The sequence below is a fragment of the Lampetra fluviatilis genome, chromosome 41, assembly GCF_964198595.1.
Source record: "Lampetra fluviatilis chromosome 41, kcLamFluv1.1, whole genome shotgun sequence".
Taxonomy (NCBI): Eukaryota; Metazoa; Chordata; class Hyperoartia; order Petromyzontiformes; family Petromyzontidae; genus Lampetra; species Lampetra fluviatilis.
In genome coordinates this window covers 2535514-2819663 of record NC_136315.1, presented here as the reverse complement: position 1 = coordinate 2819663, position 284150 = coordinate 2535514, and the positions used below count along the sequence as shown (strand labels likewise).

The 284150-nt window shown below is 52.4% G+C and overlaps 14 protein-coding genes across 25 annotated transcripts in view; 7 read left to right on the top strand and 7 right to left on the bottom strand.

Moving 5' to 3' along the window:
- PITX1 (paired like homeodomain 1) overlaps positions 1-28548 on the top strand; it is a 110465-nt gene extending 81917 nt beyond the window's left edge. For both annotated transcript variants that reach the window (XM_078875323.1, XM_078875324.1), the window contains 2 exons: positions 24760-25067; positions 27968-28548. In XM_078875323.1, the coding sequence (XP_078731449.1) occupies positions 24760-25067; positions 27968-28534 (875 nt within the window). In that variant the 3' untranslated portion in view covers positions 28535-28548. The remainder of the gene's footprint in view (positions 1-24759; positions 25068-27967) is intronic.
- Positions 28549-49578: 21030 nt separating this feature from the next.
- PCBD2 (pterin-4 alpha-carbinolamine dehydratase 2) lies at positions 49579-53522 on the bottom strand. Its single transcript, XM_078875606.1, has 4 exons — positions 53383-53522; positions 51840-51992; positions 50350-50430; positions 49579-50219 (listed from the first exon to the last, which is right to left on the bottom strand). Exons 1-4 carry the CDS (start codon positions 53449-53451, stop codon positions 50046-50048), a joined length of 477 nt encoding a protein of 158 aa, XP_078731732.1. The 5' UTR covers positions 53452-53522; the 3' UTR covers positions 49579-50045.
- Positions 53523-56395: 2873 nt separating this feature from the next.
- TXNDC15 (thioredoxin domain containing 15) lies at positions 56396-61795 on the bottom strand. Its single transcript, XM_078875321.1, has 5 exons — positions 61615-61795; positions 59584-60038; positions 58840-59003; positions 58339-58469; positions 56396-58059 (listed from the first exon to the last, which is right to left on the bottom strand). The coding sequence occupies exons 1-5, from the start codon at positions 61706-61708 to the stop codon at positions 57845-57847; spliced, it is 1059 nt and encodes a 352-aa protein (XP_078731447.1). The 5' UTR covers positions 61709-61795; the 3' UTR covers positions 56396-57844.
- Positions 61796-71720: 9925 nt separating this feature from the next.
- Positions 71721-84623, bottom strand: MACROH2A1 (macroH2A.1 histone). Of its 2 annotated transcripts, none has more exons than XM_078875320.1 (9): positions 84152-84272; positions 82663-82896; positions 78250-78356; positions 77039-77278; positions 75862-75969; positions 74486-74585; positions 73621-73710; positions 72505-72679; positions 71721-71925 (listed from the first exon to the last, which is right to left on the bottom strand). In XM_078875320.1, the coding sequence occupies exons 2-9, from the start codon at positions 82832-82834 to the stop codon at positions 71760-71762; spliced, it is 1158 nt and encodes a 385-aa protein (XP_078731446.1). In that variant the 5' UTR covers positions 82835-82896; positions 84152-84272; the 3' UTR covers positions 71721-71759. The 2 variants fall into 2 exon arrangements, with proteins under 2 accessions (XP_078731446.1, XP_078731445.1); XM_078875319.1 differs by lacking the exon at positions 84152-84272 and adding an exon at positions 84497-84623 and having other exon boundaries at positions 71722-71925.
- A 2451-nt stretch (positions 84624-87074) lies between these two features.
- LOC144946442 (DPY30 domain-containing protein 1-like) lies at positions 87075-96321 on the bottom strand. Its single transcript, XM_078875318.1, has 6 exons — positions 96259-96321; positions 93863-94016; positions 92244-92447; positions 91505-91612; positions 89660-89878; positions 87075-87853 (listed from the first exon to the last, which is right to left on the bottom strand). Exons 2-6 carry the CDS (start codon positions 94007-94009, stop codon positions 87809-87811), a joined length of 723 nt encoding a protein of 240 aa, XP_078731444.1. The 5' UTR covers positions 94010-94016; positions 96259-96321; the 3' UTR covers positions 87075-87808.
- Positions 96322-101208: 4887 nt separating this feature from the next.
- Positions 101209-107403, top strand: LOC144946441 (group XIIA secretory phospholipase A2-like). Of its 2 annotated transcripts, none has more exons than XM_078875316.1 (4): positions 101209-102070; positions 103055-103131; positions 104757-104922; positions 105519-107403. In XM_078875316.1, exons 1-4 carry the CDS (start codon positions 101848-101850, stop codon positions 105770-105772), a joined length of 720 nt encoding a protein of 239 aa, XP_078731442.1. In that variant the 5' UTR covers positions 101209-101847; the 3' UTR covers positions 105773-107403. The 2 variants fall into 2 exon arrangements, with proteins under 2 accessions (XP_078731442.1, XP_078731443.1); XM_078875317.1 differs by having other exon boundaries at positions 101213-102070; positions 105484-105757.
- Positions 107404-109436: 2033 nt separating this feature from the next.
- LOC144946569 (group XIIA secretory phospholipase A2-like) lies at positions 109437-115143 on the top strand. The gene is made up of 4 exons (XM_078875583.1): positions 109437-109776; positions 110286-110359; positions 113005-113173; positions 114971-115143. The coding sequence occupies exons 1-4, from the start codon at positions 109437-109439 to the stop codon at positions 115090-115092; spliced, it is 705 nt and encodes a 234-aa protein (XP_078731709.1). The 3' UTR covers positions 115093-115143.
- A 4213-nt stretch (positions 115144-119356) lies between these two features.
- On the top strand, positions 119357-140774 carry CASP6 (caspase 6). 3 transcript variants are annotated; one of them, XM_078875312.1, is made up of 8 exons: positions 119357-119778; positions 126696-126755; positions 128933-128966; positions 135199-135342; positions 135488-135564; positions 136211-136386; positions 136535-136694; positions 137184-140774. In XM_078875312.1, exons 1-8 carry the CDS (start codon positions 119736-119738, stop codon positions 137435-137437), a joined length of 948 nt encoding a protein of 315 aa, XP_078731438.1. In that variant the 5' UTR covers positions 119357-119735; the 3' UTR covers positions 137438-140774. The 3 variants fall into 3 exon arrangements, with proteins under 3 accessions (XP_078731438.1, XP_078731439.1, XP_078731441.1); XM_078875313.1 differs by having other exon boundaries at positions 119761-119778; positions 126677-126755; XM_078875315.1 differs by lacking the exons at positions 119357-119778; positions 126696-126755 and adding an exon at positions 127792-127910.
- A 1130-nt stretch (positions 140775-141904) lies between these two features.
- Positions 141905-159622, bottom strand: LOC144946590 (broad substrate specificity ATP-binding cassette transporter ABCG2-like). Its single transcript, XM_078875605.1, has 15 exons — positions 159474-159622; positions 153580-153639; positions 152100-152214; positions 151498-151650; positions 150913-151070; positions 149641-149792; positions 149257-149361; positions 148686-148966; positions 146686-146768; positions 146300-146389; positions 145840-145964; positions 144899-145053; positions 144426-144515; positions 142854-142963; positions 141905-142052 (listed from the first exon to the last, which is right to left on the bottom strand). Exons 1-15 carry the CDS (start codon positions 159620-159622, stop codon positions 141905-141907), a joined length of 1974 nt encoding a protein of 657 aa, XP_078731731.1.
- A 5520-nt stretch (positions 159623-165142) lies between these two features.
- Positions 165143-169567, bottom strand: CAMLG (calcium modulating ligand). Its single transcript, XM_078875311.1, has 6 exons — positions 169444-169567; positions 168344-168480; positions 167764-167993; positions 167312-167536; positions 167034-167099; positions 165143-166428 (listed from the first exon to the last, which is right to left on the bottom strand). The coding sequence occupies exons 2-6, from the start codon at positions 168477-168479 to the stop codon at positions 166060-166062; spliced, it is 1026 nt and encodes a 341-aa protein (XP_078731437.1). The 5' UTR covers position 168480; positions 169444-169567; the 3' UTR covers positions 165143-166059.
- A 371-nt stretch (positions 169568-169938) lies between these two features.
- Positions 169939-183792, top strand: LOC144946437 (uncharacterized). 3 transcript variants are annotated; one of them, XR_013639895.1, is made up of 15 exons: positions 169939-170426; positions 171166-171239; positions 171642-171697; positions 172017-172095; positions 172611-172733; positions 173385-173437; positions 173859-174428; positions 175497-175644; positions 175916-176021; positions 176940-177018; positions 177637-177684; positions 178772-178833; positions 179202-179358; positions 181551-182126; positions 182179-183792. XR_013639895.1 is itself a non-coding variant. In XM_078875308.1 (14 exons), the coding sequence occupies exons 1-14, from the start codon at positions 170380-170382 to the stop codon at positions 181656-181658; spliced, it is 1710 nt and encodes a 569-aa protein (XP_078731434.1). In that variant the 5' UTR covers positions 169939-170379; the 3' UTR covers positions 181659-183792. The 3 variants fall into 3 exon arrangements, 2 of the variants coding, with proteins under 2 accessions (XP_078731434.1, XP_078731435.1); XM_078875308.1 differs by having other exon boundaries at positions 181551-183792; XM_078875309.1 differs by lacking the exon at positions 172611-172733 and having other exon boundaries at positions 169942-170426; positions 181551-183792.
- A 380-nt stretch (positions 183793-184172) lies between these two features.
- Positions 184173-199319, bottom strand: LOC144946438 (dual adapter for phosphotyrosine and 3-phosphotyrosine and 3-phosphoinositide-like). Its single transcript, XM_078875310.1, has 9 exons — positions 199234-199319; positions 191419-191538; positions 190402-190538; positions 189531-189667; positions 188819-188866; positions 187734-187796; positions 186445-186530; positions 185549-185636; positions 184173-184727 (listed from the first exon to the last, which is right to left on the bottom strand). The coding sequence occupies exons 1-9, from the start codon at positions 199299-199301 to the stop codon at positions 184698-184700; spliced, it is 777 nt and encodes a 258-aa protein (XP_078731436.1). The 5' UTR covers positions 199302-199319; the 3' UTR covers positions 184173-184697.
- Positions 199320-202887: 3568 nt separating this feature from the next.
- LOC144946436 (paladin-like) lies at positions 202888-238042 on the top strand. 4 transcript variants are annotated; one of them, XM_078875304.1, is made up of 20 exons: positions 202888-202943; positions 210953-211268; positions 211533-211635; positions 215448-215627; positions 216159-216434; positions 217641-217834; positions 219342-219417; positions 219845-220008; positions 221275-221377; positions 221617-221721; positions 224524-224619; positions 225649-225783; positions 226448-226564; positions 227188-227367; positions 228526-228726; positions 230522-230662; positions 231679-231750; positions 232068-232208; positions 237231-237386; positions 237687-238042. In XM_078875304.1, the coding sequence occupies exons 2-20, from the start codon at positions 211003-211005 to the stop codon at positions 237834-237836; spliced, it is 2856 nt and encodes a 951-aa protein (XP_078731430.1). In that variant the 5' UTR covers positions 202888-202943; positions 210953-211002; the 3' UTR covers positions 237837-238042. The 4 variants fall into 4 exon arrangements, with proteins under 4 accessions (XP_078731430.1, XP_078731432.1, XP_078731429.1 ...); XM_078875306.1 differs by lacking the exon at positions 202888-202943 and adding an exon at positions 203196-203229; XM_078875307.1 differs by lacking the exon at positions 202888-202943 and adding an exon at positions 213279-213363 and having other exon boundaries at positions 211141-211268.
- An 18022-nt stretch (positions 238043-256064) lies between these two features.
- The window catches only part of LOC144946435 (A disintegrin and metalloproteinase with thrombospondin motifs 3-like), a 79052-nt gene continuing 50966 nt past the window's right edge, over positions 256065-284150 (top strand). Inside the window, exons 1-3 of one of the 2 annotated variants that reach the window (XM_078875302.1) lie at positions 256065-256633; positions 262104-262483; positions 270774-270951. In XM_078875302.1, the coding sequence (XP_078731428.1) occupies positions 256516-256633; positions 262104-262483; positions 270774-270951 (676 nt within the window). In that variant the 5' untranslated portion in view covers positions 256065-256515. The remainder of the gene's footprint in view (positions 256634-262103; positions 262484-270773; positions 270952-284150) is intronic. The other variant, XM_078875301.1, reaches the window with a different exon arrangement.

The window sequence follows — 284150 nt, the reverse complement described above, 5'->3', positions numbered from 1 at the left end:
TCGTAGTTAAGATTTACCATCGTTATTATTGTTGTTGTAGTCTGTAAATTACCAATCACGCGGCGATGAACGGTGACGATGCTGAGTTGGCGATGGTGGGGAGCGGTGGTGGTGCGGTTAGCGCGCTGCTGGCCTCCGAACCCGGCGAACCGAGTTGCGAATCTGAACCGATTCCTGGGCCTCCTCCCCTAGGTCGACTCAGCCTCAAGTCAGTGTCTGGTGCGATGGGTAGTAAAACATCGCCGCTGGGGGAGACAAAGGCGGCGGGGCGTGGTGCTGGCCACCCACCCCCTCGTGTGCCGTGCCACGTCCTTAGACGCTCGCTAACAGCACTTGCCCCAACAGTCTGTTGAGGCTACACGGGGGATCTTTGTCTTTGCACGGGCACAGCAGCAACAACACTGGGTGTGACCTTAACGAAGCATTTGTCAGTGGCGACGTGCTGTGTGATGAAGGGTTGTTGTCCGAAACGTCGTCGGTTAGTTTTTACTCTGAAGGCCACGCAGTGTTGTTTTTGTGTTGAGTTGTTGTTGTAATTGTACAACCCTCCATTGACCAGCGTGGTGAAGTATGGCCTCTGTCAATCAACTACTGGTGGATTGACAAAGGCCTTCATGTTCGTTACGATTATAATAATAACAACGTATTCTCCAGATTATAAAACACACTGCCAACTTTGTATTTGCAATACAGTGGGTTACAATATATATATCTTACTATATATATGTGTGCGTGTGTGCATCTATCACTTTGTATCTTTGTTAATATTCGTTCAAACGCAATGTTGCTTATGTCGACGAAACATTTTAATTCGGGAGTTCAAGCAGAGCCCGACTGTGCCGCTGATGAGACATCGAAGATCGAAACCCGTCCAGGGTTTTGTTTGTCTTGAGCCGATGCCGCTGATGGGATGTGTACAAAAAAATTAACCCGTAAAAACAAAGTTTTTCACTCTAAATCCTTTATATGCGTGGCGGCTAGAGTCCTCTCGTCCTCTGGCTTGAGATGGCTGCCACCTATGGGTCAGATGATTGTCTGCCAGCATTAAGCAATTGGTAATTAAATATTTTAAAAACATTCCCTAAACAGTGTAAAATTTAGGAATTTTTTTCACGAAAATTAATTGTCACGCACAACGAGTCTGTGTGGGAAATGTCAGCTCGATTGGATCACGGGAAGTGTGTTAAAAAACGACCGAAAGATTTGCACGGTCGTAAGCAAGCAAGCACGCAAGCATGCAAGCAAGCAAGCGAACTTAATATAAAGGATTTAAAAATACGCGTCGTATTATGTTGTAAAGCGGAGAGACTGATACGTTTTAAGGAGATGTAATATGCTTATTTATATACCAATATATTAATAATATATATGATACATTAATAAATAAGACAACTCAATGCGCTGAATCGGCGAGTAATGTTTATAGTTAATTACCTGTTTTTATTTGTGAAGATCTAACGTTTCAGGAAATGATCCTTCTTCAGAGCACGAGAGACATTTCCAGCAATATATAAATTTTTGAATGTGCATACATAACTATACTCTACTCTTTATATCACTCCAGTTTTTGTATGAATCTTAATTATGTAGAAGATGAATATATACCATTTTTTTGACTCATTTTTTTGTGTTACCGATGTCTCTGTTCTGTATCGTTGGCGGTGTGTGTTTGTATGTGTGTGTATTATGTGTGTGTGTGTTTATATTATGTGTGTGTGTGTTTATATTATGTGTGTGTATTATGTGTGCGTGTGTATTATGTGTATGTGTTTATTATGTGTGTGTGTGTGTATTATGTGTATATTATTTATGTGTGTATATTATTTATGTGTGTGTATTATGTGTGTATTATGTGTTTGTGTGTATTATGTGTGTGTGTATTGTGTGTGTGTGTATTATGTGCGTATTATGTGTGTGTGTGTTATGTGTGTGTATTATGTGCGTATTATGTGTGTGTGTGTTATGTGTGTGTATTATGTGTGTGTTATGTGTGTATTGTGTATATCATCGGTCGTGTAGCGGTCAGCGCGCTGCGCTACGAACCCGGCAGCCCGAGTTCGATTCCCGCTCACGGCCACCAACACCCCAGTGACGATTATCTGAACCGGTCCTGGGCCTCCCCTAGGTCGACTCAGCCTCACATGGGTACCTGGTGCGTTGTGTAAACATCGCCACTGGGGAGACAAAGGCGGCCCGGCGTGGTGCTGGCCACCCACCCCCTCGTGTACCGTGCCGGCCTTCGTAGGTTGCTACTCGCTAACAGCACTTGCCCCTACCGTCTGTTAAGGCTATACGGGTGATCTTTGCGTATGACCAGAATTTATATAATCGACGACACAAGTTCTTATTAATTTGGGGGGAGGGGGGGATTGCGTCTTACTTTGCGCAACGTGCAATAATCCGCAGAATTGTAGCCATCATCATCATCATCATCACAATCATCATCATCACAATCATCATCATCACAATCATCATCATCACAATCATCATCATCACAATCATCATCATCACAATCATCACAATCATCATCATTATCACAATCATCATTATCACCATCATTTGTCCCCGTCATCATCAACAAAGGAAATCGTTTCCGCCGATGGAAACAAAAGGCCGCGTCTCGGCGCGACCGTGCGACGGGCAACGGCATTCGAGTCGCGTCGAGTCGTCGTGAGCGAAGTGACAATGAGTCGGACTTTTATTTGTGTTGCAAGGGGCTCAGAAAACGTCGAACTGCCCGCAACAAACGGCACCGCGAACGTCGCAATAGACGCGCGCGCGCGTGCGCGTCTATCGCGACAACCACGCGCTCACCGATTCACTCACTCACGCGCTCGCCAACGAAGCAACACGCTCACCCACTCACTCACCCACTCACCCACCCACTCACTCACTCACCCATCCACTTACCCACCCACTCACCCACTCACTCACCCACCCATGCACCCACCCACTCACCCACCCACTCACCCACGCACTCACCCACGCACTCACCCACTCACCCACCCATTCATCCACTCACTCACCCACTCACTCACCCACCCACTCACCCATCCACTCACTCACCCACTCATTCACACACTCACTCACCCACTCACTCACCCACTCACTCACCCACCCACCCACTCACCTACTCACTCACCCACGCACCCACTCACCCACTCACCCACGCACTCACCAACCCACTTTAAAAACCAAGACCCCGTGTAGCCTTAACAGGCTGTTGGGCAAAGTGCTGTTCGCGAGCACCTTAGTCACCCACCAACACACTCACCCACCTACTCACCAAATTCACTCACCCACTCATTCGCCCACACACTCACCACGCTGCAGGTCTCTCTCATCTCTCGCAAATGTAGCGATGGGAGGTGTAGCGATGTGAGATGTTGAAGTGCAGACAAAGACAAAGATCCCCCGTATCGCCTGAACAGACTGTAGGGGCAAGTGCTGTTAGCGAGCACCTATGAAGGCCGGCACTGCACACGCGGAGATGGGTGGCCAGCACCACGCCCGACCGCCTTTGTCTCCCAACGGGCGATGTTTACTACACATCGCACCAGGTACTCATTTGAGGCTGAGTCGACCTTGGGGAGGCCCAGGACCAGTTCAGATAATCGCCACTGGTGTTGGTGGCCGTGAGCGGGATCGAACTCGGTTCATCGGGTTCGTAGCGCTGCGTGCTAACCGCTGCGCCACCGCTCCCCATGTATATACATACACCCACGTGTACACACGCATATATATTACACGTGCACACACGTGTACACACATGTGCACGTACAGTCACGTGCACGATAAAACTAGTGCTGTCGTTAATGCTCGTTAATATATCGTACATTTGTACATCTACATATATATATAAATATATTCGCTACAATACGTGAATGATAATTGGTGTATGTGTGTGTGTGTATAAATAGATTGAATCAACCTAAAATTAGTATCTGGTGCGGAGTGTAAACATCGCCTCTGGGGAGACAAAGGCGGCCGGGCGTGGTGCTGGCCACCCACCCCACCCCCTCGCATGCCGTGCCGGCCTTCGTAGGATGCTAATCGCTAACAGCGCTTGCCCCAACAGTCTCCTAAACGCTATACGGGGGATCTTTGTCTTTGTACGTACAAATTGAACGCGTGTGAATTATGTGTTGTATTATAATAAACACGCCTGAGTTCAATGTACACGTGTGTTTACCCTGTAGACTGTATTATGTGTGTGCATATATGTGTTCACATGCCTGTGTGCATGTTGATATGCCCATATTCGTATGTGTGTGCATATGTGCAATGCGTGTGTGTGTAAATACATGTTCTTGCGTATTGAATGTGTGTATATTGTGCATAATAGAAACGTACATGTGTATATTTCGACAGCGGTACTGTAGTGGTTAACCCGGGTTGCAATTCCCGCTTGCTCTGAGACTCTCTTAGGTCAACTCAGCCTTAAATAAGAACCTGGTGGGGTGATTAAACGTCAGTACTCGGGGAGACAAAGGCGGCCGGGCGTGGTGCTGGCCACCCCACCCCCCTCGCGTGCCGTGTCGGCCTTCATCGGTGCTGCTGCTGCTCATGGCACTTGCCCCAACAGCCTGCGGAGGCTACACGGGGGATCTTTGTATTTGCGTGCGCGGTTGAGACTTTTGATGTATGTAGGCGTAAGTTAATCACACTTCGACTTAATGTGTTGTTTAATTACTGTGCGTTCAAACGCACGTGCATCATCATCTGCATCATCACCATAATCAGTTTTATTTAAAACCAGCTTAGATTGCGTTGATGTTAAACGCTCCTTTTGTATGGGATAAGTATTTTTTTTTACGAATTACAGCAGATACCCACTAAATACATACAACGCGTGAAACCGCACACACGCACCACAAAGATAGAGATCCCCCGCGTAGCCTCAACAGACTGTTGGGGCAAGTGCCGTTAGCGAGCGAGCAGCACCTATGAAGGCCGGCACGGCACACGAAGGGGGTGGGTGGCCAACACCACGCCCGGCCGCCTTTGTCTCTCCGGTGCTGATGTTGATTACTCATTCAAGGCTGAATCGACCGTGCGGAGTGGCCAGGACCCATTTCAATCTTCCAACTCGGGTCGTTGGGTTCCGTCGCGAAGTGCTGCGCTAACCACTGCGCCACCGCTCCTCAAACACGCACGAGATCTAGGCCACAGTCATCGTCAACATAACCACAAAGCCGCATTCTATCCACTGCTGGATGAAGGCCTTCCCAAGCCGTCGCCGCCGATTCTCACAATCGTGGCGATGTCGCGATCCAGCCAGCAGCAGCCGCACGCAAGGAGCTGATTTCAACGCTCCGTCTCCCTCCTCATCCTCGAACGCGTTCCATTCCTTCGGCTGCCACTCCATTATAATTCTTGACCATCGCCTCGATGCAGTATAATAGTTCACGGCCTCTTTGCCACTCCACTGCTGGATGAGTTTTCATCGTGTGTGATAAAGGCGCCTGTTGGTATAATTGTCCATCTGTCGCGTGAGTTTGTATCTGTTGTTATACGTATATTTTATGATACACTACCGTGCATACAATCGGTAGTTTGTGTGTAAATTCATCTGTATAATCACCGATTTAAAGCTTTCGTGACTGCAGGGATTCGTCTTCTTGGTTCTTTCGGTAAAGTCACGTAGAAGGGAAATTATAAAATAATAAAAATAAAAAATAAAATAAAAGTGTATTTTATTATGTTTTATTTTTTAAATATTTTTTTTTATGTTTTATTTGTATTATTGTATTACTTCCCTTCTACGTGACTTTACCGAAAGAACCAAGAAGATATATAATCACCATTATTAGTTTGTTATTTAGAATAATAGACGATACAAATTCATTCCCTGCCAATCCACTGCGGGACGAGTGGTCCTCCCCACGTCGTTGTGGATCGTGGAGAATGTTTGACCATACTTCACCACGCCGGTCAGGGCGAGTTGGTTATTTTATTGGGTGGCGTCCAGGATGGTTCAGACGTCACTTCGCTCTCGTCGGGTCCACAGCCCCCGCGTTTGTTGACCGACATGCCGTAAAACCGGTAACCGGTTTCATTGTCCGTAACCGGTTACGGCCTTGGGGCCTCCCTCGAATTGGTGAAGGAGCGGCTGGGGGGGAGATATGGTGAGCGACTGGGGGGGGGATAACGGACACGCACCCAGGACCGGTTTTAGAGATTTCTCGCCACTGATGTTGGCCGTGACCAGCAAATGGAACTCAGGTCTCTGATGTTGGCCGTGTTGGTTGTGGACGATAGATGGAACTCAGGTCTCTGATGTTGGCCGTGTTGGTTGTGGACGGTAGATGGAACTCAGGTCTCTGATGTTGGCCGTGTTGGTTGTGGACGGTAGATGGAACTCAGGTCTCTGATGTTGGCCGTCTTGGTTGTGGACGGTAGATGGAACTCAGGTCTCTGATGTTGGCCGTGTTGGTTGTGGACGATAGATGGAACTCAGGTCTCTGATGTTGGCCGTGTTGGTTGTGGACGGTAGATGGAACTCAGGTCTCTGATGTTGGCCGTGTTGGTTGTGGACGGTAGATGGAACTCAGGTCTCTGATGTTGGCCGTGTTGGTTGTGGACGGTAGATGGAACTCAGGTCTCTGATGTTGGCCGTGTTGGTTGTGGACGGTAGATGGAACTCAGGTCTCTGATGTTGGCCGTGTTGGTTGTGGATGGTAGATGGAACTCAGGTCTCTGATGTTGGCCGTGTTGGTTGTGGACTGTAGATGGAACTCAGGTCTTTGATGTTGGCCGTGTTGGTTGTGGATGGTAGATGGAACTCGGGTCTCTGATGTTGGCCGTGTTGGTTGTGGACGGTAGATGGAACTCAGGTCTCTGATGTTGGCCGTGTTGGTTGTGGATGGTAGATGGAACTCAGGTCTCTGATGTTAGCCGTGTTGGTTGTGGATGGTAGATGGAACTCAGGTCTCTGATGTTGGCCGTGTTGGTTGGAGCCCATAAATCGAACTGAGGTCTCCAGGGTCGTGGGCGCAGTGCACCAACCACCACCACTCCCGTCACCTGCAGCTTGTGTCATGCGAACAGGCACATCCTAGTCGGCTGTATGTAAATTGACATTTTGTTCAAGTTGATGCGTTAACATATCGTCTTCCAAGCCGATGTATATTTATTACAAAGTGCGGACGGATCGGAATTGGAAGGGCCGTCTTGTAAGTTTTCACGTTTGTGTTTGTAGGGCCAGTGTTGAGTGTACGTGCGTGCGTGTGTATATAGTGCGTGTGTCCCCTAGATAGTATGTGTATCGCGTATAAATTGTGTATATATTCAGTATATTATGTGTATATTGTGTGTGTTTTTATATACTCTATATATGTGTGTATGTGTGTGTATATATATATAGTGCGTGCGTGGAATATATTTACGTGTAATGGGTGTGTATTTGTCTTTTGTACGTGCATATATAGTGTGTATTATGTGTGTATATGTAATACATAGTTTATATTGTGTGTATATATACAATACATGGTGCGTATTTAAGGGGTGGCGCGGTGGTTCCATCGACCCGAGTTCGATTCCCGCTCACGGTCACCAACACCGCCAGTGGCGATTATCTGAGCCGGTTCTGGGCCTCCTCCCCTAGGTCGACTCAGCCTCAAATGAGTACCTGGTGCGGTGTGTAGTGAACATCGCCACTGGGGAGACAAAGGCGGTCTGGCGTGGGGCTGTTCGCTAACAGCACTTGCCCCAACAGTCTGTGTAGGCTATACGGGGGATCTTTGTCTTTTGTTCTCTCGAGTTAGCGTCTGATTAAACTAAATAAACTTGAATATTTCATCTATATCACATTTTTTGTTTGTGTGTATATATATTTGGTATGTGTAGTGTATTTGTGTGTGTGTTGTTGTGTGTGTTGTGTGTGTGATGCACATCGTGTGGATACGGTATGTTTGTGTACGTGAATGTATGTATTTTTTATGTGTGTACATATATCGTGTATATAAACCATATATAATAGTCTGTGTGGCGTGCATTGTATGTATAACTATATAGTGTGTGTATGTGTATATGGCGCGCGTATATGTTATGTTTGCATAGTGTGTGTAATGATCGTGTGAATATTTACAATGTGTGTGTATGTATATATATATGTGGGGAGCGGTGGTGCAATTGTTAGCGCACTGCGCTACGAACCCGCCGGCCCGAATAAATGTTTGCCGCTCGCGACCAACAACAACAGCGGCGATCATTTGAATAGGTGACCGGGTCTCGCTTAGGTCGATTCAGCCCGAAATGAGTACCCGGTGCGATGTGCAGACATCGCCACTGTGTCAGACAAAGGCGGTCGGGCGTATGTGCTGACCAGCCACCTCCCCTTGAGTGACTGCTGCTGCTGCTGCTACTCGCTACCGACACTTGTACCCACAGCGAGCTCGTCAGAGGCTACACTGGGGGGCGGGGGGGGGGCCTCTTTGTCGTCGTGAATTCGCGTTGATGCGCGGCACTTTGCGCGTGAGTGCCGCGTGTGTGAGTCGCCGTCGGGGGTAGCGGGGAACACACCGGGGGGTGCAGGGTAGAGAGAAGGAGTCCACGACTCTCTCTCTCTCTGTGTCTCTCTCTCGTCTCCGCGAGCGCCGCGAGAGAACGGAGATGAGCGGCTGCGCGAGAGACAAAGGCAGCCGTGGAGTCGTCCCCCCCTCCCCCCCAATAAAAAAACACCGCACGGCGCAATCGATGAGCCGGGTCGATGAGACGGCGGGCGGGTGCTCTTCACGGAGCACGTGGGGAGTTTTGATCGCCACGGATTCACGGCGGCATCCTAACGCGTACAGCGGGCACGGGCTGGGTGCTGGGGGTGCTGGGGGGGTGCTGGGGAGGGGGGGGCTGGGGGGGGTGCTGGGGGGGGGCTGGGGGGGGGGCTGGGGGGGCTGGATGTGCGAGGCCTGATCGGGGCACCGCGCGTGGTGTGTGTCTCTGTGGCCGTGCTTGCGTGTGACGCATGGGCAGTGAGGAGCGCTACGAACCCGGCTTCGATTCGCGCTCACGGCCAACAACAGTGACGATTAACCGAGCCAGTCCTGGGCCTCCTTCCCTAGGTCGACTCAGCCTCAAATGAATACCTGGTGCGGTGTGTAAACATCGCCACTGGGGGCGGTCGGGCGTGGTGCTGGCCACCCACCCCCTCGTGTGCCGTGCCGGCCTTTATAGGTGCTCGCTAACATCACTTGCCCCTACATTTTGTTAAGGCTACATGGGGGATCTTTTTCTTTTGTGTGCGAGTGTGAGTGTGTGCGTGTGAGTGTACGTGAGTGAGTGTGTGTGTCTGTGTGAGTGTGTGTGTCTGTGTGCGAGTGTGTGCGCGTGTGTGTGCGTGTGAGTGTACGTGAGTGAGTGTGTGTGTCTGTGTGCGTATGAATGTGTGTGTGTGCGTGTGAGTGAGTGTGCGTGTGAGTGAGTCTGTGTGTCTGTGTGCGTGTGCTCTCTAATCCGTGCGTTCATCTTGTCCGTCTCGGTGTCATTCCGAGCACACAATTCTCTCTGTCTCTTCCCTCTCTCCCTCCGCACTGCTGCTTTGCACATCTTTCAAGAATGCGTTCCGCAGAATATTCGAATGACCGTTCGAATGCCTTCCGCGTAGAATCTGATGTTAGGCCGCGTCCCGGATTGCCGATAAGTGATTGACTTTTTTACGTAAAAACAACCCCCATCCCTCCCCCCCCCACAAAGAACGAACCCACGCGCGCACGCAACAATCTCGAACAGAATCGCATCGCTTCAATGACCCAAAGCGATCGTGGGCGTCTTCTTCTCGTTCTAGATTTGAAGCTTGCGTGACTGCAAGGATTCACATTCTTAGGTTTTTTCGGTAAAGTCACGTAGGTAAAAAATTTTAATTAATAAAAGTAAAATAAAAATTAATAAAAATCACGACGTTTCGGAGGCAACACAAGCTTCCGTCTTCAGGTGGAACCGTCACAGCACGATAGCTGTATCAAGTAAGAGAAACTGTTTTCTAGGAATGTCTCTTTACTTGATACAGCTATCGTGCTGTGACGGTTCCACCTGAAGACGGAAGCTTGTGTGGCCTCCGAAACGTCGTGATTTTTATTTTAATTTTACTTTTATTAATTTTAATTTTTACCTACGTGACTTTACCGAAAAAAACCTAAGAATGTGTCTTCTCGGTCACGCAGGGCTGGCTGTGTGCAACGCCGCGTCGTGGCCACCAGGTGGCGCCACCACTCGTTGCGAACGCGCCCCACGTCGCTTGCCTCTTGCCTACCTCTTGGTGCTCACCAGAATTACCTTCAAACAAGCCTCCCCCCCTCTCTCTCTCTGCTGCTGCTGACGATGATGAGAGACTGAATGTCGAAACCGCACCTTGCCTATAAACATCCGTCGTGTAAAAAAAAACTACGCTTACTTTTTATGTGGAGAGGCGGATCTGTGAAGACATTATCTGCTTGTATTCTTGGTTCTTTCGGTAAAGTCACGTAGAAGGGAAATAATACAATAATACAAATATTAAACAATACAAATTTTCACGACGTTTCGACTTTCATTGTTTTATATTTGTATTATTTTATTTTTTCCCTTATACGTGACTTTACCGAAAGAACCAAGAATATGAATCCCTGCAGTCACGAAAGCTTTAAATCAATACATTATCTGCTTATTTATTTTGGTTATTCTAAACGTAGGTTCACGTTTAGAATGCAGTGCACAGTTCAGCATAAGCAATACCATCGGTAGTACAGGTTTGTTCGGGTATTGCTTATGAACTTTAAATCAAGATTAATACCATCGGTGCCGGGTAATAGCGTGCTCTAGATTTAGTGAATAATCCAAGATTTGTTTCTTGACTTCATCTAAAAGTTTGACGTCACCTGGTATGACGTCACTTGCGTCGTGTAATTGTGGGCGCTTTCCCCTGCCAAACTCGCAGTCGCGTGACGTTGGGTGACGTCACTTCCGTGAAGAACCCTCGCCGGTTTATAGAAATCCATAAGAGGTGGTGTTTTTTGGGGTTAAATCGCGTAAATATATAAATGTGTCGTTAAACCCGCCACCACCCGACACAGCCAAGTAGTAAGGGTTGTCACGTAAACAGAACGTGGCCAATTCGTCACTAGTACAGCACTAGCGTGTAGTGTAGTGTGTAGTTTATAGTGTAGTGTATAGTGTCGTGTATAGTGTAGTGTGTATAGTAGTGTGTATAGTAGTGTGTAGTGTATAGTGTAGTATATAGTGTAGTATACTAGTACAGCACTAACCGATGTGTTGGAGAGCCAAGCCACAACATTTACAATCTGAGTACGACGTTTTCGCCGGTAATAATTACAAACGGCGTCATCAGGCGGCAGCCAGATTTGTGGAGAAATCCTGTTTCGTTCCTTAAATAGAGGGATAGATGTGATGGCGTCACTTGTGAGCCCTTAATGACACAGTTATATTGACGCGATCTTACCCAAACAAACCTGTACTATGGACGATATTGGTCACGAAAGCCTCCGGCGTGTTAAAACATTTTAGAAAAAATGCAAACTATCATTGTCCTTTAAATCCGGAAATCCGATTTTACTTCGATCAGAAACTCATCCTTAGTACCTGGATTGTTCTGGCCAGATCCGTAAGTCTCGGAATGGGTTTGGATGTGAAAATGTCAGATTTTGTATTTTCGGGGAACCTAACTGGTGCGTAATTTTCGTAACTTTTTCTGAACTTATCATTGTTAACATCACGCAGCAAGATAACGCGGTGCCTCGGTGCCTCGGTGCGAACACAACTGACGTTACCTGATGTCACGTGGCACATCCTTTGACGGCGAAGGTGGTGCCACGTGACATCGCACATTCGCATTAATAAAAAAAAATCTAATTGTCGGATTATCCCAAAGTTCATGTCTGGAACCAGATTTTCATATTTTCTCCTCCCCACTTTCTCACACCCCACCCGTAACGGTCTCCATGATGTTAATAATCCAGCCACACGTAACTCCTCAATTCATCGCTCCATCTCTCTCAATGGACGTACTCTCAGACGCGTTCCAATTTTGATCTTTTTTGTGGGATTCCATTCCGGTTGTTTTTTTACTTTTCACTTTAAAAAAAACCCCGTCACACCACCTCCTCTCGCGCACCTGCCCCTAGGCCCACACGCGGTCTTGCTACCAAACATCTGCCGCCATGTCCATCACCCCCCGCGTTTTGTCTCTCACCGTGGCGGGAGGGAGCGATTGTGAAGGTCGCGGGGACTTTCTGGTGAAAGTTCCGACCCGGCAGACGTTCATTTTCTTCCTCGCTCCCACCGATGAGCTCATGCCGTCCGTCCCCACCCCCGCGTCCAGACGTAAACGCGACTGGGATTTGATATCCGTGACATCTGTGGGGAAAAGTAGAGCTTTGTAGCTCATCGGATTCTTCCAGCATGAATACAGATTATGACTGCAAAGTCTGAGTGGCTTCCGGAGAAAGCGAGAGGTCGGTCTGCCCGTCTCCAGTTTCCACAACGCCTCGCACGGCCACCGGTGTAAATTCCACATTCTCATGGCGAGTGCCAGCCGGGGGAAAGTGTTGGCGCACGTGTAATCCAGCACTGCTGTGGAGGCCGTAGCGAGGGGGTTGGTCGATCAACCCCCCCCCCCTACCCTCGTCCACCACACCAAAATAAAATGTTGAGAAACTCACTTCCCGCGGGCGTTGAGGTGGTGCAGCAAGTGGACTCGAGTGTTTCTCCCTCGCACGCGTGGGTATCCTCCGCGATGCTTCGGTATTATACAAAGACAATTTGTGTATTATACACCCCCATACACAACTTGAGTCTCATACACACCCATACACACCCATACACACCTTGAGTATCATACACACCCATACACAACTTGAGTATCATACATTCCCATACACTCCATGAGTTTCATACACACCCATACACTCCATGAGTATTATACACACCCACACACAACTTTAGTATTTCATCATTAGACCTCCTTTGCCAGTACCAAAATGCAATAATAGGGTTTTTCCCCTTTTTCTGGCAACAAAACTGAAACCTTTTTACAAGGATTATTTCTCCCTCGCACGCGTGGATATCCCCCGCGATGCTTCGGTATTATACAAAGACAATTGGTGTATTGTTAAAAGGTTTCAGTTTTGTTGCCAGAAAAAAGGGGAAAAGCCCTATTATTAACTTTAGTATTATATACACAACTGGTATATTACACATGCATGCAGTTGTGCACATACACAACTTGAGTATTAGACACGCACATACACTTGAGTATTCCATACACATCTACACAACTGGTATATTATACATACACTCACTTAGGTATTATACACAAGCACAACGTGTGTATTACACGTTACGTGTCACACACGCATACTCGTGTGTATTACACATGCAAACATCTTGGATTTTTTAAAAGGCACGTGGGGATCCCTTCTATATCTAAAACAAAAATAGTAATTCGATTGAGTCTGGCTTTGCAGGATAAATGGGTCAATCCGTATCGTCGTTATTGTTGTAAGGCGTGCACTGTTGACACAACACGGTGGCTCGTTTTATCGACCCCCGGGGGGATGATAGGCTGACAAAAGTGGCATCAGTTTAACACGTAGTAGGCTTTCACGACCAATATCATCCATAATAGAGAGGTTTTTTTTGGGTTAGATCGCGCAATTATATAAATGTGTCGTTAAAACCCGCCACCAGCCGACACAGCCAACTAGTAAGGGTTTGTCACGTAAACAGAACGTGGCCAATTCGTCACTAGGACAGCACACCGCTGTGTTGGAGAGCCAAGCCACAACATTTAATTACCGGCGAAACGTCGTACTCAGATTGTAAATGTTGTGGCTTGGCTCTCCAACACACCGGTGTGCTGTACTAGTACACTACACAATACACTACACTATACACTACACTACTATACACTACTATACTACACACTAGTGCTGTACTAGTGACGAATTGGCACGTTCTGTTTACGTGACAAACCTTACTAGTTGGCTGTGTCGGGTGGTGGCGGGTTTAACGACACATTTATATAATTGCACGATCTAACCCAAAACAAAACTCTATTATAAAAGTGACATCGGCCAAATGGCAATATGAATCGGGGTTTTTTGTCGTGCCACAAGTAATGTGTGCTTCATGCAGACTTGATGCCTTACAAAATGCGTATTTAGTGTTTGAGCATCTGTTTAATGCCAGAAAGGGCAAAATAAAAACTCTATTCTTATTTGTTTGATACTGGCTAAAATAGGTCCCATACCATTTAAATAAGATACGGGTGCTTCTCTCGCTCTCTAAATAGCACCGTCGGAAATGTATTAAAATCGCTCAATTAAATAAATTAAATGCATTTGAACACGTGTGCCTAATTGTCTCGGTATTGGTTGAAGTCAACGTGCAGCTGATGGAGTGACGGCTCCCAAGCGCCTACGCAGGGAGTGCCACGGCTTGGCCATGGCTGCTGCCGCTCCTGCTGTTGATGATGCTGTTGCTGCTGATGATGCTGATGATGATGATGATGAGCGGAATGTTATCCAGAGGTGGGACAAAGTCATTGTTATGCAAGTCCAAGTCGAGTCGCAAGTCATCAAATTCATGACTCGAGTCTGACTCGAGTCCAAGTCACATGACTCGAGTCCACATCTCATAGGTGGGACAAAGTCATTGTTATGCAAGTCCAAGTCGAGTCGCAAGTCATCAAATTCATGACTCGAGTCTGACTCGAGTCCAAGTCACATGACTCGAGTCCACACCTCTGATGTTATCTATAAAGGGTGTATGCTCTCATTGTGTTTGGTCTGCACGTGTAATCGGTTTCACAAACGCTGGTAAACTCGAACATGCAATCCCTCTCTTCCATCTGCCGCCACGTTCCCCGAGTCTCGAACAACGAGAGTCGCGCTGCGTTTACGATGTTTATTTATTGCGCCTCCGTCTTCTTGGTTCGCGTAGAATGGAAATAATGAAATAATAAAAAGAAAACATCACATTTTATTACTATTTTCTTTTATTATTTTAATTTTTTTATTATTTTCATTCTACGTGACTTTAACGAAAGAACCAAGAAGATGAATCCCTGCAGTCACGAAAGCTTTAAATCGAAATTTATTGCGCCTCCGATTAGTGCTGTTTGTTGCTGGCCGCTTTGACCTATTTGTTGTTGTTGTTGTTTGGGGAATCTGTGCTCAGCAACTGTGAAAAACAATCGAATGAACACACGCACGCACATTGCGATGTATCAGAATGTAACCTTGGCAGGCAGCCCAGTCATCTCGATGGCGTCGGCTCGTGAGCCACGCAGCATAAGTGGTTGCGTAAGTATCGTGGTGGTGGTGGTCGTTGTTGTTGTTGTTGTAGTCGTGCGCGTGCGTCTCTCTCTGTGTGTGCGCGCGCGCGCGTGTGGTGTGCGCGCTACGCTACGCGACCACCTGACCACCCCGACTTGCGATGCCCGGCTGCTCGCGGGCACGACTATTTGGACCGGTTCCCGGGCGTGCCCTCAATTGAGTAACGCGGTACGGTGTGTGAAAGGCATCGCCACTAGGGGAGACAAAGGCGGCCGAGTGCATGGTGCTGGCCACCCCACCCGCTCGTGTGCCGTACCGACCTTCACGTAGGTGCTCCGCGAGCAGCACTTGCCCCAACAGTCGGCTAAGGCTATACGGGGGGTCTTTGTCTTTGTGTTATATGAATGGTGGGGGAGCGTACGGACGCCAGCGACCCGGATGATTCGATTCCCATTCAGGGCGGGCGGTCGGGCGGGTGCTCTTCACGGCAAACACCAGTGACGATTATCTGAACCGGTCCTGGGCCTCCCCTAGGTCGACTCAGCCTCAAATGAGTATCTGATGTGTAAACATCGCCACTAGGGAGACAAAGGCGGTTGGGCGTGGTGTTGGCCACCCACCCCCTCGTGTGCTGTGCCGGCCTTCATAGGTGCTCGCTAACAGCACTTGCCCCAACAGTCTTAAGGCTATACGGGGGATCTTTGTCTTTGTGTAATACGCAGGTTGTGTGTAATACACGTGTATAGGTGTACATTACATGAGTTGTATATATATATGTGTGTGTAATACACAAGCTGTGTGTGCGTGTATCTCATCTATAAAAGTATGTGTTGTCTGTCTGTGTGTGTCTGCCTTCCTTAGGAGAATACAAATTTAGAAATTAATGTTTTCCCACGGGCAAAGCCGCGGGTGTGTATGTGTAATACACAAGTTGTATATATTTATATATCATACTCAAGTTGTGCATGTGTATACTACACAAGTTGTACATGTTTGTAAAATATAACAGTTGCGTATGTATACAAGTTGTACATATGTGTGTACATAATACACAAGTTGTGTGTAAGACGCAATTTGTACTTGTGCGTATAATGCTCAAGTTGTGTGTGTATTATACTCAAGTTGTGTATGTGTGTTTAACTCGTAAAATGTGTCTGTCTCTATGTGTTTTACAAGCTGCCGTTAGCGAGCGCCTATTCAGGCCGAGGTGGCTGCTTGTGTTACGATCGAAACGTGGTGATTAAATTTATTTTATATTTCCTACGTGACTTTACCGAAATAACCAAAGCGTATGGATCCCTGCAGTCACGAAAACTTCAAATCTGGAGTGGTCACGGTGTTTAATTGCTGCTTAATTGGTGTGTATAAAGCCTGGCCATAATTAGTCTCTGAGGTTGGCGCGTGTGTGTGTGTGTGTCTGTGTGTGAATTGCTGTGGCCTCTAATTGGATTTATTTAGTCTAAGCGTCAGTGACAGGCACGTACGTCTCCCTATACGTTGAGTCATTAATATAAGGGGACATTTATAGAAACACCCACCTAATTAACGACATTGGTGGTGAGTGAGACACGTGGAATACAGTATCGGTATTATGTCCATATATATAAAAGGCAAAGTTGTGAATGTGTGTCTGTTCAAAATGTTTAGCGTACTTCCCGACATGCAACAAACTGGAAATTTGCCATGTGGGTACTTTCCAGACGGTACACCATGCAAACATTACTAAACGAGTAACTGGTGTGGTGTGTGAACATCGCCACTGGGGAGACAAAGGCGGCCGGGTGTGGTGAATCCAAGTCCCGGGCGAAGCCGGGTAGTACAGCTAGTTATATATAATGTATAGCCCAGTATGAGTTGGGTCTTACTTTCTGAAGCATCTTATAGTCTGCTGAATATATCTGTCTGTGTGTGTGTGAATGTTTAGAATAGTGTATCGCAACAATGTATCATTCAATGTGCAGCATGGATTTGTTTTTGTTCGATATATAAATGACGACACATTGGCCCAGACACGAACATATCATCAGCAGCATAATCATCAGCAGCAGAATCATCAACAGCAGCATCCATCATCATCAACAGCAGCAGCAGAATCAGCAGCAGCAGCAGTATCCATCATCATCAACAGCATCAGCAGAATCAGCAGCAGCAGAATCAGCAGCAGCAGCAGAATCATAATCATCATCAGCAGCAGCAGAATCATCATCAGCAGCAGCAGAATTATCATCAGCAGTAGAATCATCATCATCATCACCTCCGATGAGCACGGTTGGCTATGTACGGTGGGAAAGAAGTTCAACAAACGTACATCGCCTTGCGGACAATTGTATCATTGCGACAACGCGCTTTGGATAATTATCAATCTGTAGAAGATAGATCGGTGATGTATCTCCACTTCATGCTGCTGCTGCTGCTGCTTTGGCAGTGGTGCACAAACAACGTGCCCGAAACGTCGCCTATTATTTATTATTTTATTATTATTTCAAGGCCGCGCTCTTATTGACGAACGTGTCGATGTATTTATTGTTCTGCTGATCTACCCACTGCTGGGTGACCGCCCTCCCCAAGGCGTCTCGGCTTCTCTCGCGACGCGAGCAATCCGCCTCGCTCCTGGCGCGACCAGCTGATTAACATCGCTCCATCTCCGCGATGGCTGTGCTTGATAAAACACAAATATAACAACAAGAACACCCCCCCCCCCTTCACGTAGCCTTAACAGACTGTCGGGGCAAGTGCTGTTAGCGAGCACCTATGAAGGCCGGCACGGCACACGAGGGGGTGGGTTGGCCAACACCACGCCCGGCCGCCTTTGTCTCCTCAGTGGCGATGTTTAAACACCGCACCAGGTACTCGTTAGAGGCTGAGTCGACCTAGGGGAGGCTCAGGACCGGTTCAGATAATCGTCACTGGTGTTGGCCGTGAGCGGGAATCGATATCGGGTCGCTAGTTCGTAGCGCAGCGCGCTAACCGCTACACCACCGCTTTCCACAACTACTAACAAAGACAAAGATCCCCCGTATATCCTTAACAGACTGTTGGGGCAAGTGCTGTTCACGAGCACCTATGAAGGCCGGAACGGCACACGAGGGGGTGGGTGGCCAGAACCACGCCCGGCCGCCTTTGTCTCCCCAGTGGCGATGTGTACACACCGCACCAGGTACTCGTTTGAGAATGAGTCTAACACACAAACACGCGCTCTATTTCACGCTACACGGAGCCCTGTAGGTGCACGCATGTGAATTATTTGTTTTTACACGTAAAAAAGAAAAAATAGCAATTGTGTGCGTATTAATTGCACACGTACATAGAGATGATCGTAAACGAGTGACTCGGCGTCTTTATTTCTCACGATGTTCTTCTGGAAGGCCGAGTTGAGCTGTCCGTGTTTGCATCAATATTCGTGGGACTGAACCACGCGCAAAGACGACGTTTGCGTTAATGGGGGCCTCGAAAAAATGTAGGGAACGGGCCGGTCTGGTGGGTTTCACCACGCCCCCCCCACCATCACCACCCCCCCACCACCCCCCCACCACCATCCCCCCCCCCACCATCCCCCCCCACCACCCCCACCACCATCCCCCCCCACCATCCCCCCCCACCATCTCCCCCCCCACCATCCCCCCCCACCACCATCCCCCCCCCACCACCCCCCCCACCATCCCCCCCCACCATCTCCCCCCCCCCACCATCCCCCCCCCACCACCATCCCCCCCCACCATCTCCCCCCCCACCATCCCCCCCCCACCACCATCCCCCCCCACCACCATCCCCCCCCCACCCCCCCCCCACCACCATCCCCCCCCCCACCACCCCCCCCACCTCCCCCCACCACCACCATCCCCCCCCCCACCACCCCCCCCACCTCCCCCCCCCACCACCATCCCCCCCACCACCATCCCCACCACCCTCCCCCACCACCATCCCCACCACCACCCCCCCCCCCACCACCACCAGCGCTGAGCCGAGTAAATCACCACGACGTAGAGTCGTGGAGTGGCAGACGCGAAAGCCGCGAGGACGCGGAGGGGGAGGGAGCGTGAAAGCCTGCTCCTGGTGACGAGTGCGCATGTTGCTGTGTGGAGCTGTGTGTGTGTGTGGTGCTGTGTGTGTGGTGCTGTGTGTGTGGTGCTGTGTGAGTGTGGTGCTGTGTGTGCGGTGCTGTGTGTGTGGTGCTGTGTGTGTGGTGCTGTGTGTGTGGTGCTGTGTGTGTGGTGCTGTGAGTGTGGCGCTGTGTGTGTGTGGTGCTGTGTGTGTGTGGTGCTGTGTGTGTGGTACTGTGTGAGTGTGGTGCTGTGTGTGTGGTGCTGTGTGTGTGGTGCTGTGTGAGTGTGGTGCTGTGTGTGTGGTGCTGTGTGAGTGTGCTCTGTGTGTGGTGCTGTGTGAGTGTGCTGTGTGTGTGTGTGTGGCGCTGTGTGTGTGTGGTGCTGTGTGCGTGTGGTGTCTGTGTGCGTGGTGCTGTGTGTGTGTGGTGCTGTGTGTGTGGTGTCTGTGTGTGTGGTGCTGTGTGAGTGTGGTGTCTGTGTGAGTGTGGTGTCTGTGTGTGTGTGGTGCTGTGTGAGTGTGGTGCTGTGTGAGTGTGGTGCTGTGTGAGTGTGGTGTGTGTGTGGTGTCTGTGTGTGTGCTGTGTGTGGTGCTGTGTGTGGTGCTGTGTGTGTGTGTGTGGTGCTATGTCTGGTGTCTCTGTGTGTGTGTGGTTCTATGTGTGTGGTTCTGTGTGGTGTGTGTGTGTGTGTGTCATGCTGTGTGTGTGGTGCTGTGTGTGTGGTGCTGTGTGTGTGGTGCTGCGTGTGGTGCTGTGTGAGTGTGGTGCTGGTCACCCACCCGTGTGTCGCAGTGCTGCTCGCTAACAGCACTTGCCCCAACAGTCTGTTCATAGCTATACAGACCGAGGAGCGGTGGCGTAGTGGTTAGCGCAGTGCGCTACAACGAGTTGAGTTCACGGTGTTGTCGATGCTAGTACATCGATGTTAACGCAGCAGTAGCAGACTATATAATTGAAGTAACATAACACAGATAAGTGGACAATTGGCTTCCTTCACATTTGTGTCTTTAACAATTACACACCATCACTATTATAATCACGTGGAACACCCAAATATAAAATCCCTGGGTTTGATATTTCCACCTAGCTCACGGCCCCCACCCTCAACCGCATCCACCGCACAAACCACGGCAGTGGATGCGGACAGCTGATGATGCACAAATGGAAAAATTAACCCGTAAAAACTAAGTTTTTCACTATAAATCCTTTATATGCGTGGCATCGGGGCGGCTAGAGTCCTCTCGTCCTCTGGCTTGAGATGGCTGCCACCTATGGGTCATATGATTGTGTGCCAGCATTAACCAATTGGTAAATAAATATTTTTTAAAAATTCCCTAAACAGTGTAAAATTTTTGAAAAAAAAAATTCACGAAAATTCATTGTCACGCACAACGAGTCTGTGTGCGAAATGTCAGCTCGATTGGATCACGGGAAGTGGGTTAAAAAACGACCGAAATATTTGCACGGTCGTAAGCGCGCAAGCGCGCAAGCAAGTAAGTGAACTTAATATAAAAGATTTTAAAATGTAGAACTCTCTGGTGGTGTACGACTGTGGTCATCCAGAACAGAGACGGGAGCACGAGGCATCACGACGCAATGCAAACGATCCACAAAAACGAAGGAGGGGGCACATCGCAGCGATGACGATGCAACTAATTCCGCTACTCCTGACGGGCTTGGCTGAACTTCAACAACTGAAAGTGAGATTGTAAGTCGTTTGCGCTGCGTCTACATCAGCAGCCGTGCGAATGAAGAAGATTATTTTCGAGGGGGAGGGAGGCTCGGGACAGACCAGGTTCAGAAATATTAAACAAATAAGATAGGTTTCACCCTCTCTGGAAATAAAACAGGTGTTCAGATGTTTAAGCATCTACATCCGCAGAACATGAAGGACCAGTGGTATCTACATCCGCAGAACGTGAAGGACCAGTGGTATCTACATCTGCAGAACGTGAAGAACCAGTGGTATCTACATCCGCAGAACATGAAGGACCAGTGGCATCTACATCTGCAGAACGTGAAGAACCAGTGGCATCTACATCTGCAGAACGTGAAGAACCAGTGGCATCTACAACTGCACATGCCGTACAACGTGTTTGGAATCGACAGGAGTCCTGTAAAGTTGGACTTACGAAACAAAGCGACTTACGAACAGACCTCTGAAACCTAAACTCGTTCGTAAGAAGAGGAGTCCCCGTGTCAAATATTACATTTTAAAAAAGTGACGTTACCCCCCCAAAAAAAAAACCAAACAGCGTTGTGGCGAAACTCAGCTGCTCCATCCCTCGTAGAACGACGCGAGAATTGACATCACTCAGTGGTGGCCACGGCCTTGTTTGTGTTCTCGTGCGTGTCGAGCCGCTGCGCACGTATGCAAGGTATGCTGCGGTATTGTACCAATGCGTCGCGTCTGTGTGCGTGTGCGCAGGGAACGCGTTTGATGTGTGAGCGAGCGCGTCTGTGCGTGTCTGTGTGTGTCTGTGTGTGTCTGTGTGGTGGAGGTGGGGGAGGGGGAGCGGTGGCGCAGTGGTTAGCGCGCTGCTCGCTTGAAACCGGCCACCCGAATAATTCCCCGCTCATGGCCACCAACACCAGTGACGATTACCTGAATCGGTGTTGGGCCTCCCCCTAGGTCGACTCAGCCTCAAATGAGTACTTGGTACGGTGTGTAGTAAACATCGCCACTTGGGAGACAAAGGCGGTCGGGCGTGGTGCCGGCCACCCACCCACTCGTGTGCCGTGCCGGCCTTTATAGGTGCTCGCTAACAGCAACTTGCCCGTGCAGTCTGTTAAGGCTTAACACGTAGTATGCTTTCGTGACCAATATCATCCATAGTACAGGGTTTTTAAGGTTAGATCGCGTAAATAATATTCGATTTTTTTGGGGTTAGATCGCGTAAATCATTCAGGAGTTTTTTGGTTATATAGCGTAAATAATACAGGGTTTTTTTAGATTAGATCGCGTAATAATACAGTTTTTTGGGTTACATCGCGTAAATAATTCAGGTTTTTTTAGGTTAGATCGCGTAATAATACAGTTTTTTTAGGTTAGATCGCGTAAATAATACAGTTTTTTTTAGGTTAGATCGCGTAAATAATTCAGGTTTTTTTTTAGGTCAGATCGCGTAAATAATACAGGGCTTGTTGGGTAAGATCGCGTAAATTACGCGATCTCTCCCCTCCCACCCCCCGCTTTCTATCGGCGTTAGCGTCTCACTCCACGGGAGGCGAATTACTCGCTTAACCGATGGCGGTGGAGGAGTGGGGGGGTGGTGGTTGTGAGCGTGAATCTCATCAGACCTCCGCGCTCCCAGAATCGAACATTTACAATTTGTTATTATCTGAATGGACCTTTATTTGTCGATGTTTAACGGGATTCTCGCACCCGGCACGCGCACCACGTCCAGTATTTACACAAATTCAATTTCCTCGCGATGCCCGTGTGCTCTTGGGCAGTCGGCCACTAGCAATCTGCCCCAAGTCCATTCCCGGCCGCCAACGAAATGTCCAGCGAGCAACGAGGCCCTGGATATGAACACGAAACTCAACTACATCTGTGCCACACACACACACACACAAGTTTGTGTCAGCTGCCCGGACAAACACAACACGCAGAGGTCCCCCGTACAGCCTTGACGGGCTGTTTGGGGCAAGTGCTGTGGCCACCACCACGCCCGGTCGCCCTTTCTCTCTCCCTAGCGGCGATGGTCGCACACCGCACGAGGCACTCACTTGAGGCTGAGTCGACCTAGGGGAAGGAAGCCTCGGACTGGTTCGTCACTGGGGTTGGCCGTGAGCGAGAATCGAAGTATGGACGCCAACTCGGCACACTCGCGAACCCCAACGTCGCTGGAAATAAAAACAAAATCAGAACCGGTCCACCTTTAGATCGACTCGGCCCTTAAACGAGTATACGGCCGCTGGCGCGATGCGTAACCGTCAGCACTGTGGAGAGACAAAGGCGGCCGGGCGAAGGTCTGCCCGTGTGCCGACCTTCATTGGCGCTCGTTCCCAGAGCCCACTTGCCCCGAGAGACGAAGGAGGTTACCCGGGGGATCTTTGCCTCTGTGAGTGTGCACAGGCGTACGCTTGTTTATGATTGCCGGTGAGTGTTTGTGTCGAGTCGCGTGTCGCCTTCGCGTCTGAGTGTCCCTGAGAGTGTGGGGGGGGCGCTAAGCGGTTAGCGCGCCGGACAACACCGGAGACGATTATCTGAACGGGTCATGGGCCTCCCATAGGTCGACTCAGCCTCAAATGAGTACCGTGTGTGTAAAAACATCGCCGCTAGGGAGACAAAGGCGGCCGGGCGTGGTGCTGGCCACCAATCCCCTCGCGTGCCGTGCCGGCCTTAATAGGTGCTCGCTAACAGCACTTGCCCCAACAGTCTGTTTAGGCTATCCGGGAGGGTTTTGTCTTTGCGTGTGTGGATGTGATAGTTTATGTGTGTGTGTGATAGATTATGTGTGTGTGTGTGATAGTGTATGTGTGTGTGTGGATGTGATAGTTTATGTGTGTGATAGAGTATGTGTGTGTGTGGATGTGATAGTTTATGTGTGTGTGTCATAGTTGATGTGTGTGTGATAGTTGATGTGTGTGTGTGTATGTGATAGTGTATGTGTGTGTGTGATAGTTGATGTGTGTGTGTGTGGATGTGATAGTTTATGTGTGTGATAGTGTATGTGTGTGTGTGTGGATGTGATCATTTATGTGTGTGTGTCATAGTGTGTGTGTGTGTGGATGTGATAGTTTGTGTGTGTGTGTGTGATTGGCTAAGTGTTCTCATTGAGTCGAGTGTGTGTTTAAAGCGCGCGTGTGCATTAGCCAGTTCGTGTAAGTGGATGTAATGGTTTATGGCTGCATGTGTGTGTGTGTGTGATCAAGTGTGAGTGTCTATGAGTGTAAACTCATAGAGCACTCGCGTTACGAGTTTAGATTCCCGCTCACGGCCAACACCAGTGGCGAATATCTGAACCGGTCCTGTTTTTTCCCGACCCTTAGGTCGACTCAGCCTCAAATGAGTACCTGGTGAGGGGTTGGTGCTTGCGAAACAGCACTTGCCCCAAACATTATTTAAATTAAAAAGTCAATCCGGGGGGAATCTTTGTCTTTTGTGTGTCTGTGTGTGACCACCACCCCCTCCTCCACCCCCAACATCTCCCTCTTATTCTTCGTAGACGGGAAATAATAAAATAATGAAAATAAAACATAACAATTCTCACGACGTTTCGATTGCAACACAAGCAATCATCATCAGGTGTGAAAACCACAGCTTGTGTTGCAATCGAAACGCCGTGATAATTTTTTTGTTTGATTTTTCTTATTTTATTGTTTAATATTTTTATTATTTTATTATTTCCCTTCTACGTGACTTCACCGAAAGAACCATGCATATGAATCCATCCTGCAGTCACGAAAGAAGCTTTAAATCTCAATCTCTCTCTCTCTCTCCAGACGTTGAGAAGCTGCAGGCGGGCAAGGGTGGCGGTGGTGTTGGTGTTGTTGGTGTTGGCGACGACTTGGGGGGGGTGGTCGGAGCGGGTCCCGGTGGCCACGGGGGTGGGGCCCCCACCTCGGCAGGCGCTGGAGGCGGCGGCGGCGATGACCCGTCCAAGAAGAAGCGGCAGCGACGGCAGCGGACGCACTTCACGTCGCAGCAGCTGCAGGAGCTGGAGGCGACCTTCCAGCGCAACCGCTACCCGGACATGTCCACGCGGGAGGAGATCGCGGTGTGGACCAACCTCACCGAGGCGCGCGTGCGGGTACGGGCGGTGGTGGTGGAGGTGGTGGGGGGGGGGGGGGAGGTGGTGGTGGGGGGGGGGGTGGTGGGGGGGAGGTGATGGGGGGGAGATGATGGGGGGTGGGGGGGGGAGCGGTGGGGGGGGGGAGGTGGTGGGGAGGAGCGGTGGGGGGGGAGGTGGTGGGGAGGTGGTGGGGGGGGAGGTGATGGGGGGGGGTGGTGGAGGGGGAGATGATGGGGGGTTGGTGGGGGAGGTTGTGGTGGGGGGGGGGAGGTGGTGGGGGAGGTGGTGGGGGGGGGGAAGTGGTGGGAGAGGAGTGGTGGGGGGGAAGGGGGGGGGAGGTGAGGGGGTTTCGCACGAATCTGAAGATGTTTTATGCTTCCTGCTGGAGGAATCCGATGACCTTCGAAGGCTCTTTGTGACTTGACGACTCGTAAGGGACGTCACAAGACGCGCGTGCTGTAATGCTGAACTTCTTTCGCGCCGTACGTAGCCAACCGCAGGCAGGTGCGGGGTGAAGCGGGTGGGTTAAGTAGAGGTGGGAGGGGGGGTTAGTGGGGGGTAGTGGGGGAGGTAAAAGTAACCGCGCATTGACACAAATCAGTGCGTTCGTAGTGGTGGTGGGGGGGGGGGTGTGGGAGGCGGTATTAGCGGGGGGAGGGAAGAGGGAACGCGGGGGGGGGGGGGGCTGGTGGGGTGACGCCAACCCGCACGGCTCACGGCTGGGTAGCCGCTTTGTCAAACGCCGTACGACAGAAGAAGACGAGGAGTGGTGTGGGGGGTAGGGGGGGTTGGTGTGGGGGGTAGGGGGGGTTGGTGTGGGGGGTAGGGGGGGTTGGTGTGGGGGGTAGGGGTGCAGTGGTGGGGGAGGAGGGGGCCACTTGGGGCAGGGGGAGGTACGGGCGATAATGGGGGAGGCACTCCGCGGTTAATCGGTTACCGGTAATCGGGGCCGAATCTTTTCATCCCTGCTGCTGATGATGATGTCTGTGCTGATGATGATGATGACGTGTTTGCGTGCTGTTTGATACTGCTGATGACACTGATTGTGCCGCTGCTGATGCTGTTGGTGCTGATGATGATTACGATGCCAGTGCTGCTGCTGTTGATGCCGCTGCTACACCTGATGATGGTGCTGCCGTTGCTGTTGCCACAGCTGATATTGCTGCTGCTGCTTAATGCTGTTGACGATTCGCTGCTGCTGGTGATGCTGATGATGTTGCTGATGGTGATGTTGCCGCAGCTGATGCTCCTGCTGCTGCTTAATGTTGTTGACGATATCGCTGCTGCTGCTGCTGCTGTTGATGATGCAGCTGATGATGATGCTGTTGCTGATGATGATGTTGCTGATGATGATATTGCTGATGATGATGTTGCTGATGATGATGATGCTGCTGATGATGATGTTGCTTCTTCTTGGTTCTTTCGTGACTTTACCGAAAGAACCAAGAAGATGAATCCCTGCAGTCAGGAAAGCTTTAAATCGAAAGATGATGTTGCTGTTGCTGACGATGATGCTGATGATGATGTTGCTGATGATGATGTTGCTGACGCTGCTGCTGCTGCTGCTGTGTACAAGACGTGAGCGCGCCGCTGCCAGGAGCGACGCGTCGCGAGTGAGTGAGTGGGAGCCCGCGGCGACGTCTCCGCTTTCCCGGCAATCCGCGTCGCGCGCGCCGCGCCGAGAGATAAAAATAGAGGTGGGGGAGGAGGGGTACACGGGGGAGACGTGGGGAGACGTGGGAGAGACACGCGGAGATGTGGGGGAGACGTGGGGGAGACGTGGGAGAGACACGCGGAGACGTGGGGAGACGTGGGGGAGACGTGGGGAGACGTGGGGGAGACGTGGGAGAGACACGCGGAGATGTGGGGGAGACGTGGGGGAGACGTGGGAGAGACACGCGGAGACGTGGGGAGACGTGGGGGAGACGTGGGGAGACGTGGGGGAGACGTGGGAGAGACACGCGGAGACGTGGGGAGACGTGGGGGAGACGTGGGGAGACGTGGGGGAGACGTGGGGAGACGTGGGGGAGAGATGGAGACGTGGGGAGACGTGGGGGAGACGTGGGGGAGACGTGGGGAGACGTGGGGGAGACGTGGGAGAGACACGCGGAGGCGTGGGGAGACGTGGGGAGACGTGGGGGAGACGTGGGGGAGACGTGGGAGAGACACGCGGAGACGTGGGGAGACGTGGGGGAGACGTGGGGAGACGTGGGGGAGACGTGGGGAGACGTGGGGGAGAGATGGAGACGTGGGGAGACGTGGGGGAGACGTGGGGGAGACGTGGGGAGACGTGGGGGAGACGTGGGGAGACGTGGGGGAGAGATGGAGATGTGGGGGAGACGTGGGGAGACGTGGGGAGAAGTGGCGGAGACATGGGGAGAGATGGGGGAGACGTGGGGGTGACACGCAGAGACATGTGGGAGACGTGGGAGAGACGTGGGAGAGACGTGGGGAGACACTGGGAGACATGGTGGTGGGGGGGGTCTAAAGGCTAAGACAGGGAGACTGCTCTACAAGGAGAGCGAGTGGCGTGGGGGGGGGTTGGCTCTGTGCCGCATTCACGGCGTGCGGAGCGAAGCGGCGTCGTCCCCCCCCAGTGTGCTTTGCCCCCCACCCCCCAGTGCTCACCGCCCTCCCCGCGTCTCTTCCCTCCCGACGTCTCCCCAACACACACACACATACACGTACACACACACACACGTGCACACACACACACGTACTCACACGCACACACACGCACTCACGTACACACACACACGTACTCACGTACACACACACACGTACACACACACACGTACACACACACACACACGCACACAAACACGTACACACACACGTATACACACACACGTACACACGCACACACGCGTACACACACACACGTGCACGCACACACACACACGTATACACACACACAGATCTGGTTCAAGAACCGCCGCGCCAAGTGGCGCAAGCGTGAGCGCAACCAGCAGGCGGAGTTGTGCAAGAACGGCTTCGGGGCGCAGTTCAGCGGCTTCATGCAGCCCTACGACGACGTCTACTCGGCCGCCAGCTACGGCTACAACAACTGGGCGAAAGCGCTTCAGCCCTCCGCGGCTCCCCTCTCAAAGAACTTTCCCTTCTTCAACTCGGTCTCGCCACCCGTCTTCTCGCCCCCGTGCACCACGGGCATGGCCGCGGCCGCCGCCGTCGCCTCTTCCTCGATGATGCCCCAGCACCACCCGGGCATCGGCAACCTCAGCGGTTCGCCCGTGGCCACGAGTCCCGCGTCTGGAGCCGGCGGGTGCCCGTACGCGGTGGCGGCCCACGCGGCAGGAGCGCCCGCGCCGCCCTACGTCTACCGGGGCGACCCCTGCAACTCGAGCCTGGCCAGCCTGAGGCTCAAGGCGAAGCAGCACCACTCGAGTTTCGCCGGATACGCGGGCCTGCAGGCGCCGCCGTCCAATTTCAGCGCGTGCCAGTACGCAGTGGACCGGCCCGTCTAGCGTGCTCGTCGTCGGTGGGCTGGGGGGCTGGGGGGGGGCTGGGGGGGGGGGCTAGGGAGGGGGCTGCATCCTCCCCCCCCCCCTCTGGTCGGTTGGAGGCGATGAGCGAACGTGGCTGATTTGCGCGAGGCACGGCACGCTGGTGGCGATGCAGTGCTGCCCCCTCCTCCATCACCCCCCCACCCCTCTCCTCCACCGAATCCCCGTGACGATCATCGTCGCCTCGACCACCAAACACCACCACCAACAACCACCACCCACCGCCGCATTGGGCCCTCCTCCTTCTTGACTCGGCGCAAGGAGTGGGAAGACAAAGGCAGCTCGCCCACGTCCTCACGCACCCGATGCCTCGCTCAGCCAAACTCAATCGCTCGCTCCCTCGCACATTCGACTCGCTCCGCTGAGGCTCCCTCGCTCACACTGCAGCTCACACGAGGGCCGCTGAGGCTCGCTCGCTCGGGCTCATCGACTCACTCAACAACACTCACTCGCTCAACAACACTCACTCACTCAACAACGCTCACTCAACAACACTCACTCGCTCAACAACACTCACTCGCTCAACAACGCTAACTCAATTCTCACTCAACTCTCACTCACTGAACAACGCTCACTCGCTCAACAACGCTAACTCACTCAACCCTCACTCAACTCTCACTCAACTCTGACTCACTGACTCAACAACGCTCGCTCAACAACGCTCACTCACTCAACAACGCTCACTCAACAACGCTCACTGGCTCACTCACTGGCTCGCCCACGCTCACCCACTGATCGCTCGCTCTTCAGCTCACTCAAGAAGACTCACTCGCTCGCTCTTCTACTCACTCACTCGCTCGCTCACTCTTCTGCTCACTCGCTCACTCATTCAATATTCATTCCCTCGCCTCCGGCGTGCACGCGATGGACTTTGGTTCTGTGGCTTAGGGCACAGAAAAGCGGTGCCTCCATAAACTTCCATCCTCCTCCCCTGCTGGTGGTGGTGATGATGGTGCTGCTGGTGATGGGTGCTGCTGTATCGATGGTGATGGGGCTGGTGTGGTAATGGGGCGCGTGGTGGAGAAGCTGATGTCCCCCGCCCCCCCATCGCCATCACCGCCCTCAGGGTGGTGGTGGCGGTGAGCAATGGAGCAAACGGCCGGATACCAATGAACATCACCACCACCATCACCACCATCACCCCGCTCTCCGTGATGGCCGTGCGTTGATGGGAGAGCGATGGAGATTGACGGGCAGGTCGAGAGCGGCGCTTGTGAACATCACCGCCGCCGCCGCTGACACCGATAGCGATGGTGTGATGGTGGAGGGGGCTTGTGGGCCGCGGTGACTCCGGACAGGACGAGACGCCCATGAAACATCACCGCCATCACCGCCGCCCGGCACGTGATGGAGCGATGGGCCAGTCAAGAGACAGACGCCCACGAACATCGTCACCTCCCTCAGCTGTATCGTCTGTTCTTCCTGACGTCCCTCGAGTGAACAGGACAGGGGGGGGGGGTGTAATGATATGGGGGGGGCCCCCCTACCCCCCCCCCGCCCGAGCCTCTATGACCCCCGCAGTGAGAGTAGAGTGATGGGGGGACGGGATTCATGCACGCGGCACAGCCGCTTGTGTAACAGCCATTACCTGTGTAGATGTGTCACTGTGCGTGTGTGTATGCCTCTGTGTGTGTGTGTAAGCGTGTATTTGTATGAGTGCGCGTGTCTTTATGTAGGTGTCTCTGTGTGTGTGTGTATATATGTGTGTGTGTGTTTGCCAGTCATCTCAGTCGGTCGACCCACAACACCTGGGACTATCCCGTGACCTGCCAGCAACGAGCCTTCCACACGTCACGTGACAACCTCAAAGTGCACCTAGCTTGGCACAAGCCGTGGCGAACTGCGGCTTCGTGATGTTGTGGGTGTCCGTATGTGCGTGTGCGTCTTTGTAGGTGTTTCATGGAGTGGTGGGGTAGCAGTTAGCGCACTGCGCTACGAACCCGGCTGCCCGAGTTCGATTCGAGCTCTCGCAGCCAACCAACACCTGCGACGAATGTCCGAACCGGTCTTGGGCCTCCCCTAGGTCGGCTCGGCCGTAAATGACCACGTGATGCAGTGTTTAAACATCAGCATTGGGGAAACAAAGGCAGCCGGTCGTGTGTCGTGCCGACCTTCATAGGTGCTCGCTAACAGCACTTGCCCCGGCAGTCTGTTACAGGCTATACGGGGGATCTTTGTATTTGTTGTGCATCTGTGTGTGTGTACAGCCTCGGCACAGTCGGGGGCACAGATGGTGCATCTGCCAGTCACCTCGGTCAGTCGACCCGTGGCACCTGTGCCTGTCCAGGTGGCCTCAATGTGCACCTAGCCTGGCACAGGCGCGCCGCGGTGACGTCACCGGCACTGAGTGGCGAATGGCGGCCGCTGTTGTTGTGCGTTCCCGTGTGTGTCTTCGTCTTTGTTTGCGCGTGATCACGTGCGCGCGTGTGCGCGTGCACACGTGCGCGCGTGAACGCGTGCTCACGTGCGCGTGTTTTGAGTTTGGCCTTCACAGGTGCTCGCTAACATCCCCCTGCCCCCAACATCGTGTGTCGGCTACACGCCGGAATGGGGCACCTTTGTCTTTGTGTACGACGATCGCGTCACCTCCTGCCGACGAAGTACTCCGCGCGCTGACACGCGGCACTCGGCGTGCACCTAGCCTGGCACCGCGATGACGTCACGAGTCGTGTCACCCCTCCTGCCCCCCGCGGTGTCGCCGTTGTTCGGTCTCGACTGATCGTAAGCGAACTTTCCACAGTAATATGGACACGTCAGTTGTTAGTTTTTTTTTGGGGGGGGGAGGGGGGGGTGGTGTGAGGCGGGAGGAGGAATCGGTTCTATTTTTTGAGTTTTGCAAAATAGCGATAATGACATTAGCGCGGGAGTTTTAAGTGATATTTAAACAGTAGGGCGGGGGGGGGGGTGCACGGCGGGGGGATGTGTACAGATCACGCCTTCCACTCTGCGAATAATCGCGTCGATTCGGTGAAGGATCGATTATATCACTTCGTTGCCATTGTGGTCTATGAGCCAATCACACGTGAGGTATTTGAATCGATAAGTCTGTGTCCGCGCGCATGGGTCGATGCATGTGTTTAGTGTAAGCCGCTGTTTGAATCGATGAATCGATTAATCGTTATTTGCCCGGGCCCCTCCCAAATGTTACAAAAAAAATCGCTCCCTACAATCCCTGCGTTACCCCATTGTGTGCACGTGTGAGGAGGGCGGGGGGGGGTATAGGGAGATGTTGGTAGTTGTGGGAGGGGGGGGGCAGATACACGCGCCCCCCAATCCCCCCCCCACACCTGATGTCACCACCACTACACATCGCCATCGCTTCCTTCCCTCCGCCAGATCCCGTCGCAGTCGCACGGGCGATATCCCGTGACCCCTCCATTTGTCCACTGAAGCCGACTTGACACCCGAGCGATCAGTCGCATGCAACTCGATTGAATGCAACTCGGTTGTGTGCAAGAGGCTCGCTTGTAATGTGAACGTCTCTGCAACCGGTTGCGAGCTATTGGGCAACCCCCCCCCTCTCCCCCCCCCCCCCCCATGATTCCTGCTACTCACGGTCCAGACTCCACTCTCAAACGGCGATCGGCTCGACGATTCGAAGCCACGTGCTGCACACTTTGTGGAACTCTGATTGATCGTTACGATGCTGATGCGGGGAGGGGGTGGAGCTAATCAAAGGGGGCGTGTCTACGCTGGCAGGGGGGGCGGGGTCAGACTCGAGCCACGCCCACACCCGTGCTGATTGCGAAACTACTCGCCCAGATGTGAACTCGGCTACAATCCCATTCCATTCTAGATTTGAAGCTTTCGTGACTGCAAGTATTCATATTCTTAGGTTTTTTCGGTAAAGTCACGTAGGTAAAAAATTTAAATTAATAAAAGTAAAAATAAAAAATAAAAATAACGACGTTTCGGAGGTAACACCTACGTGACTTTACCGAAAAAAACCTAAGAATAATCCCATTTTCATTCATGATAGTTTTATATTGGAGGGGGTGGGGGAGGTTGGTTTGGATGCCCCCCCCCCTCACTCTGCACCAGTACACACACGCACAACACGTATTAGATGGTGCCCCCCCCCTAACCCCTTTTTACTGTTACAGAAAATCGCCACTGGTAGTTGGTAGTAGTATCCCACTCCCCCACCCCCCTTGTGTCTCCCCCCCCCCCTCCCTCGCTCTAACACAGAGATACGGGAGCAATGAACTACCCGCCCCCTTCGTTATCCTATAGCCTCGTTATCCTACGTCATCTTACCCGCGTTACCCACTTCGTTACGCGAGCCCCGTTACGCGACCTCGTCTTAATCTCTGCTTCCCCACGCGTGCTCGCCGCGTACAAAGTGAATCGATGATGATGACGACGATGACGATGATGATGATGACGACGTTTGGCAAGAAGTCCTCTCGTCACCCGTGTGCTTGAGCGCGCGTGTGTGCACCCAACTCCACCGTGTGTTGAACACATCGTGACAACAACAACACACGCACACGCACGGAAAATATTAAACAAACAAAACCACGGACTTTTAAGTGTTTTGCCAGTCATGGGGGGGGAGGGGAGTTACACTTTATCCTCTATTTCATGATGATGCTGATGATGTTAATGATGATGTTAGTAATTGCTGATGATGATGATGATTTCCTGGGGAGGCTATGTACATTACAGGCATGACGGTTTATAAACTCGCTAGCAGACGCTTTAAGATTATCCGCGATCCAGTCCTCACTTTGTTTTGTCGTCTTTGTTTTCTCCTTACAAACTCATTCCACGTCTTGTGTTGTCCCCAGCATCGCCATCATTTACTAAAACAAAACAAACGAGCAGAAATAACAATAATAATGATGATAACGACGACGACGACAGTTACCTGTATTTATTTTTTGAAAGTCTTCTCCGTAATCCAATCGCTATCGATACATTTTACACGATGTCATAATTAATATTGTGATTATTATTATTACGAGCCTACGCGCCCTTGTAAAGAAGAAGAAATCGATGACCGAGTTGCTGCGTGAACGCGGGAGATGTCTAAATGAAGATGAACTTCTAGATTTGAAGCTTTCGTGACTGCAAGGATTCATATTCTTAGGTTTTTTCGGTAAAGTCACGTAGGTAAAAAATTAAAATTAATAAAAGTAAAATAAAATAAAAAAATCACGACGTTTCGGAGGCAATACAAGCTTCCGTCTTCAGGTGGAACCGTCACAGCCACGACAGCTGTATCAAGTGGCTGTGACGGTTTCACCTGAAGACGGAAGCTTGTATTGCCTCCGAAACGTCGTGATTTTTTATTTTTATTTTATTTTACTTTTATTAATTTATTTTTTTTACCTACGTGACTTTACCGAAAAAACCTAAGAATATGAAGATGAACTTGCAGAGATGCAGGGAGGGTGGCGGGGGGGAGTGAGACCTGACCTGGCAACTTAGCCCCAGCTGCAGTGACAAGCACTGCTGCTGCTCGCTACGTGGTTATGCCAAGGGTTGCCACCTCCACCGTACAACTACAAAAACGGGGCGTTACGTGGGTAATTCTAGATTTAAAGTTTTCGTGACTGCAAGGATCCATACTCTTGGGTTCTTTTGGTAAAGTCACGTAGGTAAAAATAAAAATAAAATAAGAATATTTTTATTTTTTATTCTTATCTTTTATTGTTACGTGGGTAGAATAGTATCTCCCCAATGACAGTAGGTGGTAGAATTACGTGTATTTAAGACATTTGCCTTAGGGTGGTGTGTTTAACATCACGAGCCACGAGCCATCCACTGCTGGATGAAAACTGACCAAAAAACAGAAACTCGTGTTCTCTACAGATTTCCCAGGACGATCCTGGGAAAACCGGGACGGGTGGCAACCCGAGTTATACCCACGCCCATTACCCCCCCTCCCCCCACTGTGAGTCGAAGTCGTGATTGGTGGCTGCAGCAGTGTTTTTCACTCCAGAGATTCTGTGGGGGAGGGGAGGATGGGAGGGGAGCGTGGGGGAGAGGTGGTTTTGGGGGGGGGGGGGCTGGCTGCTTAGACTCGCCCATGTATTTGTCGAGTCGGGTGAGTCGGGGAAGGGAGGCGACGAGTCGGCGGTGTCGATGCCTCCGTCGTGGCTCAGAGAGGCAAAGTCTCCCGAGGCTTCAAGCTCTCACGGAGGAGTGGACACGGCCATCGATCTTTCGTAAAACTCTAAACATCAATTCTCTCTGACAAGCGCGCGCACGCTGTTTGCAGCAGCAGCAGTCTCGACTGGCACAGAGAGAGATAGGTGGGGGGGGAACGCGCGTTCAGGCGTGTGGTGGTCACCAATCGATTTCAACGAAGCCTCCTCTTCCTCCTGGAGCAGAGCGGACATCCGCACAACTCCCGCTTCGGGCTGCGCGACTATTTTTTTTTATCCGCGACTCGTTGACACGGAGAGCGAGATCCGCTTCGCGACGTTCGCTCTTCGTTGGCAGCGGCGGTCGCACACAAACAAACAAACTCCACCGCTGTTGGGCCACGTAGGGGGCCACGGGAGCCACTCGAGCGATGCCGAATCTCTCGGAGTCTCTCGGGTGCGGAACCGACAAGTTCGATATCGGCTCTCGGCTCATGGACCCAACTCGCGTAAGTTGGCACGGGCGCTGCTGCAAAGAATTCAAATTCTCCCAGCCCCCTATCCAATACCGCCCCCCGCCAACTCCCCCCTCCCCTCTTCATAGCCGCGGCGGCTGGGCCCGCAATTGCACCGCCTGCGCACTCGACGGGAGTGGAATCACAATCCCCGCGAGCCACGCGCGGGGCTGAGGTCACCACGCGGGGCCCAGGCGAAGCCTCAGGTGATCGGTGGTCATCCCCCCCCCCACCCCTAGTTACTGTTCACCCCCCCCCCCACCCCCCACTGCTGTGAGTGACGGCTCAGCCAGTCGTCCGTCCTGGGGAGACGCTCCACTTTACCCCCCCGGCAGTCAGAACGGGACAATAAAGAAACATTGACGAGACGAAGAGAGGAGCGGCGTGAGCGTGGTTCCTTCTGCTCCCCACCAACCCCGCGTACCCCCCCCCTCCCCACCAACCCCGCGTACCCCCCCCCTCCCCACCAACCCAGCCTACACCCCCCCCCTCCCCACCAACCCCGCGTACCCCCCCCTCCCCACCAACCCCGCGTACCCCCCCCTCCCCACCAACCCAGCCTACACCGCCCCCCCCTCCCCACCAACCCCGCGTACCCCCCCTCCCCACCAACCCCGCGTACCCCCCCCCCCTCCCCACCAACCGAGCCTACACCGCCCCCCCCCCCTCCCCACCAACCCCGCGTACGCCCCCCCGCCTCCCCACCAACCCCGCGTACCCTCCCCCCTCCCCACCAACCCAGCCTACACCCCCCCTCCCCACCAACCCCGCACTCGAGGGTTGCCACCTGTCCCGTTTTTTTCTTCCTCCCAGGATCGTCGCTTCTTGTCGAGGTTGTCTGCTGCCCTTGGGAAATCTGTAAGCCAGCCTTGATTTCAGCGGGGTCTGAGCTCCCCCCACTATGAGACCCCAAATATTTGTATTGATATTCGCCAGGCAACACAATTTTTTATGTTTGTATTTTTTATCAACGTAGGCCCCTATTTTAGTGGGACGTTAAAAGTCCTGGGTCGTTTTCATTTGCGTAACAGGATGGGCAACGCCGCGTCGCGCGGGAGACGATGCTGAGCCACGCGCCTGCCCCGTCGTCCCGATTTGTTTTTCTGTTTGCACCCCAGAGGTGGCAACCGAGCAAAGCTCCTTTCGACGTCGGCGATTTACGGTGAAGGCCGCGGTTTGTGGAAACATTCGAGTGACCTTCACGGCCGAGCTGCGGAGAAAAACAAAAATCGATAATTCAATTTCAAATAGGAAGACGTAAATATAAAAGCTAGAAGTTAAAAACAGAATAAATCACGTGACTGCCGATCACAGCAACACGCGTGCAAAGTGACACGCACGGGCACGAAGACGTCACCACAGCGCGTTGTGCCAGGCTAGGTGCAGGAGGTCATGGGACATGCCCAGATGTTGTGGGCATATTGCTGAGCGACCACCCAACGACACGCGCGCTCACACGGACACATTCACAGCACATTCATAAAGAAAAGATCCCCCGTATAGCCTTAACAGACTGTTCGGACAAGTGCTGCTATCGAGCACATACGTGAAGGTCGGTACGGCACACGCGCGGGTGGGGTGGGAAAGCAGGGCGGGCAAGTACCCGGCCGCCTTTGTCTCCCCAGTGGCGATCTTTACTACACACCGCACCAGGTACTCATTTGAGGCCGGGTCGACCGAGGCGTGGCCCAGGACCGGTTCAGAGAATCGTCGCTGGGTGCTGGTGGCCTCATTTTGAGTGGAGGTCGCTCTACTTCCGACGAGGTGGTCAAGGAATCGCAGACGCAGAGTCGGCACTGACTGAGAGCCTCGGTTCGAATCCGGGTCTCGCGATGCGCAACCACGGTGATGACGACCTTCGGGTTGTGAAATGCAGCGAGCTGACGACGGTGGTCTCAGCTCGATGCTCCCAATCGCTGCACCAAACTCACATCGCTTTACATTCGCTGTTCCAATTCACTTTGCCACATCATACGGGTGCTGATGATGATGATGACGATACTAGCGCTGCTGCTGCCGCTGATGCTAAATCAGCTGGTGCTGATCATGATGCGAAAAATCAAGGTGATGATGCAGTTGATATTGCCCGTGCCGCTGGTGCTAACTCTGCCGATGCTGATCATTATTGTAGCTGTTACTATTAAAACAAATGATAATGCTTTTCATCATGCTGCTACTGGTGCTGCTGCTACTGCTGATTGCTGATTGCTGCTACTGGTGCTGCTGATTGCTGCTACTGGTGCTGCTGCTACTGCTGATTGCTGATTGCTGCTACTGGTGCTGCTGCAACTGCTGATTGCTGATGCTGCTGCTACTGCTGATTGCTGATTGCTGCTACTGGTGCTGCTGCAACTGCTGATGTTGCTGCTAGTGCTGATTGCTGATTGCTGCTACTGGTGCTGCTGCTACTGCTGATTGCTGATTGCTGCTACTGATGCTGCTGCTACTGCTGATTGCTGATATTGATGCTGCTGCTGCTGCTGATTGCTGCTACTGCTGATTGCTGCTGCTGGTGCTGCTGCTACTGCTGATTGCTGATGCTGCTACTGGTGCTGCTGATTGCTGCTACTGGTGCTGCTGCAACTGCTGATTGCTGATGCTGCTACTACTGCTGATTGCTGATTGCTGCTACTGGTGCTGCTGCTACTGCTGATTGCTGATTGCTGCTACTGATGCTGCTGCTACTGCTGATTGCTGCTACTGATGCTGCTGCTACTGCTGATTGCTGATATTGATGCTGCTGCTGCTGATTGCTGCTACTGCTGATTGCTGCTACTGGTGCTGCTACTGCTGATTGCTGCTGCTGGTGCTGCTACTGCTGATTGCTGATGCTGGTGCTGCTGCTAGTGCTGATTGTTGATGCTGCTACTGGTGCTGCTGCTACTGCTGATGCTGCTGCTACTAATGCTGCTGCTACTGCTGATTGCTGATGCTGCTACTGGTGCTGCTGCTACTGCTGATTGCTGATGCTGCTGGTGCTGATGCTGCTGCTGATTGCTGCTGACGATGACTGCGAGTCTGGGCTGCTGGCGCCTCTGGCCCCGCGTACAACACCCCCCGGATGCGCGGCCTGCCGCGCTTGGCCGCCGTCGCCACGACAGCGCGATCCTTTGATGGCCATCACGGAAACGAGCGACACATTTGGGGGTTGAGGGGTCACGCTCGGAAACTTCCTCAACTCCTCTCTCCCCACCCCCCACCCGAACTCTCTCGAGCCCCCCCCCCCGCGCCCGCTGACCAAGGCCACCGCATAACAATCACAGATCACCTCGCCGCGCGCGTAACAAACCCCCCAATTCCCACCGCTCACAACCAACAAATCCGACCTCCCGCCACTGCCATCCTCACCCCACCACCCCCCACTCCGGGCAGGGGCGGCGGGGGGGGGCGCGGGCGGGGGGGCAACCGGGGGCACAAAGTTGGGGATAGGGGGGGGTAAGAGGGCAAGGTCAAGTTATTTTTAATTTTTTATTCTAAAAAAAATAGTAAAAAATAAACTCCTGGCGCCGTTTCGCCACCGCCGTGGTCGAGAGTACAGGAAAGAGAGAGCGCGTGGGAGGCAGGGTGCGTGGGCGGCAGGGTGCGTGGGAGGCAGGGTGCGTGGGAGGCAGGGTGCGTGGAGGCAGGGTGCGTGGGCGGCAGGGTGCGTGGGCGGCAGGGTGCGTGGGAGGCAGGGTGCGTGGGCGGCAGGGTGCGTGGGCGGCAGGGTGCGTGGGCGGCAGGGTGCGTGGGAGGCAGGGTGCGTGGGAGGCAGGGTGCGTGGGCGGCAGGGTGCGTGGGCGGCAGGGTGCGTGGGAGGCAGGGTGCGTGGGCGGCAGGGTGCGTGGGAGGCAGGGTGCGTGGGCGAGGTGGAGGTGGGGGGTGGGCAGTAACCACGCCCAGCCACCTTTGTCTCCCCAATGTTGATGTTTCAATCCCCACTGCCCCAGGTAATCGTCTAGCCTCAACACACTGTTGGGAGCAAGTGCTGTTAGCGAGTAGCACCTATGAAGGCCGGAACGCCACACCAGGGGGTGGGTGGTCAAAACCACGCCCGGCCACCTTTGTCTCCCTCGTAGCGATGCTAGGTACTCATTTTTGGGGCCGAGTAGACCACGAGGGGGAGGCCCAGGACCGGGTACGATATTCGCCGCTCGTGTTATTATTGGTCGTGATCCGGAATCAAAACTCGGGACGCCGGGTTCATAGCGCAGTGCGCTAACCACTGCGCCACCGCTCCCCCACTACAGCACGCGTGCTTATAGGTACAGCGGGAGGAGCGGTCGTGTATCGGAGGACAATATCTTAATCGAGTAGGTGACTCTGCAGGTTTCTCTTGCAAACGAGGCTATCCCGGTTTCACGGCTTCTCGCCTGGCTCAACAAAATTAACTTTAACCGTGGTTATGGGACTCCCCTAGTTCTACTCAGCCTTAAATTAGTACCTGGTGCAGTGTAAAAAAATCACTGCCGGGGAGATGCGTGGGGGGTCACGCCCCCCCCCCCCCACCTCACCACCACTCCCGCGACACCCCCTCGTGCGCCGTCCCGACCTTCACAGATGCTTGCGAACAGCACTTTGCCTCACCAGCCTCCGTAGGCTACACGGGGGATCTTTGTTTTTGGTATGTGAGTGTAGGGATACACGCGCGCGCACACACACACCTGCGTGCGAGCACAATCCTGGCGCGTTTCCCTGCCCCCACCCTCCATCCCCCCCCAGCCCCCCCCAGCCCCCCTCCCCCCCGGGGTAACGCCCGTTCACACGCCGCTGGCATGGAGGGGAGGGGGCGCGCGGGGGGTGGGGGGCACAAATAGCCCCCCACCCCCGCATCCCTACCCCCCTCCCTCCCACCCACCCCACCCACCCCGCCCACCCAGTTTCCTTCAACTTTCGGGTTGAGTCGCCGAGCCACCAAGGGCGCGGTAACGCCTCTCCTCCCCCCGCCCCTCACCCCCCCACAGTCCCCCCCCCCCCACAAACCCCCCCCAACTCCACCCCTCATCCTCCCCCGTGCTCACCCACCCCTCCCCCCTCCCATCGCCTCCCGTCTGCTTCATTCAATGGGCCAGAAGCGCAGCGTCAGAGGCTATGTGAGGGCAGACAGCGGACAAAGACAAAGCTCCCCCGTGTAGCCTTGACAGGAGTTTGGGGCAAGTGCTTTCAGCGAGCACCTACGGATACACGAATGTACACACGCCCACACACAAAGGCGAATATCCCCCTTTGGCTTTCGCATATTGTTGAGCCAGGTACTACTCGTGAGCACATATGAAGGACACCACGAGGGGGTGGATGGTCAACACCACGCCCGGCCGCCTTTGTCTCCCTAGCGTTGATGTCTAACCACTGCACCAGGTGTAAAGACCAGACGTCTCACACACACGTAGACCAATGTTTTCCGGTGACGGTTGTATCATCAACACATTCTGGAAAGGTGTCAACTTATCTGTGAGTCGTCAGCAGGGTTGGCCATTCTTAAGCTGACGTCCACGCACGGTAACTATTGCGTTCGTCAACTGTTGGGCAACTTCCCACGTGAAATAAACAAAAACATGCCATCTGGGCCCTTGGCCTAAGGGTCTACGTATCTGTGTGAGCCACTGGAATCAATCACCGCTCGTGTCTCTCTGTGTGATAAAGTATGGGTTGGGAAGTCCGACCCTCTGCCATCTCCCCACGCCTAGGCGGCTTGGGCCCAGGAAACACGGCAAGGAACCTAGGCAAGGAAAGGCGCCTCCTCGGCCTACGAATCAAATCAAAATTAACCGGGCCTTGTAGATAAATACGGCGCAAATAATATAATATGAGGATAATAAATTCGCCTGGGTTGTGTTATTGGCACTGATGAAAACAAATTAACGGAGGGTTTTCTCAAACGCCGTAATGCTGCCACGTGCATAACATAAATATTCAGCCATGTTGGATTTAGAATTGGCCGCGCCAGCCACGTGATCCCGCCCAGCCAATCAGAGTACGTGCTGCTCCTGCAGCAGCAGCAATAACAAATGTCAAACGTGGTTTTAGCAACTCCATTGTACTCGTTGCAACCCGACAAGCAACATTGTTGCGAGCAACTTTAGCAAATAAAGTTGCAATATTTTATCTGGATTGTTCGAGGAATTATAAAATACCCCCCCACACCCCTCTTCTATAATTAAAGCCAGTGATGGAGGTGCGTATTCTAATCTGGCAAACCTAAACGAGCGTCGCTGTGAATGTATAACAAAATTAATTATCAGACACCGAGCGACACTCGTAATTATATCAGTTACGTAGGACTAACAAATTGTGCCCGAACTGGGACCCACCGCACCCCATGTCGTATAAAGTGAAGGGACGTTGGCAGTCACATCTGGCAGTCCCCACAGCATTGATTGAAGCGAGGTCTGCTGATGAGACACCCAATGTCGAAACCGGTCCAGTTTTTTTCTCGCTTTATGAATCAACGCTGCTGAAAATATACATTCGCGGAAGGCCGTGCCGCTGATGGGATGTGTAAAAGAATACTTTTATTCTGTGGTAGTGTATGAAGAAAACACATTGTCTGCGTATGCATTTCGGTGTAATCCGGTAGCTGTGTGTGAGAGAGGCCAGATTTATGTAATTTTATGGACACCGAGCGCAAGTTTGAGGCGCTTCTTACTTTCGGGAGCGTCTTATAATCCGGAAAATGTGGCATCTGTCACTTAATCCCCCCCCCCCCCCACAATTAGCGCGCAATGTTAATGGCATCAGCTGCTGTCAATGGATGCAGAGGAGCTTCACTGACGATTTCGTTATAACGCTAATCACACGCCAGGCTCTCTAATTACAGAGTTGGAACACCTCGTCCCTCAAGGGTTATTGGTAAACAACAACACGAATGAACAACAACCACGAACACGACTCTGGCAAACCGCAACAAGAAAAATCGACAAGGTATACGATCATAATACCAACAACCGAACAAACCACCATAAAACCATCAACAACCACAATAACCACCACACAACCACAATAACCACCACAATAAAAACCACCACACAACAACCACAATAACCACCCCACAACCACAATAACCACCACAACAATAACCACCACACAACCACAATAACCACCACACAACAACCACAATAACCACCACACAACAACCACAATAACCACCACACAACAATAACCACCACACAACAACCACAATAACCACCACACAACAATAACCACCACACAACAACCACAACAACCAGCACACAACCACAATAACCACCACACAACACCAACCGCCACAATAACCGCCCCGCAACAACCACAACAGCAACAATCACAACCACAAATACAATCACATGCCTTACACGAGTACCTGGTGCGGTGTGTAAACATCGACACTGGGGAGACAAAGGCGGTCGGGCGTGGTGCTGGCCACCCATCCCTTCGTGTGCCGTTCCAGCACCTTCATAGGTGCACGCTAGCAGCACTTGCCTCTACAGTCTGTTAAGGCTATACGGGGGATCTTTGTCTTTGTACATTTGTTGACATTTGTTGATGTGTGTCTCTATGTGCACGTGTGTGTGTGTGTACTGTGTGTATGTGTATTTGAATGTTATTTATAGCCGAGTGGTTAGCGCTACGAGACCGAGAACCCGAGTTCGATTCCCGCTCACGGCCAACACAACTGGGATTATTTGAAGGGGGTCCCGTGCCTTCCCTCGGTAAACTTAAATAAGTAAAAACTTTATTTGGAGCTTTCGTGACTGCAGGAATTACTCTTTGGTTCTTTCGGCAAAGTCACGTATGAAGATAAAATAATTAATTAAATACTAGCATACGACGTTTCGATTGCAACACAAGCAATCGTCATCAGGTATAAATGAAATAGAAACACAAATCTAGTATACTTAGAAATGTAATGTAATTCAACAGAGAGTCGGATAACATAACAGTCAACACCCTACCTGGTTGATTACGTTCTTCCTGAGAATGCTAAATTTGAGAGAGAGATCAAACACAGAACCAGAGACATATAGACAGACATATAAGCAGACAGATATCACAGAGATACATAGAGAGAGACAACACAGAGACACACAGAGACACACAGAGAGAGACACACAACATCGACACACAGACAGACATATAAGCAGACAGAGATACACAGAGAGAGACAACACAGAGACACACAGAGACACACACAGAGAGAGACACACAACATAGACACACAGACAGACATATAAGCAGACAGATATCACAGAGATACATAGAGAGAGAGAACAAACACAGACACACAGAGAGCGATACATGAATAAGTAGCTGGTGCTCTGTGTAAGCATCAGCACTGGGAGAGACAAAGGCGGCCAAGTGGAGTTGTTGTCCACACCACACCACCATCATCACGTCGCATGCCGTGAATGTTCGCGAACAGCACTTGCCCCAACAGTCTGTTAAAGGCTACACGGGGGATCTTTATCTCTGTCTTGTGTGTTTGCGCGTCTGGGCTGACTCTAATTAACTCTCCCTCCCTCCCCCCGCGCGCGCTCTCTGTTCCCAATTAGCTCCCAATTCTGTTTATTATTTCTCTCGCACGGTGGGGAGAGGGGGGGGGGGCTGTGATGCCCCCCCACGGCTCACTAAATTCCCCCGACCCACCCACCCCCAGACCGCCTTTAATTCCCACCCTAATCGATGCGCGATGGGGGTCGCCTGCTTAGCGATAATTGTTTAACCGCGTTATTGCCATCGCTGGGAAGGGTTGTAACGCGATATGGCTTGCCCCCCCCTCCCCTCCCCGCAATGTTATTTCAGGCTCTTTTAGGGGAGGGGGCGGGAGATGAAATTCGTAGGGGTGGAGTGGGTTGGGGGGGGGTATGGGATTAAGAGTCGCATCGTCTGTGCGATGGTAAAGATTGGGACGAGCTGGGGGAGAGTGGCCGACACGAGATCCACTCCAATCCCCTCGAGTCCACGGGAGGTGTCGTCAGGGCTCGTGTGGCTGCGTGTGCGCATGCGCTAAACGTAGGCGCTGGAGAGACAAAGACGGCCGAGTCGGGTTCTGGTCACGCCAACGACGACAAACACCCCCCCCCCCGTGTCGCCTGTGACATACTGTAGGGGCAAGTGCTGTGAGCAAGCACCTATGAAGGCCGGCACGGCACACGAGGGGGTGGGTGGCCAGCACCACGCCCGTCCGCCTTTGTCTCCCCAGTGGCGATTATTATTTTTTTCACACACAGCGACCAGGTACTCATTTGAGGCTGAGTCGACCTAGGGGAGGAGGCCCAGGACCGGTTCACATAATCGTCACTGGTGTTGGCCGTGAGCGGGTCGCCGGGTTCGTAGCGCAGCGCGCTAACCGCTTCACCGCCGCTCCCCACACACCGCCCCAACGCTCACACCACCACCACCAATTCGTGTGATGTTCCGGCCTTCATAGGTGCTCGCTAACAGCACTTGCGGTAGTGGTGATCGCGGCTCCACGCTATCAAGTACGTATCGGTGCCACGTTGAATCTGCCTTGCAATCGTACAACGCCATTAGAATTTACATGAGTTCAGGACCGCCGGCTATACTAGTTGTTATGATAACAACACAAAATCAACGCGCTCGTCAACAACACCGTTCATGGCCTCGGAAGGAGTAAAACATAACAATAGGCGACGTTTCGAGCAATGGCCCTTCTTCACGGCACATGAACAGAGAGGCGAGCGAGGGCTCGAGTGGGCAATGAGAGTTGGACACACCGCGGCGGGGTGGTGGTGGTGGCCCTGATGAACATCGCATTTTCATCTTCTTGTTTCTCCGATGACCCCGTTTCTAAATAGGCGACGCGAATAGTTACCGAGTCGTGGCTGTTGAGTAACAGACAACCCCCTGACCACAATCACAAAAAGCGTTATCACAAAATAAACGTATCCATGTTTGTCTGTTATCTTTATTAGACGTACACGCGTGCTTACGTGTGCGCGCACACACACGAGTACTGCACATGCACAGTATTTCACTTTTTGGTTATTTCGGTAAAGTCACGTAGAAGGGAGATAATAAAATGATAAAAATAAAACATAATTTTCGATTTAAAGCTTTCGTGACTGCAGGAATTGATCTTCTTGGTTCTTTCGGTAAAGTCACGTAGAAGGGAAGTAATAAAATAATAAAAATAAAACATAATAAAATAATTCTGTCTCCCCGACAGACCTGGTCTTCACCTGAGGACGGCTGCTTGCGTTGTGGCCGAAACGTCGTGAGAATTATTTTATTATGTTTTATTTGCATTATTTTATTATTTCCCTTCTACGTGACTTTACCGAAAGAACCAAGAAGATAAAACATAATTTTCACGTAGAAGGGAGATAATAAAACAATAAAAATAAAACATTATTGTATTATGTTTTATTTTTATTATTTTATTATCTCCCTTATGTTTTATTTTTATTATTTTATTACATCCCTTCTACGTGACTTTACCGAAAGAACCAAGAAGATGAATCCCTGCAGTCACGAAAGCTTTTAATCGAAATTTATATCCCTTTTGTCAATCCGCTGCCGAATCGGCGTTCTCTGTGGGTCGTGGCGGAGGTCGTGGTGGATTCCTCGACCATACTTCACCACGGCGCTCACTGCGGATTCGTAATTGCGAGCACAGGCGCGGGAGCACAGAAGTACAATACAACAACGTGCTCCGTCGTACGGAAGATGAAAGTTAACCAGACAGAGATGAAGTTCCTACCAGAGCCCCAACAGACCGGTCCGCCAGTGGGGGGGGGCGGGGTGGTGGCACGTGCCCCCCCCCCCCCCACCCAATGATCCGATCTAAATCCCTCATTTCGATCGGATCATTGGGGTTTATTAGTAATAAATCGGCATTTTGCGACCACCACTGCCACTGTGTAGCATATTATTACGTGCCAGGGACTTTTTGAGATGATAGGACAATAGTCTGAGTCCATAATTGGCAATAAGTAACGGCAAAGCGGTTATAAGTGACTCAGAATTGTGCGCAGTTGCGTTTACAGTCCACGACTTCCCTGAAGGCATCAACAGCTTCAGCGAGCGCGATGCCGATCACACAACGCGGTTCGAATTCGACCCTCGATCGATGGCTGCGCCATCGCCGCACACGCGTCGAATAAAAAACAAGGCACAACTCCTTACTTACTCTTTAGTTCTTTCGGTAAAGTCACGTAGGTGAAAAATAAAAGTAAAAAAGAAACTCACTATTTATTTTTCTTTTTTCACCTACGTGACTTTACCGAAAGAACCAAAGAGTATGGATTCTTGCAGTCACAAAAACTTCAAATCTAGAATAACGACTTACTTACTAACAACTCCTTACTTACTAACAACTCCTTACTTACTAACAACTCATCTATCATGTTTCATTGCTGGAGGGGTTGACCCCCCTTCCTGAAAATCCTGGCTCCGCCATTGCCGGTGACGATTATCTTGAACCTGTCCTGGGCCTCCCCTACATCGACTCGGCCTCAAGCGAGTACCTGGTGCGGTGTGTAGTAAACATCGCCACTGGGGAGACAAAGGCGGCCGGGCGCGTTGCTGGCCACCCACCTCCTCGTGTGCCACAGTGGCGGCCTTCATAGGTGCTGCTACTCGCTTACAGCACTTGCCCCAATCGTCTGCTGAAAGCTATACGGGGACACGTTGCTTCTGTGTCGTGGTGTGTATTGTATGCGGAGTGTGTGAATGTAGTTGCGTGTATATTTGCTTGGCTCTCTTTGTGTTTATTCACGTGAATATGCAATTGTGTTTTTGAGAGTATGTGTGTGTGTGGATAATGCCACGCGAATGATCCGGGGGGAGAAGCGGGGAGACACGGAGAGACACGGAGAGACACGCAGGGAGACGTGGGGGAGGTTGCATAGAGACACGGAGAGACACGGAGAGAGACGTGGGGGAGGTTGCATAGAGACACGGGGAGACACGGAGAGACACGCAGTGGAGGGGGTAGAGGGGGGGGGTGGAGGGGGTGGAGGGGGGTGGAGGGGGTAGAGGGGTAGAGGGGTGGAGGTGGTGGAGGGGGTGGAGGGGGTAGAGGGGGGGGAGGGGGTAGAGGGGGGGAGGGGGTAGAGGGGGGTCTCACCTGTTCTCTCTGCGCGGAACCGCAGCTCCAGGTGTTTGGGCCAAAATTCCTTCTTTTCCCTTTCCTCAACCACAACCTCCACCACCAACTGCCACCAACTACCACCAACTGCCACCAACTACCACCAACTGCCACCATTCGCCACAAAATAGCGGTGACATCACTACAGCATGTGCCAGACTAGGTACACATTGAGACCACGTGATTGGTCGAAATCCCCCGGGCAGCAGCTCACGGGACAGACCCAGGTGCTGTGGGTTGACTGAGTTGACTGGCAGATGCACCACCTGTACAACCCCACTGCCCCACCTGGCTGAGTTTTATCCACCCAACGCCTCTGCTCGTGGTTGTGAGCGTCGTTCCTCCTCTGTTGTTGGGAGGGCGACTGCCTCCAACTGCCCAGCGGCGTCCTTCACGAGCCTCCTCCACAGAGGCTGATCTTGACACCGCCGGTACCAGTCACCGGCAAATCCACTCAGCTCCACGTCCTACCTGTAACCACATCACTCCCATCACCACTCGCGCCACGATGCCCAACCATCACCACTAGCTACCATCACCAACTACCATCACCATCATCATCATGACCAGCACCATCATCATCATCGCCACCACCTCCGCGTGCCGAGCTTCTGCGCGATGGAGTTGGAGGATGCGTTCGAGCGGCGTCGACGGATGGACGTGAAAGACAAAGATTGGGATGCCACTTCGGATGTCGTGGCCACCGCGGGGCTGTGGCGCCACCAAGCGAGCACGAGACGACACCGACATGGGAGGTGAGGGCTGGAGGAAGGGGGGCGATTTACAAGGTGCACCCAAAAAAAAACGATTACTCAACGTGCACCTCAAACTAAAAAAATCAAACGAGTGTCCAAATATTGATTCAGAATTATTCCTGCACAAGGCCGATCTACTGAAACGTCGAGATCTTACCTTTACTCAAGACAGTAACATCCTTTCGATTGCGTAATTCGCCTCTTTTTATTATTACACGCTTTTTATTAACTCACTGTTGTCGTTGTTGTTGTATCCACAAATCTTGTAACTCAATTTTAACCCACTTCCCAATGTGGTATCGACTGCAAACTTGGTATACGTATGTCATACTGATGACAATATTTCATTCTATCATAAAAAATATCTATTTTTAAACATTCTTCTGTATATGTTACGTTTCGGCTTGGGTCTAATTGTCCCTTACGTTATGGCAAGCTTCGGGGCCACTTTCTGGAGTCGTGGAGTTCTGCCATTACTAGTACGGTACATTTCATTAAAGCGTGTTTTTAAAATGATTACTTATTTGTTGAACGTTGAGCCGGCTCGTAACTCCGCACGGCAATTTTCAGCCGAGACGGGAGGGTCCGGGACGTCTTGAAACGGGCCACCCGATTTCATGAACCGGCAGAGGTCGCAACCGGGTACCCGATACCCGGCCAGGTACGGGTACGGGTAGCCTTTTGCGACCCTGGTGCGGCCGGGTACGGGTACGGGTAGGCCGTGAGTCACTGGTGAGTAACCGTTTGTCACTCATTTCGGGTAGGGTACGGGTAGGGAACGGGTACCCGTACCCGGCCCATTTGCGACCCTGGTGCGGCCGGGTACGGGTAAGGAATCAAAACCAGTTTGCGACCTCTGTGAACCGGTCCAGGAAGCGGTGATCCCACTGGGGTGTCACGAGGAGGGTGCCGATTGGCTCGCGTCGAGTGTAGGAGAGACGGCACGGGGCGGCCGAAGTCAAGGCGCCGTTCATTCGCCCTCGTTCCACGCTTCAAAAAATGCGGGGACAGTTCGCGATTGCGTCTGGCGCGAGACGTTCTCTTTATAAGTGCGGCAAAACTGGGTTTGAACCGGTTTTTCCCACCCATGCGGTTACCGGTTTTTCAACAACAAAAACACATTCCTGCGGAGGGAGCTGGTAGGAGCGTTGGGTTGCTCGGTCAATGGCCAGGGTCAACGGCGGCGTGGTGTATTCCGCAAATATGCCTGACTGTGAGGGCGGGCACAAGCCGGCGTGAGTAGGTTAAACGTTGAGTTTCATAAGGGCACCACGGGGTGACCAGCCCCTCCCCACCCAGCCCCACCCTCCCCACCCAGCCCCACCCTCCCACCCCCCACCCAGCCCCTCCCCACCCAGCCCCTCCCTGCACGACGGACGGACAGAATAATCCCCTGTGTGCAACAAGGGCGAGCGGCATCTGGACCGGTCACCGGGCCTTCCGCTTCACCAACAAACCATCAGCGCCCAGCGCGGCGAAGAATGTTCAAAGAGCCGCCGTGATCGAAGAGGTGGGAGCGAGGAGGCGTCCATCCAGCAGTGGAGTGACAAGGGAGTTCCCGACGAAAGCAAGCATCTCAATTTATTGTGAAGAAGGAAAATATCGTGAAAACGTCTGTAGCGTCCGGTCAAATCACCATCATCACGGCTGTCACCATCAACCAACCACTGACATGATGTCATCATCTTGGTTACCATCGTCACCTTCGACATCATCATTGGCATCACTATTATCGCCACCATCTCACGCCCGCTGTCACTGGTGTTCACCTGAGCACGGCATCACCCACGGGGTTCCATCGCTTGCATCACCATCATCAGTCGTCATCATCGCCATCGTCAAACATACGATTCATCGTTGTCATATCGTGGTGGTCGTCGTCGTCATCATCTTCGTCATCATCGTCACTGTCATCACCATCACTGCAGTGTTAACATCATCACAGGCATCATGCTTATCGTCGTCGTCACTGTCACCACCATCATCATCTTCATCGCGATCGTTGTCTTCGTGGGCACACAGAGCTCGTGTGCCGCCCCCTCTTCACGTCGTCGTCGCCGTGGTGGCGGTGGTGGCAGTGGTGGCGGTGGTGGCGGTGGTGGTGGTGGCGGTGGTGGCGGTGGTGGTGGCGGCTGCTGCTCTGTCCATGAAGCGAGCTAGCCGCACGTCGCGCTCCGTGACCCCACCGCAGTCGTGCGACGTGAGGATCACGCTCACCTAGGGGTCAGGGGTCATGGGGGTTGAGGGCAAGTGGTGATAGGGGGCGAGGGGTGATGGTGGTGAGAGGGAGTTGATGGATCGTGGTGAGGGATGGTGGTGAGCGGGGTGGGTGTCTGTGGTGCCTCACCTGCTTGTAGATGTTGCTCCACTCTGGGTGGTGATTCATCTTCTCGGCCTGCATCGCGACGCGCGTCATGAACCCAAACGCCTGCTCGCACAAAAACAAAGATCCCCCAGGTAGCCTCAAGAGGGCAAGTGCCGTTGGGCAACAACAAAGAAACGCCACGGCTCACGAGGGGGGTGTTTGTCGCTCGCCCCGCTTTGTCGACCCAGCGCTGATGTTTGCACTCATCAGCGCCGGGTACTGATTTAAGGCTGCGTTGACCTAGGCGAGTCACATGATGAGTCTCGATATGCGTCACTGGTGTTGACCGTGAGCAGAACTCGGGTCGCCGGGTGGTCAGCGCTGATCACCGCACTACCGCTCCTCACACATGCACTCACAACCCACAGGCGCACATCACAACAGCGCTTGTGCCAGGCTAGGTGCACTTTCAGGCTGGCAAGTGAAGTGTGGAAGGCTCCCTGCTGACAGGTCACGGACAGACCCAGGTGTTTTGGGTTGACTCCTGTGCCAGGCTAGGTGCAGGAGGTCACGTGACAGACCCAGGTGTCTTGGGTTGACTGCTGTGCCAGGCTAGGTGCAGGAGGTCACGGGACAGACCCAGGTGCCATGGGTTGACTGCTGTGCTAGGCTAGGTGCAGGAGGTCACGGGACAGACCCAGGTGTCTTGGGTCGACTGCTGTACAAGGCTAGGTGCAGGAGGTCACGGGACAGACCCAGGTGTCTTGGGTTGACTGCTGTGCCAGGCTAGGTGCAGGAGGTCACGGGACAAACCCAGGTGTCTTGGGTTGACTGCTGTGCCAGGCTAGGTGCAGGAGGTCACGGGACAGACCCAGGTGTCGTGGATTGACTGAGCGAGATGACGAACAAATGCACCACCTTGCTGCATTTTAACTGCCCAGTGTTCCACTCGTTGTTGTGAGCATCCCGGACACACACACACGGTGGGTGCATAAAGTGAAGTGTGGGGAGGAGGTGGGCAGTGCTGCGCTCTGTAGCCGTGCATGGCTTCCTCTCTGCATGCACTGGGCGCTACGATGGCTAGGCGATGTTAACTACCTCGCCTGGTCCGCAGGAGGTCGTGGGTTCGATCCCGACCCTGACGCCTGCTGCTGTATATTTGGAGTTTGCGTGTCTCTCTCTCTCATCATCACGGTGGCTAGGAGATGTTAACAATCTCGCCTGGTACGCAGGAGGTCGTGGGTTCGATCCCGACCCTGACGCCTGCTGCTGTATATTTGGAGTTTGCGTGTCTCTCTCTCCCCGTGGTCGCGTGAGTTTTTCTCCGCGTCCTCCGGTTTCCCCCCCCCCCTCCACATTTAGAACCAACATCACTCGTTCAGAGTGTTTGGCTGCTTTACATCCCCACGTGACGACGAGCCACTTGCTTGAGCCGTCATTTGCGACAGCCAGGTCGCTTCTACAAAATGAGCTCTAACAGCTCATTGCGGCCTTAACCCGCTAAACAAAATAAACAGCCGATGAGCCCCTGCCTGGTTGAAGCTGGCGAAGGTGAACCTCTTGGTGAGCGCGTCACGTCCCTCGGCCACCGTCCAGCCGGCCTCGCCGAGCTCCGCCAGCCTCTCCTCTCGCTCCTCGGGCCCAAGGAGGCCGGGCCGGCCCGCCGGGGGCCGCGGTGCCGAGGCCTGGACAGGGGGGGGGGCACCGAGGGAGGTCAGGGCCGGGCCCACCACGCCTCGTCTGGGAGGCTCAGAGCATCACGGGTCGTGGATTGTGGCCGCTGCTCCGGAGAGCGAGAGAGGTCGACGATTGGTCGATGTTCGGTCGCCTCGTCCGTGGCATTCGTCGTGATTTGTCACCCAACGAGGGAGTGGGCCACGTGTCAAGGCTGCTGCCCTCGTTCCACTCCCTCTGGGGGGTGTGGGGCCCAGCTGGCAACCACTCAACGCTGCACACTCGACCACGGTAGCCCATGCCCGCCTCCACCACACCCCCGACTTTCACTGACCGGGCTTGGTGAAGTATGGTCACATACTGTAACCCCCCCGCCCCCATGACTGAGTGCATCACACCGTGAATTTCAGCTCGACACAACACATAACCAAACTAGCCCTAACCCCAACCACACTCACCCCAACCACACTCACCCCTACCACGCTCACCCCCACCCACACTCACCCCAACCACACTCACCCCTACCACACTCACCCCTACCACACTCACCCCTACCACACTCACCCCTACCACACTCACCCCTACCACACTCACCCCAACCACACTCACCCCAACCACACTCACCCCAACCACACTCACCCCAACCACACTCACCCCAACCACACTCACCCCAACCACACTCACCCCTACCACACTCACCCCTACCACACTCACCCCAACCACACTCACCCCTACCACACTCACCCCCACTACACTCACCCCAAGCACACTCACCCCCACTACACTCACCCCCTACGACACTCACCCCCAACCACACTCACCCCCACCACACTCACCACCTACCCCACTCACCCCAACCACACTCACCCCCAACCACACTCACCCCTACCACACTCACCCCCACCACGCTCACCCCAACCACACTCACCCCACATTAGCTCAATACATGCAAATAACGAAGTGTCAACCTTACAAGTACTGTATATACTGTATATATATACAAACGCACAAAGATCCCCCGTGTAGCCTTAACAGACTGTAGGGGCAAGTGCTGTTAGCGAGCACCTATACAGAGGTCGGCACGACACGAGGGAGTGGGTGGCCAGCACCACGCCCGACCGCCTTTGTCTCCCCAGTGGCGATGTTTACTACACACCGCACCAGGTACTCATTTGAGTCTGAGTCGACCTAGCAGATGCCCAGGACCGGTTCAGATAATCGTCGCCGGCGGTGTTTGGCCGTGAGCGGGAATCGAACTCGGGTCACCGGGTTCGAAGCGCAGCGTAGCGCTAACCACTACACCCACCGCTCCTCGACCCCCACGTGCGTCCTGGGGGTAACCACGTGGAGCGCACGCGGAACCCCTGAAGCCATCGAGGGGACCCCCAGACCCCCGCTCACCATGGTCCTGGGGGCTCTGCAGAGGGGGCCCGGACCCCTGTAGACGGCGAGACGGAGCAGGGAGCGCATTGGGGGGGCAGGGATCAGCAAAGGGGACCCACTGCACGACCCCTGGTGGGAGGGATGGAGATTGGCTCAGACTTGCGTGTCACGCGTTGCCAGGTCAGAGGGAAATTCCCCGTTCAAATCGATGATAAAAAACCTCCAGACAGATAGATTTATATATTTTTTATATTTTTTTTTACACTACACCAGTGGTTCATAATTGTTTTTTTACCCTTTTATCTGGCAACAAAACTGACACCTTTTTTTACAAGGAGTCATGTTTGCATAGACCACAATACCTGCGGTCGTAATGCAAACAAAAAACATAACTCTGCGCCTTTTGGCGTCATCTGGTCCAACACCATGTGAGACTAGGCTCTAAGAAAAGCTGTCTCGGGTGTGGACCAATCAATTTCAAGGACAGTGCATACATCATCAGAGTTGTGTTTTTTGTTTGCATTCCAACCGCAGGTATTGTAGTCAATGCAAACCCTCCCCTCCCCAATCAGCCCCATCCAGCCCCTCCCCACCCTCCCCTCCCCACCCAGCCCCCCCCCCACCCTCCCCTTCCCACCCAGCCCTCCCCACCCAGCCCTTCCCTGCACGACGGACGGACACAATAATCCCCTGTGAGCTGGTGTTCCTACCAGTAAAACATTTCTATTCCGCAGCGAGGATTTAGAAAGCGCACTGCAACTACACGTGACGATTTCCATCCGACCGACAGACGGGGCTTGAATCAAAGGACGCGACCGTGGAAACACCGCGCGGATCGCAGAGCACGTGTCACCATGCCGCTCGACGTGAAACAAAGAGCTTTAGAGTTCAACGGATTCCTCCAGTGTCAATATTGATTCTGAATTCAATCCAATCGCAGACGGCTGTGGTACCCCCCCACCGCCCACCAAGCTGATTTAGCAAAACTGTGAATGTGGGATGCTGGACAACCCGGTACACGCTTTGAGATATTCGATTCAAATTAATCACTTCTTAACAGAAAGCTCGTGGTGCCGAAATATCCTACCGTGGTTTTTGTATCGTTTGTTGTTGTAACGTTCTGACCTGCCCCTACTGGACATGAGATAAAGAGCTTAATAGCTCATCGGATTCCTCCAGTGTCAATATATATTTTGATTCTGGTATTTGACAAAACGGTACAATGTTAATGTTCACGATGCGACAATCATCGCGATATCAGTTTCGCCGTAACTTTGTTATCGCACAGGACATGTATTTTTGTATCTTGCGTTTCCGTACATCGTGTACAAGGATATTCACTCGGGAAAGTTGTTAGTTCGGCTGCAGTTCTCTCAACACAAGCCTGCCCCCCCCTACCCCATGCGATCTAAAAATCACTGCGACTTTGACGATCTGTTGACACTCACGGCGAACGCGCACAACACACAAATAATTCAAAATACGAAATTGACGGCCAACATTTATTTGCCACGCCCGTCAATCAATCCAGAAAATGTCCGACTTCATAGATTCTGATGATGCTTTGCTGTCGTTTCAAGAGAAACGTCGACGATCTAAGTGCCGAGTTTTGCTGTGGGGTGATTTCTTCAAGTCGCTGACGTGAACCGAATTGACGATTGGCGCTTTTAAACGCACGTGACGATTTGATGCATTTGGATGTCGGGCGGTGGAAGGTTTTACGACACTCCTCCAGATCATTACGTGGCTTAATCCCCCCAAAAATAAATTATGACTCCCAGAGTGCTTTACAAAGCAATTCATATTTTTTGCAGATTCATAGTCGGAAATATATTGTGAAGAAAATATTAACAATCCCAACATGGGGATATTTTGCAAAGCTTTGACGATGCGATTATCGTGGGTCTTATACCATACAATGTATCGCAGTATTGTACGATGGATCAGAGTATCATACGACGTATCACAATATCATCACATCACGGCAAGCGTAGTAGAAATGCAGTGACTGACAGCGCCATCATCCTCATTAAACACAGCCCAACAAATAACGCATCGCACGAAAACGCCATGAACCCAAAACCATATTCTAAAACTTTATTGTACAGCAGATCCCTGTGGTATTAACAACAATATACACACCAGGCACGTGACACTTTCAGCCCCACTCTGCCAATACAAACACATCGCCACCACCTCGAAGCTGCTGCCAGGGACGAAAGATTCTCAACATCACGCAGTCATCGTTGGCGTCGTTGTGCGGAATATAAATTACGAAATCGGATGATTCACCTCCACATGATGCACTCCCCGACATTGACAGACCCAAAGTAGGGTGGGGGGCAGGGGGCTCCCGCCCCTCCTGGCATCCCCAAAATTGGCATTTTTTAAAAAAATATTTAGCAGAGAAAAGACATTGAATGTTTTTTTTTATCATTATAAATGTAGGGCTGGATTTAGAATTCCTGATATTTTAGTTCACTACTCCCGAGGGGTAATGTCTGCATCTGCCTCCGCTCGAGGAAAGGCCGTGTGGCTTGTGTTGCCTCCGAAACGTCGTGATTTTTATTTTATTTTACTTTTATTAAGTAAAATTTTTTACCTACTTGACTTTACCGAAAAAAACCTAAGAATATGTGTAAAGTAACTTTGATATATTGTGTGGAGGAACAGGCGCGTGAAGGAGGCGAATCGTCTACTTATGAATGTTGTTACGTCGTCCGATCTTTCATCAAATGTCAAGCGAGACACACGCTGACAGGACAGGCGTGGTGGGGGCGTGGTGGGGGTGGGGGCGTGGTGGGGGTGGTGGGGGTGGGGGCGTGGTGGGGGTGGGGGCGTGGTGGGGGTGGTGGGGGTGGGGGCGTGGTGGGGGCGTGGTGGGGGTGGGGGCGTGGTGGGGGTGGTGGGGGCGTGGTGGGGGCGTGGTGGGGGTGGGGGCGTGGTGGGGGCGTGGTGGGGGTGGGGGCGTGGTGGGGGCGTGGTGAGGGTGGGGGCGTGGTGGGGGAGTGGTGGGGGTGGGGGCGTGGTGGGGGCGTGGTGGGGGTGGGGGCGTGGTGGGGGCGTGGTGGGGGTGGGGGCGTGGTGGGGGTGGGAGGACGTCGGGGGAGAGCCACAGTGCCCGCGCATTGAATATATGTACAGTACATCGCTAATTTTCAATAAATTACTAACCTCACAAGCGTTTGAGATCTCGCATTTTAGGGTGACGCTGAGAACACAATTAGTCGTGAAAGATGTCTCACTTACGAATCGTAACATCAGCTGTGAAAGGTGAGTTGCAAGAAATAATTGGATATTGCCAAACAATTACGTGTGAATCAGTCAAACAAGAACAAGACGGCCAGGATTTAATTCCAGTCAGTACGAGCTGGGGTGGCAATTCAGAAAACGTTCCCATGCCCGGCACACCACATCCAGTACACGCTTCTCGCTATGGTGGACATGTAGCCAGAGGCTCACAGGGAGAGCCCGACTGCCACACTATCTCCTTGGGAGAATCAAAGGCAGAAGGGCAAGAGGAAGACAAAGACGGACGTCGTGGTGACAGATGACCTAGCAGGATTGCATTTTGCCGCTCGTTGCAGAAGTTCGTGATTCGAGACCAACGGCTGCCTTGGCCAACACTGCAGGTGCATTAACCTGAAATGCGTGCGCGTTACAAATAGTTTTATTGTTATTATTATAAAGAGATGACACCGATGGATGGGTGGGCTAAGCTCACCATGGTTGGATTGTGTCCAAAACCACGTGTACAACTGCCCGCGTGCCTACACACACACGCGCGCGCACAACCCTGCAACGATTCCATGTCCCTCCCACGACGACACATTTTCCACGCGCACAGGCACATCAACGTAACCATGGCACTTGCGCCAAGCTAGGTGCACTCTTAGGCAAGTGAAGTGGTTAAAGCTTTCCACTGGGTGAAACAGCATAACGAGGTTGGCATGGGCCCTGGTGCAACGATTTAAACGAGGCCCCCCAAACCCCATCCAATTCCTGCCAGCCCCCCCCCCACAAACCTCTCTTCTTAGCCCAGTGCCCGGGTCCTTCCAGAACAATGGGCCCTGATGTGATTGCACCGCCTGCACACTCGATATTTGGCCCGCATCTCACGGTGTGGACTGGCACGCGCATCAGCAGCACGTCACACGATGCCAGCCAGCTGCAATCCCCCGTACAGCCTTTAACAGGATGTGGGGGCAAGTGCTGCTTGTGAGCATCTGTAAAGGCTGGCACGGTGCACAGGGGGTGCCAAGGAGGGGGGTGATGTTGGCCATCACCACGCTCGGTGCTGATGTTTACATGCCGCCCTGGTGACGCGCCCCCATCGCTGCACCCACCACACTAACGTGCTGTGCTTTATACAAAACATCTCCACGGTGTAGCCACACAGGGTGGCGGTGGGCAGGTGTTGGGGTAGTGCTTAGATGGACACCCCACCACCGTACGCACATGGCGGAGATTGGCGTGCCGCTCAGTCCTGGTGCTGGTGCTGCTGGCGCTGGTGGTGCCAGGCGGCGGGCACGACGCGGCGCAGCACGCCGGTCTGGCTGGCGCCGTACGCGAGGAACGCGGCAATGAAGGCGAGCGAGAAGACGAGCAGCCAGTCCGTGGCGCGCGCCACCTCGCTTGGCACGGGCCCCTCCAAGTCCTGCGGCGTCACCGCCACTTGCTCGTCCGCCGGCACTCCTGGGGCCACGAGCAGACCGCCGGGGGAACACACAAGTCTTAACTGCACGCACCGCACGCGCCGCACGCTGGGAAAAGCCACACTTGAGCTATCGGTGACGATGCAAGCAAATCGCTCTGGACATCACGCACATGTGTTTATGCATACAGTTGCCGATGAGTGCAACGATGATGAGGAGTTTGATAGTGATGATCAGTGCGATGCTAATGAGTGCAATGATGTGCATGAGTGTGAGGAGGATGATGATGATGATGATGATTTTGTTGCTGGGTGGAGACCTGTGTGGTTGAGAAGGAAGGAGGAGAGGGCGGGCAAGGTTCTCTCCGTGTGGTTGAACCGCGCCACCGGCTTTGCTCCCTGGAACAGCAGAATGTTTGGCACAGCCACCGTGCCGAAGCGCGTTGCCAGGCTGGGACACGCCACAGAGACACGGAGACAAGGGGGAGACACAGGGACACGGAGACACACAGGAACACACTCAGAGACAAGGGGTAAGACGGGGAGACACGAGGAGAGAAGAGAAGCGAGAAACACGAAGAGACATGGGGAGAGAGGAAACGAAAAACAATTATTGAACGGAATCACGACCCACAATTGAGTCAATTGAATCGGGGGAGGGGGGGGGGGTGATGAATCTTAGTTTTCACTCTCACATTGTTTTGGGCTTTGGGGGCGGTGAGGGAAGGGTGGGTTTGGGGGGTACGTGTTACACGGGTGGATTAGGGTTTTGGGTGCGTGGGTTGTTTTGGGGTTTGAGGGGCAGGTTTGTGGGGGGGCACCTGCTGTGCTGGGAGGCGTCCAGCGCCACGAAGTGGAAGGAGGGGAAGGCCCGCGCCAGCGCGTTGAAGTGCGGCGCCAGCCCAGCCGAGAACTGGCACCAGGGCGCGAAGAAGAGGACGACGGCGCACTCGCTGCCACTGCCGTTCAGCACCTCGAGCAGATCCTGCAGACGCACGCACGCAGAGACGAGCAGCGATGGTGCTGGCTACGCACGCACACGGAGCCTGGTGGCGGTGGTGCTGGCAATGCACGCACATGGAGCGTGGTGGTGGGGGTGGTGCTGGCAACTAACGCACACGGAGCCCAGCACTTTGGCGGCAGCAACGAGGGTTGGTGGATCACTGCACCCATGTTGCGCAAGTCCTTTCCTGTGAATGTCGAGGTGGTGCAATATCCTGGCTTGCCAGGAGGAGGTCTAGAAAATGTTGACAGGGTGGAGTGTTGCTTCCTGGGTTTTCTCCGGGTACTCCGGTTTCCTCCCACGTGTGTACACCCTCCAATTGGTTGAAAACATCTTAATATATCGAGGGCCGCAGAGCTTGGGCAATTGTTGTAATGCAGACTCACCCCCTGCTTTCCCGCTTGCCTGTGTATCCTCGCGCGAATACCGAATGCGTTACAAGCCAAAAATATTGTCGTGTTGATGGTCACTCTGTATCTCTACGAGTCCACGCACATTCTGGTAGCTCACCCGCGCCTGCCGAGCGTGGTCCCACACACTTCACCGGTATCCGTGCGCTCACCTGCGACTGCTGGAGGATGTAGACCCCCAGGGCCTCGCCGGGATCCGCGCGCTCCGTGCAGTTGATCTTGGGGGGCCGCGCGGCAGCCTCCGTGGCGTTCTCCCGGCCGCCGCCGTCCTCCGCCTGCACCGCGTTGCCCGGCACCATCGACAGCCCCGGCACCTGACTGTCCTCTCCCCCGTCCTCCTCCTCCTCGTCCTCCACCTCCTCCTCCACCTCCACCTCGACACCCTCCACTTCCCCCTCAACCTCCTCGTCGTCTTCCACCTCCACCTCGGCCTCCGCTCCCTCCTCGGCCGGCCTGTCAGGTGGCCTGAGGAGCCGCGTGACGGCGGCGAGGAGATCCGAGAAGTCTCCCTGCTCCTCCACCGTGGCCTCCTCGGGCTTCATGAAGTCCACCGGGGGGGCCTCCCCACCGGGCCCCCCACCGCCATTCTCGTCGAGCCCCCCACCATCTATCACGGGTGAACAAAGCGATAAGGATAAACTACAGGCCAGTCGTAGTGCACACGCACATCAAGGAGAGGGCAACCTTCACTTACTAGGGAGCCAAATAGCGTTTATAATAGTTAAGGTGCTACAAAGTTTCGTAGTAGGGGGCAATGCTACGTGCGTTTTTCCAGCCGAGTGATTTGCTCGTAAATGTGGACCGTGACACTTTTTAGAATGTCACAATATCTGTAACGTCCACTGTGTAGTAGGCGGCTCGTGGTCAATGCACCCACAGCTTTAATCAAGGAGCGGCCATGGGACTCGACCCGCGAAACTTCACAGCAAGCGTCGAACGCTCGGTCAAAATCGCCGAACAGGACTTGCACAGCCACCACCGATAGGCGCTTCGAGTGACTGGTCACATACCACACGTGAGCATAACCGGAAAACGAGAATGGGTTGAAGACATCGACGCTAGAAAGACGTGGCACTACTCGGGAATATTGTGGCACAAGACGGGGAAATAGTTGAAAACCAATGACGAAATGGGCAGTGGACACCCACGTGCGATCAGGCCATGAATAGTGATTATGGGTATAGCAAGTAGGTGGCAGAACGATTTGTAGAGGGGATGTTAGGTTTTTATTTAAAGCTTTCGTGGCTGAAGGAATTCATATTATTGGTTCTTTCGGTAAAGTCACGTAGAAGGGAAACAAATAATAAAAATATAAAACAATACAATTCTCACGACGTTTCGATTGCAACACAAGCAATCATCATCATTAGGTGTGAAACCCACAGCAAGAAAATTTGAAAAAACAGGGATGTTAGGTGTTATACTCAAGCTATGAGTGAGCCCGGGTTTTTCCTCGTGAACACAACAATCGCTCGACAAGAGGTCAATCATCCCCCCCCCCCAAGAGGTCAAACATTTCCCCCAAGAGGTCAAATATTCCCTCCAAGAGGTCAAACATTCCCCCCCAAGAGGTCAAACATCCCCCATTGGCATCAGCGACAAAGGTGCAGACGCGGCCCGCTGCAATACAAAGATCTCAACTCGCACGCCACTTGCAAGCAGAGAGTTCAAGAGAGACCCTCCCCCGCCATAGCTCCGCTTGGCCTACTCTTCCACGTTGGCCAGACGTCCAAGAGAGAGAGGTAGAGGTAGAGGGGATGGGTGTCACCCACACTTTGCCCCACCAGAAGCGACCGGCCGATCGACGGTGGTGAACCCACGAGGAGAGCCAGAGGCGACGGGGTCACTTAAGTGGCTTTGGGCCGTTGGGTAAGCGCCGCACACGCATCATCGTCACGTCTATGAATATTAACGAGACATTTATATTTACGCGATCTAACCACTCCCCTCCCCCCCAACAACAAAAACCTAAATTATGGATCATAGTGTTGTCATTGCTGCTGTTAAAGGGGTGGGGGTGGCAGGCCCCACGGCGTCAGGAGGCCAACCCCGGTGTGGCCTAGAAGCCGCTGCCTCACCAGGCGCGGGGTGCCCGGCGGGAGCTTCTATCTGAGGACGGTGACCCCCTCCCCGAGCCCCAGGGCCTGTGGCAAGGCCTGACACGCAACCCACGCGCGGCTTACGGGAGGAGTCCGCGGCGTGGCAGACGGTCAGCCCCGGGGAGAGGAGGGCAGCGAGGAGGAGGGCGACGGCGGTGCGCGCTTCGCACCAACGCATGGCGTGACGAAAACAAGGCTTGACGAGGTTTTTGATTGTTGGATATGGTGGTGGGTTGGTGGTAGTTGTGGTCAGTGATGGAGGTGATTGCATTTCCTAGAGCGCATGCGCCACACCGCGCGTGTTGTGATTGGTCGGGAGGGCACGCCCGGGGGGAGGGGTGTGCGGGGGGGTGGGGGCGGTTTGGGGCGCGCGCGTGCGCGCTACGAAATTTAAAACCACGCGAAGCCGGACACACACACAGAGAGAGAGAGATCACGTGAGTTTGGGGTCAACCGGGTCGCGGCTGCAGAGGTCGCAAACGGGTTTTGATTCCTTACCCGTACCCGTACCCGGCCGCACCAGGGTCGCAAATGGATACCCGTACCCGTACCTGGCCGGGTACGGGTAGCCGGGTATCGGGTAGGGTACGGGTATCGGGTACCCGGTTGCGACCTTTGGTCGGCTGTCGGAAATCAGTGGAGGAAATGATGATCATCATCATCATAATTCTAGATTTGAAGTTTTCGTGACTGCAAGGATCCATATATTCTTTGGTTCTTTCGGTAAAGTCACGTAGATGAACAAAAACATTTAAAAAATTATAAAATAAAAATGCCTCCGAAACGTCGTGATTTAATTTCGTTATTTATTTATTTTTCATCTACGTGACTTTACCGAAAGAAGCAAAGAGTATAATCATAATCGTTATCAGTCAAGATCAATGCACAGCTTGATCGAGGCTTCCCCAAGCCGCTTCCGCGTCTCAACGATCCCACGGGACCATCTGTGGAAGAAAAAATCTTTATAGCTCATCGGATTTCCTCCGGTATGAAAACCTCTACACGAGCTGGATTCATCGCTCCGTCTCCCCGAGTGGACGCGAAGCGTTTCCCCCCTTTGGCTGCACACTCCTTGAGAGCCGTCCATAAATGACGTCACACGATTGTGGACGATTTTTGACCCTAAAGAGAGGGGTGGATCAGGTAAACAGATCTTAGATCTGAGCACCCTCCCCCCAGCCCCCAACCCAGACCCCTCCACTGCCAAACGCCAACCCACACGTCCCAACCTTAACTTTTAATTGTTTATCAAAGGCCCAAAAACGCCATGAAGCCAGCAACAAACAGCAGCCAATATTACGATTCTTCAGCTTTTCTTAATTTTTCTGACCAAAATCTGTGTGGTCAGGACCCTCTACCACCCGACGCGGCCAAACAAACTTAATCGATTTTATTGTTTCAGCTCGCTCCCTGCCGAGTTGAAGAACAACTCCAGCAGTGTCAGGTCAAAGGACAAACGAAATCGTCAGTCTGGATTCCTCCTCCAATCCTCAACACTGGCTAGAGGAATCCGTGAGTGAAGTTCTTGGGAACGGTAATCATGGTAGCAGTCGCGATAAAAGAGTGTTAGCGATGCGGCCTCACCATGCCTCTTAGCCCCATCGTTGCGTGGGTGGCCCATTTGGACACCCAAGGGGACTGGGGGTCTCCCCGTTCATTTGCCCTCGGGGTCTGGAGGCCACAGAACAAAGGGGACCGACCCCGCTCTGCCCGGAGCTCGCGAGCTGAGCCCCTAATCCCGGCCAGAGCGGTGTCCTCCAGAGGGGGTGGGGGAGGAGGAGACTAGGATATCGACTGTGGCACTTACAGATTTCTAAACTTCTACAATAAGACAAAGATCCCCCCCATCTAGCCTCTAAGAGTCTGTTGGAGCAAGTGCGCTTTTAGCGAGCACCTATTAAGCTCTCGACCACGTCCACGGTAACCAGAGCTGCGGCTAGCTGCCAACTCGGCGCACGAGGAGATGGGGCGATTTGGCCAGCCACCATGCCCGGCCGCCTTTGTCTCCCCGAACGATGATGTTCACACCACACCATTTGAAGCCTCATCGATCTGTGGGGAGGCCCAGGACCTGTCGATAGGTTTGTAGTGCAGAGCGCTAACCACTACGCAATCTCTCCACCCCCCCCACACACACGTATGATACATACATACAAACACATCCAGTACATCTTCTTGGTTCTTTCGGTAAAGTCACGTAGAAGGGAGATAATAAAACAATAAAAATAAAACATAATAAAATAATACAAGTCTTTCCGACAGACCTGTTCTTCACCTCAGGACGGCTGCTTGCGTTGTGGCCGAAACGTCGTGAGAATTGTATTTTGTTATGTTTTATTTTTATTATTTTATTATCTCCCTTCTACGTGACTTTACCGAAAGATCTTCTTGGTTCTTTCGGTAAAGTCACGTAAAGTCTACGTGACTTTACCGAAAGAACCAAGAAGATGAATCCCTGCAGTCACGAAAGCTTTAAATCGAAATTTACCGAAAGAACCAAGAAGATGAATCCCTGCAGTCACGAAAGCTTTAAATCGAAACATCCAGTACAGTATGTACATACACGATACACGACACACGAACGTAGATCGCATCGTTATTCATTCTGTTAACGACCTCACCTGGCGCGCAAGGAGGTCGTGGGTCCGATCCTGACCCTGTCGCCTGCTGCTGTATATTTTGGAGTTTGCGGTGTCCCTCTCTCCCCGTGATCGCGTGGACTTTTATCAGGGTCATGCGGGGTTTTCCCTCCACATTTAGAATCAGCATCACGCGTTTAGAGTATTTGACTGCTTATAAATTTCCACGCGATAAGCCACTTTCGTTGAGCTATCATTTGTGGCCAGGTCGCTTCTGAAAAAGAGCGATACAGCTCAGTGGGCCTTACCTGGTAAAATAAAAAAAAAATTATTTAGTTTATATTATAACGCTGACAGGGGCATGTCATCTCCCCTGAGCCCTTTGAACTTTCCCAAGAACAATAGTTGTAAAAGGCGACAAAGCCTTTGCCCGTTGTAGCAGCAACGTTTTCGAACAACAGTGTTCCTTCCCTTACCATCGTAGATTTTCGTTCAAAAGAATATCCTGAAGCAGACGATTCGAGGTGTATAGAACCACATTTGCCACTGTATTTTGTAAATTTGACCCTTACCCGTGTATCGATGGTTACATTTTAATGTGCCATTTTATTGAGGTACTCTGTTGTCTTGGTGTAGTCTGGGACTGTTTAAAAAGAAAAACGACTACATGGCCAACCAGGCAAAAGCACGTGCTCTACCCCTAAGCCGAACACGGCGGCTTGGGACCCCCCCCCCCCACCACGACCCCCCCCCTCCACCACGACCCCCCCCCCTCCCCCGGTTCTCACGGGCGGGCCCCCCCCCTGACCCACCAACCAGACCCCAAAACTCCCCGCAAGAAAGCCGACAATGGGTGCTGTGGATTAAGTGTAATTTCCGCAAGCACAGGTGTCTGAAATTACATGGGCATTCAGGTGGGTGGGTGGGTGCGCGCGCGGGTTTGGCGGTTGGTGTGGGTTCGTAATGGCCCGTGCCAGAAAACACTGAGCTGGCCACCCCTGAGATATCGTGGGTTCCAATCCGGGTTTCAGCCTCCTGGCGATTTAAGGTTCAAGTTTCACGTTGATGTTGCTTAACCAGGTTTATCACGCAGGAGACGATGATGATATCTCATTTTTAAGAGTGGCCGGGGCATTATTATTCTGCTGCCAGTAGGAGGCGATGATTGCTGCTGCTGCTGCTGCTCCTGCTGTGTATAATCTCAATTGAGTAATTCGCGGGTCACTTGCAAATTTGGCGCATTAAAGCGGGTTCTAGCGTATGGCGAGTTGAAGGTAATTGCGCACAAAAAATATCTGAGAATTAAAACATCGGACTCACTGTCACGGGATGAAGATGACTCACTGTGGCGGGCCGGGTATGGAAGTGCCACCCTCTAATTTGTCACTCAGACGCTATTTGGAGGCATCTGCGAGGTAGCGCTGTGGTGTCCGCTTCCGTGGGCCATTGGCGAACACGAAGAGGTTGGGGTCCCTCTGCGAGTCTTCCGAATGGAATAAAATTGGGAGCAAATTCCGAAAGCAAAAACACGCATTTATAGCATCACACTGAAACGATTTTCGAAGATAGTCCCTTCCCAGGGGCCCATTCTTCCCGACCGCCAGGCAGTGCACTGCTCGCTGGAGGAGTTCCGAACGTGAATTCCTTTGTCTCCTGACTTGACCGCGCTAGCGCAATTACACGTTCTCGCGGTTTACGGAGCAGACTCAAGAGCCGAAGACGACAAGCGGCCAGCAACGTTCCACACTCTTGAAGTTGCAAAACACAAGACGTACACTACGACTTTTCTTGGAATGCGCAAGTCTCTGAGAACATGGGGAGAGAGAAAAACAAGAGACGATGCGAGGAGCGAATTCCAAAGTGGCGCAGTGCGAGGGAAGATGCAGAAAGAGAAGTGAACGTGGCCTGCAGTGTGGTGAGTCTGTGAGTGCAGAGGAGCGGTGGCGCAGCGGTTAGCGCGCCGCGCTACGAATCCAGCAACCCAAATTCGATTCTCGCTCACGGCCAACACCAGTGATGATTATCAGAACCGGTCCTGGGCGTCCCATAGATCGACTCGGCCTAAAATGAATACGTAGTGCGATATGTAAACATCGCCACTGTTCACGGCCACCAACACCAGTGATGATTATCAGAACCAGTCTTGGGCGTCCCCTAAGTCGACCCAGCCTCAAATGAATACGTGGTGCTATGTATAAACATCACTGCGGGGACAAAGGCGGGCTGGCGTGGTGCTGGTCACCCATCCCCTCGTGTGCCTTGCCGGCTTTCGTCGGCGCTACTCGCGAACAGCACTTTCCCCGACAGCCTGTGAAGGCTATAGGGGGGATCTTTGTCTTGTTGTTGTGACCCCTCGTGCGGTGAACAGCGTGGATGAGACGCAACTGTCCGCTCGGGACGGCAGGCAAGGCCGCAGCGCCCCCTGCCGATCCACCACGATGCCCGACAGACGCGTTCCGCCAGACTCACGACCCAGCGTGTTTCAATGCGGCTCAAAGCGTAATTATCACCATCATCAGCAGCCATAATTTATCCACTGCTGGATGAAGGCATCCTCACCTTCGCCATCCTGAACAGCCACTTTGTTGAGCTATTATTTTTGGGCAGGTCGCTTCTGAAAAAAAAGTTATAACCTCAGCGGGCTTTGCCTTGTAGGATGGGGATGGTTTAGTTTTATTTGGATGTTTTTCGGTAATTTGTTTGATTTTTATTTACTTTGCACAATGGTGGTTTTGTATTGTTTGTCGTTGTAACGTTCTTACCCGCCCCGATTGGACATCTGTGAAGAGCAGCTCCGTAGCTCGTCAGATGATTCCAGTATAAATACACATTCTGATTCTGGCCTGAGATGCCTGCTAAGATCCATTGAGAGCGCCTGAACACGACGAGATTTCGTTTCTCCATCCCCACCGGTGGACGTCCACAAGGGGACGCGTTGCCTCCTTTGGCTGTCACTCCGTCCTTAGCCTCGACCACTGCCACCATTGTCCGTGTGCAGTCGTGACGTGTCTTGCCCCGAGTCAACGTGCGGTCCCCAACCTACGCGTGTTCTCATTCAAGTGTTCCTATTTCCATCTCATTGCCTCACCCCCCCCCCAATAATTTGGTTTGTTGCATGTAACGTGTAGATGTGGACATACCCCTGCATCAATCCACTGCTGAATGAAGGCAGACTGCAAAAACTTGGCAGGACCCTCCTGGACAGATCGCTACAAGACCCAATGGGACTTGCCTGGTTGACACAGCACAATGTTCAATTCACATGCGGCAGTTGGTACACTTTGAAGTGTGCAGGCAACTCTCCCCCCCGCCCCCCAACACCAGCCCCTCTCTTAAGGTCATGATCCACCGGTTGAAATTGTCACCGACAAGGATTTCCGCAGAAATTCCATGCCAAAAATCTGGTTGCCAAAAAAATGTTAATGATCGGCGCTCCGTCCAATTGGCACCTAGGACATGTGTTAAGGTCATATAGCAGCTTCCAGGTCAGTACATTGGCGAGGGCAGTGGACGGATGAGAAAGCCTTCCTCTTGGGTTTCCAGCTTAGACTGTCACTATTACATTGACCGCCAAGTTGCGAGTCACTTGAGGTCCATGCGTCGCTGGTAATGATTGCCCTAAAATGTATCGAGAACCGTAGCCTGTACACGACCATCCACCACCACCTGGAATGAATGTCAATGTGTGCACGTGGGCGCACTGTTCAAATGCAACTCTCTCGGTAAAATGTTAGTTGAACTTCTTTCGCACCGTACGTAGACCCACCTCACCAGAGTGCGTGCAGGCTGTAAATATAAACACAACGCAGAGATGTGCTGCTCACAAATAATTGTAAGGCCCGATTTACAACCATATGCCTGCATACATGTCACATGTCCACATTGAACGTACAATTCTCAACCTTGCCCAGTCCACCGGCTCAACGTCCCATCATTAGAGAGGGATCACGGGGGAAAGTAGTCAGACCCGACGCTTGGGACTCAAAGAGATGAACAATGTGGCTTCCACCAAGGAGGGCTTTTATTATAAACTAACACACCAACACAGACTCAGCTGATGTGACTGGCGCTATTCACGTGTTCACGTTGCGTGTGTTAAGGTCAGGTTTATAATGGTACACTTTAGGAAAACATTTCATTGGTTTATAAAACAGCAAATCCCTGGCATCCCTCCCCAGTTCTGGCTGGGCATTAAAACTTGACAATTGGGGAGAGACAGCAGGAGATCACACATCAACATAAAACCTATACTGCCAAGGCCGAACACAAAGCAGAAATCAGTCTAAAACAAAAATAAAAATATATTGTTCACCTATATTCGTCATAGTTAAATCTTACGAATTTCTAAGTGAACAAGACCACTGTCACACGGAACTGGGCAGACTGAACAACAGTCACTGCAAAGAGGAACGTTGTGGTGTAAAAAGACAACCCATCTGTGAGCAACCGAGACAAACGGGACATCGTTTCCCCAGTAGGAGTAAAACACACCAGACGCCTGCTCATAACGACGAGCCGTGGGTCTCTTCAAAACACAAACCGCCCATCCGTTCCGACCTAACGTTACAGCTCCTGCCCACGCAGGCCACTCATTGGATAATATAATTGCGTTTCCACGGCCTCAAGGCTGCCATGGTAACCGTTCTCCGCAGCTGCCCTCCACTCGTGTCACTGCTAGCCACGAGTCCTCTGCAGCCAGATTTTCTACCCACGTTCCCGTGGGAAGTTGAAAAGAGGTGGGAGGCGTAACGTTCCGACGGGGCATCACAGCAAAGTTCTGGCTGACATCGCGAGAGCGTGACCCCTAACCCCCAAGGTGGCTGTGATGGTGGTGGTTGTGGGATGGCGAACGGGAGAGCTTACTGCACCGCGCGCCACAAAGGAACGGGGGAAAAACTGGGAACGCCCCTGCCCAGTACGAGAGGTCAGGACGCGCCAAAAAAAAACCCGTGCAGCCGGAAGTAGCAACTGGCCTCGCTGTTTACGCGAACGCTGGTCGTTGGAATCGGAACGGCACCCCCCCCCCCCCTTACCGAAAGCATTGGCCACCTCCCACGCGCAGCGCACACAAGAAACCGTAAAAACAAGGTGGAGATCGACGCCAAAGCGGTTGACTCGCTTGCACGGGCCGCCGAGTGACTAACGGCTTCAGTCTCCTAGCCTTTGATCGCACGGGGCCCGAACCTGGGTGCCCGTGACTGAGGGGGGAGGGCAAAGCAAAGTCACCACCGCACTTGGAAAGCAGGAGCCGTCGAATGTAAAAATACTACAAAAACAAGCATGTTACAGCAATATGCTCTAAAAATGCACATAACACACAGACCACTACATATACATGAATCTATACAGCTTTCAACTCTTTTTGTGTTTTTTTATAAAGGATATTTTTTTTTCAACTTTGAAATAACTGAAACGATTTGCTTATATAAGATTGTGTCCGCTATTTTTTCTTTTTTTTATTTCTTTTTTTTGTTAATTCTGAATTCAAATTGATGATTTAAAAACATTATTTTCTCTACTTGTCTTCCTCTTGTTTGGAACCCCCCCCCCCCTGCCGTGCTCCCATTGTAGTCGATGGGACCAGATCAGTCATTGAAACTTGTCGGTACCACCTGACGTGGCATCATAACTTCAGAGATTCCAATTGATTTACGTGGCCCAACACAGCGATGTAGATAACCATGTATAATGAGCTGCTTAGCAAATAACTGTAAATACATCGGCACTGCTAAAATTTGTCAATATCTGCTCTGGCCCATGGACTACCGGACAACCCTCCCACACCTCACGCCGTTTTAATTTTCCTGCTCTAAGCCAACATGCATCTAAAATTTATAACAATTATGGGCCTAACGAATAACACTCACCAAACACGACCACCACAGACCAGTCCATACCCAGCCACGCGCCGACTGCAAGTCGACAACACACCAGCGCCAACACAGCGCACATGCCACGGCGCCCTCCGACTTGCGCTCCTCCGCACGGTCCACCCGCCGCTGCTCACCCACACCACCCCGGCGCTGCCCAGCACGACTTTCCGTGCCCGAGTGGAGAGTCAGAGAAGAAGCAACCAAGACTCATACCGTTATAGTTTGTAAATACCCACCGAGGCTGTAGCGTCACGGGGTTTAAAGATTTGTCCACGAAAAGGAAAAAAAAAACCTCTCTTGTTAAGCTCGCCATGATAGCACCAAATGGCATCTATTCCTTACATGATAGCTGGACAATGCAGTGATTTCACTTGTCTGTTACTTTTAAAGTAGGGCTTTGTTTTTATAAACAAAGCAAGAAACCTACAGCCCAAGCGCGTACCTGCACGAGCCTGTTTGTTGCATTCTGCTCTGAACCGAGCTTGCCTGGGCTAGTGAAACTGGCCTTTTTTTCCTTGCACAAAATAAAAACACAGACGTCACACCAGGTGCTGTGCTACCCTTCGTCCACCAGTCATAATTCTGCACCCCGTGTGTCGCGGCGCACTTGCATCTGCACGAAGGGCGGCGGGTAGGGGTGTGCGAGTGTGTCGAGCTGAGCTGCTTAGCTCAGACACGGCTCCGCTCGTCACCCATCCAACACAGCGGCTATTCCTCGCCGGTCAGATCAACAGAGGGATTACCTCTGGATCCAACTGTACGGTCCATGTGAGCCAAAAACGACCAAATGATACCAAAAACCTTAGTGGAATTGACGTATTTGTAAAAAAATCCAATTCGTCAATAACACTGTGGCTTTAAAAGAAAAACAATATATACAATAGGTGACGTTTCAGGCAACGGGCGTTCTTTGTAGCACACGAATAGGGGCAGTTGCTCAAAATGTTGCGGATTATACATTTTTTCTTTGGCCAAAATGTGTAGCTTTTGTTGTTGTGTCTGTTCACTGCTGCCAACAGCATCACCAAATAATACGTTAGAGTTATTTGTAAGACCAACATAAGAGAGTTATCCAATAACCTTTTCCCGATGAGTAACCACCATAATTCACTGGTCATTTTGCCACACAACTCTGAACCACTTCCACTTTGCCGAATCACTGACCCACGGATGAGTTTAAAGGCAGAAGCCAATTTTCACTTCCCAAACGGCCGACATGCTTACCTTGTTAAAAACCACGTTAACTCCATCACACTGCAAGCGAGGCAAGTTGTTAGACGACGCAACACTGTTTGCGGCCAGCCTTACGATCCCATCAAGGGGGGGCAATCCCCCGCCCCCCCATGCCTTTCGGCTATAAAAAGGGTCGGGTTGTATTTTCAAAATAGTTTTGGGTGACGATATGTTCTTTTTCTCTACCCCCAAAATCCTGCAGCGTAACATACACGGCCGTACAAAATAAAATAGAACTCTTTTATCCCCACCACTGTGGCAATGTTCTCTGCTATGCCCGTGTCCTCCGCGCGCGAGTCTGGCTGGAGAGCGTGCCGCTGGCTCACACCGCTGGCTCCTCAAAACGCACCAACACCCTCGCGCCTCTCCTCCTCAACACATCTTCAGAGGCGCCGTCACTCATCACGCCACGCTACCCCCTACCCCTCCCCGAGAACTCCCCTCCTGAACCCTAGCCTCCCTTCCCACCTCTATCCCGCACCCCCCCACCCCTGCACCCACCGCCCGCTCCTCCCCCCCCCCTTGACCCTCGTTAGGCGAGAGGTTAATTGCTCTCGAGCTTGGCGAGCTCCTGCACGTAGACACCGATGCTCTCGCTGTCCGACAGCACAAAGTAGACGGACTTGAGCGATGACGTGGTGGTCGCCACGAAATAGGCGCTCACCGCCTTCAGGATAAGCTGTGCCGCCGTCTGCTTGGGGAAGCCGTTCCTGAGCGAGCGGAGGGGGCAGAAGGAGGAGTGGGGAAGGGGCAGGGAGAGTGCTTAGGGTCTGTGGGAAAAAGCTAGTACGAGTGGTTGCCTGTCTAGTTAGTGAGGGGTAGCGCTAAAAACTAGTGGCCGGTTGGTTATGGTTGGGGCAGTGCTAGTAGTATTAATAGTGCAATTAGTAATGCACCCAATATTTCACAGAAACAAATGGTCGTAACTCTGAGGTACGGAGCCAAGCTCAGTGTCACTTGAAAGCCAGGGGACAGGGGTGGTGGGTTTTTATGTGTCTCTTCAAGGAGTAGGTGGCACATTGAATGCTGCAAATGTGAAGTGGGATGGTTTTCCAGACGGATAGGCTGGTTTTGTGAGTGGTAGTGTTTGGCAAGGAGCAGGGTGAGCACGAGGTTGGCCTCACCTCTCCTCCCCCGTTACCACACATCACCACTTCATCTGTTGTATGCTTTTGTTGTGATGCCGACGTTCACCACGCCACTTCAGGCTACGAGTGAGCATGATGAGATGGAAACGTGTGAAGGAAAAGAGTTGTTGTGGGGGGGCGGGGGGGGGGGGGGGCCCTCACCGGCCCGTGGCGATGGCAGGGAAGGCCACGGACTTGAGCTTCTTGTCGTCGGCCAGAAGGAGGCAGTTCTTCACGGCCTTCTCCAGCTGCTCCTCACACTTGTCGGAGCCCCACTGCGGCGCGTGGCTGTGAATTACGAACTTCACCGAGAGACCGGCACCCACGCTGGCCGCCGCTGCACACACGTACACAAAGATAAAGATCCCCATGCAGCCCTTCAAGGTTAAATGCCGCTCGTGATCACATGTTCATGCCAGGGCATCTCGGAGCCCTTTATACATGACATGAAAGTGCAGTTGGGTGTGCAGAAATTGAAAAGATGAAACACTACCCAGCCCACAAGCTGGCATTAGTCTGCTAGTAATTTGTGATGATTGCTGTGTGTAATTCCAATTGTGTAATTTGCAGTGTAATTTTTAAGAATTTGGCACATTTTGGATCATGATTCTGGCACGCAATGGCCTATTCATTTTAATGACGTGAAGGGATATTTAACAATCAATTTGAAGCAGATGGCGCGTTCATATATTGTGGTTATTACACCCGCAGTCATCACCAGGGTGGTCTGCCAGTTGAATCGTGCCGCTCTCAAATAAGTGGAATACGTACTACCACCGAGTCACATCACCACTGGACCTACGAATGCTACCACGGTACACATGGGGTTGGTGTTGTGGTCAGCACCAAGTCAGGCCACCTTTGTCGATTTGCTAGAGGTACAGGACCATTTCAGTTAAAAATGACTGGTGTTTGCTCTGAACGGGAATCAAACTCGGGTCGCCAGTTTGCAGCGCAGTGCACTCATCACCGAGCCACCACTCCCCACGCCCACAGGTACGTACACAAACAAGTACACAAAAACACACGCACAGCACCGTTAATAACACATTGCCAAGACCCTTACAGCCTGAAACTTCATTCCACATGGCCAATGGCCACATAACGGCCACCAAATTGAAACTGACCGCAAGTGACATTTAAACATCACTACATTTCGACATTCTCCATCAGTTACACCAAGAGGGAACTACAGGTCAAAGTCACCGACACACCGCTAAATCTGGCCATCGTTCTCATCCCTTTGCTGGAGCCTGCGTGAGCAAGCAACACGCTCACCAGCAGCGATGTCAAGCGGCCCGTCGGACTTGCGCAGCTCCTTGATCGACTCCGTGAAGTCCTTCCCACCGGCCTTCTCCAGCGCACTACCTACACCCACCACCGGCACGCACAAAAATACTTGGTAAAACAACAACAATCTGCATTCAGTGGCCTAGAAAGGCCTTCATCCAACAGCGGATTGATAAGGGCTGGTGATGATGAAGTGCTTGTGCAGGCTGTACGTGATTGTTATTACACCATTGGAACCTCATTTGCCATTAAAAAATATGATAATTGTTTTTTTTTTACCCTTCCATCTGGCAACAAAACTGACACCTTTTTTACAAGGAGTCATGTTTGCATAGACCACAATACCTGCAGTCATAATGCAAACAAGAAACATAACTCTGATAATGTGCACTGTCCTTGAAGTTGACTTCAAGGACAGTGCACATTATCAGAGTTTATCAGAGTTATGTTTTTTGTTTGCATTATGACTGCAGGTATTGTGGTCTATGCAAACATGACTCCTTGTAAAAAAGGTGTCAGTGTTGTTGCTAGATGGAAGGGTAAAAAAAACCAATTATCATGATTGTCATTGTTCAGCCCTTTGTATCTCAAAGCGATCAACAACAGGGAAGATGTATAATATATATCTTTGTTAATCCACCGCTGAAAAGCCTGCTCACACCTTATTGTGAGAGTTGTTTTGATCATACTTCATCACATCGGTCAGTACAGGTTAGCGAAGCTGGGGGTTCCAGATGTTTGCATGTAGGTTGAACTTCTTTCGCACCACGGCCGCAGCTCAGCCAACGGGCGAGTCAACGCCGACTGACCAAACTATGGGCGACTTCGTTCAAGCGTGTGCCACATCGCTCACCGAGGTCATCCTTCAGGTCGATATCGGCCGTGGTGGGGTGCACCACCGCCTCCACACAGATGTTGGCGATGTTGCCGACTTCGCTCTGCGTGAGCGCCAGCTGGGGGCGGCACAAACACACACGACGCACGGCTCGTCACACAGCCAACCAACAGCTAGGACCCATCAGGCAATAATCTGGTAAATCAACTATCCGATCAATTCATCAACCATCGCATCAATCAATCAACCATCCAGTAAATCAACTATCCGCTCAATCAACTATCCGATCCACTTTTGTATCCCCTTTGTTGACTTCATCATCTTACTACACTATGCTCATGCCTTGGATTACAAGGCTCTAATATAAACTCCATCATACAAGGGATGATTGTTATTCCAAGGTGTTAACTATGTCACACCTTTCAATGAATCTTATTCAAAAAATTTTTTTATACAAATTACCCATATTTTGTATCTAGAAGCAACAGTTTTTTTTTATTAATCCGAAAATAGTGATCGCCGAGTGTACATAATGCACAAGTGTTGGAGAGGTTTGCGGTTAAAATCCAGCAGACCCCCCTGGTTAATACTGTGGGTGTATTAACCGCTAAATGCACGTCATCTGCTTCACAGTGGACATAAAAAAAATCCCTGACGTCTTCGAAACGAGAAGGCCATTGTGTGTGCCATTGTCAGTCCAAATTAGAAAAATTACTCCTTTGGGATGAGCGGCACAGAGCTGCAACGGGGGGGGGGTCCCTCTTCAAACGGTTGACATGACATGGAAGGCACTTTGAGATGCCGAGGCATTCAAGCGAGCGCCATATAATTGAAAAGAATATTAATATATAATATTACTTTGATGTCTAAAACGCACTTCCTTCCGATATTCGGAAGCCACTGGAGCCACGCACTTTTAATCTAAAACTCTTTAGAGCTGCTTTTAGTGTTTAGTTTGTTGTACTTCCCCGCACCTCCGATTACCACAGTTGGCTACGTATGGTGCGAAAGAAGTGCAACATATATACATACAATAGGCATAGCAAATGAGCAAGTAAAAACCTAAAAGCATCTTCCTATTCCCATTCCAGCATTGGGGCTGTGTCAAATTTCTAATGGCACCGAATCAGTGCTGGAAGTCTCACATTGGTCTGATGAGGGCGCTAATCTTTACCAGAGGACAAACAGCATTTTTTTGCCCAAAAAGGGGTACTCTCAAGTTATAAACTCCGACAAAGTGTGATGGGCCAAGGCGACAGCTGATGACAGGGATTCGAACTCGCAACCTTCCGATCGCTGCCAGGCCGGCCCAGTGGCATTTTGGGCAGATGCAATCGCCAAGCGCGTTATCGATCGCCCGCGCGAAGAGGTGATAAGGCAAAGCAGAGCAGCACCTTCTGTCCCAGGAAGAGGTTCTTGGTGGATAGGATGGTGAAGCCCTCCCCAGGCCCATCTTCAGTGGCACTGTCGTTTGTCGCTTTGTTGCTCTCGGCCGTCTTGTCCTGCGAGAGAACGCGTGCGCTCGTTAATAACAATTGTTATAAATAAACAATTACATGTTTCTTCTTGGTTCTTTCGTTAAAGTCACGTAGAAGGGAAGTAATAAAATAATAAAAATAAAACAATAAAATAATTCTCACGACGTTTCGGCCACAACGCAAGCAGCCGTCCTCAGGTGAAGAATGAAACACCACCAAGCTGAGGACGGCTGCTTGCATTGTGGCCGAAACGTCGTGAGAATTATTTTATTATGTTTTATTTTTATTATTTTATTATTTCCCTTCTACGTGACTTTACCGAAAGAACCAAGAAGATGAATCCCTGCAGTCACGAAAGCTTTAAATCGAAAATTACATGTTTACCCAGGAAAATCATGCCGAGTGCAAAGACTCTTTCAGGAGGGGTCCTAAAGTGTCGTAAATTGATGGTCTCGGTCCAGTCGCCAAATATATTTTACATTATTTCCATACTGAATCATGTTTGCAATAACCACAACACAAGCAGTCAAAATGCAAACAAAAAGAAACAACTCTGATGATGATAATGATATGCACTGTCCTTGAAGTTGATTGGTCCACACCCGAGACAGCTTTTCTTAGCGCCTAGTCTCCATTGGTGTTGGACAAGATGACGCCAAAAGGCGTACAACTCAAAGACAGTGCACTATCAGAGTATTGAGAGCTCGGGGTAAGCATTTACACTATGAGACCTCCTTTACCAGTGGCAAAAATATTAAAAATGTTGGTTTGACCATCATGCGACGAACCTCACTGTCACATGCAGATTGGGTGGGAAATGAGTGGTTTAGAGATCACTTGAAGGGATCCTCTAGAGATAACTCAGTGATATCCACTTCTGTGGGCCGTTCTCCAATACGAGGCGTTGGCACTACTTTGTGTCGCATGACGTGATGCCAACAGCACGGTAAGGGTAAAATTGTGGCCAAAAAATATTCCGAGAACTTGTTTTACTTCAACGAAAATCCAGCATCTGAATTATTTACGCAGCCTCAGACTTGGCAAAGCAGGTGATGTTTTGTTTAAGCGGGGAATTGGGGGGCGGAGGGGATACCTTCTCGGCTTGCTTGCCCTTCTTTCCCTTTTTGGGGGTGGATGATGCGGAGGCCGCTGCTGCTGCTGCCGCCTTCTTGGCGGCCGCCGTCTTCTTCGCCGCGGGGGAGGCCTTGGGCTTCTTGGGGGGCGGGGGCAGAATGGCCTCCAGCTTTCCCTTGGCTCCGCGCTTCTTGGTGAGCAGCTCGGGGTGGATGCGGGGCAGCACGCCGCCACTGGCGATCGTCACGCCCCGCAGCAGCTACAAGGGGTGCAACGGCACAGACGCGCGTGGTAAACATACAAGCGCGTGCGAAATCGCATGCACAACCGCGGTGAAATCACACGCAGACACACAGGGCAAAAACACAACCACACACGGCCATGTAAAACGGCAATCGCACAAACAAGCACACACAATCACAGACAACAGATACACTTACACAAAACGCATAACCATGTGTAACCGCACAAATGCACGATCGCACACTTACACAAAAACACGTACATAATACCAATAATCGCAAACAGAACTATGCTGCATACCGAAATGCACGCAATAAACACAGGCAACAGTGCACGCAACAACAGCACAATCATACACTACCACACTTCAGTCTGAGTGTGCTAGCAGTGTGTGTGTGACAGCGATGGTCTATTCCAGTGTTCTTCATTGCATGGTCCACGGGCCACTGGCGGCCCCTGGTGGGCTTTCGCGCGGGCCCCTAACGTGTGACCCCCTATAATACACAAATTATTTCGATTTAAAGCTTTCGTGACTGCAGGGATTCATCTTCTTGGTTCTTTCGGTAAAGTCACGTGGAATGGAAATAATAAAGTAATAAAATATAATAAAATCATTCTCACGACGTTTCGGCCACAACGCAAGCAGCCGTCCTCAGGTGGAGAGCAGGTCTGTCGAGTAGACAGTCTGACAGACCTGCTCTCCACCTGAGGACGGCTGCTTGCATTGTGGCCGAAACGTCGTGAGAATTATTTTAGTATCTTTAATTTTTATTATTTTATTATTTCCATTTTACGTGACTTTACCGAAAGAACCAAGAAGATGAATACACAAATGTGAAAACACCCCTTGCAGGCGGTGTGGCGGCCCTCACACTGATGTCTTATTGGCAAAAGTGCCCACCCCCCCGCTGAAGATGTGTTAAGGACACCACTCTATTCTGTGAAGTGTGCATAGGGTGGTGTTCTTGTGGAGCGAGTGCTGCTCACCTGGTTGAGCTCCTCGTCGTTGGCCACGGCAAGCAGGATGTGTCGCGGAGTCACGCGCCCCTTTTTATTGTCCCTCGCGGCGTTCCCCGCCAGCTCCAGGATTTCCGCTGCCGGGTTCACCAAATTTACACGAGTCGGTCAAGAGGTGCGAGAGGTCAAGGGCCCTCAGCCAGCATAGCTGAGATCCTGGGTGCTTATCTAGGTATCAGCCACCTGAGATTAAACCGGGTTCTTAAGAGCAATGGGTTGATGGTCTCAGCCCTATAACCAATAAATGCACGCAAAAAAACGGCACGTTCAAATTAGTAATGCACTTCATCGAGCCAAATTCCAGCTCTGGCAATTGGAAATATGAATTTGACTGTTATGCGACAAATATTACTCTTATGCAGCAGGGGTGTTGGGAGAGTGCTGCCCACTGCTATGTGGACCAGAGGGGGCTTAACAGGATCGGAGGTAGCTCCACAATATCCGCTTCCATGAGCCTTCTCCTCTCACGAGAAGGGCCGCACTGCCCTGTCAAAGATGAGAACGGCTAATTTGTCTCATTACATTGCACTGTACCAAATATGGAAAATTAGGGATATTTTTTATCCAAAGTGGTTACATGTCTGCTGAAAACTGGTACTGGAACGAAGCTAGTCGAGAGGTTACCGGGCCGAGACCACGGACTCACTGCACTCGTGGATAGGGGCACAATAACGAACTAAACACGAGTTCTGCTTTGAGCACACAACGCAACGTAAGCAAGTAAGCATAAAATTAAATTTCAAGCAAACGTATCACAAACAAACTTGCCTACTATGCCCTAACTCCAGCGTTACCCTGGATCCGAGCCAAAGCTACCTGTGGCACTTGGCCCGACTCCCTTCTCACTTTTAAATGTATGGCAGCCAAGAGGCTGCACCGCTCGGATAATTTTACGCCTGAGCATCCATCCAAAGATACGTTACCACAAAAATTATAAAACCAATCGCTAAGAAAAATACTAACATGCCTTACGAATCAATACCCTAATTTGTACATAATGTACACAACCAAAAGAAGCCACAAACTTTCACCCAAGTGTTTTATGAACAACAAAAACTACGTATTTTTGTGCTAGTGCAATAAGCATGCGTTAGAATGCAAGAACGTGCATGTAAAAGTGCAGAAACCTAGTGCTCAGTTAGTTTGTACGTGTATCTGTATCTGTGTTTTTCCCTGCAAACATTGATGTGCAGTCAAATCCTGAAATGGAGGCCGCCCATTAATGGCCTGACTTATTAACTTATTAATGAATGGTGTTCACAGTCTCCCCTACCACCACGGCTCTCCAGGAACAGTTGAAGATTCTCTCCCCTCCAATATAGTGTCATACTTCCTCTTACAGCGGACAGGAAAGCAAAGCAAGGGTCATGTGTACAGACTGGTTTGGGGCAGCTTTATAGTGAAGTGTGGCATATAGTAGATCACCACCAGCACAGCAACATCTTCATAAACAGACACACGAGTTTGAGAAAACAATTGGGGGCAGTGCTTGGTAAAGTATGGTCAAGTTACAACAATCCTCAGTGTGGGGAGGGGGGGGCCTCATCCAGCAGTGGCTCGTGGAAGGGCTGTACATGTACATCGCACATCAACAAATTTGATGCGGTGGATACGTATTGCATGGGTAACAACCCTAATGCTATACATTTTGCGAAGACACCAACATACCTGGAATTATCATGAATTAATACTCTTATGGTTTGGTATTCCTTGTAAATGTGTGCAGAAGAGCAATAATCCATCACTAACTGATTTCATCGATGCATCTCCGTGGTGGACGACCTCTAGGACGTGTTCCTCTTTTGGCTGCCACTCTGTCATTAATCTCAACCATGAGCCATCATCTCTTTGAGCAACATGCCGTGCACAAGCAAACTTACTTAACTTGCATCTGTTATCTGGCATGTGGACCACTTTCTGTCTCTGTAATTGCAAGCAAGCACCTCTCTGTGCTCCTTTGAGCACTTTTTGTTCCATTTAATGTATCAATGGCTATGTTTCTTATCTTAATGTCATCGCAGGTTATATATACCAACATTTTATTTCAGCCGCGTCAACGCTGAGGGAGCTATTGACAAACAATATTCTTGACTAGACATTCAAATAACTCCTGGATACTCTTGCCACTTCCGAGTCAATCCTCCCAGTTGCACAAAAAACAGATGTAGGAAGAATTTGGCCCTTCCGAGTGACTACCGAATTTCGAAGTAACATCCTCCTGCTTACCGTAAGATTTTCATGGATCGGTTTGGGCCAATACAGCGGCATTTAAGAAGGGTTTTGATACAATAATTTACTCCCACATAACTCTATAAAGAATAGACAATACGTCCCTATACTATTTCATCTAGATTAGTGAATGGCCCAGACTATTGTCCCCAAATGTGTAGCAATATTGCAGCCGCACGTCCTGCCAACCTAACCCCTAAATTCTAACCCTGGAAATATATTAAATTTCACATTCATTATGTTTATGCACTGTTTTCAATTTCTTCTGTAACGCAGTAGTTTTTGTTGTATTTATATTGTCTTGTTTATGCACCGATTTATTAACTTTATTGTTATATGGCACATAGTTTTTATGCTTTTGTTTTTGTAATTTTGGATAACCAAGAGGTCATCCTTGCAAATGAGACTATCCTGGTCGTGGATTCTCAGCGAGTTAAACAAAAACAAACTTTTTCCAAGAAATAAGTAGCATCGCTTGATATTTATGAAAGTTAAAATTAATTCCAAAACTGAAAAAGACTGCGAACAAGTGCAACCAAAGAGTCTGTGATTTGACGAAAATGTGGTCTCAGATTGGATAAAAAAAATCTTGAGTGAACAGTTGTTACTCCCTTAGTGTATTTAGTCCTTGTCAATCCACTGCTGGATCAGCGCCTGTCCACACCGTGCATTTCATGGGAGATACCTAACCATACTTCACCATGTTGTGTCAGTACGGATAGGTGAAGGTGGGCAGCATGTATGTGCAGTTCAGTACAACAATGGATTTATCTGGACTGCCTTCTGCTGCCCTTGTAACTGCTACTAGGAGCTCATGGAGGTCAAATGGCAAGATAATTCTAGTCCATCCTGAAAATGCTACACGGTGGTACTAAATGTATCCACCCGCAGTGTCTCCGTGCTTATCTCTACTGGCAGTGCTCGGTCATGAACGACATTTCCTCATTCCCATAACTAGGATCAGTCCACAGCCAGTTGCAGGCGCCTGCCCACAAACCATTATTCATTTTATCAACAAATAACATCTTACCAATGACACCTGGCTACCCATTAGCATTTGTTTAAAACCCCTGATCTTGTTTGTCAGAGCCAGAAGGTTGAAACCGATTCAAAGTTTACTTACTGCAAGTCTGCAAAACCAATAGGCCAGTGATTTAAAACACTGTGTAGACACGGAACGGAACTTTGCCAATTTACAGTTCATTGACAAAAAATATCTCGTGACACGACCGTGGGACGATGTTTACATCCGTTCATGGTACTTGGCCACAGACGGAAACTCCACATTCCCATGGCAGGAGCCAGCGAATCCACAAAACCCACTTGCAAACGTCTCATAATCCAGTACTTATTTTCGCCAAACTTCCTACTCACTCACCAACAAAACGTAATCACATCGCCACCTGACCGACGATACTAGGTTCTGCCACGGCAACATCATGGATTTAGAAAGAGCCAGTGCTTCAAGAAACTGAGTTTCATCATCTTAAACCCTCGGGTAAACGAAGACGCAACAGCCCCGGCAGGTATTGCTAATATGCTTTAAGTTGGCGAGGGAGGCTACATTAAGAAGGTTTGGGCACGTGTTGAGAAGCAAATGTACTTGTAAAGATGATACAATAAGCTGGGCTACGCAGAGCGGAGGACCCATAGACTCACACAAGAGACAAACACTGTAGCTCAGGGGGCCTGTGGACGCCGGTGCTGGGCAGGAGCACAGGAAGATTTAAGGGGAGATGGAAGGACGCGGTGGAACGAGATGTTAAGGAAGTTGATGTGAATAGAGGGCATTTGGCTAACAAGATGTCTCCATGTAAGTCTATATATATATCCGTGTAAACACAGGGGCCTAAATATATAGTGCAAGGGTGTTTATGCAAGTGTACGGCTGAGTGAGTTTCTACGAGAGTCTAGGGGCTGTGTCTCAAAGGTTCACATGCAAGTGTTTGCACATTGATGAGTCTATGCAAGTCTATGTGCTATGGGGGGGGGGGAGGGGCTCTCATTGCAGTCCAAGTGTGCGCCTCACACAACTCATCCGCACCGTCCACGCAGAGTAGTAAGGGGAGGGGAGGGGGGGAACAAAACGCCAAGCGGCCGGCAACAAGCAGCACCGCCCGCTCGGAGGCTGGCAACCGACCACGTGCGTCTCACCCGTGAGGTACTCGATGACGGCGGCCATGTAGACGGGCGCGCCCATGCCGATTCGGTACTTGTGGGTTCCCTTCTTAAGGTACCGCAGCATCCGCCCCACGGGGAAGATGACCCCGGCGCGCGACGAGCGCGACAGCTTGGTCATCTTCTTCTTACCCCCTCGCGCCGACATGATGGCTGATTGCGGCGTGCGTCTTCTCGCTTAAAACCGAAACGTTGCAAGGTGGCGAACGGCTGCGCAAAAACAACAAAAGTGCACACACGTGGAGGTAAGATACGGAGTGGGTAGTAGTAGTGGCGGCGTGGAGAAAAATGTGGTTAGTCAATGATTATCGCTGTTTTTAGTTGCGATTGTATTGTTTGTTGTTGTTGTTGTGTGGGCGAGTGGAGGCGACCACGGGGTTGGTGGTGGTGGGGGGGGGAGGAAAAAGCGCGGGGAAAACCTCGCTGCCTCGCACGGCCTCAGTGCGCATGCGCGGCGTTTTAAACTCAAGCGCTTCCACATTGGTCCACACTCGCCGTGCAATGCGCGCGCCTCGCTCTCGTTGGTCCGCAGCGAGCACGTGACGCGGCGCTCGGCCAACGGGGGGGGGGGGGCACCATGGCCTCGTTAACGACCGCGGAGCGCAGGAAACGAGCAGGAAGCGCTTCCGGGTCATAGGGTCATGCCAGACAAAGCGAGGGGGTGCGAGGGGGTTAGAGGGAGGGGGGGGTGCGAGGGGAGGAGATGCGGGGGGGCGAAGGGAGGGGTGCCAGGGGAGATAGGGGGGGGGGTGGTTGCGAGGGGGTGGGGTGCGGGGGGTGGGGTGCGGGGGGTGGGGTGCGAGGGGTGGGGGTGCGAGGGGTGGGGGTGCGAGGGGTGGGGGTGCGAGGGGTGGGGGTGCGCGGGGAGGGGGTGCGCGGGGTGGGGGTGCGCGGGGTGGGGGTGCGCGGGGTGGGGGTGCGAGGGGTGGGGGTGCGCGGGGAGGAGGTGGGGGGTGCGTGGGGAGGAGATAAGGGGGTCTGGGTGGGGGTACGAGGGGAGGGGGTACGAGGGGAGGGGGTTGAGGGGGTGGGGGTGCGAGGGGAGGGGGTGCGAGGGGAGGGGGTGGGGGGGTGCGAGGGGAGGGGGTGGGGGGGTGCGAGGGGAGGGGGTGGGGGGGTGCGAGGGGAGGGGGTGGGGGGGTGCGAGGGGAGGGGGTGGGGGGGTGCGAGGGGAGGGGGTGGGGGGGTGCGAGGTGGGGGGGTGCGAGGGGGTGGGGGGGTGCGAGGGGAGGGGGTGGGGGGGTGCGAGGTGGGGGGGTGCGAGGGGGTGGGGGGGGGTGCGAGGGGAGGGGGTGGGGGGGGTGCGAGGGGAGGGGGTGGGGGGGTGCGAGGGGGGGGGTGGTGCGAGGGGGGGGTGCGAGGGGGGGGGGTGCGAGGGGAGTGGGTGGGGTTGCGAGGGAAGGGGGGTACAGAGCAGAGCGCGTCGCGGGGCCACGACTCGCGCGCGCCGCGGCTCCGCAGTCACCCGCGGCGGCCTTGCGATGCTCGCTCGACGCGGGCGGCGATTCTAGGAAAGGCGCGCTAGGCCGCGGCGCGACCTCAAGCCTCCCCCGCGCCGGGCCGACACGCGGCGTGCCCCAAACTCCGCGCGGGTGCAGAGGGAGGAGGGAGAGGAGGGGGAGGGGGTGGGGGGGCGGCTGCGGGCGCGCGCCGTGGCCCCCGCGGGTGGACGAATGCAAAGGAAGCGGAGGGCGTTGAGCAAAGTGCGCGCGCGGAGGAGGAGGAGGGGGGGGGCGGTGGAGGAGGAGGACGAGGGGAGGGGTGTAGCCGGGTCGCCACCACCTTCCCTCTGCTCCCCCCCAGTCCTTACCCGCTGCTGCTGCTGCTGCCGCCGCTGCTGCTGCTGGTGCCGATCGCGGGGGGGAGGGGGGCGAGCGAGCCGAATGGCGCCGCGCGACTGTTCACTCGTTTACATCTCCCAGTGCGCATGGGCAAGCGCGAGCGCTCCATTGGCCAGCGCCGGCGTCACGTGCCAAGGTGGGGGGGGGTTGGGCTCAGGGCGATCGCGCCCGAGGTCCGCCCCCGTTGAACCAATGGGAGAGCGCGAGCGGCGCCGATCCGTAGTGGGGAATGTGGAAGGGGGGCGGGGGAAATAAGGGGCGGGGCATTGAGGGGCGGGGGAGGGCTCAGCAAGTTCAGTGCCTGGCCAGAGGGCTTCGTGGTAACAGACCGTGTGTGTTGTGCTTGATGGAGCCAGTGCCTGGCTCGAGGGCTTCGTGGTCACAGACTCACAACCTCCACCCTCCGTGTGTGTTGTGCTTGATGAAGCCAGTGCCTGGTCAAAGGGCTTCGTGGTCACAGACTCACAACCTCCATCCTCCCGTGTGTGTCGTGCTTGATGGAGCCAGTGCCTGGCTAGAGGGCTTCGTGGTCACAGGCTCACAACCTCCACCCTCTGTGTGTGTCGTGCTTGATGGAGCCAGTGCCTGACCAGAGGGCTTCGTGGTCACAGGCTCACAACCTCCACCCTCCGTGTGTGTTGTGCTTGATGGAGCCAGTGCCTGACCAGAGGGCTTCGTGGTCACAGGCTCACAACCTCCACCCTCCGTGTGTGTTGTGCTGGATGGAGCCAGTGCCTGACCAGAGGGGCTTCGTGGTCACAGGCTCACAACCTCCACCCTCCGTGTGTGTTGTGCTTGATGGAGCCAGTGCCTGACCAGAGGGCTTCGTGGTCACAGGCTCACAACCTCCACCCTCCGTGTGTGTTGTGCTTGATGGAGCCAGTGCCTGACCAGAGGGCTTCGTGGTCACAGGCTCACAACCTCCACCCTCCGTGTGTGTTGTGCGTGATGGAGCCAGTGCCTGACCAGAGGGCTTCGTGGTCACAGGCTCACAACCTCCACCCTCCGTGTGTGTTGTGCTTGATGGAGCCAGTGCCTGACCAGAGGGCTTCGTGGTCACAGGCTCACAACCTCCACCCTCCGTGTGTGTCGTGCTTGATGGAGCCAGTGCCTGACCAGAGAGCTTCGTGGTCACAGGCTCACAACCTCCACCCTCCGTGTGTGTTGTGCTTGATGGAGCCAGTGCCTGACCAGAGGGCTTCGTGGTCACAGGCTCACAACCTCCACCCTCCGTGTGTTGTGCTGGATGGAGCCAGTGCCTGGTCAAAGGGCTTCGTGGTCACAGACTCACAACCTCCACCATCAAAGAGCGACACACAATGCTCCACTGTGCAGGAATATCATTACTGTTATACCGTTTGTTGTAGACATGGGGAGTTTTGTTTTACTGAAACTCCCGGGTCATCTTCTACGGAACGTAACAGGTGTAAGTCACAGTCGTGATGAGGCTGTGTGTGATTTGATGTTGTTTTTGTTTGCGTTTATTGATCTGTCACGTAACATTGGAAGTGTTCCAATCACACGTGCCTGATACAATGTTTTAGGTTTAACGGTATTTTAATCCGTAGGCCTTCCCGACCAATATCCATAATAAAGTGTTTTTTTGTTGAGATCGCGTGAATATAAATGTGTCGTTAAACCCGCCACTACCAGACAGTCAATTAGTAAGGGTTGTCACGTAATCAAAACGTACCAATTACTACTCACGCACTAATTGCCAATTACTACCTAAGCATGAATTGACACGTTTTGTTTATATGACAAAATTACTAATTGGCTGTGTCGGGTGGTGGCGGGTTTAACGACACATTTACGTTTAACGCGACCACACCCCAAAACACTTCATGGAGTTTGTTTAACGGGAAGCAGAGCACAATGACAGCACATATCACCGTCCTTAGACATGGGGCATCCGACTCTGGTTTTTTCGGTAAAGTCACGTAGGTAAAACAATAAATAAAATTAATAAAAACTAAATTAAATCACGTTTCGGAGGCAACACAAGCTTCCTTCATCAGGTGCCTTTTTTTACACCTGATGAAGGAAGCTTGGGTTGCCTCCAAAACGTCGTAATTTAATTTAGTTTTCATCTATTTTATTTATTGTTTTACCTGCGTGACTTTACCGAAAAAAACAAAGTATGAATCCTTGCAGTCACGAAAGCTTCAAATCTAGAATTGGGGCAACCTGTTTATGGCTCCGTGTTGATGCTCCAGATTGAAACGCTGATATTCCGCAAGCACATAACAGATGCATTCCATTCACAGGCGCTGCGCTTCTGGTTCACAGTTGCTCTTCACATGCAATGCAGAGCGTAATGCCCGCAACTATTAAACTCAGTCATTGGGACAGAATTCGTTAAACTGCAAATCCTGAGTGTTCTTCAGTAGCACACAACACACGCATTTAATCACACCAGAGATGAATGGGCATCGGTGGCTGAGGAACACGAGTTGTGTTTGAGATGTTTTTCAAGTTGTTTTAATTGCGATGTAAAGATAAATACATTGAGCACTCATCTCCCGACCATTGTGCTTGGATATGACGTCCTTATGCACTTTTGATGTTGAACTGAAATGCATGGTCTTTCACAAGGACTGACAGAAACATTCCAATCGCATCAGCTGTTTTATTTGTTTTTCAATGCAATGCTGAGCACAATGCCAATACACCAACCTTCCCCAGACAATTTGACAACCTACTCAAAAGATTGTGAATTACAATCAGGGCTACACCATGAGCCTCTGTGGTCTAAGCTGTTGCTTTAATTGCAATGCAGAGAACAATGGACATACATCAGCAATGATGCCAGCTTATACGATTGAAAGAGGTGTATGAACTGCTTATTTGTGTTGTTACTTATATTCTCCACGACGCTATTCGTTATTAATTTCCGTCAAACTTATATGTATGTTCAACTTCTTTCGCACCGTATGTAACCAACATTGCTAATCGAAGGTGCAGGGGAAGGACAACAAACTAATCACAATAAACAGTTCAAAAGATAATAGAGAATACCGCAAAGTGAAACACTTACAGCTGAAATACTCTAAAGTATTTGTAATCAAAGGTGCTTCTTTATAATTTTGGAATAAAAGTCTCCCACAATTTGTTTATTTAGCATTGCAATCACTACATATTTCCCATATATATGTCAAAGCACACCAAACTGATATTGTGCCTAGTAGATGTAGGGCCTAATACAGTATTGCCTAAGTTCGGTATACATTTTTTTACATATAAAATAAAAACTTGGCTTGAAAACTGACATTTCACGTCTATTATTCAGGGTCAGCCGGGGCAGGTACCTCCTCTTCCGATGCCATCTGGGGTAAAAACAAAACGCAGACATTAGAAACCAGCAATTATGTAAACACTCCTAGTGGATAGATATCAACCACACACCACTGCATGAGAGATTACAGAGCTGTTATTTTACATTACATTATTAGAAAGCTGATGTTACATGATGTAACCAACGCTCAATCTGTAATCCAATAGTTTGGCCAGGTTACTCAGCGGTATAGAGATAGCTCACAATCAGAAGGTTGCAAAGTTCAAATCCTGGTTGAGGTAGTTGCATGGTCTCTCTGGGTCGATAAAATAGGTATTGTGGGGAAAAGTCAACAGTGGTTGTCCTATGGATAGAATCGCCCTCTGCCAAAGGAATGTGAGGATTATCACAACTTCAATGCTCATTAGAGCAGGAACTCACTTGGACATTAGACTCTGAATAGCATGGTGATGAGTCAAAGTCAAATAAAAGTAATTTCCTGCAGCCAATGGTGTCAATTCTACATTCCTATGGGGGACATGTCGATCCATTGGACAACTACTGTTGACTTCCCTGCAAAGTCATCATATTTTATCGACCCGGGATGACACGATGAGTCAAACCCCAATCAGGATCTGAACTTGCAACTTTCCTATTGCAAGCCACTCACTCTGCCACTGAGACACGTGGCCGGTGAAATCGGGGACTAATCACATTACGTAACACACCACCACCACCACCCCACCCACAGCAAACAATCACGAGAGCACATCAAGATTTGCCCACATGGCAGACGAGTGAGCCACAGAACCAGAGGGAGCGCATGATCGCGCTCAATCCTCCCCGCTCCCCACACAATCACCAGGAGCCCAGCAGCAGTGACAGGAAGAGTGCAGTACACACACAGAGGCTGCGAGCCGCAAACCTTTCCCACATCGTTCCCAGCCTCCTCCTCATCCTCCTCCTCAGTCGCCACCACCACCGTCTTATTTCTTTCTGTAATTACATCATCGTCCCGTGCGGAGAGACCCGTAGCCTCTTGACCATACGAGACCTCAAACGCTGTTTTCTCGGCAGTGGCCTCCTCCTCAGACGCCACCACCACCGTATCATTTGTTTCTGTAATTATATCATTGTCCCGTGTGGAGAGACCCGTAGCCTCTTGACCATACAAGACCTCAAACGCTGTTTTCTCGGCAGTGGCCTCCTCCTCAGACGCCACCACCACCGTATCATTTGTTTCTGTAATTATATCATTGTCCCGTGTGGAGAGACCCGTAGCCTCTTGACCATACGAGACCTCAAACGCTGTTTTCTCGGCAGTGGCCTCCTCCTCAGCCGCCACCACCAACATCTTATTTCTTTCTGTAATTACATCATCATCATCCCGTGCAGAACGGCTGGTGTCCTCCTGGTCGTACGAGTCCTCAAATGTAATTTTCTCGGCAGTGGCTGCCTCCTCTTCAGCCACCACCGAATCATTTATTTCTGTAATTACACCATCATCCTGTGTGGAGACACCGGTGGACTCTAGACCATACGAAACCTCAAACTCCACTTTTTCAGCAGTGGCTAAAGTCTCCTCTTCAGCCACCACCACCTCATTTTTTTCTGTAGTTACAGTATCATCATCATCATCCTCTGCAGAGAGACCGGCAGCCTCTTTGCCACCCAAGACCTCCATTTCAGTTTTCCCAGGGGCCGTTGCTTCCGCCTCATCCTCTCCATGCGGCTGCTCCCCTGCCCGTGCATCGCTGCCTGCAACTCCGTCGTCTAGGTCGGCGCCGGACAACGCTGCGCCGTTACCGGATCTACCGCCCACGCCGTCGGCCGCTCGGGCGCCGGCGGTGGGACTTACGTCGACGTTCGTCCTTTCGACTTCGTCATCCCTGCTCGTGTCTGGCGCGCCAGCATCCACGCCGGCTCCTCCCGCCCCGTCTCCGTGCTGTTCCGTTATCTCGCCGTCCCCGTCTCGTGCTTCGGCTGCATCGGTGGCGACGGCGGTGGTGGGCGTCTGACCGCGAGCCTGCGCTGACAGCTCGGTTATTCCACTCTCATTGTCTCTTCGCTCATCGTCCTGCGAGCAAATATGCATCAGTTCAGCATGGCGCAATCACTCGTGTATGGCACACCGTAAAGGCAACGATTATTTAACGATTTACTCCTGTGTTTCATCGGGTCCGAAGACTCAACTGTTTCCCTTGCATTCAAATCCAAATTCCTTGCACTCCAATTCCGTAATTTGATCAGAAATTATTCTGTTGGTTATACGATATTGCAGCGGTTTTATTCTCTTTTTCACATCTTAACCCAAGGCTTTTATATAGTGTGTTGCATTAATATGTTTGTATCGAAATAGAATTAACATGAACATTTTTTAGGTTTTTCAACGCACTGTCTTTCTGATAATTAACATTTTTAGCAACGCTTTGTGATGCATCTTGAGATGCGGTATCATAAGACGCTGCACAAGACGACGCTGCCTTGTGTGTGACGTGCGCTCGGCACGCGGTAAACACCAACGTTGACCGAACGCCTCGACGCACCGCAAGGCAACCGACGGCCACTCTTAACCCAGTCTCACGATAATGCGTGGAGACGCAGCGCACCATCAACTTGGCAAGGGGAACACGTTCACCAGAGCAGGAACACAGCCATCATCGCCACTTATCCTCACTGCAGCTAATACGTACCACTGGCTTGTGAAAGCCTCATGAGCACCAGCATGTCACAAGAATTCACGTTCCCAGCCATACCGATGCGTATTCATATATTAACCAACTGTAGCGAAATACTCAACCTTGTTATGTTGCCTTCTTCATGAGTGTTTAACATGGTAAGCTGTGTTTTATTTAGGAAATTACACTAACATTGAAAACTATGTTATTGCTGTTCTTTCTTGAAAGTATCTACAACAACAGTAGTCAAGGGCACGATAATAATGCCAGTTATGTACCAAGAGTTAACAAGCATCATTATTATTTACCAAGAAGATAGAGGGATTTGGTCTAAGAGGTGGTTAAGAGGTCAGAGCGCTGAGCTGGCATCTCTGAGGTCCTGGGTTCGAATCCAGCTATCAGCAACCTGTGCCAGTTTCTCAAGTGTTTTGAGTGTCTCAGCCCAGTCACCAATGACTGCACAAATACAAAAAGTTACTTTGAATTTGGTTCTGCACTTAATTTGGCTGAATTACAAATCTGAGAATTGTCAACATGCTACTGTATGTTTGACACCCTGGTCACCCTCGCAAATGAGATGTTCCAAGCAATTATCCAGGTGAAATATTTGAATAAATAACCAATTAAGTAATATAACATTAAGGGTTGCACTGCTCTCGAAGACATCCCAGTGGATTCTTCGTCACCGGACACAATGTCGACAGCGCAATCGTGACAATATTGGGGGAATTTTTTTAAAAGAGATGAAACAGTGATTAACGCGTAGGTTTTCACAGCCAATATATTAAGAGGGCCTGACCCAAAAATCAATGATGAAAAGAGTGATTTGGGGAGTAGGCGTCGTACCGCCAATCTCCCCATCTCCCTCAGGTCACAAATGTGTTTCCGGTCATGAAAGAATCTTGAATTGAGACGACCTTGTCTATAAACACGACGCGTGTGTGGGGCAAGGAATGTGAGTGCGTGTGCCTGCATGTCCAAGCCCCAAGGTGCATAGTGCCGGAATGTGCGAACGAAGACTGCACCTCGTGAACGTTACTCTCATCGCCCTCCTGCAGCGTGGGCAGCGTTGGTGCCCCCGGCCGAGAGAAGGCATCAACCAAAGTCCTATCCTCGGCCACCTGCTCAACATCCTGGCACCACAGAGCGAACGTGACGGGCGAACGTTTCACCACAAACCATACACACACACACACAACGATAGCGATCACATACCAATACCCGCCATTCGCCACTAACTGCTGGTGACGTCACCGCAGTGCCTGTGCCAGGCCAGGTGCACTTTGAGGCCATGTGAAGTGTGGAAGGCTCGCTAACAGGATGTCACGGGACACACCCAGGTGCTATGAGTTGATTGACTGAGATGACTGGCAGATGCACCAGCTATGCCCTCTCCTGTGCAAACTTGCTGCATTTATCCACCCAGTGCTCCGCTCGTTGTTGTGAGCGTCGTTCCTCTGCCCTCCATATTACACACACATACAAAAGTTATACAACACATACACACCACATAGAAACATACACACAAGATCGGCAGTTTAGCCAACACAGACTTCTGCAACAAACGCTGTTATGAAACACCGATGAAGGCCCGCACGGCCCGCGAAGGTGTTAGTGTGGCCGGCGCAATGCCGGATACAAGTACACGCACAGATGCCCATACATAGACATGTCCTTGCCGTGAAACTACTCACTCAGATGTGGAAAAAACAGTTGCAGACGACCCAACTTAACAGGCAGTTCCCAGCGGCCATGCCTACAAACCTGTGGCGGTTGTATTGTTTCTGACGAATTCTGCAGCTTCTCATCTTCCAGCTTCTGCTGCTCCTGCTTCTCCAATGCCCTTTGTGCTTCCCTCTGCGCTTCCCGCTCTGCTTCTCTGAGTGCTTCTCTCTCCGCTTCTCTCTGGGTCTCCTGTGAGGCGGCCTCCTCCCTCTGCTTCTGAAGCTCCACCATCTCCTCTGCCCTCTACAAACAGGACATGTGGTACAGGAAATAACACGGTCAATTACGTGGAGTGTTAAATAACAAGTAGTAACCATTCTCAGCATCGATGATTCAGGAAGAGGTAACCATTTCCAGTGGAATATTAGCAATGAACGGACCGATTGGCTCATGTGAAAACGGCACAGTGGAACTAAAGTCATTGCATGCTACGTTTGCTTGTTTCTCAGTTGAAAAGTAAAGGTGCAGCTCTGAAACTGCTTGCTTACGCACACGACTGCAGGCAGAAGGGTCGACAGGTGGAGGGGGAATGTAAGAAACTTGCCCAATTTGTTGCAATTGCTACACTGGGAGTTGAAATCAAACCAGCAACTGGGGAATTGCATGTCCAGTGCCAACCATGACACCATAGCAGCTTCCTTTGTTTGTCAGTTAAAACGGCTATGTTTATTTGAAGACAATTCTATACGTGCCGTAAATCGGTGACCCGTTTTTACTATTTTTATTGCGGTTACCGGTAATGCAAAAAGCATTTTAATAACCATAATCTCAATGCAGTCTTGCATTGGGTTGGGAAAAATACACAAATATTCCACTGCCATCTCCTGCCAACCTCACAGCCTGGAAGATTAGCGAGTTTCACAAATCTATATAAAACATACAAACCTTGCCTCTCAAAACATTGGAATCACAGGCATATTTGTGCTTTTGACTGTTTTAATGCAGTCAGTGAACGTGCTGGTATTACGTAGTTTTGCCCTTGTCGGTTCAAGTTCCTACCTGTTAAAATAATATAAACTCCCGGACTCTGCCTACCTGTGGCTGTATGGCTGTGTGCCGGCAGCAGATTTCAGGGCGACTAAGTTGGGAGGAGCACAATCGGTGCATCTGTCAGTTATCTCAGTCAACAACCCACGGACACCTGGATCCATTCCATGACCGGCTGCCATCGGGAAATCGACACTGCACGTGGCCTCAAAGTGCACCTAGCATGGCACAAGCGCCATGGTGACGATTGGTGTTGTTGTTGGGAGCAGTTTGGGGACCGTCCATAAATGATGTCACGCGATTTTGGACGATTTTTTACCCCCCCCCCCCTTCGTCCCAAAAAGTCAGACCACCCCTCAAACATGACGTCACAAAGCTCTGCCCCCCCCCCCCCCAAAAAAAACATGCTTCAAATCGCTTTAAACTATTGTCATTGTAGTGCGTATTTAATGTGGCGCTGCACTCTGATGTTGTAGGAGAAAACATTTATTAAAAAGTATATGTAATTAAGTAGAACGTGTTGTCTATATTTATTTAAAGTTGCGCATTTTGATGTCACGTCACATTTCTCAACCCCCCCCCCCTCATCACACATCGCCACAAATGTCTGACCCCCCCACCACACCCCTAGGTGCGTGACGTCATTTATGTACGGCCCTTCAGGTGCTCACCGCCGCAGCGTGCGTGGCGTTCTCGCGGTACTTGTACAGCCACAGAGCCAGGTGCTCGATGGGATCCGCCGGGCGCCGCAGCACCAAGTCGGCCAGGCCTGCCGCTAGGCAGGGCCCCATGCGCAGCTTCAGGTACTCCGAGTCCATGGCGAGGCTGGAGGCAATCGCACGGATCAGGATGTGGAGAGGTGCCCACGAGCGGTCGCAACAGTTAAACAGTGGTGGATCCATACTCTTTGGTGGTTTCTTCGGTAAAGGCACGTAGAATGGAAATAATAAAATAATAAAAATAAAACATAATACAATCATTATATTTTATTATTTCCATTCTACGTGATTTTACCGAAAGAACCAAGAAGATGAATCCCTGCAGTCACGAAAGCTTTAAATCCAAATTTAAAGTCACGTAGGTTAAAAGAAAACAAACTTAATTTGGAGCTTTCGTGACTGCAGGAATTACTCTTTGGTTCTTTCGGTAAAGTCACGTATAAAGAGAAAATAATAAATTAAGTACTAGTATTTCATTTATTAATTTCTCTTTATTAATACTAGTATTTAATTTATTATTTTCTCTTTATTAATACTAGTATTTAAGTTATTATTTTATCTTTATACGTGACTTTACCGAAAGAACCAAAGAGTAAAAGAAAACAAATACATTTCTTTCTTTTTACCTACGTGACTTTACCGAAAAAATCAAAGAGTATGAATCCTTGCAGTCACGAAAGCTTCAAATCTGGAATAAGCAGTGGATCCCTCCGAGACCTAGAAATTTGGTATTACATTGATATTTACCAAAGGAAACTAACGTAATGTTTTGTTGCGATTTTAATTGGCGTTATTTTAAAAGCCTGAAATTTCAAGGACCGTTCTATGGGGCAGAAGTACCGCCACCGCCGCTGGAAATCACAAATTGTTTTGTGGCCCATGATTGGGTTGCCACCTATCCTGGGTTTCCCAGGATTGTCCTCTTATTGAGGCAGCTGGATTGTATGTATGCAGAACTTCTTTCGCACCATACATAGCCAATCGTGACAATCGGAAATGCGGATGATAGGCTGAGTCAAACACACACTATACTCTTTGGTTCTTTCGGTAAAGTCACGTAGATGAAAAATAATAATAATAAAATGAAAATAACTAAATTAAATCACGACGTTTCGGAGGCAACACAAGCTTCCGTCATCAGGTGGAACTGCCACAGCAAAATTACTGTAGTGATTAGAGAGAGCTATTTGTGACAGGCTGAGTCAAATACACAAATAGGATTTGAACTCACAACCTTCCGATTTTGAGTTACCTGACCGGCTATTTGAATTCTTACCACAGTAAATGTTTTGGACGAAAAGCAAGTTCAGCAGCTGCAGGTCACAGCACTTTACTTTCTGCTTCTGCCCTCACACCACATAGGGCAAGAATATTTCTATATTTGAAGCTTTCGTGACTGCAAGGATTCATACTCTTAGTTCTTTCGGTAAAGTCACGTATGTAAAAAATGAAATAAAAATTAATAAAAATAATAAAATAAAAACAAATATTTTATTATTATTTTTTATTTCATTTTTTACCTACGTGACTTTACCGAAAGAACTCAGAGTACAAGAATATTTATTGATCCTGCAGAAGAAATCCGATGAGCTACAAAGCTCTATTTCACACATGTTCGAGTCGGGCCGGTAAGGACATTACCACAACAATACAAAAAAACACGATAGTAGTACAAAAACATGCTCAGAGTTGGATTTTAACTCTTTAAATGTATAAGACGCTTGCTGAAATGGCTCGGGAAATTAAATCCCAATATTAACATAGCAGCTCAGTCAATCCGTATCCTGCTCATTTCAACAACCGTATTAACTTTAATAATCTTCAACGGTGCTGTTTGTTGCCGGCCTCTTGGCGGCGTGTGACCTTTGGGACTGTGCTCAGCACCCACGATTTATAAATGAAAGTTTTAAAACAAAAATGTTAGCACCCTCTTACCAATTGTTAGTGGAGATATCCGCGTCTCGGAAGGACTCTCCTTTGAAGACTACCGGAATTATTATAGCGATCTACTGTAAATATATTATACCGGGTCTGTAAGATAAAAAATAAAGATGTCCCTGTTATTGATAACAAACGCGTAATTATAAACATTCACCCAAGCTGTAACTTTACGTGATCTTCATCACCGACTCGCTCCCCTGGTCGCCCTAGCAACGGGGCCTAGTCTGTTACCATAGCAACTGGACGCGCACCACCACCCCCCGCAACTCGTTGGACACCGCGAGCGGAGCAACCACATTTCTGCACCACCTCGAGAGAGTTGCTTGCAACGCGGACGACTCGTTCGTCGTCGGCGGTGGTGGTGGTGGCGGTGGGGCAGCGCGGTGGATCCGGCGGAGAGATTTTACCTCTCTCTGTTTCTCCCTACACAGCGCCGCCTGCCAACCTTGGAGAAGCCTCGCGGTGTAGGCCGCCGCGGTGGGGGTGGGGGGGAGGTGGGGGGTGCGGGGGGTGTAGGGGCGGGGGGACCCCGTGGTCAGATTCCGCAACGCGGATTGGCTCAACCCCGGGGTCGCGGGGCGCGCTTCTCTCCCATTGGGTCCCACCATTGGTCGGCGCGCCAACCAATCACGCGACGCGGCTGCCTGATGCGCGCTGGGAAATTCGAAACGGGGGGAGGGAGGTGTCGGAGGCGTGGGAGGAGGAGCGGGTGGGGGGGAGGAGGCAGGGGGGAGGAGCGGGTGGGGGGGAGGAGGCAGGGGGGAGGACGGGGTGGGGGGGAGGAGGCAGGGGGGAGGAGCGGGTGGGGGGAGGAGGCAGGGGGGAGGAGAGGGTGGGGGGAGGAGGCAGGGGGGAGGAGCGGGTGGGGGGGAGGAGGCAGGGGGGAGGACGGGGTGGGGGGGAGGAGGCAGGGGGGAGGAGCGGGTGGGGGGAGGAGGCAGGGGGGAGGAGAGGGTGGGGGGAGGAGGCAGGGGGGAGGAGAGGGTGGGGGGAGGAGGCAGGGGGGAGGAGAGGGTGGGGGGAGGAGGCAGGGGGGAGAAGTGGGTGGGGGGAGGAGGCAGGGGGGAGGAGAGGGTGGGGGGAGGAGGCAGGGGGGAGGAGAGGGTGGGGGGAGGAGGCAGGGGGGAGGAGAGGGTGGGGGGAGGAGGCAGGGGGGAGGAGAGGGTGGGGGGGAGGAGGCAGGGGGGAGGAGCGGGTGGGGGGAGGAGGCAGGGGGGAGGAGAGGGTGGGGGGAGGAGGCAGGGGGGAGGAGCGGGTGGGGGGGAGGAGGCAGGGGGGAGGACGGGGTGGGGGGGAGGAGGCAGGGGGGAGGAGCGGGTGGGGGGAGGAGGCAGGGGGGAGGAGAGGGTGGGGGGAGGAGGCAGGGGGGAGGAGAGGGTGGGGGGAGGAGGCAGGGGGGAGGAGAGGGTGGGGGGAGGAGGCAGGGGGGAGAAGTGGGTGGGGGGGAAGGCCCATAACGAAGTCACGTGGTCGGGAACCGGCACGTGAAAAAAAAACGCCCCCTCAATAATGGCAATGCGTGGCCGTCATATATAGTAGGCGACGTTTCGGGTGATAGCCCTTCTCCGGAGCACGTAACTACGAGTAAGGGCCATTACTTTTCATCAAGGATCTCAAAGCGCTGTACAGGACACAGCAGCAGCAGACACCTTCAGCATGAAAATAATACTACAAATAAATATAATCATTTACTAAATGAACTAAACATTTTATAAGCGGAAGCATATACAGTAAATAGGTTTTAATGCGCATTTTAGAAATGTCCACAGACTCAGAGATCGTTGATATCTCGTGGAATAAGAGCGTTCCATAGGCTGGAGACTGACACGGGGAAAAGATCGCTCACCCACACCTTTGGGGCCGTCCATAAATGACGTCACGCACCTGGGGGGGGGGGGGGTCAGACATTTGTGACGATGTGTGACGAGGGGGGTGGGATTTGAGAAATATGACGTCACATCAAAATGTGCAACTTTAAATAAATATAGACAACACGTTCTACTTAATTAAATAGACGTTTTAATAAATGTTTTCTCCTACAACATAAAAGAAGAGTGCAGCGCAACATTAAATACGCACTACAATGACAATAGTTTAAAGCGATTTGAAGCATGTTTTATTTCGGGGGGGGCAGAGCTTTATGACGTCATATATGAGGGGGGGTCTGACTTTTTGTGACGCCGTGTGACGAGGGGGGAGGTCAAAAATCGTCCAAAATCGCGTGACGTCATTTATGGACGGCCCCTTAGGGACCTTGAGGGTACACATGGGTGCAAGATGGTTCACTGCTTTGTAAGTTAACAGTGGACTGTGATAAGGCCCACGCACGTTTGAGTGGCGAAAGGCGTCGATTTGTGTTTTAGTTGATTGTGCGCCACCACGACCACGAGATAAAATAAACTCGGGCAGGGGAGGGGCGCGGTACAGAGGGGCGTGCGGGTTTAGAAGGGGGAGAGGGGTTAGAAGGGGGAGGGGTGAGAAGGGGGGGAGGGGTTAGAAGGGGGAGGGGTGAGAAGGGGGAGGGGTGAGAAGGGGGGGAGGGGTGAGAAGGGGGGAGGGGTGAGAAGACGGGAGGGGTTAGAAGGGGGGGGGGGTGAGAAGGGGGGAGGGGTGAGAAGGGGGGAGGGGTGAGAAGAGGTGGGGGGTGTATCCGGATCCGTTTCCCATGTCGCATCCGCTAGGGGGGAGGGGGTATGGATCGATTCATCGACTTAATAGTTTTGCTATGAAAAGGAGGGCTGAATCGACGTGTGTGAATCGATGTTATGTGTGGGTCCAATTAGCCTCAAGTAGTGTAAGGTGCATCATTAGACATCCTTTGCCAGTACCAAAACATAATGATAGGGGGTTTCCCCTTTTTTCTGGCAAAAAACTGAAACCTTTTTACAAGGAATCATGTGTGCGAGGCTCAAAAGAAAGCCGTCTCTGGTGTGGACCAATCAGTTTCAAGGACAATGCATATTCTAGACTTGAAGTTTTCGTGACTGCAAGGGTCCATCCTCTTTGGTTTTTTCCGTAAAGTCACGTGGGTGAAAAATAAAATAAATTAAATCACGGCGCTTCAGAGGCAACACAAATTACTGTATCAAGTAATTTTGCTGTGACGGTGCCACCTGAAGACGGAAGCTTGTGTTGCCTCCGAAACGTCGTGATTTAATTTATTTTTATTTTATTTTCTACCTACGCGACTTTACCTAAAAAACCAAGAGTATATACAATGCATATTGTATTATCAGAGTGTTTTTTGTTTGAATTTTGACCACAAGTATTGCGGTTAATGCACACATTATTCCTTGTAAAAGGTTTCAGTTTTGTTGCCAGAAAAAAGGGGGAAACCCCTATTATTAGTCTAAGGTGGTCCAATTAATTCCTGCAGAAGATTCGATGCAGCAGCTGCAGCGGCGGTCGCTGTGAACCCGGTGCTGGATGAGGATGCCCCCCAAAGCTGATGGACACAGCCCCTGCACCCAAGCTGATTGCACGGCTCCATCTACCCGTGTAGTCATCGATTGTGTTAATGTGCAATTCTATTGAGGGGTCTTGGTGTTGTTGACCCGGTGTGGTCTGGGACTGTTTTTGGGTGTTGTTTTGCTGCCTTGCCCCAAGCTTTTCCAATTTAGTGTTGAAAAATCGGCAGGAATTTATCTATACTCTTAGTTTTTTCTGTAAAGTCACGTAGGTAAAAAATTGAAATTAAAATTAATAACAATAAAAGAATAAATCACAACGTTTTATTTTATTATTTTATTGTTATTAATTTTAACTTCAATTTTTTACCTACGTGACTTTACCGAAAAAACTAAGAGTATGAATCCTTGCAGTCACGAAAGCTTCAAATCTAGAATGAATTTATCTACTTATGCAATTTGTACTTTAAAATATTTTCTTGATTTGTATAAATACCAGAGGTGGGACAAAGTCATTGTTATGCAAGTCCAAGTCGAGTCGCAAGTCATCAAATTCATGACTCGAGTCTGACTCGAGTCCAAGTCACATGACTCGAGTCCACATCTCATAGGTGGGACAAAGTCATTGTTATGCAAGTCCAAGTCGAGTCGCAAGTCGTCAAATTCATGACTCGAGTCTGACTCGAGTCCAAGTCACATGACTCGAGTCCACACCTCTGATAAATACATTTATTTTCAGAAAGTGACTTCCATTTTCCCCATTCTTGCACTCCTGTCGTGTTTTGTTGTATTGTCGTCTGTTGTTGTAACTTGCTGGACCGCCCCAACGTGGACCTCTGTGAATAAAAAGCTTCATAGCTCATCGGATTTCTCCTGGTGGTCAAATCAAATCTTGTAATCAAAAGTTAGTCTACTTCCTGTTCTCCAATCAATTCCAAAATCTGCACACACGTACTCAGATCCGGTGACAATGCATGCCTGTTTGAAAATCGGCATAAATGAATAAATTAATTGCCTCCTTTCAATCAATTAACAATTTTGTATGGACGGCTTATTAATTATATATTTTTGTGTAGGTCAAAAACGCCGCGGTCCCTAAACTGTGGAATCTGCTCGCACAAAACGCAGGCGCCACATGTCTCAGGCGCCGTTGACGTTCTTCTCGACCGTGAGTTAAACGAAGTTGTTAATCAAACCGTTGTTTTAAAAACTACCTTTTTTAAGGAATTTATTCAACGATTTTACTTAACTTGACTCCCATGTTTGTCGTGGTCAAATCTTGTAATCAAAAGTTAGTCTACTTCCTGTTGTCCAATGAATTCCATATTTTGCAACACACGTACTCAGATACGGTGGCAATTCATGCCCGTATCAAAATCGGTATCAAATAATACATTAATTGGCTCTTTTAAAGCAATTAACATTTTGTATAGTGGGCTAATTAATTAAATCTGTATTTGGGTAGCTCAAAAACGCCGCGGTCCCTAAACTCTGGAATCGCCTCGTCCAAGAAGCAGGCGCCACGTGTCTCAAGGCAGATTCATTACTAAAGTAATTAAAGTAATCGACTAAATCAGACAAGCGTTGATGTGGGAACAGGCGTCGCATCATCTACGTACTTCTCGAGGGTGAGTTATAACGAAGTTGTGAAAAAAAGTTGTTAAACTTCATTCCTCTGTAAGTCGTGGTCAGATCTTGTAAGCAAAATATCGTCCACTTCCCGTTGTCCAATCGAGTTGTTTACTTTTTAGTGCACTTTAAACTAAAAACGTTGTTTAAAAACAAAATTTTAAAGGAGTTTATTGTATTTATGTTGTCACTTTCTGACAGCCCCGCCCCCATGCAGATATTCTCATGCAGATTCGCCTCCCGTTTGTAACACTGCTAAGGAATCGATTTCGGAATCGATTCTAGATCGTTAATCGCGACAAACCGGAATCGCGGGTCCCGTCATCGCGTCCACGGCCACCGCGCTCCGTGGCGGATAGTCCGCTACCACCAACAACACCACCACTACCAACAACACCAACACCACCACTACCAACAACACCACCACTACCACCAACACCACCACTACCACCAACACCACCACTACCACCAACAACAACCACACCAACACCGCTACCACCACTACCAACAACAACACTACCAACAACAACAACACCACTACCAACAACAACACCAACAACACCACTACCAACAACAACGCCACCACTACCACCAACAACACCACCACTACCGACAACACCACCACTACCAACAACACCACCACTACCAACAACAACACAACTACCAACAACACCACCACCACTACTGCTACTAACACCACCACTAACCAACACGAACACCACCACACTGCCAGCAACACCGCTACCTCTTCACACGACAGTCGACAAAACTGTCTACAACCACTGTCATCAACTCTCTAAAACCACCACCGCTGCTAACGGCGATACTAACACGACTACCACCAACCTCCCGCCTCCATCTCCCTCGACTCTCATAGCAGAAGATTCCCCAGGCTCTGTGTGGAGACAAGAGAGTCGGGGCAGGAGGAGAGGCGGCTGACATTGTTCGGTGACCCAAGACATGAGGACACGTGGGCTGGCGGTGGGGAGGTCGTGGATGCTGCCCCTGCTGCTCCTGCTGCTGCTGCTGCCCTTGTTGATGTGCGTGGCGGCACGGGGCGGCTGGGTGGCCGAGCGGGTGAAGGAACTGCGGGCAGGCGTGCAGCTGCTGGATGGTTACCTGGATTCGGCAATGGAGTACCTGGGAGGGGAAGACGGAGTGTGTAGATACACGTGCGCCAATGGTAAATGGCGGCAGTGGTGGTTTGGAGGGGGGGGGGCATAGCTCACCCACCCTGAAGCAGACAACCACGTGACACCAACACTGCCAAGTGACATCAACCATTCACCCCAACACTACCACGTGACACCAACACTACCACGTGACACTAACCAATCACACCAACACTGCCACGTGACACCAACACTACCACGTGACACTAACCCATCACACCAACACTACCACGTGACACACCAACACTACCACGTGACACCAACACTACCACGTGACACACCAACACTACCACGTGACACCAACACTACCACGTGACAGCAACTCATCACACCAACACTACCAAACAGTACCATACTACCTCCATACCTGTCAACACCTTATCAATGCCCCTACCTTATTACAGACCAATGCAGACCTTATTGGTCACCCCGTGCCCACTTATAAATGTCAACGTTCATCCTACAAATTCCCATCACAAGGGAGAAACACGAACAAATAGACAAAAATGTGATTTTCGTTTGCCCGTATTGAAACGGCTGTACTCGGTATGGACCTGAAAACTTAATTTTCCTGTACAAGAAAACGAGTAAATCGTATGGGTTTAACATGTATGCGACCTGTCACTTGCCAGCAACACCCCAACACTGCCACCAACACTCACCCACGCACTCTATCGCTCACCCACCCTCATCTAACTCATGCACTCATCCACTCAACCAACCCTCTCATCATCTCACCCGCTCACTTATCCACTTATGTACTCGATCTCCCACTCGCTCACCCACTCACCCACCCACTCACCCACTCACTCAACCACTCACCCACTCACTCAACCACTCACTCAGTCACCCAACCACTCCACCAATCACTCAACTACTCATTCAACCACTCACACTCATCCACTCACCCTATCATTCACCCACGCACCTTATCACTCAACCTCTCACACCCACCCACACACTCACCACTCACCCGTTATCTCCCTGCCGCTCAGGAGCCGAACCCGAGCCACGACGCGACTACACCCCGGCCGCGCCAAATGGATGCGGCTCCCCGGTGTTCGGCATTCAGGTGCCCCCCACTCCCTGCCCCCCACCCCCCCGCACCTCCTGTCTCCTCGCTCCTTGCCCCCCACTCCACCTGAATTCCCCCAACTTCATACCCCCACTTCCCGCCCCCCACAACCCCTAGCTCCCCACTCTCTGCCTCCCAACTCTGATCACTCCCCACCACCCCTTGCAACCCTCCCCGTCCAATCTCTCCCAGCCTCTTCATTGTAGCCGGATACAAACTCTACGTCCACTACCGTGGAGCGTTGAGGATACGTACATACGTAAATACACCCATAGCCTTCCATTCTGTATCTCCATCTCCACATATAAATTAAACAACATGCAATCATTATTTTCCTCCCTCGACATTCCGATACGATACGTTCAATGCATGTGAAAAGTTTTTTTATAGCAGATAAGATTGTTTCCTGAAAAAACGTTCTATTGCAGTTCATATAGGTAGGCTAAGAATTTACCTTGTTTTTTGCTTTACGTTTTACTGTGCAATACAGTATTGCAATTAATAAATATGTAGAGAAGTTCCGACGGACGTACTCGTAGACGGAGGTAAGTTAAGGGCTTCCGCCAGGGTTTATTAAAGCTGTTATAATATTACACAGCAGGGTACACAACTCCCAGGGGCTAGGGGTCCTACTCTGAGTCCGGGTCCCTGCCGGCTAGCTCCGGTCTCTCTCTCTCGTGTCGGATCGTGGACTCTGCCGACTCCACCGACCGGAGAGAGAAGCACCTCTACGGCTACCACCGGCTTCTCCCCAGACTCCCTATTCGATCCCTCTCTCTACCCCTGGTTCCCCTTCACCCTTCTTACTCTACCCGTTCCCACGGTGACCCCGCTTACGTCACGGGGTATCTCTTAAGTACCCTAGTAGACGTGACGTCATCGCACTGAACGGCACACCTGACGTCACGTCCCCATTTTACTCCTCTACAAATACTTACAGTATATAGTTTATATAGTACTGTACTGTAAATTGCTCTGTTTTGCTAAATTATGACCATTCTTTAAGACTCCTGGGTAGGCTAGGTCATCTTCGACTTTTTTGACTTGCGATGATGGGGTCGTCGTAACACATCTCCATCGTAAGTAGAGGACTACCTGTATTTGTTTACCTTTCCTATACTTTGCACTTCTATCACGTTCTTATTTTGTTTGTTGTTGTCACGTTCTTACCTGCCCCGACTTGACATCTGCGAAAAAGAGCTTTATAGCTAATCCGATTCCTCCTGCAGTATAAATAAATATTAAGATTCCTGCGGTCGTGACATGCTCCGCTGTGTGCGTGTGTGTGTGCGTGCGTGTGGGGAGCGGTAGTGTAGCGGTTAACGCGCTGCGCTATGAACCCGGCGACACGGGTTCGATTCCCGCTCACGGCCAACACCAGTGACGATTATCTGAACCGGTCCTGGGCCTCCCCTAGGTCGACTCAGCCTCAAATTAGTACCTGGTGCGGTGTGTAAACATTGCCAGTGGGGAGACAAAGGCGGTCGGGCGTGGTGCTGGCCACCCACCCCCTCGTGTGCCGTTCCGGCCTTCGTAGGTGCTCGCTAACAGCACTTGCCCCTACAGTCTGTTAAGGCTATACGGGGGATCTTTGTCCTTGTGTGTGTGCGTGTGCCATTCAGTTTGACGTGGGCGTCCCGGCTATGACGCGCTGCTGCAACGACCACGACCGCTGCTACGACGTGTGCGGCGCCGAGAAGCGCGCCTGCGACACCGCCTTCCGCCGCTGCCTCTCCCGCATCTGCTCGCTAGTGGGCGCCAGCTTCACCATCTCGCCCGAGACCCTGGGTGCGCGCCCACTCCACGTTACCCCGCCGAGAGACGCGGAGGAACCGCGCTCGAGGCTCGCATGCCTGGACTCTCGCAGAGGCGTGTCCATCTCGTGGAGCCCTACGGCCGGGGACCCCCAGTGGCAGCTGTCCCTATGTAGCGCAATGCGAATGCAGCAACTGGCCTGCAAGCGGGCAAGAGTAGGGGGCTCCATTTGCAGTGTAATTGATCACATTTTGGACCGTGGTGCTGGCACACAATGGCCTACACTTTTCCAAATGACGTCACGGGATTTTTGAACATCCACTGTGAAGCAGACGGCATGTAGTGTTGCTACGCCTACTGCGACTGCAGTATTAACCGGGGCGGCCGCTGGGCTCAAATCGCGAACCTCCACGACGAGCGGCGAACACGCTGGGCTCAACCCCCGAGCCAGGATGTGAAGCTGCAACTTTCGAATCGCGAGCCTCTCGCCCTGTCGCTGAGCCACCTGAATTTTATTTAACCCCCACTAATTGGTGCCCCTCTCCCCCTCACCCCCACCCCTCCCCCCCACCACGTGCCCCCCCCCCCGCCCAGGTCGTTGTGAGGAGGCCGTGGATCTGCTGCACCAGGGGGTGATGGCGTTTGGCTGCCGCCCCTACATGGAGAGCCAGCGCGCGGCCTGCACCTGCCCTCCCAGGCCACGCGGCACCGCCAGGGACCTGTGAGCGACGACGCCCTGCGACAGCCGCGGAAGCTACGGAACCAACCAAGACCCCTGCCACGCCTCGCGACGCCTCGCGACATCGTCACCCAGCCTCGCGACATCGTCACCCAGCCTGGGCAAACCAGCAACACAGAGTGGCAACCCTGCGACACTCCCTAGCACCAGAGGCACTCTGCACCACCCACACACCACCGGCACTATGCACCCCCCCACCCCACCCCCCGCATCTCCCACGGTGAGCCAGCCACAGCCTTTGGTGGTGTGTGATTTGGCAAATGGTGTAGATGCCCAGCCGTGTTAACTCGCGCGCGTGCCCGCGTGTGTGTGTACGTGTGTGTGTACGTGTGTGTGTACGCGTGTGTGTGTGTGTGTACGCGTGTGTGTGTGTGTGTACGCGTGTGTGTGTGTGTGTACGCGTGTGTGTGTGTACGCGTGTCCGTGTGTGTGTACGCGTGTGTGTGTGTGTGTACACGTGTGTGTGTACGTGCTCGCTGTGCACATCGGTGATGTAGCGGAAAGTGCGTCGCGTTACGAACCCGGCGACCCGAGTTCGATTCTCGCTCACGGCCAATGCCAGTGACGAGTATCTGAACCGGTCCTAGGCCTTCCCCAGGTCGACTCGGCCTCAAATGAGTACCTGGTGCGGTGTGTAAACATTTCCACTGGGGAGACAAAGGCGGTCGGGCGTGGTGATGGCCTCGCCAGTGACTCGTACAGCGGTCTGGCCTTAGGCACTCGCTAGCAGCTGTTGCCCCACCATCCTGCACAGGCTATACGCGCAGGGGTGGACAACCTTTATTCTGCCAAAGGCCATTTGGATATTTATAACATCATTCGCGGGCCGTACACAATTTAATTTATGTTGCTATGAAAAAATCTCCTAGATTTATTGAATTTCGGGTCGTGCGGTTGCCTTGGCAGGGCCTGAATAAATGATTTTGCGGGCCTTGTACGGCCCGCAGGCCAGACGTTCCTCACCCCTGCAGTATACGTGGGATATTTGTCTTGACTACGTGTCTGCGTGTGTTTACATAATTTGCAAATATATTTCGAAATCAACTAAATATATATTAATGTCGTGAGAGCCAATGTCTCTCACGACGTTGGCTGCACCACCGCTCGGAATCACACGGGGTTGTGGTTCGCTACGGCGAGCCGCTTGTAGTAAGTTAAGAGTGATTATGTTCGTGCAATATTTTGACTTCCTCGTAGTTCGTCAGTAACACTGCCTCGAAAGGAAAAACGGGTGACGTTTCGGGCAATGTCCCTTTGAAAGCGTGTAATAATAATAATAAAACGGTTGTTTTCTGCGAAGATTTCTATTTGCTGCGTTGCTGCGTTGTACAGACAGTCCCCGGGTTACGGAAGGGTTAGGTTCCCTAGAACAATCCGTAACCCACATTTTGCGTATGCCGGAAACTGAACAATTCGTCCCCCAAAATCAAGATCAAGTCCATTGACCTTAATCCAGTTGAAGCTCAAGTGAGTCGTAAGGCAGCAGCTGCCCACATTGCGTCTCCTCGCCCCGCGGTATTCATCCGCAACCTCGCTGCGCTGTGCTGCTTGCGCAACTCACGCGGTCGTTTCCGCGTGTCGATTCGTTTTCTTAACACGATTCGATGGGAGCGTTTCCGTAAGGTCGGATGATCCGCAAGTCGGGTCTTGCGCAACCCGGGGACTGTGTTGCATTTGTTCTCTTGCTTTTGTAAATTTTGGTGAGCCCAGGGACCTCCACGCCAATGAGATCGCGTCGAGTTCTCGCCTGGTTCGAATAAAATCGAGAGTCGGAATTGGCCGCTCCGTAACGAGCCGTTTTGTCTGGGCTCGAGATACACAGGTGGAGGGAGACGGGGAGACGGGGAGAGAAGCACACAGACAGAGCAACAGCCACGGACACAATTGGAAAGTGGCACTGAGACGGGCACGGCGAGAGACGGACAACCAGAATCTGAATATTTATTCTGGAGGAATCCGATGAGCTATGAAGCTCGTTTTGCGCTGATGCCCAGCGGCAAACTGTGGCGGACACACGGACGCACGTGGGCGAGCAGAACGACGCAGAGGTCGACACGGAGGCCAATGAGAGGGACACTCGAGGTGGAAAGACGAGAGGAGACACCCCGGAGGCTCGCTGACGGACAGCTGCAGACACGGAGAGACGCGGGGATTAGAACAAACCAAGTCGCGCTCGGCTGCCCCCTATCGGCCTCACCATCCCCCCCAACACCCGGGCAGCTCCGTCCAGCCACGAACGCCGCCGAGGCCCAGGCCCCCACAGCCCTCTCGTCACTCCACTGCTGGATGAGCGCCTCCCCACGCCGTGTGGGTCCCGTGTGGGTCACTTGCCCACGCATCAACACGCTGATTGGTTGGTGACGGCGGGAAGCGCACCCGCGCACAGCACTTGCCAGCAGCAAAGAGCAGTGCCCTACAATGTTTTATTTTGCTTGGCTCCACGACGCAAAGCGTCGTATTGCACCCGACTCACTGCGCACGGTGAACTGACCATGACTTGAGACTGACCCCTGACCCGCAGGCTCGAGCAAGTGCAAGCAGCCCCCCTGCGCTTCGTGCCTCTCACCGTGCGCGGCAGTCCCTGTGGCCGGCTGGTTGGGCTTTCCACCCCATGCGGTGATCCGCAGCAGGTTATTTGTGCAAGAAAATCGACTGCAAACGTCTCGCCAGCAGGTCGGACTTTGTTTACAGCGGGGAGGGGGTGAGGGATCGGCAAACCAAAAATCACAAGAAGAGCCATTCTCTCTGTCTATCTCTTTTTTTGGTAATTGATTGAATTCGGTGAAACGCGCAAATATTTCAAGAGCCGCGATGAAGTCGCTCCAAGAGCCGCACGCGGCTCCCGGAGTCTGCAGGTTGTCGACCCCCAGGACTCTGAAGAGACACAATGCTGCTGACTTGCCGCCAGACGCGGTTGGCAAGAGGACTCCCGTGTCAGCCGTGGCAGCACGAGGTGTGACGTGGTGACGAGGTGTCACGTGATGAGGTGTCACGTGATCACGAGGTGTGACGTGTTGAGGTGTGACGTGATGACGAGGTGTGACGTGATGACGTGATGACGAGGTGTGCCGTGATGACGAGGTGTGACGTGATGACTTAATAACGTGATGACGAGGTGTGACGTGCCGAGGTGTGACGTGATGACTTAATAACGTGATGACGAGGTGTGACGTGATGACGAGGTATGACGTGATGACTTAATAACGTGATGACGAGGTGTGACGTGATGACGAGGTGTGACGTGATGACTTAATAACGTGATGACGAGGTGTGACGTGATGACGAGGTGTGACGTGATGACTTAATAACGTGATGACGAGGTGTCACGTGATGACGAAGTGTACGAAGGCCAGAGTTGACACGGGGGGGGGGGGGGGTCCTGGCCCCGCCCCCCGAGTGGACTTTGTCCTCCGAGCTCCACGCGCCGGGTTCACCAGGGGAGGGGTCGGGAGCTCCCACGTGTCGACCCCCGCCAGCCTCACTCCATGTTACCGCGGCGAGTCCAGGCGGGCGAAGGGGAGGGGAGGGGAGGGGAGGGGTGGGAGCTCCAGGTGATCGGGGATCGCGTCTCGTCACACCACTCCACTCCACGTTGCTGGGTGCCAGAACCCTTTGGACGTCCAAATTTAACAAACAAAAAAGGACCAGGCGGGGTTGAGAACATTGCGCAACCGCTCATCCCACTCCACGTTAGCGCGACGGGGACAGGGGACGCCGATATACGCCCGGAGAGTTTTGCTCGGGACTCTCAACCCTCCACTCCGCGCTACTTCGGCGAGAGGAAGACTCGAACGACCCAGCCGACAGCATGAGACCCACGCTGCCGTTCCTGCTGACGCTGCTGCTGCTACTCCTGGCGGTGGCGATGGAGGGGCATGGTGCATGGAATGAGAGCGAGCCGGATCCGGGTGGGGTGCATCGGGGGGGTGCGGAAGTGGGGGGCACGCAAGAGGGGGTCAAGGAAGAGGGGGTCACGGAAGAGGGGGGCACGGAAGAGGGGGGCAAGGAAGAGGGGGGCAAAGAAGAGGGGGGCACGCAAGAGGGAGGCTGGGTGTTGGAGCGAGTGGAGGCGCTGGGGGGCTTCCTGGACACTGCGGTCGAGTACCTGGGCGGGAATGAGGGGATCTGCCGCTACACGTGCGGGAACGGTAACGGGGGGTGGAGGTCAATGCCCGAAACGTCGTCTATAACGGTTTTTTTTCTTCTCCTTTTAAGGTCGCGGTGTGATTGACTGCGTTGCGTTGTTTTGTGTGTGTGTGGATTTCTATTCGGGTTGTTAAACGACAACCCGTACACCTCTAATAATCGCTTTTAGATTCGATGAGCGGTTCTGAAAGGCATGAACCGGTAACCGTTTCCAGTGCACTGCCCTGGCAAATTGCTTTAGTTTATTGCTACTACGCAGAAGGTTGGCACAATGGGGGGGGGGGGGGGCACAGGTGGTGTGCATCAGACAGTCATCTCGGTCACTCAAACCCATGGCACCAGCAGGGTCTGTCCCATGACCTCATGCCAAGCGGGCCCTTCGACACTTCACGTGGCCTCAAAGTGCACCTAGCCTGTGTGCCGAGCCGGCCTTAATAGGTGCTCGCTAACAGCACTTGCCCCCAACAGGTCTACGAGTCTGACGGGGAGTCGCTGCGTGCTCTTGTTTCAGGATCTAAACCCGAGCCTCGGCCCGGCTTCGTGTCTGCTCCGAACGGATGTGGATCTCCTGTCTTCGGATTATACGTGCGCATCTCACACACATTAGCAGTGCATCACAGCAGCATACACGGCGCGTCATGCACACAGAAGCAGAGTTATACACAATCCGCGACCACCACCCATCCTTGCAGTGCCTCACGGCTCTCCGAACCTCCGAGCGAAGGCTGCGGTAAGCCTCCTCATTCTCTGACATGGGATGCTGTAGACGATGAGAGTGGGCCTGACGCTTTTTCTCAGCCAGCATGAAAACCTCCTCTATCAGCCAGGGTCTCTGGGGAGATCTGGACCGTGTACCCAAAGCAGCCATTGCAGCTGCATGAGCCACAGTACTAATCCTCGCCCATTTCCCCATGACATCAGGAGGAGTGGGGGATGATGCGAACCCCAGCCGCAAGCGATGGTTAAATTCTCGCTTGCAACTTTCATCAGCTAGCTGAGACCATGCCACAATGGGTTTGAATGGGGTCCTGGGTGTACACCCACCACCGGAGTGGAAGAATAGCTGGCGTATCTTACAGATGACAAGTCAATGGTCAGTGGGCAGATCAGCTCCACGGTAGGTCCTGGTGTCAAGGACATGGGCCGGCATCCGCTGTTCCATCACTATGTAGTCAAGCAGATGTTCTTGCTAGGACCCGGCATGCATCCGTGTTATTGAGCTGATCTGGCCCATGTCTTCCAATCACTCCAGACCAGGTGCCAGCATCATGACCAACTCGGGCATTAAATCGTGTTTTCGTGGTTACCAGCCCCTCGCACCTTTCCAGAGCCTCCATTTGGCCGCTGCGGTGGTTACAAACGCCACGAGGGGAATGGCAAATCTAAATTGGCCCTCCCCCCACGGCACTGCCCACCACAGCGTCGCCGTGCGGCACCAACAAGGAGGTAGGAGGTTGTTTTTGCCGCATCATGCACAGCGCATCACGCACACACCAACAACAGCCGCTTGTTCATCACCAAGTGGTAGTGACATCTCTACGGTGCCTGTGTCAGGCTTGGTGTACTTTGGCGCCGCGTGAAGTGTCGAAGGGTAGCTGACAGGTCACGGGACAGACCCAGGTCCTATGCGATGACTACCTGAGATGACCGGCAGATGCACCAGCTGTGCTTTGTAAACGTCGCTCCTCTGCCCTCCGTTGTTGCTGGAGGGCGGCTGCCTCCAACTGCCCTTTAGCGTCATTCACGAGTCTCCTCAGCAGAGGGCGATCTTGAACTGATGGTACCAGTTATCGGCAAGTCCACTCAGCTCCAGTACCTCCTGTACTGTAACCACGTCAGCCCACCTCTTATCTCGCCCGTTTAGCCCCCTCTATCCGGCAAACAGAAGCTGCTTGGGCTTGCGGTCGCTGGATTGCAGGCTACGTGACCCAGCCAACGTTGACTCGCCTGCCGATGTCTAGATCTCTCCAGGATTTGCGAGATCCTCACACAATAATAATAATAGTTAAATTTGTAACGCGCGCAAATTTGCGGACGTAATGGCCGCAACTCAGAGGCGCGGAGAGCCAAGCTCAGAGTCGCTCGAAAGCACGTGGTTGTAGAGGCGAGTTTTTAAGTGTCTCTTGAAGGAGGCGATTTAGGTGATGCTGCGAATGTGCAGAGGGGTGACGACGTTCCAGACTGTTGGGGCTGCCACCGAGAAGCAGCGAATAGACGTGACCATCCTGGATCTTGGTATCAAGAGGAGGTCGTGAGTCGCGCTGCGCAGGCATCTGTCAAAAAGTGTTTAATACGGTTCAGATCTTCCTTTAAAAAGGGATCCGCGTTTCACGTGCATAGGTGAGGTGAGGAGGGCAGAACAGTGGCTGTGAATACAACCGCGTAACGCAGCTGATGAAAAGATTCGGAGGCCAGGTATGGTAACGCCCCCATTCTCTCCACAACTGCCCCATCACTCGCGAGCGAGTGGAGTGTTTCATGATAAATAAATAAAAACACCCCAGGTAAGGGGATTTTTGATGAGGCAAATAGGAAGCCCCACCTATTATTGGCACGCTCCAGGTTCGACAAGTTCAAACTAGAACGATAACAAAGACACACACACAAACAAAGATCCCTTCCGATAACCTTAACAGACTGTTGTGGACAAGTGCTGTTAGCGAGCAGCTATGAAGGCCGTCACGGCACGCGAGGGGGTGGGTGGCCTACACCACGCCCGGCCGCCTTTGTCTCCCTAATGACGATGTTTACACACCGCACCAGGTACTCATTTGAGGCCGAGTCGACCTAGGGAAGGCCCAGGACGGTTCAGATAATCATCACTGGTGTTGGCCGTCAGCGGGAATCGAACTCGGGTAGCTGGGTTCGTAGCGCAGCGTGCTGACCGCTACACTACCGCACATCTACACACGTGCACCCACACACACACCTGTGCACCCACACAGACACACCTTTGCACCCACACACACGGACACACCTGTGCACCCACACACACCTGTGCACCCACACACACCTGTGCACCCACACACACACCTGTGCACCCACACAGACACACCTTTGCACCCACACACACGGACACACCTGTGCACCCACACACACACCTGTGCACCCACACACTCACTACCCGCTCACAGCACCTTGCCCCAACAGTCCATTGAAGGCGACAACGGGGGGGGGGGGATCTTCGTCTGTCCGTTTTTTAAATAAATTTTCTGCGTGTTGCCGGGCAGGGCGAGGTGAGCGCGCTGGGCGGGGTGACTCGTTGCTGTAACCGCCACGACCTGTGCTACGCGAGGTGCGGAGTCGCGCGCGTGGACTGCGACTCGCGATTCCGCCGCTGCATGGGCCGCGTGTGCCACCGCCTCGACTGGGTGTTCAACCTCTTCACGCTCTCGCAAGGTGGTGGTGGTGGTGGGAACCCGGCCACCGAAGCCCCCCCCCCCCCCAGACCCGACTTGACGTACAACCCACGACTCGGATTCACCCCTTGTAGCCTCGACGGACTGTTAGCGACCAAGATCCTCCGTGTAGCCTGTAACAGACTGTTGGGGCAAGTGCTGTTAGCGAGCACCTGTGAAGGCCGGAACGGCACACGAGGGGGTGGGCGGACAGCACCACGCCCGCCCGCCTTTGTCTTCCCAGTGGCGATGTTTACACATCGCACCAGGTACTCATTTGAGGCCGAGTCGACTTAGGGTAGGCCCAGGACCGGTTCAGATAATCGTCACTGATTTTGGCCGTGAGTGGGAATCCATCTCGGGTCGCTAGGTTCGTAGCGCAGCGCGCTAACCACTACACTACCGCTCCCCACACACACACGCACGGACACACACATACGCACGCACGGACACACGTACACACGCACGCACGGACCCACGCACGCACACACGCACACACTTGTGCACCCACTCACCCACACGCACCTGTGCAGGGGAGCGTGGTCAACACCACGCCCGGCCGCATTTGCCTCCTCCAATGCTGATATTACTGGTAGGAACATCCTGGTTACACCAGCCCACAGGGGATTATTGTGTCCGTCCGTCGTGAAGGGAGGGGCTGGGTGGAGAGGGGCTGGGTGGGGAGGGAGGGGTGGGGCTGGGTGGGGAGGAGCTGGGCATCCCGTGGTGCCCTTATAAAACTCAACGTTTAACCTACTCACGCCGGCTTGTGCCCGCCCTCACAGTCGGCCATATTTGCGGAATACACCACGCCGCCGTTGACCCTGGCCATTGACCGAGCAACACAACGTTCCTACCAGCTCCCTCCGCAGGAATGTGTCACGCACCTCACCGGGTGCTCATTTGAGACCCAGTCAAACCGCGGAGAGGCCATCGACTGATTTAGATATTCGCCACTGTTATTGATCGTGAGCGGGAATCGAACTCGTGTGAGCTGCTGCTGGGTTCGCAGCGCGAGCCTATGGGTCTCTGTGCGAGTCTATGGGTCTCTGTGCGAGTCTATGGGTCTCTGTGCGAGTCTATGGGTCTCTGTGCGAGTCTATGGGTCTCTGTGCGAGTCTATGGGTCTCTGTGCGAGTCTATGGGTCTCTGTGCGAGTCTATGGGTCTCTGTGCGAGTCTATGGGTCTCTGTGCGAGTCTATGGGTCTCTGTGCGAGTCTATGGGTCTCTGTGCGAGTCTATGGGTCTCTGTGCGAGTCTATGGGTCTCTGTGCGAGTCTATGGGTCTCTGTGCGAGTCTATGGGTCTCTGTGCGAGCCTATGGGTCTCTGTGCGAGTCTATGGGTCTCTGTGCGAGTCTATGGGTCTCTGTGCGAGTCTATGGGTCTCTGTGCGAGTCTTTGGGTCTCTGCGCGAGTCTATGGTTCTCTGTGCGAGTCTATGGGTCTCTGTGCGAGCCTATGGGTCTCTGTGCGAGTCTATGGGTCTCTGTGCGAGTCTATGGGTCTCTGTGCGAGTCTATGGGTCTCTGTGCGAGTCTTTGGGTCTCTGCGCGAGTCTATGGTTCTCTGTGCGAGTCTATGGGTCTCTGTGCGAGTCTATGGGTCTCTGTGCGAGTCTATGGGTCTCTGTGCGAGTCTATGGGTCTCTGTGCGAGTCTATGGGTCTCTGTGCGAGTCTATGGTTCTCTGTGCGTGTCTATGGGTCTCTCGATGCGGGCCTCATGGAGGTGAGCTCGGAATCTGTGGCGGTGGCAGCGTGGCTCCTCTTTCTCTTCTCCCTCCGTGCGGTGCGCAGGGAAGTGCGGCTCCATCATGGACGCCATCCACGAGGGCATGGACAACCTGGGCTGCCGACCCTTCCTGCTAAGCCAGAGGGAGGCGTGCGTCTGTGTGCCAAGCCACGGGCCCCTGGCCTGAGCCTGACCCTACTAGCCCGACCTACCAGATTAAGCCCATTACCCTGACCCTACTAGGCAGATCTACTAAATTAACCTCACTAGCCTGACCCTACTAGCCTGACCTACCAGATTAACCCCACTAGGTTGACCCTACTAGCCCGACCTGCCAGATTAACCCCACTAGGCTGACCCTACTAGCCAGACCTACCAGATGAATCCCACTAGGCTGACCCTACTAGCCCGACCTGCCAGATTAACCCCACTAGGTTGACCCTACTAGCCCGACCTGCCAGATTAACCCCACTAGGTTGACCCTACTAGCCAGACCTACCAGATTAATCCCACTAGGCTGACCTTACTAGCCCGACCTGCCAGATTAACCCCACTAGGCTGACCCTACTAGCCCGACCTGCCAGATTAACCCCACTAGGTTGACCCTACTAGCCCGACCTACCAGATTAATCCCACTAGGCTGACCCTACTAGCCCGACCTGCCAGATTAACTCCATTACCCTGACCCTACTAGACCAACCTACCAGAATAACCCCACTAGGTTGACCCTACTATCCCGACCTACTAGATTAACCCCACTCGCCTGACCCTATTAGCGCGACCCAATAGACTGACCCCACTAGCCCAAACCCCTAGCCCGACCCTACCAGCCCGACGAGCGCTCCACAACCGGCGTGCCAACACGCAAAGTCCGAGCAGATGTGCCGCGGTGATTTCTGAATGACGGGAAAGCAAGGGACATCACTTCGCAAACGAGAACAAACGAACTCTCCGTGCCGTTCAGTGGCCGATCCCCCTCCCCCCCTCTCTCTCCATTGGTCGCGCATGCGCAGTCCAGCAGCCCCCACCGCCGGCCCTCTCAACGCCGTCGTTGGCGCGTGCACAGTTAGGGGCAAGCCGGCGTGCGAGCGTGCGAGCGAGCGACAGTCGGCGTGGGCCCCGTGAACCACCCAGCGTGCACTGCATTGCATTGCGAGGGCGGTTCACGAGTTCACTTGCAGTCGGAATCGCCTAACAGCTCTCGGCGACGGCGCCTGAGCCAGAGGTCGCAACCGGGTACCCGATGCCCGTACCCTACCCGATACCCATACCCTACCCGATACCCGGCTACCCGTACCCGGCCGGGTACGAGTACGGGTAGGCCGTGAGTCACTGGTGAGTAGCTGTTTGTCACTCATTTCGGGTAGGGTACGGGTAGGGAACGGGTACCCGTGCCGGGTACGGGTAGCAGGTACCCATTTGCGACCCTGGTGCGGCCGGGTACGGGTACGGGTAAGGAATCAAAACCCGTTTGCGACCTCTGGCCTGAGCCCGAACCGGGGCTCGTTCATCTCAACTCGGGGCCCACAGAGTGAACGCCCAAGGCCACCTCGGCGAAGGAGCTAGCGAGCCGCAAGAGTGCGTGCGTGTGCCTTGGAGTGGTCTTCTTGTTCTACTTGGCTGCTGATGTAGACGGAGAAGGCTGCTGTCGGTGTAGGCCAAGCTTTAAAAGATGCGTATATTATTAGCAGAACAGTTACATGATAATTTCTCACATTAACATCATGCTAATCTCTCACATTAACATAGCCACTTCTGTAACCTCTAATTTCTCACATTAACATCACTATCCCTGGCCACTTCTTTGTAACCCTTGAGCTACACCCATTTCAAACCTTTTAAAACAGTCTGCATCAGCAGCAGACCATGCTTTCCCACCTGATGATGGACGCTTGTGCTGCGCCCGAAACGTCGTGATTTATTTTATTTTCTACTTACGTGAACCAAAGAGTGGATTGCTGCAGTCACGAAAGCTTCTGTGTTTTTCGTCAGTGCTGGTTGTCTGAGTGAGCCGCTGCTGGTTGAAAATTAAAATCGACTCAGAGATTGTCCTGAATCCTGTGTCCTTACACTCGCATCCCAATACCACGTTGACTTTTAACAACAACAACAACTAAACTAAACTATGTTTGCATATCAAGAGGAATTTAGCATATTCATGGGAAAGGCGCTCTTCTTCCACCTCCAACCCAGCTTATATATAAGCTCCTAGCTTGGCAGTGTCTCATTCTTCACCTGAAGACGGCTGCTTGCGTTGTAGCCGAAACGTCGTGAGAATTATTTTATTATGTTTTATTTTTATTATTTTATTACTTCCCTTCTACGTGACTTTACCAAAAAAACCAAGAAGACGGATCCCTGCAGTCACGAAAGCTTTAAATCGAAATTTAAACTATGTTTTATTTTATTTTACCAGGTAAGGCTCACTGAGCTGTGTAGCTCTTTGTCAATAGCGACCTGCCCACAAATGATAGCTCAACGAAGTGGCCTATTACGTGCACATTTATAGCAGCCAAATCCTCTAAAAGCACGTTGATTCTAAACGCGGAGGGAAACCCCGGAGGACCCACACGACCACGAGGAAAACATGAACACTCCAAATGTACAGGCGTCAGGATCGGGAATCCAGGGCCTCCTGCACACCAGGCGAAGTAGTTAACATCTTCCCACCGTGACGCCCTAAAACGTTTTGGTTTAGCCATGTTTGTTGTAGTACAGAGTTAGCCTGATGACTTTAATCTACATTGTCTTATGGTTGTTATTGTTTGACTTGCATCCCACTGGCATTTTTGCACACAGCGTTGGTGTATGTTGCTTTTTCTGGAAGACTTTGCTGTTTCTTCCTGGATTTTTCTGTTTGCACGTAGTCATTTTAAGATGTTTCTTGTTCATGTTTTTGTTTTGTTGCGGTTGCACCCGAGTCAAGAGCCGCATGGCTCACAGGGTTATACCTAATTAATGAAACTGAAACTGAACTAAACCCCAATCGGCCAGTACCAGACAGCGCTATCCAAGTTGCAAAGAGATGACTAAACACGTTTCTTGAATTGAGCGACGTTGTAAGAACTTTGGGGGAAAAGCAGAGACGATCGTGAGACACAAAGACAAAGATCACCCGTGTAGCCTTACATAGGCTGCTGAGAAAAGTGCTGTTGGCGAGCACCTGTGAAGGCATACGAGGTGATGGTGTGGACAACACCCCGCCCGGCCGCCTTTGTCTCCCAAGTGATGACGATGATTACACTCTGCCGAGCCGACCTAGGGGAGCCCCGCGACCAGTTCAGTCACGTGTCTCTGCAATCAGTCACGCGATTCTGATGACTCCCCACCCACCAGAGAGTCGTTCACAAATCGCCCCGAGGAAGGGAGAACACGAACGAGAAACAACAACAACCACCAACCACCACCACCACCCACCACCAACCACCACCACCACCACCACGTGGCCAGTGGACGACCATAAAAAAACACGAAAAACAAGAAACCCCTTCGTGCTGAGAGTCGCGCGGAGCTGAAGTCCCAGACACGTTGGGGGGGGGGGCTGATGGGCCAGGCTGTGATGGGGGGGGGGCTGATGTCGTGTTGTGTTCTCATGATCTCTGATGTTCACTCCCTCACCCGCCCCACCCTCTCATCCCCCCCCCCATCATTACACCCGCCCCCCTCACTCCCTCCTTCCCCACCCCGAGTCGCACCCTCACGCCTCCCCACTCACGCGCTCCCCTCTCGTCTGTCGCTCCCCCCCCTCCTCCCCCCACCACGCCTGCAATGGGGGTTAGGCGAGCGCCCTCACCAATTCCTCCTCCCCTCTCCCACCACCTCACCCCCCCCCCAATTCCCCCCCCCCCACCAACTTCTCCCCCCCCCCCAACTTCTCCCCCCTCCCAACTTCTCCCCCACCCCAACTTCTCCCCCCCCCCAACTTCTCCCCCCCCACCAACTTCTCCCCCCCCCCAACTTCTCCCCCCCCCCCAACTTCTCCCCCACCCCAACTTCTCCCCCCCCCAACTTCTCCCCCCCCCCACCAACTTCTCCCCCCCCCCAACTTCTCCCCCCCCACCAACTTCTCCCCCCCCCCAACTTCTCCCCCACCCCAACTTCTCCCCCCCCCCCAACTTCTCCCCCCCCCCAACTTCTCCCCCCCCCCCCCAACTTCTCCCCCACCCCAACTTCTCCCCCCCCACCAACTTCTCCCCCCCCCCAACTTCTCCCCCACCCCAACTTCTCCCCCCCCCCCCAACTTCTCCCCCCCCCACCAACTTCTCCCCCCCCCCAACTTCTCCCCCCCCACCAACTTCTCCCCCCCCCCAAATTCTCCCCCACCCCAACTTCTCCCCCCCCCCAACTTCTCCCCCCCCCCCAACTTCTCCCCCCCCCCAACGTCTCCCCCCCCTCCTCCCCCCCACCACGCCCTGCATCACCGCACGGGGCCCCCTCTGAATCTCAAAGCGAGAGCGCCCGGTGACGTCACTGGAGGCCGACCGTCGTCTGAGAATCTCGGGGCGCGCGACGCGGAAGTCTTCGAGGGACGTCCCAGAGACTCCTCGCTGCTGCTGCTCGCTCGCTGCTCGCTCGGGGGGAGAATCTCGGAGCTCCGTGGGGGAATCTGCCGCACGTGGAGCTCTGCACCAGCCAGGGGTTTGTTGCAAGATTCCTCGCCACGCCGTCCAAGACCCCACGAACTCCATCTGCCGAGTGAGGGAGGTGGTGGCACCGCGACCCTCCCCTACCCCCAGCGCCCCGCGCAGAGATCGGACATCACTCCCCCGCATCCTCCACCACCCGTTGCGCTTCGTCAGCTCGCTCCACGGCTGTCCAACCACCCGGGGCATGGAGTGGGAAGAGGTGAAGAAGAGGAAGATGATCGATGACGGTACGAAGGGCGTGAGAGCGGGAGAGTGATAGGGTGGGAGAGTGTGAGAGTGAGTGGGAGAGTGGGTGGGAGAATGAGAGAGTGAGTGGGAGAGCCAGAGAGTGGGAGAGTGAGAGAGAGAGTGGGAGAGTGAGTGAGAGAGTGGGAGAGTGAGAGAGTGGGAGAATGAGAGAGTGGGAGAATGAGTGAGTGGGAGAATGAGAGAGTGGGAGAATGAGAGAGTGGGAGAATGAGAGAGTGGGAGAATGAGAGAGTGGGAGAATGAGAGAGTGGGAGAATGAGAGAGTGGGAGAATGAGAGAGTGGGAGAATGAGAGAGTGGGTGGGAGCGTGAGAGAGTGGAAGAGTGGGATCGAGAGAGTGAGATTAAGAGTGGGATCGTGAGTGGGAGAATGAGAGAGTGTGAGAGTGGGATCGTGAGTGGGATTGAGAGTGAGTGAGAGAGTGGGAGAATGAGAGAGTGAGTGGGAACGAGAGAGTGAAAGAGTGGGATCGTGAGTGGGAGGGTGTAAGAGTGGGATGGGATCGTGAGTGGGAGGGTGTAAGAGTGGGATGGGATCGTGAGTAGGAGAGTGTAAGAGTGGGATGGGATCGTGAGTGGGAGAGTGTAAGAGTGGGATGGGATCGTGAGTGGGAGAGTGTAAGAGTGGGATGGGATCGTGAGTGGGAGAGTGTAAGAGTGGGATGGGATCGTGAGTGGGAGGGTGTAAGAGTGGCATGGGATCGTGAGTGGGAGAGTGTAAGAGTGGGATGGGATCGTGAGTGGGAGAGTGTAAGAGTGGCATGGGATCGTGAGTGGGAGAGTGTAAGAGTGGGATGGGATCGTGAGTGGGAGAGTGTAAGAGTGGCATGGGATCGTGAGTGGGAGGGTGTAAGAGTGGGATGGGATCGTGAGTGGGAGAGTGTAAGAGTGGCATGGGATCGTGAGTGGGAGGGTGTAAGAGTGGGATGGGATCGTGAGTGGGAGAGTGTAAGAGTGGGATGGGATCGTGAGTGGGAGAGTGTAAGAGTGGGATGGGATCGTGAGTGGGAGGGTGTAAGAGTGGCATGGGATCGTGAGTGGGAGAGTGTAAGAGTGGGATGGGATCGTGAGTGGGAGAGTGTAAGAGTGGGATGGGATCGTGAGTGGGAGAGTGTAAGAGTGGGATGGGATCGTGAGTGGGAGAGTGTAAGAGTGGCATGGGATCGTGAGTGGGAGAGTGTAAGAGTGGGATGGGATCGTGAGTGGGAGGGGAGGGGCTGTGATATGACAGCAGCAGCAATAACAAAGCTGAGGGGTGGAGTGGTGGTGCAGTGGTTAGCGCAATGCGCGACCAACCCGACCACCCGAGTTCGATTCCCGCTCAGGGCTAAAGTTAGTGGCGTATACTGTACATAGTGTACATATTGTACATGAATCGAACCCGGGGCTTCCCCTCCCTGACTCGCTCGGACCAGCGTGGGGAAGTATGGTCGAGGGATGTTAGTTAAGACGAGCATTTCCCTTTGTTTGTACATTACACGGATACGAACATTGCCTAATTGGCACACGTAAGTTGTGTGTTTACATACGAGTTGCAGGTCACCATATGCTGCACTTACATTGCCCATAGACTAACACTGCCCATAGACTAACATTGCCCATAGACTTACATTGCCCATAGACTAACACTGCCCATAGACTAACACTGCCCATAGGCTAATACTACCCATAGACTAACACTACCCATAGACTAACACTGCCCATACACTAACATTGCCCATAGACTAACACTGCCCATACACTAACATTGCCCATGAACGTACATTGCCCATAGACTTACATTGCCCATAAACTTATATTGCCCATAAACTTACATTGCCCCATAGCCTCACATTGCCCCATAGCCTCACATAGCCCGATTGACATATGGCCTCTTGTTTTATAGCGAGCACGGTCTCCACCCTTGATCCGTTTCGTGTCTCTGTAACTTCACAGCGACGACCATCGGTCGAAACAAAAAAAAATTAACCCGTAAAAACAAAGTTTTTCACTATAAATCCTTTATATGCGTGGCTTGAGATGGCTGCCACCTATGGGTCAGATGAATGCCTGCCACCATTAAGCAATTGGTAATTAAATATAATTGATCTTTTTCCTAAAAAGTGTAAAATTTTGGAGAAAAATTTTCACGAAAAAAACATTGTCACGCACAACGAGTCTGTGTGCAAAATGTCAGCTCGATTGGATCACGGGAAGTGGGGTAAAACACGACCGAAATATTTGCACGGTCGTAAGCAAGCAAGCAAGTGAACTTAATATAAAGGATTTAAAAACATAAAACGGCTCTGCTCGAGACGGACTCAGGCGGGGATTTTATTTTCGTGCAATATTTTTGATTCCTCGCGATAATGATGAAGATGACGACGACACGCTTGTTTTTGGAGCTCCCATTATTCTATTCTCGCTTCCACCGCTGTCGCCTTCAGTATCCGTTTCGCGTTTGCTTCTTGTGAAAGCCTCGGTGACTCCGTGCCACAATCTTGCTGCTGATACACGTGTCGTTATCCTACTAGAGACGGATGTTTGGGTTAAATCGCGTTAATATAAATGTGTCGTTAAACCCGCAATCACCCGACACATTTAAATTTACGCGATTTAACCCCCCCCCCCCCCAAAAAAACCCCTCTATTTTGGTCGCGAAAGGCTGCGTGTCAAATTCTTGCTTTTATGATCACCTCGGCTAAACAAACACGACAAATAGTCGCGAGCCTTGAACTTCCACATTCCTATGACGGGGGGTGTCAGTTTATCCATAACACGAACTACTGCTGGCTTACCACAAAGTGGTGCCGTTTTATCGACCCCGGAGTGATGATGGTGATGATGGGCGGCTAGGGCGGTATAATAATTATCATTTTGACGGTTAATTGATTCCTGGCCACGGCTAACAGCATTGACCGTCGTGGTGAAGTATGGTCAAACAGGCACCATGACCAAACCCCCAGCGTGGAGAGGCATTCATCCAGCAAAAATGCGAAATATTTTTATTTTTGTGTTACAAAGAACATCAACATTCTACAAATGCTCCGCTTTGTTTTCGTGCGTGTGTGTGTGTTTAGAGGTCGCGTCGATTCGAGATTTCTTCTCGTGTGACAATGTTTCATTTAGCGAATTGCAAAGTCCCTAAGCCAAGCGGTTGCTTCCGTTCTCCGCTGTGTTGAGGGCGAGTCGGATCGGGCAGACTTCTAGGATGTTTGGAGCATGGCTTGCTGCACCCCCCCCCCCCCCCATGGCACGTGTCGTGACTCGCTCGCTCTTATGCCCCATCGGTGGAGGGTGGCGAGGAATTGGCCCGTGAGCAGTTCCGAACCTGTTGAGGATGGACCCACTCTTTCCTGTGGAGGTTGAAACCAGGGGGTGGGGGGGGGTAACGAGACACTTGTTTGCCAGGTCTGGCGACTCCCATTCTTGTGCCACGGGTGAGATTTGTGTTCAAGTCGTGAGTAAGTGGGTTCAAGTTCATTTATTAGGTATAGCCCTGTGAGCCATTCGGCTCTTGAATCGGGTGCAACCGCAACAAACAAAAAACTAAAACATGAACAAAAACATCTTAAAGTGAATATGTGACTAAGTGCAAACAGAAAATCCAAGAAAAGACAGCAAAATATTGCAGAAAAAAAACACCGTACACCAACGCTGTGTGCAAACATCCCAGTGGGATGCAAGTCAAACAACAACAACCATAAGACAACTTAGATTAAGGCCATCAGTCTTACTCTGTACTACAACAAACAAACGCCCTGCCCAGTACCATCGCGGCTCCTGAGCTCTGGGTATCATTTCGGCGATACGATTTCACAATTTTTCATATCGGGGTTTTCTGCTTTGATGGACTTCGAATATTTAAAAAAACACGGCCCAGCGGTTAAACGCTTCGCAGCTACGTGCAGAGATTCGCGGTTCGACCCCAGCAGGCCGCCCCGCTCAGTATCGCGGAGTGTATTCATCATCCCGCGCCTCCGATTAGCACCGTTAGCTACGCATTGTGCGAAACAAATTCAAGATACGTACACCACCTATGCTCTACTGAATGTCCAAATCCGCTCAAGGCTCCCGTAAAGCAGCGATTTCCTTGTAGCCACCTCCACTCGGAATCCCTCCTCTCACCCGCCAACCCCGCTGTGACTACAGACGCTGCTCCTCCTCCTCCTCCACGCAAGCTCCTTCCTCCTCTCATCTCCCTCTCTTCCCCTCTCATCGTCGTCATCATCGTCTCCACCCTCTCATCATCCTCCTCGAGATCTTGGTCATTCCTTCCCCTCCACCGCCACCTTCCCGCACGCCTGCATCTTGAGCGGACGCGTTTGCATCTTGAGCCGTGACTTCCACTTCCTCCTCCCGTTCTTTGTCCGTCTCGAGGGACTTCCGTCCCGGCCTCCATCCCCTTCTCTCTCGCGTACCGGTCTCTTCCTGCCCCCCCCCAAACCCCCCCTCGTCCATTCTCTCCGCGTGTCTCCTTTTTTTTACGATCAGTGGAAACAAGAAGATGCTCGGTGTATTCGGCACTTTGCTTCGTTCATCATTTCGTATTTTTTTTTTATAATTTACATTTTTCAACTTTGCTTTATGTAAACCCCCACCTCTCGCTCACTCTCTCGCGTCTCTCCTCTCTCCTTCCCGTGGTACGCGTCACAGACCAAGCCGCTTTGTATGTCCCTCCACTTGCCACGACCTTCAATTCTTGTTTTGTTTTGCACAATCGCATGAACGATCATTATTGGATATGGGGGGGGGGGGGCACGTTCAACATCGATGTCGCGTTCCGAGTCGTGCGCTCTCGTGCGCCGGACGTTAAGCGCGGTGGGCGGTAGGGGGCAGTGCAGCATCACGTGGCGCTGTGTGCTGCTCGAGAAAGAGAATCGTCTTCATCTCAGACAGTGCAGGAGGAATCAGATGAGCCGTGAAGCACTTTGTTTCACAGACGTCCAGTAGGGGTCACGCGGTCGGCAAAGAACACAACAACAACAACAAACACGATGGGAATGCAACATCGAGGAAACGATTGGCAAGTCCCTGTAAATAAATAAAAGTAGACATTGCATCAGGGCAAACATCCCTGCCGATTGCGGAGAGATATATGTATGAACGATGCATTGTGTTCTTGGTTCTTTCGGTAAAGTTACGTAGAAGGGCAATAATAAAATAATTACATTTAAACATAATTAAATAATACAATTCTCACGACGTTTCGGCCACAACGTAAGCAGCCGTCCTCGGGTGAAGAACAAAGCTGTCGGAAAGACAGCGTCCTAATGAACACTGCTAAGCTTGGCAGCGTATTTTAAGCTGGGTGGGAGGAGGGAAGCGCCTTGACAAAGGAGTTTACATATGTTCATGGGGACGCTGTCTTTCCGACAGCTCTGTTTCTTCACCTGAGGACGGCTGCTTGAGTTGTGGCCGAAACGTCGAGAGAATTTTATTTTATTATGTTTTATTTTTATTCTTTTATTATTTCCCTTCTACGTGACTTTACCGAAAGAGCCAAGAATATGAATCCCTGCAGTCACGAAAGCTTTAAATCAAAAAAATATGCATTGTGTATTTATATATTTTGTCACTAGAGTGCGCCCATACACAACTACCGTACTGTATTGTGTCGTATACAGGGTGCTTAAAAGAAATCACACATGCGACTATCGTTTTTAATGTAAAAAGAACGACTGTAACATGATAACAAATGCATGATAATAGCTTCAAAAAGTCTCCACTTGTTCGCCATCATTGTCAACGCGTGCCTGGAATCTTCTCCAGGTGGTCTCCAGAGCCCGGAAGGTGGCACATTTCTCATTCTCACATTGTTTGAAGCGCCCCCCTGTATTTAACCTCTGCCCTGAAGGACATCTGGTGACCACTATTCACACCGCCAACACCACCACCACCACAGCACAAAGACAAAGCTCCCCCGTAATGTCCTGAGCAGACCTGTTGGGGCAAGTGCCGTGAGCGAGCAGCACCTATGAAGGCCGGTGCAGAGCACGAGGGGGTGGGTGGCCAGCACCACGCCCGGCCGCCTTTGTCTCCCCAGTGCTGATTGTTACACACACTGCACCCGGGTTCTCGACTTAAGGTTGAGTCGACCTAGTAGAGAGGCCAAGAACTGGTTTGGATATTCGCCACTGATGTTTGCCATGGCCGGGAATCGAACTCAGGTGGCCGGTATATGAATGTGTTTTTACCCATTCTGGCAATAAAGCAGTTGTGTTGAAATGTTAAAACACCAAATTGAATTCTTTTGCAAGGAATAATGTCTGCGTTAACCACACACACTTTGTGGTGAGCATGAAAACAAAAAAACATGCTCTGGTAGTATATAATGCATTGTCTTTGAAACTGATTGGTCCACACCAGACAGCTTTCTTTAGAGCCTAGTCTCAAACAGTGTTAGACCAGAGGACGACGCCAAAAGGCGCACAGCACAAAGGCAATGCCACTGTCATTAAGAGCTCGGGGTGAGCAGCTACATCATGGGACCTCCATTGCCAGCATCAAAATATAAGAATAGTTTTTTACCCTTTCTGGCAATTAAACAGTTGTGTTGAGATGTCAAAACACCAAACTGAAACCTTTTGCAAGGAATCCTGTCTGCATTGACCACGCGTACTTGTGTATTCTAGATTTGAAGCTTTCGTGACTGCAAGGATTCATATTCTTAGGTTTTTTCGGTAAAGTCACGTAGGTAAAAAAATTAAAAATTAATAAAAGTAAAATAATTTTATTTTATTTTTACTTTTATTAATTAAAATTTACATTTTTTACGTACTTGTGTAGGCTACGCGGAGGGGACTTTATTTCGATGGGGGGGGGGGTTGAAGGGGGTGCGTCGGATCCCCCCCTACCCCCCACCCCCTCCCTCCTCTGCCACGTGGCTCCTCCACAGTCTCCCCTCTGTGCCGCAGGCGCTGTCGCAGCGGACGTCTCGTCACCTGGAGATCACGCGGACACAGGAGTCTTGGCAGGTGAGTGGAGACGCAGGAGGGGGAGATAGCGCGGCCTATCTCCCTCTGTCACCTCCCCCCCCCACCGCATGATCACACTCAGAGATACACCACGGACACACACTCACCATTACGACCATCAACAACAAGCGACATTCGCCACCGAGTGGCGATGACGTCACAACAGCGCTTGTGCCAGGCTAGGTGCACTTTTGAGGCCATGTGAAGTGCTGAAGGCTCACAGGGCAGACCCAGATGTCATAGGTCGACTGACTGAGATACATTGCTGCGTTTTAAACCGCACGGCGCTCCGCTCGTTGTTGTGAGCGTCGCTCCTCTGTCCTCCGTTGTTGCTGGAGGGCGACTGCCTCCAACTGCCCAGTAGTGTCCTTCACGAGCCTCCTCCTCCAGAGGCCAATCTTGACACCGCTGGTACCGCTCTTCGGCAAGTCCACTCAGCTCCACATCCCTCCGACTCTTCTCCAGCCCGTGCACAGCCGCCACCGCCGCCCGTTGAGCTTCCTCTAGGCTGACCAAACAGAACCCGTGCGGGGAATCCGGTGGCTGGGCATGCGGGCTCCGTGACCCCGGGCAAACGGAACCAAACATCAACCCCAGAATCAACCCCACTCACCAGCACCCACCAGGAAACGCAACCCAACCCTCCACCCACCCCCCACCCACCTCCTCCCCACCACCCCACACACCCACCCACCACCACCTCACACCCACCCACCACCACCTCCCCCCCACCCACCCACCACCACCTCCCCCCCACCCACCACCACCTCCCCCCCACCCACCCACCACCACCTCCTCCCCACCACCCACCTCCTCCCCACCACTCCACTCCACACACCCACCCACCACCTCCTCCTCCCCCACCCACCCACCACCACCTCCCCCCCACCCACCCACCACCACCTCCTCCCCACCACCCACCTCCTCCCCACCACTCCACACACCCACCCACCACCACCTCCTCCCCACCCACCCACCACCACCTCCTCCTCATCCTCTCCGCAACTCCCCCTCCCCACGCCCACACTCACCATTGAGGAAATGGACGAAGCCTCTGTGGGCGGTAACAAAGCGACAGCGAGCGAAGGGCATGTTTGTTGGTGGTCACGTGACCGAGAGGTGAGTCGCGAGACGCCGCCGCGAGCTCCTGGGCAGGTGAGGCGGCGCGCTCACGATCTGCTCAACATCACAACCGTCATCATCACCATCACAACCACCACCACCACCATCATCAACATCACAATCATCATCATCACTACCACCATCAACATTACTACCACCATCATCACCATCATCAACATCACAACCACCATCATCAACATCACTACCACCATCATCAACATCATCAACATCACTACCACCATCATCACCATCACAACCACCATCATCACCACGCATCATCACTACCACCACCATCATCAACATCATCATCACTACCACCATCATCATCACTACCACCATCACCATCATCAACATCACAACCACCATCATCATCACTACCACCACCATCATCAACATCATCATCATCATTACCACCACCATCATCAACATCACAACCACCACCATCACCAACATCACAATCATCATCACTACCATCATCATCATCACTACCACCATCATCACCATCACTACCACTATCATCAACATCACTACCACCATCATCACTACCACTATCATCAACATCACTACCACCATCATCACTACCACCATCATCAACATCACTATCACCATCACTACCACCGTCATCATCAAATTCACTACCACCATCACAACCACCCATCATCAACATCACTGCCACCATCATCACTACAAATTAGCACCACCATCATCACTACAAATTAGTATCACCATCACCACTACCGTTGTCACCACCGTTAACGTAACCACCATCAATCACCACCACCATTTTCATCACCACCATCATCACCATCCTCAATCATCACCATCCCCAGTTACGATCGCCATCCTCTCTATCCTCACCATCACTGAATCCAAGTGGAGTGGCGTGTTGCCACTGTGTGAAATCCCATCGCTGACGCTTGTATTGCAAGACTCTCCGCTCAAGTCAACATCATTCTCACACCACCACCATTATCACCACCATCGCCAAACCCCGTTGGAGCCACGTGGTCGCGTCTGCCGGATAACATCACCACTGTCTCTGTGCTCCCTTACAGACGCCGCCAACGTTAACGAAGTCGACTCAAACAGGTCAGTCTACCTGAGCACCACCCCCATCCCTCTCCCCCACCCCCATCCCTCTCCCCCACCCCCATCCCTCTCCCCCACCCCCATCCCTCTCCCCCACCCCCATCCCTCTCCCCCACCCCCATCCCTCTCCCCCACCCCCATCCCTCTCCCCCACCCCCATCCCTCTCCCCCACCCCCATCCCTCTCCCCCACCCCCATCCCTCTCCCCCACCCCCATCCCTCTCCCCCACCCCCATCCCTCTCCCCCACCCCCATCCCTCTCCCCCACCCCCATCCCTCTCCCCCACCCCCATCCCTCTCCCCCACCCCCATCCCTCTCCCCCACCCCCATCCCTCTCCCCCACCCCCATCCCTCTCCCCCACCCCCATCCCTCTCCCCCACCCCCATCCCTCTCCCCCACCCCCATCCCTCTCCCCCACCCCCATCCCTCTCCCCCACCCCCATCCCTCTCCCCCACCCCCATCCCTCTCCCCCACCCCCATCCCTCTCCCCCACCCCCATCCCTCTCCCCCACCCCCATCCCTCTCCCCCACCCCCATCCCTCTCCCCCACCCCCATCCCTCTCCCCCACCCCCATCCCTCTCCCCAACCCCCATCCCTCTCCCCCACCCCCATCCTTCTCCCCCACCCCCATCCTTCCCCCACCCCCCCATCCCTCCCCCCCCCATCCTTCCCCCACCCCCATCCCTCCCCCACCCCCCCCATCCCTCCCCCACCCCCCCCATCCCTCCCCCACCCCCCCCATCCCTCCCCCACCCCCCATCCCTCCCCCACCACCCCCATCCCTCCCCCACCCCCCCCATCCCTCCCCCACCCCCCCATCCCTCCCCCACCCCCCCCATCCCTCCCCCCTCATCCCTCCCCCACCCCCCCATCTCTCTCCCACTCCCCCATCCCTCCCCCCCCATCCTTCCCCCACCCCCCCCATTCTTCCCCCACCCCCCCCCATCCCTCCCCCACCCCCCCCATCCCTCCCCCACCCCCCCCCCATCCCTCCCCCACCCCCCCATCCCTCCCCCACCCCCCCCATCCCTCCCCCACCCCCCCCATCCCTCCCCCACCCCCCCATCCCTCCCCCCCATCCCTCCCCCACCCCCCCATCCCTCCCCCACCCCCCCCATCCCTCCCCCACCCCCCCATCCCTCCCCCACCCCCCCCCATCCCTCCCCCACCACCCCCATCCCTCCCCCACCCCCCCATCCCTCCCCCACCCCCCCCCATCCCTCCCCCACCCCCCCCATCCCTCCCCCACCACCCCCATCCCTCCCCCACCCATCCCTCCCTCCCCCACCCCCCCATCCCTCTCCCACTCCCCCATCCTTCTCCCCCACCCCCCCATCCCTCCCCCACGCCCCCATCCCTCCCCCCCCATCCTTCCCCCACCCCCCCCCCATTCTTCCCCCACCCCCCCCATCCCTCCCCCACCCCCCCCCATCCCTCCCCCACCCCCCCCCATCCCTCCCCCACCCCCCCCCATCCCTCCCCCACCCCCCCCATCCCTCCCCCACCCCCCCATCCCTCCCCCCCCATCCCTCCCCCACCCCCCCATCCCTCCCCCACCCCCCCCATCCCTCCCCCACCCCCCCCATCCCTCCCCCACCCCCCCATCCCTCCCCCACCACCCCCATCCCTCCCCCACCCCCCCCCATCCCTCCCCCACCCCCCCCATCCCTCCCCCACCCCCCCCATCCCTCCCCCACCCCCCCATCCCTCCCCCACCCCCCCCATCCCTCCCCCACCCCCCCATCCCTCCCCCACCCCCCCCATCCCTCCCCCACCCCCCCCATCCCTCCCCCACCCCCCCATCCCTCCCCCACCCCCACCCCCCCATCCCTCCCCCACCCCCCCCATCCCTCCCCCACCCCCCCCATCCCTCCCCCACCCCCCCATCCCTCCCCCACCCCCCCATCCCTCCCCCACCCCCCCCCATCCCTCCCCCACCCATCCCTCCCTCCCCCACCCCCCCATCCCTCCCCCACCCCCCCATATCCCTCCCCATCTCTCCCCCCCCATCCCTCCCCCCATCATCCCCCCCATCATTCCCCCCCCCATTCCCCCCCCCCACGATCCCCCCCCCACCACCCCCCCCCATCATCCCTAGACGCCCCGCGGCGTCAACACTGTGGGTGGGAGGAATTTGTCACTCGTATGCTAATGAGCATTGTACACGTCTCATGTGTATACAGTGCGTCAATTAGTATGTTATATGTGTGAATTAGCATGTTATATGTGTGAATTAGCATGTTATATGTGTGAATTAGCATGTTATATGTGTGAATTAGCATGTTATATATGTGAATTAGCATGTTATATGTGAGTGAAGTGGTACAGCCCACTCCTCCACTCGCCCACGCAGTGGCGGTTCCCTTGGCAGAGAGCGGGGTCATGGCACCAGGGAGTGGGAGAGGGGGTGGTGGTGGTGGTGTGGGAGAGAGGGGGTGGTGGTGGTGGTGGTGTGGGAGAGAGGGGGTGGTGGTGTGGGAGAGAGGGGTGGTGGTGGTGGCGGTGTGGGAGAGAGGGGTGGTGGTGGTGGTGTGGGAGAGAGGGGGGGTGGTGGTGTGGGAGAGAGGGGGTAGTGGTGGTGGTGGCGGTGTGGGAGAGAGGGGGGTAGTGGTGGTGGAGTCGGCATTATTGCTCACCGTGTTTCTGCCACTTTCGACTTCTCGCTTTACACATTGCTGCCAAGCCGATTTAGATATCAGCCGATTTGGATTTCGGCTGCCGGTCGTTCCACTTGCGATGCCCAAAGAAGGCGCCTTCTTGGCATACCGATGGGGTCCGACTTCAATATCGGGACCTTTCTAGGCAGTATCAAAATATAGCAATAGGTTTTACCCCTTTCTGGCAACAAAACAGTTGTGTTAAGATGTTAAAGCACCAAACAATATATTGTTTCAAGGAATCATGCCTGAATTAACCACACACGGTCCTTGCAGTGAACATGCAAACAAAAACATGCTCTGATCATTTGATGCAGTCTTTAAAACGGATTTCTCCACACCAGAGACAGCTTTCTTTAGAGCCGAGTCTCAAACAGTGTTAGACCAGAGGACGCCAGACAGCGAACACCCTTTTTAAATCCTTTATATTAAGTTCGCTTGCTTGCTTGCGTGCTTGCTTGCGTGCTTGCTTGCTTGCTTACGACCGTGCAAATCTTTCGGTCGTTTTTTAACCCACTTCCCGTGATCCAATCGAGCTGACATTTTCCACACAGACTCGTTGTGCGAGACAATTAATGTTCGTGAAAAAAAATTCCCAAAATTTTACACTGTTTAGGGAAAACAAATTGAATATTTAATTACCAATTGCTTAATGGTGCAATGCAATCATCTGACCCATAGGTGGCAGCCATCTCAAGCCAGAGGACGAGAGGACTCTAGCCGCCACGCATATAAAGGATTTATAGTGAAAATCTTTGTTTTTACAGGTTATACTTATTGGCGTTAATGCAGTACGCGTGAATCCTGTCTGGTATTTACACATCTTAACAACTGTTTTATTGACAGATTGTTATGTGGGTTTCGGCTTCGTCTTTTCATGTCATGCGACCTGTCCCGCCCGCGCGATCGGGAGCTCAGTTCGAGAGGGGAGACGGCTGCGTCCAACGGAGTTGACCGTCGCCCTGTGGACCCCAGTTGACGGTCAACGTCCGTCAGTGTGGTCCGTGACCTCCGCCCCACCCCCCGCCGTGATCCGTGGTTGAAGCAAATCACTCAAGATGCCGGCCAGACTTCGTTCTTTCGTACAGATTTATCGCAGCAGATTAAAAGATGTCATTTTAGATGTTGTTATCCAACTCGGGTTGTCTGTTCAGAAGCGAGAGCGGATCAACGGTTAATTCCTCCTCCTTTAAAGGCGTGAAGAAGCCGGCGGTGGCGGCGGCGGCGGTGGCGGGAGTGATTATGGTGTGGGTCGATGGTTTTGGTATTTGTGTTCGATGGCAGTCGATGATGGTGTTGGGTTTTGCGGGTCCGCCGAATCCTTTGACGGGTGCCGTCTGCGTCATCGGACGGTCGCGTCGGCCACGTGCCGCCTCGTGCCCCCTCGGTCCCCATTGGGTTGATGGTCGACCATTGGCGGGGCGTGGGAGGTTGACAACCGGTGGAGGTTCGCTGTATGAGAAATGTTTAATTGTGTTTTTTTTAGATGCTGGTGTTTCGCAGCAAGAGCAGTTTTTTTTACACAAATGCCGTCAAAGGAGGTTTTTTGTTTGTTTTTGGCGCAACGGTCCTTATGCGCGATGGATGAATGAATGAAAAAAAAACCCATCTGGTGATGATGATGGTGGTGATGATTATGACGAAGATGTGGTGAATTCTGGCTGTATGGCGTTTTATCCCCACCGAACGGAACGATCCATGCCCACCCGTGCCAACAGCGTCCCCGGATAATGAAAGCCAGACCGCCGCCGCTGCTGCTGATATGACCCAGAAACTTGAAACAGGACCAAGAGTTGGCCGCTCGCTTCACGTTTGGTCCAATATGCTGATAGACTAAACAATACACTTGCTTTTACGATACAGTACTTTGGACTCGTGCTAGTTAAAAGTAAATTATTGCTCAATATTAGGCAGCAGGCAAACCAGCCTCGCCTATCCTGTACTCCCACTTGTTGCATGCCACGCACTGGTATGCAGGCTTTATAGATTGTTGCCAAGTGCTGTTAGCGAGCGCCTATCAAGGCCACCACAACGCACGAGTGGGTGGTGTGGCTAGAACCACGCCCGACTGCTGCTTTTGTCTCCACAATTTGCTAATGTTTACATGCCCGGCATGACGCCCTCATTTAAGGCCGAGTCGACCTAGGGGATACCCCAGGAACCAGTTCAGATAATCGTCGCTCGTGTTGGCCGGGAGCCAGACTAGAACTGGGGTGGCGGGGTTTGCTGCGCAGCGCGCTAACCGCTGGGCCACCACTCCTCCACATACAAATGCAGTGAGTTCACTTGAGAGACACTAATTCAGGAAGCAACAGGTTTATTCTACGACCACAACGGGGTAACTTAGTAACCAGTAACCACAACGGGATAACTACATTACCGGTAACCACCACGGGGTAACTATATAAACAGGTCAGGTGAGTCGGCACACTGCCTGACCCACAATGCCGAGCAGGAAGACCGGAAACCGAGGGTTCCATTCCAGCAGACAGCCCCGATGGGACCCCGGGACCTCCCTTTTATGCCCCCCAGCCAACCGGGCTGCTATGTCCTCAGATGCATCCCCTCTCTGCCAGCCACCAGAACCATGCCCCCTAGGGATCCTGTCCATGACACAGCGTACCGTGCTGGCAGAGAGGGCCACTACACTCCCAGTTCCCCTCTATCCGTAACTGTCGCTAAGCGCCGTAGTGACCCATTATATGTCACTACACAAAGATCCCCCGTATAGCCTGAACGAACTGTTGGGGTTAGTGATGTTAGCGAGCACCGGCACGGCACACGAGGGGGTGGGTGGCCAGGACTACGCCCGGCCGCCTTTGTCTCCCCAGTGACGATGTTTACACACCGCACCAGATACTCATTTGAGGCTGAGTCGACCTAGAAGGGGCCCAGGACCGGTTCAGATAATCGTCACTGGTGTTGGCCGTGAGCGGGAATCGAACTCGAATCACCGGGTGCGTAGCGTAGCGCGCTAACCGCTACACCCACCGCTCCCGACTCCCCCACATACGGTCACGTACACACACACACACACTCGTAGGCCCACAGACGCTCACATCCACGCCAGCAAAGACAAACACACATGCACACCCACACAAAGGCGCACGTGTGCGCGTTGCACAACCACCCCGCTTCCGCTTTCCCGGATGTTCATCCCTGCCACCCGTCCAACCGGTCCGGTGGGTGATCGGCACCACCTGGACTGCCACATTCTACGGGCAGTGTACACCACAATAAAGACAAAGATTCCCAGTATAGCCTACAACCTACTTTTGGGGCAAGTGCTGTTTGCAAGTAGCACCTTTGAAGGCCAACACGGTACACGAGGTTGTGGTTGGCCGTGAGCGGGAATCGAACTCGAGCCACTGGGTTCGTAGCGCAGCGTGCTAACCGCTGCACCACCGCTCCCCACACACACACAGACACACCGCACACATACGCGCACACACACCAACCTGGCAGGACCCTCCTGACAAAGAATCTCGAGGCTCCATGCGGCTGTGCTGGGTAATCGAGCGGACTCGTAATGATATCGAAATCAATAATCTGTGTTGTCTCTGTGACGCAGCATTATGGACCCTCAACTGGAGTACAACATGAACCATGCATCTCGGGGGCTGGCGCTGATCTTCAACCACGAGAACTTTCACTGGACCCTGCGTCTGAATCAGCGCCGTGGCACGCAGGCCGACTCCAACAACCTCGAGCGCAGGCGAGTGCACCCCCCTCCCTCACCCCCCCCCCCCCCCCATGTTGTGATTAGTTGACATGCTGCGTTGAGTGACGCGACTGACCGTGAGCGGTTGACGTGCTGGACTGGTGTGGAGTGTTTGACCCCTGACCCTCGCTGTGTCCAGGCTGCGTAATCTGGGGTTCACGGTGCGCGTCCACAAAGACATCTGCACCACGGAGTTCCACCAGGTCATCCTTCAGGGTGAGCTCTCTGACCGCGCCCCCCCCCACCCCCCGCTCTCATAGGAGATGGTTAATAGGTCAAGAGGTCATCGTGGCCAATTCTCTTGATAGCGTCAAGCTGGACTCTTGCTCCCTCATGCTAGATACCTTCAAGACCCACTCTTAAAGTCCCCGTCCATCTGTTTTCTCTCCATCCATCCGTCTGACTTAGATTTTTGTCCGCACATCCGTCTGTCTCTCTCTCTTCGTCCATCCACGTGTCTGTCTGAAAAGTCTGTTTGACTGTCTGCCCGTGGATATCTCCATCTGCGCATCATCCATCTACCCATCCATCTGGCCGTCTTTCCACGTGGCTGTCTCTCCTTGGGTCCATCTTGCACCGTCTGTCTGTTCATTCGTCCGATTGTCTACTGCCTGCCCCTCTGTCTGTCCATTTAACTGCCTGTCCGTCTGTCTCTCCGTGCATCTGGCCGTGTGTCTATATGTCCGTGTGGCCACATGTCCATTTGCCTGTGTCCGTGTGCCCGTGTTTGCATGTCCATGTGCCTGCATATCCGTGTTCCCCTGTGCCCACGTGTTTGCGTGCCCATGTTCCCGTGTACCCACGTGTTTGCGTGCTCATGCCCCCATGTACCCATGCGCATCCTCGCGCCCGCCCGCGCCAGCTGCCAAGGCGGACCATTCGGGCTTTGACTGCTTCGTGTGCGCGGTGTTCACGCACGGCGAGCCCGGCATACTCTACACCAAGGACGGCCTCGTCAAAACCAACGACATCCTGGAGCAGTTTCGCGGCACGGAGTGCCCCTCGCTCGTCGGCAAGCCCAAGATCTTCATCTTCCAGGTGCGGACACGCGTGTGGCGTGCGGACGCGTGTGACGTATGTACACGTGTGACGTGTGTACACGCGTGACGTGCGTACGCGTGTGACGTGTGTACACGTGCTTGCGTACGCGTGTAACGTGCGTACACGTGCGTGCGTCCGTGTGCAGGCGTGCCGCGGGGACAAGCACGATGAGCCGGTGCTGGTGGAGACGGACGCGGTGGACCACTTCCTGGTGCCCGAGGAGAACGTGGTGGTGGCCGACGCCGGCATCGCCCCCACGCTGCCCTCCGCAGCGGACTTCCTGCTCTGCTACTCCGTGGCCGAAGGTGCGCGAGGGTGGCGGCGGTGACGGTGGCGGTGACGACGGCGGTGACGGTGGCGGTGACGGCGGCGGTGGTGTCGGTGGTGGTGGCGGTGATGGTGGCGGTGATGGTGGTCGTGATGGTGGTCGTGGTGATGTTGATGGTGATTGTGCTCGTGCTGGTGATAGTGATGGTGACAGTGATGGTGGTAGTGATGACCATAATGAAGATGAAACACATGATGACCATGAGAATGATGGTGATAATATCAATGACCACAACAGCGACAACAATGTCCTGTTCCTCCCCACCCCACTGTTGCCCACCCGCTCTGTCCCTCCGCGACTCTCTCTCTCTGTCTCTCCACCACTCTCTCTCTCTGTCTCTCCCTCCGTGACTCTCTCTGTCTGTCTTACTGCAACTCTCTCTCTCTGTCTCTCCGTGACTCTCTCTCTCGCTCACTCTACCTCACCGCAACTCCTCTCTCTCTCTCTCTCGCCCGCCCCGCGGCAGGCTACTACTCTCACCGCGAGACGGTGAACGGCTCGTGGTACATCCAGGACCTGGTGACGGCGCTGGAGCGCCACGGCTCGGAGCTGGAGCTGCTGGAGCTGCTGACGCTCGTCAACCGCATGGTGGCCGCGCGCTGCGTCGACCGCTCCAACGACATCAAATCGCTGGGCAAGAAGCAGGTGCCCTGCTTCCTGTCCATGCTGACCCGCAAGCTCTACTTCCGGGTCAAGCAACCGACCAATCAGATCGCCTAAACAAGCGGGCGGCAGCGGCCGCGGCGGAGAGACCCCGGCGCGCGCCGGGCGGGCGACCCGGGGCGGCGCCGGGTGACTTGTACGGCGCAGCGGACGGGAGGCCACCGGAAAGTTGGGCGGCGACGGCCGACAAGGCGCCCCGACTCACCAGGGCCGCAGGCCGACCGGGGCGGGGGGGGGGGTTGCCGTCTGTGTCCAGGTTTTTGAGGAGGTAGACGTCGACTCGTGGTGGTGGGGGGAGGGTGGTGGCGGGGGGGGGGGGGTAAGGAAATCTGTAAGAAGTTTTCTCAGGAGCAGTCCGGGTTTTTTTTGTGTCGCTTGGGTAATGATTGTCACGACGATGAGAGCAGGAGTAGGAACGCCGCAACACTCCAGACGGCGATAACCTTGTAGCTACGCAAGCCCGAAGGCTGTGTGCCGGAGGCTGTACGGCGACGAGTTTGCAATTTCATTGAACGAGAAGTGAAAATAAAAAGCCTCTAAGGTTCCGGTGGAGCGACGCCGTCGCCGCATGGCGTTGTCACGGCAGCGTCGCCATGGCGAGCGTCGCCATGGCGAACGTTGCTGCGGCTTTTTAACTGGCAACTGCATCGCCAAACGAAAACTGCCCGAGCGACCGGCTTAACCGTTCGCCAAGATCAACGGGGTGAGCGGCAGTGAGATCAGCGGGCTGTTTTGCCCAACCAACCACGGGGAATCCAGTTGACGGGAGACGGACCAGCTGACCGTTCACAGGGGCACGGTGCCAACCAAATAGATATATATAAATACTTGGGGGGCACTGCACCTCATTAATTTTCGCCCGTATCCTTGGGGTTATGGGGACATGGTTTAAGGGCTTCTGGTTATGTCTAAGGGACAGGGGTTAGGGATAGGGTTACAGGTTCGGTATTAGGGATAGGATTGAGGGTCAGGGGTCAGGCATTCGGGATTTATGTATGTTGAACTTCTTTCATACCGTATGTAGTCAACCGTGCTAATTGGAGGGGTAAGAGTAGGGAGTAGCAGCGAGACATCACAGGTAGGGTTTAAGGCTCGCGATAAGGCTAGGGGTTAGGCCTTGAGATCGGAGTTAGGTTTAGGGGCTATGGTTTAGGGTTAGACCCGACGTTCGCTCGAGACCAAACAGAGAAAACATTTCACAAGAGCTTTTACAAAGGTTCTTATTGAAATTACACGGACGGGAGACAAATGAGCAACGAGACATTTTGCTCGGCTAGAAAACAACACGAGGCTTGGAAAACATTGTCGAGGGAGTACCGACGGTCAGAGCGATGCGCGCTCCGGGTTGGTGGGGAGGGGGGGAGTGGCGATCGCGCGTAACGAAACGAAACGTCGCGGGACATAATGCACGTACGTCAAACTTCTTTCACCACCGTACGTAGTAGCGCGGCTCTTTAGCTTAGGGAACCCGCCCCCACACCCGCCCCTACCCCCACCCTCGCCCCCGCCCCCACCCCCGCCCCCACCCCCGCCCCCCCCCCACCTTCAGATACACTCCACGCTGGGGTCACGACCCTCCCCGGTTGCTCGAGTCGCAGTGGAGCGGAGGAATCCGCTCGCCCGCGCCGGACTCCAACCGAGGGTCTCAACGGTGCGGGCTCAGCGTCTCTGTGAGCCGCCCGTCCGTCCGTCGCCCCCCACGCGCTACTCTGATTGGTTAATATTTGTTTACGTGTTTGTGTGTATGTGTGTGTGTGTAACTGGTCTTGATGGGTCTTAGTTGAATGATTTTTAAAATTAGATGTTTAATGATGTTGAGAATTTAAACCCGTGCCCTGCTTCCTTCTGAACCGCACCCCCCTACTGGACATCTGTGAAAAAAAACTTAATAGCTCACTGGATTTCTCCAGGATAAATAAAGATTCAGATTCTGGTCAAGCCTTGGTAACTAACAAAGTACTTTGTCCACACTCTTGGAACCTCCTTTGCCAGTAGCCTAATATGATAAAAAAATTTTACCCTTTTATCTGGCAACAAAACTGACACTTTTTTTTTAATGCTTACCCCGAGCTCTCATACGCTGATGGTGCATTGTTTTTGAGTTGTGCGCCTTTTGGTGTCATCTGGTCCAACACCAGAAAAGCTGTCTCGGGTGTGGACCAATCAATTTCAAGGACAGTGCATATATTATCAGAGTTGTGTTTTTTTTTGCATTCCGACCACAGTTATTGTGGTCAATGCAAACATGACTCCTTGTAAAAAAGGTGTCAGTTTTGTTGCCAGATAAAAGGGTAAAAAAACAATTATCATATTTTGCTACTGGCAAAGGAGGTTCAAATGGTGCAAATGCTTACCCCGAGCTCTCATACTCTGATGGTGCATTGTTTTTGAGTTGTGCGCCTTTTGGCATCATCTGGTCCAACACCATGTGAGACTAGGCTCTAAGAAAAGCTGTCTCGGGTGTGGACCAATCAATTTCAAAAACAGTGCATACATTATCAGAGTTGTGTTTTTTTTGCATTCCGACCACAGGTATTGTGGTCAATGCAAACATGACTCCTTGTAAAAAAGGTGTCACTTTTGTTGCCAGATAAAAGGGTAAAAAACCAATTATCATACTTTGTCCACGTTGTCGCACTGTATTGAGAATCCATGGGTAAAGTGAGCGAGTCGGTGTGTTTATTGGGTTCACTGTTCAGTCATCGGTGGTGAGACGATAGTTGCTAGCGGGCAGGGCGGTCGTGCGGAGGTAACGCTTGTGCCTCACAGCAAGAAGTACCTGGGTTGGATTCCCTATTCGGGTGCCTCTGTGTAGTTTGTATGTTCTCCCGCTGCGTTCTGCGTGGGTTTCCTCCGGGTTCTCCAATTTCTACCTGTGGATACAAACTAAAAAAGCTCGCACAATGCAACTGGCAGTGGCCAAAACATCCCAAGGCTGAAACGTTCCCCGCACACTACCCAGTTGAGTTTACACAGCAGCAGCAGCATCGCCCCCTCCCGCTACGAAAACTTGGCAGGATCCTTCTGGAAACAGAGTCGCGAGACTCGGCTGCCTCTCACGCCGATCCACAGGCCACCCCCCCCACCCCCACAGCTCCCCCCCCCCCCCACCACTGCCCCCCGCTGCCCCCACTGCCCCCACTGCCCCCACTGCCCCCACTGCCCCCACTGCCCCCGCCACCAACGATGCTGCTGCCGACGACGCCGCCGGTCGTCCTATTCTTTGGCCGGAGTTGAAATTGTTTTTCTTTTTTAATCCGTCGAAATAAATTTTTTTTAAATTGAAGATTATACATTTTTTTTATTGTTGGCCCCGCGTGGCTTGTGGGTACGTAAATGTTTTGCTTGGCTCTCCGCTTGCGCCGTTCGTGATTAAACGGTCGGGATTCACCGATTGTCGTCTCGTTGCCGGTCTTTGAAGTGATGCGGCCCGAGTGGTGGCGCGCTCGCCGAGACCAGTGGCGGCCACCCTGGTTAATACTGTGGTGTGACGTCATCATCGTCGCACGCAGCATCATCGCACACAGGATCATCGCACACAGCATCATCACACGTAATGTCGAATACACGTGGCGTGTATTGACCACGGCATTTGTTAAAGACCAGTCGTCCATGCGTGCCGGCATCCTGGTCCAAGGTTGGTAAGTTCCTCAACTCGCAGGCTCTATTAACTATTTTTTATTTTACCAGGCAAGGCCCACAGACCTGCATAGCTCTTTTTCAGAAGTGACCTGGCTATCACAAATGATAGCCCAACGAAGTGGCTTATCGTGTGGACATTGATAGGAGCCAAATACTTTAAACGCACATTGATTCTACACGTGGAGGGAAAAACCGGAGGACCCGGAGAAAAATCCACGTGACCACAGGGAGAATGTGCAAACTCCAAATATCCAGGCAGGCGTCAGGGTTGGGTTTAAACTCGCGACCTCTTGCACACCAGGCGAGGTCGTTGACGTCTCCTAGCCACCGCGGCGCCCCTGCTCCCGTGCGAAACGCGGCACCTTCGCGATCGCCCCCCTTTTGCGCCGCGAAAACGGCGCTGATGCCAAACGTGGCGCGAGATTCGATTCGATTTGCAGAGTCCATCTGACGTTTTCTTCGGTTTGCTCCGTCATCCAGGGGGTTGTTGGGAGATTCGCTGCCGGGAAGGGAGCACGGCGCTTCAAACACGAGCGGTGACGGCGAGAAGCGCGGCCCTCGCGCTTCGAGCTCATCGGCAAACAACAAACGCAGCGGTAGTTAACGCGAACGAAAAACGAACCTCGATCTCGTGAGAGATACATTGCGGACACTCCTCGCTCTCCCATATATACACACGGTACATACGCACGTACGCGCAATTATGGCGTTTGTTTCTGGCGTTTATCATTTGATACAAACGCCATGCTTCTCCGTGGCATGTGGACCGTTGGGTGAGCGGGTTGAGGAAGTAGACGGGTGAGTGGACGGGTGAGTGGGCGGGTGAGTAGGCAGGTGAGTAGACTGGTGAGTAGACGGGTGAGCAGGTGGGTGAGCGGGCGGTCACGTGTACTTTCGCACAAAGCGCAGGCGGAGGTAGGCGATGGTGAGCAGGATGAGGATCATGCCGCCCAGCGCCACGTGGTTCTTCCAGAGGCTCCACGAGTCCGTCGTGATGCCCAGGCGGCACAGTTGCTCCGCCCCCGTGCACCTACGTGGGGTCACCACAGGGGTCACCGTGGGGGTCACCGCGGGGGTCACCACGGGGGTCACCACGGGGGTCACAGCGCACCGCCGTCACCACCGTCAACCGCCGTCGTCATGAACCACATCACGACAGCTACCACTGCTGCTTCCACCACCACCCCCACCACCACTACCAATGCCATCAACACCAATATTGCCAATGCCTCCTGCCCTACCACCACCACCCATATGGCTCTCAAAGCCCACCGCAAACACCATCACCACGACTGCTACCACCACTCCTACTGCCATCAATGTCAACGACACCACAATCGCCAACGCCGCCGCCCCTATCGCGACCACCGCTCATCCCCCAGTGGCCCCGACCTTGTCAGATGGTCACCGTGCGGGTCGTGGGGATTGTTTGACCATACTTCACCAGGCTGGTCAGTGCGGCTTTTTTTTGGAGGTGGGGAGCACAGATGTAGAGTACAACGACGGAGTTTGTCGCACCGCGCTCTGCAGGGTAACTAAAGGGCACGCTCATGAGAGTTGGGCTCTCGGTGGATTAGCGCGGTTGGCTACGTACGGCGCGAAAGAAGTTCGACTAACATTGAAGCCGTCGATGACTCTGCCGATTGATCGGTGGCCAATCGTGTCGCGTGAACGTCGTCGCGATAAAATGCCTCGCATCTGTTCCCGACGCGTGCCGCTGGACGGGAGGTGATGGGCGGGGCTTGCTAGGGAATGGCGAGGGCTCGTCTGTCTCTCGTCGTCTCGGCTGCTGCCGTCACCGTCATGCTCTCTCCGCTGCTGGGGTACTTACACGGGGCCGAGCGCGACGCTGGAGTTTGGTGGGCACTGCTCGGGCTCCGTGGCGTTCTCTCCGCCCCGGCACAGGAACTCGAGTCCCGTGAACTCGTTAATGAGGAGGCCCTGACGATGAGAAGGGAGGGGGGGTTACGACGGCTGTCGTGGGCAGCTGACCTCGCGATGATCGTGGCGCCGCCGTGACATTGCCGATCGCATCGCGTCGAGGACAGCGGTGAAGGTCGCGCTTCTTTTGCGTGAACGGACCAGCGCGGTCTCACAAGGGCGGCCTGGGTCGGCCAAAAATTACAGAGACAAATTCGAACAAAGTCCAGCAATAGATCGCAGCACACTCGAGCACACACTGGGCTGGAAGGAGGAATCCGATGAGCTACGAAGCTCTTGTTCGCAGGTGTCCCGTGTGGTCGGGTCGGCAAAGCTACAGCGGCGAACACTTACGCGGACGGCCCATGTTTCTCAGTCCGCCCTACACGTCTGTTGTTCCGTAACGAAGATCGACACAACGCCGGTGCCGCTCACCGCATCTCGGTGTGAATCCATTGCTGCCACCCAAAGAGTGGATGTCAAATTCCCCGACTGTTCGGGTCAAACCGCTGACAGCTGGCGACCCTATCCCGCACGGCCGCTGTTTAGTGGTCCGTGGGACTGTTGCAGATGTGAGGATTTGGAATACGGGGACTCCTCTACCTACGAAGGTTCGACTTACGAACCTTCAGAGATACAAATAATCCTGTCCGTATGTCCAAGTTGCCTGTTCGGGCAGAAAGTCGTAAGTTCAACCGTTGCGCAATATATGGCAGTGGTGGCATCTACATCTCCAAAACACGAAGAACCAGTGGCATTTACATCTACAGAACATGAAGAACCAGGGGCATCTATATCTGCAGAACATGAAGAACCAGTGGCATCTACATCTGCAGAACACGAAGAACCAGTGGCATCTACATCTGCAGAACATGAAGAATCAGTGGCATCTACATCTGCAGAACACGAAGAACCAGTGGCATCTACATCTGCAGAACGTGAAGAACCAGTGGCATCTACATCTGCAGAACGTGAAGAACCAGTGGCATCTACATCTGCAGAACGTGAAGAACCAGTGGCATCTACATCTACAGAACGTGAAGAACCAGTGGCATCTACATCTGCAGAACGTGAAGAACCAGTGGCATCTACATCTGCAGAACGTGAAGAACCAGTGGCATCTACATCTGCAGAACACGAAGAACCAGTGGCATCTACATCTGCAGAACGTGAAGAACCAGTGGCATCTACATCTGCAGAACGTGAAGAATCAGTGGCATCTACATCTGCAGAACACGTAGAACCAGTGGCATCTACATCTGTAGAACATGAACCAGTGGCATCTACATCGATAGGAGATTATCAACTTTTAAAGCCATTGCCTGTGTTTCGTGTACACGCTGTACAACGCGTTTGGAGTCAACAGGAGCACAGTTGTTCCATCAAGCGCGCTTGACGGAACACGGAGAGCAGTTCAGTCGTCAGCTCCTGAGGTCCGCGAGCGCGACCGATCGCCGGTGCCACCGCCTGATGCCGCACTCACCGTGAATCCGTAGCCAGGGATGCTCAGATACTGCAGCCAGCTCAGCCACGACATGACGCTGGGCAGGTTCACCAGGAACCCGGAGAAAAGCTGTGGGGATGCACGGAGCGTGAACGTGCGATGTCAGGCGTTCGACCTTGAGCCAGTGGCCCAAAACGTTTCCCATTCGTTACCCACCCTGGGTGACAAATGCTAACAATTATTTTCTTGACAAATCTTGTGTGCAGGTGAGTGAGTGAGTGATCGAGCAGGTCAGTGATCAAGTGAGTGATCGAACGGGTGAGTGATCAAGTATGCGGGTGAATGAGGGAGTGATTGAGTGGGTGAGTGAGCGAGTATGTGGGTGAGTGAGTGATCGAGCAGGTGAGTGATTGAGTGGGCAGGTGGGTGCTTGAATTATCGAGTGTGCAGGTGAGTGAGTGAGTGAGTAAGTGATTGAGCGGGTGGGTGAGCGAGCGACCAGCGGGGCGTACAATCATGAAGATGAAGCAGACGGTGATGAAGACGTTGGCAACGGCGACAACGCTGGTGCCAGCGCTCACAGCGAGAGCCAGGCTCACGGCGCCGTATGCGGTCATCACCACCGTGAGCATGTAGATGAAGAACTTGTCCACTCGCGCCTGGAACCCTGGCGCACGAGACACAAGCGTGACACGCGCGTGACTCACTCGTGACGCGCACGTGACACGCGCAGTCATCAACTTGTTCCTCCTGGAACCCCGGGACGCGGAACACGCGACACGGTCATATGTGACGCGCACACGTAACCCGGTCAAGCACGTGGCATGTGCGTCACCTGGTCACAGAAGACTGGATCGCACATATTCATACATGACACACATATGGGGCCGTCCATAAATGACGTCACGCGCTTTTGGACGATTTTTGACCCCCCCCACTCCCATCGTCACACGGCGTCACAAAAAGTCAAACCCACCCTCAAATATGACGTCACAAAGCTCTGCCCCCCCCCCCAAATAAAACACGCTTCAAATCGCTTTAAACTATTGCTATTGTAGTGCGTATTTACTGTGGCGCTGCACTCTGATGTTGTAGGAGAAAAGATGTATTAAGAAGTCTATTTAATTAACTAGAACGTGTTGTCTATATTTATTTAAAGTTGCGCATTTTGATGTGACGTCACATTTCTCAACCCCCCCCCCCCCCCCCCATTGTCACAAATGTCTGACCCCCCCCCCCCCCCCCATAGGTGCGTGACGTAATTTATGGACGGCCCCTATCTACAAGACCGTTTTTTTTGCCGGTATCAAAATTCCGGAAAAATAATCGGCCACATAATTGCCGGAAAGCCCATTCTTTTTTTTCATCACGACACACACACGTAACCGGGTGGAGAAGCGAATGACTTGGTTGAACGAGCGAGTGAACGAGCGAAGGAGCGAGGGAGCCCTACCGATCATCCAGAAGGTGACGCAGGAGAAGATGATGCCGGGGATCGTGCGCATGGGGATGAGGTCGGAGAGAATCTTGGAGAAGAAGTACGCGGACACGTGGTAGTACCCGCTCACGTACTCGTGGCTGCGCACAGGGCGTCGTCGTCGTCGTCATCGTCGGCGGAATTCTCATCAGCATCATCACCAGCATCATCAGCATCAGCATCATCACCAGCATCATTAGCATCGACATCATCAGCATCATAATCAGCATCATCAGCAGCATCATAGACATCAGCATCATCGGCATCAGCAGCATCATCAGCATCGCCATCATCAACATTATAATGAGCATCATCATCAGACTCATCAACAATATCAGTGTGAGTGCCACCACCATACCGCACTCACCACCATACCGCGCTCACCACCATTCCCCCCCTCCCCCCACCCTCGTGTGTCTGTGTGCCCCCGACTCACATGAAGATCTTGTGCTCTCGGACGAACAGCTCGATGGCCGAGAGACTCCCGAACATCTGGTTCGTGATCATGAAGAACAGCGAGCCCATCCTGAGAGACACGGGGTGGCGAGGAAGGCACTTGAGACACGGCAGTATGGGGCATTGAGATACGTTGCATTGAGAGATGGGGGAATTGAGACATGGGGGGGGGGGGCATTGGGACAGGTGGGACATTTAGACGAGAGGGCAAGGCTGGCGTTGCCACTTCAGGGCATGGAGACTCGGGGGGCATTGGGACAGGTCACGAATTGTCTCGGCCCACCATCGCCCTGTGGGTTATCAACCAACGGCGTACGCTCGTCCGATGGGCAGTTTTGACCGCCGGGCCCGCTGGACGGCCCTCACCGGTTCTGGATGCCCGAGTTGTCCAGCTTCGCGTCGAAGAAGAGCGCTCCCACCACGAGTCCCAGCACCAACGTCACCACGACCTACGGCGTCGACAGCGAAACGGCGGCAGTGAGCGGGGGGGGCAGGCAGAGACCCCCCCGGGGATTTGATGTCTCACTCGACGTGCTCCGCAACGCTGCCGGGATGCCTTGGAGCGAGGATTTATGGACGTACGGCACTGCCCGCTCGAGTTACAAGGCACGCCTATCCATGATAATCCTAACCCGTTATTATTGTCGCATAATTGTGTTTTTTTTTTGGGGGGGGGGGGGGGTGGGGTTATTAGGTCACGTGGCGGGCGAGCGTCGAGCGCGCCACGTTACCGCCACAGCCCGCGCCGGTGAGTTGGAGAACAATTCGCGAGGAACGGAGTTGAGCGATTAGTTCAACGGCGTTTGGCTTGACGTCAAGCATCATTGGGACAAGATCGAGGAAGTCGGAAACATAGGAATTAAATTTTATGTACTCGATATTCCTACATATGCAGGTTACCAACACCACGCGCACCACCCCCCACGCACCACCACTCCCCACCACACCCCACGCCCCACCACACCCCACGCACCACCACACCCCACCACACCCCACGCACCACCACACCCCACCACACCCCACGCCCAACCACTCCCCACCACACCCCACGCACCACCACACCCCACGCACCACCACACCACACCCCACGCACCACCACACCACACCCCACGCCCAACCACTCCCCACCACACCCCACGCACCACCACACCACACCACACCCCACGCACCACCACACCACACGCACCACCACTCCCCACCACACCCCACGCACCACCACTCCCCACCACACCCCACGCCCCACCACACTCCACGCACCACCACTCCCCACCACACCCCACGCACCACCACTCCCCACCACACCCCACGCCCCACCACACCCCACGCACCACCACACCCCACCACACCCCACGCACCACCACACCACACCCCACGCACCACCACACCCCACCACTCCCCATCACACCACACCCCACGCACCACGCCCCACGCACCACGCCCCACCACATCCCACACCCCACGCCCCATGCACCAGCCCAGTCTCCCAAGGAAGGACAAGAGGCGAGCCAACACCATTCTCCGGAGCGGCGTTCGGCACCATTGCGGCTGAGGCTGGGCACTGAGTAAGGGTGCCCTCTCCCGATGCCCCCCCCCCCCCGATGCCCCCCCCCCCCCCAATGCACCCCCCCCCCGATGCCCCCCGCCCCCGATGCCCCCCGCCCCCGATGCCCCCCGCCCCCGATGCCCCCCGCCCCCGATGCCCCCCCCAAACCAGTGATGTGCCGTGAGGTCAATGGCTGGGGAGGTACTAGCGAGTGTCAGAGCCAGATTCACACACTGAGGGGGCGTGGCCTCACTGAGGGGGGCGTGGCCTCACTGAGGGGGGCGTGTTAGACACGTCCGCCTCATTGAAGCAGATCTGATAGCTGCCTCCCCTAGTGCTTTTTCAATGCAGTTTCATGACGAGACCAGCAGGACTAAATATCTTTATACATATACGTGAAATAAGTTACCTGGAGTATGGAAGGCGAGGACATGAAAGGAAGGGGTCTACAAACATGACATTGGTGACATACTGAGATAGTAACAGGCACGTGCTTATTGCCCGCGCTCCATCCAGTTACTGAGGGGTTGCGCAATCAAAGGGGAGGCTGAGCTCGTCGCTGCCTCACCTCTCGTCTCTTCCTGTATTTGCAGCGGAGCTCCGAGAATTTGGCGATTTTGTCTATAAAAATTATTGGCATCGTACAGAAATTACATTTACAACACAGATCAGTGGAAAAATCTTAATATTAATTTTATTTGACGATTCTTTTTTTTTTACTTTTCGTAACAGCTATTTTCATTGGAGTATAACAGGTGAGGCTCTGCCTCCCCTGCCTCCCCTGACCGCACGTCCCTGCTCCAAGCCCCCTACCCGACGTCACCTGCGCCAGCGAAGCCTGCGGGTTTCCGATGAGGTTCTTCACGTTGCGCTTGTTGAGCCACGCGAACTGGTGCAGGAACGAGGTGGCGCACTTGTCCCTCGCCATCGCGCGACCCACCCTCCCCTTCCTCTTCTTTCCATCGCCGCCGTCTCCGCCGTGCGACTCCGAGCCCCGGAGCTCGATGGCGCGCAGGGCGGACTCCGCGTCCCGGCAGAAGAACGACGCCGCGTAGCTCTCGGCGAGGTGCTTGCACACGGAGCCGGCGCCCGCCGCCGCGTCTGCTGGGTGAGCGGTTACAGCGATGTCGCTCGACCTTTCTTTGTTTTATTTGATCAGGTAAGGATGATGTGGGCGATGTGGGTGACGCGTCGATGTGACGATGTGGGCGATGTGTTGATGTGACGATGGGGGCGACGTGGGTGATGTGTTGATGTGACAATGTGGGTGATGTGGGTGACATGGCTGATGTGGGCGATGTGTTGATGTGACGATGTGGACGATGTGGGCGATGTGTTGATGTGACGATGTTGGTGATGTGGGCTACGTGGGCGATGTGGGCGATGTGACCAACCGGTCTCGACGGCCGTGTCTGCAGTTGCCATCACCGCCGTGGAGTCTCCGTTGAGAACGTCCAGGAAGAAGTCGGCCGGGTTGTTGAACGGCTCACACTCGTAGCCTGACTCACATCATCATCGTCGTCATTATCGTCATCATGATAATTATCACCATCAATATTCTCATCATCATCAAAGGCATCAACATCTTGATCATCATTATTATCATCATCACTCATCATTGTCATGTTATTGTTGACATTATTACGGTCATCATCACAGCCATTACAAAGGCAATGGTCATCAACCCTCCATTTGGAGATGTCTACAATAATTGTGGCCCACCCAACCAACCACCCACTCGCCTACCCAACCAATCGCCCACCCAACCGCCCACCCACCGATGGACTTGAAGTAAATGATGGCCTTCGACGAGGGGCCGTGGTACACCGTGTGGCCGCTCACGAGCAGCGTGAGGCTGTCAAACAGGCGGAAGATGGAGTAGCGCGGCTGGTGGATGGAGAAGATGATGGTGCGGCCGCGGCGGGAGAGCCTGCAGGCCAGAGTCGAGTCACGGCGAGCGAGAGACCGCAACTCGCAGGGCGGGCGAGCGGACAAGAGGACAACACCCGGACTCCCAAACTTCGCCCAACAACACCCGGAGTCCACATGTGTACACCCGGGCTCTCCCCGACAACACCCAGACTTCACATGTGGACACCCGGACTCTCCTCCGACAACACCGAGTGTTCTGCCCCACGGCAGATATGGGGGTATGTTTACACAGGAACTTTCTGATATGACGGTTTTGAGTTTGGTCACGTGACCAGGAAATTACGAGTTAAGGGTCTTTAAGTCACGAGGCCAGGCAGGGGTGTCAGCCATTTTCCATAGAGTACAAAATGGAGGCACAATTCACGTCTCAGTGAAGACGGGTGCATCTGTTCATTGCGGGACTTAAGAAGCATTGTCTGCAGTTTGTTTATGTTCTTATAATACTGAGAATGCTGTTATAATGTTAGGATTGCCGTTATAATGCTGTAAATGCCTTTATAATGCTGTTAAATTGTTAGGATGAATATGGGGCCTAGTTAAGAACGAAGCCTGCCACTTGCATTATTGTGAATGTTATATTCTTTGGGTCTTTCCGTAAAGTCACGTAGATAGGTTAATGCGTTCTTGAGAGCAAGGATGAAGAAATATCTCATCCACAGTTCAGTGTTATATGCAGCACTGTGCATTTATGCTGCAGTATGGTAATTACACAAAGTGACCTTATTTAACACAGTTGCTTATTCTCTTGTTGTATAGCTATTCAGTGCTAATGTAGGTGCCTTGTCCATCCAGGACCTATTGTTGAGATTCATGTTATCGAAGACAATGTGATGATGCTGCAGTGTTCATTCATTGTATTGATATTGCAAGTATTAACAGATTCTGTTTTTTGTGCTGTGTTTTTCTATAAGTTTTACCTCGTTTCATTCATTAAATACGTTGGAGTCGGATGTTCACCCTGGCTCTGAAGGTTTATTGAATGCGAGGTTAACTACTCAGATAGTGGTGCAACGCAGCGCACAGCGAGGCCGAGACACCTGGACTCGACGTGGGACACACCCGGACCCAACAACAGCCATCCTCGCGGAAGCAACCCGCGGCGTGGGATGGAGTCTCACCGGCGCAGCAGCAGCAGCACGGCGCTGGCGGTGCTGGAGTCGAGTCCCGTAGTCGGCTCGTCCAGGAAGAGCACCGAGGGATCCGTGATGAGCTCCATGCCGATGTTCGTTCGCTTGCGCTCCCCGCCCGACACGCCCCGCACCAGCTCCGTGCCCACCTGACGACCGGTGGGGGGCGCGGGGAGGGTGGACAACATGTGGTGACAGCAGCGGGTGACGCACACGGGTGACGTCGCGCCATCCCGCGCAACGTCGCAAAGTCATGGGTGACAACGTGGGCGACAACGTGACAGCTGGCTGAGACCGGCCGGTAACGTGCGTGTGTGATGCACGGCTGACGCGTGTGGTGACACGTGGGTGACACGTGGGTGGGACGTGGGTGGGACCCCGGGTGGCACGTGGGTGACACATCGGTGAGACCGTTGATGACACAAGGTTAACACTGGGAGTGGAAACGTGGGTTGACGAGTTGGATGACACCGCACCCATCGCGAGCATCGTCTCGGCGGTGCGGTAGACATTGCGTTTGGCACCTCGGGCAACACGTGGTGGACATTGTGGCGGATCCCCGTGGGTGACACAGACCTTGGAGTCGGCCACCTTGGTGAGTCCCAACTCCGAGATGATTCTCTCCACGCGCTGCTCCTTCTCCGTGTGGCTCACAGATGTCGGGAGTCGCAGCGCGGCCGAGAACTGGAAATTCTCTCTCACGGTCAGGCTCCCCATAACCACATCGTCCTGCGGCACCGGGCAGCAGCAGCAGCAGGAGTGGCATTCAGAAGTAGGGGCAGCAGTAGCAGTGGTTTATTTATGCGGTTTTGTGTTTATGTGTAAAGATGTGTGTGTATGTAATTATGTATGTATGTTGAACTTCTTTTGCACCGTATGTAGCCCAACCGCGCTAATCGGAGGTGTGGGGTGTGGGTAGGTGTGGGGAGCGGTAGTGTAGCGGTTAGCGCGTCGCGAATTGGCATGTTCTGTTTACGTGACAAACCTTACTAATTGGCCGTGTCGGTTGGTGGCGGGCTTAACAATACATTTATATTCATGCGATCTAACCCAAAAAAACTCTATTATGGATATACACTTATATCTATGTACACGTGGCTCTGCAACAATCATGGGTACTCTTTGGCTCTTGGTCTGTTACTGGTTGGCCACCCCATGATGTAGGGGGTCTCCCTCACCTGCACCACGTATCCCGATATGAACTTGAAGTCCTGTGGCAGAGGGTCCCCGTTGAGCAGCACCTCGCCCGTGAGCCCCGATGGGTCTTTCCGATCGGCCAGCACATCGAGCAGCCTGAGCACGCAGAGAGCAGCGAGGCCATCAAGCGTAATGACCGAAAAATTACCCCAAGCCATACGCAGCCGAACGGCCATTTAAAAATAAACAAACGGTCTCCGATTGGAAGCAAGAGGCCTCCACGGTGATTGGTCAGGAGGTAGACTTTTAAAGGGATCGCAGAATAAGGGGTTGAAAGGGAATACGGAAAGGATCTGCTAAAGGGAACGGACGGGGATTGGCTCAAGAAGATTCGAGAAAGAGGGCCGAGAGAGATATAAGGGGAGAGCACGAGGAGTGGGCACGCTCGGAGGAAGATACAAGCGGGAAGACAAGAACGAAGCCTCGGGTCCCTTATTGTGTAGATTCTTTAGTAGGGTTCTTTAAATAAGAGTGGCCCTTCATATTACTTTGTCGTCGGAGTGGTTACACAGGCGGAAGCTACGGAGGCATCTATCGTGGCAGGGGCGACATCGGCAGCATCTCCTGCAGCAGCAGTAGCGGGGAGCAGTGGCATCAGCAATCGCACCTCCTATTAGCACGGTTGGCTACGGTGTAATAGAAGCTTAAAGTACATACATCTATAGAATCAAACTAAAAAACTCAACTATGCATTATTTACCGGGTAAGGTCCACTGAGCTATATAGATATTTTTCACAAGCGACCTGGCTATGGCAAATGATGGCTCAACGAAGTGGTTCATCATGTGGAAATGTATCACAGCCAAATCATTAAAATGCGTGTTTCTAAATGTGGAGGGGAAAACCGGAGGATCCGGAGAAAAATCCACGCGACCACGAGGAGAGAGACATGCAAACTCCAAATAAACAGGCGTCAAGGTCGGGATGCAACCCACGACCTCCTCCATACCAGGCGAGGGAGTTAACATCTCACCATCGCGGCGCTCATCAGCAATGTGGATGACAGCATCCACAGCAGCAGAGGGTTGGCGTGCAAAATCCATTGTGATTCTCTACTATGCTCCATCTATGCACCCCACCTTCACAACCCCGCAGTGACCAGCGTGGGCACGATGGGTGAAGTTTGGCATAACTTCCATTATCCTGGCGGTGTGGCGAGGCCCTCACCCAGCATTGTACTGACAAAATCTTGCTCCCAGGGTCTACATTACTGCAGGATCGTATTAAGCTTAATCACCTGGACACCCATGAAGGTGCCTTTTTGTATTAATTCTATTCTTGCGCATTGCAATTTGTCCAGGAGCTTAATGCATTCAAGGGAGCACATACTACAGTTGTTCAGTTATATAGTCCATAGTTTGGGTCATGTGGCCACGACCAGCCTCCTGTGGCGATGGCTTTAATTTTCTACTTACGAAGGAGATGTGCGCAAAGTAACGGAGCGTTCGCAGTTTCACTCACGAAGATTTTCCACTGCCGGTCGGTCCCAAGATGGCATTCATTCCTGGCCTCATGAGGCCACTGTTGGGAAACGCACGCAGACACACAGACAAACAGAACCTTTATTTAGACCAGGTGAGAGCTCGTGGAGACCAAGGGATAACTTGGTCATGTAAGCAGTGTACTGTGTAAATGTTAAACACATACAGTGCTATCACTGGGCAACTCCATTACCTTAACTTTACAGTTTTGGATTATCCACGATTTTGAATCATCCGTGGCCGTTCTCGTCAATAGGGCGGATCATCGAGCCTTCATTTAACTCGTGTGGCCAGAAGGGCACCTTTGGATAACATAGTCTGCCGAGTGCCCTGGGCTGGGCCGGTTCAGGCAAGAGGGGAGGGTGCGTGTCGGGCCTCCAGCCTTTGACTGTGTTAATTATTAAAGATCTGGGTGCTCATTGACTAAAATGCCTCTGTATTATTTTTTTCTGTTCACCGTTTCGTGGAAGTCGAGATGGTCTGACTTAAGCACACTTCGGCGAAGGTTAAATCTACAAATTGTCACGAAATAAAAATATGCATGGTAGCAATTGGGGCCGGTTTCAGGTTCTTGTAGGCCCGGGCACTTCTATCTCGTAGGCATTGCTGTGAACCCACACGGTTTAACCCTGTATGCTTGTGCAGGCAAATAAAGTTTTCATGTCCATATTGTGTACATCCATTTCAATACGGGAAAAATAAAAAAAAATGTGTCTGTGTTTCTTCCTTGTGGTGGAACTTTGTAGGATGAACGTGGATATTTATAAGGGCACGGGGTGACCAATAAGTTCTGAATTGGTATGTAATAAGGTAGACACTGATACTGTAAGGGGTTGAAGGTATGTAGTGGTGTATAGAGTCGTGTATAGTGTAGTGTATAGCAGCATAGCTGTACGACGGACGGACGGACACAATAATCCCCTGTGGGCTGGTGTAACCAGGAGGTTCCTACCAGTATAACATATGCTACAGGCCCCACATGAGCTTAATCCGGCACTGGGAGTTGGAGCTCACAAGCCAGGCCGATTGGCTTTGTCCACCGCTCTATATGTATGTACGGGACACGGTATATCCGATCGCGTTACTTCGAGGCCACGAAGTGAAAGGGGAAGACCATCACAGGAGAGGTCAAACAAGGAGGGACCCAGGCAACATGGAACGTTGGTTCAACGTTTGCATGTTGACTGGGGAAGCGGGTCGACGGGGAAGATTCACCCTTTCCATAGGTCGGGGCTGCCCTCTAGAGACGAGGCATTGTAACTATCGGACAGTGTTAGGCGGTAGGCAGATTATTTTTAAATGATTGGTCATGTTGAGAGAACAGGAACATGATGTCAGAATGTGGCAAGTGATGCAAGTGGAAGGAAAGAGATCAAGAAGAGGATGGGAGAAGAAGAGATTGGGGGGGGGGGGGTGATATGGTGCGATCGGACACGGTGGCCCGAGGAGCGGAAAGAGAGATGGCGCAGGACGGGGCAGCGTGGAGACAGGGAGAGCGTGGAGACAGGGCAGCGTGGAGACAGGGAGAGCGTGGAGACAGGGCAGCGTGGTGACAGGGCAGCGTGGAGACAGGGCAGCGTGGTGACAGGGCAGCGTGGAGACAGGGCAGCGTGGAGACAGGGCAGCGTGGAGAGAGGGCAGCGTGGAGACAGGGCAACGTGGGGACAGGGCAGCGTGGTGACAGGGCAGCGTGGTGACAGGGCAGCGTGGAGACAGGGAGAGCGTGGAGACAGGGCAGCGTGGAGAGAGGGCAGCGTGGAGACAGGGAGAGCGTGGAGACAGGGCAGCGTGGAGACAGGGAGAGCGTGGGGACAGGGCAGCGTGAAGACAGGGCAGCGTGGAGATGGTTGGCAAGTACAGCCGAACACCTGCATGAGTGGGACAGACGCGTGGCAGAAGAGGCGATAATTTTTAAATTCTGTTGCCGCATACTGATTTTCCCAGGCCATTCGTGTTGATATTCTTGGCTCTTTCGGTAAAGTTACGTAGATAGGTTCAAAGAAAAATAACAGAAAACTACGACGTCTTCCTGAAGACGGCCGCTTGTGTTGCGATAGAAACGTCGTAGTTTTTTTTTGTTATTTTTGATTATTTTCTTTGAACCTATCTACGTGACTTTACCGAAAGACCCAAGAATATGAATTCCTGCAGTCACGAAAGCTTTAAGCCAGGGGTCCTCAAACTACGGCCCGCGGGCCACATGCGGCCCACCGAGGGCATTTATCCGGCCCATGGTCACTAATTGGGCTGCGCTTGTGAGCACTAATTGGGCTGCGCTGGTGAGCACTAATTGGGCTGCGCTGGTGAGCAATAATTGGGCTGCGCTGGTGAGCACTCATTGGGCTGCGCTTGTGAGCACTAATTGGGCTGCGCTGGTGAGCACTAATTGGGCTGCGCTTGTGAGCACTAATTGGGCTGCGCTGGTGAGCACTAATTGGGCTGCGCTGGTGAGCACTAATTGGGCTGCGCTGGTGAGCACTAATTGGGCTGCGCTGGTGAGCACTCATTGGGCTGCGCTTGTGAGCAATAATTGGGCTGCGCTGGTGAGCACTAATTGGGCTGCGCTTGTGAGCACTAATTGGGCTGCGCTGGTGAGCACTAATTGGGCTGCGCTGGTGAGCACTCATTGGGCTGCGGTGGTGGGCACTGATTGGGCTGCCGTGGCGAGCACTGATTTGGCTGCGCTGGTGAGCAATAATTGAGCTGCGGCGGTGGGCACTCATTGGGCTGCGCTGGTGAATGGTTCAATGGGCCAATTGACTGGACTTGCCCCCCAGGCCTAAGGCTGCCAGCCCTCCCCTGGCTGCGCTTGACTGGCTCTCCCTCCCTCAGCTCCCTCACTTGCCCCTCGGCTCCACTCCCAGTGATATTCCCGTGTGCTGAGTAAATGATAGAGGGGTAATAACAGAGTGATCTCTGATCTCTGGAGGAGCTGCCTGCTGTTTTCCCGTGCTGGTCAGTGACAGACAGCCGAGGAGTAGGAAACCCAATTTAAATGACAGTAAGTGCATTTATATTCTGATTGCTATTCAATTGTATGAGGTTATATGTTGTATGTTGTGTAAGCCCCGGTTCATACTGTTGCGATCTCTGAGCAGTGCGAGTTCAGCCATATGCTTGTATGGCTGAACTTGCATTAGATTCGGAAGAAAAAAGGCACATGTGCCTTCTTTTTTCCTGCAGTGGAATCGGATCGCATGGGTCTTCTCCCCCATGTGATCAGATTCCTATGCGAGTTCGCAGATCGCACTGCGATCTGTGAACAAAACTGCAGGTGTAATTAACTTTTTAATGGCACCCGTACCAGTGTGAGGCTGGGGTAAAAGCGGAGTTCCCCCAATCAGACTGCATTGATGGGCAGTGCAGTCTGTATGTCTCTGTGTGGGCAAAGTTATTGCTGGTATATTGTTTTTGTAGCACTGTATATATATTGGTATTTTACTAATAGCAATTTTGACTCCCTAGGGAAAAATGATGTCAAGAAAGAGAAAAATTAACTCGGAGTGTAGGATATTCAAAAAACAGTGGAATTATGATTACTTTTTCATGCAATACAAGGAAAGAGCTGTGTGTCTGATATGCCAGAATATAGTGTCTGTGTTCAAAGAATACAATTTACGTCGACACTATGAAACTCAACATAAAGATAAATATGATTGTTTGGTCGGAGAAGTGAGAAAAGATAAAATATTAAAACTGAAAAATACATTAACAACTCAGCAAAATACCTTTGTGAAGCAGAAGCAGCTAAATATTTCATCACTGCGAGCAAGTTTTCAAGTTGCCAAGCTAATAGTGTGCACTGGCAGACCATTCGTTGAGGGAGAATTTGTTAAAGAATGCCTTCTTTCTGTTGCCAAAGAGATGTGTCCAGAGAAGGCCGATTTATTTAGTACAGTGAGTCTTTCAGGACCTACAATTACACGGAGGATTGAAGAAATGGGAGACAATTTCCATCAGCATTTGCAAAACTCCACAAATAAACGTTCCTATTTTTCCTTGGCACTCGACGAAAGCAATGATGTTCGTGATTCTGCACAACTTCTAATTTTTATTCGTGGGACGAATGACTATTTCGAAGTCACAGAAGAGCTTGCTGCACTGCAAAGCATCAAAGGAACAACTACAGGAGAGGATATCTATGAAAAGGTTTGCCAAACTGTGAATGGTTTGGAGCTGAACTGGGCTAAACTAGCCAGTGTGACAACTGATAGTGCTCCTAGCATGGTGGGGTCTAAGAAAGGAGTAATTGCTCGCATTGACCAAGAGATGGACAAACATAACCATTCTCATCCAATAGCCATACACTGCCTCATCCACCAACAAGCGCTGTGTAGTAAATCACTGAAGTGGGACTCTGTTAACTTCATTAGAGCTCATGCACTAAACCACAGACAATTTCAGGAATTTCTGTCTGAGCTAAATGTTGACTATGAAGATGTTCTGTACCACACAGAAGTCCGTTGGCTGAGTCGAGGAAGAGTTTTGAAACGTTTCTATGACTTACTACCACAGATTACAGCTTTTCTGTTTTCAAAAAACAAAGAAGTACCAGAGCTCAATGATGCAGAATGGAAATGGCACCTTGCCTTTCTGACAGATGTAACAGATCTACTCAACAGTTTCAATTTGCAACTTCAAGGAAAGGAGAAGCTCATCTGTGATATGCAATCACATGTCAAAGCATTTGAAGTAAAATTAGGCCTCCTCATCAAACAAGTGAAGGAGGAAAACTTCTGCCATCTCCACACAACTCAAAATCTGTTAGCAGAAAAACCATTGGTTGCATTCCCAAACAAAACATGTGTGGATTCACTAGAAAAATTGCAAAAGGAGTTCCAATTTAGATTTAAAGAGCTTCATCTTCATGAACAGGACATACAGCTTTTCCGTAACCCATTTTCTATTGACATTGAAAATGTGGATACAATTTACCAAATGGAACTGGCTGAACTGCAGAATTGTGACTCTCTGAAAGACGCATTCAAGTCAAGCAGCCTTCATAATTTCTATGCATTTCTCCCCTCTGAGACATATCCTCATCTCAGGAACCATGCACTGAAAATGGCAACCATCTTTGGCAGCGCTTATGTCTGTGAACAAACTTTTTCCAGAATGAAACATTTGAAATCTCCAACCAGATCTAGACTAACGGATGCACACTTGCATCACTTGTTACGACTAGCAGTGACAAATATGGAACCGGACATTGACCATCTCATTAGCCAAAAGCAGGCCCATAGTTCCCATTAAAATACTGGCAAGTTTGTTGATTTAACTTTACTGTTCTTCATTTTAAATATTGTATTTGTTCCCGTTTTGTTTCTTCACTTCAAAATAAGATATATGCAGTGTGCATAGGAATTTGTTCATAGTTTTTTTAAACTATAGTCCAGCCCTCCAACGGTCTGAGGGACAGTGAACTGGCCCCCTGTTTAAAAAGTTTGAGGACCCCTGCTTTAAGCCATTCGTATTGCTTTAGAACATTTTAGTTAAACATGTATTTTAGCTTTTTTAATATATATATATAAATACAAACCAGCAGCCTCCCCCTAAATCGGAAGGGGTTCAAGGTTGTTTTGTTTAACAAGGTGATAACTCAAGAAGCAAGGATGGTCTGACCTGGGTCACCAATATCAAAAAAGCAATTACATTAAAAAAAACTGGTACAACAATAACATAAAAACTGGCACAACAACAATGACGCAATTAGAAATCCGAGCGGGGTGGGGAAAAAAAAAACCATCGGATAGAAATCGGAGCAGAGGCGACCGCGTTGCAGAAGAAGCCAGGATGGCAGGAATACTGCCCCGTTCGCTGACATCCATCCGGGCGTGCCCCAACACAACCCCGGGCAGCCTTAGCCCGCCTCACCTCACGTTCACCAGGATGTCCTTGCGTTGGGACGAGCGATGCCAGGGAGGGCCACTCGACAGGGTAACGCCGTAGCCGATGTCGTGGAAGCTGAGCACGGAGCCCTGCATCTCCTGGCTCGAGTCTGACCCCTTCATCTCTACATCCATCCTGGAAGCTCCAAGGGCTCCTGGGGGCGTCAAGGAGCATGGGGGAGGTCATTCCGGGGTAGCGGGGTCAATAATGGGATGAGATCGTGGGGCCGCGGGCAAGTGGCCGCCTTACCGAGACGCAGATGTGCTGCATGTGGTGTGTGTGTGCAGGTGTTTTGTAGTTCATGCAACATGTGGTGCAGGTGTTTGCATTCGCACACAGGTACCTGTGCACAGGTGTGTTACGCGTGTTGTGTTTGCACGCAGGTGTTTGTATACAAACATGTCACAGGTGTATTTTAACACGTAGGCTTTTGCGACCAATATTATTCATAATATAGGTTTTTTTGGGTCAGATAGCGTTATTTGTAAATGTGTCGTAACCCTCCACCACCCGACACGGCCAAATAGTAAAAAATGTGTCACGTTTTTCAAAGGACAAAATAATTCACTTATTTAGCCCATCGGTGTGTTGAAGAGAGAATCAACAGCATTTTTAAATTTGAGTACGACGTTTCGTTAATAATTACAATCAGCTTCATCGGGCAAGAATGGTGAAGCTCTCCTGTTGCTTCCGGTCTTAAATAGATTTAAATAGATTTAAATAAATATATTTTAAAAACGTGACACATTTTTTACTGTTTGGCCGTGTCGGGTGGTGGTGGAGGGTTACGACACATTTATAAATAACGCGATCTGACCCAAAAAACCTATATTATGAATGTCACAGGTGTGTTCACAGGTGTGTTGGAGGAGTTGTGTGCGTACAGGTGTGTTGCAGTGTTTATGAACAGGTGTGTTACAGCTTTTGTGTTTATAGACAGGCGTTGCATGTCTATACGACCGAGACGTGTTGCAATATTCTTCTTCAGCCACTCATATACGTGGATCTCTATGGCATCATCATCATCGTCACCATGCAGGGTTTTGGTAGTACATGTTGTTTGTCGTTTATTGTGAAAATTCCGTCACAGTTCCTATGATCACTGTTTCATTGCTTTATTTTGGTGATTTCGAAAAGTTTACTGGTTTGGCCACGTTTGTTTGTTGTAGTACGGAGTAAGACTGATGGCCTTAATCTAAGTTGTCTTGTGGTTGTTGTTGTTGTTTGACTTGCATCCCACTGGGATTTTTGCACACAGCGTTGGTGTACGGTGTTTTTTCTGCAATGTTTTGCTGTCTTTTCTTGGATTTTCTGTTTGCACTTAGTCACTTTAAGATGTTTTCTTGTTCATATGTTTGTTTTTTGTTTGTTGCGGTTGCACCCGATTCAAGAGCCGAATGGCTCACAGGGCTATACCTAATACATGAACTTGAACTTGATCACCCGCAACATGCCCCAGATCTTCTGAGGTCTCGTAAGCTCAGCGGTGTTTGAGCCTGGGCAGTGGATCGTGCTTGGATGGGTGACCAGCACGCACGCCAGGCTGTCAAAGGCGGCCGTGCAGCGATGCAAAGTTCCACACAACAAAGGGCAGTGTAGCCAACATCTGTTGTACTATACTTTCTATGCTCATACGTATACGCTGCTAAGGGAAGCGTAGTAGCAAAGGGCAGTGTAGCCGACATCTGTTGTACTATACTATCTATGCTCCTACGTATACGCTGCAAAGGGCAGTGTAGTGGCAAAGGGCAGTGTATCCAACATCTGTTGTACTATACTATCTATGCTCATACGTATACGCTGCAAAGGGACGTGTAGTAGCAAAGGGCAGTGTAGCCAACATCTGTTGTACTATACTATCTATGCTCATACGTATACGCTACAAAGGGCAGTGTCGTAACAAAGGGCAGTGTAGCCAACATCTGTTGTACTATACTTTCTATGCACCTACGTATACGCTGCTAAGGGAAGTGTAGTAGCAAAGGGCAGTGTAGCCAACATCTGTTGTACTATACTAGCTATGCTCCTACGTATACGCTGCTAAGGGAAGCGTAGTAGCAAAGGGCAGTGTAGCCAACATCTGTTGTACTATACTATCTATGCTCCTACGTATACGCTGCAAAGGGCAGTGTCGTAACAAAGGGCAGTGTAGCCAACATCGGTTGTACTATACTAGCTATGCTCCTACGTATACGCTGCTAAGGGAAGCGTAGTAGCAAAGGGCAGTGTAGCCAACATCTGTTGTACTATACTAGCTATGCTCCTACGTATACGCTGCTAAGGGAAGCGTAGTAGCAAAGGGCAGTGTAGCCAACATCTGTTGTACTATACTATCTATGCTCCTACGTATACGCTGCTAAGGGAAGTGTAGTAGCAAAGGGCAGTGTAGCCAACATCTGTTGTACTATACTAGCTATGCTCCTACGTATACGCTACAAAGGGCAGTGTAGTAGCAAAGGGCAGTGTAGCCAACATCTGTTGTACTATACTAGCTATGCTCCTACGTATACGCTACAAAGGGCAGTGTAGTAGCAAAGGGCAGTGTAGCCAACATCTGTTGTACTATACTAGCTATGCTCCTACGTATACGCTACAAAGGGCAGTGTAGTAGCAAAGGGCAGTGTAGCCATCATCTGTTGTACTATACTATCTATGCTCCTACGTTTACGCTACAAAGGGCAGTGTAGTAGCAAAGGGCAGTGTAGCCGACATCTGTTGTACTATACTATCTATGCTCCTACGTATACGCTGCAAAGGGCAGTGTAGTAGCAAAGGGCAGTGTAGGCAACATCTGTTGTACTATACTAGCTATGCTCCTACGTATACGCTGCAAAGGGCAGTGTAGTAGCAAAGGGCAGTGTAGGCAACATCTGTTGTACTATACTAGCTATGCTCCTACGTATACGCTACAAAGGGCAGTGTAGTAGCAAAGGGCAGTGTAGCCAACATCTGTTGTACTATACTAGCTATGCTCCTACGTATACGCTGCAAAGGGCAGTGTAGTAGCAAAGGGCAGTGTAGGCAACATCTGTTGTACTATACTAGCTATGCTCCTACGTATACGCTACAAAGGGCAGTGTAGTAGCAAAGGGCAGTGTAGGCAACATCTGTTGTACTATACTATCTATGCTCCTACGTATACGCTGCAAAGGGCAGTGTAGTAGCAAAGGGCAGTGTAGGCAACATCTGTTGTACTATACTATCTATGCTCCTACGTATACGCTGCAAAGGGCAGTGTAGTAGCAAAGGGCAGTGTAGGCAACATCTGTTGTACTATACTAGCTATGCTCCTACGTATACGCTACAAAGGGCAGTGTAGTAGCAAAGGGCAGTGTAGGCAACATCTGTTGTACTATACTATCTATGCTCCTACGTATACGCTGCAAAGGGCAGTGTAGTAGCAAAGGGCAGTGTAGCCAACATCTGTTGTACTATACTAGCTATGCTCCTACGTATACGCTACAAAGGGCAGTGTAGTAGCAAAGGGCAGTGTAGCCGACATCGGTTGTACTATACTTTCTATGCTCCTACGTATACACTGCACATGTTCACCACAGTGGAGAGTGTGGTGAAGTGTGATCAAACAACCCCCGCGCGATGTGAGGAGGCTCTCATCTCGCAGTGGATGTTGCAAAACTGCTATGCGCATCTTTATTTGAGCACGTTAAAGATGTTGTCAACATTAGCCGCATAAAAACGCAAAAAATTCGCATCCTGCCGAATTCTGTATCACACGGGGTGTCATCGGGGTTCATTCAACAACATCCAACAGAAAAACAACAACAACATACGACTCGCCACTAGACAGACGAGGCCAGGGAGCACCGGAGCAGACGTGGGGCAGCACGCGACACGGAACTCCCGTGATAAGGAGCACAACACACCTTGGAAGTTGAGATGAAGCTTTGTCCTCGATCTTCTCTCGCTCCGGACTCATGGGTCGCCAGGGTTTATATATGGCGAGGGGACTGGACAGTGGGATTATTGGTGGGACAAAGTCCCTTCTTCACGTCACGCACGCGTGCACGCACGGTAACTTAACATTGGCTTTTACAGGTACGTTTGCGCAACAAAAACTTTTCTTTCGCCAATGCAATGCAGCCCAGTAAATAGACTTTGAATCTGATTGCGATGGGTGTGTACGTATGGATATGGAACGTATTTAGCACCGTAGGTAGCCAACAGTGCTTATCGAAGGTGTGTGTGTGTGTCATGTGTATTTTCTCCAGGGTAGTAAAACTGATTTCATCCCACTGGAACACATTTCAGCGGGTAAGGAATTGACCAAACATTTCAAAACAGGAACCCCATGCAAAATTTCTCCGAATCGATTAGAGAAATATGGGGCATATGGATAAATGGTGAAAGTATTAACCATCTCAAATTCACACAACCCTGAGTCACATTCCACTCCACACACACTCCTGATTCAGCTGACACCACAACCAATCCAGTCATTTCAGTAACAAACAACCAGTAACCCCGTCACCCAATCACCCGACCACCCAGGAGGTCAACAATCACCCAGTCACCCCGCGGTCACCCAGTCACAATAACACGGCAATAAAACATGTTAGAGTCATTAAGTCGCGACATAAAACGCGACACCACCCTTCACAAAAAAGATGCCAATGCTAAGTCTTGAGACACCGCGGTGCCCGTTAAAGGTTATGGCCCTTCCTTGGAGGCCTTCAATCATTTAGGCACGGTTCTGGGTGTGGGGGGGGAGCCAGGTTAGACCTCGGTTATGCAAGGCACTGTTTGCTGGGATAGTGACTCAGCATAAGTGCTGGAGGACCAATCGTGTCAAGGGCATGGAAGCGGGTTCACCTCCCTTTAGGGTCGTAAGCGTGTCACCCCTTGTATGTGTGTTGAACTTCTTTCGCACCGTGCGTAGCCAAGCGTGCTAATCGGAAGTGCTAAGAGCACCACATCGGCCGCTTTACATTTCCACTTGATAAGCCACTTCGTTGAGCTATCAGTTATGGCCAGCACGCTTCTAAAAAAGGGCTGCATAGCTCAGTGGGCCTGACCTGGGAAAATAAAAAGTTAAATATTAAAATACAGTGTTCATTGCATCTGCGGTGATAGCTTTGGTTCGTGTGCCGGCTATCGTAATGGCATTGTGGCAGGATTGGAACTACTTAAGACTTTGATCTAAATGCGAGTTCTGTGTTTTGGTTTAGACTTGTCAGGCAGGATATGGATAAATTCAGCAATCAGCTGAGATGGTGATAACGGGCAAGCTGTAACCGGGTGCTGCATTTACCCTGAGCACGTGGGAACTGCATTGCGGGCCGAAAGGAGATAAGGCGCAGCACTGCAACCGCTTGCTCACACCCCTGCTGGCAGAAGGGCCTCCACTAGAGGGAGCTTTAATGCAGCCGCTCTAGAGGGTCTTTTGGCCTACTCTTCCACAATAGCCAGAACGGATAGGCGTAATCGTTGCCCTAAGTTACACATCATACGCTTTCAAATATGTCTCTCCATTCACTGAAATTGATGGAGCAGTCGTTAGAAGAATCTAAGAGGAAAGCAGTGAGCAGTGCCTAGTGCATCCAAGGATGGCCACAGATCCTCGGCAACTTTCCCACGCTCTCCGCTAGGAGGTTGGCGTTTCATCGCATGACAGTGAATCGACAAAGGGCAGCACGTTATTTCATTTTTATGACCTTTATTATCATCATGTCGTTACAGACCATTGTTCATCGTTCGGAAATTTCCATTCTCCTTTGTCGCATGCAAGACCGATAGCTGTAGTAAAACATACCTTAGTCTCAGAGGGAAAAGGTATCACCCCCTTCCTACTTCTGTACTTCTAATAAACGCTTCCCTAATTTACTCCTTTAATCTACTCATTCCCTCCTAATCTATTAATTCTCGAGTATATGTCTTCTCATTCTCTCCGAATGTAATCCTCTCATTCCCTCCTAATCTACTCAGTGTTTCCTTCTAGACTACTCTCATTCTCTACTTCTGACGAGGGTTTCTGTGGTGTGCCAATACTATGATGCCGTATGATACAAGGACCACGAGAATCGTATCGCCCACTATGCAAAGTATCGTGACATCGTGGTTATTTTGGCCAATATATTCCAAATCAAAATTTTACTTCCTGACAAAATATATACAAAATGAAAAGCACACTTAACCACGTTCTAAATAAATAGCTCTCGCCAATTAAATTAGTGCTTTACAAAAAGTTTTCCGGAGTAACCGATGTCATAGGTTTAGAAGTTATTGTAATTGCTTATTTATTGTGCAGCTGACAGCATGTGCACTGCAGTTTGTAATGAATAGAAAGACTCATGGCGGGCTGATGTTGTGTGCACTGCAGTTGAAGAACTTTGACTGGAATGACAGCAAAGCACAAAAACAACACAATAATAAATACTACAAACTAATGGAAAACAGATATCGTGAGAATCATATCGCGAAATCTGACATCGCATCGTGAGAAATACTGTGGCAGCCCTAGTTGTAATCGACTCGAAACTCCCTCCACCTCCCTCTCGTGCCGTTGTTTCATCTCATCCTGTTCCCTCCTTTTCCTCGACCCCTGTTTCCCTCCCTACTCTTCCTGCTCCATCTCCGCGCCGAGCGCCCGCATGCCCTCGTGGCAAACCAGGATTGTGAAGAAATAGACGGCGAGGTCGGCGCAGGCGTCCGTGAGACGCGCGTAGAAGCGCAAGAGCCGAGGGAGCAGGGCCGAGAGCGAGCTGCCCTGGCTGGCGATGCCGATAACCGACGGGCTCCAGAGGTTACGCAGGGCGGTGGCGGCCGACGGGGGAAATGCGGTGGCGGTGGGGGTGGTGGCGGAGGGGGTGGTGGCGGAGGGGGTGGTCGGGCAGTCTCCCGTGGAAACACTTCGCTGCCTCGAGTTTCCCGTGAGGATGCGAGTGAGCTCCGTGGGCATCCATCTGGGAACCCTCCGTTCGTACTGAGTGGAGGGAAAGACGGACAGGAGGCATGGAGATGAGAGAGATATGGGGAGGGGAGGAGGGAGACGCACAGGGGTGAGTGTGGGAGACACGGGGAGGAGGGAAACATGAGGAAGAGAAGGGAGACACGAGGAGGGGTATCTTTTATCTGAACTCCGTACATTTACAACTAATTTCGTCTGATAACCTCATTGGTTGTCTCTCTCCATTTCTCTGAGTCTCTCCCTTTGTGTCTCTCTATATGAAGGTCTCTCTGCAGCTCAGTGGGCTTTACGTGGTGAAATAAAAAGCACGTTTTTGTTTGTGATTTGTTTACCTTTCCTCTACATTGCACTCGTGTCGTGTGTTTGTATTGTTTATTGTTGTAACTTTCTGACCCGCCCTACTGGACATCTGTGAAAAAGAGCTTTATAGCCTATCGGATTCCTCCAGTATAAATAAATATTCTGCTTCTTTCTCTCGCCGTGCCTCTCTCCCCCTCCCCCCCACCTCTCTATTCCTCTCTACCTGTGTCTGTCTGTCTCCCCATATCTCTATCAAATTGTGCATCTCTCGCTGTGTCTTTCTCTGTGTAAAGATACCATTGGTGTGAAAATAGTTGTACCTGTGGGAAGAATTTTCCAATGCCCATCAGAGCGACTTGTAGAGTCAGGAACGGAGCGAATATGGACTGTAGCACACAGACACACACAATCATCATCATTGGCCATGATTTATCCACTGGTGAATTAAGTCCTCCCCCTTCCAAAACTGTCGCCAACTCCCAGGATCCTGCAATGCAAGAATCCACTTAGTACCTGCATGATATCACTCCGACGTCGTAACTAAATTTGTAGTTCAATCCTGGACGAGGAGTCAAACGGGGAGACACGCCTCACTCACCAGGTACTGGACGACGAAAATCCGTACGAATAGGGCCAGCATCGCACTGCAGAGCAAACGTAGCAGACGGAAAACCTCCCCCTCGTCTTCCTCGTCCTCCTCCTCCACGCCACCTCCAACCTCTTTACGACGCCGGAAAAACCCCTCCGCTGTTCCACCACCACCACCATATCCCTCCGCCCTCAGGACTTGGTCGAGCTGAGCAAAGTAGTTCTCGAGGCCGCTCTGTGCAGGAGAGACAAAGGAAAGGGGGCGGGGGGGGATGATGTGAAGGGGCAGCCCTGCAATGGCTTGCTCATACCACAGCTGTCGGAAGGGCCTCCGCTTGAGAGAGCCCTAGAGCCAAGTACCACCTTTGTGTGCGTTCGTACGTATCAATGTGTTTGTGCATGCGCCCATGCACGTATTTTATACTGCACGTGTGTATACGCACGTGCGGTGCGTGCACTCACCGGAGGCGTTTGCCCACCACCCAGAGATCTCTCGCCAAGTTCGGCCCTGCTTGGCCCACGCGTACGTGGGAGTCTGAGTCGAGGGGTGGTGCTATGCTCAGTGGCATGGGCGGGGTGGGTGGGGGACCCCCCCTTCTCCTCATTCTGCTCCTTCGTCTGCATCTTTGGCAGAGTCTGTGGTGGAGACACGTCCCCCTTGATCCCCTCCTCCCCCCCCTCCTTCTCAGGGTCTGGGGGAAGAAGAGAGACAGAGCCACAGAGACGCACACGGAGAGAGAAACACATAGTGGCAGAGATAAAGGGAGAGAGACGCAGACAGAAATGGAGAGACAGAAACAGAGCGACAAAGAGAGATATAGAGACAGATGCAGAAAGACAGATATAGACACAGAGACGTAGAAAGTCAGTGACACTCAACTGTGTACATCTCCCTCCCCTACTCTCTCTTCGTGTCTCTCTCTTACCATGTATGATCTGTCTCTCCGTGTCTCCGTCTCTCCCCGTGTATGTCTCAGTCATTTCATTCTATTTCCCTGTGTATATCTCTCACCCCTCATCTCTCTCCCTGTGTATCTCTCACCCTGCAGTCTCCCAGTGTCTCTCGCCTTCATGTCTCCATGCCCAAGGATTTTCCTCATTCTCTCCTCTGGGTTCTGCAGGAGTCGATTTCTCCTGCGCTCAGCACGGAGCCTCACAGATTCGACCTCCTCGTTCATCCTGAAATAAATATCAGCATCGTCATTACCACTTTTTTAGAAGCAGTAACACAATTGTAGTGTAACACGTAGGAGGCTTTCGCGACCAGACATTATCCATCATAGAAATGTTTTTGGGTTGGGTCGCATAAATGTGTCGTTAAACCCGCCACCACCCGACACAGCCAATTAGTAAGGTTTGTCACGTAAACAGAATGTGCAAATTCGTTACTAGTACAGCACACCGGTGTGTTGGAGAGTAAACCCACAACATTTACAATTGGAGTACGACGTTTCGCCAGTAATTACAACCGGCAACACCAGCTGACAGCCAGATTTGGGATTGTAATTTGCGTAATCTGTATGACTATAATCAGAAGCAGCCTCGCAGTATTACTCATCCTCAAGTAGCAACATCAATAGCAGCAGCAGCAGCATCAGGAGCATTAGTCTCAAACCCGGCCTCCTCCTCGCTCATCCTACAGTAAAGGGGCCGTCCATAAATGACGTCACGCGATTTTGGACAATTTTTGACTCCCCCCCTCCCTCGTCACAAAAATCTGACCCCCCCTACCCGTAGGTACGTGACGTCATTTATGGACGGCCCCAAACATCATCATCGGCATCATCATTACATGGGAGTCTAGCAGTCTTCACGAAGGCTACAGTAATCATCGGCATCAACAGACAGCGATCATCTTCTTGGTTCTTTCGGTAAAGTCACGTAGAAGGGAAATAATAAAAATAATACAATTCTCACGACGTTTCGGCCAACAACGATCAATCGGCAACATCCGAAGCGATAGCAACAGGCTCAAGAAGACGCATTTAAAAATTATCAACACGTCTCAAAATTCTGACTGCTGGCGGTGGACTGACAGTGGCTGGTGATGGTAATAATAACGATGACGACGATGATCAAATCAATTATGGACAAGGAGAGAAAGATATCAGCCGCAATAATTAATCGGCAGGAGGTACAAACCTGCTTGGGGCCTTGTCCGGCTGAGTTGACTTCTTACACGACAGGAATCGATTCGTGATCACCAACACCAACTGTCGATTCCCGTGGGAAGAACACCAGCTTGGAATCGCTTCGAAGAATCTTGGAATCGATTCCTACTGAGCTGATTATTTTTATTCGCAACGTTAAGGAGTGCAGCTTTTGGGAGATAATCGATTCCTTCATTAGTTAAAATAAAATCGATGACTTCATGTTGGCGGTGACGTCATAAAACAACGAGTTCTCGCTAGGGACGCGCCTGACGTCACGCAAGTCGGAATCCCATTGCGCGATGACGTCACCACGACCCCCCGCCCCCTGTGGTGACGTAACTACGTAACGAATCATGTTGGGTGATGACATCACAGTCCCAAGGCGTGCACGTGACGTCAGAAATCCCCAATCAAGTTCAAGGCGTTGCTGGTAAAATCTGCGTCCGTTTTAACAATAAATCTCCGTTGAATAGATTTTTACATTCCTTGATACGGCAACGTTAAATCAAAAGCTTGTCAATACAATTCCGAACTTAATGAATCTATTTTATCTCTTCGTGAACAAAAATGAACATGTTAATAAATCGAAACCCGGTCCGTTAATAACGGATTCTGCCATTAATGTTTGCTCGGACGCCACGGATTTCTCCCGGATTTCTCCCGGATAAATAGAGATTCTGATTCTTGACGTTTAAAGCAATTTAATAAATCCAACGCCATTCGAAGTACAGTACTGCAACGGAAAAATCGAAACTAATCGAGGTAACAATTTTTATTTACGAATCGATCCATTCCTCCTATAAAACCATCACGATTTCCTAGGAATCGATTCTGGTGCCGTCACGTGGTGGGGGAGCTTCATTTTTGGCGGGAGAAGCGAAAAGTGAAGTGGAGGAGGCTCCCAACGCCGCCTTCTCCCCTCGCAATGGAGCCTCTGCAGCCGCTGAGGCGGCCCACAACGCGCCCTCTGAGGTGAGTTGCCAAGCCAGGCCGGGCCGTCCGCGGCGAATTAACTTCTGGGTGACGGTGACGGTGGTAGTCGTGAGCCATCGTGTTAACGCTGTTATGGAAGCCGCCGTCTCTGGCCTATCGCTCCCAACACGAAGCACCTGGGCTCCACTCCGCCTCGCTTCCTCCACGCCCGGCTAACCCCGAGCCGTGTAAAGGTTTTGCCTGCCCTACCTACAAGCATCCTTTAAGTTACGCCGGCCTAGATCACGATGTGAAAAGCCCGGGGTGCCCTGGTCACATGGGTGGAAAAAACCCGATTTTTCCAGCGGCAGGCATCGGGTTTTTTCTTTAATACATTTAAACCCGATTTCGGGGAATTAAAACCTGGTTTAATGAATACGAAACTCTGATCCAAGGCTTAGGCTGCTTCCTCGTCGGTGCTGCTATCGTATTTATTATTTCCCTTCTACGTGACTTTACCGAAAGAACCAAGAATAAGTAAGGCACTGATAAGGGCTTGACAGGCATGCACTATATACTGTATATATTTTCTCGCACGGTGCGAAAGAAGTTCAACATACATGCATAGATTCAGCTTATAGAATTGTTGTACATTACTTCGTTTATTACGTCATTGCTCTTGGCATGTTGGTGACCCAGCTCACCCTTACAAATGAGACCGCCCTGTTCTCTTGAGTTCTCACCTGGTTGAACAAAAATCAACTTTACAACTCTGTGTGTGTGCGTGTTGTGTGAACAGCACGAGAGAGCCCACACAACGAAAGTTTCATTTTGCTGTGCAAGAACAACTACAGGTGGAGGAGGAACCTCCAGGTCAGAGATACACATATACACACATACTGTAGACAAAGATCCCCCATATAGCCTGGACAGACTGTTTGGGCAAGTGCTGTTAGGGGGAACCTATTAAGACCGGCACACGGGGGAGTGTTGTGGCAAGAACCATGCCTGACAACCTTTGGCTCCCCAGTGGCGATGTTTACACACAGCCCTGGATACTCCACTGATATTAGCCATGATCAAACTTGGGTCGCTGGGTTCATAGTGCAATAACCACTACATTACCCCCCCCCCCCCCCACAGACATGTAGGAAGGCCAAGAGCCCTCGTGTAGCTCAAACACTGGTATAATGTTAGCGAGCATCTATTAACGCTGGTACCAAACCTGGCCTGTATGTGAGTCTATGGGTCTCTATGTAACTGTTGACGTTACAGACACTGATGCTGTGGAAAAGTCTTCGACAAGACAAAGTGCTCATTTGGAGAAGCAGGTAAGAGGTTTATAATGGTCATCCATCTTAAATTCATAATAACAATTTCTGATTCATAATGGCCATGTCAGATACACTGAGAAGCTGTTTAAGCCGTGGTTCTATATGTCTGACTAGCAGACATGATTATCCATTGACTTGCATAGATACCCACAGACTTGCACAGAAACTCGCATACAGTACTTGCATATGGGACTTTGGGTGAGTGGGTATTTATGGAAGACTTATGAGTCTCTGTTTCACTTTGGGTGTCTGTAAGTCTGTGGGTCTCTTGAGTGTCTACGTGAGTCTATGGGTCTCTTCTTCTCCATGCCCCCAGCTATTTGTGTCCACCAACGATGAGAATGGCTCGATGGCTTTGATGCTGCCCAGCATACAGGACTACTCTGAAGAAGAAGGTAAATTAGTTTAGCTATGCAGTACGTCCAAGTATGTGTGTGCATGTGTGGATAAGGTGCAGTGGGGTAGCGGCTAACATGTTGCACTACGAACCCAGCGACCGAAGTTCGATTCCCACTCACGGCCAACGCCAGTGAAGATTATCTGAATCGATCCTGGGCCTCTCCTAGATCAACTCAGCCTCAAATGAGCACCTGGTGCGTTGTGTAAAAATCGCCGTGAATAAGACACAGGGCGTAGTGCTGGGCACCCACCCCCTCGTGTACCTTGCCGACCTTCATAGGTGCTACTCGTGAACAGTACTTGGTCCTATAGTTTGTTGAGGTTATGTGGTGTGGGCGGAGATCTTTGTTGTATGTGTGGATGTTTGTGAACTCACTCGACATTTAATCATCTCTATGTGGCTCAATCTTGAAAGAGCATAGGATGTAGTGATATACCATTAGCCTGGTGCAAAAGACGTGCTACATACATACATTTAACCTGCATATCTTTGCCTTCTCTAATGGTCTAGTACTTATGATTCAGCACTCTGACCGCCACGACCCGAGTTCGATTCCTGGTCGGGGAAGACTATTCCCGTACGTCCGATTAGAACGATTGGCTACACACAGTTTGAAAGAAGTTCTCCATACAGGTAACCCCTGTTTTACGAAGGCTCGACTTGCAACCCCCCGGTTTTACGACCTTTTTTATAGTAACTAAAACCCCCACAGCGACTAAAACTCGTATCTATGACCCCCAATGCCGAGTCGATTGCCCTAGCGCTAACGCATCTCTTGCGCAACGCTCTTCACTTTTTTAGGGAATTTTCTTCAAATTTTGAAAAAAAAAATCTACTCGCTATGTCAGAAAAGAGGAAATGTGATGTACATTTAGAAAAGTATTTAAAGATTTTAATATGTGTTTTTACTTAAAAATATGTTTGTTAAGTTACAATGAATGTGTGTTAAGGGTTATTTTCATTTATTTTTGCGGTAAATTTTGGTATTTTTATAGTATGTAAATGGGTTTCCAGGAACGGAACCCCAATGTATAACATTTCACCTATGGGTAATAAGGGTTGGACTTACGACTGGTCCAATTGCGAATGTTGTCCAGGAACCAATTCGATTGTAGGTGTGGGGGTCGCCTGTACATTCATACATTTTATCTATATATCCATGTGTTCCTCTTTCTATTTTGGTGTATTTCTATCCATATGCATCTTTCCTTGCTTTTATTACCACCATCTATCCACTGCTTGATGGAGATAATGATGTTTGTAACGTATGTTCTGTGATCTTAGAAATCTCCAGCTCTGCAAAGTCAAAGACTAACACAAGTCATCCAGAATCCAAGGTTAGATCAACAACATTGTGAAACCTGAGTTCGAGCCCTGGGTCTGGGTGTCTGTTTCTCTATTTAAGAGGTTTTTAACGGCTGGCACTGCTGAGATCCTGAATTCGAATCATGCGTGTCTCTATCTCTGGGGGTTCATAATCATTGTCGGTTTCATAATGACTTTGTTGGAGATACTGAGATCCTGACTTTGAGCCTTGGTTCTGGTTGTTTCTGTGTGTCACTGGGAGTTCGTGTTGAGGGTGAGGCCAGAGAGCACGTGGAGAGGTGTGTAGTGAGGTGAGAGGGGGAAGGTAGGGGAGTGCATGGAGGTGGAGTAAAGTAAGATCAGGGGACAAGCATAGGCAGGAGCCAGTCCATGGAAGATCTGGAAAATAGGGATTGCAATCTTGATAATTGAATTCCTCTGTTCTTTCAACAGATATCATTGAAGAGAACCCCACAAATTCTTCCAGAAGATGATGCTACCACTAGAAGTGCTCGGAAAGTACCAACCGCAGAATTAGAAAGTCCAAACCTAAATAATTCTGAAAACAGCCCCGTTGGAACCACAAATCAAGATGGTGAAGCTATGGAGGAAAATCCTTCAGAGAGCCGAGGTTCAGAGTCAAAAACTGTACAGCCAACTCCTCCGGATAATGATGAAGTTGTTGGTGAAAGTGATCGTGACAGTGATGAAGGTGACCTTGAAAATGCGCAGGAAAACCTGCCAGACCTTGAAAGCCCGCCGGACCTTGAAAGCCCAGATCAGGAACTTTCTCGGGAATCTGAGATTCAGGAGGAGGAGGAGGCGGGAGGAATGGAAGGTGTTGGAACTTTGATACCACATGGACATTCTTCGAAAAAAGCCAGAATCTTGGAAGAGGAAGTAGAACAGGAAGACGAAGAAGACAGCGAAGTTGATAATTCCATTGGGAACATTTTGGAAAAACGAGTTTCACAAATACGTGGACTAACCTCGCAGACACCTACCAACTTCGGACACAAATCGGTGAGACGAGAAATTATACGTCTATTGCTGGCTGTCTCATTCATCGTGTCTGTCATATTGACAGTCTCGTTTTTTCTGTCCCATCTCGTTTGTTTCTGCCTAAAATATCCTTTCATTTTTATCCAGTCACTTTTTTTCCCATTCCGTTTGTATTCCCACACCTCCGACTAACACGGTTGGCTACGGTGAGAAAGAAGTTCAACATACGCTGTCTTGTCTCGTTTATATTGTCTCATTTGTAATGTCAATCTCGTTATATTACCCCGAGTGTAATAATATTGCATCTTATTTACATAAATTGTCAACATTCTCAAATTCTCGATTCAACAAAACCGATTTAGTTTTTTTTGTTGTAAATGCTAAAATGTTCAAACTCGCTCTCACCTCACTTTGTTAGGTTATACATCATTCACGCTTCCAAACTTAAGGTTGATAGCATTTGTGCATTAACTCTGTCTGACTAACATGGGGAGGCATCATAACTCTCGTAAAGATGATCCTGCTAAATTGAACAAAGGGTTGCCCAAAACGTGTCGACTTAAATATAAACGGCAATCTAATAAGCCGCTACAGCCAAGGCAATGATGTCGCACGTCATGTTTTCCCCCTTCCCAATGGCGCCACGTGTCATTGTTTTCAGAATCAGAATATTTATACTGGAGGAATCCGATGAGCTCTAAGCCTGCCAGAAGATCGAACAGGCGACCTCTTGTCTTGCAATTCCAGCACACATTAACACCATGGTAACACGGATGGATGGAAATAAAATTTGCTGGGAACTTTTTTGGCAGTAACAATTTGGACCGTTCAAACTTTCACACTTGCTTTCTTTTTCATTGTCCTTCTGCTCCATATGTTACAGGTCACACATCAATATTGGTATGTGGTGGATAAAGGTTGGTTGGAGAATTGATATGTGGTGGATGAAGGGTAAAGGTCCAGTCTTCAAATTGCTTTCTCATGCCACTGCTGACAGATAGGCCGATAAATAGTCCCTTTAGAGCGGGTATTTGGCCTTTTACGGTGATACGATGCACCGAGTTGAAAACTCTCCAAATCTCTTAACAGAGCACCCAGTCCCTGCACAGCGGCCCGGCACGACGCTCTTTTGCGGTGCAGCAGCTGCAGCCACAACAGCCCAACACTTTGGAGAAACTGCGCCCACGGAGAACCAGGGACCACCCCGGCAGTGCAGGGAGAGCTTCGATGATCAAACGTGAGTGCAAGTGATGGCGAGTGTGAATGTGTGAGCGAGTGTTTTGCTCGCAACAATAAGCGGAGCGCCGGGTGGCTAAAACACAAAGTTGGCACAGTAGATAGTGCACCTGTCAACTCGTGTAACCTGGGTCTGACCCGTGACCTTCCAGCGAGCCTCGGAGAGTGCGCCTGGCACAAGTGCCGTGGTGGCACCATCACCACTTAATGGCGAATGGCTGCTGTTGTTGTTGAGTGTGTGTGTGTATATTAATGTGCATCTATGTGTTTAGTGCGCACTGTGCGAGTGTGTGTAGGAGAACGAAAGAGAGGAGTTCGCCAACTCACCGCGCTTGATGTCATCCTCACCTACATACACAACGTCCTTGAGTCCTACATGTCAGTGAGACTTCCATAGAGACCCAAACTCACACAGAGACCCATCACATAAACACTCCTCTATACAGACAAACATAGACAAAGATCTCCAGTATGGCCTTCAATAGACATTTGGGGCAGGTGCTGTTTGCGAGCACCTATTAAGGCCAGCATGGCACACACAAGCATACACCTACATATAAAGCATCACGAAGTCCTACACATCAATGAGATACTCACACATACGAACACCATCCCCTGAACAGCCTTCACAGACTTGAGGCAAGTGCTATTAGGCATGTATGAAAACCAGGGTGTGGGTGACCAGCACCACGCTCGACCGCCTTTGTCACATCGCACCAGGTACTAATTTGAGGCCGAGTAGACCTAGGGGTAGCCTTGGACCAGTTCAGATAATTATAATCATCACTGGCGTGGGCTGTGCACGGGAATCTAACTCTGGTTGCCGGGTTTGAAGCACAGCACGCTAACCACCACTGCTCCACACTACTCTACATATACAGCGTCAATCGAGACCTACATGTTAGTGACACTAAAGAGACAAACACACAAAGAGATGCGCACGCACAGATATGGTGGTATATATGGCTGTGTTTTTGTATATATTTAATGGGGAGCAGTGGTGCAACGGTTAGTGCGCTCCCTACAAACCCGGCAACATGAGTTTGATACCCTCTCACGGCCACCAACAGCAGTGACGACAATTTGAACTAGTCCTGGGCCTCTCCCAGGTCGACTCAGCCTCAAATGAGTACCTGGCACGGTGTGTAAACATCGCCACTGGGGAGACGATGGCTGCTGGGGTGTGGTGCTGCGTGTACCGTGCCGTCCTCCATAAGTGCTCACGAAAAGCACTTGCCCCAACAGTCTGTTAACGCTATTCGGGGGATGATTGTATATTTCTGCGTGTGTCTCTAGGGAGGAGGTGACATCTCAAGTGTGCGTTACTTTCCTTCAAGAGCTTCATAAGAACTTGCAGGTGGAATTTGATAACTTGGTGAGATGATTTATCTTTAACTTTCTAGAATAATCGTTAAAAATCAATATCATTAACAATCCTTATGAATGGCGAGACTATTATTAATACATTTGAACCACGGATTATTAATACTTTATATAAATCGCTGTTAATCATTCATAAGGATATAATTTTGGCATTGGAAGTTTTTGTAAGAATTACGGCCATAACTGTGAATCTATTTGGCTGAGCTGCAAATAATTAACTCTCTTGCCTGGTATACAGGAAGTCATCTGTTCGATCCCAACCCGATGCTTGTATATTTGGAGTTTGCATGTCTCTCTTCGCATGGTCGCGTGGATTTTTCTCCGGGTCCTGCGATTGTTCCTTCCATTTAGAAACGTGTGTAGAGTTTGCTATAAATTTCCACGTGGCAAGCCGCTTCATTTGTGGCCAGGTCGCTTCTGAAAAAGAGCTATAAAGCTCGGTGAGCCCTACCTGGCAAAATAAAAATCGTTTAGTTCATTGATTATTGTTGAGTTTTTATAGATTATTTTGTCGATGCATTGATTCATTGTTCGATTTTGTCACGCATTATTTGTTGATGCTTTTTACGTGCTTTGGGTGAATTCACTGCGCTTGTGTTCTGTGTCGCAGGCTCTTAAACGTCAAGAATGGAAGAATCTGAATTCCAAGTTACGCAGGGTGAGAAGTGACGGGTATAGAAATTAACGAGTACAGAAAGTCCTCGTTCAGTGCGATGGACGTGTTCCTGAAAAGTGCCGTGTTAAGCGAAAACCATTTCCCCATAAATAACGCAATGATAAAGTTTGGCGGGATACGATATACGCACAGACAGATGGCAGGACGAATAACTGAGGGTGGTACACCGCTGTGTTACTGTATCATTCCACTGACTATCATACTGCTCGGCTGCACGTACGTTATAACAGCACGCATCCCGCATTATAACGGCACGCGTTCCTCGTGACGACGCGTGTCCCGCGTTATCACTGTGCACATTCCTCGTTATAACCGCGCATCCCATCGTATAACAGCATGCGTCCCGCGTTATAACGGTGTGCCTTCCTCGTTATTACGATGCACATTCCGTATTGTGCGAATGGTGTTCCCGTGATGGAGGAACCGCGATATTGAAAAAACGCGTCGTGTGAACGCACCATTGAGGACTTGCCATAATGTCAATTCGTTACCATCGGCCATGGTCAATCCACTGCTGATTAAAAGCCTCATTATGGTGCCCCACCATCTCACGATCCAATTATTAAGATTTTCCTTTAGAGATAATATGTTAATTTATATTGATGTTTAACATTGCATACCTGTCGACCCATGCGGTTTACCCGTATTCTTGTACAGGGAATTTTAGTTTTCAGGTCCATATGGTGTACAGCCGTTTCATTACGAGCAAAAAAAAATGTCTCTTTGTTTGTGTTTCTCCCTTGTGATGGGACTTTGTAGGATGAACGTTAAGATTTATAAGGGCACGAGGTGACCAATAAGGTCTGAATTGGTCTGTAATAATATAGATAATGATACGGGGTTGACAGGTGTGACATTGAGTGATTATTCTTAAGGCTTAATACGGAGAGTTGGTGATTAACTTTTACTCTTAACCGTGAACATGGATCACCAATGATTAGTATAGATAGCAATATTGAATATTAATTATGAAAATTGATACTAATTATCAGTAGTTAACTATTAATGATGATAGGTAGTGAATAACTTTTGATGTCCTGGTGACGAATGTGGCTTCTTTGTATCTCAGGTTGAGTTGGATTTGGTGAGAATTCGCAAGAAGAGACTCGCTATGAGGATGGAGAAAGAGAGGTGGGAATCGGCTAACGTATCGTCAGCAGCAGCATCATCGTCATTGGTTTTAAGAACCCTATCACCAATCGTAATAATTAAGATGCTGAGTTTTTAGAATTATGATGATGACGTTGCTGCTGGTATTGGTGTACTTTATCTTATCTTGTGAATGCTGCTATTGCTCTTACTGGTGATGAAGCTGATGCTTCTTCTTGGTTCTTTCGGTAAAGTCACGTAGAAGGGAAGTAATAAAATAATAAAAATAAAACATAATAAAAGCTGATGCTGATGCTACTGCTTATAATGTTGCTGCTTACTAAAATGTTGTTGATGTTATTGATAATGCCGTTGATGAGAATGGCATTGCTAATGGTGATGCTGTGTAGGCTCCGGCAGGAGGCTTTGGAGTTGGGGGAGATACGCGACCTGGCCCTGGCTGACGCCGCCACAACTTTAGAGTCTCTTTCCAACTTTTACAAAACGGAGAAAGAGACACGGGGACAGAGAAGGCACGGGGAAGAGGAGGAGGAAGAGGAGGAACTGGTGAGTCGAGATCAAATAAGATACACTATGTTGCATAGAGGACCATCGCGTATCCACCCTGACCAATTTGCCGCCCACACCCAGTGCGGTACAGTAAAACCTTGGATTGCGAGCATAATTCGTTCCGGAAACGTGTTTGTAATCCAAAGCACTCGTATATCAGTTGTGATCACGTGACGCTCGGCAGACAAAGCGTATACACGTACTACTCGTATTGCAAGACCCTCGCTCGTTTATGAAATTAATATTTATTTAAAAAATTTGCTCGTCTTGCAAAACACTTGCAGACCAAGTTACTCGCAATCCACTGTATTTGTCCATGATGGTGTAACTGTCATTTTCTATAGATGCTCACGTCTACCTATACCTTAGTCTCCAATGAGTCGGATGTGTGACATTGTACAATACTCATTTAAAACCGGAGAGCCCATGGCAGGTACAGATGTTGGCCATGGTCGGTAATCAACTTCCGCTTCTTGAGTTTATAGTGTGGTTCACAACGATCCAAGTTTAAGACGTAGGCTTTCACGACCAATATCTTACCTATAAACCTAATTTTTTGTCTGCCTGTCTGCTTTTAACTGACACTATTGAGTTTACGTTTCAACAAAGTACACAGATACAACACACTAAGTCCCCGGACGAAAACGCGCGATTTGTTTTTCCCCTCCGTCAAATGTAAACTAATAAAATAACATTCATAATTAAGGTTTTTGGGTTAGATCGCGTAAGTATAAATGTGTCGTAACCCTCCACCACCCGACACAGCCAATTAATTAGTAAGGGATTTGTCACGTAAACAAAACGCCAAATAGTTACTACTTCAGCCGACCGGTGTGTTGGAGAGTAAATCCACAACATTTACAATTTTAGTACGACGTTTCGCTGGTAATTGCATCCAGCATAATCGGCCGATTTGCCAGAATAGTGAAGCAATCCACCTGCTTCCTGTCTTAAATAGAGCAGGACGATGTCCTCACCTGAACCCAATCAGTTATTTTGGTAAAGTCACGTTGAAAGAAAATGAAATAATAGAATACGACGTTTCAATTGCAACACAAGCAATCGTCACCAGGTAAGAATGAATGAGAAAACAAACCTAATAAACTTAGAAATATAATGCAATATAACACAGAGTCGGCTAACAACAGTCAACACCCTACCTGGTTGATTACGTTCTTCCAAAGATTGCTAAATTTGAGAGACAAAACACAGACACATAGACAGACACACAAGCAGATAGAGAGAACACAGAGACACACACATAGACACACAGAGACACAACGCCTCTGTGTCGAGGCCTTAAATAGAGAGGGGGGGGTAGAGAAATTAGCATGTCAATGAGAGAGTTGTGTGGAAATCCACCCCGCAGCATGAACCTGTAGACAAACAAGCCTGGCAAATTTGAAAGAGAAATAGGAAGTTTGAGAAAACAAACTTAGTAAAATTTGGAAATGCAATGCAACAGAGTCGGTTAACACACAGTTAACGCATAGCCTGGTTTATTACGTTCTTACAAATATTTCTAAATTAGAAGTTAAGTGTGAAATTTGAGTGACAAAACACAGACACGGAGATACATAGACAGACACATGCACGCATATTCTGTTTGTGACAAACATTACTAATTGGCTGTGTCGGGCGGTGGTAGGTTTCACGACACATTTATATATGTATGCAATCTAACCCAAAAAAACCTGTTATGGACAAAGATCCCACCATATATCATTAACAGACTGTAGGAGCAAGTGCTGTTAGCAAGCACCTATGAAGGCTGTCACGGGACATTGAGGGGGCTGGCCAGCACCTTTCCCAGCCACCTTTGTCTCCCAAATCGTTAACTACAGATATTAATTCTTAAGAGTTAAAATAAACAACTAATAATTAATGTTCAATATTGCTATCTACACTGATCATTGGTGATCCATGTTCATGATTAAGAGTCCAAGTTAATCACCAATTCTCCGTAACGTTTACAGACCGCACTAGATACTCGAATGCACACAGTACACACACGTGTGTATATCTTTGATTGTTTTTCTGTATATGTCGAAGTGTCTGTCTCTGTCTCCTCATCCCATCTGTCTGAGATTATCTGTTTCTGTGCCGTTGTGCGTGTTTCAGTGTGTGTTTTTCTGTGATTGTGTACGTCTATGAGTGATCATAATGCGTGTGTCTGTGTCCCCCCACAGCCTTGCTCCCTCTCGTCTCTTATCGTAGACGCTCACCTTGTCCTCTCTGGGGCTCAAAACCTCGCCTCCATGAACGCTCGCCTGGAGGATAAACTCAGCACCCGCTGAGCTTCCCATTTCTCCTCCACTCTAATCCTGCTGATGAATCAGCAGTTTCGGAAAAATCGGCAATCGCAAAAGTAAAACTTCATCATCTACAGCAATATCCTCAAGAAAAACATGAGCAACATCATCAGCAACAGGAGTAGCATCGCAAAGACAAAGATCCCCCGTATAGCCGTAATGGACAGTTGGAGCAAGTGCTGTTAGCGAACACCTATGAAGGCCGCCACGACACATGAGGGTGGGTGGCCAACGCCATGCCCAGCTACCTTCGTCTCCCTAGTGGTGATGTTTACACACCGTACCAGGTACAGTAAAACCTTGGATTGCGAGTAACTTGGTCTGCGGGTGTTTTGCAAGACGAGCAATTTTTTAAAATAAATATTAATTTGATAAACGAGCGAGGTCTTGCAATATGAGTAGTACGTGCAGACGCTGTCTGCCGAGCGTCACGTGATCACAACTGATATACAAGTGCTTTGGATTACAAACACGTTTCAGGAACGTATTATGCTCACATTCCAAGGTTTCACTGTACTTATTTGAGGCCAAGTTGACCGAGGTGAGGCCCAATACCAGTTCAGATAATTGTCACTGGTGTCGACCGTGAGCGGGAATCGAACCCAGGACCCGGGTTTGTAGCAAAGCGCACTAACCGCTACGCTACCGCTCCACGCAAGTAGAATCGCACATACAGTACACGCATACATACTCTTAGTTCTTTCGGTAAAGTCACGTAGGTAAAAAAATGAAATTAAAATTAATAAAAATAAAACAATAAAAATCACGACGTTTCGGAGGCAACACAAGTCTCCGTCATCAGGTGGAACCGTCACAGCCAGATTTGCTGCATCCAGTGAGGGAGGGATTCAAGGTGTAAGCTCTTAAGTACCAGTTAAGGGGGGAGGGGGGGGGCTTATCAGAATGTGGTAGCCAATGAATGGAGCGTATCGGGAGGGGGGGGGCTAACAGAGGGACGGGGTACTCGTGGTCATGGCCAATGACGTGTTTGTGCGCAAGTCACTGTGGATGTACATATTAGAAAAGGAACGAAAATGTCCATGTTTATACCAGTGTTGGCTGACAATGAAGAGAGTACTGTTAAACGTTAGGGATGTTAACACTCGGTAAAGTAAAATAGTGCCTGTCAGATAAGATGGTCCAAAAATGTGTAATTAAATCTTTTTTGCATGGTTGATAACATCTTTCCAATGATTACTAAGTTTGTACCCATCATCACGGTTGAAATTATGTCCGTTTGTATATCTGAATGGCTTTGTGTACAAACCTTTGATGGTAGCCAGAGGGTTTGCAGAGCACCTTAGTCTCGGAGAAAACAATCTCATGAGAGCCCACCGCGTTGTAGCAATGATCGGCAACGGCGGAAGACTCAATTTTGATGTGTTTCAAATCTGACTTGTGCTCGCGGACACGATCAGAGACATGACGTTTCGTTTCCCCAATGTAACAGTCACCACAGCTGCAACTCCGTTTATAGAATCCAGGGTATTGCAAGTCAGGGATGACATCCTTCACAGATGGAATTAGATCACGGATTTTATGTACTGTACTGAATCGGACTTGGATCTTATGTTTGTTTAGAATTTTGGAGATCTTTTTGGTCACGCCTGCTATGTATGGTAACGTGACAGTTTTTATCGGAGTTTCAAGTGGCTGTTTCTGTATGGTGGGAGAAACAGCTTGGCGGATGGTGCGTTCAGAGTATCCGTTCATCCTGAGGGCCCGATGTACATGTTTCAATTCACTGGCCAGGTGGTGTTGGTCAGAAATGCCATGAGCTCCGTGGTATAGCGTTTTGATGAGAGAATTCTTTTGAGATGGGTGGTGGTGGTGGGAATCCTACACCGAGGAGGAGGGAGACAAGGAGGTTGAGGGATATGGGGAGGGAGGGAGACATGGGGAGGACGAGGGAGATGCGGGCAGGATGAGGGAGACTGGTAGAGAGAGGAGTCAGTAACTTGTCTTTATTGTTTTTCTCGTAAGTGGCGGCTTTGATGGGAGTCACGTGAGTGAGATGAGTCACATGGGGGATGAGTGCTTACTGTTGAGTTTTTTTTACTTTCAAAAACTTATTTTTTGCATGTTAACCTACATCATTGTCAATACTAACATCAGCAGCACCCGAACCCTCATTTGCAGTAGCAGAATAAGCCCCAATTATTGCCATCAACTGCCTCATCTGTGTGGGTTATTACAAAAGCACCAAATCAATCGAGGTGGATGAAATGCATTAATTATTTATTTTAAAGCTCCCAATACATGCATATAACTGCACGCGTATAAGAGTACGCTTTCTATTTGTACATTTAATGGTTTCACATGACCCTTGCAACTGCTCTTATTTAAACACCGTTATTGCCACAATGTTAAATGTATTCATTTTTGATAAAGCATTTTACACTGCAGTTATGTGCTTTATTAATATTACGATTATTCTTTTGGTAAAATCACGTAGATGGAACAAAATAATAAAAATGAAAATAAAGTGAATAAAAATTAATAAAACTATCACGACGTTTCGATCACAACACAAGCAATCGTCCCTCTTTTCTCTTGTTGACGTGATATTTTTATTATGCTTTATTCACTTAATTTTTTGTATTCTTTCTACGTGACTTTACCGAAAGACCCAAAGAATATGAAATTCCTGCAGTCACGAAAGCTTTAAGTCAATATTACGATTGTTAAATACTGGAATAGAAATCTTTAATGATTTTGTATAGGTTACCGAGGCTATAGTTTGCACCAAACATATATACTCAATGTTATACCCTTGTTTATAAGTTTTGTTTAAATTGTATTAATAGTTTACAGTCATTTGTCAATCCACTGCAGCTTGACTGCCTCCCCACGCCTTGTCGGTCGTGTGAGTCTGTTGACCATACATCACCAGTTCTGGTATCACTTATCACTGGTGTCAACCCTGGCCAGGAAGAGGTTCCACAGAGGGGCGGTTGTGGACGGGGCAAAGCTGTAGTTGGAAGCTGGTGGGAGAGTGAAGCTGTGGGCCACGTGGGCAGGGCTTCATAGGCAGTTGTGCTTGATCTCCAAGTTCTGGAAAACAACAGCACCACCACCGCCAATTAATTGATTCACAGGAGCGATAATGCTGCCCGCTCGCAAATTTTCTTTATCATTCGTGGTAGCCGAATACTTATTCGTCTTCAAAAATGGGTGGTTTTCGTGTGTTCCATCGTTACATCACCATTCGGAGCTCTCACAGCGAGCAGTGCACCACCCTGTGTTCGACAATTGCCCCGGAACATGGTGATGTTTCAAAACTACGTCGAAGTCACTTCCAAAGCCTGTGTCTCTCCACCAATTTGAGCACAGTGATTTTATATGCCACCTCTTTGAGAGTTTTTTCTGCATGTCAATCAAACAATGTCATTTGTGACCAAGCTGAGGCCATCAATTTGTCTCACTTTAGAACCTGGTTTAAATGTGAGCGGCTAGCAGCTGAATTTGAACGGATGAGCCCAGTGTTGCTGGCTTGCCCACGTGTGGTGCGATGTCTTAACTGAAACCAGGCGAGCGGTGTGATGTGACTTTCTCAACTGCAGACATTGTAACCAGAGGGTTAATTTACTTGGGTTTTATGCTGTGGTGTCGCTGTTCGATCGAGTTTTTTGAGCGAAGGGCAATAACGCCAGGCCAGGTGCCTCAAAGTGCACCTGGCCTGGCACAGGACCCGTGGTGACGTCACTTGGTGGCGAATGGCAGGGATTAGTATTGGTGTCGAGGAAAGCACATTTCCTCAAGAAGCTTGGCCAAACGTTTGCGAGTAGAGACCGTTCAATGCTTTTCTGCACTTGAAACAATCGCACAAGATCCAGACTTAGCGCTGCGTCGTAGAAACGAAAGCGACGTCTCACCAGCTTGAACTGTAGGAGCTCCATCCAGTGCTCTCGCTCTTCGGGTGTGGTTGTGTGCATGTAGTAAGTCCGTTCCGGAAACACCATCCTGGGCCAGTACAACAGCAGTGACATCCGCATCATTGGCAGCAACAACAATACATGTCTACGTCTGTATCTTCACCCTCCTACCTCGTAAATAATTTAAGCATCGTTTATTTATCATCATTGCCCTCAGGAAAGCAGTCTACCGAATTTAACCAAATCGCACGGAAATGCGCCTGACCTCATCGCATCTGGGAAGCTAAGCGGGATGGAGCCTGCATAGTTCTCGGACGAGTGACCACCGTGCACGAAACGGGTGCTATAGGTTGCTGCGGGGCTACGTTGTAGGCAGCAGAGGGCCGTGCAGAAAATATAAATATATTCAACGCTGCTCCAAAGTCTTCACAAACTGCAATGGCCAGCGTGAAGAATGGATAAATAAACCCCCACGACCCACACAGTGAGTGTGCTAAGGGCCCTCGTCCAGAAGTGGATTTATAAAAGGGTCTCCGTACGATGAAAAATAAGTTATGCATACAGTGAATATAAAAATGCTTTGATGTAATTCGCAAGTGGTAAGGCCGTTTTGTGGCCGTCCTGGTTCAAATATGCCGAATTGGAAAAAAAAAAGTCCACAAATTACTCGAGTTCATTATACACACAACTGCAATCTTCACCTGTTGGCAAAATTTGACGGTACCCTCTTTAAAATTGTGAGTGAATTAATGAGGCTTTCCTGAGAAAAAGCATAATAATGATACTTCAAATGATTGGGGGGGGGGGGGGTATCGGGGCGATACTTTATAGGGAGCGAGAGGGGCTGAGGACTGGTGGTGAGACGAGGGAGGTATTGATGTGGGGGGTGCCCTCACCTGAAGCAGTTGCCCTTGTTCTGGCTGATGTCCTGCTCCACTTTAGAGCACCGTGACAGGCGCAATGTGTCGATCGGCTTGTCATCCTACCGTCACGCGGGGTCACGTGGTCACTTTAAACACATCATCACGTGGCAACGTTGTGCAGTCCACTACTCAATTATCTGGCGTAACTGGGGGAAGATATAAAGCAAAAACGCAAATCGTGCACAAGCAAGTTTGGCTCCAGAAGTGTGTTTATTGGGTTTTGCTTTGTCGAATGGGGGTGACGACACAATGCGTCGTCTGAATAATTTTTTTTCACGTGGTCACAGTCGCGGACGAGAGAGGAGCAGAGCTTGCGTTCAAAACGAACGGCACTGATGTCCACGCCGAGTCCGCAACCCAGGCAATCGACCCGCTGACGGATAATGGAGATCTAGCTGTACGTTATCAGATGGTATGCAGAAAAGCACGTTTTAATCACCGAGTGGCTGTCTTGACCCCCCCCCCCCCCCCACAGAACACGTTCCAGGGGTGTTCGCGCGTGAAATGAACCAAGTAAAACCAGGACCAGCCAAATATTCTCCTTGGTTCTTTCGGTAAAGTCACGTAGAAGGGAAATAATAAAAATAAAACGTATTAAAATACAATTCTCACGACGTTTCGACCACAACGCAAGCAGCCGTCCTCAGGTGAAGAACAGGTCTGTCGGAAAGACATTTTTTATTATTTCCCTTCTACGTGACTTTACCGAAAGAACTAAGAAGATGAATCCCTGCAGTCACGAAAGCTTTAAATCAAAATTCAGCGAAATATTGTATAACAAAAACATGTGTTGGAATTTTTTTGTCGATGCAACTGATTTAAAAAAAAAACCTATCGTGATGACACGTGGCATTTACGATGAGTGATGCCACCAGCACTTCCCACCAAACTACCTGCACGCAAAGCGACGACGCCATCCGTTGCTACTTCCTGCAGGGCCGGCCGTTGCTATGGAAGTCGTTGCTATGGAAGCCGTTGCTAGGAGCACCTGTTGCTAGGGTGGCGATTGGTCCTCGCGACCAGCAGAGGAAACGGTTTGATTTCGTAATGCGCACAAGTATGTTAGCCTTCCGGGGGTTTGCATTCTGTAGTCCACAAGTGTTTTTGTCTCTTTCGCTCGCACCCATAAGGTCGTGCACATCTACAGATGACGGGCTTCCGTTCCATGCCATATTTGTTCACGTACTTTTAAAAAATGTGGATTTGTAAAGGTTACAAAGTCGGAACGTACAGAGAACGCAACAACAATGATATGACCTCACCGCTTGATTATTGTAATACTTGAGTTCGTTGCGTTCCAAGACAAACCAACGCTTCTTCCAGCTCTGTACACAGCGTGGGGGGGGGGGGAGGAAAGTTGTGGTTCAGCTTATGGCTCTGTACACTGAACATCTGTGAAAAATAGAGCTTTATAGATAATCGGATTCCTCCAATATACATTATTCAATGTCCACTGCCCTCAAAGTGACCACCACGCCTCGCTGTGCTCTGCTGGGCTCCCCACCAGCTGCACAGGTGACACCTGAACTTGAAGAAGCCAAGCAGGAGTTGAGTGGATAGTGCTCGGATCGGTCACCATGAAGCATAAAATAAGTTGGCAATGTTGTCTACTGTATGTTGAACATTTTTCGCAGCATACGTAGCAAACCGTGCTAATCGCAGGTGCGGGTGGAAATACGACAAACTAAACACAAAAAGCAGTTCTCATGAATGGGTTTTATACTGCATGTCACCGCTGGAGCCGAATGGAGGAGCTGCAGCTGTGGTGACGGGACACGGCGTTGCTTCGTTTAACCGAGTCTGAAGTATGGTCAAACAACCATCATCTACAAGGCGTGTGGATGCATTCGTTCGTGAGGGTCGGATGATGCTGGGGAACCTCAGTAATGTCGAAGCTGAGGCTTTGCAGATCGAGGAATGCGTCAAAATTTTGTCGCGTGGGTATGAAAAGAACCGGTTTTGTCGAGTGTCTTTTTTCCCTTTATCTTTATTTTTCAACCGATTATGTAAAACTTTAAACTTTATATAATTATCTTTTCGTATTTAGAACCCCCCCCCCCTCCCATATCATAATATAAGACCCTAAGCTGTAGCTTAACTTAGCTTATGCCTAAATCCGGCACTGATTGTCACTTATCGTGTGACGTAATCGTGCATGCCGCCTATCTTCCTGTCCACGTGCATTGAACGAGAGGAGGGCTGCAGCCTTGCCGCGTGGCCCCCCCTGCCCCACGATGCGAAGTGGTGGAGCCAACGACGGGGGGATAGGGGGGCGACAGCTCCCCCCCCCCCCAGTGACCCCCCCCCCGTGACCCCCCCCCCCCCCCCCCCAGTGCGGCTGTCTCACCTTCACGCGGCCCCCCTGCTTCACCATGTAGCCAGACTTGCCTGCCAGCTGTAACACACACAACACACACAATACAATACACACAATACACTACACACACACACAATACAATACACACACAATACACTACACACACACACTACAATACACACACAATACACTACACACACAATACAATACACACACAATACACTACACACACACACAATACACCGTCACAGCTAAAATTGGTCCCACCTGATGACGGAGACTTTGTGTTGCCTCCGAAACGTCGTGAATTATTATTTTATTTCTATTATTATTTCTATTATTTATTTTTATTATTTTACCTACGTGACTTTACCGAAAAAAACCTAAGAGTATGCGTCTATTTAGTTTATATCGCCCCCTGAGTTAACATTTAACAACACGGTTTGACTGTCGTGAATTTTGCCTGTCACCAAGACATTCCACAGTGACTCATTCCCTGCCATATTTAACCAATTATCTTCACGTTAAATAATATTTAAGATTTGTGGGGGTGAGGTGGGGTGCGGATTGTTTTTCAACAACAACAAAAAACGACTGCCCAGCAAGGAGAGCAGCCAAAGATCCGCAAAGTTTAGGAAGCAGCATGCGGAGGAAGATCCGCATGTTTCCCACCCCCTGGCGCGAGGCCATGCCACCCACCCCGTGCATGAAGATGTCCTGGGTGCCCCCCCCACCATCTCACCGAGGACACGCGGTCAGAGGTCATGGGCATCTTCGGGGGGTACGTCCCTCCCTCGTGGTGGATGCTGAGGCGGGTGTAGATGCTGGGCTCGTCCACGACGCCTGGGTACGGCGTCGACAGGAAAACCACCGTGCCCGCTACAAAAGACAAAGATCCCGCCGTGTAGCCTTAACAGACTGTAGGGGCAAGTGCTGTTAGCGAGCACCTGTGAAGGCCGGCACGGCACACGAGGGGGTGGGTGGCCAGCACCACGCCCGACAGCCTTTGTCTCCCCAGTGGCGATGTTTACACATCGCACTCAATTGTGGCTGAGTCGACCTAGGGGATGCCCAGGACGGGTTCAGATAATCGTCACGCGTTGGCTGTGAGCGAGAAGTGAACTCGGGTCACCGGGTTCATAGCACATCGCGCTAACCACTACACTACGGCTCCCCATACGCACGCACACGCAAGGCGTGGGCCCACGTGAGGTTGCATCACCTGGGGGTGTTAGGACCAGCTGCCAGCGTTAGAGGGTTAAAGCACGTGTTGGTGGTGGTAGCACTAGTCATCGTGCTAGAACTCGTGTTATAAAGTAGCTTCAAAGGGTTGTCATGGTGCTTGTGTGCACGTATGACAACCATTTGCTGGTAATATTGCCGATGCTATGTCATTAGGTTCCAAGGGGAAGAACCTAAGAGCGCATGGTGGGAGACATTCAGGCAATATCTTGGAGGTACCCTGCGTGTCTCGACTACGCAGCAGCTGCGGGATCTGACGAGGGCAGAGAGTTTCGGTGACGTGCGGTGGTGCCACGAATGACGTGGGCCACGATGACATCTTGATAGAATTAGGCTTTGTACTCGTGCCAGGCTAGGTGCATGTGTTATACCTTCGGTGCTGCCGACCATGGGCTGCCCCTGCAGGTGAATCATGAACTTCTCCATGTTGGAGAACTTCTTTTGTCCGAAGGTGACCTCCCCGTCGACATTGAGTTCCGCTACAAAGTGGATGACGTTACTGCTGGTCCTGCATATGAACAACATCAGCAGTAGCAGCAGCAACAACATTGTCATCGCCAGTATCATCATCGGCACCGGCAGCATCGTCCTTCTTATCATCATCCTTCTCAGCTTCATAATAATTGTCAGCATCCACCTATGTCATCTGCAGTATCACAACTGTATCATCATCGTCTCATCATCATTGGCAGCATCATAATAATGTTTGGTATCATCCTCATCATGGTACTCATCATCACCACCACCATCCATCTCAACAGTAATACGATCATTATCAATATTATCGCCATTCTCATTAGGATTGTGGATTGTTATTCATTCTGTTGTTATATCCATGCTGAACCGTGTGCGATCACAGATCTTCTGAAGATCCCTAAAATATATTGACGTTGTTCCATCAGCGAACTCCTCTCGCGGGCAACATTAGCTGCACGCCCAGCCACGAATGATCAAGCAGCTTCTGGCTTGGCGGAATAAAAGAAGGTAAAAATGAACAAAATGGCCTAGAGAGAACATGGGCCGATGCGATGCAAGTGGATTCGGGAGCTGAGTGGAGTCGCGGAAGACGAACATCAATGATTCAAGCACGGCCTGTGGAGGGGGCTTGTAAAATTAAATTGGAGGCGGAGGAGCGATGCTCACAGTGATGGACAGCGCGCCGGACAGCTAAAACAGCGGGTACAGGTGGTGCATTTGCCAACCATCTACCAATCATCTCAGTAATTTAACCCACAACACCTGGGTATGTCCCATGACCTCCTTCCAGCGAGATTTCGACACGTTACGTAACTAAGAGTACCCCTAGCCTGGGACAAGCCATGGAGATATCCATACCACTCAATGGCGAGTGGCCGATGATGATGTGTGTGTATAGAGTCTCTCCGTACCTGACTGACACCGCATACTTCCCTGGCTCCTTGCTCCTCCTCAGGAGGAAACTCCCCGTTGTCCCATTCGCAAGCAGCAGAGCCTCGGCATTGTGTCTTGGCAGCTTCCCATGATAAAACCTGCAAATCAAAAAACATATATATGCCTCATCCACGGCTGATATCTTTCATCAGCAAGTTCACTCAGCTCCACTTACTTCTGTACCGCATCAGTCCATCTTTTCTCCAGCTCGTGTCGCGTCCGTTTAGCCCCCTCTATCCAGCTAAACGGAAGCTGCTTGGGCATGTAGTGGCCATATGACCCAGCCCACGCGGCACACAATCATGGTACGTACACCACACAAACAAACCCCACAAACATATACATACACAAAGGACAAATAAAAAATATCCTGCCCTATATATTTGGAGTTTCCATGTTCTCGCCGTGGTCGCGTGGATTTTTATCCGGGTCCTTCGGGTTAACCCTCCACATTTATAAAAATGCGTTTCGAATATTTGGCTGCATAACATTTCCACATTACAAGCCACTTCATTGAGCTATCATTTGTGGCCAGGTCGCTTCCGAAAAATATCTACTTAAATTTCGATTTAAAGCTTTCGCGACTGCAGGGATTCATCTTCTTGGTTTTTTCGGTAAAGTCACGTAGAAGGGAAATAATAAAATAAAACATAATAAAATACAAATCTCACTATTGTATTTTATTATGTTTACTTTTTATTATTTTATTATTTCCCTTCTACGTACCTTTACCGAAAGAACCAAGAAAATATCTACATAGTTCAGTGGGGGCCTTAACCCGGTTAATAGTTTAGTTAGACATACTGGTGAAGGCCGGTAAGGCGCACGAGTGGGTGGGTAGACAGCATCACGTCCAGGCGTCTTTTGCTCCCCAGCGCCGGGGGTTTACACACCGCGCCAAGCGCCAATGTTCAAGTTCAAGTTCATTTATTAGGTATAGCCCTGTGAGCCATTCGGCTCTTGAATCGGGTGCAACCGCAACAAACAAAAACATGAACAAGAAAACATCTTAAAGTGACTAAGTGCAAACAGAAAATCCAAGAAAAGACAGCAAAATATTGCAGAAAAAGCACCGTACACCAACACTGTGCAAAAATCCCAGTGGGATGCAAGTCAAACAACAACAACAACCACAAGACAACTTAGATTAAGGCCATCAGTCTAACTCTGTACTACAACAAACAAACATGGCCAAACCAAAAAACTTTTCGAAATCACCAAAATAAAGCCATAAAAACCAATGTAACAGTGATCATAGGAACTGTGACCGAATTTTCACAATAAACGACATAAACAACATGTACCACCAAACTCTGCAGCCATAGCTGGCTGCATGAGTCACTCCACAACAGCAGGAGCATCAGTCGGAGTATTAACATTTTTCAATGCACCTTTAAGATCAGCACACTAAATCAATGTACTGCCTGGAGAAAGATTCGGGACACAGCCGGTTTATCAGCACGTGGGGGCAACCGCTGGAAGCCTACAATGATCCACACCGATGTCGCGGTGTTAAGAAGATTCTCGGTTAAGAGAGGAATTTCTTGTTATTCGAGATTGCACGGAATATTCAAATCAACATCTCTGGCTATTGTTGTGTAAACTCGTCTGGGGCGCCTTCCTCGTTGTGGAAAGCCCCTCTGGGTGTCACCGAAGGTCACGGTTCTCACCGGTCCATATTCGGGCTATGGGATTATTTATTTGTGTTAAATGTTTTGTTGTGCTATTACAAATTGTGTTGTACTGCAGTAGCGAGATTTGCGATGTGACGATCTATTAGCGTGATTTCTTCTGTGCGATCCTCATTTGCCCATTTGAGCTGGTGCAAAAAAACAAATTGCCCAGTGAGGAACAATCTTTGGGGCTGCCAAATATGAGATTCAATGCTAACTGAGAGCGTAAATAAGCAATGAAGCATACACATTAGAGGTAATAAGATATTTGCATTTGTTTTACTCTGATCACATTTGCTATTTCCCCAAACAGACCAGCCCACCGGCGCACTCCGAATGGCATTTGCCGCCTGGACTGCCCGATGGCCAGTCCGGGCCTGTCTATGACTGTGCCAGTCTTGCACTCCCCGGTTTTCTGAGACAAAATTAGTAGGTTTGCCACCTATCCGGATTTTTGCTCAGTCCGCGGAAATGGCACTTGTATACGGGTGGCAGAAATTGATTTGTACCGAGATCTGGGGCCTGGGTACTAAAGAATAAAAAAACCCCGCATACATCCTAATCAGGGAGCGATTTGCCATATGTTCAGAAATCACGTAGTGCCAATTGCAGAGTACCGTACGTATCTGGGAGCGTCCGAGCCATACAAAGCTTACGCATATAATAGGGGTTTTCCCCTTTTTTCTGGCAACAAAACTGAAAACTTTATACAAGGATTCATGTCTGCATTAACCACAATACTTGCAGTCAAAATGCAAACAAAGAACACACTATGATAATATATGCATTGTCCTTGAAAAGGCGTCCTCTGGTCGAGCACCAATTGGGTCGAGGCTCAAAAGAAAGCCGTCCCTTGGTGTGGACCAATCAGTTTCAAGGACAATGCATATATTTCGATTTAAAGCTTTCGTGACTGCAGGGATTCATCTTCTTGGTTCTTTCGGTAAAGTCACGTAGAAGGGAAATAATAAAATAATAAAAAATTAAACATAATAAAATAATTCTCACGACGTTTCGGCCACAACGCAAGCAGCCGTCCTCAGGTGAAGAACAGGTCTGTCGGGAAGACAGCGTCTGAATGAAACACCCCAGGCTTGGAGCATATATTTAAGCTGGGTTGGAGGGCGAAGAGCGCCTTGACAAAATAATTTGCATATCAAGAGGAACTTAGCATATTTATGGGAAATGCTAATATGGGATTAGTCACTACTTGTGAAATGCGTAGGTGGGCGAGGGGTTTCAAAGTCATATTATGCCCGTGCATTATGCAGGATTAGCAGCATCATTATTATTATTTTATTATTTCCCTTCTACGTGACTTTACCGAAAGAACCAAGACGATGAATGCATATATTATCATAGTGTGTTTTTTGTTTGCATTTTGACTGCAAGTATTGTGGTTAATGCAGACATGAATCCTTGTAAAAAGGTTTCAATTTTGTTGCCAAAAAAAGGGGAAAACCCCCATTATATTTTGGTACTGTACTGGCAAAGGAGGTCTCATGAGATTATTCATAATACTGGTAGGAACGAAGTGAACCAGCCTACAATAGATGATATCGTCCGTCCGACCGTCCGATGTCTGATTAGGTGTAGCAACATCGCCCCCTACTACAAACACTTGTCAGGACCCTACAAAAACCTTTAGACTCAGTGACGCTTTCCTGGCTAAACAAGTGTAACATTCCCTTATTTTATAATTCCCTGAGATAGCTTTTAATTAAAAAACCTTTAGACTCAGTGACGCTTTCCTGGCTAAACAAGTGTAACATTCCCTTATAATTCCCTGAGATAGCTTTTAATTAAAACATTTAAATTAAAAATTAACTCACAGCAGCCTAAAGCCTACAGCTAGGCCTAAAGCCTAGAACTAGGCCTCAAACTCTCCCTTCGTATCGTACCCCCGCGTGTGTGCAAGGGAGTTAATGTTTAACAATGTTACATTCCCTGATGTTTTTAAATAGAAACATTTACATTTAAAGCTTTTACATTAATAATTAAAACATTTAAATAAAAAATTAACTCACAGCGGCCTCAAGCCTACAGCTAGGCCTAAAGCCTAGAACTAGGCCTCAAACTCTCCCTTCGTATCGTCCGATTAGGTGTAGCAACATCGCCCCCTACTGCAAACACTTGGCAGGACACTACAAACACCTTTACACTCAGTGAGGCTTTCCTGGCTAAACAAGTGTAATAATACATGATGTTTATATTCTTTGGATATTCGTTCCTACCAGCCCACCCCGCAGGGACCTGTTTACGTCATCACTCCCGCTGCACCAGCCAATCAGCTGCCATGAAAACAATCCCTGATGTAAAAATGGCCACCGTGACGTCATTGCCCAGGCTGTGGCTGACGTAAGGTGTGAAATTGCACGTGTTGTAAATATTTTTTTGAAAGTCATGTATGTGATTCTGCGTGCATTTATTTGTGCGAGTGTGTTAGAGAGCGATTTTTTGTGTGTATCTTGTGCCATGTCGGTTTTAATAGGTGCTCGCTAACAGTCTGTTAAAAGGCGATGTGAGAGATGTTTTTTTGTCTATGTGTTACTGTGCATATCTGTGTGCGATTGAGCATGTTTTTGGGTTGGCTGACTGTGATTATTAGCAGATCCAGTTTGGCAGCGATCTCAGATTCAGTCAAGCGGCATTATCTTTCATCGGCTGCTTTACGCTGTACGGAAGCTACCTGGCCTATTGCGCCATACGAAGATCGGAGTAATGTCGGTCACAGTTACGCCCTCTCTTCTCCATGCATTGCGACACGTGAAGCCCCTTAAAGGATCATCTGCCACGATTTGAAACATTAAGGCTGCCCTGCCTACTATCCATCTTGGGTTCTTCAAGACTGTCTTGTGTGAGGAGCTCGCAGATTCTTGAAAGTTCTGGACACATTCCCATCAGTTAGTTCGACCGGTAGGTGTGGTTGCGTTGGTTGGGACATGAAGCTCGTATGCCCATCATACCTCAAGCAGCTTTCTGTATGCCCGGATAGAGGGGGCTAAACAGGGGCGGCACGAGCTGGAGAAGAGATGGAAAGATGTGGTACAGAAGGACGTGGAGCTGAGTTGACTTGCCAATGACTGGTACCAGCGGTGTCAAGATAACCCTCTGGAGGAGGTTTGTAAAGGACGCTGCTGGGAAGTTGGAGGCAGTCGCCCCCCAACAACAACGAGCGTAGCGCCAGGCCGATAGAAGGCAACGATGCTGGGCAGTGGGGAGCACAGGTGGTGCATCTGCCTGTCATTTTAGTCAGCCAATGGCACCTGGGGCCGGTTGTGACCTGCGAACGAGTCTTCGACAGTTCACGTGGCCTCAGGGCGCACCTCGCATGGCGCAAATGCCGTTGTGACATCACCGCCACTTCATGGCGAACGGCGGTTGTTGCTTATGACGGGTGTGTGCTTGCGATAGTGTGTGCCACTTTCTCACAGAATCGGAGATGCGCCGAATGAGAGAATCGCCGCGCACACCGTGCAACACTCGCGCCCACCCCCCTTGTTTACCGGTAGTGTGTGTTGACTTTTTTTGCGGATGGAAATGTATGTGTGTTTAACGTCCTTCAACATACCTTGCAACGTATACACCGTGCGCGGCGGAGGGAAGGGGAGGGGACGACAAACTAAACACAAAATGCAGTTTCAAGAAATGCGTTTTCAATCTGGGCCTAAAAGTGCTTAGCTCCAGTGGCTTCCTCATAACAATAACCAGCATAGCGCACAGAGTTGTGATGATAGACCAAGGGTGGCTGAGACACGCGCCTGGTGTGTGGGAGGGTTCGCGTTACCGGAGGCCCGCGAGTCACGGTTTACATTGCCTGGGGGCGCTTTTAAAGGATTGAGAGTGGCCGAGGTTTAGATTTGGGGCTGGAACTGTGGGGAGAGGATTGAACATTGAAGGCGAGCGACCTCAGGAAGGATGTTGTCATATTCCAGCTCTCTGTCGCCTCTTCCTGCCATTATATTTCGCACTTTTGTTTTCGACTCACGAGTGTGTCGTTTACGAGCGTTCAAATACCTCGTTTGGTACTTGTGCAACATGCCCTGAAGGCCCCCCTGCAATTTTCGACGTTTGTGTCGCTCTCGCTGCTGCTGCTGCTGCTGAGCTCACGCAGCAGTCACGCATCTCCTGGTTGTAAAATCAGTCGAGAAACCGTCTGAACGGGATCGGCATCCGTGGTAACGATGTGATTTAAAGACTTTCCATTGTCTCTCGACGCGATGGCGATAACACAAATGGCATTTGATTCGGAGGATTCAGAAAATGAAGCTCTCTCGCTCCTCTCTCTCTCTCGAGGGTCTCACGAATAAGCGGAGCGTCTCACCTTTCCCACTCGTCTGCTCTGGGCTCACCCGGCTGCGCTACCGCTCAGAACACAAATCTGTTTACGTAGCACATCTGATTGATCAGCAACCTTGGAAAACAAAGCCTAAAGAGACACGCAGATGAACAAAAAAAACGTTCTCCCATAAATTCCCCTCTCCCTGCTTGCACGGTTTTAGGAAATTAAAACATTTTAAAGTCACTTTTATATCAACATTCTTGGAAAGCCAATTTTATCCGACTGAAATTAAAATCATACATGTCAACCCATACGGTTTACCCGTATTCTTGTAGAGGGAAATTCAATTTTCAGGTCCACACGGTTTAAAGCCGTTTCAATAGGGCAATTATTTTTTATTTGTTTGTGTTTCTCCCTTGTAATGGGACTTTGTAGGATGAACGTTGAGATTTATGAGGGCACGGGGTGACCAATAAGGTCTGAATTGGTCTGTAATAAGGTAGGGCACTGATAAAGGGTTGACAGGTATTGATAATTGAGGATCGAGAATGCAGGTCTACCCATAATGCAATGTGCCAGAATCACTTCATAACCTTACGTTTAATGAAAATGAGCTTATTTAAGAAGCAATGTATTTTTCCATTACAATATTCAAGGGTGTGTCTATTAGTTAATGTCTACTGTTATGTAAATATTAATTTACGTATTTAAAACATTTCATAAAGATAATTCTCATCAAAGGTCCCGTAGTCTTAAAGTACAGCCTCCAACTTTTATTATCCACTCGATCTCTCTGGCCTCTCTGTGCTAGGAAGGGTCATTGCCCGAAACGTCACCTATTACAGGATATCGTTTCCTATGCAAGCCACAGTGCTATTAACGTGTGTTGGTGTGTATAAATGGTCACCCACCCAATCACAATACACGCTCCAACCTGCTTTGCTTTTATCGTTTGAACATTGGTTCCATGTCAGAATCCTCTCAATAACAACTATATTTTAGCACACTTTCATGATTATAATCATTTGGATTGTCATCGCCAATCATATATATTATATACCGTTTATAGCAACATTTAATTCCCTGTACGTTAAAACCATCGTCATTAATAGCCGTGCATGGCAGCATCTTGTCGCAATCATGATCATCTCTCTCGTCAGTCAAACGTTTCAGGATCATGTTAACATATTCATGGACGTGCAGAGAAACGCGCGTCAGTCCTATTTCACGATCATGACGATCGTCATCATTATCGTGATTTAAATCTAGATCGAATACTAATTTCTTGAGAACGCATTCTTGTGTTTAGTTTGTTGTCCTTCCCCCGCACCTCCGATTGGCAAGGTTGGCTACGTACGCTGCGAAACATGTTCAACATACAGTACAGACAACATTGCCAACTTATGTTATGCTTCATGGTGACCGATCTAAGCACTATCCACTCAACTCAACATATGCAGAGGTAAATAAATATCATGATAACAATCTCAATTTCTCACGCAAGCGGTGCTCGTCCACTCTCTCGCAGACAGAGCATTGATAGATACAGAGGCGCGGGAAGCCGCAGGCGAACGGGAAGGCAGCCAGAGCCGGCGTGACCAACAATCTCCCGAGCTCTGCGGTCCTACATTGGCACGGTTGGCTACGTACGGTGTGAAAGAAGTTCAAGTCCAACATACATCCACAACGATTACTGTCATCATCGCCATTATCCTCTATCTCGTATTCCCTCCCATCACCATCCGTCAACGTCGTTATTCTCAGCATCAATCACCACCCTCGCTCAACACCCACACAGGGAGTCGCACCGTGTCGCGTACACGCACCGCGATACTCACTTGAGAGTTCGCAGCCTCGCCTCCAGATGATCCAAATTCAGCATTAGAGCAAAGCTTGACTGAGCCATCCTGGAAGTCTCCACCACCACCACCGACAAACCAGCAGCAGCTGCTGCAGCAGCAGCAGGAGCAGCAGCAACGCAGCACCGCACACGGACGCGTCCCTGGATTCTGTCGCTTCTTGACGACTCGGAAGGCGGAGAACGCGGAACTGAGTCGGAAATAACGCGAGCGACCGGTCGGGCCGGTCCCGAGAGCTCAAGACTTTCCGCAAGACCTGCCTCGTTCTTTCTTCGCGAGGGGTTTCCGTATTCGCACGGTTGGCTACGTACGGTGCGAAAGAAGTGCACCAAACATACATGTGGGAGGTGGGCGCACACGCGCAATCCGATCGCTGCGATGTTTGCTGGCGCGGGGAAATTCGGTCAAGGTCAAGAGGTCGCCGGCTCCATGTCGACACCGCTTTGTCTCGTAACCACTGCCAGGTTAAATGCTCCCATCGCTTCACGTCACGTCTACACACAACGCACATCACTCGAGTCAGCCATGATCGATCCCCTGTTGGATGAAGGCTTCCCCTATGTCGTCGCCACCTTTCGTAGTGTCGCTGTGTGGCTGATGGGATGTGTACAAAAAAAATAGAATTTTAATCTTGATTTGAAGCTTTCGTGACTGCAGGAATATTCTCTCTCCCACCTGAAGACGATTGCTTGTGTGGCGATCGAAACATCGTGATCTATTTTTCGATTTAAAGCTTTCGTGACTGCAGGGATTCATCTTCTTGGTTCTTTCGGTAAAGTCACGTAGAAGGGCAGTAATAAAATAATAAAAATAAAACATAATAAAATAATTCTCACGACGTTTCGGCCACAACGCAAGCAGCCGTCCTCAGGTGAAGAACAGGTCTGTCGGAAAGACAGCATCATTCAAAATAATTTTTATTATTTCCCTTCTACGTGACTTTACCGACAGAACCAAGAAGATCGTGATCTATTATTTGTTTCTACCTCCGTGACTTTACCGAAATGACCAGAGAGTCTAAATTGAATTTTGTTACTCCGATGGTCAGTTTGGGAACCCCTCCATCACAAATGCCACCCCCTTCCCTCACCCCGTAATTAGCCACCGGTCCCTCCGGACTAATTTCGGATTTAACCAACGAGACCACAGAGGTCCCCCGATGGCTGTGTTATCATTGAGCGACTCGGCAGGGACTTGATCTCACTGCGGTAGCGAATTGAATTGGCAGACCAGGAGAGCGAGCACGTGGCTATTTGTGAGCACTCTTTATAAACACATCTATTCACGAAGGACGGTCGGTGATGGTGGTGGTGGGGGGCAAGAGGAGCGGTGGCGCAGTGGTTAACGCACTGCGCTATGTCCTCTGGCACTGGTCTCTTGGCGGTGCCAAGGTCAAGGACCGAGGCTGATGGGGAGGCCGCCTTCAGATTGTGTGAACCTCGCCTTGGTGACGGCCTGCCTGAGGATCTGAGGGCATCAGAATCAGCGAATGTTTTTCAACGAAATCTTAAAACGCACTCTTTTTAGAAGGGCTTTTAATTAGGACGCTATTATTGTATGTTTATTATGCTTTTTATTCTATTTTCAGTGTATTATAATGTTAGGCATTAAAAAAAAGTATCTTTATTGTTGTTTCGATTAAAAAATATGCTAAATTCCTCTTGATATGCAAATTATTTTGTCAAGGCGCCCTTCCCCCCTTCCAACCCAGCTTAAATATACGCTCCAAGCGTGGTGTTGTTTCATTCAGACGCTGTCTCCCCGACATACCTGGTCTTCACCTGGGGACGGCTGCTTGCGTCGTGGCCGAAACGTCGTGAGAATTGTTTTATGTTTTATTTTTATTATTTTATTACTTCCCTTCTACGTGACTTTACCGAAAAAACCAAGAAGATTTATTGTTGTTGTTTATATTGTGTCAGTCACTTTTATTGTGGCCTGTAAAGCACTCTGTATTCCATTATTTGCACGAATTGTGCAATACAATAAAGTTTGTTTTGATTTTGATGAATGTGGCGCCCCGAGTTGGATTCTCGGCACGACTAACGCGAGCGAGTGGTGAGTGACACCCCAGGCGGTTGTACCACCACGCTGCACGCTACGTCGTAAACAAAGAAGCCCTTGTATCCTGCAGTGAATTGGCGCAAGTATTGAGAACAGCGACATTGCAAGGTGACTCAAGAGGCTGCCACAGATGTGGGGCGTCATTCTGCTCCCAGTAGGGGGCTGCTGCAGCTGCTGCTGTGGTGTGTAATCCCGATCGAGCGATTCGCGGGTCTAATACGTTTTAAAAAATTTGGTCAAATGTGGGACCCTGACGCTGGCACGCAATGGCCAGCTCTTGCGAATGACGTCGGCGATCTTTCACGTCCACTGTGAAACTGGCGGCGATGGTTACCACACCACCGCGGTAATAACCAGGGCGGCCGCTGGATTCGAGCCGTGAACCTCTGAAGCAAACGGCGACTAACGCGATGCCGCTGGGTCACGTCACCCATCCCTGTGTGATCATTTGGAGAGGGGGCAGGGGGGCAGTTGGAGAGGGGGCGGGGGGGCAGTTGGAGAGGGGGTGGTTGGAGAGGGGGCGGGGGCAGTTGGAGAGGGGGCGGGGGGCAGTTGGAGAGGGGGCGGGGGCAGTTGGAGAGGGGACGGGGGGGGCAGTTGGAGAGGGGGCGGGGGGGCAGTTGGAGAGGGGGCGGGGGGGCAGTTGGAGATGGTGAGAGGGGGCGGGGGGCAGTTGGAGAGGGTGAGAGGGGGCAGGGGGGCAGTTGGAGAGGGCACTTTACAGTCCCACGGTGGTAAAATGCAAATCAAACTCTCATCAGCTCTTTATGGCCTCTCTACATGCAGCTTTAATGCCAGCGTGTTATTGGCGATTGTGTAGAGTTTGTTTGATTTCTTTAGACGCTGCTGTTGCTTGTTCCCGCTCCGTCCGTTTTTGTGAATCCGTTCCGTCTCCACGGGACTCGCCCTTCGCTCCTCGTAGGAAACACCTCGTGTAGAGAAAAAGATCGCCCGTATAGCCTAGGGCCCTAGGCATACTGTTTGGGTCAAGTTCTGTTAGCGAGCACCTATGAAGACCGGCACAGCACATGAGGGGGCGGGTGGCCAGCACCACGCCCGACCGCCTTTGTCTCCCCAGTGGCGATGTTTACACAACGTACCAGGTACTCATTTTGAGGCTGAGTCAACCTCGGGGAGTCCCAGGACCGGCTCAGATAATCGTCAGTGGGTGTTGTCCGTGAGTGGGAATCGAACCCGGGTCGCCGGGTTCATAGCGCAGCGCGCTAACCGCTGCACCACCGCTCCCCACAAGCACACACAGCCACACACAGACACACACAGCCACACACAGACACACACAGACAGCCACAAACACACAGACACACACAGCCACACACAGCCACACACACAGTCACACACAGACACACACAGCCACACACAGTCACACACAGCCACACACACACAGACACACAGACAGACACACACAGCCACACACAGTCACACACAGCCACACACACACAGACACACACAGCCACACACAGTCACACACAGCCACACACACACACGCTCTCACTGGGAAGAGAGGGAGGGAGGGAAGCGGGAGGAGGAGGAGGGAGGCGAGAGCAGAGAGAGAGCGCGGGGAGAGAGAGAGAGCGCACACTGCGCTCCGCTCGTCTTCAACTCCCGTGAGCGCTTACGAATACTGACTCGTGCTTGCTGATGATGATGATGCCCTTGCTGATGCTGCTGTTGTCCCTTCCCGGTTGCTGTTGCCGCTACTGCTGCTGCTGTTGATGTTGCTGCTGTTGCTATTGCTTGTGATGCTACGGCTGTTACTGCTCCTACTGCTGCTGCTTGCTATTGCTGATGTTGCTAATGCTGCTACTGCTGCAGCTGCACGCATCCGCGATTGATGGAGGTTGTGGCCACGGCTCGTTTCGCTTCTCTGCTGGACAGACGGAGGCCGGCGTGGTATGGCGAGCGTGGTGTGGTTGTCAGTGTGGGGAGTGGTGTGAGGTGTGTGTGTGAGGTGAGTGTAGTAAGTGGTGTGAGGTGGGTGTGGTGAGTGGTGTGAGGTGAGTGATGTGGTGAGTGGTGGGTGGTGTGTGTGTGGTGAGTGGTGTGAGGTGAGTGTGGTAAGTGGTGTGGTGTGTTTGTGGTGTGTGCTGAGTGGTGTGAGGCGAGCGTGGTGAGTGGTGTGAGGTGAGTGTGGTGAGTGGTGTGGTGTGTGTGGTGAGTGGTGTGGTGTGTGTGAGGTGAGTGGTGTGGTGAGTGGTGGGTGGAGTGAGGTGAGTGTGGTGAGTGGTGGGTGGAGTGAGGTGAGTGTGGTGTGTGGTGAGTGGTGTGAGGTGAGTGTGGTGAGTGGTGTGAGGTGAGTGTGGTTAGTAATGTGAGGTAATTGCGGTGTGCGTGGGAGTAGTGGGATAGCGGTTAGCGCATTGCCTGATAAACCGGTAAAACCTGAATTCGATTCCGGGGCACAGCTAACAGCAGGGCCGCGTGATATCAGAACCGATTCTGGGCCTCCCCAAGGACAACTCAGCCTCAAATGAGTACCTGGTGCGATGTGTAAACATCGTCACTTGGGGAGACAAAGGCGGCCGGGCGTGGTGTTGTCCACCCACCCTCTCTCGTGTGCCACAGTGCCGGCCTTCCTAGGTGCCAACAGCACTTGCCCACAACAGTCTGTTGAGGCTATACCGGGGTGGTGGGGTCCTTTGTCTTTGTAGGTGGTGGCGATTATGGTGGTTAGCGATTATAAGGCAATGATTGTGGTTGAGACGGTGATTGTGGTGGTCGTGGCAATGAGGTGGTGATGGTAGTTGTGATTTTGTAGTTTTGGTTATGATGCGGTTGTGGGGGTGATTGTAGTGCTTGTGGCTATGAGGTCGTGATGGTAGTTGTGATTTTGTAGTTGTGGTTATGATGCGGTTGTGGGGGTGATTGTGGTGCTTGTGGCTATGAGGTCGTGATGGTAGTTGTGATTTTGTAGTTGTGGTTATGACGCGGTTGTGGGGGTGATTGTGGTGCTTGTGGCTATGAGGTCGTGATGGTAGTTGTGATTTTGTAGTTGTGGTTATGATGCGGTTGTGGGGGTGATTGTAGTGCTTGTGGCTATGAGGTCGTGATGGTAGTTGTGATTTTGTAGTTGTGGTTATGACGCGGTTGTGGGGGTGATTGTGGTGCTTGTGGCTATGAGGTCGTGATGGTAGTTGTGATTTTGTAGTTGTGGTTATGACGCGGTTGTGGGGGTGATTGTGGTGTTTGTGGCTATGAGGTGGTGATGGTAGTTGTTATTTTGTAGTTGTGGTTATGATGCGGTTATGGGGGTGATTGTGGTGGTTGTGGCTATGAGGTCGTGATTGTAGTTCCGATTTTGTAGTTGTGGTTATGATGCGGTTGTGGGGGTGATTGTGGTGGTTGTGGCTATGAGGTGGTGATGGTAGTTGTGATTTTATAGTTGTGGTTATGATGCGGTTGTGGGGGTGATTGTGGTGGTTGTGGCTATGAGGTGGTGATGGTAGTTGTTATTTTGTAGTTGTGGTTATGATGCGGTTATGGGGGTGATTGTGGTGGTTGTGGCTATGAGGTCGTGATTGTAGTTCCGATTTTGTAGTTGTGGTTATGATGCGGTTGTGGGGGTGATTGTGGTGGTTGTGGCTATGAGGTGGTGATGGTAGTTGTTATTTTGTAGTTGTGGTTATGATGCGGTTATGGGGGTGATTGTGGTGGTTGTGGCTATGAGGTCGTGATTGTAGTTCCGATTTTGTAGTTGTGGTTATGATGCGGTTGTGGGGGTGATTGTGGTGGTTGTGGCTATGAGGTGGTGATGGTAGTTGTGATTTTATAGTTGTGGTTATGATGCGGTTGTGGGGGTGATTGTGGTGGTTGTGGCTATGAGGTGGTGATGGTAGTTGTTATTTTGTAGTTGTGGTTATGATGCGGTTATGGGGGTGATTGTGGTGGTTGTGGCTATGAGGTCGTGATTGTAGTTCCGATTTTGTAGTTGTGGTTATGATGCGGTTGTGGGGGTGATTGTGGTGGTTGTGGCTATGAGGTGGTGATGGTAGTTGTTATTTTGTAGTTGTGGTTATGATGCGGTTATGGGGGTGATTGTGGTGGTTGTGGCTATGAGGTCGTGATTGTAGTTCCGATTTTGTAGTTGTGGTTATGATGCGGTTGTGGGGGTGATTGTGGTGGTTGTGGCTATGAGGTGGTGATGGTAGTTGTGATTTTATAGTTGTGGTTATGATGCGGTAGTCGGGGTGATTGTGGTGGTTGTGGCTATGAGTTCGTGATTGTAGTTGTAATTTTGTAGTTGTGGTTATGATGCGGTAGTCGGGGTGATTGTGGTGGTTGTGATGAAGGCGGTGGTTGAAGTGATGTCCGCGCTGTTGCTGATGCGCAGTAACGATGGTGGAGGCTGTAGATACTCGCCACTTTCGACTTGATGCTGCTGCTGCTACGTCTGCCCCCTGTTACGTCGCTTCGCTAATACGTCGCCACTTTACGATGAACGCCGCCACCTGATTTGCGTCGCCTCAACCACCCCCACACTTGCGTCGCTTGACACCAGCCTCGCTTCGATTAACGTCGTTTGAGATATTCGTCTTCGCATGCCTGTCAACCCCTTATCAGTGCCCCTACCTTATTACAGACCAATTCAGACCTTAATGGTCACGCCGTGCCCACTTATAAATCTCAGCGTTCATCCTACAAAGTCACCATTACAAGGGAGAAACACAAACAAATAGACACAAAAATGCCCGTATTGCAACGGCTGTACGCTGTGTGGAGCTGAGAACTCAATTTCCCTGTACAAGAATACGTGTAAAGCGTCTGGGCTGACAGCTACGTCGTCACACAGGAACGCATTCCCGACGTAGACCGGGGTATTGCTGTAATTGTAACAATTTTACTGCTGATCTCATTAAGCTGATGATGATGCTGATGATGCTACTTGTGATGATGATGATGGTCACGCTGATTAGTTGATCGCTGATCGCGAAGACTATGTCTGGTCCGGACATTTAGACTATTAATGCACGATTATGCAAATTCGAGAATTAATTACAAAGCTACTTGGCGTGTCGGGAGAGATATATGACTTAGTAAACTCTTGCGATATAATTTTCCTTCTTAAGAATTTAAGCCACGACGCTTAACGCGAGCAAAATAAGTGCCGATGTTGAAAATTGAGGGGAAAGATGGGAGGATTAATTCCTCATTGAGATGGAAATTAACTAAGAAATGCTAAACACAGATTTTTAACGAAGTGCCTTGACCACTCCACAGCAGCATTGGGGCCGTTTGAAAGCCACACTATCGCGATTATTTACATTAAATGAAAACAAATTTTTACCTCACAATAAAAAAAAACATCAACATAATGATAATAAAATAGCTGATTAACAATACGATGAGGGAAACAACAGTGAGCCCTTGAGATCGCGTCAGTGGATGTAACGTGGCTCGCATTAACTTGAAGCAAAAGCCTTCATTGTACTGCACTTGTATGCTTCCGCAATGAATGCTCTACCCGCCTTCACCAACCAATCCGCGCTGACCAACGTGGTGAAGTATAGTCAAATATCCGCCAGTGACCCGCACGGGCGTAAGGATGACCTCATCCAGCAGTGGATTGCACAAAAAGTGTTGTACACGTATGTACGTGTACTCATGTATGTATGTACACAGACACGTGTAGTGTCAGCGGAGCAGGAGACAAGGTTTCTCAGGAGCACCTTCTTTATTCAACACCTTCAGGTTCACAGGTTCACGCTCTCCCTAGTTGTCTAGCCCAGTCTTAACAAAACTCTGACCGTGTAACACCGATGGCGCCGACCGAGACAGCCAACAACTCATCGGCCGCGCGATATCCAGCGAAGACGTCAGCGACGAAGGCGGCAAAGGCGACGACGAGACGAGTTCACTTCCCAGAACCGGCAGCCACGAGCTCCCGCTCTCCGCCACTTTTATGCTCTCCGACGCGGCCTGGCTCCGCCCTGGCCACTCCTCCCTTCTCGAACCCACTAGCGGGTCCCAGCGGCTTCCAGATGGGGTCTTCTATGACCCTTGCCCCAGTTCCTCCGCCCTGCCGACACACAGCCGTGTCGATGCTCACCGGCGTGTGTGCTGCTCGTCCACCGCAGTTGCCGTTGCTGGACAACAGGCGGCGCTATTACACTACACGTGTACTTGCCACCCCCAAAACTTCAAGACTCTTCCCACAGCTCCATTTTTAATGTATTCAACACCGCAACAGCGTGGGTGGTTAAGGCGAGCAGCATCGATGCGGGAGCATAGGGGTACGGTACAACAGTGAATTCTGCTGCCCCGCCATCTGCTGCCTAGCACGTAACACAGCCGTCCCATGGCAAGCGAGCGAGCGAGCACCGTGCAGGTTTAACCCCGCTTGGCGTCCGAGATTGGCCATACCCCGTGGTTGTGTGGTGCCGCACGCAGTCCTCGAGATGCCAGGGGGTGCCCCTGGTGTTTGCAGAGGACGCGGGTTCGATGCCATCAACCCGGTGTAGCCCCAGTGTGCTGTTGTCAAGTCCCAGTGTAGCTCACAAGTCAGCCACAATCGCTCTCTCGTTCCCACAATAACATAAACACATCTGCCTGGAGCCCCAGCCAGACTTGTGCCAGGATTATTTTGGAAGGAATTCACTCTGCCCTGTGTGATTTAGAGGTGGGGGGGTATATATATGTATGAAGCCGTGGGAAGAGTGTTCTAGTTTAGAGAGGGGGTGAAGGCACGTGGGCATTGAGCCCCATTTAGGAGATTGATGGAGGCGCAGTTATTCCTGCTCTGCCCAGTTCAACATCTGGGCAGGCGGGGTGCGATCTGCCTGACGTGACTCCGTATGCCCCCAAGGTTCCCACTGGGTTGTGTGTGAGTTCGGCTGTGATGGGATATCTTCCCACGGCGGTGAAGTATGGCGTTGTGGCTGTGTGGTGGGTGACACGACTCATTCGTCATGTCGCGGTCGTGAGAGCCAGTTGTTTGGGCATCCGTTGAATCAGTGGTTCGGTGTGTTTATATGGTCCAATTCTACGTTTTCTTCGTGGATTTGGGGCGGTTTATTTATTTAGGGTACCGCTCGCGCGAGAGAGCATGAGACGAGAGAGAGAGAACGTCACAGAGACATGGTGTTCGGAGAGGGAGAGAAAGAGAGAAAAAATTAACCCGTAAAAACAAAGTTTTTCACTATAAATCCTTTATATGCGTGGCGGCTAAAGTCCTCTCGTCCTCTGGTTTGAGATGGCTGCCACCTATGGGTCAGATGATTGCCTGCCACCATTAAGCAATTGGTAATTAAATATATTTTTTTCCCCTAAAAAGTGTAAAATTTAGGAAAAAAATTTTCACCAAAATTATTGTCACGCACAACGAGTCTGTGCAAAATGTCAGCTCGATTGGTCACGGGAAGTGGGTTAAAAAACGACCGAAAGATTTGCACGGTCGTAAGCGCGCAAGCAAGCAAGTGAACTTAATATAAAGGATTTAAAAAGAGAGATGGTCAATGGAAGGGAGAGCGTGAGAGAGAGAGAGGCAGAAAATCTGAAGTAGAGAGAGAGAGAGGGGGCATGAGAGAGATGCTGAGAGCAGTGGGAGCATCAGAGAGATGCTGAATGAGAGGGAATAGAGAGCGCGATAGATACAGAGAGATGCTGAATGAGAGGGAGAGCACGTGGGGGGGGGGGGGTGTGAGAGATGCTGGGGAGAGCGAGGGAGACGAAGGAAGGGACAAGGGCGCGAGACAGGAGGATGCACGCGAGAAACAAAAACAACAAAAAAACACCGGCTCGCTAAATTTAGCTCGTTGCCATGGAGACACGGCCAACAGCATTGCGGCATTGCCTGGCAACAGCCTCTTCATCTGTGGCTCGCGGTGTGTGAGGATTCTGGGTAACCCCAGCGATATGAACAGCACCTCGGCCGTGTTTTAATTAAATGTTTGGTATTTTTTTCTTCTTTTTGCTCAAGATGAACCACCCCCACCACCCCATCGCGCTATAATCGGCGTCGCGTGCTCAGGAGACGCAGACTCCATCGCAAGCAGCCGTTGTGGCCAAAACGTCGTGATAATTATTTTATTGTTTTATTTTTATTATTTTATTATTTACCTTCTACGTGACATTACCGAAAGAACCAAGAAGATGAATCTCTGCAGTCACGAAAGCTTTAAATCGAAATTTAAAGGATAATAATTGTCAAAATGCAGTTTCCCTTTGGAAGCCTCACTGAGTCTGTGGAGCACCTGTCAGGAGTGTGCTGTTACACGGGGGGATTTGACCGCTTCCAACAACGGCAGTACGGCTTCTTGGGAAAGGAAACTGGGGAACAGAGAACATTGGAGTGGATGACGCAGATCCGCATAGATGTATTCAAGTATCCGTAGCCACAGTGGTGAGATGTTAACTACCAAGCCCCTCAAACCCGACATCACCTGCTCTACGCTAGCAGCGTCCCACTCCACTGCTAACCAGGCTAAACCCTGGCATTGTACATTTCAAAAATGTCGTTTGGCAGCGATAAATGGATGGCATTGTAAGGTGCGGCGCTCTCAAATATCTATTCATGGGATTGGCTTCTGAAATAGTTAATTGAAGTCATCTTCGAAACGGACGTTTCCTCCTCCTCCCATGAGATTATGCGGAGAGCATACGCGCACTTGCGTGGCAGGCGGCCAGCCAGGGAGGAATCCAGGCCGGAAGCCAGCCAGTAAAACTTGTTTTGTTCTCATACGGCATAGCTTGATCAAAATAACTCCCCCCGCGTACCTTCAGAAGCCGGCAACCGGCGCCTACGTGGCCCCGCGTCCCTCGTGGCTCCACGTGGCGATGAAAACGGAATGAAAGCCGAAACGACGGTCGAAATTTAAGTTTGATGTTTACGTTTTTTCTTCTTTTAAAAACATAAAACATCAAAACATCACGAATCCATGCTGCACAATGTCCACACGTTCGTATTATATCACACGTACGCGCTACCGGCTCGAGAGTATTATGCCATTAAATAGTTTTTTTCCGATAATTATCATATGTACATCCATGTAAGATAGGTAAGATAGGTAAGATATGATGCTAATCAGTTTGACTAGGTATATAAGGTAGAGCTACGGCCCTTAGCCAATCCACTGCTGGATGAAGGCCTCCCCACGTCGCATCGGTCGTGGGGGTTGGTTTATTGGTGCGGGATGGTGATGGAGTTTGCGGGCTCAGAATCGGTTAAGATATCAAACGCCAGTAATGTGAGCTGTTGGCCGGGAATCGAACTCAGATCGTTGCAGAGGTGTGGACTCGAGTCATGTGACTTGGACTCGAGTCAGACTCGAGTCATGAATTTGATGACTTGCGACTCGACTTGGACTTGCATAACAATGACTTTGTCCCACCTATAAGATGTGGACTCGAGTCATGTGACTTGGACTCGAGTCAGACTCGAGTCATGAATTTGATGACTTGCGACTCGACTTGGACTTGCATAACAATGACTTTGTCCCACCTCTGGATCGTTGGGTTCCATAGTGCCACGTGTTAACCACTGCGCAACCTATATGACAAAAGTCATATGAATTAAAGTAAACTTAGCGTGATTTCACACTGTAATGGTTGACGAGGAATAACTGTTGCATTTTAAAAGCCACGCAAATGTTTATCCTCCCTCACCCCCTCTCCTCCCTAGCCCCCCACCCTCTCCACCCCCCCTCTCCAACACTCCAGGGGCCGAGGATCATGGGAACCACAGCGAGCACGGGGAGGCAGGCGGTTTCCGTGGCAGCACAGTACTCCAGTTTCCATGGTGACGGACCGGCGAGCCGCCACCCGCCCTCCAGCGTCGCCGCCGCACCGAGGACCAACTCGGCCATCTCCACGGCAACCATAATCTCCAACACATCAGCCGGTGGCGGCGGTGGCATGGGTGGAGGCGGTTGTGCACAGTTGCCTGGCAACCGGGCAAAATCCATCATCACCAACAAGGTGGCACCGGTCGTCATCACGTGAGTGGGCAGCCTCTTGCGACTTCACCCAGCGGTGATTCTAGGACCCGGCAAACATTTGGAGGAGAAGGGGGGGGGTGTACCTAGGGCTTAATCTCTCATTTTCTATAATGCTGGAATTATCGGCATAAGGCACGACAAATAAGACACGAGGTAGCACTGTCCATAATACACCTGTATCATTCTAAGCTTCTGACAAGAGCCATACAGCTCAGTGCACCCTACGGGGCAAAATAAAAATAATTTGGTGGTGTCGGTGTTCAGGTTCAACTGCAAGGAGGAGTTCCAGATCCATGATGAGAAGTCCCGAGCCGGCTACATCACGGGACGGATCGCAGACGGACACAGGGAGCACTACCTCATCCAGGTGACACACGCCACGCACAAAGATCCTCCCCCGGTAGAGCCTCGAACAGCCTATTGGAGAAAATGCTCTTATTGAGCACCTATGAAGGCCGGCACGGCACACGGAAGGGGTGGGGAGCCAGCAACTCGCCCGCACCGCGTTTGTCTCTCCCCAATGTTGATGTTGACACACCGCACCAGGTACTCATTTGAGGTTGATGGAACCCGATCTAAGAGCTTATTGGCTCACATGGTAATTCAAAATAAACTACTACTACTCAAGGAGGCCCAGGAGTGGTTTAGATATATTTATCACCAGTACTCTAGCACCCCCCCCCCACACACGCCTGCACACAATCACACACTGACCCGCACAAAGACAACTATCCCCCGTATAGCCTTTAACAGACTTTTGGGGCAAGTGCTGTTAGCGAGCACCTATGAAGGCCGGCACGGCACACAAGGGGGTGGGTGGCCAACACCACGCCTGGCAACCTTTGTCTCTCCAGTGGCGATGTTTACATATCGCACCAGGTACTCATTTGAGGCTGAGTCGACCTAGGGGAGGCCCATGACACGGTTCAAACAATCCTGATGGCAATGGTGATAGTAAGAGCCGTGGTGGTGATGGTGAATTCTGTCTGGAAACCAAGCCGTGGTGACCGTGATGGTGGCTGTGATGAGGGACTTGCCTGCCCGCGACTCACGAACTGCATTATTAAAGATGGTCATCAGTGTAACATTTAGAATAATTCTTGACATCACAATGTGGAACAAAAAATGAAAAAAAAAAACTCGAAAAAGAGTACGATGGAGAAGAGATGCAAGCTCGAAATAATCAGAGTAATATTCACCATTTATGTCTTGTCCCAATAGTATAGGACCCTGTTTTACTACTTTTACAATCTAAAACCGCACCCCCCACCCCTTATTGGGACTGTTGTCGAGATCGGCCTCTGTCCCTCCAGGACCGTCAACGTTTAGCAAACGTTGGTATTTTTGTTTTTAATTAATCGCCCCTGGGACCTACCCCCCAATTTGGCAAGGCGGGAACGTGGCCGGGCCGTTGAACGCGTTGCGTGCGGGTAGGCGCGGACTCGCTGGGGACTCGCTGGGGACTCGTTAGACGCGAGCCGAGGGAACCGCGTTCGAGACATTGGCGCCGCGACGTGGGAGCACGGGTGGTTGGTGTTGCTGTTGTTGCTCTAGCACATGCGTGCGTGTGCGTGTGTTGCTGTCGTTGTCTGCGTGTGGGCTGGGGTGAAGGGTCTCTCTTAGAACTGCCTCTGGTGGAGGCCCTTCCACCAGCAGTGGCTCGAGCGGCTAGTGGCAGGGCTGCACCTTCTGGCCGCGCCACGTGACCCGCACGGCCACGTGCGTGCCCCCATTAAAGATGCAGCGGGCTGCCCGTGCCGGGGCACGTGACGTGTCCCTACGCCGATAGCCAGAAGCCCCACCCCCCCCCGTGGGGAACCGTCACCCGCATCGGCTCACAGTCCACCTGCACCCCCCACCAGAGCCTGGCGGGTTTCACATTACAGCGGCACCTCCACACCGTGAGCCAGGGCCTACGGTGCTGTGCGGTGGAAGATTTTCGTCGTTATCATCATAGCTGTGGTCTATCTACTGCTGGATGGTGGCCTCCTCCCCCCCCCTCTCCTCAAGCCATCATCGTCTGGCGCGGTCCAGCATCGTCTCGGCCATGGACGTCCTGTCGGCCGGCTCTCCCTCCTTTGGCTGCCGCTCCGATGTACGTCTCGACTGCGGAGACGTCGTCCCTTCTCACTCGCGGCGCGCGCTGCCCAAACCCCACCCGACGTTGGTGCAGCCAATATAATAATAATGACAAAAATATAATAATTCCCATTTTCTCAGGTTTTTTCGGTAAAGTCACGTAGGTAAAAGATTAAAATTAATAAAAGTAAAATAAAAATAAAATAAAAATCACGACGTTTCGGAGGCAACACAAGCGTCCGTCTTTAGGTGGAACCGTCACAGCACGATAGCTGTATCAAGTGATACAGCTATCCTTGCAGTCACGAAAGCTTCAAATCTAGAAATAATAATTCCCGTTCGTATCGCGCGCAGAATTCTCGCGGCGATTCGCCGACCCGGTTACGCCTCGAACGTGAGCACCTTCTCCGGTCCACGTGTTCCTCTCCCCGTCTCGGCGTGACTCGCCACCCCCCCTCCTCCTCCTCCTCCATGCTTCTCTGCACGTGTGTAGTGTTTCAGCTTGTGTTCCACGTTACGTGTCAATGCCCCGCGATTCCGAATCCGGTGTCATGGCAGGCGACGGGGGGACACTCATTTGGAATCCGAATTCGTGGACATTGGTATTCTGCTCTTATGAATACGGCGTCTGCCACCACGTTTTGGAAGGCTGAAAACCGAGTGGCAGATGCCCGAGATGATTTTGCTGTTGCATGTGCCACGTGCAATGCTGCTGCTGCTGGCCACAGCGACGATGCTGCTGCTGTAGACGCTGCTGCCGCCATCACGACAGGCTGTACGTGACTGAGGGGGTGAGATGTACCGGTGAAAGGAGATAAGTGGGGTGATAGAAAGCTTCGAGAATAAGGTGGTGGTGACTGACGGCGATGACTGATGGATATGCCAGCAATGATAGTTTTTTATGATAATGGGCAATGCGGTGTGATGATGGTGATGATGCAATGGGGGTTTTGATGATGGTATTGGTGGTGATGATGCAGTGGGTGGTTGTGATGGTGGTGATGGCGGTGGTGATGATGCAATGGGGGGTTGTGATGATCGGGATGATGCAATGGGGGTTGTGATGATGGTACTGGTGGTGATGATGCAGTGGGTGGTTGTGATGGTAGTGATGGCGGTGGTGATGATGCAACGGGGGGTTGTGATGCTGGTGATGGTCGTTCGGTCGCATCTTTCGTTGCTCGGTTCCGTTTCCCCGTCACGCCCGACCCCGTGACCCCGTCTCTCAGCACCGCGTTTAATCCTCCCCTCTTGGGACCAAGGACTTATCCTCCTTGCGATCCCCGTGGGACTTCGGGGAATCCCCGGCTGGGTGTGGCTCACGACCTCGGTCGGTGACCTCCGCCAAAGGGAAGCTTTTTGGGCAGCAGCCCGCGGTTAGACCGGGGCAGCATCTTCTCTCGAATCTGGGAGTTGTTTTGGTTTCCACTGTCGCGTTGCAATCCACCGGCTGCGATGATTCCGCGTTCAGGTTCTCCCCATACCGGCCCAAAAAGCCCGCGGCGATCGCGACGCGCCGTCCATGAGAACGCGCGCGCATCTCGAGACATCGGCTGTAGAGAAAACAAAGGTGGACGAAACCCGCCTCCAGTCTGTCCCTGGCGGCAGGAACTCTGTCTCCCCCCTCCAGACGTTCGCATCGCCGACAGAGGAGCTGCTGGCTCACCATGGGTCACGGTTGAGCCTCCCAGAGAGTCGGGATCTTTACCGTGCGCGGTCATGGATATTAAATAAAAATTTGACTGATTACCAGGTAAAGCCCACTGAGATGTATAGCACTTTTTTCAGAAGAGATCTGCCCACAAATGATAGCTCAACGAAGTGGGCTTATCATCATGTGGGGAATTTATATTCGCAGCAAAATTCTCTAAACACGCGTTTTTAAACATGGAGGGAAAACCGGAGGACCCGGAGAAAAATCCACGCGACCACGGGGAGAAACATGCAGATTCCAAATATACAGCAGGCGTCAGGGTCAGAATCGAACCCACAATGTCCTGCAGACCAGGCGAGGGAGATAACATCTCGCCACCGCGGCACCTTGATTTGGATGAACTGTCGCCCCCCACCCACCCCACCCCCTCTGCACTCCCCGTCCAGGGCAAGTACTTCCTGGTGAGGGACCAGCCCCGTGGGGCCGATGTGCTGGGCACGGTGTCGCAACGCGGGGCCCCCAATTTCCGGCAGGCTCAACACGGCCTCCCTGTCTACGGTATGGGGCAGCCGTCCCCGGCGGGCCTGCTCAGCCTGCTGCAGGGCATGTGTGACGCCGGCCACACCGTGAGAGCCCAACACACGCGCACCACACCACACGCGCACCACACCACACCACACGCGCACCACACCACACCACACCACACGCGCACCACATTACACGCGCACCACACCACACGCGCACCACACCACACGCGCACCACACCACACGCGCACGTGGCCAGGGATATGGTGGAACAAATATTCCTGCCCTTTATCAGTACACTGCTGGATGAAGGCCTCCCCACGCTGTGTCGATCATGGCGGTTGTCTGACCATACTTCCCCACACCGGCCCCTGCGGGTTGGTGAAGTGGGGGGGGAGCCGTGCGCACATTTACGCGTCCGTGCGTATTTGTCCGCGACGCATCAGCACTGGGAGACAAAGGCGGCCGGGCGCGGTTTGTGGCCTCGCAACCCTCCCCTAGCGTGCCGCTCCGGCCTCAACAAGGCGCTCGCTAACGGCGCTCGCCCCACCGACAGTCGGTCGCAAGCTACGCGGGGGGGGGGGGGTAGGGGGAGCGACCTCCGCCTGCGGTGCGCGCCGTGTCCCCCGCAGGAGCTGCTGCTCGTGAACCTCCGCGGGGACCCCGTGGTCTTCCTGCCGCGCACCGGCCCGGACGACGACGACGACTTCGCGGCGTTCGTTCCGCGCCGACCGGGCTGCCCCCTCGACGTCCCGCGCCCCCCCGCCCCGCCGCCGCCACCAGCGCCGCCGGCGCCTCCGCACGCCGGCCCCGCCGCATGGGGCCACCGCGGCGGGCGCTGCGGGAGCCGTGGCGGCAGTTGGGCCGGCCGGGAGGTGGACGCCCTGGAGCTGAGCATCCGCCGGGAGGTGAGAGGGAGGGTGAGGTGGGAGGGAGGGGAGGTGAGAGGGAGGGAGGGGAGGTGAGGGGGAGGGGAGGTGAGAGGGAGGGGAGGTGGGAGGGAGGGGAGGTGGGAGGGAGGGGAGGTGGGAGGGAGGGGAGGTGAGGGGGAGGGGAGGTGAGAGGGAGGGGCGGAGGGAGGGAGGGGAGATGAGAGGGCGCAAGGTGAGAGGGAGGGAGAGGTGAGAGGGAGGAAGGGAGAGAGGAGGGAGAGGGGATGTGAGAGGGAGAGGGAGGTGAGAGGGAGGGAGGGAGGGAGGGGAGGTGAGAGGGAGGGAGGGGAGGTGAGAGGGAGGGGGAGGTGAGAGGGAGGGAGGGGAGGTGAGAGGGAGGGAGGGGAGGTGAGCGGGAGGGAGGGGAGGTGAGAGGGAGGGGAGGGGAGGTGAGGGGGAGGGGAGGTGAGGGGGAGGGAGGTGAGAGGGAGGGAGGGGAGGTGAGAGGGAGGGAGGGGAGGTGGGAGGGAGGGAGGGGAGATGAGAGGGAGGGAGGGGAGGTGAGAGGGAGGGAGGCCGCGCTCCCTCGCCGGTGCACCCGGTGCTGGGAGGCGAGGGCCCACGGGACGGGAAGTGGCCGCTCAGTGGCCACGTTGTTGCGGCCGCTTTCGCTTCGTCTCCCCGGTGGACGAACTTCCAACTGTTGGGGGATGGAGCGTTCGCCGGCCGTCTGAGGCGTGGGGTTCCCCCGTGCACTCCGTTGTTCTCCTGCACGGATAAACGCATTCATTGATTGAGGGAGTTGGCCAAACATTGCAATGTAGGGCCGCAGAGCTCGGGCGATTGTTGCTCACGCCAGCTCCGGCTGCCTTCCCGCTCGCCTGCGACTTCCCGCGCCTCTGAATCTCTCCGTGCTCTGTCTGCGAGAGAATGTACGAGCACTGCTTGCGTAAAAAATTCTAGATTGTTATCATGATATTTATTTACCTCTGTATATGTTGAACTTCTTTCCCACCGTACGTAGCCAACCTTGCTAATCGGAGGTGCGGGGGAAGGACAACAAACTAAACACAAATATCAGTTCAAAATAAATGAGTTCGCTCCAGTGGCTACCTAACATCGGAAGGAAGAGCGTTCCAGACGGCCGCAGGAGCGCACCTGAAAGAAAGCACGCGATGCTGCGACCGCCTTGCGATGAATGTCCGTGGTGTCGGTGATGTCCCTCCCCCTCGCCCCGAGTAGATCCTGGACTTTGCGTCACTGAAGCAGAGCACGTACTACGTGTACGAGGAGCTGGACGCCACGGCCTCCTCTGGCGGTGGCGGCGACACCGTTACCGCCGGGGCGGCGCTGCCGTGCCGGCTCGGCGAGGACGACGATGTCCGGACCAGCGAGGAGGTGTTCTGTCGTCCGCTCTTCACCGTGCCGGGCCTGCGGTGAGTCCGGCGACGGGCTCACACTGCCCTCACTCTCACCACGCTCACCACGCTCACCGCTCTCACTCTCACCACGCTCACCACGCTCACCGCATTCACTCTCACCACGCTCACTCTCACCACGCTCACCACACTCACTCTGACCACGCTCACCACACTCACTCTCACCACGCTCACCACGTTCACCACACTCACACACACACCACACACTCACCACACACACACACCACACACTCACCACACACACCACACACTCACCATACACACACCACACCACACACACACCACACACTCACCACACACACTCACCACACACTCACCACACTCACAACACACCACACACACTCACCACACACACCACACTCTCACCATACACACACCACACACTCACCACACACTCACCACACACTCACCACACACACCACACACACCACACACACCACTCTCACCACACTGATCCTCACCGCCACCAGGAGGCGGCGATCTTGAGCTGGGATCGTTTCGCTCAATCACGCTGCCTCCGCCACTGAGCCGCGATGGTGACGTCTGAGAGCCATGCCATGAGTCAGGGTGATGAACTGGTAATAATTTTTGTTCTTTTTTTTACGATCAGTGGAAACAAGAAGATGCTCGGTGTAGTCGGCACTTTGCTTCGTTCATCATTTCGTAATTTTTTTAAATTTTTAAACTTTGCTTTATGTAAATCAGTACCGTAGCTACGTGGTGATGTTGATGTCGTGGCGATGTCGCGACTCCCAAGTTGATGTTTTTCTCAGCAGCTGAGCGCTCCAGAGACCAGGATGGTCTCCTTTGCCCGGAGTAATGTCGTGGCGATATCGTCACTCGATGTGTTGATGTCGTGGTGATGGTGTGATTGATTATGTCGTTGTGATGCGGTGATGGTGGAATGGCGATGTAGTTGGTGACGTTGCAGCTGTGCCCGTGGTGATGTGATGTTTTGGTGACGTCGTGGTGATGTATTGATGTCATCAAGATGTTGCGATACCCGTTGTGATAATATAGTGGCTATGTGGTGATGATGTGGATATGCGCTTGGTGACATGGTAATGATGTGGTGGTGACGTGGTAATGATGTGATGGTGACGTGGTGATGATGTGATGACGTGGTGATGACGTGGTGATGACGTAGTGATGATGTGGTGATGTTGTGATGACGTGGTGATGTTGTGATGACGTGGTGATGACGTGTTGACGTGGTGATGACGCGGTGATGTGATGACGTGGTGATGTTGTGATGACGTGGTGATGACGTGTTGACGTGGTGATGACGCGGTGATGATGTGATGACGTGGTGATGACGTGATGATGACGTGATGATGATGTGATGACGTGATGATGATGTGATGATGTGGTGATGACGTGGTGATGACGTAGTGATGACGTGGTGATGATGTGATGACGTGGTGATGACGTAGTGATGATGTGAGGATAATGTGATGACGTGGTGATGACGTAGTGATGATGTGATGACGTGGTGATGATGTAGGTATGCCCGGATCCCGTTCCCAGTGGAGGGAGCTCCTGACGAGGAGGCGTTTGACGACTTCATCAACCTCATCCGTGTACGTCCGCCCCAAAAACATAGTACCCGTCGCATCGCGGCCGTGGTGATGGTAATGGCGTTGTAGGGGATGTTGGTGATGATGGTAATTATTATGATGGTTGTGATGATGAATAGAATGCAGATAATGATGAACAGTAATTGTAGCGACGGTCAATATGATTATTATGATGATATCTTTGTCCGAAGTGCAGCAGCATATGGGCCAGGCGATGATGATGATGATGTCGGTGATGATGGTGTTGATGATGACAATGATGGTATTCGATTGAAAATGATGATGACCACGATGATGGTATTTATGATGATGATGGACATTATTGATGACAACAATGAAAATGGTGATGATGATGAGTAAGTTGCCATTCACTCTGCCCGAGTGAGATGATGATGACGACATCGACGACGATGTTGTTGTGTCGGTGCAGCAGAGCCCAGGCCTGGTGGGCCACGAGGTGGCGGCCGGGGCCACTGTGGCGCCAGTGCCGGCCTTCCTCTTCACCTGCCGCAGCGGCACCGGCGGCACCACCCTGGGCATGGCCCTCGCCTGCCTGCTGCTCGGCCACCGCCTCGGCTTCCCAGCCACACCACGGTGAGGCCCGAACCCCTCGCCACTACCACCGCCCACCACCACCACCACAAGTCGTAGCTCCCCCCTCGCCACCACCACCACCACCCCCCCCGTTCCCCCACCACCCCCCCACCACCACCACCACAATCCATAACTCCCCTTCGCCCCCACCACCACCGCCTCCCCCCACCCACTACAATCCGTACCTCCCCCCTCGCCACCACCACCACCACCCCCCCGTTCCCCCACCACCCCCCCACTATCACAATCCGTAGCTCCCCTTCGCCCCCACCACCACCATCCCCCCACCACCACCACCACAATCCGTACCTCCCTCCTCGCCACCACCACCACCACCCCCCCGTTTCCCCACCACCCCCCCACCACCACCACCACAATCCGTAGCTCCCCTTCGCCCCCACCACCACCGCCTCCCCCCACCCACCACAATCCGTACCTTCGCCCCCCCCCCACCACCCCCCGCCCGGCAATCTTCTCTCCACGTAGGGTTGCCAACTCTTGACTGAAGCTATTCCAGAGGATGTTTTTTATTATTTCATAGACGTATATTTTTGTCTTTGTTTAGAAAAATTTTAATTCATGTTGAGTATTAATTGAGATGATGGCGCTTTTCAGTGGCAGATTTGTGCCGGCAAGGCGCCACGTGTAAATATATGTAAACAAAAATGAAATTGTCTTGAAATATCCGATGATTAAAATCTCCCGTATTGATCTCAGCAGTCACCGGGAGGAGATCGATGCCGATCCCGGTAGAGGCTCCCCGTTAATCCGGGAGGATGGTTGACAACCCCACCTTCGTGTGATTACCGAAACAACCGACTCCCGTACTCTCAGCACGTTGAGGGGCTTGTATCTGGCGATGCAGGGTATTGACCGGGCCGCAGTGAGAGGTGGGGCCTCAGGACACGAGGAAGGGGGCCGCAGAAACAGCTGTGGAGGGCCTCTAGAGGTGGCCGGGGGGCCTCAACCTGCATTTCCCCTCGGGCCTCCCAAAGAAACGACCATTGGTGGCCCTGGCTATTGAACACAGCGTGTGTGTACACACACACACATCACAATCAGAATCTTTCTGTAGGCTGGAAGAATCCGATGAGCTATGAAGCTCTTTTCTCACAGACGTCCACGTACGTATACAGTGTCGACACGCCATCGCGTCTCTCGAGACGCCGTACAGGAATGGCGAGTGCGTGTTTTTTTTTTTTACTATGGGGGTTGCTGTCTTCGTGCGTGCGTGTGGGTGGTGGGGGTGGTGCTGGCGCCCGCTAGGCCTGGCGATGGCGCAGCAGCGGAGACCCCTCCCATCCCACGGCTCCACTTGATCACGAGCTTCCTCGACATCGTCCCCGACGCACAGCAGATCCTCCACGAGGTGCACTCACTCGGACACATGACGTCGCCCTTTCCCACGCCACCCTGTCCCACACCACCCTGTGCCACGCCACCCTTTGCCTCACAGCGCTCTCCCACGCCACCCTGCAATGTGGTTGTTGGTTCTCGTTGACTGCTATGACGTTGTCTCTTGGGACGATGCTTTTTGGAAGTTGTGCCATTGTTGTCTCGTCAGGTGGACTGTGTGGTTGCTGTGTGGTTGTGGTGCGGGCGTTGCAGGTGGACTGTGCGGTTGCCATGTGCTCGGAGCTGTGCAGCCTGTCGGGCGCCGTCTACGAGGACAAGGAGAGGCTGGAGGCCACCGCGGACGATCGCCAGTCGCAGGTGAGCGAGCAGCACGTGGCCAGTGCCTCTGCTCCGGCTGGCTCGGCGCTCCGGGACACCGAACCTGGGGGCCGAGTTTCAGCCGCGCATGGTTAAGTCGCGTTCTCCGGATCGAGCGCGGCGGTTCCTTTTAGTGCGCCCATCGGTGACCGGTCCGGGAGCGTCAGCTCTCCACAGTCTGAGCCGCGGCTGGCCGGCTGAGACTCGGATTCAAGCCAGGGATTCTCGGTTGAGCTGTCAGATTGGGCCACTCTAGAAACTTAAGGGATGCATTGAAGCATCATTCCACCGCGCTCCGACTGAATCCATATCCCGGCTAAATAATCCGGACGCGGACTTCCAAGTTGCCATCAACCTCAACGTAAGCAAGGAGTCATCTCTGACACCTCCATGATCATTCCACTACTGGGTGAAGGCCTCCCCCGGCCGCTGCGAAGAGTCCGTGCCGACGATGAAACGCGTCCCGCTTCTTCGCCGACTCGGGGAATGGGAGAGAGGAAAAAAAAAACTCCGAAGCTGACAGCCCGTAGCCACGGTAACGGGGAAACCAAACAGAAACCTGACACACCGCTGCGGCCGTGTACTTTTCCCGGGAAATTAAACGAGCCCCCTCCCCCCTCCCCAGCGGAAGCTGCCCATCAGCGAGACCCCCGACCGCTCGTCAGGGTCACGGTGATTCTTACCCAGTGCCCCCGCGCACCCCGGCCAGGGCGGAGTTTCGGTCGAGAGCGATGGGAAACGCAAGAACCACAGCCGGGGGGCCCTAACCCGAGTCCTCTAACCTACAATGGGAAAGAAAGATGTTGGATTAGTCACGCGCGCGATGTTCGCCGACTCGCGGAGACGGGGAGAGATTCAGTGCGTGGGAAACCACGGACGGGCTGGGGGGCATCCAGAACCGGTGCCAACAATTGCCCAAAGCTCTGCGGTCCTATATTTAGATTTTGGTCAACTCAACTCACGAGTGTTTAACACATCCCCATCCAGGATCGCCATAATTGGCTAATCTGTGTATCTTTGCCTTGAGAACTCCACCCAGACCGTTCCATCGATTTCAATGAACGAGGAGACTGTCCTTTGAAAGCTTGTGATATGTAGTTTACTCAAATGAGGTCAAAATTACTGAAACATTTGACCTTTAGCTTGATATATTGACTTATCTGCACAAGTACTACTTATCCATTTTACCATTTACAATAACCAGGTGGTAATATGCTCCCATTTCAAATTCATACAATATAGGGTCCACTGTCCTTGCCAGCCTTCTCCACGCTGCCCTGTCCCCACGCTCTCCCTGTCTCCACGCTGCCCTGTCTCCACGCTGCCCCGTCTCCACGCTGCTCTGTCCCCACGCTCTCCCTGTCTCCACGCTGCCCTGTCTCCACACTGCCCTGTCCCCACGCTCTCCCTGTCTCCACGCTGCCCTGTCTCCACGCTGCCCTGTCTCCACGCTGCCCTGTCTCCACGCTGCCCTGTCTCCACGCTGCCCTGTCTCCACGCTCTCCCTGTCTCCACTCCCTCCCTGTCTCCACGCTGCCCTGTCTCCACGCTGCCTTGTCTCCACTCCCTCCCTGTCTCCACGCTCTCCCTGTCTCCACTCCCTCCCTGTCTCCACGCTGCCCCATCCTGCGCCATCTCTCTTTCCGCTCCTCGTGCCACCGTGTCCGATCGCACTACATCGCCCCCCCCCCACCCCCTCTTCTGTCTTCCTCTTGATCTCTGTCCTTCCACTTGCATCACTCGCCACCTTCTGACCCACACAGTATCCCTGTCGTCTCTCCACATGACCGAGCCACGCCCAGAGGCTTTTCTCTCTCTCATCTTCTCTGTGATTTCTACCACCTTGAGTCTTCCTCTCACTTCTTAATTTCTCACCCCCCCCCCCCCCCCGTGTCCTACCTTGTCAAACCCAACATCCACCGCAGCATCCTCATCTCTGTGACTGCCGTAGCTCAGTCCTCCCTCTCTCCTTGTGCCCCAGCAGCACTCGGCCTCGTACAACATCAGCGGCCTCACCACCGTCTTGTACTATACACTACACTATACACTACACTATACACTACACACTTTTCCCTTCAAACAAACTGAGACCCTCTTATCGCACACCACACCAGTCATCTCTCGCCATTTCACCCATCCAGGATGGGGATGATAAGTATGTATATACATTTTACACTTAAGGAAGGCAGTGTTGTTTACGAATGTGCAGAATGTTTGTTATTTCCTTCCGTGCAGCCCTGAAAATGAATCGTAACAACAACAACAACAGTAGTAATACATGTGTAATAAAGGTCGTTGAGGCGACTTCTGGAATCCGTCTTTTATTCAACTTGTATTACAGCTTTCCTTCACACTGCTGACAGGCAGCGTGAGTGAGTGAGTGACAGGCAGCGTGAGAGGGACAGATAGAGAGACGCACCGCCACGTGGCAACCCGGAGCCCCGCTCCCGCGTGGCCCCCTTCCTCTGTTCGTTCCCGTTCTGACCACGTGCCGTTCGTCTCCACCCCTATTTAATACCCGGGTCACGTGGTACGTTTCCACCAATCATCATGACGAGTTGTGATACGTCAGTGAGCCGGATATATCCTCACATTACACATGGATGGCACATTTGGTATTCGTACCGTTGTAATGGCGGAAGGCGATGGCTGTGTCGCCCGCCGTCTCGTTTCGGCTTCACGTTTCGGGGCGATGGCGCTCGGCACGGCCTCCGTTTGCGTCGCGCCCGCCGTCTCGTTTCTCCCACCGTTCGCATTTTGCCGGTGCCGACGCCGGCCCTGTGGGGTCGGCGCCGGCTGCAGGGATCCGGCGAGAGGGAGACCGCCCTGCACCGGCTGCTCGGGAGCCTCGAGCGCTGCTACTACCTGCTGTGCTTCAACTTCTACCTGCACGAGCAGGTGTGGGTGTGTGTGTGACTCACCTGTGTATGTGTGTGTGTGAGAACTTACCTGTGTGTGTGTGTGTGCCGCTATAGGGGTATCTGTGTGTGTGTGTGTGACTCACCTGTGTGTGTGTGTGAGGACTTACCTGTGTGTGTGTGTGACTCACCTGTGTGTATGTGTGTGTGAGGACTCACCTGTGTGTGTGTGTGACTCACCTGTGTGTATGTGTGTGTGAGGACTCACCTGTGTGTGTGTGTGTGTGAGGACTTACCTGTGTGTGTGTGTGTGACTCACCTGTGTGTGTGTGTGAGGACTCACCTGTGTGTGTGTGTGTGACTCACCTGTGTGTATGTGTGTGTGTGAGGACTCACCTGTGTGTGTGACGCTATAGGGGTATCTGTGTGTGTGCCGCTATTGGGGTATCTGTGTGTGTGTGCTGCTACAGGGGTATCTGTGTGTGTGGCGCTAGAGGGGGTATCTCTGTGTGTGTGCCGCAATGGGGGTATCTGTGTGTGTGTGTGCCGCTATAGGGGTGTCTGTGTGTGTGTCGCTATAGGGGGTATCTATGTGTGTGTGTGTGTGTGTTGCTATAGGGGGTATCTGTGTGTGTGGCGCTATAGGTGTGTGTGTGGCGCTATGGGGGTGTCTGTGTGTGTGCCGCTATAGGGGTATCTGTGTGTGTGCCGCTATTGGGGTATCTGTGTGTGTGTGCTGCTACAGGGGTATCTGTGTGTGTGGCGCTAGAGGGGGTATCTCTGTGTGTGTGCCGCAATGGGGGTATCTCTGTGTGTGTGTGCCGCTATAGGGGTGTCTGTGTGTGTGTCGCTATAGGGGGTATCTGTGTGTGTGTGTGCCGCTATAGGGGTGTCTGTGTGTGTGTTGCTATAGGGGGTATCTGTGTGTGTGGCGCTACAGGTGTGTGTGTGGCGCTATGGGAGTGTCTGTGTGTGTGCCGCTATAGGGGTATCTGTGTGTGTGCCGCTATGGGGGTATCTCTGTGTGTGTGCTGCTGTAGGGTATCTGTGTGTGTGGCGCTGCGCTCAGTTCAGGCTGGCCTTCTCGCTGCCATTCAGCGTGTGGATGCGCCGCCACCCCGAGCTGCTGAGGCTGCTGGCATGCAGCGATGTGTCGGAGCTGTGGGCGCCCCCGGAGCTCATCACCGCCGGCACGCGCATTCTGGTCACTGCTCACACGCGCACACACACACGCACATTTACACACACACACACAGAAAAAAAAGATCCCCCCCTGTGTAGCCTTCACAGACTGTTGGGGCAAGTGCTGTTAGCGAGTAGCACCACCAGGGGGTGGGTGGCCAGCACCATGCCCGGCCGCCCTGTGTAACCCCCATTGGCGATGTTTACACACCGCACACCAGGTACTCATTTGAGGCTGAGTCTACCTAGGGGAGGCCCAGGTCCGTTTCAGATAATCATCACCGGTGTTGGCTGTGAGCAGGAATTCAACTCGGGTCACTGGGTTCATCCCTCACTATGCTAACCACTACCGCTCTTCATTCACATAACACACACACACGCACACACGCCCTTGACACGGACAGATACCACGCCTGTGTTTGTATGTACGTGTATTGTCTGGCCATAGGCGCTCGCTAACAGAACTTGCCCCAACAGTCCGTAGAGGCTACACGGGGGATATTTGTTTTCTGTCCAGCCAGGTGGCTCAGCGGTAGAGCGAGCGGCTCGCAAATTGGAAGGTTGCGAGTTCCAAATCTTGGCCGGGAGCTGCCTCGGCCAATCATCCCTTGGACGGGTGGGGGGGGTAAGTCAATAAAATGAGCACCACTTTTTGCGGGGAAGTCAGCAGCGGTTGTCCAACGCAGGTGGCGGACGATCACGTCGACCTGGACGTGATGAGCTCCAAGCGTGAGATGCACGTCGCAAACTTCCGCCGCGTCCCCAAACTCCCGGTCTACGGCATGGCCCAGCCCAGCTCAGAGGTGCGCATGCGTGTGTGCGTGCGTGTATGCGTGTGTGCACGCGCATGTGCGTGCGTGTGCATGTGTTTGTGCATGTGTGTGTGCATTTGTGTGCATGCATGTGTGTGTGCATGTGTGTGTGCACGCGCGTGTGTGTGCATGTACGTGTCCACGTGTGTATATGTGTGTGTGTGGCAGCAGTGCGACCCGAGCCCGATTCCCGCTCACGACTAATAACAGTGGCGAATATTTGAACCGGTCCTGGGCCTCCTTTAGTTTGAGTTCTTGGTAAATACCTGGTGCGGTGTGTAAACATCTGCACTGGGGAGACAAAGGTGGCCAGGAGCGGTGTTGACCACTCACCGCCTTGCGTGCCATGCCGGCCTTCATACGTGCTCGCGAACGGCACTTGCCCCAACAGTCTGTCAAGGCTACACAGGAGGACCTTTGTCATTGTCCTGTGCTTGCGTGGACGCGTGCGTGAGGTCGCCGTCAATGTCACAGTGTCTCTGAGTGGTGGTGGTGCGGTGCGGTGGTTTTCTGACCGTGCTGCTGATTTTGGGCACGGTGGCGATGTTTGGTAACGTTCGGTCTGGCCGCGTTGATGTTCAGCGATGTTTCTCGACGATGTTCGGCGTGAGCAGGGCCTGTCCCACGTGCTGAGCTACCTGACGGGGGAGCGGCGGGCCCACGGGGCCGTGGCGAGCGTGAACCTGCGCGGGGAGGTCGTGCTGGATGCCAGCGGGAACACCTACACGCCGCGCGAGCGCGCACAGCCGCACACAGCCATTGTGCTGCCCGCCGGCAACCCCGAGCAGATAGACGTGAGGAGAGCGGCGGACACGCACGCACGCACGCCGCACACACGGCCCACAAGCAAGCACCACACGCTCCGCACACACATGCACCACACGCGCGCTCGCATGCACCGCACACACACAAACACGGGTGCAACAAGATCGGCCCACGTGCAAGAGTGAGGTGGTGACATCAATCAGGGGATTGAACTCAGGCCCTCAGAGTCGCTGGCTCAGCGCCCTAGAATGAGCCAAACGATGAATTCCTGATGTTCCCAATCGCGTGAAAACTAACGTCAGTGTCACCTCGAGTGTGCTGTCGGCCCACAGAAGCGTGCATCACAGAGCTACCTCTGAGTGCTGCTCATTGCTGGCTCACTCAGTAGGGGGCAGCGTTTGCCCGCTCGCCCCCAGCTACAGAATCACGTCCCATGACAGACACCCGATTTTTTTATTTGATTTTCAGAGCTGGAATTTTCACCAAATTAGGAGGAGCGGCAAATTCATTGGCATGGATTTTGGTTTTTATTGCAAGGCAATTGGTGACCGGGATGAATTCATCCCTCCAGACGAGGTCTCCTGGTGGAGACACCTGTGTCTGTCTGGTGCACGTGTGTATGTTGAACTTCTTTCGCACCGCACGTAGCCAACCATGTTATTCGGAGGTGCGGGGGAAGGACAACAAACTAAACACAACAAGCAGTTCTAAAGCAATTAGATTTCAAAAGAAATTAAACAAAGCCACTGCCAGGGCATTAGAGTGACTCCTTGTGCCTCGATGCGAGTCTGTAGGTCTCCATGTGGTTCTTGGGGTCTCACTGTGACTGTAGAGATGTCTATGTGAGTCTATGCATTTATGTGAGTCCTTGCATCACTAAGGAGGTCTGTGGGTTTATATGTGAGTCCTCGGGTCTCTGTGTGAGAAGCTACTCCCTGTTAATTCCAGAGTCTCGGTAAAATCCGCCTGCGTGCATTGCCACCTGAGATAGTTTACCAACTCGGAGTGGAGTTTGTAGCCTTCTCTTTACCCGGAGCCATCCAACACCGAGAACCACAACGGCAACAACTTCTCCTCCTCCTCCGCTCCAGTCTCACCGAGCGTCACGTCACCCACGGTGCCTCGCTGAACGTCACGTCACCCTATGGAGAGCGTCACCCGTTTTGTTGTTGTTGTTGTTTCCGCAGGAGGTGGAGCGGGAGCTCAAGGCGCGCGTGCTCGCGGCACCGGGCTGGCTGGAGGCGTGGCAGGACGACGAGAAGCAGGTGAAGGCGTTCCACGCGTGCGAGACTCCGGCCGGCGTGCACGCCGCGCTGCGCCGTTCGCTGCACCCGCAGCTGCGCTACCACCGGCTGCCCCTGCCCGACGGGGCGGCCCCCTCCGAGCAGGTGGGGCTCGCACGGTGTGGGGGTTTGCGGGCAGACGCCGGGCATGGTTGGAGGGGTGGCTGAGGAGTGACTGAGAAGTGACTGAGTAGTGACTGAGCGTGGCGCTCACGTGAGAAATGCGGTGGTTGTTGCCAAGGGGAAGATATTCCCCTCCGGTACCCAATTAGTGCGATCTTTGCAGAGACGAACAACAAATCTGACTCTTGCCTGATGATGCCGGTATTAATTACCCGCGAAACGTCGTACTCAGAGTGTAAATGTTGTGGATTTGCTCTCCAACACACCGGTGTGCTGTACTAGTATCGAATTGGCACGTTTTGTTTACGTGCCAAACCTTACTAATTGGCTGTGTCGGGTGATGGCGACACATTTATATATTTATGCGATCTAACCCAAAAAAAAGCCTACGTGTTAAACGAACAATGCCTGCAGGCTGCGTGAAAGCGGGAGGCCTCGTGTGGTCACGGGTCGTATGGAATGAACTTTGGTTTAGCCAGTGGTGAAAGCTCTTTCGACAAGGAGAGCTCTTTCGACAAGGGTACCCTTGTCGACAGGAGGGATCTTGCTCACCGAAGTGAACGTGGAGCGATAACGTGAACAATTAAGAAAATAGAAATCGTAGAAGACAAACACGCGTTCACCGAATAAATTGAAAGCAAGGGCACGAGTGTTAAATGGGTGAAGCCGTATAAGAATAGGTTTTACCCTTTCTGGCAATAAAACAGTTGGGTTAATATGCTAAAACACCCAATAGAAACATTTTGCAAGCAATCCTGTCTGCATTAACCACACGTACTTGTGGTGAACATGCAAACAAAACACACGCTCTGGTGGTACTTGATGCATTGTCCCTGAAACTGATTGGTCCACACCAGAGACAGCTTTCAGGGGGCCTAGACTCAAACAGTGTTAGACCAGAGGACGCCAAGGACAATGCCACTAACAGGACATTGAGAGCTCGGGGCGAGCAGCTACATCATGGGACCTTTCTTGCAATGTGAAGCCGTGCCCGCAGCTGCATCGGTCTCTCGTCTTTCGGACATCCACTTTCAAAGGAAGAGAAAGTGAATATTTCAGAGAAAGTGAACGAGAAAGGGAATATTTCAAAGAAAGTGAATGAGAAAGTGAACATTTCAAAGAAAGTGAATGAGAAAGTGAACATTTCAAAGAAAGTGAATGAGAAAGTGAACATTTCAAAGAAAGTGAATGAGAAAGTGAACATTTCAAAGAAAGTGAATGAGAAAGTGAACATTTCAAAGAAAGTGAATGAGAAAGTGAACATTTCAAAGAAAGTGAATGAGAAAGTGAACATTTCAAAGAAAGTGAATGAGAAAGTGAACATTTCAAAGAAAGTGAATGAGAAAGTGAACATTTCAAAGAAAGTGAATGAGAAAGTGAACATTTCAAAGAAAGTGAATGAGAAAGTGAACATTTCAAAGAAAGTGAATGAGAAAGTGAACATTTCAAAGAAAGTGAATGAGAAAGTGAATATTTAAAGAAAGTGAACGAGAAGGTGAACATTTCAAATGAAGTGAATGAGACCGATGCAGTCGTGGGCACCGCTTCACCCATTTAACGCTCGTGCCCAGTTTTCATTTTCTATTTACTTCATTGTGAATGTTATCGCTCCCGTCATTTCCAAGAAAGGGAATCGTTTACGGAATCCACCAAATGGAATTCACGGACAAGCCAATTTTTTGTTCGTCCGTTCGTCGTTATTTTTAGTTTACCAAACCACCTTAAACGACGCGTGCCGGGCGCGCGCCCCCTCCTCCGCCTCTCCCCCCGGCCGCAGGACTTTGACCGCCTCCTCGACCTCTTCAAGGTGACCCTGGCGGAGGAGGCGAGCGCCGCGTTCCTCTTCAGCTGCCACAGCGGCGGCAGCCGCACCACCACCGCCATGGCCACAGCCGTGCTCTTCCTGTGGCACGTCAACGTGCGTGTGGGGGTACCCCCCCCCAAACCCCCCCCTCTCTCTCCGGGGGCCGGATTCCCACTTGCTCGCGGGTTGCAATGGAAATACGAACGCGCAGAGCCCAGACGGATGTCACCAGCGTCAGAGGTCGCAATCGGGTACCCGATACCCGTACCCTACCCGATACACGGCTACCCGTACCCGGCCGGGTATTGACCCGTTGCTCGCTCCGATAGGCTCGCGACCGCTCTTCCCGGCTGCAACTGTGTCTCAAGACGCCGTGCGGCTGCAAGAGGACGGCTGTCTAGACCGTGCGAGTAGACGCGATACGGGAAGGGGGGAGGTCGGGGATATTCGGTCACGGCAGGGGACGTGCCTTGAGCCTAACCTCTGACAGGAGCAGGGAGTGAGCAGCGCAGACTGCTGCGGGGAAGGAGTGTCAGACAAGTAGGGGCAGCAGGAGCGCTCTGTTATTTTGGTACGAGCACACCATGTAAAAATACGGGACCCCGTGCGACACAAAGAGCAATGCAAACACAACCTCGCTTTATGTGTGGAGCATTGTGGGTAAAATCACTTATGCTGGTCTGCATGGGTCTCATTGTAATTGCAGTTGTGCATCTCTCCGTGTTCTTTATCATCTTCTTGCCACTGCTGCATCGGGGATTTAAATTCCGTTTGTAACTTGCTCATGTTCTCTGATCCACGCGTTCCTCCTTTTTGTCCCCGAGTGTCATTTCAAGCATGGGTCTGTCCGTGCCCTTTGCAGAGATGCAGTCTTATCAAGCAAGCTCGTTTGGCTTTACAAAAGTGACTTCCGACACGAATGAGGAGGTGCTCATCGTCTATTTGCAGCCCTGAGCCAGTGGTGGAAAGTCCACTGTCCTACAGCGAGGGGCGAGTCTATCTGTAGGACAACCGCTGTTGACTGCCCCGCAAAGTGGTACACGTTTTATCGACCACCGGAGGGAGGGATGATGGGCAGGTCACGCACGGTGTGGTGACGGTGGCGACGATGTCTCCCCTCTCCCTGCCAGGGCTTCCCCGTGGACACGGAGGAGGAGATGGTCAGCGTCCCCGATGCCAAGTACACCAAGGGCGAGTTCGAGGTCAGTCCACGTCTCCCATCCGATATCATCATCATCATCAGCCGTGATCTATCCACTGCTGGACGAAGACCATGTGACGATGGTCATACCGAGGAGGCGTCCTGTTCTCAAGATCACCTGACGTCGTCCGCAAGAGTTGACCGTTATGTGCCGGCGTCAGGGTCACGTGACATGATGACGACGACGAATGGGAGACGTGGACTGGTCACGTGACCCCCGACGCCACGCCGCTCCGCGTGCGTGCCGCGCTGCGGGCGCGCCGCCGTCGGCGGGTGGAGATCCGCACGGATGGATTCTCCGCGACTCTGTGCCGCCAGGCGGTGCTGGAGCTGCTGCGGATGCTGCCGGACGGGCCGGAGATGAAGCGTGAGGTGGACGCGGCGCTGGACGCCGTGAGCGAGACGATGACGCCCATGCACTACCACCTGCGCGAGGTCATCTTCTGCACTTACCGCAAGGTGCCACAACCGTCGCAGCCACCGTGACCGCACAACAGCCACAAGCAACAACAACCACAACTAACTAAACTTTTTTACTTTACCAGGTAAGGCTCCACTGAGCTGTATTGATTTTTTTTAGAAGCGACCTGGCGTATCACAGATGATAGCTCAACGAAGTGGCTTATCATCATCATCACGTGCAAATTTGTAGCAGCCAAATACTCTGGACGCGTGATGTTCATTCTAAATGCGGAGGGAAAAACCGGAGGGCCCGGAGAAAAATCCACGCGGGAAGATAGAACACGCAAATTCCAAATATACAGCAGCAGGCGTCAAGGTCAAGATCGAACCCACTACCTCCTGTATACCAGGCGAGGGAGTTAACATCTCGCCACCGTGACGCCCCTCACAACCACGGCCCCCGCCGCCGCAACCGTGACCACAACCGCCAACATTGCCGTTTCTGCCGTCACGGCGGGGCCTTGGCCGCCATCTTATCCATCGTCCTCTGTTCTCCGCACTCCTCTTCAGGTCCACAAACGAGGCTTCCATTAGCTCCTCACCCCCCCCCCCCCCACATTCCCCTGGTCAGCGCCGGTCCGGTGACGAGGCCCGGTGCTGACGCTTCACCGGGGCATCAACACCGGGGGCACCGGGCCGGGCGGGGAGCCGATTGCTCATTAACGACATTAACCTCGCACGGCGGCGCAGTAAACGTATAATCGGGGAGAACACCGGTTTAGTGAAACATTTACCGTGAGTCACTCGCGAAATCACCGCGACTCACGCTGTGTCGTGGACAGGAATCGCGCCCGGGTGGGTCGCGGCGTTGCACGTTGCGTGGACCGGCGCGGTTGCCGCCATGCGGTCCGTCGGCCGGAGGTTTTAACGATTGACGTTGCATCGCACACTAGAGCCATGGCCACGTGGACACAGAGTGGGCCCTCGCTGTACCCGGTGAACGCTTTTAACACCGGTTGCTCCGCGAGGTCGAACATCTTTCCCAGAATTATTATTTGTTTTTTTTTAACACTGCACGGTCGTCCGGGAAAACAGTCGGAGGGTCGAGGGTGGTCCGCCTTAGTGGGACGCGGCAGGGCGTGGAGCGATGGTGGGTGACGCCTTGAGAGAGCTGTAACGGAGTGTCAGCCGAGGAATGGAACGCGTCGAAGGGGAGGTTCGCTGAGGAGACGGAGTGATGAAATCGGCTCATGCGCAAGGGGCTTTGCCGATTGTGAGATGTGGCAGTGGCTTGGGGAGGAGGTGTTCATCCAGCAGTGGATTGACCATGGCTGATGACGACAATGGTTTTATTGTAGGTACATTTAACAATATTATCTCCAGAAATTATTAACCCCAAGTGTTCTCCCTTCGCAATGCGGGGATAACGCCGCCGCCGAGGCGAGTGAAAGATTTCCCCGTGAGTCACTCAAGGTGACGGTGGTCGGTCGGTGCGTGTGGCTACTTGCCTCGCCATTGACGTGTGGGAGGGAACGTAACGGGGAGCTGCAAACGCCGCTGCTGCTGCCCTCGCGTACAGCATCTCACCTGGCGAACGGCGACGGGGAACGGGGGGGAGGGAGTGGGGGGGGCGGATTCCGATGCGAGTGGGGGCCGCAGGTCCACACCGCACTCCGCTAAGACACTCCAGTCCTGTGCGACCGATCGTGGCCGAGTGCCGCCTGGCGGGTCGGCCCCGTGCTCTGGTGCCGGGCTCGGAGGCCGGCCATGCGGCGGCAGTGCAGCAGGTTGGCTCACGGACGTATCGTCATCGTCAGCCATCATCAATCCACTACTGCACGAAGGCCGCCTCCTCGCGGTCTCGTGACGCGACAATCCGTGCCGCTCCCGCCCACGAGACGATCTCTCTACCGTCATCCCCTCGCGTGGTGCGGTTGCCTCTGGATGACTCTGGTGTCCCACGACAACGCTATGATGCACGCCCAATGGGAACTGTCCAATTGGAACCCTCCCGAGAGCCAGAGTTTCGGGACTCTCATGCCCCCTTCCCATGAACCCGCGGGGGAACACGAAGCAGACGGATTCGCGAACGGGGAAGAGCGGGCCCCGGCATGGAGCACAACGACCGCTGGCCGTCGCAGGCCGAGCCGGCACCGGCGGGGCCCGGGCGGCTCGCTCGCGGCGTCGGCTTCTTCGTCCCGGAGTGGCGCGCGGCGGGAGGTGAACGTGTCGCCCTGTTCGTGGCCACCGCTCGCTCCCCGGTCGTCTGTGCGAAGGTCATCCGGGTTTGACGATCAACCCTGCCCGATTGCGGCGTTTAGCGCGCACGCAGCACTTTACTCCGAGCTGCTCCTCGCTCGTCCAAGGATCTGTGACTCGGCCGATTAGTTTAAGGTGGCGGTGAAGGCCTTTGGCGCCGTGTGGCTCTGAAAAAATTTGGACAAGAAATGAGACAAGAGCTGCCCAGTGCTGCCCCGCACGGCTCGCGATTGCTTCCCTGCGTTGCATCAGGGGAGGCGGGGGAGGCTCTCCTCCACGAATAAATTACGTTGTTATTGCCATGATTACCGTGGGCGAATTGGCACGGCTTCTGACGGCCCACGGTCTCACCCGGGGCTGCTCGAGCGTCGCTAATGAGTGGCGCTTTCATTTGTTGATGGCGATCGATTTGCGTCAACGCTCAAAAGCAATTTGGCTGGGATTTTTTTTCTAAATTATTTTTTATTGGTTTTTTTTCATTCAGAAGTCTTTTATTGTATGAGCTCGGCCGGCTCATTTTCCCGCGCCTTCGGAAATTTGTTCACGCGATGGTCATGCCGACCCGCAGCGATTCCACATGGCGACGGCCAAGTGGGGCGCGTGGCTGAGGCGGCGCGACTATTCGCTTCTCCGTCATCCCCACGGTGCCGGCGCCGGGCGTCCCTCCCGGGGTCGCGGTGTGAAGTCTTCACTGCTCCTGGCGCGCCCATGCGCAGCGGCGGAGGAGCCCCGTGCGACCCCGTGTCTGGGGTTTGACGGAGGCGATGAGGAGCCATCTCCACCGTCGTCTCGACCTTTGACCCCGTCTCGACCTTTGACCCCGGAGAGGGGACGGCACTTCGCTGCCAGACACTCGGCGTGCATCACTCGCTGGATGTTCGGCCGGGAGCGCCTTCTGGTCGGAGCCAGGCTCCCCTTGGCAACGGCTGACGCAGGCCCGACGCCGTAAAGCCCCGAGCGGTGCGCTGGGGGATCGTTACTTTTTATTGTGTGTGTTTATGAAAACATAGGCGAAAAGAAAACTTGTGAAATGAGAGACCGCTGCTTCAGCCTGACGTTTCACCTCCCGACGGGGGACGACCGTCACAATACCACTCCTCGTGAACGGCTCCCACAATCCCCTCCGCTGCCCAAGTGGTTTTGTTTCCATCTGCTCCCACATTGTTCCACGCATAATTGCGGACGTTCCAAACCACCACTTCTCCCCCCACTTCCCCGCACCGCAACGCATCCCGCGTCGGGCCTGCGGGGTGGTGGGCCAGGCCCAGTCTCCGTGGTTACATCGCAGGGAAGAGTTGGGGGGGGGGGGACGGTAGAATCGGTGACTTTCCCGACGCCCCACGTTTGGCGACGCTGAAGCCGACGTGGGGAAGGCTCCGTGCAGTCTCAGAGCGCGCGGTGGTAGTGGTGGTGGCGGTGGCGGTGGTGGTGGTGGCGGTGGTGGTGGTGGCTGAGCGGAACCCAGAAACGTCCGCAAATTGGAAAGCTTTTTAGACGGAGCCCGACGTGAATAATGAAACAGGTGAAAACGTTCAATGCATTTCCTCTGCTAAAAGTAAAAAAAGTAAGGCGTTGTCAGGGTCTCAAGGTAGTAGAGGGGGGGGGGGCAGGGGGGATCACCCGATTGACCCCCTTCCCTCCCCCGGATCCACCATTGGCATCAGCAGCACGTCCTGTATTTGTGTTTTTGGGGCCATCTAGATATTTATTTAGTCATTTCACTCGTTGGGGTTTTTTTTCCTAATTAAAATCGTGCTCGTGCCTTTCCTGCCGTGAGTCAAGCGGCCAGGACGAAACCTCCGACAGCTGGCGGTGCACCACCCCGTGTCAGAGAACGGCCCGTGGAAGATGACTTCACAGAAGTACTTCCGAAGAAGCCGCTTCCCGGGAGGGCGCGCCCCTCCACATGCCCTGCAGAGAGTGTCCATCGCGCGTCAATCAAACCGACATGTGCGATTCTCGGAGCTGGAATTCGGCCAAATTGCGAACGGAACCCAATTGAGAATTCGACGGGGTGGCTCGTGAAGTCGCTGGTGTGCGGGCTGAGCGAGTCGCCACGCTGGAGACCCTGCAGTTAACATCTCACCACGGTGGTGACATGTTAACTACCTCGCCTGGTATACAGGAGGTCGTAGGCTCGATCATGACCCTGATGCCTGTATATTTGGAGTTTGAATGTCTCTCTCCCCGTGGTCGAGTGTATTTTTCTCCGGGTCCTCCAGGTTTTCCCTCCACGTTTAGAAGCATGCATTTAGAGTATTTGGCTGCTATAAATTTCCACGTGATAATATACGCCACTTCGTTGAGCTATCATTTGTCGCCTGGTCGCTTCTGAGCAAGAGCTATATAGCAGCTCAATGGGCCTTACCTGGTAAAATAAAAACATTGTTTAAGTTTAGTTTAGTTTGGCGATGGGCGGCTGCAACCTAGATTCGAACCCTGGACCTGAGTGCCATGACTCCTGCTGCAGCCGACTTAAGGTTCAAATCTTCAATTCTCGAATAAAAGGAGTCCAGCGCACAGAAGGAGCAGGCAGAACTCACTACCAGATGCTCTCTTAAATTATGAATGATGCGATGAAAGATAAAGGTTGTGATGGTGGTGATGCGTACGGGTGAAGATGCGGTGATGGTGGAGATGGCAGTCATGGTGGTGGTGATGGCCGCGATGGTGATGGCGGTGACAGTGTTGATTGTGGTGGTAGCGATGAGAGTAACTGGAGTGGTGGTGCTGCTGTTGATGGTGGTGATGTCTGTGATTGGCGGTGATGGGGATGGTGGTGATGGTGATGACGGTGGTGATGTTGATGTCGGGGCCCAGGTGCGCATGGCCAAGACGGAGGAGGAGCGGGCGTCTCTGCGTCTGCGCAGCCTGCAGCGGCTGGAGCGCTACATCTACCTGATCCTCTACAACACCTACCTGCACCTGGAGAAGGGCTCGCACTGGGACCGGCCCTTCTCCCTCTGGATGAGCCAGGTGAGGCTTGACAAACGATGACGACGATGACGACGACGGGGATGATGGTGATCACGGCAATAATTAAGATGGTGATGATGACGACAATGACAGTGATGATGATGATGACGGTGAAGATGATTGTGACGCCGATTACAAGTGATGACGACAATGACAGTAATGATGATGATTACAACGCTAATGATGACAGTGATGATGGCGACAATGACAGCGATGATGATGACGATGATGATGAGGAAGACGACGACGATGATGACGGCGATGAGGATGACCACGGTGATGACGTCGGTGACGTCCCAGGTGGCCGCGCGCGCCGGGGTCTATGACCTGCTGGACCGGCTCGGCTTCGCAGAGTTCGAGGACCCCGAGTCGTCTCCGCTGTGCCGCCTGCGCCACCGCTGGCGCCACCGCTACCCACGCATGCTGCCGCCCCGCGGGGAGTTCAAGTGACGCGGCGTCCCGCGCGCAGCCACATCCCCGCCGCCGGGAGGCGTCGACGACTGCCCGCCGCGGGCCGAGCCGGGCGACGCGAGGGCGAGACCGCGCGGGCCGGCGGTGCCGGCAACGTCGACGGCCGCCGCTGCCACCGTGGCGAGGAAGAACGCGGCCTCTTGCCCAGCGTGTCCGCGGGTGATCGGGCCGAGCCGTTTGCGTGAGATGCGTTGGCTGGTGGGACGCTCCGGGGTGAGTTGGCGTGGACCGCCCCGTGCCCAGCAGCGATTCCGAGGGTCGCTCTCGGGGCAGACACTTGGTAGCACTTTCCGCTTCCAAAAAAACGAGAGAGCGTGGCATCTGCACTCGAGCTGAGCGCGGCTCCGGTCCACCCGTCGAGCCGCTGCATGTTCACGTCTCTCCGGCAGCTCCGCTGCAGGCGAGCGGAGCCGACACGAGGTGACGGCGTTGGTGGGAACTCGCTCCCCTGCACTGCGTCGCCACGTACGCGTGACCCCTCCGTAACCTGCCCTCCTCCCCGGGACCCTTTTGTGACCTGAATTTAACCCCTGTGTACCCTGCCCGTATAATTGTTATGGCAGTGTTGCTTATGCGATGTTAGCTTCCGGTGTTGTTGTTTTCGTCCGTGATTTTGAGCGTTATTCCTCATGAATGATGTCCTCCTCGTTCTCGCGTTCCACTCCTACTGGCATCTACCAGCGCTCACGCAGGCTCCAGTATGTTTTGCTAAAAGAGTTTTCAAAGGTGACCGCGGCGACAATATATACAAATGTTCATTTTTGTCATTGACGGTGACGCAGAGCAGCCAGCGAGCGGCAAAAAGAGCCTTTGCGGTGATCGCGCTCGAGATGAGAACCGACGCCTTCCTTGGATCGACCGACGAGGTTACGGGAACTTGGGGAGAGAGACGACGATGGGTGACGACGGCAGATTTGCAACACGGGACACGTCCCACTGAGAGAGGGGCACGCCACCACTGTCATGCCACACGGGCAGCAACGGGCAGCGTCGGTGACCGGCTGCGGTGCCGTGGTCAGCACACTGGGCTTACGATTCCGTCTCACGGCACGGCAGCTTTTAAACAATGGGACCAGCTTCTCGAATCCTCCCTCTTCCTCCTCCTCCACCACCACCGCCTCTGTCCACCCGGGCTGCAGCGGAGACGGCTGCACCGCAGTTGGCCGATCGGCAGGTCACCGCCGCGCGCGGTGGGGGTACAGTGTGAGCACTGCCACCTCTTGCAAGACGTCCGGATGGCGTCGAAGAGTGGGCCAGAAAATATTCTCTCGTGGGGACTCTCCCAGCAGGGGCACCTAGCGCGCACTTCTACTCTACGCTCCCTAGGAACCTGTGCGGAGGAGGCCTCAATCCAGCGGTGGACGGTTCCCGTGGCGGGAACGTGGCGAGGGAGCCGATGGGAGGGAATTCCACCCGCCGGGCAGCACGAGGGGAGGAGGCTGCGAGGGAGAGGCGGCGTCACGTCGTCCGTTGGAGTGGCCCTTGCCCTGCGGTGCCCATTGGGACGGCACGGGCGACCCGCTCGGGGAGACCCTCGCTGACGCTGGAGCTGCCGTTGCCCGGCGATGGTGTTTGTTTGTTTTTCGCGTCCGCACGGCCGTGCCGCTTGTTACGTGTTCGTGTGCGCGCGTTCACGTGCGTGCGTCCGTTTCCCACGCTGTCAACCCCGACGCCAGTGCCGATCACCGTGGTCTCGCTCGGCACGTGGTGCTCAAGTTGTTGTTTACCGTCCGTTCGTGCGACATTGTCGGGACCGCGGTGAATTTCCCATGGGGCCGTCGCTCCGCAGGGCCCACGCGCACTCCACACGTCAAGGTCGGCGCCTCTCCCCCCCCCCCCGCAAACCGGCGTGCGACCTCGGTCGCCACCGGCCCTGAGCCATTGGCGCCAATTCCACGTTCTTATGGCAGTCGCAATTCGATTGACTGCCGAGGGATCTGGGAGGAGCGTTTTTTGTCAGTCGCACAGCGGGAAACGCGCACGAGAGGACGTGCACCTTCGGAGATGGAGCGCTGAAAGTGTCGGGAGCAAGACGGATCGTCGTGTCGCGAGACCGTGAGAGATGGCGATGGCTTGGGGAGGCCTTTCGTCCAGCAGTGGATAGATCACGGCTGATGATCAATTTCTGCTGTTGTACATACATACATAGAGAGAGAGAATGATGTGTGTACATATATATAAAAACATAATCTGTCATAATATATAGGCCGAAAACTAATAATGCGAACGTATAATTTACTTACGAATATACAGTATGTACGCAGTATTTCTACGCGTTTGAGCTTAAACTATATTTGAAGCGCGACGTCTGATCACTGTGGGGCGTGGCGTGCTTGGCTTAGCCCGGGGGCCGGTCCCCAGTGCAGTTGCACCAGCTGCGCACGCGATGGTCGTGCCACTGCCGCCGCTCGTCGGAGTGAACCCCGCGTGTGCGGCCAGGCCGAGCGCGTGTGAGTCGATGACCTCGTGGGCGCCCTGCTGCGTGATGGACCCGGCGACCAGAGTTGCTGATTTCCAGCCGCGGCGAACGTCGCTAGTGCGCAGAGCTGTTCCGGAGGTACACGGCGAATCGGAGTGACTGCCCCGGGCCCCGCGCTTTGGGGAGGGGGGGGGGTGCTTCAATGTCACAGCGTCGGATGTTATACGTCCGGTTCTGATTGAAGGCATCGGGCGGCCCAACACGGTGTGTGAGTTGCCCCGGGCACCTGCACCGACACTGGTGGTGGTGGTGACACCTGCCCTGACCCTGGTGGTGGTGGTGACACCTGCCCTGACCCTGGTGGTGGCGGTGGTGACACCTGCCCTGACCCTGGTGGTGGTGACACTTGGACCATTCCCCCGCTTCTCCCTCACTGACGCTCATTGAGCAGTGGATTTGGCAACACGGCAATTAAACATCCGTCTGACAAAGTGACGACGATGTTATGAATATTTTAAGAGGGATTGGAAAACTGAGGCCTCTCCTTTACTAGCCCTCACCGACCAGCGTGGTGAAGTATGGTCAAACAACCTACATGAGTGACATGACGTGGGGAGGCCTTCATCCAGCAGCGGAGCGACTTAGAACTGTGAATTTGATATTTTTTTTATTGAATGGGTACTTCTAGTGAAACATCACGCAATGTCACGTGCGTTACGAAAAAATAGCTCGTGGGCTTAGTGTGCTTGAAGCGAAATGCATTGCGTGAGCCAGCCCCAAACCTGACCCCAGTCGGGTCTCCAACCCAGACTCCGACTCTTCGGCGCACGCGTGCGTGTGTGTGCGCGCGCGTGTGTGTGTGCGTGTGTGTGTGCGTGCGTGTGTGTGCGAGCGTGTGTGTGTGCGTGCGTGTGTGTGCGAGCGTGTGTGTGTGCGTGCTGTGTGTGTGCGTGCTGTGTGCGTGCGTGCTGTGTATATATAAACGCGCCCGCGTGTGTACTTTGTGAAACACGTCCGTGTCACCTTCGATTCTGCGCGCGCGCGCGTTTCTCGTCGTGTTATCCAGCAGGGCCACGCTGGGTCTCATTTCAGGAGAGGCTCCCAAGGGGATAACACTGCGAGCTCTGCACAGATGGATTCAATCCACCTGCCGTGCCGCAACCTCCTGGTCACCTCACGCTCCAGTGGCTTATGGGAGTTTAAGAAATCTCTGCGTGATCCACCGACCCTTCAAAGCACCGGGTAACGGGCATGTGCCACTCCGCGCATTTCAGTTTCAGCCGGTTGTGCTTTTCGAGCGCCCGCGTGTGAGTTTTTATTTCTCAGTATCGAGCAGCCTCAACCCAGCTCAGCTTCCACGATCCGACGAGAACGGGCGCGTTCGGGGTCACATGGTCGAAGGCCGCGCCTCGACCTCGAGAGACAAAAACCGTCCACTCAGTGGGCCTGACCGCCTGAGCCGCTCCAACGTTTGAACATTTATTTACTGGGCATCTGTGAAAAAGAGCTTGAAATCTCATCGGATTCCTCCAGAATAAGTAAATGTTCTGATTCTGAACGCAGTCTGTGCAACTGATGCAACATTGATCCTCCAAAAAATTACATTCTGAAAAATCTATTTCTATTATGATTATTATTGTTGTTGTGAAGCAATTCGCCCAGCGTGGGTGCGATGACTATCCTGGCATCGAGGAATGGTTACATCGACCGTCGGGATGATGATGATGATGATACAACTTCCCAGTGCGGCTACACGAGCTGAAACTCAATGACCGGAAAAAAATGAAATCGGATTATGGGTTTTTGCTCGGCTTAGAAGTGACATCGTACAGACAATGTGAGGAGGAGCAAGCAGGCGGGGCCCTTTGACAATGCCGATTCTAAGTGGGACGCGCCGACGCGCGCTGTGAGGTTTGCCACGCTACACAGAGCAAGTAGCTAGCGACCCGTGACCCAGCAGCAACCATGATCTGTTCACTGCTGGATGCAGGCTTCTTTCATCCCGAATGGTCCCATGATGCCACGATCCATCTCACCCCTCCTTGCACGTAAGCTGATGTCATCGCTCCGTTATTTTCTCCTTCGGCTGCCGTTCCATCACCAGCCTCGTCCATCGGGTCATCGTCCCTACTGGCGATTGTCCTCCGTATGGGCTGACGCGTTTTGCTTCTTTGCTCGCTCCACAGACGTTGTTCCGTGTCGCCAAGTGGCCTCGTGTGTTTTTTTAGCCACGTGTGTCAGCTGGCAGCGTGCGCCGAATTAAAATCTTCCACTGCAAGGCCCCCCGCGCCGCCCATCGTGCACCGCCGCTTCCCATTAGCGCCCCCCCCCCCCTCTTTCCCTCGTCCACCACGTCTGCTATTCCATTTTATTGATCACGACCCCTCCAGCTATCCTGGCTCTGGGTGCACACATTGTGTGCGCTGCGTTTGAACAATTATTTACAATTTTAAAAGAGATTACTTTGTGACGATGCCGCTGCTGCTGCGTCGGCAGCGGTGCACAAACAACAACAACTCAACGCGTTCATCAACAGCACTGTGACCTTGAAGGGAAAAAATATATATATAGTAGGCGACGTTGCAGGCAATGAACCTTCTTCAAGCACATAGCACTTTATGTTCCAGGCAATGGTTTTTCGTGGTACGCAAAATGTTATGGCCGATGAAGAAGGGTGATTGCCTGAAACGTCGCCTACATATCTTTTCCACGTTGAGGCCACACGCCACGGTACTTTTGACAAACGTGTCGGCGTGCTTTGTTTAGAAATGCGTGGCACGGGACTTTCGTTTCGCTCTTGAGTTCGACTTTAATTTCGTCTGTATCGATTTCAAGATTTCATCTGGAAAGTCCCCTGCAGGTGGAGAATCTCATCCGCAAGGACGTCGTTCCGCGTGTATGGCAAACTTGTTACGACAAAGATCCCCCAGATAGCCTCAAGAGATTGTTGGGGCAAGTGCTGTTAGCGAGCAGCACCTATGAAGGCCGGGACGACACACGAGGGGGTAGGTGACCAACACCACGCCCGGCCGCCTTTGTCTCCCCAGTGGCGATGTTTACACATCGCACCAAGTACTCATTTGAGGCTGAGTCGACCTAGGGGAGGCCCACGACCGGTTCAGATAATCACCACCGGTGTTAGCCGTGAGCGGGAATCGAACTCGGTTCGCCGGGTTCGTAGCGCGGCGCTCTAACCGCTACGCCGCCGCTCCTCGTCTGTAACGGTCACGGGCACACGCAGGAGCACGCGCGAGAACGACCCCACGCTCCACGCGGGGCACGGTCTCCCGCCCACCTTACTGCGCCGCCGCCGCACTGAACCTGTGTCGGCAGGCCGCTCCACGCGAGACGGACGCAGAGCGCCGGGACGCACCTGCGCTGATACTCAGCAGCCGCACCTGCAGCGGTCGTAGCCGTCCCCCGCCAGCACGCGGGGGCTGTTGTTGCCCGCACGTCGAACGCGAGGCCGGATTTTGGGGGTTTATGGGTCTCGGGCGATGTGATTGGCGCACGCCAGGCACCGTGTGGTGCCGCCACCGCCGCTGGAAGCGGATCGCGGATGAAATGTTACTTATATAAATAAATATATAACTTGTAATTTTATTTTCCCTTCTCTCGACACTCGACGTATTTTGGTATTGGATCGAGCCGTGCTGGAGATTCGGGAGACACGTTTTTTTGTTAATGCAAAATGTCATAAATGCAAAAGACATAAAATGTAAATGGAACGAACATAGCGTTTTGCTTTATTCTCGGGAATTTAGCATCCTGGGGAGTCCTGCAACGTCGCCAATTCAAGGATGGGCTTCCAAGAGAGCCCTGGCTCGATTAAATTCATCAGCCCTGGCAGAAAGAAAGAGAGCGAGAGAGATTGCGAGTTGCGGTGGCAGTGGTCGCGGTGACCGCTTGACCTCGTCCTTGACGCGTCGGTGAAGTTGTGGAGCGGTTCGCGTCCTCGCGTCGTCATCGCCCGGAGAGGAGGCATCTAGGCCAAAGGACTCCGAGTTAAAATCATAAACAGAGTAAGAGTGCAGACGCAAAGGACACCGTAGTAACCACAAGTACAGAACGAAATGGAACGCAGTAGTCAACACTAAGCACACGGTTGCAATGTTTTAACGTGGGATTCGAGCGATGGTAAAAAAAAAGTAATTCGGTGCAGACATATAGGCTTTCACAACATTCCAAACACATTCGCACTGTCCGGAGGATTGCGCAACGACCTGCCCGCCCGACATCCCAGCGAATTTCAGTCCGAAGGAAAAGCAACGCGATTCAACATTTTTCATAGTCATCCGTGTCGGAACGCCTGGGCTGCCGTTCACTCGCTGCGCTCTGAATTCAGACACCCGAGTTTGAGTCCTGGCCATGACCAACATGAGTGGTGAGTGGCGTCTGAGTCGGTCCTTGACGCTCCAACCTCACCAACCCGCACTGACCAGCGTGGTGAAGTATGCTCAAACAAACCCCTTGACTGACATGGGATGGGGATTCATCAATGGTTGTAAATCCGTTTTTTTTATTGAAGTTCCAAAAATAAAATGCGGTTCGACTCCCCGCTCAAATGAGGTTGGGTGGTACTCATCTCCGTAGCCGGGCGTGGATATTCCACATTCATATGGCGGGAAAGAAGTTAGAATGCAGATCCAGAAGGTCACAATGCCATCCTGTTTGTCGTCCCGATGATGTTTGACGGAGTCTCAATGAGACTTCGCGGACCTAGTTGTTATTCACCCTCACCGGCAAGCTGAGAAAATAACGCTTTGGCGCATCGCTACCCGCTTGTACGCAGGACAATTCAATTAATTTGGTTTCGTCGGGTGGTGGAGGGCCTTGACGACACAAATTGGGTCAGACCAAACAACAATTATGAATCACCGTGTTTGACCGTGACACTCTACGTGTAAATTAATGCACTTTGGGACACATTACAAAATGTTTATATTCAGTTGTAGATGTAATTCATTCTGCATCCGTAGAATTATGAAACACGATGGCTCATGTTTTTCACTCTTGGCTCAGTCACGTGGACGAGATTTTCTTCCGCGAGACGTGGCAGAGTTCATCCGCCGCGGCCCATCCCAGCGCTGCCAAGCCACATCTATTTGTGCATCACAGAATGCCAAACATTTGGGACAGAAAGTCATTTTTATTTATTATTATTCATTATTATTGCTCCGTTTGTTTACCCAGGAAATCCTCACCGAGTGTCAGGACTCATTTTCGGGAGGATCCTGCCACGTCTTGGCAGTAAAGGGGGAGGGGAGGGCGTGATGTCGCTGCTGTGTGTGATCTCAATTAAATCATTTGCGGGCAAGTTTTGGGCATTGGGTGGTTTTGGGCAAAACCAGCTATGGGAGGAGACCGGAGAACCCGGAGGAAACCTCGCGCAGAACGGGGGGGGGGGACAACGAACAGAGACGTGTGCGTGTGGCACACGAGTGCGCTGTTTCATCCAGAGTGCCAAACGTGGCTTTGCAACTGCGTACGGCGGAAATTGTCACATGTTGTTGTCATTGCTCGAGATTGGGTTTTGTGTTTTTTTTCTTCCCTCTGGCAAAACACAAACCACGCGTTGTTGCGAGCAGTAATATCGGGTTAAGGGGTGACTCGTTCTCCGAGGCAGCAGGGCCACGTTTTAGACGAGTGGATTTGTAATTTGATTTCTGCATATGTCGATTGCCGATGGAGACGTTAGATTCGGGAGGGAATGTTTGTAACCGTCCTTTTATGCAGTTGCAGCGCTGCGGGGAGTGGTGGGGGGGGGGGATAGGACAGAAAATCTTTGAATAAAAATGTGTGGAACATCAATAAAACCACAGCACAGCTTGTGCTCAAATTCTCAAAAGATAAAGTCCAATTATTCGGGAAGGAAAAAAAATCTGCTGCTTTCAATTTTCGATCTTGGCTCCACTTTTTTTTTCTTCTTGAATTAAAAAAAATCACCAAACCGGCGCAACTATTTTCAGAGCGAGCCGGCGGCGGATGTGTGTACACGTGCGCAAACAAACAAACGCGCACCCATCAGACTTTGTAAAACAAGCTATTGTCATGTTTGCTTCACCGTAGCTTCGGGCCTCGCTTGGCACGGGCGTCAGCCGCGTTGAGTTGGAGCAGTAAAAGCCGTTCTAGGGAGCACCGCGGACAGCTGCCCACGGGAGAGCACCAAACTCCGTCAGCCATCATCAGGCAGCTCGCCGCAAATCCCACATCCAACCATCGGGAACCTCGCTGCTTCCCACCCACCCCTCCCCCCGCTCAAGGAGCGAGCTGAGCTGCCGAGCATCGTATCCGAACCGGCCAGGCTTAGGTTTTTTCGGTAAAGTCACGTAGGTAAAAAATTAAAATTAATAAAAGTAAAATAAAATAAAAATCACGACGTTTCGGAGGCAACACAAGCTTCCGTCTTCAGGTGGAACCATCACAGCACGCTTGCTGTATCAAGTAAATGAGAAATTCCAAGAGATACTACTACTACCCCGTATATATATACGGGGTAGTAGTAGTTCCACCTGAAGACGGAAGCTTCCGAAACGTCGTGATTTTTATTTTATTTTTATTTTATTTTACTTTTATTAATTTTAATTTTTTACCTACGTGACTTTACCTAAAAAACCCTACGAATATGAATCCTTGCAGTCACGAAAGCTTCACATCTCAAATCACCATTTTGCACGAACGGAAAATCAAAGGAATCGTCTAGAAGCCACTGCGGCGCGCCCCGCGTCGTGAGCTGCGAGCGGCCTCTCCGAGGGCGCCGCTCCACCTGCTCTGACGCCAGCAGCTGGATTCGCGGCTCAGTTCACGCCCATATTAGAGAAGGAAGAGGAGGCCAAGGTGATTTCGCCAAAGTCTTTGAGGCGCCTCCCCGGCACTGAGTGGGCACCGTCGTCATCTTCGCTCAGCAGCTTGTGGTGATCACCGGATCCCCTGGCGCAGTCGGAGAGCGAGGTTTGGTACTCGCCGCTTCGTAGTCAGCGGTCCATTGGTCTGGAACTCACCTACCCCCTAACTCACCTACTCACCCTCTCACTCACCTACTCACCCTCTCACTCACCTACTCACCCTCTCACTCACCTACTCAGCCTCTCACTCACCTACTCACCCACTCACTCACCTACTCACCCACTCACTCACCTGCTCACCCTCTCACTCACCTACTCACCCTCTCACTCACCTACTCACCCTCTCACTCACCTACTCACCCTCTCACTCACCTACTCACCCTCTCACTCACCTACTCAGCCTCTCACTCACCTACTCACCCTCTAACTCACCTACTCACCCTCTCACTCACCTACTCACCCTCTCACTCACCTACTCAGCCTCTCACTCACCTACTCAGCGGTTCATAGGCCTGGAACTCACCTACCCTCTCACTCACCTACTCACCCTCTCACTCACCTACTCAGCGGTTCATCTGCCTGGAACTCACCTACCCTCTCACTCACCTACTCACCATCTCACTCACTCACTCAACGGTCCATCATTCTGATACTCACCGACTCTCTCACCCACCGACTCACCCATCCACTCACATACTCAGCGTTCCATCAGTCTGCAACTCACCAACCCTCTCGCTCACCGACTCACCCACCTAACGGTCCATAATCCTGGAACTCACCGACTCTCTCACCCACCTACAGACATTTAACCAGTTCAGTAGAACATGCAAGGCAGAAGTGTTTAATAGAGCTTACGATGCACGAATATTGTGCACTCGTGATAACCTAGGGTACAAGAGTTCCGCTTTATAAATGTACGTACCTACTTGCCGGGGTCACAACCGAAAGAGGGCACCCCCCCCCCGCACCTCCTGTAGATGTAACCTCATCGGTCCTCGCTGTGAAATCTCCCCATCAAAATAAACACAACTGATATATAACGATGTGTTTTTTTTTATCATTTGTTTATCTATCTATCTATCCAGGAAAGCCTCACTGATGTTCAAGACAGATGTGCCCATTGGAATTTGACGTCACGTGGCTTCGTACGGGAGAATGAAGAGGAATCCGCCCCCGCATACAAGGGGGGGGGGCGGGGGTCGGAGGGGGTGACCGTCAAAGATCCGCAACAGACTCGAGAATCCGTTTTGCTGTGCCGTGGGGATCTTCTGGCCCACGTCACAGCACCAAGACTACAAACAACCGGCTGCTATTCCTAGGCAGCGTCCCATCCGGTGCCTGAGCAGTGTTGTCCTGCTCGGGCTGAGACTGGCGTCACGTCGCGACCACGAAGCGTCGACGCGGATCTCTCACGCGGACCCCGGGGCCAGCTACCTCGCAGGGTAAAGTTGGCCGCAGGCAACGCTAGTGACCTAATAACACATTCCTCCTGCGGAGGGAGCTGGTAGGAACGTTGGGTTGCTCGGTCAATGGCCAGGGTCAACGGCGGCGTGGTGTATTCCGCAAATATGCCCGACTGTGAGGGCGGGCACAAGCCGGCGTGAGTAGGTTAAACGTTGAGTTTTATAAGGGCACCACGGAGTGACCAGCCCCTCTCCACCCAGCCCCTCCCCACCCTCTCCTCTCCACCCAGCCCCACCCCTCCCATTTTTGGATGCATGACGGACGGACACAATAATCCCCTGTGGGCTGGTGGAACCAGGAGGTTCCTACCAGTAAAATGCCTTATTTTATGGTGTCATTTTCAGCTGGGGGGGGGTGTGGGGAGAGATTCATTGATAAATATTATTGCACGTCACGCGCGTATACTTACGCTGCTTGATTTTGGCAATTTTTCTCGAGTCAAAACATTTCTGCATGGACCGTTGTCTTAGCTGTGGTTTTAGATATTTAGATATTTCTTGGCTCCAAAAAAAGCGTCCGAGGTTGCCCTCTTCAAGAGTGGACGCATCGAAGAAAGCGCTCGTCAGCCACTACGCCGCATTCGACATGACCCTCAAGCAGCAACACCGCGGGAGGTTTCGCGAGCCCCGGACAGACACAAACACACATTTTTTTCCGCTCTTTCGGCGGCGTGCCCGCATCACAATTTCCAAACTTTTAAAACTCCAGCAGCAGCAGCAACACCCGGCGCAAGTGCGGCTCTCCACCGTCAAACATACCTGTCCTCTGGTCATCTCCTCGGCGTTGTTTACCAAAGAAAAAAAGAGGGGTGGGGGAGGAAGTAAATTGAATTTGACATCTTCACGCATACCTCTCCGCCCGGTGTACCTGGGAGAGGAGGGATGTTTGGCATTCCCCGTGTGACACCGCTTCCCGCGCCAGTCCCGTGTCTGGGACCTTTTGTTGATTTTGGCCTCTGCTGAGACAATTAAAATCCTGCGCTGGTGGTGCCGTGGGGATTGCGGCGGGAGTGGGGGGGGCTGGGCCCTGCTGTTCAGGATCTGGGCCGGGTTCCCGCGACCCCGTGTGAAAGAAACGATTTCAGGTGTTGCATGCACGTATGTATGTATGTTCAACTTCTTTCGCACCGTATGTAGCCAACCGTGTTAATCGGAAGGTGCGGGGCGGGGTGGCAACAAACTAACACACACAAAAGCGGTGTTCACAAAACCAGGGCTTAGTCTCTCACTGAAGATGTTTCCACGTCTCACAGTCAGCTACCTCGACGCGGTAGCCACGCTCACAGAGCGAGAGTCATACTGGATGTGGTGTGCCAGGCGTGATAATATTTTCCAGTTTGCCGACCAAGACAGAGACCAGCTGAAATTAAGCCCAGCGCATTACTGGCATTCTCGTGTGACTGCACGGACGGGTGTAAGTATGTGCACACCTGTGTCAGATATCTGTGAGCACCTGTGTGCGTGCGTGCCTGCACACGTGTGCGTGCGCGCCCGTCGAACAGCAGTGGGGAGCGGTGGTGTAGCGGTTAGCGCGCTGCGCTACGAACCTGGCCACCCAGGTTCGATTCCCGCTCGCGGCCAATAACCCAGTGACGATTAGAATTATCTGAACCGGCCCTGGGCCTCCCGTAGGTGGACACGACTCTGCGTCTTTGTATATACACGGTGCCTATCCTTGCTATATACATATATTTATTCAAAAATATATCTTGGTTACATTTGTTTTCATCATACAAAAAAAAACCATGGTCACATTTTGTTTTCGTAGGCCCTTTTCTTTTCGTAGGCCTCAGGCAACAGTGCCCACTGTGGCCGATTGGATAACACGGCCGTGGTAGAGGTGCGCGCTGGGAGTTAGAGTGAGAGACGGACAGGAGGAGGAGGAGGCGAGCGAGAACGAGTTGGAGAGGCTTTGGAAGATACATTTTGATAACAGATGTCAAAACATCCTGGGAGCATCGTTTGCTGCCCTATGTGACTTTTCGTGCTCGTGCACCGTGCTCGTGTTCGCCCCCAGCACAAGCAGCAGCAACAGCAGCAACTTTTTTCTCGTTAAAAACAAACGGCGTCAGCGATGGCTGGCGTGAAATCCGCATGCACCCCCCCCCGCCATGCGATGTCCCAAACGATCAAAACACACCGAGGAGCCGGCAATGAGCCGGCCTCAGCCCGCGTAGAGGGCAACAGCGGGGCAACGCACGGCAGGTGCGGTGGCTCGGATTCCTCCTGACACGGGCGGACCATTAAAGAGTCTGCCCCGATCGCCAATGCGCTGCCGTGCGAGCTCCGTGCATGGTCGCCGAACCGACTGACCGACCGACCGATTGACCGACCGACCGACTGACTGACCGACCGACTGACTGACTGACCGACCGACCGACTGACTGACTGACTGACCGACCGACCGACTGACCGACTGCCCGTTATCCGCCTACACAGGAAGGCGCCACCGCACTGATTGCAGGCAGACTCTAGACACGTTGACAAATGTTTTCTGTCACTCGCTTTTCAAAATGCCGCTCGAAAGGAGGAAGGGAAGTGAATGTTCAAGGCACTCCTGAAACTGTCTTCACAGTCGTAGTCTCGAATGAAGGATGCATGGGTCGTCATTCCTCCGCGTCTCCAATTAGCGCGGTCGGCTACGTTACGTTGCGAAGGAAACCCAACGCGTGTACAAGACTCGCCGTAGACACTGTTGAAGTCCACGTCTGCTCGTCGGAACGTGTGACAGAGGGAGACGGACGCGGCGAGGTCTGGATGTCAGGGAAGTGTATAATAACTCTGCAGAGATTCGGTGACACGGGCCATGCCAGAGCTGGCCCCAGGGGGCTCCGCATCTCGTAGCATTGCCAGAAAATACACGTGTTCGCACACTCTGCTCAGATTTATCGCAGCCGTTTTTGCTTTACCGTTATATATTTTACGAACAAAAAAATACTGTTATATCGCTAAAACCATCGGCACATGTTGAAAAAAAATAAAGAAAACATTCTTCGGGGATAAAATATGATTTTGAGAGTCGGGTTATTATTGTAATCACGACTATCACGACTATCGTGAAATACTCTTAGGTTTTTTCGGTAAAGTCACGTAGGTAATTTTTTTTAATTCATAAAAGTCAAATAAAAATAAATAAATAAATAAATCGCGACGTTTCGGAGGCAACACAGGCTTCCGTCTTTAGGTGGAACCGTCACAGCACGATTGCTGTATCAAGTAAATGGTTGCTGCTTACGTAGTTTCAACACTCATCGACATCGGGCAATAAAAAAACATTTTGGTGGAGCCCAGCCTGGCGCGGCCCGCCGGCTCGCCAGCTCGCCTCGTCGCGGCGCGAGGTCACGGTGGAGGGGTCACACGCGGTAGGGCCCTGCCATTGTCGCGGTAATGCGCTCACCGGGCCGGAGGCGGCCGGACAAAGCCGCTACGTACTCTTAGGTTCTTTTGGTAAAGTCACGTAGGTAAAATAATAATAATAATAAAATAATGATAATAAAATAAAATAATAATTAATGAAAATAACTAAATTAAATCACGACGTTTCGGAAGCAACACAAGCCTCCGTCATCAGGTGTAACTGCTCCAGTAAAATTACTGTAGCGTGTGATTTTACTGGAGCAGTTACACCTGCTGACGGAGGCTTGTGTTGCTTTAGAAACATCGTGATTTAATTTAGTTATTTTCATTTATTATTTGTATTTTATTATTATTATTTTAACCTACGTGCCTTTACCGAAAGAACCTAAAAGTATGGATCCTTGCAGTCACGAAAGCTTCAAATCTAGAATTAAAGCCGCTACGGTGCCAGGGCGAGGTGAGGTTTTGGCCCCACCTGCTCTCCACAGCGAGCCGCTGCCACGTGCTTGTGGGAAGTTCGTCAAGGGCATCACGTGTGCCTCAAAGTGGGCTCCGATGAGTGGTAGCCACAGAGTGGCGAGCGCCAGTGTTAGAGCGCGGTTGGCGTGGGCCCGGCTGAAATCTGCAAGTGATAAGAAAAGCCACTGCGGTCTGTCTCACTGCTGCCCATCAGTCACATTTGCTCAAATGGCTACATCAGATAAGAGGAACACGGTGCAGTTGTGCAGCAACTATTGATGGCTTTTTTCATAATGCACAAGGATGAGTGCAGCCCCGTGCCTGGCCCCCCTCCGGTCCGTAGCCCCCCACCCCCCACACCCCCTGTGCAGCTACACCGCCTGCACACTCGATAGCGACGCCACTGGCGAGCGTCGAATTCATGGGCATGCCGAGCCCTGGAGGGAAAATATAACTTCTGAGATTCTAACCCGAGAGGGAGACGAACGCAAGGATGCGTGCGGGAAGCCACTCTTGTGTGTGTGTGGGGAGCGGTGGTGTAGCGGTTAGCGCATTGCGTGACGAACCTGGCGACCCAGGTTCGATTCCCGCTCACGGCCAACACGGTGACGATTATCAGAACCGGTCCTGGGCCTCCCCCTAGGTCGACTCAGCCTCAAATGTGTACCTGATGCGGTGTGTAAACATCGCCACTGGGGAGACAAAGGCGGCCGGCGTGGTTGTTGGCCACCCACCTCCTCTTGGCCTTCATAGCTGCTCGCTAACAGCACTTGCCCCTAGAGTCTGTTACAGGCTACACGGGGGATCTTTGTCGTCTTTTTAGTTTACTCTTCGGTGCAGGGGGGAGCAGGTGCGTGCGGGTGCGGGACGGATACAGCCACGGCCTGTACCACGATGCCCTCGCCCATTGCATTCCCTCCGATTCGCGCTGCACCTTTTCTTGCCAGGTTACGATGGCCTGGTCCACACCCTCGCTCTCCTCCACCCACCTCCTTCGTCACGTTGAAGTGATCAAATACATTTATATTGTATATTTTGTAGGGTTAGAAAAAAAAATCGCTCTCTCGCTCGCTCCCTGAATTTCGGAACCGCCCATTCCCCCTCGGAAGTTTATAGCTTCGCCTCTGCCTTTGGACGGTGCCGTATAGCGTTATGAAGTGGAGAGTGCATTTGGGAGGGAGGTAAGGGGGGGGGGAAATCGTGAATGTGGACTCAGGGTTTGCGGAGTGAGGAAGGGGGTGGAGGGTGTTGCTTTACGCCACTCTGGGGTGGGGACCTCCAGCGCCAAAACGAAGGAAAAATGAGGCCCATCCTGCCAAGTTGAGGAGGGCAGGATTTCTGAGGATGCCTGCGATGCCACTAAGAATGTCAAGTTGTCGGGCCAGGCGGCCAAGCCACGTTTTGCCCGTGCGTTCGATGGCTCTCGGTGCGATCGAGTGGCCCAAATAAATGAATGTTCACATCTCTCTTCTTCTCACTCTGCTCACCTATTCATACGCTCTCTATATGTATATGTGCGAAGTCGTTACTTACAGTTAAATGAGGCCGAATAATATTAAGACATTGCTGAAAAAGTTGCAAGTTTGGGAATTTGACAAACGACCAATATTAAAGACGACAAAAAAAAAATTCACCAAAATTGTCCTGAGACCAAATTTTTCGGCCAAAATCACTTCGTGTATCTGGGGGCACGAAGATTTCATGGGAAAAAATTCAAATCGTCACAGCCAAAAACAAACCCCAGCGCTTGTGCGCCTCTCCGGCGAGAGAAAAGAAGTAAAAAAAATCCCATCTTGGGCGTTTTTTTTCTTTGGAGCTGACACGAATACAGTGGAGGGCTCTGGCGAGCGAGCGCACGCCGACGGTTAGCTCGGGAGTGCGTGGGGGGCTCGGGGAGGGAGTGCATTTTTGCCAAGTGGCATATTCTTTGGTTCTTTCGGTAAAGTCATTGTAAATGTTGTGGTTTCACGCTTCAACACACCGGTGGGCTAAAGCAGTGAACTATTTGTCTTTTGTCAACGTGACACTTTTTTTTTACTGATTGGCCGTGTCGAGTGGTGGAGGGTTACGACACATTTATAAATAACGCGATCTAAACCCAAAAACGTTGATTATGAGAAAAAAAGTAAATAAAATAAAACTACGTTTCGATCACAACACAAGCGATCAGGAACGTCGTAGTTTTTAATTTTTTTTTACTTTTTTTCTATCTACGTGACTTTACCGTATAGAACCAACAATATGAATTCCTGCAGTCACGAAAGTTTTAAGTCAAAATCATCTTCTCGGCAGTGTCAGCCCCTTGGGTCCAAGTCCCACCACCAGAGATTTGATGGCCGGCCGCGGCTAACATCTGCTGCGAGTGATGCCTGAATCGAATCTAGCCGCCTCACCCCTGCCCTTCACCAAACCGCAGTGACCAGCGTGGTGAAGTATGGTCAAACGATTACCCTCACGGCTGACACGGCATTTTGGGGAGGCTTTCGTCCGAGGAGTGGATGAATTGTAACTTTGTACGAGGAACCGAAAATTCTCGCGGCTGACGGTGAGGTTATCTGAATTGACACCTGCAATTTAGTTGTCCACATTTAGTTTAATTATTCACTGACGTACGTTAAGCTGTCGAACTTTAACCGGGAAAGGATCGCTATAAATCTTGACGTTTTAATGAGGGTACATTGTACCAGTTTTTTTGGTTAAAAACTACAGCACACTGTATGCATCTTTTGTATATTGTGCGGGAGACTGGAGTGCTAACCTCAAAAAGAACATACTTGTGTGAGGAGCTGATCATCGTGACGTTTGAGATAACTCCCGAGCTCGAGATAGATATTACAGGGCGAATAGATAATGCAAAGTACAAACTGTCCGCTTTATTTTTGTTTCACTCTGAGGGGGGGGGTGGCTGCTTTTCTTTGGCAAATGCCTCAGGCCCCGTGCGTTTCGCCGGCCATGGCGTGCCTCGGTGTGTAAAAAAAAAAGCCATTCGTCTCCGATTTTCCGTCTCGCCGCCTGAAATTTACGAGAACATCTGCGAGCGATTAGAGCCGGCAGATGTTTATTAGACGGCGAGAGGGCGCGGAAGGTTTGCTTTGTGTGATTAAGGGAAGCCCTGGCACCACCGACATCGACTGGGTCCAAACTTTAACTGCCTCCGTGGCACTCCGCGAGCTCCTTATATAGCCCGGCCTCGCCGTCAATCAACACGCCCCGCCGCCAGCGCCCGCCAATGGGAGACGAGCCAAGTCCGCGGCACTCGCTCGCCGATTGGAGGAACGCGCGCGGTGGGCGTGACCTATCCCGAACGCGTGGGGCGGGGCGGGTGGGGGGGGAGGAGCCAGCGTGCGCGAGACGTCACTTCGCATTAGATTCCCCAACGCTGACGGGCGCGCCGTTCCGTCACGGCGAACGCCATTGGTCGGCGCGCTCCTCGCTCGGGGCGCCTCGACCAATCGGGCGCTCGCTAACGGCGCGCTTCGCCTATGCGCACTAAGAAATTGCGATGCGCGTGGGAGGGAGGGGCCACGTTGGTGGTGGGCCCCCCAGTGGGGGGGGGGGGTGAGCGCGGGTGGGGGGCCCCCCACAGCCCCCCCCACAGTCCCCTCTCGCCCGCCCACACGAGCTGCCGCTTCTCAGCCCCCCCCCCTGCCTCCCCCCACGCCGCCGCCGGCCTCGCCAGAGCTCGCCACAGCTCCCCTTCATTTAAAGCTACAAACTTCGTTTAAAGCGGCGGGAGGTTTTTGTTGCGACTCCCTTCTTTTAAACTCCCCCCCCCCCCACGGGAGCGCATTTTCGGATAAGCACGTGTACTTTGGATACAGTGCCCGCGTGCGCGCGCGCGCGTGTGTGTGTGTGTACCACGGTATACTTGCTCGTGTGCGGAATACTTCACCCACGTGTGCGGCACCATCGTCCCGGGGTGCTGGTCGCAGCAGGGGAGGAGTGGCGTGCACGGAGTTTGTTAGAATTAGCTCTTCTCCGGCGTAGTTGGGGGGGGGGACGACTTCAAATTGTTGGACACTCCGGGGTGGACTGGGTGAGCGGGGCGGCATTTGCAAGTTAGCTGTTTCCGTGCTGCGTCTAGTTTCTAAGTTTTAAAAGAGCCCGCGACACACATGGATTTACGGGATCTGCTGCTGCTCCTGCTGCTGCTGATGCCGCCGGTCTGCGTGCAGTCGGCGCACGGCGACGCAGCGGCCGGGAGGGCTGCCCGCGACTTTCCCCACCGGCCAGGTGAGTGGGGATCATCATTGTGGTGGTGGTGGTGATGATGATGATGTTGATGATTTAGGTCTGTATCGCTGCTGACTGCTGCTGCAACAGCTGATGATGCTACCGAGTCGAGAGCTAATTCTGCTGATCGTATCACAGCTGCTGCTGCCGCCGCTGATACAACTTTGCTGCAGCAGTTGCTCTTACAGCTTATGCAGCTGTAATCACAGCCGCTGATTATTATAAACTACTCGTGGTGCTGGTTACACCGAGTCCAGCTGCTGCTGCTGCTACAGCTGCTGGCAGCACGTGGGGTGGTGGCTTTTGCCGGTCACGGAGTGCGCTGAGCTTCTTGTGCGACGTGGGTAGCCAACCTTGGCTCTAGGAGGTACGGGGCTATTCGCTCTGTGATTTAGCTGCCTTACCCAGCTGGCTACCTGTGTTTGCCTGTCTATCCCTCTACCTACCTACTTACCTTCCCACCTGCCTGTTGACCCATGTACCTGTTTGCCGAGCGAGCTCTCTGTACACAGGTGTTGCAGGCAAACCCACTCACCTGTTATTCTTGCGTTCTCTACACAGCTGTCTGCCTGCCTGCGTATCTGTCCACCTTCCGACACATCTGTTTAGCTTTCAATCTAGTATCTAACGTCGTGCCTACCTGCCTGCCTGCCTGTCTAGTAGTCTACCCACTTACAGAGCAATCCAACTCTTTACTTACCTATGGAGTTGTTTTCTGCCCACCTGTATGCTGACCGACCTACCTGCCCACATAGTGATACCCATATGCGCCTAGACATACTTGTACATATGAATAGTGAATGCAGTGTATGTTGGACTATACTTTGTAGCGCCACGACTTAAGTTGGTCGTGTTTTTCACCATCGCGTAAGCTGCCACGGCTCACTGATGAGTACTGAGATGACGAATCCCACTGTCACGATCATAATCGTCATCATCGTGTGGAGATATTAAATGAAGAACGTCACATGAGAAATGAATTAACATACTTTCCCCTCTTCTTGGTTCTTTCGGTAAAGTCACGTAGAATGGAAATAATAAATTATTAGATTAATATATTATTATATGATATTATTATATTATTTAATAAAGTTTTATTTTTATTATTTTATTATTTCCATTCTACGTGACTTTACCGAAAGAACCAAGAAGATTAATCCCTGCAGTCACGAAAGCTTTAAATCTAAATTTTATTATGTTTTATTTTTATTATTTTATTATTTCCATTCTACGTGACTTTACCGAAAGAACCAAGAAGATGAATCCCTGCAGTCACGAAAGCTTTAAATCGAAATTTTATTGTTTTATTTTTATTATTTTATTATTTCCATTTTACGTGACTTTACCGAAAGAACCAAGAAGATGAATCCCTGCAGTCACGAAAGCTTTAAATCGATACTTTCCCTTGTCATGGGAATGTGGAATTGCCACCGCTGGCTCTGGGAAAACGTCCCTTCGGTCTTGTCCAGCGCATAGTGGCACCTGATCCAGTCCGGTGTGGACGCAGCTTTTAATGATGTTCTGGAAGGGGCGATAGACATCTGATCTTTGTAAAATAAATCCCCAAGGCTGATCGATTTCACTCAAAGTGGCAGGCTCAGCCTAAACCTGCACGCCGCTCTAAGACTCGTGCTAAACCCAGGCAATAGATCATCGTCATCATTAGTAGTGAACCGAGTAATTCACCTGCCCTGGGCGTGTGACGCTAAAGCTGATAGAAAGTGTGAGGGGCATGTCTTGGCTGTCTCCCTTGGCAACTTCAGGTGTTGTCTCAGTGTTACCTTGTCCTACGGGTTATGGAGACGACGACGCCGCTGATGATGATGGATCTGTGTTCTCTATAGCGCCGTGGGCGCAAGCGCTGTTAGCGACCGCATGTTAACGCTGCGTTTAACGCTGAGTCGACCTAGGGGCTGATCAGGGGTTGATTCGGATACCACTGAGTCGCTTGCACAGTTCAGATACCATTCCACACATTCCCGGTGCAAATATCCACACACGGGGAATCCAAGACAAATACCCCCCCACGCCCCCTGCTGCCTCAACAAGCGCTGTTAGCGAGGCCGGCACGGGCACACGAGGGGGTGGGTGGCCAACACCACGCCCGGCCGCCTTTGTCTCCCCAGTGGTGATGTTTAGTATACTACACAAGGTCGATAATTGTCACCGGTGTTGGCCGTGAGCGGGAATCGAACTCGGGTGGCCGGGTTCGTAGCGCAGCGCGCTAACCGCTACACCGCCGCTCCACATGGGAATTCACACACACTCACTCACTCGTGTACTCGTACACACATGACCTGACACATGCTGACATACAAAGACCCCTCCGTTTAGCCTTCAGCAGACTGTTGTGGCAACGTTCTGTTCGCGAGCACACTGACACACAAAAACACCCATACGCACACACGGATATTGATACACAGATACTGATATACATAGATACCGACACACACAATAACAACAGCAGCAAACACTGACAGACGCACAAACACCGATACACAGACACTGACACACACACAAACAAGATCTCCCGTATTGATAATTGGGGTATAGGTATTGTTAGTTAGCAAGCATCTGTCAATATACATTCCAATACCAATACCCCCGCCATTCACCACGAAGTGACGGTAACGTCACCACGGCGCCCGTGCCAGGCTAGGTGCACTTTGAGGCCACGTGGAGGTCACGGGACAACACCCTGCAGGTGCCACGGGTTGGCTGACTGAGATGACCGGTAGATGCACCACCAGCTGTACCCCCTGCTGTGCCAATAAACATTCCCAACACACACACACATATTGTCCCTCTGTGCAGTGCTGAGCACCGCCGATCGACGTTTCGATTCCATCTCCCCGCGTGGCAGTTGAAACATTAGAGGCAAGTCTCTTTTTTTTCCATATCCTCCCTCCTGACCAGTGCACAGCAGATGGAGTACCCCACTGGGCGGGCGGGCGTACGTTGGTGGTCAAGTGTGGGTCCGCCCGCCTCTTCCAACAACGGCGTCCGGTCAAAGCGTGAGGGAAGAGCGGGGATCGACTTATCCCTGCCATAGGGACCCACTTTTACCTGCCTATGGCTCCCTCCGGCGGTGGCTCGTCCGCCAGGCAGCGGCGTGGTCGAGCAGTTGCGGGGCCTGCGCCTTTGCCGATGTAAAGGCGGCGGTGGGGCAATCCGTAGCCCGAGCAGCAGCAGCAGCAGCGCCGTGAGCGGCGGTAGGGAAGGGACCATCCATCATTGGTCCGCGGCTATTTGTGTAAAAATGGGCAGAACACGTAGAAATTGCCGGCTAATTGTGCCTAATGAGACATAATGTGCTTGTTTTCTTGCTCGCCACGAGGGAAGAGCCATTGTTTGGTGACCTCATCCCGGCGTGTTTGCGAGTTGGGGTTGGGGGGGTGGTGCCTTGCGTCTGTCAGGCCGTGCACGTGCACGCAACAACAACAGCAGCAGCAGCAGCAGCCGCAACTGCTGCTGCTGCTCAGGTGATTAGGCGGAGAAAGTGGCCGCCACTTCCTCCACCAGGGTTGGGAGGGCAAATCGGCAGACGATTGGCTCGGCCGCTTCCTTACAGGTGTCGGTTGCTGCGGAGGCCCACACCTTGCAGGGGCGGGGGGAGGGGTCGGGGGGGGGTGAGGAGGGGGGGGGTGAGGAGGGGGGGGGGCATCTCGACCAGATCCAGAATGTGAGCCGCGTCTGGGGGGCGAGTGGAGCGGGCATCGCTCGCTCGGTCCGGCTGCGCCCGCTGGAAAAGCCGGTGGCCCAAGCACCGTTGCTGACCGGGGGGGGGGGGGGGGAGATGGGGGGGCTCTGACCCCCGACTCTCGTTCGTCATCGATCTGACTCACTTGGGTTGCCGGACGTGAACTGCCTGAGCGTGCGTGTAAGCGCGATTGTGGGGAGCGGCGTCGGCGCTGCGGTTCTTCGCGCACTGCGCTCGCGACCCCGGTGACCCCGGTTCAATTCCCCGGCCTTGGCCAAAGTGGGTGGCGAGCATGCACGGTGCCCATGCCGAACTTCTTTGGCGCCGTACGCAGCCAGCTGTGCGGATCGGAGGTGCGGGGGAAGGACCGCAAGTGATGTCTGGACTTCTTGCTTGGCTTGACTCGGCCTGGAACGAGCACCTGGTGTACACAGCGTCCCCGGGGAGATAAATGCTGTGGGGGCGTGGGGCGGCCCACAATCACCCCTTCCGCATTTAAATACGAGGTGCCACTCGAGGCACTTATCCCGGCATTCGATATGGCCTCATGGGGAGGGTCTTTGTTTTGTGTGCGCGCGCTGGAAGATGTTGGTGCGCTGTCGGAACACAATGTCCTTAGAACACTTGAAGCGCAATTATTATCGTCTATGTGCCTGTGGTCTCGCCGCTGCACAGTCGTAAGCATTGCCGTTTGTATCAGCGTGGCAAGTTTGTTTAGTTTCACCCAGGCTACTGTGTCTCTGTTCTCGTCCTTTGGTAGCTCACTCAGCAACCACGTGTCGAGACCTCGTGTTGTAATGACCGCTCGCCGTGCCACTTTGTGGGACGTCACCAGCGGTTTTCCTGTGGAGTAGACTGGTCCCTGCCATACGAACGTGCAACTTTATATTCATTTTCAACACTGGCTTAGAGACAATGAACCTGCGCTGCTGAAATTCTGGGTTTGAATGCGGATTTCAGCCGTTCCACTGATTAATCTGGGTTCTCAAGCGCCGTGAGTTGATGGTTTCAGCCCCCGTCACCAAAATACGTAATATTCAATGTGTTTTATTCACTTTAGATATTCCCAGCTTTGGGGAAGAGAACACGTTTTTGGATTGATTGCCATGTGACGATCACCTCGATAGTCGGGCATGTGAGAAAGGTGGCTCCACCACCCGCTATCGTGGGTAAGAGGCAGTTGACGGAACATCAGAAGTCGTCCTGTGATCTCCCTTTCAGTGGCTGCTCTCTGTGACATGGGGTGTGTGCTACACCGCTTATCGCCAGAGTCATGAAATGTTACTTTTCTCTACCCGGCACACCACCACATGCAGGATACCCCTCGCTATCCATGTGCCACCAAATATTTGCGGCGACCAGGGCAACAGTGTGCGAAATGAAGCCCTGCCCAGTTGTACTGACTGCAGCCCCTGCACACGCGTGTGTCTGTACGAGCGTGTCTCTTCGGGGAGCGCTTAGCTCGCTGCGCTACAAATCTGGCGACCCAGATTCGATTCCCGTTCACGATTAGCACCAGCGATGATTATCTGAACCGGTCTTGGGCTTTCCCCGAGGTCAATTCAGTCTCAAATGAGTACCTGGTGCGATGTATAAACATCGCCACTCGGGCGACAAAGGTGGCCGGGCGTGGTGCTGGCCACCCACCCCCTCGTGTGCCGTGCCGGCCTTCACAGGTGCTGGCTCGCTAACAGCACTTGCCCCAACAGTTTGTGAAGGCTACACGGGGGATCTTTGACCTTTGTCCCTCCGGCCTCTGCGCGTCTGCAGTGGTCTCGCTGGGCCGCGAGCCGCGGGAGATGGCCCTCGTGACGCCCGTTCGCACCGACCCCAGCGGCCTCTTCTCCTCCCACCGGCTCTCGGCGGGCGCCGGCACGGGCGCCGGCACACGCGTCCGCAGGAACGCTGACGCGGACAGCGAAGACAGAGTCTACTTCAACGTCACCATCTTCGGGCGCGAACTGCACCTCCGGCTGAAGCGCAACGGCCGGCTGGTGGCGCCCGGTGCCTCCGTGGAGTGGCATGAGGACGGGGAGGAGAGCACCGGCGGGACCTTGCGCCGGGAGGCACTGCCGCACGGGTGTTTGTACACGGGCGAGGTGGACGGGATGCCCGGCGCCAGCGCCGCTATCAGCAACTGCGATGGCCTGGTGAGACGCCTGCCTGTGCATGCACACACACTCGCACACACTCACGCGCACACACACGCACACTCACACACACACTCACGCACGCACACTCACGCACACACACTCACGCACGCACACTCACGCACACTCACGCACGCACACTCACGCACGCACACTCACGCACACTCACACACACTCACGCGCGCACACTCACGCTCGCACACTAACGCACACACTCACGCACACACTCGCACACACACGCGCACACACGCGCACACACACACGCACACATACTCGCACACACACTCGCACAAGGCACGCAGAGCCATGGTTCTCGGCCCTAACCGGCTGTTGGCGGAGTGGTGTCGGTGCTCCAGGCCCGTCGGCTACCAACGCCAGCAACCAGGGCAGCTCACTCGGCTTGCACCGCTACCGCCACCACCACGCGCTTGGGCTGCTTAAGAAGGGATGGCCTGATCGTCCCCTAAGTCGGCTCAGCCTTAAACGAGTGCCTGGTGTGTGCATAAAGCATCGGCGTAGTGCTGCCCACCTCACGCCCATCGTGTGCCTAAGCCGGCCTTAATAGGTGCTCGCTAATAGCACTGGCCCCTACGGCCCATAGTGCTACAGAGAATACAAATACATCATCATCTCCGTAACCCTCCCCCATGCGAGCTTCTCGCCTTTCTGCACCCCCGGGTGATCGCCTCTGCACTGTGTTCGTGCAGGGCGTCTTGCCCAGAGCGTCAGTCCGCTCTGTTGCATTTCCCTGACGGATGGGGCCGCACTCTGCGGATGAGACCCAGAGAAGTCGAAACCGCTCAAGAGCTTAAACAGACACAATGATCCGCGAGGCTGATGGGTCGGGGGATTGACTGGCATTTTTTTTTCTCCCATGAAACGGGTGCCATTATTGCGATTCTTGATTGAGTTTTGGCACAGGTCACCTTATGGTCGAGCCAAATCTGTGTCATAAGTCCTTCCACCACCCGACATAGCCAAACGAATTAAAGCGTCGCGCGTACACGCGCACAACGCATAAAACGATTGTCTCAGCTTCTAAGCGGTGAGTTCAAGAACAATCTCACCGCCATATGTACCAATGTTAGATCCGCGACGTTTCACTTGAAGCTGGGCCAGGCATCTTGAGAGGACGAGATCCAGGAAGTCAGAATAACCACGTCACCTGACCCGGCATCTGAAACACATTCAGGTTTGTAAACGAGTGGGTTTTCCCTGAGGAATCACGTGATCCCAAATATATTTCCATCTCCTTGAGCAAACTCCATCGCGCACCTCCTGCCGCCTGTCCCTCCACACCGACCCCCATCGCGAACCACTCCTCCTGTCGTCACGCTCCGAGACGAGTTCAGTTTTAATTAACTCCCCCCCCCCCCTAGACCCCCCCTCCGCCCCCCTTCCCCAACTACTTTGTGGCGGGCTGCTTCCTGTCTGTCCCCGTGTGCTCAGGTCGACAGGAATTACCAGATTTTTACCCTCGGGGAAATTAGCAACCGCAGCAGCAACAACAAAAACCGCCCGTGTACTGTATTCGCACGAGAGCGAGCGGTAATGGTAACGGACGTCTTGCAGGAAATTTGTGGCTCTCTTAACCTTCTTTTCTCCACCCTGAAACGAAATATCGCTCAGGAATTAAATAACTTCTCTGCGCGTAATCACGGCCAGTGCCGGATTATTCTAGTGGCAAAAGTAGCTACATATGTAGCTACGGGCCCCGCACTTTCAAGGGCCCCTCGTTAAATGCTTTCAAGCTATCAATTCCGGTTCAGTGATTCTGCACTTGCTCTATTACCATAGTACTATACCGCCTTCAACTTTTATGAACGACTGGCTGTTTAAGGTTAGCGATTTGTCATATTATCTGGCTGTATAGGAAATGAAAAAATACAATTACTTTACTGTGCAAGTAAAACATTTGTGTTTTAGTATTTACGTGTTTTTTAATTATGGCCCCTTTATAACATACTAGCTTTGCCCGAGACTTGGATTCTTGTCTTGGATTAATAGACGGCCTAAGCGGAGGGTGGGGGGGATGCGTGACGTCAGCAGGCACACTGCCTGACGCTGCCGCATGCGGGTGACATCACAGATGTGTCTATTTTATGACTTTTTGCATTTTGTACAGTGTGGAATCTACACACATGCCAAATTTCAAATTTGTTCCATGTTGGGAAGTATGCTAAACATTTCGAACAAGACACATATTCACAAATTTCCCTTTTACATATATATGGATGCTACAGGCCCCGCACTAGCTTAATCCGGCACTGATCACGGCGCGCTTCAGTTGTTACCGGGGCGAGAGTCTGGGAGCTCGGTAATTGGTAACGAGATTTTTTTCCTTCCCCCGTCCTCAAAGCTCGTTCCGGTGGCCCCGTTGCCTCTGCAGTCGTACAGTAGAGAGCAGGGTAAGCAGCGCAGTGGTGACAACGCGCGCCTCACGGCAAGAGGGGCCTAGGTTCAATTCCCGACCTGAGCGTCATTTGTGTGGAGTTTGTATGATCTCACCCTGGCCTGCAGAGTGTGCGTTAACGCGAGTCCGGTTTGTGTGGAGTTGGCACAGTAGCGGGGTACAGCTGGTGCATCTACTCGTCATCTTAGTCAGCCAACCCATGGCACTTGGGTCTGTCCCGAGACCTCCGGTCAGCAGTGAGCCTTCGACACTTCACATGGCCTCAAAGTGCACCTGGCCTGGCACAGGCACCGTGGTAACGTCACCGTCACTTAGTGGCGAATGGCAGGTTTTGGTGTGCAGTTGGTATGTTCTCCCCCTGTTTTGCATGGGTTTCCTGTGGATCCTCCAGTTTCCTCTCTACAAAAAAACAACCATACACTCTGACTGGTATTGGCTCAAACCATTTCCCCAATGCTGCAAAATAACCTGCAAATTACTCAATTGGGAATCACACGTGTGGCAGCAACAGTGCTGCAGTCTTGACACTCTGCGAGGCTTTCCTGGGTAAACAGACGTAGTCGAGGTCGTGGTAATAATAAAAATAATTAAAATAATTAAAATAATTAAAATCGTGACACCGCGGATTGGCTGGCGGAGCGTGAACGGCTGAGCTTGAGGATCAGCGCGGCCGTGCTTGCCTGCGCGGTGCCAGCGTGTCCCCGCGGTGAACATGATAAGCCTCTTCAGCCTTGTTTAGATTGGGCCCTTGCCAGGCTTCACGTTTCTGTTGATGTTTGATTTGTACGAAAGCGACGTTTCACTTGACAACAACAACAAAAAATAAATCCCCGCACACGCTCTCGATTGTAAAGCGCACGCGCGTGATGTGAATGTTTGCATACAACCTCGTTCGAGATTCGGAGTGCAACGACGCGTCCGTCGATTCCTCCGTTCGTGTTGATTCTCGGGCTCGCGGTACGCGCGTGGTCAGGGACGATCGTGCTCGATTCGTACAAGTTGTACGTAACGGGGATCGGGCGACCCACGCCGCCGCTAGAGGCCGTTACGGTCGCCGCAGCGGCTAAAATAAAAGAAAGGAAACGATTTCTTAAATCGAATCGCGATGCAAAATTACGACAATTCAATGTCTTGCCCTCGAGGGAGCTGAGTCGTCCCACCCGAACAGTAATTGTACTACAGAGACGGGCTCGTTAAATGAACGCAGCTGTGTCCGTTGATGAGACCCAGAGGCGGCCCGATGGACTAAAAGTATTGTTATAAATACGTGGAGAAAATAAAGAGGGGATATTTATTTGATTATTTATGGGGTTTTATTTCCCGTGACGTTCCCCAACAGTGGATAATGAATTTCCATTCGGCACTAGTTCGCCACTGTCAACTTCTGTGACGACGTGCTGAGTTTGCGGGTTTCTCCCTGGTGTTTTGAGATGCTGGCACATTTAGGGTCCGTCGTAATGGTGGTGCCCAGCGCTTTGTCCACTGCTGGATGAAGGCCTCCCCGTGCCATTTCAGTCACGTGGCTGTTGTTTGACCATACTTTACCACACTGGTTGCTGCGATTTGGTGAAGGTGGGGCGGCTCGGCACAGGTTCAGATATCACTCGCCACCGAATTTAGCCGTGGCCAGCAATTGAACTTGGGGCTCCGAGTTCAGAGCGTAGCGCGCTAACCACTGTACCACCGCTCCCCAACTTGCCCGGTATAGAAATCCAAATTGCGTTGCATTGCATCGCCGTGACAGATGCCTCCAGAGCAACCGCCGTGCTGTAAATAAAATAAAAATACGCAGATTTGTAACGCAGAGCACAGCTTTCTTTCGATCAGAGGCGCCGGAAACCGCAGGCGATCGCTTGGGAATGCAGCCGAAACCCGCGCCGGCAATCGCCCAAGCTCTGCGGTTCTACATTGCGATGTTCGGCCAACTCCATCGATGGGCAAATTTCACACGAGCCGCGTTGTCGCGACAGGCGTGACGGCACGAACGGGTCCGTGGTGCCCGGCGTGGTCAGGAGGGGTGATCGCGAAGGGGCATTCGTCCGTGGGGTGTGCCCCCCCGTGCCCCCCGTGCCACCGTGCGTATTCGTGGCGCCGCTATTTAGAGAGCGCCCATTAATCTTAGCGGGCGCTCGTTGCGGAGGCGGCGGCGGTGGTGGCTTAGCGCGGCGGAGGGATTTGAATAGTCAGCACCAGACGGTGCCACTGTATTAATGTTGAGCCCTGGCAGACCACTTTCTATTTGCCGTAATTAATCCCAGGCTCTCGTGCGGCTTGCCTCGTTGGTTTCTTAACGAGCGAGGTTGTCGCGGGAGCGGGGGGCTGGCGGTGATGTTTAGCGGGACTCACGGTGGCTAGGAGATCTGCATTCACATCGGTGAAGTATAAACAACAACAGCAGCAGCAGCAGATTTGTCGCCGATGTTGGCGTGCTACGTGAAGTGGGAGCGGTACTGCTGCTGCGATGAAATTGCATCCACTCCATGCTCGGTGGTTCACATCCAGCGAAGCCGCGTTCGCCAGTTGTTTGCCAATCGGTCGTTTCCGTCCGATGTTCTTTTTGCCGAGAGCGCCCTCCGATGCCTCCGTCTCCAATAAAGGGACGAATCGGCCCGGGCGACAGCAGCCCGGTGTGACAACGTCGCGAGATTCGTGCCACATCGCCGTGCGTGTGGTTGGGCGTGCGGAGCGTTGGCGCAGTGGGTTAGCACGTTGTGCTACGAGCCCGGCGACCCGAGTTCGATTGCCGCTCACGGCCAACACCATTGACGGTTATCCGAACCGGTCGTGGGCCTCCCCTAGATAGACTCGACCTGAAACGAGTACCTGGTGCGATGTGTAAAAAACATGGCCACTGGAGAGATAAAGGCGGTCACCTACCGTCTCGTGCATCGTGCCAGCCTTCATAGGTGCTCGTTAACAGCACTTTCCCTAACAGTGCGTTAAAGGCTATGTGGGGGATCTTTGTCTTTGTGTGTGTGTGTGCCTGCACCGCCGGGCCTCGCGGCCCGTCCCACCCTATCGCGACAGAGTGAGAGGATTTAGAAGCGCGGGTTTTTTCGGGATGGAAATCGAGACACCGCATTTCTCGCGCGGCACTTTGGCAATCGCCTCTCCGCGTCGCGTTTGTCCGGGTAATGAAGCCGCCCCGTCCCTCCCCTCCCCGCACTCGCAAACGCCGCGTGGCCGTGCAGAGTGGACGGGCGGCTGGATGGGATGGCGAGGTGGTTGGGGGGTGGGCGGGTTCATGTTCGCCCATCTGGGTGTCTGCGGTTATTTGTCTCTTGTCCCTCCGATCCATTGGCTTGTCTGTGTGTGTCTGTGTCTGTGTGTGGGAGTGGTGGTGTAGCGGTTAGCGCGCTGCGCTATGCATGTCTGTGTGTGTCTGTGTGTGGGAGTGGTGGTGTAGCGGTTAGCGCGCTGCACTATGTATGTCTGTGTGTGTCTGTGTGTCTGTGGGTGGGAGTGGTGGCGTAGCGGTTAGTGCGCTGCGCTATGAACCCGGCAACCCGGGTTCGATTCCCGCTCACGGCCAACACCGGTGACGATTATCTGAACCGGTCCTGGGCTCCCCTAGGTCGACTGAGCCTCAAATGAGAACCTAGTGCGGTGTGTAAATATCGCCACTAGGGAGACAAAGGCGGTCGGGCATGTTGCTGATCACCCACCCCCTCGTGTACCGTTCCAGCCTTCATAGGTGCTCGCTAACAGCACTTGCTCCAACAGTCTGTTAAGGCTATGCGGGGGATCTTTGTCTCCATCTGTCCCCGTGTGAGTGTTCGTGTGAGCGTCTGTGAGTGTCCCTGTATTATCTAACCCTAACCTGCATGTGTCCGCGTGTCTCTCCGTGTGTCTCTCCGCGTGTGTCTGTGAAGACAGACTGGCTGTCTCCCACAGTGTGTCTCCCTGTGGTCTCTCCCTGCGTTTCACTTGCACCTGTGAGCCCAGTTGGTGTCTGTGGCTTCTGCTGTCTAGGCTATCCCACAGGCTGTGCTCTGTTCGGCGATGTGCGTGGCTTTTTATTTAATCTACGTACGTACCCGTGTAACCCCCGCGCACGTGCATGTCTGCGCATCGGTCGGTCGTTCGGCCGTCCGGACAGAGACATTTATTTTGTGCGAGAGCTGACCCCCAATGAACCACCGCCATCTCTCTTGCAATGGAGAAATGGGATGAATATTCAGAAGGAAATTTGAGAACGGGGAGCAAAATGTTCGGTCAAGCCACGGGCGCTTCACTGCGTGACAATGAACAACGCGCTGTGCCGTGACAAGAGGACACGTGGTGCAGAGGGCAAGCCCTATTCATCGAGGGTCTCCCAGCAATGAACATTGACGTAGTGTACTGACAGCCATTAGAGGCAGCGATGTTTATCATCGTATTGAAAACCAAAAATAGATTAATCGATTTGAATTAGTCGATAGAATCGCGATGCAGGAGGGGGGAGACTTGTCCGATCCCGGGTGCATCTGCAATAATGATGATGATGATGCAGAGACGGGCTTGTGAAACATATGCTGCTGCATCTGTTGACGAAGCCCAGAAGGTTGAAATAGGTCCAGCAGTATTGCTTGCTGAAACAATCGGGCGCTGGGCGAACATTCGCCTGGCAGGCGTGTGGGGCCGATGGACGAACACGTTATTTTAATTACGTGGAGAGAAGACAGGGTGAATAATAATTTATTTTTACTTTAGAATTTTCCTGCGATAAACCATGACAATTCAGTGAACCGCAAGAGAGGAGGGGGGGGGGGAGGAATGGGGTGGGGATATTGAAGCTATTAAACTAAACTATTTGTTCTTTTACCAAGTAAGGCCCTACTGAGCTATGTAGCACTTTTCAGAAGCGACCTGGCCATCACAAATGATAGCTCAACGGAGTGGATTATCGTCGCGTGGGAATTTACGGCAGCCGAATACTCTCAGCGCACGGTCATTCTAAATGCGGAGGGAAAAATCGGACCCTTGAGAACACGCAAACTCCAAATATACAGCAGCAGGCATCAGGGTCGGGATCAAATTCACGACCTCCTGCATACCTGGCGAGGTAGTTAACATCTCCGAGCCACCGTGATGATGGGAGAGAGAGACACGTAAACTCCAAATATACAGCAGCAGGCATCAGGGTCGGGATCGAATTCACGACCTCCTGCACACCAGGCGAGGTAGTTAACATCTCCTAGCCACCGTGATGATGGGAGAGAGAGACACGTAAACTCCAAATATACAGCAGCAGGCGTCAGGGTCGGGATCGAGCCCACGACCTCCTGCACACCAGGCGAGGCAGATAACATCTCGCCACCACACCATCTCGGGGGTTGGGGGGGCGGTATACGAGGCTCCCTCCGTGTGCAAGTGAATCGATCCCGGCCTTATTTTGAGCAATCGCCACACGTTCCTCTGTCATGGGCAAAGCCACGGGAAAAGAAGCCGAGAGGTATTTTGAATGCAGGTGAAGGCGGTGGACGCTGGGAGAGTTATGGAATGATTTTGTAGAGCGGGTAAGCAGCTTCGTACTCGGAGTAAGACGGTGCTGTAGATGCAATAGAGGTTGCGATGGGCGGGACACGAGTGCAGGGTGAAGGAGGGCAGGCCACCGACACGGGCATCAGGGTGGCACCCAGAGGTCGGTGACCTCAAGTGGTTTTGACGAGACCGTAAGAGAGGTCCCTCGAGGTTGAGTTGTCAGTTTGTGACATCGAGCGGATCTAGCAGGAGGGAGGAAGCGACGGCAAAGTGTCGCACGATCGCCGGCGTTGGCCGTGACGTCCGCTCGACCTGACCTCGGCCGCGAGCGTCCAATCGACGGCTCGCGCTCCGACGCCCTCCGCCGCCCGCCCGACCGCCTGCCGGGCTGACCCCTCAACCTCTCGCCCGCAGGCCGGCCTCATCCACACGCAGGACGACGACTTCTTCATCGAGCCGCTGGAGCGAGGACGTCGGGCGGAGGAGACGGAGGGAGGGGAGGGTGGCCGCACGCACGTCGTGTACCGCCGGTCCGCCGCCGCCGCCGGCGCCTTCCCGCTCAACGCCACGTCCGCGCCAGGCCCCGCCACCGGTACGTCGACGTCGCGATCGCGCCGCCCTCGGCCCGGGGTCGTCGGGAGCCATTGAGCCACTGCTGCTCCTTATGTTGTCGTGGAACGCGGACGGCGGGCGGCTCGCCGAGCGCGTGACGCGGCGCTCCGTGTGCGCCGCGTCACGTGCGGTTTGGGTGCCCCTCCCTCGCTCGTCCCACGGGGCCTGTGGCAACGAAGAAACAAACAAACGTGCGGACAGATGTACGCACGCGGGAACGAAGTGGGACGGACACGTGTGTGTCATTACCTTTGTGCCAGTGTGTATGTGCCGTGTGTTCCCATGTGTGGCAAAGTGCTTCTGGTTTGATTGCTATGTTGGGATCGCGACCACCTCGAGTGGGTCGTCACTTGTCTCCTGGGGATAAAAGAAGAATCGATTCAAAGAAACGAGCGGCTCTCATCTTGTAGCTGCACCCCTTGGCTACTTCACCTCTGGGCTGCGTGACCCCTGGCTGCATGACCCCTGGCTGCGTGACCTTGGACTGCTTCTTGTACATGTCACGATATTGCATCTCGCCTACACTTAGAGGGTGATGCATCGTTGCTGTGGCTAGCATGCTGCACTATGGATCCGGCCACACGAGTTCGACTCCCGTTCACGGCTAACATCGGTGGCGAGCGATATCGGAACCGGTCCTGAGCTCCCCCGCTCACCGACCGCCGTTGACCAGCGTGGTCGAGTACGGTCACACGAACCCCGAGATCGACGGACCGTGAAGAGGCCTTCATCCAGCAGTCGGATTGATAAGTGCGCCGCTCCAGTGACATCACGGCACGGGAGTGATGCCACGGGAGTGCTCGAGTGGCCACGCTTTGCCACGACTTTGAAATCTTTTCCACATTAATGAGGTCTCGGACTCTCGTGCCGCCCGGGCCAGGCCGCACACGACGTACCTCGGGGTGTGGCGACAAGATAAGAGCCGTTTGTTGTTGCCTCGGTTTACATTCCTCCGCGTCGGTGTCACCGTTACGGCTGCCGCCGCCGCCGCCGCTGCGCTCACTCCGTAATCCATGCGGCACGCAATGATTCACCGGCCCAGCGAGGGAGGGTGGGGAGGTGTCGCGGTTCAATTTAGGAATCGATTTACAAACATTGCCTCGTTTTTACCATCTCGATTGTATTGCTTCTCATCGTCTCGTTGGTCTTGTCGGCCTACATCTAACAGGGAGCGTGTTGCGTTTTTGTACGTTGATCGGTAACTGGGTTAGAGCCATTAACCTGTTTAATTCGCAGGTTGCCGACATCTAATGACGGAGCCAGGATTTTCAGGTAGGGGGGGCAACCCCTCCAGCAATGAAAAATTATAGAGGAGTTGTTAGTAAGTAAGGAGTTGTTAGTAAGTAAGGACTTGTCCTTTGATTTTTATTCGACGCGTGTGCGGCGATGGCCCAGCCATCGATCGAGGGTCAAATTCGAACTGCGTTGTGTGATCGGCCTCGCACTCGCTGAAGGTGTTTGCCTTCAGGGAAGTCGTGTACTGAATACGCAACTGTGCACAATTCTGTGAGTCACTTATAACTGCTCTGCCGTTACTTATTATTTCCAATTATGGACTCATAATTGGCAATAATAATAAATCCCAATAATCCGATCGAAATTGGGGATTTCGATCGGATCATTGGAGTAGCACGTGCCACCCCCCCTCCCCCGACATCTGTGCTCGATCCCAGACTCTCAACTGCACTGGTTCAGTGCTTGGACATGACCTCGTGCGTCGCGTCGCCTGTCTCGTGTTGCGTTCTGAGCCGAGTGGACGCGGCCCGAGGCCTGGCTGGGAAACCTAGCCTGGCACGCGGCCCGAGGCCTGGCTGGGAAACCTAGCCTGGCACGCGGCCGCGGCCAAAGACGCGGCGGAGTGAGGCAGCCGTGTGGGCACGGGTCGCGGTAATTTTGGGGTCATTTGCATTTCGTCATTTATCTCGGTGCCAGGGGTCCACTCCGGCCCCTCGCTTTGGCGCGCGTGGCGGTAACGAGTGGCGGTAACCCGAGAGGTGCGTCGTTAAATTCACATTGGGCGGTCTGCGTGGGCCGTGGGCCGTGTGCCGTGAGCGTTCCCGACCGGGTGCGCCGGGGGCTGGCGTGGGTGGTGGAACTGGTGAGAAGTTTCATCCTCGCCGGGTTTTTTTTTCCACCACTCAACAATATTTTCTCGTAAACTTAATTTCTTCCACTGCCAGATTTTCGTAAATTTATTCATTCCCCTCGGTTCATTCATCAACTTTATTATAAGCAGGCGGGCGCCCGTTGGAGCGGTGGTGCAGCGGTTAGCGCACTGCACTACGAACCTAGCACACCTGAGTTCGATTCCCAGCCACGGCTGGCATCAGTGAAGAGTTACATCTGAAACCGGACTTGTTTCCAACCCCACCCGTCGGTTCCCTTCTTCATGACTTCACCATCTCCGTACTGACTAGCGTGGTGAAGTATGGTCAAGCAACGTCCATGGCCAACCTGGTTTGGGTAGGCCTTCATCCGGCAGTGGATTGACAAAAGCGTGCACATGGTGTAATGTTTTTTTATTGGTGGTGGGTGGGGGAGATGGCGGCATTGGGGACCAGTTCCGCTATGGCTCGCCACTGATCTTAGCCGTGTCTGGGAATCGAACTCCGACCCCCGCCGGCAGCCGCCGCCGCCGCCGCGTCCCCACCACGATGCGCGAAACATCGTCCCGTGTGCGGCGAGGGTCGCGACCGGCGGGGCGCCCTCCACGCCGCGTTGCGCCGCCAAATTAAAAGAGCGGCCCACCCCCCCCCAGTTGCTCGCTCGCCGCGCCTCATAAAAGCGACGCGGCGAGTGTTAATTTATTTAAATGCGTCCCACATGCCGCCGCGGCGGACACTCCTGGCTGGACCGCACTGCCCCGGCGTCTCCGTTTCACCGCTTGGGCCGCCGCGCTTCCTCTCGTTAGCGGAGCCCTTCAGCGCGGTTCCAGGTTGTTGTTTTGTTTTATTCCCCCCGTCGGCGCTAGCCCCCTTGTGTTTTTCATTCGTTATTTTGTCCCATTTGGTTTTTGGTTTCGGGACTTTATTATAATTTCTATTATTTTGTCTCGGGGCGAGTGATGTGCCGGAGCATGTCGGCGCGTGCGTTAGCGCGCGTGCGTGGGAGGCTTGCGCCGCTGCCAGCCGCCGGTGTCCGCTTGTTGACGTCATTAATCTCGCTGGGTTCCGCTTGTTTACCTGGGACAGCCTCGCTGAGTCCCAAGGACTCCTTCGGGAGGGTCCTGCCAAGTTTTCGGAGTGGAGGCGGTGGCGTTGCCGTGTGTGGTGCCCATCGAATAACGAGCGGGTAAAGTGTCAGCACTGCCGTGTTTTGACCAATTCCAGTTGCATTGGATGTGTGGGGTTTTCTCTGCTCTGGTGATGCAGTGGCCGTTCTTCGTAGCACCTGGGGAGAAGCGGAGTGAATAATATTTACCACAAACCATCATGAAACGCCTCCTCTTTTACCCGCACGGCGCACTTTCGTAGGCCTTGCCCACGGGAGAAGCCTCGTTCTTTGACATCGCGGGAGCCGTCGCTTCGAGCAGAGGGAACCGAGTTGAACGCGGCACGCCGAGCGCCAGGCTGGCCCCAGCAGCGGTGACCGCCCCTCGTCTGCCCCTGGCGGCCGTGTGACTCCGGTCGCGTCTTACCTGTGCCCACCTTTTCCAGACAAGCAGCCAGTCCTGCGGTCGGGCAGTTCAAGCAGAACCTCTTGCCCTCCCCTCCAAGCTGCTCCATAGCGTCTCTTACATCGGGTGGTTGCCATGGGAGCCCGTGGACTGCGTATTGCTAGGCCCGAGAAATACGTCTGCCTTTCTCTCTGTCCATCCGTGTGCCTGTCTGTCTGTCAATAGGCAATCTATGTGTGTGTGTCCGGCGCACAGCTCACCCACACCAGTACTAAACTCGCCACACAGCTCAGCACAAGCAGCCCTTGGCAGACTTGTGGAGCAAGTGCTGTTGGCCAGCAGCACCTATGAAGGCCGCAAGGCCCATGAGGGGGGCGGGCGGCCAGCACCACGCCCAGCCGCCTTTGACTCCCTTGACTCAGAAAGACATACAGACATACATACAGACGCATGCACACACGCACACGTGTTAACACGGACGGCTGCTGCGTGCCTGTGTGTGCGGTCTGTGATGATGTGAGCCCGAGGCAGATGCTGAGGCAGATTGACGGCGATAAGAGACCTTAATCCGTGCTCGGATCCTTTTAAACGGCCGGTTGTACTTTCTTTGCACCCCTTGTGGATTTCTCTCGTACATTTCTTTATTTTGTAATTTCAGTCCCTCGCTCCGGGCCAGCAGAAATACCGCACGTTGCCAGTCACCTCCAGCGCAGCACTCTCTCTCTCTCGCTCGCTCGCGCGTTGTTCCAAGCGGAGCGGAGCGCGGGGTTTGGTTTGGACGCGGCGCGGCGGCGGCGTGGCCTCCGTCCACGCAGGTGTGGGCTTGCCGTGGCCGGTCGGGCGCGTGCCCTCGGCCGTCCGCCACGCCGTTTGGCGACGAGGAGAGCGCCCCCCCACCCCCCCCCCCCCCCCGCGACGACAACGACGCTCGACTCGGTCGCGCGGATAGCCCAGAGATGGTCCGGAAACGTCGTACCACGCATTGCCGCGATCCGACCGGATGTCGTGGTCTCCCGATTATCAGACGTACTGCCCCCCCCCCCCTATCATGCCCCCCCTCCCTACCGAAGTATTGCAAAGTAAACGTTGGGGGTTGCAACCGTCCGGGAGGCCGTGTTTCAATCGAGTTGATGATGGGCCGCGTGGAGCCGCGGCCTGCGGGCCCGGCGCCGGGAGGCTGGGCCCGAGCAGGGCCGGGGGCGGTGGGGCGGCTCCGTGGTGCTTCGTTGGTGCCCTGTCCCCCGGCCTAGGCCGCTCAAGTTCAACCCCAACCACGGACGGACGACTCGTCCCCCACCGCCTCTTGTTGGGTGGACGTCGCCGTTCTCTTTTGCCACTTACAAGTAAAATGTTATTAGGGATCTGATTTTTAGTCCGTGAGGGTTCGTGAGCTGCTGGAGGGTGCGAGGGGCACTTCGGCCTCCTGGAGATGCGTTCCAGGACTTGTTGACCCCTTGCACGGGGCGGGGGGGGGCCGTAGGGGCAGAGGTCGGCTGAAATCGCGGTGGAGGAGGAGGACGTCTGTGTAAGAGCAGCGCTATGCGACGAGAGGAACGCGCGGCCGGGTTGGACGCTGACCAATTAGGCCATTACATAAGAGCCTTCGTAATAACATCGCTCGTTTGGCGAATTAAGTGTGGGCAAACCGCAGAGTGCATGAGTAAGTGAGTGCGTGCGTGTGTGCGTGTGTGCTTGTGTGCGTGTGTGTGCGTGTGTGCGTGTGTGCGTGCGTGCGTGCGTGCGTGCGTGCAGTGCCCGTTCTGGCTGACCGCGGGCCTGCACGGCTGCCAGGGTGTGAGGCGGAGGTTCCGGAGCACCGTGACACTCGCACGGGAGGGAGAAGTGTTGCTGCTGCTGCTGCTATTGTTGCTGTTGTTGGTGTTGTTGTTGTGGTGTCGCCGGAGGTGGTGAGAATGCAGGAGACCAGGACAGCGTCTCGCGTGCAACGGTGACCTGCGTCACTAAAAATGACAGCTCCAAGTAACAACGTGGACGCAAAGTACAGCAATTTGAAGCAATGATAATTCAGAGCAAACACAATCAATTAGAAATCAAAGCAAAAATAATTGCATTCCAATGCACAAACGTCATCAATATTAAATAAAATAATAGCCATTGAAGCAAAGCGATTGCCAAAACACCGTCGCCTATTGCGTGAGAGTGCGTCCCCTTTTAGGGCAGCGTTGTGGACGAGGAGCGGTCAGTTTGTGCAGCTTCGCGCTCGCCTGCCACAGCGGCGTCACGAGCTAGTGTCCACTTGCGGGAGCCTCTCGCCTGGGTCCGTGGCCTCCCCCCCCTCCGGCCCCGACCTGCGGGTCGCGTGGCCTCGCCTGAACCCAAGGCCGGCCCCGGGGGCGTTTAGCGTGCTGCGCCGCCGCCGCTGGGAAGCCCGCGGCCTCGCGGCGTTCAGCGCGCCGCCGCTGCTGATTTGCGACGACAGTTTTTGGCGCGCTTCGAGCCGAGCGCCCGACCCGAAAGGTCACGGCCGCGCGTTTGGCAAACCTCGAGCCGTCGCTCCTCCCGACGGCTCCGTCCGTCTAACGATCGCCGATCTTCGTTCGCACGCAGATATTGGCCGGGAGACGCTGCGCCTGCGTTGGGGGAGCGGTGGCGCAGCGGTCCGCGCACTGCGCCACGAACCCCAACGGCCTGAGTTTGAGTTCCCGCTCACGGGGCAAGGGCAGTAATTACATTACCGCTGCACCGCGGAAACCACTTGGAAGCTGAGTCGGGGATTCGAACCCAGGTCGCCGACTTGACGGGCAGCCGCGCCGTCCGCCAAACCACCCCCCCCCACTCCCCCCAGATGTTATTGCGGCAGCTGCGGGCGCGTTCTGCGTGGAGGAGGATGAGGAGGGGACGAGGCGGGGAGGAAAGTGTTGACGGTGAGGTGCGGCGAGCGTCGGGCGGCTTACGCCACGGTGCCATCGTGAACCCCGATGGGTTTTGAAGAACGCGGCCCGACGTGAATGAGAGCCGTGAAAGCCGCACGAGTGAAAGAATGGAGCCGGCGCTGAGCGAAGGCGGCCCTTGGCACATCAGCGAGAGGAGCACGCGGGTTCTGGAACGTACGCATGTAGAGACATCGTCGCTTTGACCGTTAGCGGAGCGAGGCGGCCTCGGGCAGGACGCGAGTGGCAGCTAAAGTGGCAGAGAAACCGTGCGCGCTGAGCACGTCCGCCACGGAGATGGAGCGATTAAACCGACTCGCGTGCGGGAGCCGGATGACTAGTTGTGTCACAGGACGCAGCAAGCCGGCTTCGGGAGGCGTTCATCCAGCAGTCGACAGACCATGAACCGACGGTAATTGCCTGGACTGCGTCGTGCAGCTGCAGTCCAGCTGTGCGTGTGCATGTCTGCGCGTGCGTTTATATAACGCCGGTGGCATGCTCGCCGCTGTTGCGAACGTAGGCTACGCGAAAATAAATAAATAGATAAATGCTGCCACACAAAGTGTGGCGCCACTTACAATCCACCAGCAGCTCTCACGACACGCTTGCACCTCTATCATCAACATGCATGTGCACGTGTGTGTGTGCATGTGCGCGTACATCGACTCAGCCTCTGAGTACCTGGTGCGGTGTGTAAACATCGCCACTGGGAAGACAAAGGGGGCCGGGCGTGGTGCTGGCCACCCACCCCCTTCGCGTGCCGTGCCGGCCTTCATAGGTGCTCACTAACAGCACTTGCTCCAACAGTCGGTTAAAGACTATACGGGGGGGGTCTTTGTTTTTGTCTTTGTCTTGTCAGTGCACCCTCGTTTCCTTTTCCGCAACGCTGTTGTTTTTGCACCGATTTCCATTTATTTCATCGTCACGCGCTTGTGCCATTTGGGTGACCCCCATGTCACTCTTGCAAATGGGACCGTCATGCTGGTCTCTCTTAAGTTCTCACCACGGTGACTTGCCCACCACGTGTTCCAATGCCGGGCCAGACCCCCTTGACAAATGAGATGTAAATCTTCCGGGGTTTGTCGTGAATCGGCGAAGCGCGGCCGAGACGCTGTCGATGCCCGGTGAACCGCGCGCTGGTGAATTACCGCGCGCTGGGAATCGCCGACCGTTGTTGCTGCAGCGGCTGCACAGCTGTTGGCAAACCACCAGCGCGACGAACCTGGCGCCGCTGAGTTCGATTCCCGGCCACGGCCAGCATTGGCGGAGAGTGATATCTGAAACGATCCTAGGACCCAAACCGGACTTGACTAGCGCGCTGGAGTCTAAACAACCGCACTGACACCCACGGAGTGGGGAGGCTCTCAGTGTGGATTGACAAAGAGCCGTAAATTGATATCACCGTCTCTGTTATTATCATCAGGTTTTAATTATTGGGCGCTAGGTATTTTGGCACGTGAACGCGATGATTCGGCGCGATCGATTGTTCAGTGGACGATCGCTCTGATTCATATTTTATTATTCCGATAACGAGCGACAAATTCCTCGGCGGCGGGAGGGGGGTGGGCGGGGTTGCTGGGTGGACTCTGACGAGGCCCGAGCAGCGATGGCTCTTCTCCGACGCCGCGTCTTACTCCACCGAGCGAGCGATCGGCGGTCGGCGACGTTGGTCAAGCGGCATGGTGGCGGCCTGGCACGGAGGGGCAGCGCCACGCCGAGATGGATGCGCACGGAGGGGCAGCGCCACGCCGTGTGAAAAACAGGCGGAAACCGCGCCGATTGAATCTCTCTTCGCGTTTTTTAAAGTTCCTTTTGGAAGGGCGCCCCACCTACCCCCCCCACCCCCCGCTAGTGAAGTTAAAGAGAAAATCCCACCACCGACACCACAACCCGCGCGAGCCGTCGAGCTGAGATCGCGGGCATTCGGTCGAGCACGGTGGGGTCGACGGCAACGGAGGGGTGGGTTGGGGGGTTGGGGGTGGGTTGGGGGGTTGGGGGGGGGTGGGGGATGGGGGGGTGGGCGGCCTTGACCGGACGACCGCGGCAATACGGTGACCGGTGCCGTGACCCTGGCAGGCTCTGACTCATCCCCGGCGAGCTCCACATGGTCCCCTTGGCTCGGCGAGCCCATAAAACACGCGCACACGCACGCACACACATATGTACGCACACACACACGCACGCACACACACATATGGATACGCACGCACGCACGCACACGCCAGAGAAATAATAAATAGAGAGCCCAGCATTCCTCTATTGTTGGAGCATTGTTTTGGCAGCAGCCGCAGCCTTGGTAGTGGCCACTGCTCTCTGCCGCTGCTGCTGCGCTGTGTGGCTTGGTCCTTTTTTCTTCACCACCGCAGATTTCTTCGGTTGGGGGAGGTGGAGGGGAGGGGTTGGGGGGGGGCGGGTCGCCCCGCGTGAGCACGGAGTCGCGCGTCTGCGGCCGCGGTGGTCGCTCAAAGGGCGCGCTGTGCACGCGTGGCCCCAACACTGCCCCGTTCTCCTGCCCCGTTCTCCTGCCCCGCCACCACGGCGCTCAAATACCGCAGCGCTGTGCGCCTGTGTGTGTGTGAGTGGGAGCGCGACTGTGTGTCGGGGCGTACGTGTGCATATTTCAGTGTGTGCGAGATTGTATGTGGGTGCGTTTGCATAGTTCAATGTGTGTGTGTGTGCATAATTCAGCGTGTGTGTAATTGTGCATGGGTGCGTACGGTTGCATAGTTCAGTGTGTGTGTGAGTTTCTGTGCGTGATTGTGCGTGGGTGTGCAGAGTTCAGCGCGTGAGTTATAGGGGATTTTCAATGCATCATTCCGCTCGTAATGAATCGGATCAGAATAACGATATTCACAAATCCTGTCGTTCTCCTGCTGGATGAGGGTCTCAGCCCCCGCCGTGCCGGCCCCACCACGCATTCGGCACGGGCTGCGGAAGGCGGCGAGCGTAGACGCGGCGCGCTGACCGCAGCGTCGCGGCTCTGCCGGCGGCGGTCATTTATACGCGGCACGCGTTTCCGTCGTCCGACTGACCGAACGCGCCGCTGTGGTAGGACTGAGTTGGACTCCCACAGCCTCGCTCCGCGAAGAAGACCCCTTGCGGCGGCCCGGGCCTTGACCTCGGCATGGCCGCATCCTGCGCTCCCGGCGCCGGCCGGAGCATCCAGGCACCGGCGCTGCGGACCCGAGGGCCAGAGCCGCCTCTCCCGGAAGCTGTGTTTTTGAAAGCGGGGGCCACTGCGCGACGTGGGAGCGTGCTTTCCGGACGCTCGAGATGTATTGTGCGCCCACGGCCGCAGCGCTGCAGCCAAGCAGGGTCGAGGCTGGGTAGCGCTTGGTGGGCAGCCACCGCCGTGCACAATCGGGTTGCCGTAGGGGTTTGCGAGGCGATGACGTGGGCAGAAATGGCAGTTCAGGAGATGCTGGAGTTTACGCCATGATGGCCTCCTCAGTGGTGGAGTGTGTGGTCCCAGTCCTCCGGGCGGCACGTTGATCACCGTGGTTCCGTGTCCACGTTGAGGGGCTGATCGTGTCCACCCACCCCCCCTCCGCTTGCTCACTCCCCCCCCCCCGTCGAGCCCTCGCGGTGACAGACGCAGAATGGCACGGAGCGGTGCGGCTTTCCCTAAATCCGGCCACGAGTGTGAGCGGCGCGCTTGTCGCCACGCCGGCGGCGGGGGGGGGGAGGGCGGGACGGCTCTTACCTCCGCGTGAACGCCGCTCCCCTGTCATCGTCGCGGCCCGCTCCAAACTATTTAAAGACAGACTGTTTATGTTACGCGGAGCCCCATCGCTCTATCTCGCTCGGCGACGTGAGTGCGTGCGTTGTTTGCCGCAGCTCGTCAGCGGCGTGCGTTGTCCACCGTCGAGCGCGTCGGCGGTCACCCACCTCCTGCGCATCGCTCGGGACGCGGCGTTCCCTGCCGGTGACTCACGACTCGGGATTTTGCGCGCAGAAAAAAAACTCAATGCGAGACAGAAAGAGCGAAGTTTTTTTTAAATCAAATACATTCCGCCTCCCACCCCCCACCCCCCACCCCCCTCCTGAAAAAAATGTGCTCGCGTGTAACGTCTTGCGAGCGCGGACTGCGGCGCGGCTGATTGATGGAGCGAGATCCTTCCAGATAAAGTTCGTGGCCATGTGGAGCCAGGCAGAGGTTTTGTGCACTGGTGGCTGGGGTGGCGGTGCGGGTGGATTGATTGCGTCTGTGCGTCTCCGTGCCGACGTGCGTGCGCGCATGCGACGGTCTCGAGATTGCGCGCCAAAAGTGGGGTTCATAATGGCCGTGTCGGACACACCGAGCCGGCACCGCTGAGATGCTGGGTTCAAGTGCGGGTCTCAGCTACCCGTGATTAAACCAGGTTCTCACTCGTACGGAGACCCGCCGACCCGTACGGAGACCCGCGGACTCATACGGAGACCCGCTGACTCACGTAAAGATGAGAAGCCATTGCCCTAAACCTCACCTCTGATGTAGTTTTCACTTTAAGGCCACAGTGTTATTGACAGATGCGTTGAGTTTGTGAAGTGAGTAATTTTTGTACCAGCTGGGGAAAAACAGGTGAGCGCTCACCAATCCCTCCGCTTCCAACGTTGCCGACTAATGTGGACACTGGAACATTTGACGCGGTGTTTTGTTGAGGAGCCGTGTGTGCCGTTGGTTGGTGGGAGAGTCAGGCGTGGGGAGTTGGGGGCAGCGTTGGGAAGGGGGGCAGGGGTTGTTGGGAGTGGGGCAGCTGTGCACTGGGGTGGAGGGGGGGTCCCTTGGGTTCACGGTATTTTTATCTCCGGATAAAAATAGATTCCCGCTCCCCCACCCGCTCCCCCTATCCGCCACCTTTTTTTCCCCCATTCACGTTTATCGCGGGTCCCGTGACTGCCCTCCGTGTCAACCTGCCCGCTCGGTGCTCGGTTTAACGGAAGGTGAGAGGCGATAAAAACAACGGCCCAGAGGGGTGCAGGTGCCAGGCTAGGAAGCTAAATTTAAAATGGTGCCCCATAATTGAATTCCTTGCACCAGGGCCCGTGCCAGCCACGCTTGCGCCACTGCGACGGATCTCGCGGTGATTCCCTCCCCCGTGAGGATCTGCGTGTGCAATCTTCACCGCCCGAGGTTTTGTAGCCTGTGTGCGAGTCAGGCGAGTCGGCTCCGTGACCGCACGACGCTCGACACGACGGGGGAGTAGACGCGCGGGCGCTCGTCTAGAGACGGGGGCAGGGCGGTGCTGCGGGCCCAGCGAGGGCGGTGACGACGACTGCGCGACAGAAGGGTCGATGGAGGCACTCCACAACTGGCCTGGGCCCTCGGCGGTCAACAAAACGAATTTCTATGGCCCCCGCCATAGGAATGTAGAATTTCTACCACCAACTCAAGAGTGTGTATACAGGCGATGAGCACCACCACAATGCAAATGTGAACATGAGAGAGGCAGGCGAAGGAGGAGGAGGATGGAAGAAAGTGTGGCACGGTGTGGGGGAGTTTCAACAGTGCCCGCCGGCGGTCAAGGACTGAGTCAGTGGAAGAGGAGGGTGAGGAGGAGGGTGAGGAGGAGGGTGAGGAGGAGGGTGAGGAGGAGGGTGAGGAGGAGGGTGAGGAGGAGGGTGAGGAGGAGGGTGAGGAGTGGCAGGGTGATGATGGACAGCACCGGACGATGGGCGTTCAACGTCCCGATCAACGCCGAGCCAGGGCTCGTCTCCCGGGACCCCTGTAGGTCCCGGGAACCGACTGCTCGCCCAGGGGGGCTTGAGGGGACCGACTGCGCGAGCTCCGCCCTCATGTACCTTATCCTCTCTCTCCCCGTTTATTATTCTTTCTTCCTATAATTCGCTCGGTTCTACCCCCCTCCCCCATCACCGCGCGCCGTTTTCTCCTCTCTCTCTCTCACTCGGCCGCCGCGAACATCCCTGAGCCGGGGTTGGCGTGCAAGTCACCGAGGTCTCAGCCCGGCGCCCGCAAAGCCGATTAGCACCCGGTGAGAGCAAACCGCACTCCGCCAAAATAGGAAACACAATCGCATTAGTGGCGGCCGCGCGGGCTGAGGAGAGACCCTTGGCATGCCCCCAGGATGGGGGGGGGTGAATGCTGGGCAATGGGGGTGGTACCCCCCCACCCCCTTCTCCTTGAGACATCAAAATATTTGTATATTCATAATATTTATCAAGGAAAGTGCATAGTTCTTGTTAATGTTGCGCCCTCTGCTTAAAGCGGTTGACAAGTGGGGGACCCCCACCTCGATTTAAAGCTTTCGTGACTGCAGGGATTCATCTACTTGGTTCTTTCGGTAAAGTCACGTAGAATGGAAATAATAAAATGCAAATATAATTTAATTATGTTTTATTTTTATTATTTTATTTTTTCCATTCTACGTGACTTTACCGAAAGAACCAAGAAGATGACCCCCACCTCGGCGAGGTTGTTGTAGATCGGCGCTGTGGGAGGGAGAAAGCCCAGGCCCAAGTCTGGGCCCCACTCTGTCTGAACGGTCCGTGCGATGGAGTGTCCGTCCTGTGCGTCTTTCTCGTCCCGTCTTGGTGCACAGGGCCTCCTCTTGTCATGAACGAGTTAGGTTCCTGAGGTCTGTTCGTAAGTCGATTTGGTTGTAAGTCCAACTTTGCAGTACTCTCCAAACGTGTTGTACGGCATGCACACTAAATACGGGGAATGGCTTTAAA

Excerpts from the sequence above, each read along its gene's own strand:
- LOC144946438 (XM_078875310.1), bottom strand. The coding sequence starts at position 199,301 with ATGGCTCAGTCAAGCTTTGCTCTAATGCTGAATTTGGATCATCTGGAG. Across the intron at positions 191,539-199,233 it reads GCGAGGCTGCGAACTCTCAA|GTTTTATCATGGGAAGCTGC; the intron begins GTGAGTATCGCG and ends TTTGATTTGCAG. Across the intron at positions 190,539-191,418 it reads AAGTATGCGGTGTCAGTCAG|GACCAGCAGTAACGTCATCC; the intron begins GTACGGAGAGAC and ends GTTCATATGCAG.
- CAMLG (XM_078875311.1), bottom strand. The coding sequence starts at position 168,479 with ATGAACGAGGAGGTCGAATCTGTGAGGCTCCGTGCTGAGCGCAGGAGA. Across the intron at positions 167,994-168,343 it reads AGACACTGGGAGACTGCAGG|ACCCTGAGAAGGAGGGGGGG; the intron begins GTGAGAGATACA and ends TTCTTCCCCCAG. Across the intron at positions 167,537-167,763 it reads GTGGTGGGCAAACGCCTCCG|AGCGGCCTCGAGAACTACTT; the intron begins GTGAGTGCACGC and ends TCTCCTGCACAG.
- LOC144946441 (XM_078875316.1), top strand. The coding sequence starts at position 101,848 with ATGAGGACACGTGGGCTGGCGGTGGGGAGGTCGTGGATGCTGCCCCTG. Across the intron at positions 102,071-103,054 it reads TAGATACACGTGCGCCAATG|GAGCCGAACCCGAGCCACGA; the intron begins GTAAATGGCGGC and ends CCTGCCGCTCAG. Across the intron at positions 103,132-104,756 it reads CCCCGGTGTTCGGCATTCAG|TTTGACGTGGGCGTCCCGGC; the intron begins GTGCCCCCCACT and ends TGTGCCATTCAG.
- LOC144946590 (XM_078875605.1), bottom strand. The coding sequence starts at position 159,622 with ATGGATGTAGAGATGAAGGGGTCAGACTCGAGCCAGGAGATGCAGGGC. Across the intron at positions 153,640-159,473 it reads GACATCCTGGTGAACGTGAG|TGGCCTCATGAGGCCAGGAA; the intron begins GTGAGGCGGGCT and ends GTTTCCCAACAG. Across the intron at positions 152,215-153,579 it reads ACCGGCAGTGGAAAATCTTC|GCTGCTCGATGTGCTGGCCG; the intron begins GTGAGTGAAACT and ends CTGCGTGCTCAG.
- LOC144946436 (XM_078875303.1), top strand. The coding sequence starts at position 210,919 with ATGTTTATCCTCCCTCACCCCCTCTCCTCCCTAGCCCCCCACCCTCTC. Across the intron at positions 216,435-217,640 it reads AGCTGAGCATCCGCCGGGAG|ATCCTGGACTTTGCGTCACT; the intron begins GTGAGAGGGAGG and ends CGCCCCGAGTAG. Across the intron at positions 228,727-230,521 it reads GGGCGGCCCCCTCCGAGCAG|GACTTTGACCGCCTCCTCGA; the intron begins GTGGGGCTCGCA and ends CCCCGGCCGCAG.
- PCBD2 (XM_078875606.1), bottom strand. The coding sequence starts at position 53,451 with ATGCGCTCCCTGCTCCGTCTCGCCGTCTACAGGGGTCCGGGCCCCCTC. Across the intron at positions 50,431-51,839 it reads CCTTCGCCAGCTTCAACCAG|GCGTTTGGGTTCATGACGCG; the intron begins GCAGGGGCTCAT and ends TTGTGCGAGCAG. Across the intron at positions 50,220-50,349 it reads GGAGCAACATCTACAAGCAG|GTGAGCGTGATCCTCACGTC; the intron begins GTGAGGCACCAC and ends CCTGACCCCTAG.
- TXNDC15 (XM_078875321.1), bottom strand. The coding sequence starts at position 61,708 with ATGCGTTGGTGCGAAGCGCGCACCGCCGTCGCCCTCCTCCTCGCTGCC. Across the intron at positions 60,039-61,614 it reads CCACGCCGCGGACTCCTCCC|ATGGTGGGGGGCTCGACGAG; the intron begins GTAAGCCGCGCG and ends CACCCGTGATAG. Across the intron at positions 58,060-58,338 it reads CTTCCTTCTCAACCACACAG|GAGTGCCGGCGGACGAGCAA; the intron begins GTCTCCACCCAG and ends TCGTGGCCCCAG.
- LOC144946442 (XM_078875318.1), bottom strand. The coding sequence starts at position 94,009 with ATGGACTCGGAGTACCTGAAGCTGCGCATGGGGCCCTGCCTAGCGGCA. Across the intron at positions 92,448-93,862 it reads ACGCCACGCACGCTGCGGCG|AGGGCAGAGGAGATGGTGGA; the intron begins GTGAGCACCTGA and ends TCCTGTTTGTAG. Across the intron at positions 89,879-91,504 it reads ATGAGAGTAACGTTCACGAG|GACGATGAGCGAAGAGACAA; the intron begins GTGCAGTCTTCG and ends ATTTGCTCGCAG.
- LOC144946569 (XM_078875583.1), top strand. The coding sequence starts at position 109,437 with ATGAGACCCACGCTGCCGTTCCTGCTGACGCTGCTGCTGCTACTCCTG. Across the intron at positions 109,777-110,285 it reads CCGCTACACGTGCGGGAACG|GATCTAAACCCGAGCCTCGG; the intron begins GTAACGGGGGGT and ends CTCTTGTTTCAG. Across the intron at positions 113,174-114,970 it reads CCTCTTCACGCTCTCGCAAG|GGAAGTGCGGCTCCATCATG; the intron begins GTGGTGGTGGTG and ends TGCGGTGCGCAG.
- CASP6 (XM_078875312.1), top strand. The coding sequence starts at position 119,736 with ATGGAGTGGGAAGAGGTGAAGAAGAGGAAGATGATCGATGACG. Across the intron at positions 128,967-135,198 it reads AACGAAGTCGACTCAAACAG|CATTATGGACCCTCAACTGG; the intron begins GTCAGTCTACCT and ends TCTGTGACGCAG. Across the intron at positions 136,695-137,183 it reads CTGCTACTCCGTGGCCGAAG|GCTACTACTCTCACCGCGAG; the intron begins GTGCGCGAGGGT and ends GCCCCGCGGCAG.
- MACROH2A1 (XM_078875319.1), bottom strand. The coding sequence starts at position 82,834 with ATGTCGGCGCGAGGGGGTAAGAAGAAGATGACCAAGCTGTCGCGCTCG. Across the intron at positions 72,680-73,620 it reads GCCGCTTGACATCGCTGCTG|CGGCGGCCAGCGTGGGTGCC; the intron begins GTGAGCGTGTTG and ends ACGTGTGTGCAG. Across the intron at positions 71,926-72,504 it reads CCTGCCATCGCCACGGGCCG|GAACGGCTTCCCCAAGCAGA; the intron begins GTGAGGGCCCCC and ends CCGCTCGCTCAG.
- LOC144946437 (XM_078875308.1), top strand. The coding sequence starts at position 170,380 with ATGGAGCCTCTGCAGCCGCTGAGGCGGCCCACAACGCGCCCTCTGAG. Across the intron at positions 177,019-177,636 it reads AGGTGGAATTTGATAACTTG|GCTCTTAAACGTCAAGAATG; the intron begins GTGAGATGATTT and ends TCTGTGTCGCAG. Across the intron at positions 178,834-179,201 it reads ATGAGGATGGAGAAAGAGAG|GCTCCGGCAGGAGGCTTTGG; the intron begins GTGGGAATCGGC and ends GATGCTGTGTAG.